Here is a 216,321-nt window from a genome sequence, read left to right on the forward strand (position 1 = left end):
ATAATGTTTTTAAGTTAAGAGAAAAGATGACAGCTTAGTTCGTAAGTTTGGCGTTTGTGCTTGCAAACATTGGATTTGTTTTGCTGAGTTTCACACCCGAGGTCTCTAATATCTTCAAATATTGTGAAGTTTCAGTTTTGTTTCTACTTTAGCCTCGCATGCGCCATAATCTGTAACTGCTGCATAACTTTTAAGTTAGCTCATCAAAACGCGGAAAAAGCTGCATTTTTGTTGGCTGTATAGTAAAACAAGTTCAGTTTAATGGCTGAAGCACTGGGCCACTATATTCCTCAGTTTTAATCATTTTAAGTTGCTGATCTCTAAGGCTATGCTTTTATACGCCGTAAACGTCAAATTAAATAAATGACGTCATGGTCGCCATATTTTTTACATATAGAGGTTGTGCGTCATCATGATTTTGTCGACTTCTTTCTGGCTTCGACACGGGTGACACAGCCAGGCCAGCCATTGATTTGCTGCGGTGTCGTCCGTGCTGTAGTGCCGTGCTTTTCCGTCGCAGCGGGGGACGGGGCAGCTGACAGCATTTTCGTGCAGACTCCTTGAAGACGGTTTGACGGTCCGAGAGACCGGACAACCGTCAACACGATGGTGACCACCGCCGAATCGAGCGCGACTTCGCAAAACCAAGCGGACTCCGCCAAGGAAGATGACGAGAGCCAGAATATCTGGTCCTCCATCCTCAAGCAGGTACAGGAGAGCCTGCCCAACAAGCTGCCGTCGCACAAGCTCCTGCTCGTCATGGGAGACAACGAGTCCGGTAAGACGACCCTGATCGCCAAGATACAGGGCAACGACGACCCCAAAAAAGGGTCGGGCCTCGAGTACCACTACCTCTACGTACGCGACGAATACCGCGAAGACCAGACGCGACTGGGGGTGTGGGTGCTGGACGGCGATCCGTGGCACCGCAACCTGCTCAAGTTTGTCCTCACCGAGGAGACGCTCGAGGACACGACCGTGCTGCTGACGGCGTCCATGACAACTCCGTGGTCTCTACTCGACTCGCTGCAGAGCTGGGCGACCGTGCTCGAGGAACACCTGTCGAGGCTCCGCCTTCCGCCCAGCACGGTGGAGAAGAACAAGCTCCGCGTCCTGCGCCGCTTCCAGGACTACATCGAACCTGGCGACGAGATCGAAGGCGTGAGCTCGCCGCTGCGCCGTACGTCGGCAACGATCGGCGGCGGCGGCGAGGACTTCGGAGACACCTCGTCCTCCGCTCACGCGCTGCCGCTGTTGGGCGAGGACACGCTGAGCAACAACCTCGGGCTGGACGTCATCGTGGCCATCACCAAGACGGACTACATGAGCACCCTGGAGAAGAACTACGACTTCAAGGACGAGCACTTCGACTTCATCCAGCAGGCGGTGCGCAAGTTTTGTCTTCGCTACGGCGCGGCGCTCTTCTACACCTCCGTGAAGGAGGACAAGAACTGCGACCTCCTCTACAAGTACCTGGTGCACCGCATCTACGGCTTCCCGTTCAAGACGCCCGCTCTGGTTGTAGAGAAGGACGGCGTCTTCATACCGTCCGGTTGGGACAACGACAAGAAGATCGCCATCCTCTACGAGAACATCACGTCTGCCTCGCCGGACGACCCGTACTCCGAGGTCATCACGCGACCTATGACGACGCGCAAGCCGCTGCAGCGCGAGCCGGAGGTCCTGGCCGAGGGCGACCAGGCCTTCCTGGCGCGCCAGTTAGCCCTGCTCAATCAGCAGGCGCAGCCGTCGCCCGGACGTGCGACCTCCTCCGACGCTGCGGCGGGGGCCGCGGGGGGTGCGCGGACGCCCGTCGGCGTCCAGAAGTCGGCAGAACGTCGGCTTCCGGGCTCGCACGGCGCCCTCCCCACGCCGGGCAAGAAGGACACCGAGTTTGCCAAGCTCAGTCAGGCCGACGGCGCCAAGGGAGGCAACGAGGGGGTGCTGCAAAACTTCTTCAACAGCCTGCTCAACCGCAAGACGGGGCCCGGCAGCACGCCCATCCGCACGGCGGCCGACAAGTCGCTGATGCACAACGACGCGGCCGCCCAGCTGGAGCGCATGACGCGCTCCATTGCCAAGAATAAGGGCCTGTCGCCGGCAAGCCCCGCTGCTGCGCCCTCTGCAGCACCGACGACGCCGACGGAAGAGACCCCGCCGGCCAACAACTCGTTCAGCTCGTGAAGAGGGACTCCCTTTTTGGGCTATTTGGTTTGTATTCATCTTGAACTTCATCACAGCACAGCATTAGGTACAGACAAAAGGAAGGCTTTCCTTCATTTTGTCCGTGTCTCGTGTTGCGCTGAAATGAAGTTCAAGATGAATCGCTTTTGCCAATGACCCGAGGGATGTCAAAAGAGTGAACGGCAAGGGATTTGACAGTGCGTCACTGTGTGGCGGGAGTGGTTGCATAGTGCGCATGAGAGCGAGGGACTGGGTAGAGGACTAACCTTGCGAGGATGCCGTGGGAGGCTGCTTTCTTTTTGTTCAAAAAGTGTTCAAGTATGCCAAAAGCGCAGACAGAACAATTAACGAGAACACGGGACGAGGCACTGTCCTCGTCTACGCTTTGCAGCATACACAAACAGCTTGCGACAGCTCCGCAGGAAAGGTACTGCATGCTGGCAGTACGGTTTGTGGTGGTTGGGTGTGAAATGTCCGAGGAAAGGAAAGCAGTATTTCTCTACCACGCTAGGTGCACTGATCGATATTGGTCGATGTAGCTTACGAATGCATTTGCACCATTCCATGTCATTCTGCAGTGCGTAAATCCGGAATGAGCTCGTTACGTCAGTACATCAATTGCAAGTGAGACTTGCCAGTGGCAGAGCTTGAGTGACGACGACACCACTTCTGTTGCAAGTTTGAGTCGTGTTTTGCCAACCTTCTGAGCAGCTTTGTCCGAAGGAGCAGTCTTGTGGTGCTTTCCCAACCGTAACCCGTACGCTAATACCGTTTTTAGTGCCTTTTCGTGGTGTACTAGACCTTACCGTGCATACACGGAAAAAGGTGCGAGTGTGTGACTTCAGCAGAGATATAAGAAGTACGACAGAGGTCTCTTTTATAAGGGTTCTCTTATAAAACGGTGACAGTCTATAATGTGGCGATCATGGGCCATTCGGTTGTGGGAGAGTTCGCGTGTGCTTTGCAGTGGATTCCCTCGGGTCAGTTTAATTCAGGCAGCAAGGAAGTTTGCATAGTACACGACTTTGTAAAAAAAAAGCTTTTGCACCATACCTCGCACTTAGACACTATGCAGCTGTTCTCGCCAAGAAATTGTCAACTATCCCACGCATTTGTCAGCTTCGAAGTGCCACCAGAGGACTGCAGATTGATCGCTTTGCTACTGAGCGTTTTACTCTAAGTTAACCCTCGCCTGTGATGTCATTGCATTCAGTGGTGACACAGGTTAGCGTCGACGTGTCCGATGACGACGCGTGTAGTTTTACTTTCGCGCGGCCTTATTTATGTTGAGTTGTGGTTTACTGCCGAGTGTTTGCTTCACTGTGCAAATTTAGAGCAGCTTTAGTACGCGAAGGAAAAAAAAAACCAGGTCTGTTCACATTCCCTTCTCGAGATGGTGTCTTTTAACGCGACACGTACTGGATTGCATGATGGCAAGACATCTGAGAAATGGCTTTACTTTTAGTGCATGCCACAGTGGCTTAAGGGTAGAGTGGGCAGCATGTAAACACAATGGAAGTAATAAAACATTTCTGAACCAAGTTCTGTGACCCTGAAATTACAGCCGGAATGTAGAGAAATCTGGTCGAATGGTCCTGAAAAAGCATTGCTCTTATGTTTGTTGCTTTGGGGGGCCGTGATATTGAGCTGGAAATATGTCGTCCCAAAGCCATAACTAGCAAGTTCCGTTTGCTACTAAGTAATTGACTGCCAGGAATAGTCAACTAGCAATAGTTTGCTACCGACAACTTGTAAACGTTATTTGCTCATGCCCGTTTCAAACACTTATTCATGGTAGTGTGTGTCATATTGGTTTGTTACATTGTTTAGCTGCTGCAACCATGCAAAAATATCCAGCTCGATCTTGGAACAGGGATCTACAAGAAATCAACTGTGGTACAAGCTGAAATTTTCATCCATGCAGCTGTTACACAAATGAGGGTGCGAGTCTGCTACAAACAATATATCAGTCAAAATTATTCATCTTATTGGTGCCACGAGACCTAATATGAATTGAGATTCCTGAAAACACATCTATATCTGCCCCATTGATTGAGGTATGCAATATGAACCCATAAAAAAAAATTGGGCAGAACGTGGGAAGATAATGCACATAATGATCCAAAACAAAACTTCCCACTTTTTGCAGCTTGTTCTATCAATGAACAATAATCTCTCTTGTGCACATTTCTTTTGTTTATTGCTGTGCACCAGGTATCTCCAGGTCGCCTTAAACCTGCATGTTATCAGCGTGATGTAGCATTCTTGACAGTAAAATAGCAAATGCAGGGTTTTCAAGAATACAGGTGCAAGCAAGATATTATTGTTTGTGGACAACACAAATGCCAAAGATTGTAAACCTTTCACACGGTGCAACAGTCTTGACGAAAAACACCCTAAAGGGTGTTGGTGCTGTCAGCAGCACTAAAAATGGTTACACCCTTTGCAAAATTTTTCATTGTGTGGGGTACTTGCATTTGCTTTCTTGAAACGCTCTGCACTTTCCTGTTAAGAATTTGCTATGTCACACTGGTAGCATGAACACTGTTTGTGACCCGGATGTCCTGGGAGTGCGAGGTTATACAGAGCAAAGGCGCGTGGTTCCGATTACCATTAATGTACGATGGAGAGGCGTCGCAAAGAGTGTATACGTTTTATTGCGATAGCAATTAGTGTATGGACACCCCAGCACCATTTTTGCCATTGCTGTCACGTTGAACGTGAAGTCCAAATCGATAACATCACCCTGCACGTCGTGTGTTCTGTGTGCGAGTTTCAGCATGCGAGGGCTGCTGATGGTGCTGGATCAAGCAGAGATGAAATGCGCTGGCCATCCTCATCGTGCAAAAGGAGGTCGCTTGGCTCCAGCAGAAAAGGCATACTTTGACAATCCGCATATGGTCACCAGCAGTGGTCGCATGCACTGTATCTTTAGAGGGAATCACTAGATTGCTCATACCTTTGTACTTGTTGAGCTGTTATCGCAAAGTTTTTCTTGAAGCCATGAACAGTATGAAGGTCCGCTCACTCTGCAGTGGCCGAGTTTCCTTAAGCCACAGTTTTGTTCAGTTACACCTCATCACACGCTAAAGGAGTAACCAGCCGGGCGGGGTCGCATGTGCAGTGTCTTTGGAGGGGATCAGCTGATGACTCATACCTTTGTACGTGTTGTGCCCTCACTGCACAAAGTTTTCACTTGAATCCATTGACAGCACTAATGTTCCTTCGCTCTCATGCTAAAGGAGTGAGCTACTGGCCTTGCCTCGTACAACGTTCCAGTTTGTTGCTATTGCACTTAGTGCTTCGGCCCTATGGCAAAAGCAGCTTTTTTTTGGTGAAGCATTTTTTTCCTTTCAGCAGCTCCAGTTGAATGCAAGCTGATGGCTGCATAATCTTCACATGGGAAAGTCTAGATAACTTCATAGTGTAGCACTGCACGGATGGGTCAAAGAAGACAAAGGACGGTTGAAAGACTGTGCCTGTTCTGACCTTACTTGCTGCATCCTGTATTTGCACTACAACATGGCTTCACAGAGCCTCCTACGTGATCTTTTCATTTGAGAAATGTAGTCACACCACACCTGTCACTATGTTTCACAGTTAAGCAGTCTGCAGGTGCTGAAATTAGCAGCACCTACTGTTTGAAGAATGCAATGCAGACTTTTGAAACACCACGAACAGTGAAAAGTCTGGTCAGAGCTGAATATGAACAATCGCAAGGCCGCAGACTTACCTCCATGAAATCCAGTCTGCACATGTTCGTTACATTGTGTGAATCTGCATTAGAACTAGCTTTTTTGGGGGAGTGACACTTGACGCGCAAATGCGCTCAGCAAAAAGATAAATAGCGGCTGCGTGAATGTTGCAGGGTGTATAATTACATAAAGGATGGGCTTGTGCTGTAAAATTTCAATATTTTCAAAGTTAGTGATAGCGTGAAATCATATGGTAGGCAATTTCATTTAGTGGATGTGCATACACACATAAAGAGTGTGAAGTGTGTGTGGGAGGTTGGCAGGCAGCCTTCGAATTCCTTACAGGGAATGCAGTATGGTGAATCTGAACGGATGACAGGCAAGCAAGCTCTATTAGATACAGCTGGCAAATTTTGCGTATTGATTCTAACAAGATTTGAGGACAGCAACACTGGATCAATTGGTTGGTTGATGTGGTCTAATGTCCAAAAGCGACTCAAGCTACGAGAGGTGCCGTAGCTAATGTCGCATATACTATATGAACTAGGTGCCTGCATATGGCTAGTATGTAAACGTACCTGGAGTCCTTATTGCATTCGTCGGCTGAGGCATTCGTAGATGCTATCACTCTTCGTTATATTTGGTAGCGAAATGCCATTGCATCCATTATTAAAGCATGGACACACTTCAAACAAACAAGAGGCTCGAACATAGCTCACAGCAGTGTTTCAAATAATTTGACACGTTTATTGTTGCAATATTAAAGTATAACAATTCAAGATACAAAAATAACTCGACAGCCAAAACCTGAAAAGCACTCCTCGCAACTGCTTCTCAAGGTAGGCGTTTTTTTTTTTCTCCCCCATTTCAAGAAAAACAAAAAAGTCGTTAAAAAAGCCCTAAAGTTCTTGTTCAAAAGGCGTCCGCATCGGAAAGTGCGGCGTTGCCAGACGCGCGAGCCACGTTAATTCGTTCCATTCTACACGACAAAGAGACTGCGGTGTTTTCTTTTTGTACAAGAATGAACTCTGCCACACAGCAGCATAATTATTCATTTTCCCCAAGGCTAGGGCAATGGTGGCAAGCTTAAGTACTGCATATGTGGTGTTCGAAATGGTGTTGCATACGTAGGAACGCCACGCATGAGCAAGGAGCACGCAGTGTACGCGAATACGTAGCATTACGTATAAATGCCATTACAGACGCTACGTAAGCAGTACAAAAGCTCGCTGTTATCGGCCCACAGAAAGGGGGCGATTGCAGCAAACGCGAACGGAGGGAAAGAAGACTCAAAGTCTCGCATCTCCCTCGTTTGCGGACAGAGCACCAGGAGAACAAAAAAAAAAAAACGGGGACGTCGACATTTCCTCCGAAGATGGGACCTCGCGAGAACACGTTGCCCCGGAAGAAACGTGGACCATCCTCTCTGAACACACGTACACAATCTAGCACACACACGCAATCACACACTGGATGTACGCCCCTTCCACCTCCCTCTGAGGTTAAGGAGAAGGGACGACGCTGTTATTAAACTCTTCCGCGAGAAACGCCCTTCGCTCACCGTCTCGCTGTTGTCGTGAAGTACATAGACGCACATGTCACAGGCCGGCCCCCCCTCCAAATGCATCGAACGACGCAACAAAACGGTTCAACAAAGAGAGATTGAAGACAAAAAAAAAAAAAAAAAAGAAACACGTGGCAGTTACACGCACACACATACGCGCACAAAAATATCGAGATAACACCGTTAAAGAGGTTAACTTCGCACCTCCTCGCATGACTGTGTCGGCGTGTTAAACCAAAGTTGGCAAAACCGACTGGCACAACCACAAAACAGGATGCAGTGACGGAGAAAGATTGCGTCATTTCACTAGTGCCTTTTTCCGTAATAATTATAATGTAAGCACATCAAGATGAGGGCAGGACAAGACGTAAATGTCCGTGTTCAAGTCTAGAAAATGACGGTACATAATAGTGCTGTAAAGAAAAAAAGCTAGCCACAGTTTCGCACATTAGCGTGAAAGAAGAAAACAAACGCAAAATAACAAAGCGTGTCACACACGGCCAGATGGAAATCGAAGCTTAAGAGGGCAGCATAGCGATGCCGCACTGCGATTGTCTACTTCGCGGCAGGCCAGATTCGGCAAGGAATGTTGCTCCGGTACGTTTGCCGGGCCACAATTTTTCGACGTGCTAGTAACGGAGAGAGGGACCCCTCCCCGGAGAAATAATGAGATGTCACAACGACGTCACGACGTAGGCAAGTCTCTACCGATCAAGCATCATCGAGAAAAAATGCAATTACAAAAAAAAAGGCACGATATCATTCACTGCCTCGGCACTGTGCATAGTGGGAAGAAGAATCGTGGGGGGGGAGGGGATTTCGCGGAGGTGCGGAAGCGCTGGACCGTGCAGCGTTCCTCCGAAAACCCGGTTTGGCAAGAGGGGGGGGACAGCGACTGCATGGCTAACGAACAGACTATTGCAACCGGTTCCATCCCGCACTAAGGCTGTCCGTCTTCCGTCAACGACTCCTCCGGAAGGGAGATCGGACTGTCGTCCCCGGCGGCACCTGGCACAGATCCCCGCTTGAACATTCGGCTCGTCGATCCACCGGTCGCAGCGCCGGTCCGCCTGCGCGAAGGTACATGGTAATCAATCATTCCACTTTGAGAAACACAGAACAGAGACGTGTTCATGAAACATGATGCATATTGCGACGTAATCGGTAAGCTGTACAGACAACAGGGCATAGACGATGACTATACAAGCGCTGACATCTGTGTCAGTCTTCTCGTATCCTGGGTCTATTTTGTAAGAGTCCGCTAAGTGGAATGTCCGTCTCGGTGCTCATTAACTGAAGAGGGCTCAATAGCCAGTGGGCTGATTGTGACAGTCCACACACTGGTAGAATATGTTAGACACAATATTAATGAGAACTAACAGACAATAATGCCACGGAAGGTGTAGGGGTTGCTATTTGTAGTAATTAGGATATAAGTGTGAAGAAAGTAAAGTGGACGAAAAAATAACTTGCCGCCGGCAGTTGTGTTTTGAACTTTTTCTGCCGCATAAGTACTCCCAAACCCTGACTTATGCGATTTGACAAGCTCTCAATCAAGTGACAAGGGAACCAAAGGCGTGGCCATGACAAGCTAACATGAACAACACAGCGACAGAGTAAGACTTGAGCAACAACCACGGTTGCACCAATCACCTCAGCTTGCTGCGCGCGGCGTTCAGGTCACTCTGGAGCTTCTCGTTGGCCTCCAGCACTTCCTCGAGCTCGCGCTGCAGCTTGCGCCGTTGCGCCTTCTCCCGCGAGCACTCCTCCTCAACCTCATCAAGCTGTCGCTTCAGGTTCTTCATCCGGTTATTCGTCTTCTCTCCCTGCGAAGAAAAGGCCCCAAAAGTTGTTTGATTACGTCAGTGCTGTTCGCTTGATCAGGCACATGACAGTCATAACCAATACAATCGACGCTGATTGACGGATCTATGGCCACACTAACCAACAGATGGCTTGCTGATCGAAACGACAACTTGCGGATCAGCAAGCCGACAGGTTGATAGGTTGACAGACATACAGGCCCATTTCAACAGTCAAACACAGAGATGTGCTGACAGAAATGCCGACAGAAAGACACACCGACTGATGACTGAACAGGTAGAGTTAAAATACCAAGGTTGCCAAATAGAGGGATCTAGATTACGTTTTGACCACCTGACACTGCTTAACATGCTCAAGCCGTGACGCGGGAGCACTTTGGAATTCTACCGCCCTCGAAGCAGGGAGCTGAACCCACAACCTCGTCCATAGCAGCAGAACACTGAAGCCATCGGGCCACCGTGTCGAGAAAAAGTCATCCCCAATGCATTCTTATCAACACCACATCTACCTCTATCATATACAGTGACACTCTCGGTAAACGGAAGTCTCTTAAATGGAACAACTGCCTCTATTATGATTGGTTTCCTACTTGAATTCTGCACCCCTGTTCATCTCACAGTAAATGGAACTCCTGTCAAATGGAACATATTTTCTTTGTACCCTCAGGTTTCGTTTACTGAGAGTCTATTGTACGAACACATTGCCTCAGAATCTCAAACCCTAAGAAAACATTTTGAAACGCGCAGCTTACATTTTCTTGGGGAGATTTGACTAATAAACAGTGGTGACTGATAATTGATGAGCAATAAAAGGTTAGATCTGCCCACCTGTTCCTTGAACTGGTCGGCGTGCCTCCGCTCGTCTTCAACCTGCATCACAGCCTCCTTGAGGCGCTTTTCCAACTTCCGGATTGTCCGCATGGCTGCCTGCTTCTCCCTGCAAACAGAAATGGCAATGTTATGCTTTAGTATGAACAGTCTAAGTATCGCAGGTATATTTTCCACTATTCATATTTATCTCATTAAATTAACGTCCTACATTAACACACGTGTGTTCTGAGTAAACCTTGCTTCGATGTCAGCAACTGTTAGGCCTTCCCTTTTCTTTGTCCACGTCTTTATTTTGCGCTGTCTAATGATCGCCGGGCTCCCGTGCTGGCCGAAGCGCCATGCTTGCAGCTGCCACCCCTCACGTTCTCCCCTAGGGAAAGAGTTGCGGTTGGCTCCGCCATTTTGTTTCAAGAGCATGGCAGCAATGTTACTCTTGTAGGAGCCAACTTAGCATGCTGCTACAAATGCACCCACCTCGTGCGCTCGTACGGTGGCACTACCGCTCGGCTACAACACCTGGCAACTAGCAGTGCAGAATCCTGGCCTCCAACACGTCTTGTGCGTCAAAGGGGCACTAAAGGCAAATACTAAGCGAATGTGCACTGTTGAAATAGCTTTCCAGAAACATCGTAATGCTTGTTTCGTGCCAAGGAAGTGCTTAGTTTGAAAGAAAATCATGCTTTAGTGATCTGCATACCATGACCGCAATTCAAACCGCCCGCCTCCTGGCCTGACAGAGCATTCGCCATGCCCATCCTTTACTGCCCGACAGTCTGCGATGCGGCGCAGCGAAGCACAGCCAGGCGGTAACCTAACTTGCATCGGCGGAAACCTAGCTGGCAACCTAACATGAATCAACCTGAAATGCACAAGCTGCAGTTTACTCTGCCTTGTAATTAACTGCAATGTTTTTTATCATTGATAGTGTGTGTACTACTGTAACTGTACTGAGGCCCTCCTACGTCATCGGGCTGTAGTACAAGCTACAAGCACGTCCCATTGGTGGCGCAACTCATGTCCTACATTTACCTTAATTTCTCGATTACTAAGGCACTGCTGTGCATATTATAAATCATTTTAAATGGTCTTAAGCATTTACCTTTCACTCTGACATAAACTGTTCTTTGCTTTTAGTGCCCCTTTAAGGTAGAACGTGGACGTTGTGTCACACTCTTGCTTCCATCATTGGCTGCTCATTGGCATGGAGGAACATTTGATGGCATTTCGTGCCACGCAATGATTCTCTGCAAGTATCAGTGCAAGGAGAAGCTAGGCGCAACTCTGACATTAGCGTCCTCTAGTACTGATTGTAGATCGGCAAAAAAAGTGGAGCTCACTCAGACTCACTCAAGAAATAAATTTGGAGCTTAGGGCTCACTTGGACTCGGACTCACTAAAATTTTTCTCAACCAGACTCACTCGGACTCATCAGACTCACTGGAACTTTTCTCCACCAGACTCACTCGGACTCACCAAAATATCACTCACTTAGACTCGCTCAGACAGACTCATGGCCCGATCTGAGTGAGTGAGTGAGTGAGTGAGTGAGTGAGTGAGTGAGTGAGCGAGCGAGCGAGCAAGCGAGCAAGTCGACTCACGAGTGAGTTTGCCGACCTATGGTACTGACATCTGCATGTTTCACACGACAATGCTGCTTCGACTCACTGCTCCGCCTGGTCGAGCTGCTCCTCGACCTGGGAGAGGCGTCCCTCCAGTTGGCTGGTGGCAGTGCGCAGCTTGGACTTGCAGGCCGTCTCCACCTCCTGCAGCTTGGCACGAAGTTCCTTAGTCTGCCTCTCCTGCACCAGCGCATTGTTCTCCAGCCGCTGGGAGGTGGCACGCTCGGCAGCCAGGTCGGCCGTCAGCTGGTCCACCTGTGATCCGAAGACGACACCGATGGGAGGTCACTCACCGCAGTGGTTAAATCCAGTTCACCACTCGGGCTCGTGGCAAACTTGTTGGTTTACGCTGAACGTGATGGATGGTGACGACGTCTGCACCGAATCGTGTCTGTCCCGTCTGCTCGTACAGCGCTTTGCAGTTTAAAAAGTAGTGCAAGAAATTGTACGCAACCTCCAGCAGAAACATTCGGCAGTCTCAACTGCAGCTGCGATGGCAATCTGCTTTTCCTATTTTGTAGTATTTACGCCTCAAAACTTCTTTTAAAGGACACGAAAAAAGCAATAAGTCTAAGAATTCAATGATTTTAAACTTATAATACAGGTGTGGTGATACCTACGTCAGCACTGTGGCCTGCTAGCTTTCCGAGAAAGGATGCGCATATGGTGTCAAACGTACAAATTTACAGGAGGAGGCCTTTGACGTGCTGCAATTTTAAACCTCGCAACAATCGACGTTAGCAAACACCAACGTAAAGTACACCGGCATAAAATGCAGACTTACAATTACCTCACAGTGGTAGCCAGAGCCATTAAGCTCTTAATGCTCCGAAGCTGCAGGACTGATGACTTACCTGAGCCTGGGCCTTGCGAATCTTGTCGCTGAGGATTTCTCCGTTGCTCTGTTCTTCCTCAAGCTCTTCCTCCATGGCATGCATCTTGGCCTCCAGTTTCCTCTTGTCCTCCAGAAGCAGTGACCTGCGCTCAATGAGCTACAGTCAGCTGATTGCACAAGCAGCAAATCACACGTGTGAGACATGAAAACAAAAACATGTTTGCTGCTGCTTTGAGGCTGTCCTGTTGAAGGGACAGCATAGACTGTTTATGTTATTGGCTGGCCAAACTTAACACTTCGACAGCGAAAATTGCAGGGGTGCTTTAAAATAAACTTTATCTCGGGAGCACAACTTCTCTCTCGTACATGCATGCGAACTGAACCAACAGTGACGCAGTTTATTGATAGCAAAGCGGGTAAGTTGATAGCAGATAAGTTGTCATAACTTTAGCAATACTGATAACGAGTTGCCCCAATCACAACATGCAAGTTGCTGTCCGAGTTGTAGCAACTTTGACAACAAGACGCCTGTTGACTTTGTGCTCACTACCTCATGTCTTGGCATAAGACATCTTCAAGTTTCTGCATTGCTATGATGAACGAAACCGTATGCCAAAAACTGTCAACTGACACTTGTGGTGACCACAGGAATTACGACACGCGACTGCACAAACTTTCTCCAACCTGCACGCTAGACTGCATAAGCGAGACTAACTACAGTGTAAACTGGCCCAAGTCAAGATGTAAAAATGACCTTTTCTGAGAATTATGGCTTCATTGGTCACCACAGTGGACAAACATCACTCAAGAATTTCCAAGTGTTACAGGTTCACTTGTTGTTGCAGTGGGCAGCCTTCAGTCAATTTCTTATGCAGAGATATGCATGCATTAGGCATAATGAGCATTATGTTATGTGAACATTAATGAACAAATGGGGCCCAAGACGAAGCTTTCCGCTTACCCTTTGGCAGCTGCACTGGCGATCTCGTCCTGAAGCTCGTCCCTTTCGCCCTCGGCGGCACGCCGTGACCTTTCTGCTGCGGCCAGGTCCTCTTGGAGCTGAGCAAGCTCGGCCTCCAACAGCTTGGCACGCTTCTCGGCCTCCTTGGCCTGCGCCTGCAGCTCCTCGCGCGAGCCTCGGGCCTCCTCGGCCTCCCGCTGCCAGTCTTTGGCCTGTCCCTGCAATGTCACAAAGCGCCATAGTGGCATGGCTTAAAAATTGCCTATAAAATTATTATTAGAAGATAAAAATAAGGACAAAGTTCATTTTTTAAAGATTATTTTACGAGACAACGAAATACACAAGGTTTGAATAACTGCTCCTGGCTAACTGCATGTAACCACTCACAGACACCTGTCCGTTGTAATGCCTAGACACATTCAAATTTTGGGGCTCCCAGTGTCCAAACCAAGTCATAATTGAGGATGCTGGAGTGGGAGAGTCCAAATTAATTTTGACCCCCTGAGTTATTAAAGTAGTACACACCTAAATTTAAGTCCACTCAAACCTCAATATAATGAATACGGATATAACGAATTAAATGAATAATAGTCTTGCCATAGATACAGTGTTACAAATAAACGTTTATAACGAATTTTCGGATATAACAAAGTTATTTTCATGGTAGATGTGACTTTGTTATAACGAGGTTTGAGTGTATGTGGGCATTTTATGGATTTCGCGCCCTGCTGAAAAGCCTCAACGATTCAAACGCATCAATTCTTTTTTTCCTCACCTGTAGCCTCTTGAGCTGACGCACAGCCTCTTCCTTTGCCTTGTTCACCGTGTCCAGTTGCCGGTCAGCCTCCTGGAGATCGGCTTCGAGCTTCTTGCGAAGCGTCAGGGCGGCCGACCGCTGCTTCCTCTCCTCGTCCAGTTCGGCTTCCAAGTCCCGGACCTTGGGAAGACGAGGGAACGGGACCCTTTCAACATAACTTCGGCATTCAGCCTTATTTTCTACATTACCCTTCTACCCAACCTGGAATGGAAGTGCCAGTCAAACACTAAACTCTACATTGGAGATGCTGCCGTGGACCACAGTTACAGTGAAGTGTCACACAGCTCGAATGCATCTAGTACAATCTCAAGGTATTTTTTAACCAGCACAGACAAGACTGTTCCACAGGCTAATGTAGATGAAGTTCTAACAGTGGTCAAACAAGAAAAGATAGGTCCTATGCTGGAATGTTGACTCCAAAGACTGCCCTGGTCAAACTGTTATTGATTGCTGCATCCATGCAAGAACTTCAGTACAGAGAATACTACTTACAATATGTGCAAGAAATGCTTGTAAAGCCTCCAAACTTATTAGGTGCGTCATCAAGCCTTCCCTGAGTACTGAATAGCAGGAAGTGAGAGCACGTGAGTAGTACTCACAATTTTGTATTATTCATCTACATCATGGGTGGTGGGTACTCAACAGACTAAGCACATGTAACCTGATTAAGTGAGCATGCCATCACAAAAAAAAAAGAGTGATCACTCCCAAAATTTGAACCATCAGCTTTGTGGTTGTCAGTAGAATGGCGCTGTTTCCATGACACAGTGGCAATCGAGGCAACACCGTCATTTTTTGACGATCTAGCAAATCGAAAGCAGGTAGAGGAGGGCACACCTGTTTGGCCAGGGCCCGCCGCTTCTCTTCGGCCTGCTCGTCCCGTGCCTGAAGGTCCCTCTCGTGCTGTGCCTTGAGCGCCTGCAGCGTCACGTCCAGCCGCAGCTTGGCGTCCTCGGCCAGCTGCAACTCGTCCTCCAGCTCTTCCAGGCGCGTCTTCTGCGCCGCCAGCTGGTTCTCCAGCGACCGCTTGGCCTTCTCCAGTTCGTGAACCTGCAAAGAAGGGTTTTAAAAAAGAACAATTTAATTCCGGAAATTTGCATGCCTGAAACAAGATACGATTATGAGCCACACCTTAATGGGGGACTCTGTATTGATTCGCACCACCTCGGGTTCTTTGATGTGCACCTAAATCAAAGTACACACGTTTTTCCAGAAGCTGAAATGGGTCCAGCTAGATTTTTAAAGGGGTCATGAACCATTCTGTCAAGTAATAATCGAATTACCTCAACATCAGAGTTTACTGCCTCACTAATCGATTGCTGCATAAATTTCTTGAATCCTTCAAGAATGACCGGAGTTACAGGGACTTGTCACATGCTTTAAGTGCTTTCTCTCATCCCAAAGAGTGTGCTGGAAACAACACAGGGATGGATGGTCATGAGGGAAAGAAGTTACATCAGTGAGAATGGTGACCTTGAGCACACGTGATATGCGATACTGTGCGCGATTGTGGCTCACTGTGTGAGGTTAGCAGACTATGGAGCGCTGCGTTGGCACGTGGCGGCACCCCTTGGCAAGAAGTGCAACTGATCCAAACGCTGCTCTTGATTTATGTTGGCCACTGGCCAATAGCATGGTATCTATTGTTCAACGTCGAACTACAGGCACTAGCAGCTCCCAAGAGAGTGAGCACAGGCCTCTTTGTGAAAAGAGGGTGCCCCCTGAAGAAATGGCAACTTCGCGCCCCGCTTCTGAACCCTTCTTGCTGCACACAACTGCAAGTTTTCGCCAAGATGTTCGTAGCAGTGTCTATTTGCAGGATGCCTTTTCTCACCAAGTGCGAGGGGTGATTCAAGGCCCCTCTAAATGAACACGACGTTTCGGGGCCTGTTTGGTCCCTTCCTCGAAGGCGACTACAGTGGTTGTGGACACAGTGTCGCTTATTATTCTTGCATTTCAGTGCAAAAGCATCAGTGTACTTACAGCCATATTTCGATGCCTTTGCATCCAAATGTGGCTGCCGGGCTGCGGCCACATTTAAAAATTTTACTGCAGGTGGCACCCAATCAAACCGCAAGCCACCAAACAGTGGCACAACGACTCGGAAAAGAGACCAATGCATGAGCAAATCCATCACGAAAGAAGGCAATAACTTCTGGTGTTTTACATGCCAAAACCAGGACACCATCATAAGGCATGCCGTAGTGGGAGAGGGGGACTCCGGATTAATTTGGACCACCTGATGTTCTGTAACGTGTACCTGGTATTGTGTAACGTGCACAACATAAGCCCACGGGTATTCTTTGCATTTCGGCCCCCATTGATATGCAGCCGCTGTGGCCGAAAATCGAACCCACGCCTTCAAACTTAGCAGCGAGACTCCTTACGCGCTAAGCTACCACGACGGGTTTCACGAGAGAAGGTAAGACATGCAAACACAGACGCAAGAGTAGAGAAGCAGACAGCACAAATGCCATTTGTGTTGTCTGGTTGCCTTCTGTTGTGTTGTGTTTGCATGCCTTACCCTATTTTGTGACTAATCCCTACCAGGTATACTCGGTTACAGCAGAAAATATGTTGGCTCTTCCCGGAGCTATCACTGACCCTCCCACAAATGGAATTTGTATAAATGCTCCATCCAATAGCGCTTGCTAGTTTTCATGACGTCAAGCACTTCTCGAGCGTTTCACATAGTAGTTGACTTTCCCATACAGACAACACGTTTGTGTTGCTGGTTTCGCGTCGGAAAATTGAATATTCAGGTAAATTTCGTTAGGGTTTCTGACGTCACTGCTCAGCTAAACGTAATGTTTAACATAGCAACGGCAAACCTTTAACTCCTAATATGCGTAGTATATACATTAGCAGAGAAAAAGTACTACCAAGTAGCGTGGCCGTCTTTCACAGGCGATGGGCAGGTGCACTGCAGTTCTGTGTGCAGAACCTACTCTTTTTCTTAAGTTGTAACCGAGTATAGCTCAACTTTCCCTCATTCTAAGCGGGAGCAAAAGTCTGGCGAGCTCACGTTTCGGTCGGCCGTGCCCTGCGAGTTGACGAGGTCGTCCAGCTCCAGCTGGAGCTGCTTGCGCGACCGCTCCAGTTCCTCGAGGTTGTCACTGCGCTCCTCCAGCTCCCGGGTGAGGGCCAGGATGCGCGTCTCCTTCTCGCGCCACTCCCGCTCGGCCGTGTCCCGCTCTGCCGCCAGCCGCTCAGACACCGCTTTCTCCTCGGCCAGGAGCTGGTCAAACTTGCGCTGCTTCTTCTCCAACTCGGACACCTGCGGTCGAGAGAAGGCAAAAGCCACAGAGTTTCATAACGTTACACTAGAGAGGAATCTGGTGCTGGTGTCTATGGGGGCTGCAACGCATGATGCTTCAGCCAGCATGGGAATGATGGGTAGTACACGGATTTGCCTAAGCTTAATTCATTCGGCTGTGTGTGGCCTGCAGGCGCTTTGTTGCAAGATCAAGTTCAGTGGAAGTTCAGTAGTCCTACCTTGCCGCCTTGACCCTTTTAGGCTCACCAATTCAAATCGGCTCACGAGGTTCACAACAAGCCATTCTTTTATCCAAAACAAAAGTCAACAAAAGTACATTCGAAGCCGCAAGTACGAAGACTAGGCAAACTCGTGTGCTACCCATCATTCCCATGGTTGGTGAACAATTGCAGCGTCACACTTGCCTCTACTAAACAAAGTACGAAACTATGGCGAGAGCGTCTTGCAGCAAACCACGTTGCACCGACTGCCACAAAAGCTTTTTTTGACCCACTCATAGTTCGAAGCAGACATCTTAAGAGATTAGGCAGCTGGCAGATTCGTCTACTAGATCCAAGTGACCGTGTTCCAATAGCATAACAGCGTCATATTATTCAATGACCCCTTACTAACAACCACATGAACTTTCACTCCCTTCCAGAGTTGTAAGCATAACGGTGTCCTTTCGTTCAAAGGTTACCTATTTCCACCCATGTGAATTTTCACTCCCTCTCACGGTTCTCCCCGTAATGGTTTCGTTTCGAGACCTGCGTGAACTTGCGCTCCCTTTTGCAGTTCCCACCGTGATGTTCCATCACTCAATGACCATCTATCAACACTTACTTGAACTTCAACCCCCTTATGACGGTCGTCATAGTGGTATTCAATATTTATAATATTTCAATGAAATCATGTCAACACCCCTATAAGCTTCCAGTCCCTCCACCAGCTGATAGCGAAATAGTGTCCCAGACACACCCGCACCTACTTCCATTCCCTCTTACAATCATCCGTTAACTACCACAACCTCATGATTTAGCGATGTTGTCCACCAAATGAAGGCACTGACACCCACCGGTTCTATGAACATTTGATGCAATGGTCGGTTGATTTACGGGGTTTAACATCCCAAACTCGGGCTACTTTTGATGCATCATCTGTACACGTCTACCACAGAGGTCACTAAGCAGAATCAATATCAACAGTCCACCTATAACGCAACACCGACTACTGTTCTACACAAGGCAAGCCCCGACGCACGGCCACTGACCTTGGCCCTCTGGTTCTCCAGCTCGACGGTGACGTCCTCAACCTCGGCCTGGAGCTTGCGCTTGGACTTGTCCAGCTTGTCGTTCAGAGCCTGCAGCTCCTGGATCTGCCGCTGCTGGGCCTCCAGGTCCTTCTGGAGCCGCTTGCGGGCGTCCTCCGCCTGGGCGGCCAGCTCGCCCTCTTCCTCGGCCTTCTTCTTGAACTCTGCCACCTGCTGGGTGAGTGTGGCGATCTGCTTCTCCAGGTTGCGCTTGGACTCCTCCTCCTCGTCTAGCTGCTCCTGCAGCGTCGTGCGCTCGCTCTCCAGCTGGCGCAGCCGCGAGCTCAGCGCCAGCTTCTGCTTCGTCTCCTCTTGCAGAAGCTCCTGCGTGACAGATTGTGACGGGGAACAAACAGATCAGTGCACAGACAAACTTCTGATAACCGAGTAATCCATCCACGTACCGTAAAGTATCGCGGAAGCGCCTACCCCACTTTCGCTGAAAATTGTGTTAATCTAGATATGGGCGCTTGTACGGTCAAAGCAGCAAAAAACCACAATGACGGCCAAACGAAAAGCTTCAAGACAAGCACTACGGCAGCTACAGAAGTGAAGAAAGCATGCTTATTTTGAAACTGAAAATGGTGGGGTACACGAAATGCTTACTCATCGTCACTGAACCCAGCGAACACTTTTTTTTCCTGACATGCGTAGTCTAGTAATGACCACAATAGCGAGAGTATTTCAGTTGATGCTGACACTTTGGAAGGGTGGGAACTTAGTAATACCTCGTTAACTCGAACTCGCATATCTCGAAAAATCGGCTAAGTCGAAGATTTCCGCGGTACCGAACTATTTCCCATAGGTGCAATGTATTTATTGCCCTTTATCTCGAAGTATTTCCGTGCCCACTTTCGGTTATCTCGAAATCTCGACTGAGAATGGAACGAAAACTTCGCCGCCGAACCGTTTCACAAAATACTAGCGGCAAAATGCCATACGTTTCACAAGGTTCGCGCGAGGCTGCCGCGTTTACGGCGAAGTGTACACTGTTCCCGAAAGTAAAGTCGGAACCTAGCGGCATACCAACTTTGTCGAGCAACCCTGTGTCACGTCATGTGATGCTATAGACGTGTACATAAGCAGGCCCTGCAAAATAGCTCGGGTCGTACACGTTTTGTTTACCGTCAGAGATGCGATTTTAGGATTTTATTTACGCAAGGCACGTCGCGCGGATTTTTTTCATCGGCCGTGCGATGTGGTGAGGATAACGCCACCAAAGCAAAAGCAAGCCACTGATGCTGCAAAGAAAGGTAGCCCTAATCAAAGAAACGGATTTGAGGCTCGAAGTTTCCGGACGTCAAAACGGCGCTGAATGTGTGGCATCGTGCGAGAGGAGCCCCTTCCAGTCACATCGACAGATAAGGCCGATTCTTTGGACTTAGCGGTGGGCTAAACTGATCTAGCCTGCAACATCGGCTGGTTTGACCATTTTCTTAAGCCAAACAACGTGGCGTCACGCACAGTGATCGCGGCAGCGTCGACGCAGCTATTCGAGGGGTTGACGACATCCGCCGAAACAAGAAACATGCTTCGCTTGGTGCGAAATAAATTTGAGAGCAGCGGCGCGGATGATCGGCACATGCGATGTGTTAAGCAACTCGAGAAAGCTTTGCTAGGTGCAAGTGTTACTGAAAGGCAGACCAGCCTTGGTCGGTCTCTCTGCACTAAATAAAAAGGCAGTGCCGAAAAACACAGCTGGTTAATAGCGCTGGTATGTCATTATTTTTCTTCAAAACCTTTACGAAGAGCCAGTTAGGCGCTCCTGTTAAGAAACTGGTCAGTAGGGATAACGTTTCTAGATAGAACTGAACTTCTCAATGGAATTTGCCCAACTTTGCTTATCTCGAAAATCTGCTTATCTCGAAATTTTTTCTGGTTTTTACTACTTCGAGTTAACGAGGTATTACTGTATATAACTGAATAAAATGTCACCTAACATTGCCGTTCGAAAGAGCGCCTTTTCCATATCCCGTATTTCTGAAGGGGATCTGATGTCAGGTTTTGAAAAACGCAGAGATACTGATTTCCACAATGACTAAAATCTGGACGCTGATTTTGAAATAGAGTTTTTGTTTCACGGTGATGTTTCAACTCATAGTGACCGCATGGGGTGCCTCACAACAAAAAATGCTTGAGAACAGTCCCGTCTCTGTATCTTAACCGAAAAAAGCGCAATTAATCGCAGTAGGCCAGAAAATATTGCGAGTACTATTTAGCAAAGTCACAGAACTTGATTCGTGTGAGGCCACAGGCCGCATGTTTGAGACCTCTGGATTAAGCAATCCCTTTTTCTTAAGCACAGTAAGACGTGATTACTGGTGTAACCTTGTCTTATGTCTATGTAGTCCCGTCTTCCTTCTTTATGTCTTTCTCTGATTAAGACAGTAATCGTGTCTTATTATGCTCATACCAACGGGCCTCACTGTCCACCTTATCGATTTCTTCTGTTTCGGTGCTCAACAGCACACACAGAATGACACTGACAAATTACACCGATGAGCGCATTTTGAGCATTCCCTTTTCCGTTTGGTCCACAACTCAACGCAGCAACTGACCGACTCACCTGCACTTCGGCGTTCTGCGTCTCAAAGGCCTGGGCACTCTTGACCGCCTGCGAGGCACGGGACTCGAGCTCCTCGAGCGCCCCGTTCGCCTGGTCCAGGTCGGCCTGCAGCCGCTGGCAGCGCTCCATGGCGTCGCTGCGCGCCCGCTCCAGGTCGGCCAGCTTGACGGACAGCTCCTGCAGCTGGAACTCGAGGCCCTTGCGACGCCGGTCCGACTCCTGGCGCGCCGTGCTGATGGCCTTGATCTCGTTGGCCATGTCCACGTTCTCGGCCTCCAGGTTGGCCTTCTGCTTCTCGAGCGTCGCCTTGGCCTGCAACAGTTCAGGGCGGTCAGTCCGGGCACAAGTGCAACATTAAAGGTTTGACTGTGACAAAATTTCACTTTGGATGAGTTCATCATACCACTGCCGCTATATCTTGCCACCGTTTACATGAGTAAGTACATGCAGCATTTTGGGCGATATGGGACACTTGTCAATTACAACTGTTCCAAATTGCAAGCGACACTTTACACCAGATGATGACATCTTTCCTCTGCCAGCAATGTGTCTACCAGTGGAGGAAATGTTTCACAAGCAGTGCCTGTCCAGAAACACGGCTGTATAACACTTCGTGGTGTACTGATTGGACGTACTAGTTGCAAGTCGGCACTGGCTGGGTGACCTTTTCAGTTATCGAGACGAAGATGTAAACGCTCACCTTCTTGAGGTTGTCCAGGTTGTCGTTGAGCTCCTCGAGTGCCTGGGCGTGCTTCTGCCGTATCTCGGCCACCTGCACCTCATGGCTCTGGGCTTCCTCCTCGAGCGAGCGCTTGAGGCCCACCACTTCCTGCTCGCGCTGCTTCTGCAGCTCCCGCTGGGCTGCCGTCGTGTCCAGCGAGTCCAGAAGCTCGTTCTTCAGGGCCTCCAACTCCTGCAAGACGCAAAAAATGTCACTTCTCGATAAGAAAGTGGTAAAACAGTTGAGTATAACTAGGTGAAAACGTCTAACTGGGATCAACTGGCTCCAGATGGAAACCAACTGGTCCCACCAATGGAAACAACTGGTTCCAGTTACAAGCCAAATGATACCATGGACCAGTTCTGCTGGAAGTAAATGGACCCACTTGGGTTCCAACTGGAACCTCAACCAGCTCCACTGGAAGCTAGTGGTTCCAGTTGGTAAGCAATACCATGACCATTGGTATTTCCAGATTTACTTCCAGGCTAGCTTGCTACAGTATCTTTAATTAGGAAACACTTGCTCTCTCTTGGGTGGAACATGATTCTAATGTGCAGTTATGCTGTGCTGTTTGCAGAGAGTTACAGTGAAGGCAGTGGTTGATGATAAGCTTCCTTTTTGTCATTATAATTACAGCAGTTGCACTGAGTGTGAAGACTGTTTCACTGACACAAAACTTGAAAAGCCATTTCACTCTGCGATGCTCGATGACCAGCAAAACTTTAGCGCACCCCACAGGGTTAGACAAGGGTGCATGTAATAACGAGAAAGCCTGATATGCCCCTTGAAGTGAGAAATTCGGTGTTCATCTGTTGGGCGTCAGTGTTGCCGTCTGATGACAAGAAAACTCGTGTGACCAACCGGTGACATCATGACACCGTAAGACTGTGCTACCTCAGGGATCGGCCCACACATTCCATTGATGGATGGATGCACGAACATGATAAATACGTGGAACCCTAGCCATATGTAGCTTCACTGTAAAATCTTTCAGCTTGATTTAATGAAGCTGTTTCCACGGCTTTTGTCATGTCATCAAAAGGTAGCCTCTACAGGGCTTCCTCGACCATCACATACTTCAATGGTTGAGACAAAGTTGAATTGAATCGATTTACTTTGCGGCTTCATGTCGCAAATCGGTGGACACCATTTATCCCCTAAGAAAAAGAGAAAAGAGAGAGAGTGAGAGTCCAGCCTACCTCGTTCAGGTCTCGCTTGAGCTTCTCGGACTTGGCACGGGCCACCTTCTCGGAGTCGAGGTCCTCCTGCAGCTCGGCGAGCTGTGCCTCGAGCTCGCGGAAGGCCTTCTGGGCCTGTCCCTTGGCGGCTGCTTCCTCGTCGCAGCGCAGCAGAGCCTGCGCCAGCTCCTCGTCCCGCTTGAGCAGCTGCTGCTGAAGTTCCTCCACCTGCGACTTCTTCTCGCCCAGCTGCTCGCGCGTGTCGTTCAACTCCGTCTCCAGCCGACGCTTGGCACGCTCCAGCTCCTGACGCATCTGTGGGCATTGTTGGCCAGATAGAGAGAGAAAAGGAGAGCAATGGCTTGCTGTGAGAAGGCTGCTTCCTCTGAACCTCAAAAAGTTTCAAGTTCACTAATTTGTTAATTCATTCCTTTGTTTGTTCATTCCTTCATACCTTCGCTCGTTCATTTCCTTGTACGTTCATTCAATCCCTTGTACGTGCCTTCATTAATTCGCACGTTCATTAGCTCAGTTATTAGTTTCTGGACGCATACGTAAACAGCTCTGGGCCTTAGTAATGGTGCACTTTTGATACACAAACGAAAAAAAGGGCAGAAAGCCCTAAAACAAGAGTGGTACAGTAAAGGCCGCACAAAAAAAAAGATGAAGAAAGGGAAAACAATAAAAAACAGAAATCATACAACGACCGCACATAAGAGACTAAAATGTCAAGATCATAATGCAAGAAATTTTATTGCACTACAGTACGTGTAATAATGAGAAATGGTTGAACAGGGAATGTTGCTGGAGCCAAATGTTTCATGAACAAAAAAGATTAGTTTTCGTCAGAGCATTCCCTCTTGTCGAAACACTGACTCCAGTGACATTCTGTGTTCAACAATTTTTCATTACACAAAGACGCCATCTTCCCCTGAATCACACATGCAATAGTATTAGAGGTACAAATTAAATACACATAGAAAACAGTGTGTTTTCACTTTTAACACCCATCAAATTGCTTGAAAATACTATCGGCCACAGAAGCTCAAATATAGGAACAATAGACAAGAAACAAGGCGCAATGGGGAATTTTCGAAGTATAACAATTCTCGTATCTAATCTGAGAAACTTCCGTAAATTCTAGTAACTATCGCAACTTCACTGTTTCTGCAGCGTTTAGTTACTTTTTAAGTTTGATGATGCATTACTGCAGTAGTCATCGTTTCAGTTTCCGGGAGTGTCCTTGTACTTTGAATCTTCATGCAGATCATTTACTGTTCTGCCACTCATTACAAATTTTTTGTTCACTGCGCTGCGATTCACTGCCCTATGTATCACTGCACTGCAATTATGGCGAAAGGAACAGCATAAAATCGACGTCAAGTACCTGACACTTGCCCAGCAAGCAGTCTTCCAGACTTGAGATGGCAGCCGATCGACGACCCTAAAATTGTGCCTTTTCTGCCCTGGTGCCTTGCTTCGGCAGTTCTAGTAAGCTACATCTACACAGCATTTTTAAGTGTACAACTAATGTCAGCCATGACATGCCTGTCGCAACACTAGAATTTGTTGCTTTTCTAGGAGCACTACCTCTAGGAACATTACCGATAAAAACAAGCTGCACGACTGCTTGCGGGAAATGCTAGTGCAAGCACGAAATGCATGCTAACTGCTACTGTGAGCTGGCAAGTACCACAATGTTTTCGTGAGAGGATGCCAAGAGCATTTAGATCTCTCGCAGCCTAATGGTCTTTCCGAGCCACAACCAAGAGTTTTGGAAAGGCCATGCAGCTAGTATGCCAGACTATGCAACGCATTCATCAAGAGTCCATAAGCTTGATCAAGCATGCGTGCATCATCAGAAACTTCGTTTAGGCAGTTTGCTGTTGCTCATGGGGATCTAAAACTGTCCTACGAATGGCATCTTGGTGCCAAATTTGCCCATCAGTGGTATGTAAGTGGCAAGAAACAAACTTGGTAGTGGTGCGCAAGACTTATCGCCATGCAACTTGCAAGCCAACGGTGGTCGGTTTGAATGCTTTTAATCCACGCATGTGAGTGTTGTTTTTAACACATGACTTTCAATTAACTTTGAAAAGATAAGCACGCTGAGGGCCACTTCCAAATTCAACCAAGTCTGCCTGGTCAATTTGCATTTTCAACGAATAATAATATCCCAGAAACTCTGGAGTCAATTTCAATATAGGCAGGTTTGCTTCTGCAGTGCGTCAATTACGTAATAAAAGTGCAGAACATGCGTTCCGACATGCGGGAGAGCGGACGTTTAGGCTTAGTGTGGTTGCTGTGTGGTCAGCATGTGTGCAATTAGACAGGCTGTCGAAAAAAAAAAAAAAAAAAAAAAAACCTTTTGTTTTAACAAGGGTTCCTCGTCGTGAGTGATGGCCTGCCACAATGAAGGTAACATGCCAAACCGTAAATAATGGAGGCACACACACAAATGCCTCTGTAGATCTGTAGGCGATGAGGCTTTCATTCAGGAGTGGATCTTTCTTTTACTCCCCAATGACTCTGCGCTCCACTCCTTTTAACACCGGACCTTCTCTGCACTCTCTTTTGACACCAGACTCCCTTCACTCTCCTTCAACACCAGACTTTCTTCACTCTTTTTTGACACCGAACTTTCTCTATAGGAGGTATGCACTTGACGTCATCCGCGAGGAGCGCTAGCAGCTGGGTGGCAATTTTGACGGTCTGCGCACTCCCCATACGCGAAAAAAACTTGCTGCACGCACTGTGTCGAGATCCGCACTGCACAAATGACTAGAGACATCCGGAACACCTTCTGCACGCTGACACATGGACGGCATGGACGGCGTATACAAACGGACCTCTAAGATGGCGCGGCGATGGTGTTGCCGCCTTGCGGATCAAGGCTCAGTGCATACACCGTATACTCTCTTTTGACACCAGAATTTCTCTTCACTCTACTTCAACTCTTTCTTTTACTCCCAAATGACTCTGTGCTCCACTTTGTTTAACACCAGACTTTCTCTGCACTCTCTTTTGACACCAGACTCTCTTCACTCTCCTTCAACACCAGACCTTCTTCACTCTCATTAAACAACCGAAGTTTCTCTTCACTTCCATTAAACAACACAATTTCAAGTAAGCATGCTTCTATTGCACCTTTTCGACTCCCCTTGCCACTAGGAACTCACCTGCTGCTCGCGCCGCAGCCTCTCCTCGAGGTCGGCGATGGCGGCCTCCTGCTTGGACTTGAGCTTGCCCAGGTGCTTGGCCTTCTCCTCTTCCTCGGCCAGGGCCTGTGCCAGCTCGGCCTGCCGCTCCTCCAGCGCCTTCTTCTCCTTGGCCGCCTTGCTGCTGCCGTCCTCCATGACGGCGTACGCTTCCTCCAGCTTCTTCAGCCGGCCCTCCAGCGTGTACTTCTCAATCTGCAACTTCTGCCGCGCACCTTCTTCCTCTTCCAGTCTAGGATGAAGGGGAAGAACCGCATGCATTAGAATGGCACATTTATGGCGATAGGAATTACACAAACACTTAAGAATTTCTGCGGTTTATCATTCTAAAGCGATTCGGGCTACGAGAGACACCATAGTGAAGGGCTCCGGGTAATTCAGACCACCTATACTCCATTATGGTGTATCCAGACGACGGACCGACCCGCGGGCGGCTGAGTCACGTGACAGTAAGACCGCGAGGGGCCTGTCCGCTTGCGCCATACATACGCGGGAGGAATAAAGCCCGGACCGATTGCAGTTCCAACCGCAAACGATGCAGTGCGCGCGTCTCGAAAGACAAACCGCATGTTCGAAGAGCCGCCGGTGCACTCGGCTACCGCAAAAAGAAGAAAAAAAAAACCTGTCTTGTTGACACCCCACCCCTCCGAGCACGCGGTCCGCAGGAGAGGAGGGGGACGGACGGTTCATGAAAATGTTTTCGGCATTGTTGGCCCTCCCGATCCGCGGCCCAGCTACGGACTCCCCCAACCGGAAGTGGAGGGTCACGTGACGGCGAGGCCGCGGGCCAAAAGAGCGGTTTGGCCCGTCGTCTGGATGCACCATTAGATACATCATATGCAACACAGTAGAGGCTAGCGAGACTTCTTGCAGTCAATGCGTTTGCACCAATGGATAGTTCAATGTTTTTACTGCCCTGAATGTGATTTTTTTTTGGCCTTAGCAATGCATGAAGAGTTTCATGCATTGGAAATAAACAAACTATGTTATATAGCAACCAATATGTTGCTCCGCATCACTTAGTGTATCATTGTTTTTGGTTTCTGGTATTCCATTCACAGCTGGTTGCGACGCCTCATGCACGTTCCCGTGCTCCGCTCGCATGAGCATTAACAACCACGAAAGCCGACACATTTTGCTGACTGAACTTCTTGCATAGCTTCAACAGCGCTGCACCTGATGTATGAAACGAAGTGTAGAGTTGTTGGACCTTCACCGACATCACATGGTATGCAGGTCTCCAGCTTTTCACCTCCATTGAAATGTGACCGCCACAGCCGGGATTGAGCCTGCATCTTTCGGATTGGCATCCAAGCACATTCGGGGGCTGCGAGCGACTTCGCTCGCAGCGTCCGAAATCAGCGTGCAGTGCTTGCCGATCTAAGGTGTCTTCGTCGCAAAAACTGGAGCGGGGCACGCGTGAGCGCGCACCTCTCATGCTTTAGAAGGCCTGTTTCACTTTCTTTCACTTCGTATACACCATATTTTTACCGTGACCATGTCTGAAGTGTTCATTGTAAAAGTAGGAGGCTTTGAAAAATGTTCACTATATGCGGACGCAATTTCAATGGGTAGCATAGCAAAATCGTAAGTGCGCCGAAATATGGTCGTTATAACCAATACATTGTTATATCTGGGATCGTTACAAGTGGGTTCGACTGTAATACCGCACAGGCTGAAGAGCGCGAATGCACAAACTTTACTCTATGGAAACTAACATATATCAGGTCCATCTGTATATGGTAAGCTGCGCATTACGTACAAGGTGACTCGTACTTTTGTTGTATTAAGTTTCATCGATCTTATAGGTGAGACATCAAATGCTGCCTTCTACAAACTCATGCATTCTTCCCATAACAATATAAAAAAGTTTCAGTTTGTCCGCAAACATCTTAGCATCAGCCTTTCACCCGATTACCAAAGCAACAAACTTGAGCGGCCTGCACAGATGGTGCCATCTGGCAGCGGAGAATTCAGCCAAGCATGCACATGGTATAAACAAGCGTGTTCTATTTCACAGCTGGCTTAAATTTTCAGCAGCGGCACAATTCCGAACGAACTGGCTTCAAAACTTTCAATTTCAGTGTGACATGCCGTTGTGGCCGTCTGTTTCTATGTGTTCTGAGGTGGCGCAAGAGACATACAAACAGATTGGAGACCATGAAGGTACTGCCTGACCCTTTTTTGCATTCTTTAAAGCTGCCCGAGCGTGCGCGAGCTCAGCGCCGATCCTTTTTGTTTTCTTCGCACGATGGCATGAGACATGCAGCGAGGTCATCTGCTATCGTTCGTGACCCTCACCAAAACGGTTACTTCTTGACTGGCAGCTATTTTAGTCTGAAAGACCTGCATTAGTCGCTCCTGTTACAGTACACAATGATCAACTCGTGCAGCTAAGATGATTTCAGGAGTGTGGTATGCAAGCATGGAACGGTAGTACAGTAACGTAAACGGTATGGCATTACCGGCGCTGCTAAAACACTTAACAAGCATTCGAAGCCGCAGGCCAAACTAGGGATACAATGACTGTGCGTGACTCAACTGTTCCTCCAAGTCCTGGATGGTGACCTGGAGCTTCTTCTTGTCCTGGAGGAGCTGCTGGCACCGCTCTTCCTCTTCTTCCACGCGCCCTTCCAGGTCGTGCAGGACCTCCTCGAGCTCCTGCTTGCGCGTCGCCAGGCGCATCCGCATCTCCTCCGCCTCCGCGCACAGCTCAGTCTCTGCCTGGAGCTGCTCCTGTAGCGTCACCTTCTCGTCCACCGCCTGCGTTTTGAAAATAAGCCAGAGTCGGTGAGATTGAGACAAAGCTAAAGAGAGAATATGCCTGCTAAACAATGTCAGACAATAATAAAGACACTAGTTCCTTTGTAGCAGAAAAAAGAAAAGCCATTACCTTGTTGTTAAATGTGCAATATGAGGGACCAATCCTGAATGTTGTCTTGAAGGAAACGTAATAAAACCTTATTTAGGTCATTTCATGCGAGCTACCAGTACAAAGGAGAAGAGATCAATGCTAGCCAAAACGGAAAGCATGACAATACGAAGCTGGCCATGCACAGGATGGTTAGGTGGTATCCTGGAGGTCACAGGGAAATATTAAGGCCACAGGGAAACAAACTTGTGCTAAAATATTGCTCAATGATGGTCATGTAGTCATGTAGTCGTGGTGTCACCGCGTCTTAAGGGGAGACCCGGCTTCTGAAACATGTTTTTTGTTTTTGACCATATCATTATGAAACTTTGACAGCTTATGTATTTTTATGTGCTGATTTCAAACATGCAATTATTGTTCTAATACAATATGTAGTTTTGAAAGTATAAATAGTTTTTGTACTGTTAGGAGCAGGCTTCATTTCTAAACTGTGAGAGTTATCAAGCAAATCAGCATATCACAATAACCTGGAATAAATACTCTATGCAATAAAACAAAAATACATGTTCTAGGCCAATTTGAACAAAAGTTGTGGTATGTTGTACATTTGGCAAATGAGCAATGTAGAGCTGGGTCAAACTGGGATCAAGCTGGGAATGTTCAACATGCCATAACTTTTGTTGAAATGGGCCTGGAATGTCCATTCTTGTTTTAATGCATGCAGTATTAATTCCAGCTTATTGTGATATGCTGATTTGCTTTATAACTCTCAAAATGTATAAAATCTTGCTCCCAACAATATACATGAAATATTTGATAATTTCGAAACAGCATAGTGTACTAGAAAAATAATTGCATATTTGAAATCAGGACATAAAAATATATAAGCTGCGAAAGTTTCATAAAAAAGTACTCAAAAACAAAGAAATATGTCTCCGAAGCAGGGTCCCCCCTTAAGTAGCAGGCTGAAGTCTGTCGTAAGATATTGTCAATAACAGACAGCATTCTCCGACGTATATCATTAAAAGATTGCGTATACTTGCAGAAGAATTTCTGCACACATGGGAAACACGGCAGTGTTACACCACGCGATGTTAGAAGCAGAAAAGCATCACCAACCTGTTGCAGGCATCGCTCAGCCTCCTTGAGTTCACCCTGCATCTTCTCCATGCGGTCACGCATGGCCTTCAGCTCATCCTCCTTGGCATTCAGCTTCTCCTCTTGTTTCGTCACCTGCAGCAGGGGCTTCACCTGCAGACACGTAAAGACAGCACACAAGGTGTTGTCGTCAACACAGCAGAATCTTGCCACATAGCCATACCATTTAGAAAAACACGCACTTGGGTCTAGTTGAAGTGACCTTTGATGGCAGATGAGCGCTGATGCACATGCCATCTAATGTCACACAATAATAATAATAATTGTTGGGGTTTTACGTCCCAAAACCGTGACATGATTATGAGAGACGCCGTAGTTGAGGGCTCTGGAAATTTCGACCATTTGGTGTTTTTTAACGTACACCTCAATGTAGTAAGCACACAGGCCTCTAGCATTCTGCCTCCATTGAAATGTGGCCACCGTGGACGGGATTCAATCCCGCGACCTTCGGGTCAGCTGTCGAGCACCATAGCCACTAGACCACCGCGGCGGTACCATCTGATGTCACACCAAATAGCCCAAAGACACGCTGCAAGTTAAAAAGAGTTTTAAGGGGAGATGCGGGTCGAAAAACGCGAGTTTTCTAAAAAATTATCGATTTATTGTTTTCACCTGTTTTGTTAAGATTAGTACCTCTACTGTTCTGAAAAAAAAATATCAATGTCGAGACTCAACTGGAAATGCTTTAAAATTGCGTCTAAAGAGCACAAGGTGGCTGTCAAAAGGCCGAAAGTGTGTCATCTTCGAGCACCTTGCCGCTGATAATGCGCCGCCGCTCGCCATTGTCGACCGCATGAGGCGAAGAACCGAGCCTCACTCTTCAAATAATGACGGTTTCCCGCGCTGCTGCAACGCAAGAAATAATAAAGAGAAGCACGCTTTTGCCGCCTTTTTCGAGCGCCGCGACTGGCTTTAAATCACGTGGTACGGATCGGGAGCCGCCATTGGCCGCTGCGCGCCTGTGTGTGCTGTGAAGCCTACTTGCAGGATCCGTGTCTCGTCCAGCAGTGCAGCTGAACAACGCTTTTCTCGAGTGCTTATCCGTTATGGATGAAGAAAGCCGTAGGAAGCGTGGTCACCGGTCTGTGAAGTTTCACGCGACGCACAAATTTCGAGGACGCCAGCGCAGATCAAAGCCGAACACTCAAACCACGAAAAGATCGTCTGCTGCCGCAAGGCGTAGTGGCAGTGACGCCGATGCGTCTGACGAGTTTGCCGCGGCATTCGAATATGTGAGTGCCTCCCAGAAAAAGATCGGACTCTTCGAAGACGAAGAAAAATCACAGGATGACGAGTCTTCGTTGATTGCTGATATGACAGCACTGAACATGTTGGTTTAATCGAGGGCACTCCAGTTTTGAACGTGTTCTGGAAGAGCCTAGCGCGCTCCCGCCTCATGATCTGGTTGCTCTTGGCACATCACGGGACAGCACACGCCAGAAAAAAATGTCTCAAAAACTAACAGGAGAAGCAAGGGCTCGTCGGCGTGCGCTGAAGAAAAAATCTCTTGTCGAGGAGTCAGCTCGAAAGAGCCGTGAGGGCCAAACCTATGGTGCTGGCGCATTTTAATGGCAGTGGCCACTACAAGGAGGATTGTTCTTTCTTGTGTACAAATTTCGTTGCATTCAATGACATCTTTGATAAATAAACCTGCAATTTTGACTTTAAAACTCGTTTTTCTCAAAACACAAATTTTGCCATTTTTGTCAATGTGCCCCTCCTTTTTCGGGTACTTCTGGTGCTCAGATCTGCATGAAATTTTTCCCAAATTTTTTCCAAAGTACGAGAAATGCAATTATCTTGTTTAAGTTTCAATATTCTTATTATATAATAAAAAAAAAAGTTATGTAAACTTTTACTAGGGTAGGAGAAATATGAACTTCCCACGTTAAAATTTTTCACATCTAGTACATATTTTGTATGGACTTCCTAATTAGTTATTTGCATTCCACACTTTATTTGAAACATTATGAACTATCAATTGTAAAAAATTATTGAAGTTTAGGTCTGAAAAGAGGGGGGGCAAAAGGCTTAAGTTTTTCACTTTGTCATGTTGCAGAACTAAAAGTATGCAACTTGCTAGAAAACTAATTATATATTTGAAATCAGCATAAAAAGTTCTATAAGCAGCTTAAGTTTCATTCCTCTAGGGTGAATATTAAAGAAAAAGTGTCTTCGAGTAGCATCTCCCCTTAAAGCAAGTTATCACAATGCAATTTATGGTCTGTCAAGTAAACACGACACGGCAGCGAACACACTGGAATGGCTAGCCGAGAACAAGTGACGAAGACAAATTCACAGGTTTAGAAATGGTCGCTGTTGCGAAGTAGCAGGTGCACCAAAAATTAAAATACAGCAGACTCCTGTTAAACGAAAGCTGAAGGGACCAGGAAAATATGTTTCATTTAACAGGAGTTTCGTTTACTGAGAGATGAAAAGGGGTGCAGAATTCAAGCACAAAACCAATCATGTTAGAGGCAGTTGTTCCATTTAAGCAGCAATTTCATTTAAGAGAGTTTCGTTTATTGAGAGTCTACTGTATGTCCAAACTTGCTTAGGAAACCCAAGACCGCACAGTAGTTCAGCCATTTCTGTGCCAATTATTACTATAAAAAAGATAAAACAGAAAACACGAAAAACAAACAATAAGAAAACGACAGGTATCATTACCATTTTCTTAACCCCACCCATAAATCTCATCTTTTCACTAGGGGTGTGCGAATATTCGAAATTTCGAATATTTTTCGAATAGTGTTTGCTATTCGATTCGATTCGCACTGAAATTTTACTATTCGAACTTCCCAAAGACAAATGCTGTCAACGTCCAATTGAAAGTGACCCCTTCAGATTTTCAATATGCTTCACCTCATTACACTCTCGTATTGCGGCAAAGCTGCCTTTCAAGCTCCGTTACGGTCGAACTTAGCCAAGAGACAAAGTCCGGTTGGAAGTGGTCCCTAGATTTTCAATAAGCTTCACCTCCTCACACCCCCGTATTGCGGCAAAGCTGCCTTTCAAGGTCCGTTACGGTCGAACAGCCAAGAGACAGTCAACGTCCGTTTGGAAGTGGTCCCTAGATTTTGAATATGCTTCACCTCATCACACCCCTGTATTGCGGCAAAGCTGCCTTTCAAGCTCCGCTACGGTCGTAAATGTATTAACTCAAGAATACGCTGGTTCCAATAAGGAGATGAAAGATGTGGCAGTGTTGGGGGCTCAATTAATGCTGTTTCGGACCTGAAATTTGGGCAGGAAGTCCGAAAAATCGGACGCCGAAGCTTTTTAGCATCCATAATTTCAGATGTTCTTATATATCGACGTCTACGAGGCAGATTTGGAACTCTTGATTTGAAGGGATCACACCCGTGTCCACCACATCATTTGGGCTTCCACGGATGTTGAAAGAGGAGGAGAGGCTGAGGAAATGGCATCTCTGCCTATCACGTGTAGTGTTGTCGGCAACACTTTGGTTGCACCAAATCAGGCACATAAATACAATTCGGCCTCTACATTGCCTCACTCTTGATAAGAAAGACAACTATGAAATATGACCCCAGCAGCGCTTCATCAACCTAGCGAAAAGAAACACTTTCATGTTGCTATCTCACAAGAACATACTTAGGGATTCTCTGCAACTTTTTCTGTAATTTCACTTCGAATTATTCGAAAAATGTTTGAGAAATATTCGCAAATTATTCGAAATTATTCGATTCAATTCACACTCAATCTTCATTATTCGAATTCGCTTCGCACCCAAAATTTTGCTATTCGCACAGCTCTACTTTTCACTGTTTTGTAAACAAACAAACTTACAAATGGATGAACGAGTAAGCAGAAAAAGAGAAGAGAGGAAATCCCAGCTTGCCTTTGTGTAGAGCCGCCACCAAGCCCAGTTGCGAAGCTTGAGGTAAGACGCGCAATTCCTCTGGATGATGCGGATGGCGTTGAGCTGCTGCATCCTCTTCTGGTAGTTGCTGCACGCAGGAAAGCCAGGACACTTGTAATCGCATGGCACACACTATGCTCGGCACATTGTACGTGCCTAAGACCCTAAAACATTGCGTCTCCTCGTGTCCACAAATCGCGGTTGGCACAATGCCGCGTCACACCGAATTTTTTCAAGATTTCTGCGTGAGGGCATATCTTAGCATACCAACGACTCTTAGAAAGTACAGTTAAACCTTGGTATAACGAAATTCTACATATGGCAAGGTATTTCAGTCTTTATAACTATATGTCCATGGATCATCATGTCTTTTCAGTCTCAATATAACGAGGTGCGTTAATCCAGGATTTGAACTTAAAGAAGTTTTGATATAATGGAGTTTATTGCAGATTTCACAGCCTCTCTTATGTTGTGGTTTGAATGTATATAAATGTCGAGCTTTGAATGTGCAGAAAAGTGCATGAACTTCCCAAAGAATTCTAAATCTATGGGAGCTTCGCACACTTTATGCGCAACTTCAGGGGCCCTGATCTGCTCTTTGAGCTTGACGAGAAAACATTCCGTTGACAGAACGCTCAAGCCCCGTGATGCAGTTAACCAAACTGGCTGTAGTAGTGAAATCTTTAATAATAACTGTTGGGGTTTTACGTCCCAAAACCACGATACGATTACGAGGGACGCCGTAGTCGAGGGCTCTGGAAATTTCGACCATCTGGGGTTATTTAACGTGCACCTAAATCTAAGTACACGGGCCTCTAGCCTTTCACCTCCATCGAAATGCAGCCGCCGCGGCTGGGATTCAATCCCGTAATCTTCGGATCGGCAGTCGAGTAACATAACCACTAGACCACCGTGGCAGGGTGTAGTGAAATCTGAGCAGAAGTGCGCATTTCCAAGAGAAACCTAGTGTTTGTTCACGCTTGGCCCCGCCTGCCTCATAAGAAAATGCAGTGCCGTAAACAGGACACAGCCCCACTGCACTGAAAAGGAGAACTTCAAGGAGAATAGAAAAGTGGAACACAGCACTGACAATACTTCCGGTTGCGCTAGGTCTCTTTTTAAATATTCTTTTAGTTATGTAGTTCTGGAAAGCGCTTTACTTGTTCCAAAGCAGTTCCGAGTTTTTTGAACAAGACTGGTTCAGGGCCTCCCACCCTTTAAATGAAATCTAAGCAAAGCTCACCGGCGGGCAAGGTTTCCACGGCAGTATGCCTGGAACTGAATGATGAGGTCTGAGATCTTCATGTCCCTCTCTTCTTCCAGCTGGGCCAGGACTCCAGCGCGGAAGAATATCTTGCTCTGCCCAACTCGGTACAGGTTCGGGTCCAAATCCAGGGCTGTGATCTGTGACATGACAAGCACAATGACCCGAGTCATTGACTGAGGTCCAAAGCCAACTAGCCACAGTGGCCTTCAGACAAGTGAAAATGGAGTGAATAGCTGAGAACTTTGGTTTAGCATGTTCCGAGGTGAAAGGCGCGAAAAACATGACAGATTAAGAGATACAGATACACAGGTGCCCTGTGTGTGTGCGTGTGTGTGTGTGCGTGTTGCCGCAAAATGACAATAGGTCAAGCAGCCAACCAGATTAATGCGATATTGAGGTCATACTGTGTTCAGAAAAAAGTTACGCATGTTCACAAAGACAAAACAGTAGAGAAGAGAAATAAACATGACAAACGCCAGCATTTGTGTCTGCGTCTGCTCACTTAAGGGGGGACGTGGCTTTGGAAAACCGACTTTCTTATAACTTAACAGATGTTGATGAAAATTGGTACAAATATTCAGCATGTCTCCCTGCTGCTTCTAAAAAAGTTTCAGAGTGATATCTTCAGAACTTTTTATTCAATTAAATTTTTACTTCTTGCATTTTCTTGCACTTTGCGCAATGCCTGGAGAGTTTAAAAAAAGGACTAGAAGGCTAGGTGAATATTTGTTGCATAGCTAAATGCACGCTGAGTGTCATGACATTCTTGCTTTATTTTTTTTTGCAACACAATATTCTTGCATTGCGATTCTTTTTGACACCTTCAAATCGGGCACACTCTTGGGATGAACGAGAGTCACTTCATAAAATTACAAAGCGTCAAAGTGAGAAAGAAAGAATGTCACGACATGCATTGTAGTCTAAGAAACATGACAAAAGAAACGGAGTCAAAATAGGCCAAACGGTTAGGAAGAAAATGGCTGCGCAAACTTGGCAGGCAGGCAAAAAGGCACTTTTGAGAAAACGGCTCTCGAAGTTTCACCTTGCGTCCAGTGATCTGGAATGCACCAGGATCATAGTTTTTGGTGTTCTTAGTGATGTGAGGTCTCTTGAGCATTTGGTGCTTGCTTTGGTGCACTTTTGATGCCTTTTTTTCCCGTGTGGCATCCTTCTCTGCAGCTCATTGAATGGAGTGCTTTCCAGGCTTCGGGCCAAGTGATGCACAAAACTCTCTATAAGCATGGAGAGTGCCAGTATTATACTTGCAGACTGCCTCATTGACAGCTGTTTAGGCGGCAATCAGTGAAGCGTTTAGCTCTTCTGGTAGAATTGACCAAACTACCGAATGAAGACTCTCGGCCGCATTTTGACTTTTTTTTTTGGCAACAGCCGAGCAACTGAGGGTGGTCAGGTTTTAGTAGACTGGCAGCAATGCAGTGCTGCCAATTTATACGTGTGCGGTGGTGGAGCCTTGCCTTCAGCTTCTGCAGCACGGTACTTGCACCAGCTCAGGGACCCAAGTGGGCAGAATTCATGGCGTGGCTCCTCATCTCTCGAGGTGACATGATGGAACGTTGCCATTATGGCCTTTTGCATGTCATCAATGTCAACGTTGTCACGGATAGCCATACCATAACCAGTCAGTCTTTTAAATTAATCAGGTCTTGAGTCAGGCCGGCCCATCCTCCAAGTGGTTGATCTTTTTTGCTTCTTGATACAGGTGTTGGCAGAGCTGTACCCATCCTCTTTTTGACATGATTTATACAGTCTTCTTTAGCCAATGGAATAAATCCGTATGTTCTTTCTTCAGAAAGAGTCAGGGAAGTATCACTGTCTCCATCAAACATTGGATGTGTGTCGGAGAACATTCTTTCCAGTGAGCTTCTGAATAAAATTAAGGTGGGGGTCGTGGCATTCAGTACCAACTTTCTTATTCCTTCGTAGGTTTTCATGAAAATTGGCACACTTATTGCAAACATTTCTGGGATGAAATATATGAGCAGTTTATTCAGTAACGCGAGTTGGTCAGATATAAATTCAACTCCCTGCTTCACACACGCCACGCTCATTTGCAAACCTCGCCTGTGATGCGTTTCGTCATCCACTCGGTCGCGGAAACGGTAATTTGCGAGGCTTTCGTTATTTTAGAAGATTCACCAGAGCTAGCGGCGATACCAAGCACGAATCCAAGCGTGCCTAAATTGCATCACCAGCGCTTTCTTTCATGCCGATGTACTCGGCCGCGGGGTCCGGGAAGTCGCGCACTATATATGCCGGCTGGCGGCATTCGGCGACAATACGCAGTGCTCAGCCGCGGCGACGAAAAATCGGCGCGCGTAACGTACTTGGTCTCTCATTTTGCGGCGCCGACGCGCGAAATTGCTAGCCGCTGCTCGGAGCGGTCAATGCGCGACGAGCTTGACCGGGAATCCGCTGCCGATGCGTAAAGTGCCCATCCGCACTTTCGAGTAGCCAGCGGACGATGCGATTTGTTGCTTGCGACGAAGCACAGTGCGGCTTGTCCGCTAGCGCGATGTCCGTGCCCGCAAAGTTCGGATTCGTCTCGTAAACCAGCGCCGTAAGCGGAGTTAGGCCTAGCCACGACTCCGAGCAGCAAGCTCGGTCGCGGTGTGCGTGGCCGCGGTGCCCGATGTTTCAAAGCACGTCATGTTCGATCGCGAGTACAAAGAGTAGTCCCGCGAAGTTCTTCGTCACGGAGGACGAAGTGCTGACAAGCTGAACTACCCGAGACGCGCATCTGCGATGTTCGCGACGAGCGCGGCACGCTACCGTCTATCGTACACTGATGACGGCGCTTCCGCTTGCAGCTGTCAAACTACAGGGTAATCATATTCTAAATTATCGTCGACCCGTGTACACAGAACGAGAGCGGACGCGTCACTAAGTAGCGTGATTTTCGACAGTCGTAACATCAGGTAACATCGCGACGCGTAAGCAGCAGACGACTGTCCTCTCGAAGCGAGCATCGGACCAATGGCGAGGCGTTCTGGAGCAACATGGCGGACGCGGCCAATCGGAGGCCTCGAAACGACCTTCAGAGATTTGCTTTTTGTGCGCTTGTTTTTAAAGGCAGGCGCCAGCTGAGGCGGGGAATTTGGAAAGGAAGGAATGCCCTTTACGGCGAGCTCAAAATGGCGGCGCCCGGTTGTACCGTTGCGGAGCAAGAAATTTTTGAAAAGCACTGTTTTTTTGCGATCTCCACAATAATTTTCGACACCTCAGCCCGCGCAACTAATTTTTTAAAGCACTTCTAGGCGGTTTTCAGTGAAGATATTTTGGAATCAGATAGAAAAAGGGCTACAGAAACCGAAAATGTGATTTTCAAAAAATCGATTTTTTTGCGATTTTGCGCGATACGAAAGCCGCGTCCCCCCTTAATGTTTTCTACGATGAATCCGTATGAACTAGCTCACTTTCTGTTGCTCTAAAATGAGCTTCTAATATCCTTAAACATCCATCTTTTACACAATAAATCATAACCATCAGTATCCTGGCAGCTTGGAACAATGTGGCCAAACTGCACTTCAGAGTGAAAAGGCCACTAACGATAAATTAACGAAGCTCACCATCTTTTCGCAGGCCAGCTTGCCATCCATGAAGCCCTTTGGAATAGTGTTTGGCGTAAGGAGTTCATACCTGCAGCACAAGAACAGCCATTTGTAAAATATAAGCAAGTGAGTTTAGCTGCCACAGTAATTGCCAAGTGTATAGTTACGTACGTTTGCAGTTACATGATCTTCATGCCAAGTACAATCCATACATCAATGTTAATAGGTCACGCTATAATACTGCCCGCGCAATCAAAGCATCATTTAGCACGGACGAAAATGTGGGCAGCTTGCACTAACAGGGGAGCTTGTGGCCGACCTAGATTATTAGCAAGGTCTCAATTAGCATGATCTTAATTCGCAATGCCTTAATTAGCATGGTCTTAATTAGCACAGGCTTAATTACGGTGGTCTTAATTAACATGATATTAATTAGCAAGATCCTCTCTCTGTTCCTGCCTATTTCTTTCTCTCCTTTCTCTTCCATTTGTCTGTTCTGTGCTTCTCTTCAGTTTTCTTCAGAAGGCACAAGCAATGAAGAAACCCTTGCATTGCATTTCCATCGCATCAAACTCAATGAGTGTGTTGGCCACAGGCCTTATTATCCACCAAATTACTAAACGATACAGAAAAATGTGCCATAACTATCCTCATTGCTCGAATGTACAGTGCCGTCCACTCTTAGGGTGAACACGGCTCAGCGTGGCCGCGCTCTGCGGAGCGCCAGTGCATCCAGCCAACGCCGGTGCTGGCACGCCCGTGATCGCTTCCCTGTAGTACAGCAAGAGGAGCACGTTCCCAAGCGTCTGCGCCGTTTCGTTTCGATGCGCAGAGCTCGGCCATGCTGATCCGTGTTCACCCTAAGAGTGGACGACACTGTACATCGCCAAGAGCAAAGTGTCTTTATTTATAGACAATCCTACGATAAAGAGGACGAAGAGAGTGCGCGCCGGCAGAGTTTACTGTGTAGCACATGCTACGCGCGGCTTATTTCTGGTCACGTGAAAGGGTGGAACGAAATGCTCAAACAGCTCCGCTGTTAAAGAAAGGAAGAGAGTAACACCGATTTCACGCATTCAGCCTCCACAGCAAAGGCATTCTGCTAATTCATGAAGCTTACAAGACACAGCATTGTACGCACGCAGAGAGTAAAAAACGACCTGTGTCGTTCCCGGAGCGTACCTGAGGCAGCAGTGGGTCTCAATTCATCCAGTTAACTTTGCCAATTAACAGCAATATCATTAACCATAGAGCATACAACGAATTAAACTTTAAACTTGACATGACAAGTTTATAACTGAAAATGCCTATTTAAGCATGGAGACAACGCAGCAAAACCCGTAGTGAGGCTTGTGGCAAGCTAATGTTTCGGCTGCAGATCTCTCAGCATACCAATGACTAATCGATTATAATATTCACCTATTTCAATACTGTCACGAAGACAGGCTGATCTGTTTGAAAGGTTACGGCCTTCATGCATAAATTTATTTTAGTTCTTTCTACAGCCAGAAACACACCTGAACAGGTTGTTTTAATTTTTCCTTGATGTAGACTGAAGTTTAGGCTTTGTGGGATTATACAAGAACCATTGAAGTCGAACACGTGATGCTAGTTAGCACAGTTCGCACCCGAACACAGCAGGTCGGCAAAGCTCAAAGCCTAGCGGAAACTTAACGGAAACGGAAACAGTCACGGCTTCACCTTTGCCGGAACTCTTGGAAAGGGATTCGATTCGGGAAGCCTTGTCGACAGATACGGATGCCCTCGAGGACGCCGTTGCACCGAAGCTGGTCGAGCACAAGAGGAGCGTCGATCTTGCCGGCCTGGAGGAAAACAATTACATGGACAAATGAGATTAGCAAACGCTAACTAGTATTACATTTCTATTGGCTGAGGTAAAATGTGCACCAACATTCTGCCACAATGCACACAACTTCAAACATGAGCAACTAGAAACAGCACAATTGCAACAGGCAAAACTGGTACCGCTTTTCTGGGACAGCTTTAAACAGCAACCAGAATAATGATGCATTTGAGAGGTGTGCTTACTGAAACTACTGCAAATGCTTTAATGGCGGCACGTGGCTTAGTATTAGAGCCACACTAGTGTGTAAATATGTTTAGGCAAAGTGCATTACATATCAGCTATTTTTAAGGCATTTCAAACATCTTAAAGCCGTATTGAATTTGACCACTTTCATTAAGTTCACAAAGCTTATCAGTGCTTCAGTTATCCACACTTGCACATAAACTCTGCCGCAGTTGTTTTATCAGACCTCAGCCCACTTTTCTGGTAATTATAGCTACGCTAATTGCCATCAATTTGAAAATTTGCTGATTTCCCCTTCAGTTCCTCAATTTTCTCCAAATTTGATCTTTGTTAGGCTGCCATTAAGATTGTTGAACAACCCAAATTCAACAAAATAACAAGAACTACCACCACAATACCACTACTACTGCTACTAGTACTACTAGTACTAATACTACTGTTACTACTACCACAACAACTACCATATTTTCCGGTGTATAAGTCGCACCTTTGTATAAGACGCACCCCCAACTTTTTATGACTTTCGAAAGAAAAAATGATATATAAGACGCACCTTTGTATAAGACGCATCTATGTTTAACTCAGTCGACATGATAAAACACAATAACCCACATAGAGTACATTGATTGTGAAATGCGTAGTCACGCACGGCACTGAATATCTGTAAGCAGCAGTTTTATTAAGGTGCAGAAAACCACTATTTATTCTACTGGATTTGAAGCCACATCCTCCGGCGCACTGTCAAAAGTTCTTCCGCCTCGGTTGGCAGCATCGCTGGGTTGCCGTCGTCAGCCTCTGAGTAACTTTTACGCAGCATTGTAAGCACCTTGAAGCACATCGTTGGCACTGCCTGTACTATGGTGGCTACCATACCTTTAGGGCATTACCAGACTTGGCGAGAACACATAAACAACGAACGCGCCGCACGGTTATCACACGATCGTCGGATTATGGTCGAATACCATACAAAGCGTAAATGGCGACCGGAAGCCGGAAGCTGCGACTACTACTGGACTGCAGCGACGTCTCACACAGAAACTGATGATGATGATAATGAAGTGGTACTTTCGCTTTTGTGACTGATATTGTGGGCGCTACAATGTTACAATGGACCGTTGTGGTGCTCTTTTTTATGTATTGCCTCAGTTCTGTGGGTTTAATTCTTCGTTTAAGAACAAACAATTCAAACAGTACAATGGGGCACGCGACAGTGGTGGCTTTTATTGCGGCCGTAATCTCCGTGGTCGCCGCGCTGCTTGAACAGCAAGTAGCTGACATCTAAGATCGCAGCCGCTTTATTGTTACAACAAAATGAGATATATTTTTACGAATTCTCTCGAGCTCTGTTTATTGTACTCATAAATTAAATATAAACATATTGGTCTCGCAGAATCACGTGACTTTTTGTGTATATAAGACGCACCGTTGTATAAGACGCACCAGCGAAAATCTAGGAAAAAAGGTGCGTCTTGTACACTGGAAAATACGGTACTACTATACTACTACAAAAACCATACCGCAGAGTTCCACTCAAATGTTCCACTCACCTTTTATCTTATCTCTTAGCATGCCGATAAGACTGTTGAATGATAAATACAACCGCAACTACTACTGCTGCAATAACAGTGATAACAACCGCTGCTATAACAGCTGCTACTTTAAGGGCAACACTACCACAACTACTGCTGTAATTACGATTATTACTGAAACAACTACTACTGTAACTACTACTACTGTAACTACTACCGCTACAACTGCAACTACTACTACTACTACATCACAACAAACCAACTGCAGGAGATAAAAGTCGCCCACCTTCTTCTCGTGGTTGGGAATGATGCATCGGACGAAGTTCGGGTTGGTGTTGCGCAGTGTCACCATGAGCCGCGCCAGCTGGTCCTTGTAGAGCTGGGAGACGGTGCGGAACATGCCCTTGCGGGTGCGGGCACCAAACTGGGTGTCGCCCATGGTGGCTGTGCCCATGCCTACGATTTCCGCTGCTCTCACCCACCGACACGCAGCACAACAACGACAGGCAGGCAGGGGGGAGAAGACACACACACACCAAGGCATGCGATGGTTGGTTGGTTGATTGGTTGGTTGGTGGTGGTGTTGGTGGCGACGAAGGTATTGGCATGCCAGGCACCAAACACACGGGGAGGACAAAAAGAAGTCCAGTTAGAGGTGCTGTACTTCAGTCCTGGGCAGTAACTAGTTAATCGTAATGTATTACTGGTTACCAATCATATTCCTTTTTGGGAAAACTTCCAGCTGCAACTCATTACTCTTCCGTTTAAGTAACTTTTAACTATGATGGCGATACACTGTACAAGCTGACATTACTCTGTTACAGATACTAGTGCATATGTGGTTGCACCTGACAAACAATGACACTTTAACAATGAAAGAAAAAATAAAAAAATCGACGGAAGTTGATAACGCGGATATGCATATCTATTGCAGAAATGTAACAGTTTGCTTTGCAACAAACCTAAGTCGAAATAAGATATATTGTTTATACTTGCAACATTTTAATTACTGCTTTTTCAGTAACATAAAAATAACGACATTGCCTGACCAGCAGTAGCTGTAACTGATTACTTCCTTGAAATTGACTTTTCTGCTCTGTGCAACTTACTGCAACATTTAATTTTGTTGGTAACATGCCCATGGCTGCTGTGCTTTAGTCGTGGATCATTCTTTTTTTGAAGTGAGAAGAGAGACACTGCGACAGATGTTAGACCCTGTGGTGCTCCGGTGCGTGGCTTTGTGCAAGTCGTCAAGTGCATGTGTTGCAAACTGCGGGTGCAGAATCCTCTTTGTTAGGTGCTAAAAGCATGTGCTGCTTTTACTATTCTTTTTTAGTACGTACATGCAACAAAGAAGTAAACGCACTGCTATAACTACTACCCGCTAACCAATATTCAACATACTTCTGACCCGTCAATGAAAAAAAATGCTTTAGGATTTCGTGCTTTTCCAGTGACTCGCATTCTCGCAAAGGTCATATTGCTGTGGAAATATGTTTTCTGGTATTAATGACAGCGTACAGCATGAAAATTTCGTGGAAAGTTACCGTATTTACTTGAATCTAACGCGCCCCTTTTTTTTTGGCAAAACGAGTCGAAAAATCGCATGCGCGTTAGCATCGAGTACCGGCCGGCGAAGAAAAAAAAAAACTTATCGTATGGCCATCGGCATTTCAAAACTGCCGCCTCCTACGCGCGTCGGCCATTTCTGTCATTGTTTCAGTTCGTATGTGTGCAGAGGAGTTTGTCATCCCGTTCTGCATTCGCATCGGCGGCATGGAAGCGCCCACTCTAAATACTCAACGAGTGCACCACGCTGTCACATTTAAAAGAAAAGTTATTACATGTGCAGAGACGGATGGAAATCGGGCCACATCACGGTCGTTCGGAGTTGCCGAAACGTGCGTGCGAGACTGGCGCAAACAGAAGCAGAAGAATGTTTTACAGCAAAGCTTCACGAAAAAGTTTCTGTGGACAAAAGCAGGGCCGGTTTGCCAAAACAGAAGAGCGTTGACAGCGACAAGGAGTTGTCTGACAGCGACGAAGACTGATCCATTACGCGACTCGCATCGCCGCCGTAGTGGTGACAGTTTCAGTGGCAAGGCCCGCCGTTTGACTTTGTGTTTTCTTTTTTTTTTTTTGAAACTTTAGTTCTTTAAAACGCAAATACTTGTTCTTCTGAATGTGCGAAGGTGGACTCCTACGTTCTTCTTTTGTTCATTTCTCTCACGAAAAATGGGTGCGCGTTAGAATCGATGCTGTACTTTATTTTTTTGGTCGCGGAAAACGGGTGCTCGTTACAATCGAGGGCGCGGTAGAATCGAGTAAATACGGTACTCGGACGACTCAGGCTAGCTGCAGTCTCCTAAGAAGTCAGCATCAACGGTCCTTGACGCTAGCAAGAATTGGAACACATCCACAGTTGACAAAAAGTTCTCCCTGGTCTACAATCTCGAAGGGGCCTTCAACGCTTTTTCAAGTAATCGTCGAATTACGTCATTGACGACGTTCATTGCCTCACGATTCGAGTGCTGCAAAAGTTTTTAAAATGTCAAGTACGAGCGTAGCTACAGGGACTTGTCGCACATTTCAAGTGCTTTCTCTCTCCTTTCGTACAAGCGAGCACTATGAAAGCTAAGCGGAGAGGGATGACAAGGGGGCAAGAAGCTACGTCCGTTCGTCAGCACATGTCGTGACGTTGACCACTTTCTTTTCTTTTTTTCTATCTTGAAACGCGCAGCTCACTTTCAGTGCGACCGCAATCGCGGGCATGTTGCGCCATCCCGCGGCGGCTGCAGTAACTGTGCAGCTCACAATGTTCAAATCAGCCAATGGCCGTGGACTTCGTGTCTATGACACCGTCATTCTGGATCATGACATCATATGTCGAGAGAAGAGTGAGCGATTTCTAGCTGACTTCGACAATTAATTGTAAATTCCAGGCCACATGCTGCGCTATAATGTTCGGCTCACATGTTCTCCGAAGCCTAGACTACCGATCGGCAGCGTTTTCGGACCATGCTCAAAAAGTGTTGCCGGACCTCTAAGAAAATATCTTTCCGAGAAATTCGCGTAAACTTTCTTTATAGCTTGATACTGTAAGCAGCTATTTCTATCGGCCAGACGACACACAAGCTGCAGCGCCAACAAAACTGTGTCCTAAAAGAGTAGCCTACCGTCCTTCCAGATCTGTACGATGAAAGGATCCTGAGCGCTCTGCAGCAATGAGACGACGTTCTCGTTGAGTGGATCCATGTTCTTCATCAGCCACTGATTGGCCAAGTAGTCCACCTGCAACGGCAACGCACTGTCTAAGACACGCTGCCTATCACAGTACCTCGATGACTGTATACCATCTCCCTTCAAGTTAGGATTTCACCAAGACGCTATCACTGCAAGTCTGGTGCATGTCCTGTAGCGCGAGATGGTAGCAGGTATCCTTTGTTGTTTTCTCCTTCCATGTAAATACACGGGCAAGTAATGGTACATAACTAAAGTACTAAACGATGTAAAAAAAAGCCTTCACAAGGATTGCACTGCGAACAACACAGACTATCGTGCAATTCTGTACCAAAAAAAATGACATTGCAGTCCTGTAAAGTGCACCTGAAGCCAAGAAACTAAGTAGAATTATGTTCAATTGTTATGGCACTGCATGAAACTGTATCGCAAAAGTACTATGTACTTTTGTGAGACAGTTGCAAATTACACAGCCATAAGTTAGAGTCACAAATTAGAGGCCTGTTTCTGAGCACGCATAATACAGCAGACTCAATTATTCAAACTCAAAAGGACCTCAGAAATTTGAGTTATCGGATGCAAGCATAAATATGATTGAATGCAACATATCAGGAAAAGTAGGGATGGTCGATTACCACGTGCACTGTTACCATGCTCACAGTTTTGAACGTTTCAACAAGTGCAGGCAGGCAATTGACTTTACCTTTGGCTATTTTAGGTATTTTAACATACTATATTAGCATACGTGTTCAGTTAAAAGGAGCAAAGGCAGCTAATACTTCCCGGCACGGATAAGCAGAAAATATGAATTCGACTTGATGGCACTTGACAACAGATGTCACGGTAGCTAATGTTTGCACAATGGTGCCTTTTGTTTTTTGCATGCTGACCACTCACAAACATCACCCTGCCTGGTGCACAAACACTGTGGCAAAACAAAAAAAAAAAGAAATGGGACAGTGAACACACAGGACAGAGCGCTGTCCTGTGTGTTCACAGGACAGCACTGTTTTTGTGCTGTTCCAGTGCTATGCCCTGTGTGTTCACCAGTTTATTTCGCTGCAGTGCTGTGCCCTAAAAAAGGGGAATTTCAAAGGCTCGCTTTTTTTCATTCGTTCATTCATAGCGGGGGTCTTGTTCTGGCAGACTTCATGCCTTCAGGTAGTATGCAAGGGGGTGAGCTGCCAGCTCGTAAAAAGATCACGTGCTATGTGATGCCAGCAGGCAGAAAAACAAATGTTCCATACTCGCCACCATCACTACGAGCTGCGCTGACTAACACTCCCAGGTTTAGATGCACAGATATGCCCGATAAAATATATGAGAGAACGACCACCGTTGTAGCTCAATTGGTAGAGCATCGGGCGCATTATTTGAAGGTTGTAGGTTCAGTCCCTGCCAGCAGCAAGTTGTCTTTTCGCCCACTTTAATTTCTTCGCATTTATATCATAATTACTACAAATAAAATTCCATATATTTTCTTTAGCTTGATTGCCTGTTAGTTCTCATTGGCGTGTCCTGCGCATCCACTGTCCCGTTCTGCCGTTTGCACTGTTCTGCCACAATGTTTATGAAGTGACTAGCACACCTAAGAGCCCCTGTGCACAAACTCTATTCACCCACCTTGCCCGCGTAGTGGAGGATGCTGAAGTCGGCCGTGCCACGGAAGTCAGACTTGATGAACTTGGGGTGCTGGTTGTGCGAAGTGACCAGCTTCTCGGTGAAGGTCTTGTCCGTCGCCTTGGGGAACATGCACTCCTCGTCGAGCAGGGCCAGGATGCCCATGGGCTTCTCAATCAGGTCGATGGTGGGCTGCAGGTCGAGGCCGAAGTCGATGAACTTCCACTCGATGCCCTCGCGCCGGTACTCCTCCTGCTCGAGCACGAACATGGTGTGGTTGAAGAGCTGCTGCAGCTTCTCGTTGGTGTAGTTGATGCAGAGCTGCTCGAACGAGTTGAGCTCGAAGATCTCGAAGCCGGCGATGTCGAGGATGCCAATGAACGAGGCCCCCTGGCGCTTGGTACGGTCCAGGGAGCGGTTGATGCGGTTCACCAGCCAGCGGAACATGCGCTCGTAGCACGCCTTGGCGATCGCCTCGACGGCAAACTCCACCTGCGATTAAGACCGTGTTGATGCGGATTTAGTTGACAATCTAGACCAGCCTTTCTTTGGCACAAATGAAACGACAGCCACAGCGAATGTACAGACCAGCTACAACTCTACATTGCTGCATACAGTGAATAAACCAGCAGCTATGGTGTTGCATGCGCTGGCAGCTAGAAGACTTAGTGGTACCTGCTGGTTCTAATATCACGCAGGTTAAATCACCCTTTGCCACCACCACTATTTCAAAGGGATGCTGTTGGAAACCATCATCATGGGCTAACGTGTAAACACATACACTCTGAAAAAGGAGTGTTAGGGAAGTCTTTTTGTCGCACAACATTAACAGTTGTCGGCCAGCTTGCTCGTGTTTCCTTTTTCAAAAAATGTGTCCACACCACTTTCCTATCAAGAATGCTAGGTACAGTGTACATGCCGTTCATGACCAAAGTACCGGGTGCAGTATTATTGTGCAACAAAAAGACGCCCCAAATGCACTCCTATTTTTGACTGTATGCAATAAATAATACTGTGCATGTTGCATTTTTTGCCAGTGGCGATGCTCAGTCAGGGTGTGTAGATTGCTTCTAGTGTGCTGTACAAGCTTAAAAGGCTGCTCAGATTAACCTCTGGGTGTACTTTCAATGAACTCGGCATTGTCAGATTTCAGTCCAAGGTCCTTCATCTCAAGTCTACATCTTGCTTTAAGACACGGAAGGCTGCTGATGAACTGTAAACTGCTACAGGCACAACCAACAGCACGCACGACACACTCACCTGCTCCTTGGTCTGTGCCTTGGTGACGTGATCGCGGCCAACCTTAAGCCGGGGCCGCAGGAACGCCTTAGTCATCTCAGTCACGTTGAGGCCCAGTAGGTGGCTGACCTTCTGCGCCACCGTGTTGTCCGGCAGCGTTGCCTGGTCCGAATTGCGCTCCTGCCGGAACTCCATGTTGCCGAAGAGGAGCACCGCTGATACCACCCGGAAGATGCCTGCCGTGACAAGCAGAAAACATATAAGCACCCCTGAAAACCACCTCCGATAATTTAACACTTCAAGTAAATGCATACATCTAGTTCAGAATGCCGTCACGATCAACAATGCCAAATGTGGCAGCACTACACATGGGCCCTCCACGAATTCCAAGAAACAATCCCTTCTCCTCTCTGGGCCTTTTGGTAATCTCAACGTTTGCCGCGACGTCAACATTCTCGTCTGCTCATGTCAGCCACAAAAAGAACCTGTTTGTCTGTTCGCAGGTATGTTCGCTCGCCGATCTTCCTCCTCGCCATCACTCGGCCAAGAGGAGAGACAAGCTGATGAACGGAGCATAGCGAAGGAAAGAGTGAAACGGTGAGCGCCTTTTTTGGATCATCAAGCGCGTGTAACTCTGCTATTACGGCATCGTTTAAAAAAAATTCTCACGGTTACGCGATCACTGTAAACTCGTGCACGAATGCAACACCAAACCTAAATTTCGACCTCTTGGTGACTTGGGGGCCTTTAACAACAACTCCGTGCTGCCAGAGAGACATCTCACTAGCCTTTTCCATCAGTATGTCTACAATGACATGTCATAAATCTGCCACTTCAGACATATGAATGCATGTCAAGATGCCTTCATATGAAATTTAGTTTCATGCGCATTTTCAGTAAATCAAAAGCATATAATTATAATTGATTCGCTTTACCCCACGCTGTTGCCCAGTGGCCTTCTACATTATCTAACTGGGATGCTCTTCGTGAAAACTACACACTGAATGACTAATCACTGTATAATGATGTGTCACTGTAGAACTGTTGGTGTTCCGATTGTGCTTGCGCTTTCACACTCTAGTATCAGTCTAAGTGCCTTCGCATAATTTAACTTTCTTGTATTATTGTTTGTTACCACGCTGTTTTTTCCCTTCATTTTATTTTTGGACACAACCTTGACTCACGTCCCTTAATGGACCTGTAAGGTACAACAAATAAAATACAATAAAACAACAGAAAAAACGCAAATATAATGCAATTGAAGCTGGAGACTAAGGGCTGATATTCAGTGCACCTGCTCCAAACGGGTGCGCAACAGTAACGGACTCCAGCCTACATGAGGGTCGTCGCTGAAGAATTTGAAAACTCCTGGGCATAAAGAAAAGAGAGAGAGTGTCCGTGCAGCAAAGTTGATACTACTCACAGTTGAGGTCCTCCTGGTTGAGTCCCATGATTGTCATGGCCTTGACGGTGTTGCGGAACTCTTGAGCATCGTCGACACCCGGGACGGGCACGTGACCGTGCGTCAGAAACGTATAGCTCTTGGCATCCTCCAGCAGGTACTCCTCTGAGCACAAAAAAAAAAAAGAGATAACGAACGATGATAACCTATCCTCACCCACATTGCCACTTCCCTCTTTCGCTCAACTAAAGCTTGCATCGTTAAAGCTTCATACAGCACAGTACAGTACAGTACACTGTGTACAGTACAGCACTGTGTACAGTACAGTAGAGCACAGTACAGCTGTGTTTTATAAAAACTTCTCAGGCTTGATTAACACGTCCAGGGTAACGCCAACTGGAATATAACGCAGTCTTTCTGAAAATCTGAAATCACACAATGCTCACTAAGTGTACAGGGGGGATGGAAAGAAATGTGAACAGTGCAGCATACTGTTTTCATCACGCTCTGACCTTGGTAGCAATATATAGGTGCTAGAGTAGTTCTTGATTGTATCATGGATGACTCTATTGGCTTTTTGCTACCATCCAGTCTACAACCGCTTGAAAAAAAAATGTGAAACAGCAGAGAATGTAGATGCAGCACTGTTTGCGTTTCTTTAAGCTAGAGTACATGCAAGGAAATGCTGGATGACAAAGATGAGGCTGCTGTAACACAGAGTGCTGAGGAATGGTCGGCACAAAAAGTAATTGGGAGACACGTTCAAGTGAATCAACATATTTCTGCAGCTGGGGCATGCAGCCTGGAAGTACTAAGACTTCATCTGGTTGCACTTTTTTTTTGTTCTTTGCAACACACTTTTCGAAAACCAGGTGGTTAAAAAAAAAAAACATAGCCCAAAATTTAGAGATGTACGGCATAATCCAGCGTATGTGACCAAAAGCAAAAACCAAAAGTGAATTGCCAGACTACAGCAGACTGTTGTTAAACAGAACCTGAAGGGACCAGGAAAATATGTTCCACTTAACAAGAGTTCCATTTACTGAGAGATGGCCAGGGGTGCAGAATACAAGTACGAACCCAATCATATCAGAGGCAGTTGTTCCGTTTAAGCAGCAGTTCTGTTTAATTAAAGAGATCTCCGTTTACTGAAAGTGTACTGTATTTAGAATGACGTACTTGTGCAAAGGGGAGTGCAACATAGTACAGAAAGAAAGATTACTTGCTGTTTATACTCGTCTTTCACATTAGTTTGCACTTGCCTTTGCACGAGACATACTGGTTTTCGAAAAACCCTGAAGCCTGTAAACTTTTTGCACTGACTGCAAAACTACTTTACAGTTTTTTCAGCTGTAAAGCAGCAGGCTGTGTACAAAAGAAAGTCATAGACGCCAAGCTCACTCTTTTGCTCGGGCGTGGCTCCATGCAGGAGTTGGTAGAACACGTGGAAACATCGCTCGTCTCTCGCCTGGCGGATGGCACGAGACTTTTCCAGCAGGTCTGACGGTTCGCTTGGGTCAAGAAAGAAACCTCATGGTGTGAAGAAAGCCAAATGCCCACAACCGTGATGATACAAAGCAAGAAACTATGAGATTTGCAGAAAGGAGTAGAAATAAGAGCAACAGATATCCTACGCCTCACCGTGTGCGAATGAACTTCGGTGTGACATGCACAGTGATGGAAGTGACTTTTCACCTTATGGGGCAGACTTTGGAGCAGTAAAAGTACTGCTTCGGAGCAGATATTGGTGTTTTAGGAGCAGAACTTTTTACTTTATGGAGCGGACTTTGGAGCAGAAAAGGTACTGCTTCGCAGCAGATATTAGTGTTTTAGGGCAGAACTTCTTACTTTATGGAGCAGACTTCGGAGCAGAAAAAATACTGCTTTGGAGCAGATATTGGTGTTTCACGAGCAGATGCAAAATTTGCCATACAGCTCCTGGTGTTCAAAGCATCACCAAAGCGTTTCAAATTTATTAATATTCATTATGAAATATATTTCACAGACAACAATCCACGTAACTTACAAGAAACAAACAGCTAAAAAGATGTTTATCGAATGTGTCATGAAATGAGCTATATATTTAAAACACCAGTACTTGTGGCAGAAATCAGATCAAACCGCTAAAGCTGAGCACCACATTTTAGAAGTAACCACAGTCCCCTGTAACTGTTGCCAAATAAGCAGTAGATAATTGGTATAAGATTAAAGCAACCTTGCTCATTTTCACATTTCACCAAAATAGCCTGCATGTCTAGTTGAAAAAAAAAAAATGGCTAAATGAGCTATACACTTGACATGCCAGTTCTTGTTGCATAAATGAGATCAGAGCCGACAATGCTGCACACTAGTAGCATACTAGGATGATAGTATACAGATTCTTTTCTGTTTCTTTAGGGATTACGAGTTGGTCAAACAGTTAGAGTTCCTCATTCTCATTCTCTCAGGGCCATTTCGGAGCAGGTTTGGAGCAATTACTAACAAAAATCACAGTTTGGAGCACCATGTACCAGCATTTCTCTTTTGGAGCAATTTAGAGCAACTGGAGCAGCATTTCCATCACTGCATGCAGGCAACCAATAGTTAGAGACCTTGATCCAAACGTTCTTGAAAGTTTTAAACACGTCATCGATGAGTTGATGTAAGACGCAGGTTTTAGAGCACGACATGTGCGGGAACATTTCACATCAGTATTATTTTGGCAGTGCTGGCTTACCACGCAGTAAGTAAGGTAATGCCGCACCGTCATGGCAGTCATTCAGCTATTTTAGTCTGCAAGACCTGCACTAGCCACTCTCATCATCTTGTCACATTACCGTGTGCATTTGGCAACTCACGCAGCTAAAACGTTTTCCCGATAGTGATACGCTAACATGGAATGGTTATACTGCAGTGTAAACGGTATGCTACAACAAACACTGCTAAAAAAACCCTGTTTACGGAAACTGAAGGAAACGACTTTATCTAGAGCATTTACATTACAAAAGGCTTTGGTGCTCCCATACATGCACGAATATCAAGAAGTACGTCAAAACTACAATAGACGTACGGTGTGTTTGAACGAGAACACCAATTCATTGACGCGCCAGTTCTTCCGCATAAAGAAAAGGATACACGTCTCAATGTTGGCACCAGCAATGAAACCAGAGGCATCGAAGTTTATCCTGATAAACTTGCCCTGAAAAAGAACAAAGAAGCCAGTGTGTCAATATTGCACGTGCAGACCAGGTACAGAATGAACACATTCCTGTCAGGTGCTACGATTCTTGGTTTTCAATACAGCATACGTTGTTTTTCTGTGCTCACCTATATGTACTTATAAGTACACATATAAGCACAAAATGAAAATTACAAGGCTGTGCGAATATTCAAGCAGTTCGAATATTCTAACGAGTATTACAGTATTCGAATGCGCTTCGAAATGAATTTAAATTATTCTTAATTTCGAAGTATTCGAAATGAACGAATAGACATATATAAACCGTATGTAACAACCTGTAAAGGTGATTTCACTGCAGTGGAGGGGTGCTATACCGTGAATACACCTATCCAGGGAAAATCCGTACTGCCGCGAAGCCCCACTTCAAGGTTAAATGAACAAATCACCCTCACATCGGTTCAGCATTTTAAAAGCTCGTTATACCGGCTTATATGCTCCAAGTATAGCAAATTTTAAAACGTACCATGTTTTACAGGTTATCACTTGCATTCTACCAAAGTCAAATCCTGCTACTATTCAAAGTTGCTTCCACTTCCATTTGAACCAAAAAGAATGACATTTGCACGTGCTTTGTTTAATTTCATTTCATTTATATTTCAAGAAAGAAATATATATATATTTTGCAGGCTAGTTGGGCCATGACAAATATGCTCTTTTTTTTTTAATATGTGACATATACCACTATTCAGATTCGATTCGAAATCATTCGGCCAAATCATTATTCGATTTCGATTCACTTCGAACCTAAAATTTACTATTCGCACAGGCCTAAAAATTGCGTGTACTGTATGTACACAAGCTACAGTTTAAAAACAGTTGCACTCTTTGGGCCATATTTCTGTCGCACAACAAAAGTCATCACCTATCTTTCACGCCTCTTATTGCTTTAATGCCGTGCACCCAACGGCACTTATAGGTCACAAACGGCTTGCGCGCTGTCAGCGGGATATAAGACAATGGTTACTGTTGCGTGACTGAAAGACACCCTGATGAGCGAGAGCTGTTCTTAAAAGGACACTAAAGTTAAACAATGAATCGGTTTAAAGTTATAAACTGTACTCTGACAACTACAATGTCGTCTATTTCACCATAACAGGTCTATTAATACAGGAGAAAATCAAGGTTAAAGTTTCATTTTTAAATTTCGCGCTGAAATCTTTGCATGACGTCACAGGTTTCAAAGTGTACTTTTTATATTTTCATGTCACTGGCTCAACAAAATTTCTTGGAACCTGGTAATTTAAGTCTATGGCCCCCTCAGAGGACAACGTACTTCATTTTTACTGATTAGAAACTATGTAGGACCTAGTATACGCTGTCAAAATCTATGACGTCACGGTGTTTGGTGCAGAAACTTCAAGGGGGCGTCGCCAACCGCATTTTCTTCTTGCGTGCTTTGTGACTTAAGCAAGAGTCTTTCCGCAGAAAACTTGGGGATTTTGGAATTGTGAAAGAGTAATTTACTAATATGAGAAAAATTGTTTTTCTCTCTAATATCCCTTTAAGAGTGTATGGGTCCACAGGTCACAAGAGCCATACATAGACGTATACAAAAAAACAAACACTCACGAATCTGGAAGAGTTGTCATTCTTGACTGTCTTGGCGTTTCCAAAGGCCTCGAGAATTGGGTTTGCCTGGAGCAGCTGCTGCTCGAGCTCGCCCTGTAAAATTCGTAAATGATGCGAAAGAAAAAGATCATCTAACGATGAAAGAAATAACAAGCCTCCCAAACGTCCTGCAGGCGTAACGGGAAACACTCCACAAACAAGGACCACACAACGAAGAAGACCAGACAAACATAAACAATCGCTCGTGTTCAAAACACACCAGCTACCACAGGCTGCAGGGACAGGTAATGCTTCACAAACACAGTGAACACTGATGAAAAATACAAACACACGCCAAGCTACAAAGACTGAACTGCAGACAGCTGATGGGACTGCAGTTTTGGAACAGGTTAGCAGTAGTCTGTAATACAATATGGAAAAAAAGGGCATGCCAAACACTGGGCAGATTTGCCAAAGGAATAGTAATCTTGTGCACCTTACTTCAATAAACAATTTATATACTAGCCAAACTTGATGAAACGTACACGTATTGCCTTTACAAGTGTATGGTGAAAGAAAACCAAATGAGCAGTACAAAATGTGAAGTAGCATATGATATTGCTCCACACGCAGGAAAGAAAGCTTAAATCGACAGACATGCAGAAAAGATAAAAGTTGTACAACCCTGCCCAAATGAGGAACTTAGGAGGGGACATGGATTCTGGAGATCAAAAAATCATCTAAGAAAAAAAAAAGGTTTTTTAATTATTGAAATCTACAGCTACTCTTTCACGTGTAAAGCCCAATTTAATTCTTATATGATCAGTATGTCATCCACAGTGTAGATCTATGCAATGTGTACGAAATGAACCTGAAATGTTTTTAGGGTCAATTAGTTTGTTGGAGCAATATCTCATGATACAAAACATCTGCAGCTATAATTGTTGTAGTTATTACAATAATTATTATTTTAACATAAAGCTCAGCCTGTGCACCACCAAGTGCTGACAGCAGAATTCTTTTATTGCAAATACATTTTAAAATTTTAATTTTACTAAATAGAGAGGCAATAGAGAGGCAGCTTTGTCTTTCTCCTGAAATGGTTGACATACAAAAAAAATTGTAGCAAATCTGCAATGAGCACGGAAAACTAAACAAGTCCATCAAGTTTCATCAGGTTTGGCCTTGCAAAACAGGAAATATCTCCGCAACTCACGCCCCGCCTTGAAAGGTTTACGCATATCTTACAGGCACGAGAAACACAGGCAGGTGGTAAATGTTACCCAACTGGAAAATAACAGCTTATAAGCGGTTACCGCTAAACCAGCAATCGCGCACACATTCCGGTTGCATTTCCCCTACTTGTTAACAACGTGACTGCGGCTGACGTAAGCATGTCCGTTTGGTGGTACATCAACGCTTAAAACTCTGAACGGAAGCACTTCCGTTGCTGCCATGCATATTGTATAAACTGTTTACACGGCACGCAAATAGTTTACGGAGAGCAGACAGCTAGAAACGGATGCACTCGTATGACGGCATGTGATATGCAACTTGCGTAGTAAACCGACGCATACCAGTGGAAGAGCAAGAGAGGATGCATAACGATGTTAACAGAAGCCCAGCGGGAAACAAGCCTGAAGCCACCGTGTAAAAGACTGGAAGCCTGTCATGTCTGGAACAGCTCACTAAATGTTATGTTGCATCACGTCTGCTCTAAAAACAGAGACATCCATTTGGATTAACGCCAATTTAAGAAGTCACAAGCACGAAGTGTTTAACTATTGCGAACGAGAAGGGCTGCAGTGTAATGTAGGCTAAGTCGTGCAACATATTTTTTCCGTTATTTCAGGGCATGTACAGGGCTTTCAGAACCACCAAAAAAAAATATGGGCACAGAAGGCGTAAAATAAACCCACCAAATTCCAACCGACTCTTTAGATGCTATTTAAACATAGACACAATATCATTTGCACATCTGATACGGTTGTTATTTGTGTATAGACAGCATGTACAGTACAATTCACTCAAAACTGGAACACCTATCTGGTAGCAAACTAAACTACTCAACTACATTAGCTTGAGTGAAAGAAAGAAAAAAAGAGAAAACTTATAGGATGCAATGAGCTGATATCTTTGCGTAAATATGCCGTTTGATCCCCTTCTTACCATATTGAAGCTAAAATTATCAGCTAAATGGCATAAATCATGTCTCCTTTCACCATACACCTCACTGTACTGAACAATTATAGTCACTTTGAAGTCAGCAATTGTGCCTTTTTTTTTTTCCATGTGCGCTAGGTGTTCAGAGCAATGGAATTCTAACCAGCTTGCTTTATTACTCCACCTTGTTGATTAAGCTGGCAATTAACTTAGCATTACACATAGCTCTCAAAGTAGTTCGCAAGAACACCTGACTTACATTATGCTCACTGCTGTAAACTAGCAAAAGAAATAATGCACTCCCACAGGTCAGAAAAAAAGAAGTAGTACAGGTTACAGAAGCCCATTTCATACTTCCTGATCATGAGTACCATTCAGTACTTCCTGATCAGCGCTGTGAGCGTCTCTTCGTTGCCTTCCTTGTGTCCCGTCTCTTTGCGCTAACCCAGTTATCAAAAGTAGTTTTATGCTATTATGACACCACTACAGTGGTTGTCTTACATAACCATTATGACTTACACCATTACGGCAACTGTCTTACACTCTTATGACACCATTACGACTCACACCATCATGACACCATTACAAAAAAAAAACTGTTATACCCTAGGCACACATACAAGCAGAGCACAATGACAACAGACAACCATGCCAACTATGTGACAGGCATAACAAGCACACACACGCACATACACAGAGATGAACAAGGACTCAATGTCGCACACCATGCCAGCCTTTTCTTTTTTCTTTGAAAGGCCTTCAAAAGACAGTGGAGCTGGAAACACAACACAGCAAGCTGTACGTATTTGTGTATACCCACCGCCAGACAGTCCTCGTGTTTGCACGGCGACAAAGAAAAAAACAGCGACAATAAAAGCCTCCAAATTGGAAGCAACGCGCAAAGCCAAGGCAGCTGCAAGAAACGTCACAGGCACTGCAACGGCAGTATCGGAGCTAAACAGATTGCTCTGACATCACAGTCATTTTTTTTTTTTTTACAGTGAAGATGTGTCAAGGAGTTCCACAAAGGTCTTCACATAGCAGTATGGTTGCTAGTTGGCATTGATGAGGCAGAGATATATTTGTACAGAACTGAGTAGGCCGTGGCGTATTGGAATTGGGCATCGCATACAGTGCAGGAAACAGCAGAACTGTGCACTTAAGTCAGATTAGCAGAACCTCTAACTGCCAAAATCTCCCCTGGAAAACTGCGGAAAACTTTCTCAAAATTTTCTATCACTTCCCAAGAGTTCAGACATGACTGCTCGCAGAAATAAAAATTAAATACAAGTTGTACTCCTTGTGCTTAGTGAGCACATTTAAAAATGAATCGTGTTTTGAGAGCAGGCTTTTCTTATTAAAATTAAAAGACACAGTGAATCCAGTGCCACAGTCAATTCCAACGGTTCAGTCAATTTAATGCCTCCTTCAATTCAATTCCAGTCAAGTCAATTTTGTAGTTAATTGTTCAGAATACCAAAAAGCTGAACGATAAATTTACGCACTTCCACATGGAACGCTTTCCGTCACTGCTGTGAAAGTTACAACGTAATCAAATTAGAACGAAACAAACAGGAAACTATTGCCATTCATTTTACTGCTGGGTACTCTGGCGCCACCAGGACTTTAAGAAACATAAGCAGAGAAGACACGTGTGCAAAATACAAAAGGCGCCGTCAACCGCGCAACTTACCATGTTGAATACTGGCGGTTGGTAGTTCTGCGGGAGAGAGACGAGCAAGAGAGACGTGGTTAGCAGGGACAGAGGAAGAGATTATGACAGGCCGAGGGCATGCCATGTCATCGAGAAGGTTAGATTCCCAAAACAAGACACCAAATGCATACGTAAGCACCAAAACCGGGAAAGAGATGACTCCACCAATGCAATGCAAAAAGCTGCCTTCCCCTACAACTACAATGCGCGCAGGCAAGTGCTTTACACATAACAATTTAAAAAAAAACAGCGTGCGATGATGCGCTGTGTTTTCAACTTTGCAAGCGACTGACACGGCCAGAATTCTTTCCTGATCCCGAGATTTAATTTAAAAATTTCAAATAATGCGATAGTTTTATGACAATGAACAGCTTGAGGAAGAATTAGGTATAAATTGCCTTGTGAAAATTTAGTTTGCTATGAATGCACGCCCAACAGCGTGCTGTTCGATTCAAGTTACCTTGTACCAATTTAAGGAGAACTGGAGAGCTGGCATAAAATACACTACATTTGACGAACTCTCAGCTGACACTGTATAATTAGCAAACAGTGTGCATAATCTAGCATTTTAATTGCCCTTGCTGTTTCTTCTGTAAACTACTCCCCTCCCTGATAAGACCCTGAGGGTTAAGTTAAGTAAACAAACAAAGCAATAAAATTAATGGCACCCCAGGGTGGATGTAGAACTAGCAGCCAACACACTGTCGGGAAAAACCGGCTGTTCTTGTGGGACACTGGTGACCCTAGCTGTAACATGCTTGGGTTTGACTAGCAACGCAACTTGCCAAGCCAGTGACATGCTTACATGAAACGAGAGCCAATATGTCAACAGAGTATTAACATGCGCTACTCGTACAATGTTAAATCAAGTCCGCATACTTTTTACCAGCACTTTACTTCTTGCAGAAATGTTGCCTGTGTTTTCGATTTGTCACAAACACTTCAAATGCAACAAGTAGCTCCAAACGAAAGTGCAATCCAGTGATGTAATTATCCTAAGACTATAGTCGCCCACTTTTATAAATCATGCCCCGTGAATTGTGCGCAGTTTGTCTTGGCATTACCGCGGAAGTTAAAGCTACATTGCTCTCGGCACCAGATTCGTTCGTGAGGTTTTCGGCAAGCAAGACACACAAAATCCACAGCAACAGCCTTATGTAGACGCCCACTCATGCTGAAACAACCCGGACAATGCCAGACAAGTGCGACTGTGCAAACAAGTATGCCATAACAAGTCGCATGCATAGTGAGACTATCTTTCTACAAGGATACGCAGCCAATGCAATGTTGAACCTTCACTTCGTGCTTTCATTCATTATTAAATCAGATTGAGACATGAGCATTTTATTGATGTTCATGCGTTAATTTTATTACTGTGTCCATTATGTATCACCTTCTTCCTCATAGGCATAAATTTCAGATACTATTTCTTGCGATTGGTACTGCTGCTAACTCTTAACTGTTAGGAAGCAGCTCTTGTAAAACTTGTTGTCGTCGTGAGACCTCTTATTTTTGTGCACTTTGCGGCTTATTGAGCATTGCGAGACCGGCTTTTTGATGTCAGAGAAGCATGATGCAATAATATGGCTTAACCTATTTTTTCAGGGTCCCTCTAACGTTTTTTTTTTTTTGACATTGTGAACATGGTTCCCGTGGGGGAGCCGAAACGTCAATACATTCGTTTTTAAATCATTTGGTCGGTGTCCGTATCCCCTTTAACTAGTATGTTTCATCCTGGCCAGACGGGTTTCCGTCATACTCTCAACTGCAAGCCCTCTTATACCAACGTACAGTAAACATACAACTACTTCGGTAAAGTTATGGTTTACTTTTGACCAACCATGTTTTTTTCCCTTTTCTCAAATTCAACGGGGCTACCTAGCTCCTCAATCCGTCCTTTTTAAAGGGGTCACGAACCGCCGCTCGAGCTTGGTGAAAAAAGACATCCTGCGAATAGCAGACACCGCTATGAACAGCTGAGCCAAATCTTGTAGCCGTGCACTGCAAGGAGAGCTAACATGCAGAGGGCAAAGTTGCCATTTCTTCAGGTGCTCTCTTTCCATACGGAAGTCCGTCCTCACTTGCTTCCTGTTTGACGTCGAACGGTGGGTAGTATGCTATTGGTCAATAGATGGCATAAATTAAGAGCGTCGTTTGGATCAAATGCGCTTCTTGCCACCAAATGCCGTCACGTCCTGGCGCTGTGCTCCATAGCTTGCTAACATTGCACAGTGAGCCACACTTGCGCGCAAAAATAGGAACGGGAGGGAGTGATCGCATTTCATCACGTGTTCAAGGTCATGACGTGCGCCGACGTAACTTGTTTCCCCCATGCCATCCTTCCCTGCTTAGCTTGCAGTGCGCTTGTCGGGACGAGAAAAGAGAGAAAGCGCATAAAGCGCACAACAAAACCCTGTAACTCCGCTCGTTTTTGAGGGACTTGCGAAAATTTTGTGGCAATTGATTTGTGAAGCCCTCCTGAGAGTGAGGCCATTCAATGGTTACTTGGAAAAGTGGTTCATGACCCCTTTATTTTTTAAAGTCTGCACAAGAATAAAGAAAACAAAGGAGGGACAAGTTCGCTCCACGAGAGTCGCCACTGTGGGGAAGGGGAATGACATACTCCGCTAGAGTGGCATCTTATCAGTTGCTTGAGGCAGGCCACTCCAACGACTGTGGAGGCTTGTTCCTGCTTTTCGCTCGGTACGCAAGATGTGTGCTTTGTGCTAAGTTCCTCATTCTAATCACACAGCCAACAAGAAGCTGTTGCACTTTTTACGGGCAAGATAAATCCTTTTCTCGCAAGAAGCACATGCACGCGGCGGATCCATGTTTCGACTAGTGGCTGTTTTCAAGCAAATCTTTTTTACAAAGTAAAAACGGGGGAAATGGGCAATTGGTACGCATATTCCTGCATCAACCTATAAAAATTTAAATTGTGTACTCCGGCTCATGAGATTTGTTAAAGGGAAACTCCGGCGCATTTTTTACCATATTAGGATACTGCCATTTTCAAATAGTATTGACAGTACTGCAACGTGTAGGGTGGTTAAAATTGCTTAGCCTTTAATTTGGTTAACTCGCAGACTGGCCTACAGTGAAATACACTGAACCACAAACTTTGGATGCAGTGGGTAATAAGTGACGTTCTGCAAACTAAAAGGTTTGAGCTTTTTCCCACCATTAGAGAGTTTGCAATAACCAATTAGACATCCTTGCAGTAATCCTCGGAGATAGCGTTACTAGGACCGACTCACTAAAGCCCATGATTACACTTCCTCGCAGAATGGCCTGCTACACCTCGTTCCAGCACCACGAATGAAGGCGAATGCATGTCCTGCATAATGCTGTTGCGTTTTTAAAATAAGTGCGTGTGCACGGTGAATGTGCAGGGCAGGGTGTGCATGTGCTCCAAGACACAGAGTGGATTGACAGTTTTTTTTACTTAACCTAGTGTAACAGGATAAACGGAAACCTGTAAAAAGGGGCAGGCATGCGCTTACACCAAGCCAAAAACCACAAGGAAAGGAGTCTCGTGAAGTTTAAAAAAAAGAATCTGGGATGCATTTGACCATGCACCAGGCAACCGGCCACAGTTCGTGCACAGCACACCACCCATCATTCACCCGAGCCACACAGACCGCCACACACACCACCAAGCCGCCACCCAGCCAAGTCGCGAGACTTACGTGAGGCACGGTGCCGGACTCCTTGAGAGCGTGTGAACACACATGGTAAACACTGCAGTTGAGGCACTCCCAAAGGCCACGATATTTCGCACATGTACGACACAAACCTGGCACACTCAAACACCTCTACGACATATGCCTCCACAATGTACACCTCTACGACGTATACCACTAAGATGTATGCCTCTAAGACATATGCCTCTGCAACGTCGTATGCCTGTATGACGTCGTATGCCTCTACAACAAACACCACTACCAGGAAATGGCCCATACAGCCAAGTAATCCACACACTGCAGCTACATATTGTGCATTAGTGAGTGACTTAAGACAAACTTGTACATTACAAAATGAATGAATGAAAGAGAATTGATTTAGGGGTGCGTTTATACTGTAGACACACCTGGTCAAGCCAACAGAAATGACAGAGCATTCTGAAGGTACTGAATGCTCTGTTAGTTAAGGTGTTGGACTGCCCCGCTTTCCACAAGAATTCAAAGCGCGGTACCTAAAGCAACTCGTTTAGACGACATCAATATACCTACCAACTCCATCTGACAGAAAAAAATGTACACTGTGCAGCACAAGAACTCAACTTGATGCCACGGTAAACAGAGACTTCACAGTTCATAGCACAGGATTTTCAACATGATTTCTTCATATCACGTTTTTCAGGAATATTGTTAAAACAACTACAGCGCTATAACATGGACGAATGATGGTGCACTTTACGAGACATTTTTAAACACAAAGCACTGAACTGCAGTTAATGCAAATTGATATTTTGAATAATTATACATTGCTACAACTAAACCTCCACAGACCAGGGTAATTAGAAAAGTTTTGCACTACACATGTTAATTTTTCCATTCAGCTGGGTTTGACACGTCTATAATACATGCTCATTCGATGCCAGCTTCCAACACCTTTCACCTGTCAAATCAAGCATGTTGCTTTTCTGAGCCCCCCAAAAAATGTTTTAAAAAATACGAAAAAAAAAGCTGCCCATTCACTATAATACTCTACAAATGAGTGCAGGAAACAAAATTATCAGAAGTCATTCACAGGTATCCATACCCAAACTCCCTGTAATTAAAGCAGTATTTCACATTGTGCCACACACTTCCTAAAGACATTAGCCAATAGTAACTTGCACAATGTCAGCAAGATGCAAAAAAAATTTTATTTTAGGAGAGCTTCTAAAACCCTAGATCCTTTTTAACCCTAAATGCACCTAGCCCTAAGAGAGAGTTGCATAACAGCCTCACCGAGTGAATGGCGGATGACGTCGACGACCGCGGCTTGGAAGACGCAACGTATGCCAGGTACTGGATGACTTTCTTCGTGTTCTCGGTCTTACCAGCGCCGGACTCGCCCCTGAAGGCAGAAACGGGGCACAGCTCAGTTGCTAGCCACGAGTACCGTATGCAATTTACTATTACATGCCCCCAATGGCAAGCTTAAAAGGGACACTAAAGAGAAAAACGATTTTTCTCGCACAAGTAAATTACTCTTTCACATCACCAAGATCACCATGCCAGCCACGAAAAGGCACTTGGTAAGTGAGAAAACGTGCAAAAAGAAAATGCATGTGGTGACGCCACCTTGAAGTTCCTGCACCAATTGCCGTGACGTCATAGATTCTGACAGGGTCTCAGAAAAATACGAAATTACATAGTTCCTAATTGGTAAATATGAAGTACATTGTCCTCTGACGGGGCCAGAAAATTAGCATACCAAGTTTCAGGATATTTTGTTGAACCAATGTTGCCTAACTGATGTCGCCAAAAACACTTTAAAAACTGTGACGTTATGTGCAGAGATTTCAATGCAAAATTTAAAAATGAAATACTGGCCTTGATTTCTCCTTTATTAATAAACCTATGATGGTGAAATTAATGACTATAATAGAGTTTTCAGAGCATAATTTATAAGTATGAACTGACTGATTGTTTCACTTTAGTGTCCATTTAAGCATGCAGTAAACAAAACAACTAGGCCACCAGGAACACACTGTTTAGAGGAAAGCAGAACCTGAGCACGTGATATCGGCCACTGAGTTATTCGACGGACCCTACTTTAGTAACTACTGTATTTACTTGAACGTAACGCGAGCATTTTTCCAGAGTTTTGCTATCTGAAATCGACCCTCGCGTTACGATCGAATACCGAAATTCAAGTTGTCTAAAAAGTGGTATGATGCACACAATTTTTCAAATTTTTGTTTTATTTTTTTTTCTTCCTGGACGGAATGAAAAGTCACCCCTTGCGGTACAATTGTGGCTGCGTTTATTACAATAGAGTAAATACAATATATTGAACTACAATGCCAAAGTTACAGCACGTGAGCACATAAGCAAAAAAGGAATAAAGGCAGTAGCCATTCACTTCCCTCATGTGCGAAATATTTGTGAACTTTGCATGTTAAGAGACAATGAAGTTATTGGTCCTCATGTGCCTCATGTCCTTCATGTCATGGGTTTGAAAACCATAAAAGGAAATCAGAAAAAGGCAAAATTAACGAAAAAGACTCACGTGCATAGGATGGACTGGTCCTCCCGATCTGCACGTAAAGAAACGTTACACTGTAATTAGTATCAGAAGTCCGCTGACGCATCACATTCCACAGATCTGACCACAACCACAGCAACTGAAACAGTCTGTGTTCTACAAAAAATGTATGTAGAGCAAACAGACACTGAAACGAAATGCCTTTCCAGGAAAAGGAACATGAATTTCCCTAACCCTTTGAAACGTTTTGCACACAATTCTGTACACTACTAGTTTTTGCTAGTTGTGTCAACTAGCAACTAAGCAAGGGCAAGATACATTGAGGTTTGGATGAATTGAACCTCCCGAATAATAAATCTGTCCTCATTGTACTTGCTTTTGCAGAGTACTGCTGCACGTGATCACACTACTGTAGGCACTACCATGCTCGACGAGTCGTTCGACGCGCCGCTCTCCTCGAGCCACGTCAAAAGTTTAATTTTTCTTTGCTCGAAATGAACACAACCAAAAATGAATTTGCGCTACGTTACAAGCTTCAGATTTGCTTTCATTTATGCAAAAAGAGAACATGAATGACTTCAGGATAAATATTTAGTTACAATTTAATTAAGATTAATTACTATAAATCACATAAAATCAACATACGACATTATTTTTGCTGCAATAATAATATTAACAATAATAATAATTGTCGGAGTTTACGCCTCAAAACCACAATATGATTACGAGGAACACCGTAGTGGAGGGCTCCGGAAGTCTTGACCACCTGGGGTTGGGCTAGCTGGTTTGTGTTCATTTTGAAACAGTGCAAAAGGTGAACGACACAGAAAAAGACTTAACAATGCGATTGCTAACTGACAACTGAGAGCTTTATTCAAACAAAACGAAAAAAAGAAAGAGAAGAAGAAAGAACAGAACATAAGCGCATTCTTTAACGTGCACCTAAACCTAAGCACAAGGTCCTCTAGCATTTCGCCTCCATCGAAACACGCTGCCGCGGCCGGTATTCGATCCAGTGACCTTCGGGTCAGCAGCTGAGCACCATAACCACCAGACCACCGTGGCGGGTACCTTTGTTACACATGCTATGCTAGTGTCACACCATTGTTACATTTCATTCAATTACTTGTTACACAGTCCTTTTTAGTGTAACCTCTAACAGGTTCCTCACAGAAGTGAAAGCAGGTTGGAGACAGAATGACTCTTCAAAGCTGCTCTACAGTTCACTGTGACAGTGCACACACAAGGCAGTTGAAATGAGAGAAACGTCAGTGAGGACAATGAATGCTTGACAAACAGTGTGCGCCGGGGACTGATGGTACGCATTCCACAAACCAACGAGGCGTGCTCCGCGTGTGTCCCGTAGGCATGGCTGATCAACCGAGACGATGACGAATCCTCCGAACGAATGCAACAAGCTAACACGTGCACGCAAACTGCATGCAGTATAAGCACATTACTAACGTGCATTACAAAAACTACATGTAGCGACAACATTACAAAGCGCATTACAAAAACAAAAAGACTAGCATAAATGATGGGCCATCTGTGTCATCCTTGTCAGTGATGTATGCATGCTGCCATACCACGTCATGAATTTGCAAGGTACAATGACCAACAATAGAGTATGGCTCTACAGTTTGGAATCCATATGACATCACTAAAATGAAACCAGTGCAAAAGAAAGCTTCATTTTACTTGTCATCATTGCAACCGAAACTTCTTGCCATCTTCCTATCAGCTGGTTTCGGTAGGACTCACCTCACTTTCCAATTGGTGCCAGTAGAAAGCTTCAAGCTACTTGTTCAATCTCGTTAACCCAAACAATTATGCCACGCCAAGCAACTATCTATTCCCGGCAAAACATTTATCAACAAGAAACAACCACAAGCTTAAAGGGGTACTGACACGAAAATTTTCCACTGCCATTTTTGGGGCTGAAGTGAAAGGCCAAGCCCTCAAGAACCTAGAAAATGTGCTGGTAAGCGTGAGTACACCCTGAAAATTTAATTACGACATGTTCTAAAAGCTTGTTTCAGTTTGTACTATAACCTGGCATCACTACAAGGTATGAGCTTCTCATCACGTGCTCACACAAGATATCGCGACGTTTCCATGGCCGCTCCGCTCCATGGCTGCGTTGGTGTCGCACCAGCGGCCATTTTGTATTTTTTTGGTACCTGGTGTCATCGCAACTGGTGCGTGAAGTCACCAGAATTGGTACTGTAGCCAGACAACATGCTAGTGTTGATGCAGTAGGTGCACCATGTGAAAATTGACGTTAAGGTCAAAATAAAATATCTTAGCATTTACTGAGCTTTACAGTTGCTCAGAGCTGTCTCTGTATGCAGGATAATTTATATGGCAGAGTAAACTCAGTTTCAAAAACTGGTGTTAGTATTCTTTAATGCTGCACCCTTTAACTCTCACACTGACTCATTAAAGCAGTTTTTATCACCAAACCAGCGAACTTCGGAACAGTTGGCCTTGTGAAATGCGATCGCTCCCTCTACAGGATTTTTTAAAGAATACCCAATGATGTTTTATTTGTTCCAAACATTTTTGAGATACAATCATGTATTGTAACTAGGCACTTTTCTTTTCCTTCTTGTGGTTTGTGTGTAAGGTGCACATGTTAATGTGCTTAGTCATTATTTTAACGCCCTACTCCAGTGATAGCCCAGATGGGATGCATTATCTTGAAGTACCTAATTAAACAAATAGACAAATCTTTATCACAAGAACATTCTATGCACCTCAAGTGCATTCAATAACTGCACTTTTCATTTCATATTGGCAGTATTTTGCAGTAAGACGCATCCGCAGTGCACACGCTGAGCATAACATTTCCACCCTCGTTTGTGCCCCGCCTTACTACGTGATCATTATCACATCCTCTCTCGCTGCTTGACAAGAGGGCTGCGCCCTTTCTGACATCCTTCCTTCCCGGCTCGCACCTCAGCGCAAGCCCCCGCTTCCAGATTGCACGTGGAAACGCCAGAAAGCTTTATCAAAACTCCTCCAGAGCAGCAACAACGAGAAAAAAACAAAGACAATGGTAGTACGTCCGGGAAATCAACTTCCTGCACTCCGCGCGCACCTCCCGAACGGATGGTTGTGTGGAGTAGAGCTTTCCTGCACGGGCTCTGTGCCACTGCAGTTGAAAAAACAACGCCACGCAGCGAAAAGTGGTGATGAGCATCGCCACTTTTCATGCGGCAACTAACAAGACGTTTGTCACAATCCTGCCATTCTAATTGCTCCTGTCCATTAGTGCTGCAATTTTACATGCTTTCTGGTTAACCCTTTCAGCCCTGGATTTTTTATTTTTGGTCGGGGACACTTTTGGTGCGTGTTTTCCTAATAGTTGTGGCCTCAGAAGACCAAAAACGAAAAATTGAGCCAGGGCTGCAAGTATTAATGGATTTACACGCATGGCATCAAATTAGGTGATCACGGCTGAGCGGTTGTGCAATGAGAAAAATGGCATATTTTTCCTGCTATTCACTAGAGTACACAAAATGTGAACCACGTCTCATTTTTCAGTGTGATACTCATTGAAACAGCTTCAGTACGTCTACCCGAAAATGCCGCCTACCCGCCTCAGCTGACCCGCCCCGGCGTCACCAATGACTTCGGTCAAGCTTCTTCTTTGCGGCACACAGATCCGCAAGCATGCCACAATTTTGGTGGCAATCGCAGTGGGGATCATTGAAGAAGTATTGCCCCAAGAATGAGCAGGTTTGGTTTCATTTCCGAGGTGCTAGGAGAAATATTGTGTGATGGTGTCAATTGACACCGCCAGGGCCGAAAGGGTTAAAAGAAAAAAAAAAGAAAGAAAGAAAGAAAAGGAGTTTTCTTTTCATAACCTCTCCTGAATACATGAACGCAGTGGCATCGCCACCAAGAGCCGTGGCTTGCCGCAATAGCTCTCCCCAGCCATCTTGCTTCAGGCACCGAAGCACTGTTTTAGCCTCGTGACATGCTTCATCATGAAGTTTGTTCTGCAGCTGCTGACTTATTTTTTTTTTTTGTAAACACTCAAAATAATAGGTGCACTGAACAGCTCTCATTTCAACAAAACATTATTGTTGAAAGCACATCCTTACATGTTCATCTTTACCTTTAGTTACCAGGCATTAAGACAGGAATGTGCAATTTTTCTTACTTCAAGAAAGAACACTTTCGAACTTTCAACTCTTTCCTGCTCTCTGCAGTTATAACAAAGCGTTAATGCTCCACTAAGCAAGACACCGTTCTGTACTTCTCTGCATGTTTGAGTGAAACTTTTATTGGTCGCAAGAAGAAACTTCTCCGATTGGTTGGAGCCCTCTATAGTCCAGGGTCCCAATGGCCTGGGATAACCACTTGACCGAATTTACAGACATTCGTCCTTGCAGGTCTTAGCTGGCCAGCCGTAACTCCCGATGATCCATTGATGATGCCTGTCACCCCCTCCCCTCCTCCAAATACTGCGCTGCGTGTCCCTGAGCGCTGCAACGGAGGCAGTTTGCTGTGCACCACCACGTGCCACCCCCCACCCCTCCAAATGCGCTTGAGTGATGCGATTGTACTACCCAAGGTTTCCAAACGTGGCTCGGCAACTGGTGCGGATGCATGTGCACAAGACGAGCCATAACATGAAGAACGTGGCCACTATGTATGCAATTCCTGTTGAGCTTTCTGCGCCGAGCAAAGTGGCACAGGTGTGCCAGCGAATCTCTCGTGCTAGGCAGCGAGGGTGCAAAAAGAAGCAAAGGAAACCTTTCGGGCATTGTGCCGAACGTGTCGTTTACGAAATTCCCCTAAGCTGTGGCAAGTCCTACACTAGACAAACGGGACGGTGTATTAACAACCGCTTGAAGAAGCATGCCAAGAGCATTCGTAAAAGTGATGGTACGTGTCTTCCGGCACATGTTAAGTCATGCTTATGTGTGTCGTGTTTCGCGCAAGTTAAGATTATTGGCATGAGCAGAGACCAAATGGCGAGGGAACTATTAGATGCATTTCACGTTAGAAGAAATGGGTCCGCCTGGGTCAGTGACACATCAATTTGGCTACAAAGATTGGAGTTATATGCCTTTTTAATGAACAGCTTACACGATGACATGTTCGATGTCACTCTTTCACGCCACTGCACATGTTTGGAAGTTGACTTGTTTTCCAGAATTTACCATAAATAAACAGTTGGTAGTTGGCGCTCCTGTCTCCTTTCTCTGTACTTTCTTCCTGTTTCAAGTGTTGTGCCAGAAATAACATGTTTAGCAAACTTAGGCACCAAATCGCCCAGGAACAAGTTCTGCTAACGCAATCTATGTGGTCTGAACGTCAAAAAATAATGATTTTCAAGTGAAAGGCAGACCACGGAAAACTGGCACCCACCTTGCAACATGCTGCGGTAGGAACCATCGGTGACTGCGAATATGTGGGGAGGCACTTCATGGCGTTTCTTGCCCTTGAATAGCTCTATTACTTTCTCGGTGTAGATGGGTAGCTTCTTGTACGGGTTGACAACCACGCAGAACAGGCCAGAGTACGTCTGTAACAAACAAGAGGAGATGGCACAGTCAGGTTTGGTGATCACCAGCAAACTTAGACACAAAAAAAAGAAAAGAAACAAGAAAAAGAAAAGAAGAGGAGGATGGGGTTTATGAAACATTTCGAACGAGGTATCACAAGCTAGTTCAACATTGTTGTACGGTTTTAAGGTAGCAATAAAGCGTAATGATATGTGACCTTTAGTGGGTATTCTTTAATAAATATTCATTCCGTGTTCAGTTCACATTATTCATGTTCAGGTCATATTTCATATTGTTCACATTCACGCGAAGTTCATGTTACTTCATGGAACTGCAGATTCTATGTCTTTAAACAGGTTGATTATTACAAGAGAAAATTCCAGGCTTTCCATTTCGAAGTTTCGCATTTCTGTGGTGGTTCACTTTGCCATAACTCGTTTTCATAACTTACGATGTAGTACAATTAACATTCTATTGAGTCCCTTTAGCTATTTTCTTATAATGTCAAACAATACAAAAAGGAAAGCCTTACAAAATATTTGACCGGTTGGTTCACAGTGCTTGACAACTAGAAAAGTTTAGAAATCATATGAAGAGTATGTATGCTTGTGATGGGTACGTGTTCCAAGAACAGATCGGGATGTGACCTGCAGTGTCGCCTTTGGCAGCCTGTTACGAGCGCAGCCATGCGGGGAGGGGGCAGGTTCGCAAAAACTACGGGAAGCATGTCCCGCTCGATTTATGCGCCATAAACAACACCTCGTGTTGTTGGCCGGACGCCCTTCATTCTTTCAAGACCCCACAGGCAAAAGAGTCGAGTCCTCATCAGCAAAAAAGAATAAGAAGGAAGGGTCGGCAAAGCAAACTCACACCTCCCAGTGCGTACTAAAGAAACAACAAAGAGCGTCACAACAACACTCAGGAGGAGGCAATAAAAACAGGCCACAAAGGCAGGACGGCAGCAGAACGGACGTGGCCGCTACGTCTTCCCTCTACCCTCTCAGTCAGCAAAGCCATTGGCAGGTTAGAGCATGCGCGCCCGTGCCACTACTACAAACCGTTCTGTCTCTATGCAGCATGCACCCCCTCTCCCTTTTTTCTTCCATCGCTCGACGCCAATGAGATCATAAAGCTAAGCGTTTATGAGGGCAAAAGCCTTAGATCACTTCACCAAACGAGAAAATAGACCGTCGGCAGCATACAGCATCATCACGTGATGACGTCACCATATGACGTCATCACGACGTTATACAGGTCGTCAAAATTTGCGACGTCACCATGACATCACACGATGACGTCACCGCATTAAATCGTCACTTGGTCAAAGGTGGGCCGATCACGGAGGCAGTGCATGGAATCAATTGATGCATTGAGGCAAGACGGCGAGATCCGAGGAGGAGGAGAGAGAGAAAGGGCTGGAAACCTTAAACGTCATGGGGGTAGCAAGCGATTCTCTTTTTCAGGAGCGTAGCCAGAAATTTTTTTCGGGGGGGGGGGGGTTCAACCATACTTTATGTATGTTCGTGCGTGTGTATGTATGTGCGCGTGTATATATAGGCAAGCAAAACTGACAAAATTTCGGGGGGGGGGGGGTTGAACCCCCCCAACCCACCCCCCTGGCCTACGCCCCTGCTCTTTTTAACTCTCTTGCAATCGGTGTCGATTGGGAGTAACTGTTATGTTGTACTCCCTCTCTGCGTGCACTCTGCACCCTACTAGAGGAGTATTTGTGTTTTTCTGCCACACAACGATAATCGTCATCTGGTCTGCTGCTTGCGTTTCCGTTCTCGAAAACTGCGCGTTCCTATCAGGAGTGTCACGCTGATAGCGCGCACGCCATTCGTGAAGTACCACGCGCGGCGATAACGCAGGGAAAGCACGGGAGACGGGACGACGATTGTTGCGTGGCAGGAAGACGCCACAGATATGCCTTCTTAGCCAAAAGTGTAACGGAGTGTAACAGAGTACAAAGGGCGTACTTGGAGTGTCTTTTCGGCTCACAACAATAGTCATCTACACTTTTAAGAAAAAAAATCGAGTACTTGGGGAGTACTTCTGCCACACAACTATAATCGTCTACCTCGCGTACTTTTCTCACATTATCACCACGGTCACGGCACTTTTCGGTCACGAACGGCGTGCGCGCAATCAGCGCGACATAGCATTCTTCATAGGAAAGTGGCGAGAGCCAGGTTTTCGAGAAATAATATAATATCTGGGGTTTAACGTCCCAAAACCACGATATGATTATGAGAGACGCCGTAGTGGAGGGCTCCGGAAATTTCGACCACCCGGGGTTCTTTAACGTGCACCTATATCTAAGTACACGGGCCTCAAACATTTTCGCCTCCATCCAAAATGCAGCCACCGCGGCCGCGATTCTATCCCGCGACCTTCGGGTCAGCAATCGAGCGCCATAACCACTAGACCACCGTGGCGGGGCGTTTTAGAGAGAGGAAACGCAAGCAAGCCGGATGACGATTATCGCTGTGAGGCAGAAACACTCCCCAAATACTCGATTTTTTTTCTTGAGAGTGTATATTGCATATGCCTTTTTCTTACATTGTCGCAGCGCGCCCGGTATTTCCAAATCACGAACGGCTTGCGCACCAAGAGCGTGACATTGATTTCTTTATTGCCAAGTGGCAAAAAAGGGAACGCAAGCAACAGGGGCGTAGCCAGAAATTTTTTTCGGGGGGGGTTCAACCATACTTTATGTATGTTCGTGCGTGCGTTTGTATGTGCGCATGTATATATACGCAAGCAAAATTGAAAAATTTCGGGGGGGGGGGGTTGAACCCCCCAACCCCCCCCCCCTGGCTACGCCCCTGGCAAGCAAGCCGGGGGACAACTCTCGACACCGTCTAATTGCTCCATATTGCCAAATTCCGTTATGGCGACATTTTGAGCCAATCGGAGATGCTGTATCAGCCATCTGGGCCAACAGGAGTGGACAAGATGGCGAATTTAACAACATGGCGGGAATTCGACATTGTCCATAATGGCACCCCAGATGACGATCATTGTCGTGGGACAGAAAGACACCCTAAACACGCCCTTTTAACAGTGTACTATAAAACACCTTGAGGAGTCTTGTCCCAGAACGACAACCGTCTTCCATCTTGCGTGCCTTTCCCAGCAGTTCAAGATGTCAATTCGCCGCGTAGTCCCGATGTGCGTGAGATTGTTTTTAGCGGGGAAAAAAAAGGGGGGGGGGGGCGTCTATTCGATAAATATTTTGCCGCACGTGCATCGGTGCTTTGCGCTGCGTTGACGTCGTAAAACTAGCACAATATCCCAGAAATCGCTCTTCCATAAGCATAGGCTGCGTACAGGGGAGGGGGGGGGGGGCAAGGTTTAAATCAATCGGACCCGTCCCTTCACTGTGTAAAGTTTAGGGTTACGGCCACGCAGATTTTTTGGCGATAATGACGGCCGATGACCCCTGATATTGCATTCCACGCACTGTTTACTTCCCATAGTAGTTACCACTAGAAAGCTGGGGACCAAAGGCAGGCCGTTGCGAGAAGAATGCCATCGCTTTAATTTTGTTTTGTTTTTTTGCATCCATTGCGAAGCTTGCTTGTTCTTTTATTTTTTTAAAGGGGCATTAAAGTGAAATTATGAATCGGTTTAGACTAGCGATAGATTGTAATCTGAGAGCTCTAATGTCGTGAATTTATCCATTATATGTCTATTAATAGCGGAGAAAATAAAATTCGAAGTTTCACTTTTTAGGTCTTCGTGCCAATATGTCAGCGCGTGACGTCACGGATTTCGAAGTGCGCTTTTCGTATTTTGATGACATCAGCTCAACGGAATTTCACGAAACTCGGTATGTTAAGTCTACGGCTCTTTCAGAGGTGAGTGTACTCATCTTTTACTGATTAGACACTGCGTAGGACGTAGTAGACGCCGTCAAAAATATATGACATATCACGACGCTTGGTGCGGGAATTCGAAGGTGGCGCCGCCACCCGCATTTTCTTTCTGCGCGTTTTCTCGCTTATAAAGCGCGTTCTCGCGGCAAGCGTGTCCATATTGAAACTGTGAAACAGTAACTTACTACTAATAATTTTTTTTCTCTCTAGTGTTCCTTTAATATGCGTGACCCTCCCCTAAAATGCACTGCCAAGGCTGTGACGTCAGCTTTTGTACTCCCGCGCAACAGTCAGGAAAGGAGGCGATCCTTCTTTCCGGCAACGGCAGGAGAAGATGACGTCACCGCTAAGAACTTCCGGCCACATCAAAGCGGAAGTCGGCGTCAACAACAATACGCAAGCCCGCGGCATATTAGAAGCTCGACCTCCCTCGTATTCCTCTCGGAGGCGTATATAAACAATAATAAACACCCCGCGCTGCATGCTGAGGCATCGAGGCAAAAGCTCCTCGAGGCCGGTCGGTCAGTCATTCGACCGAGAGTGACGCTGCAGCCATTGGGAAGGAGGAAGAGAACTATAAATGAAAAAAATAAAAATAAAAAACAAAATCACGAAGTGGGTCAAGCGGCGATATGCCGAGGCCGAAACGGACTCGAAAGGGACGCCTCTCACTCGCAGCAGGCAGCGGAGGCACGTATAGATGTATTTATGATGAGCGCAGGAGAAAGCGGCCGCCGCTATACGTGTTTGCCGGGGTTAAAGAAAAAGTGAAAAAATAACTAAAACGACAACGCGGAATTCAGAAAAAGCGGGAGAGGTGAGAACAGAGTGATAGACGGAAGTAAGGGGGAATCTGTTCCAATAACACTTTGACTTGGGCGAGTTGGTGCATACTCGGATGCATGCAGCGCGACTTGGACAAAGACAGGAGACACATAAAACACAGACACGTCTGTGTTTTTGTTTTGTGTCTCCCGTCTTCGTCCAAGTCGAGCTGCATGTATCCGAGTAAGAGGGAAGCCGTCAAAAAGAGTGATAGCAGCTTTTCTTAAATATTAGTTGAGTGTAATAATAATTGTTGTAATTTAACGCCCCAAAACCACGATATGATTATGAGGGACGCCGACAGATGAGGGATCCGGAAATTTCGACGGGGTTCTTTAACGTGCACCTAAATTTAAGCACACGGGCCCCAAGCATTTTCGCCTCCGTCGAAAATGCGGCCGCCGCGGCCGGGATTCGATCCCGCGACCTTCCGGGTGCAGCAGTCGAGCGCCATAACCACTGGACCACCGGGGCGGGTAATATTAGTTGAATACACTGAAACTAAACCAAGCGTACTGTAAGTATGGTTGCGTTGCATTGCGTTGCGCGCGCTTGCGCAACGGAATAATCCACGATAATGTGATTAAATGATATACATATTGGGTCGGGTAAAACTGCTTACGTGTATATTACTTCAATGGGGTTAAAACAGCGCGAAGAGGACATGACGACAGAATAAGAAAATATATTTTGCCAGTGATGCGGTTCATCAACATCGTCATTAATTGATTCGCAAACCACGAGACGCTATTTTCTTATTTGTCTCATCGTTCTATGCGCTGTTTTAACCCCGGCCTTAAAATACCATCGCAGTAAGAAGGAACGCAATATGAGAGGTCCTCGGCCGCCAATATCGCCGAAAACCTGTGTGGAATGACGGGACAGGTTACACTGAGGAAAGGTGTGGGACAGACCCCCGACCCTTTATGAAAGGGGGGGGGGGAGGAGGGGGCCTACGCGGCCCGAGCGCATCATTGGCGTAAGATGGGTGGGGGGTTGAACCCCCAAGAATTTGTCAATTTTGCGTGTGCATATACATACACGCATACATATAAACGCACGCACGAACGTACAGTGGTGATAGAAAGAAACGCGAACAGTGCGGTATCTACTACATTCTCTGCTGTTTCGCATTCCTTTTCAAGCGGTTGTAGCCTGGATGGTAATAAATAGCCACTATAGAGTCATCCATGATATCATCAAGGGCCATTCTAGCATCTTTTGTATTGGCAGCAAGGTCAAAGCGTGATCGCGCCGTGCTGTTCGCGTTTCTTTCCATCCCCACCTGTACATGAAGTGTGGTTGACCCCCCCCCCCCTCCCCTCCGAAAAAAAAAAAAATCTGGCTACGTCCCTGATGTGCATGCCTATGACGAATGACGATAACCACCATGAATTTTAACTACGGCTGACAAGCGCTAGTGAGAATAAAGCACGCTCCTTGCTACGCTGAAAGGAATGGTAGTGTGTGAGGCGGGGGGGGAAGAGAGGATGCGCTTTGCAACAACGTCCGCTGCCCCGTACCCCCCTAGGGGCGTAGCCAGGGGGGGGGGGGAGGGGAATGTACTTTTAATTTTGCTTGCATATGCATACGCACGTACATACATAAAGTATCATTGAACCCCCCCCCCCCCCCCGAAAGAAACTTCTTAATATACCCCTGCCCCCCCCCCCCCCCCCCCACTTATCATCATCAACCAAATCATCCATCCACAGTGTGCACGCGCACTGGAGGAGCTCTGTAGCAGCAGCCTTGATCTCAAACGCTCGCGCATTCATCCGGCCTCAATGCCACAGCCGCATACACAGTATATAATAAAGTGTCTCCCTGCGAAGAGAAAGGAAAGGGGTGGGGCGAGGGCAGGAGGGGGTGCAGTCTAAAACACGACGAACCTTCTCGTCGCAATGCGCGTGACTGTATATGCGCGCGCACTCGAAGGATATGGAACCGCGACGACCCCGACGTGTGTCGAAACGGCGCGCGCCTCTCGATGCCGTTGTGTCCGTTATTTTTTTTACTTTATTATTATATTGTTGACGTTCAGTCTCGGCGCCGCGGCAGACGCCTATGTCGTCACTTCACGCCTTCGCTACTTCGGCGCCGACGGCGGCGGCAAAACTCGACGCACTTTGCGAAACGTCTCTCATACACACACCCCCTCACAACACCGATTCGCCACCGCCACCATAACCCTTCTATCAACAAACCCTATGCATAAGCGCGCGCAGGGTTCTCGATTAGGGAGAAAGGGAGGGAGGGAAGGCATGTTTTATCTAAGCAACCCCCCCCCCCCTCTTCCTTAGCAGTGCTTTCAGGATCGGATGCGCATTGAAATCTTCCTGCACCTCATCCTGGTTTGCATTGCCTCCGTGATCGGCCCCGATTCGACCAACCCACTGTCGCATGATGACGTCAGAAATTTTGGTGATCTGTGACGTCACGACAACGTCATCGCGTGATTTATTATTTTTTTTTTTGCAGCACTCGTGTTGACGCCGCGGGATCGCCGACGGTTAATTTTCGCGCTCGACGAGGCCTCTAAGGCTTTTGCCTTAATAAGGCGAAAGCCCGTGCGCACGCCTATGAGGACTATACATCGTGGACTCAGGCTAAACAAAAGTGAGCGAGTGAGTGAGTGAGTGAGTGAGTGAGTGAGTGAGTGAGTGAGGAAGAGAGAAAGACAAGGAGGGAGAGGGCATGGAGAAACAAAAGAAAGCGGCGCGTATACAGAACAATGCGCACGTCGACAACGACGTCGTTTGGCAGCGTAGCAGAGGACAAATGCCGGGGCGGGGCCCCTGCATGTACGATGATTGCCTATGCAACTCGCATGACGCCGACGCGACAGTATAGTATGCGTACGTGACGAGGCGGTCGCGCCACTGAAACGGCCCCGATAGACGCGCAGCAGACTCTTGCGTCACACTTGCATGCCGCGTAATAAAAGCTTCGATCGCCTCGCTATTTCGAACTTCTCGTCAATACGATTAGTGCATTGATGCGATTTCCTCGTTATTATCGTTTCTAAGTAATTACGATGTTCTCGATTATCGCAATTTTTCGGTTATTATACGATCTTTTCGATCGTTGTTACAATTTTCGGATGTTACGAATTTCTCGTTACTATGATTTTCGGGATATTACGAATTTCTCGTTACTACGATTTTCCGGACATTACGAATTTCTCGTTATTCCGATTACTGACTATACTACGAGTTTCTTTTATTACGAATCTTTCGGATGTAGACACGCGGAACTAAATGCTTACCAGTACCACAGAGTCATTTGATACTTTCCAAATGGTAGCGCACCCGCCGCGGAAGTCTATAGTTATTAAGGTGCTCGACAGCCGACCCGAAGGTCGTGGGATCGAATCCCGGCCGCGGCGGCCGCATTTTCGATGGAGGCGGAAATGCTCGAGTCCCGTGTACTTAGGTTTAGGTGCACGTTAAAGAACACCAGATAGTCAAAATTCCCGGAGCCCTCCACTACGGCGTCTCTCATAACCAAATCGTGGTTCTGGGACGTTAAACACCAACAATTATTATAAGAATATTCGTTTCAGAAAGACTTGGTTACTTTACAGGGCGTATAGCCTAACCCGATAGAACGGCAGAAATAAAAAAAAAACACGAGCACTTGAATGCTCGGCGGGAACACTGACAACGCGATAAGCGCTATCTCATACTTGCCGCGTGCGAGGCGACGATACTGAAACCCCGCGGTAACCCCGTCACATTTACGACAGCTGATGTAGCGACCAGAGATTACACACAAGTGCCTGCACGGCTCCGACAACCGTCGGCCGCGGCGCCCTTTGATCCGCGAATCCGCCGAGGCGCGCGGATTTGCGAGACATATTACCGAACGTATATCCCCGCAACCCTCGCTGTAATCTCGCCATACCCCCACACAGGATATACGTGTACACAAGTCGGCCTGTGTCGGATAAGCATCGTAGCGAAACGTATATATCGTAAATATCCTGAACAAGCCCTCTCCCTCCCGTCCTCCCATTTCATTGCTAGTTTCGCGTTTACGCGCCGTTCCTAGAATCTCATTCCATTCTACTGCACACTATTCCAATCCGTCCTATTGTACTCCATCCATTCCATTCCATTTATATGCACTCATCCATCCGTTGTATTACAATGCATCCATACATCCACTATATTCCAACGCGCCCATACATCCGCTGTATTCCAACGCGTCCATCCATCCATCCATCCATCAATTTTCGTAGACACGTTTAGACAACTAAAAAGAGAATGGCGCTAGCTCCACAAGACTTGCAGACCCGCCGCGGTGTTCTATAGTGGTTATGGTGCTCGAGTGCTGATGACCTGAAGGTCGCGGGATCGAATCCCGGCCGCGGCGACCGCATTTCGTTGGAGGCTATAGAGGCCCGTGAGCTTACATTCAGATGCACGTTAAAGAATCTCAGGTGGGTCGAAATTTCCGCAGCCCTCCAGTGCGGTATCTCATAACCATATCGCGGTTTTAGGACGTATAAAAAACCCCAACAATTTCTAAAAAAACTTGCAGAGGGGATATACTTCAAAGTGCACCGCTTCGGTGCCACCGCCCAGCGACTAGGCGAACCGGCGACAACGGGTTTCAGTGTCAGTGACACATCCGTAACACTATACATCTTGTACACAGTGTCGCGCTCAAATGGACACGGGGAACAGTTCCTGCGCGCTCGCTAGAGCCGCATGGCTTCTTATTTCGACTGCATGCGCAGCGCCCCCACTCGGCACGGGTGTCCAGTTCGCCATTGTTATGAACGACTCTGGAAGAGGGTAGAGTGAAATGCATATATAGACCAGGCGTCTATCTATATAATCCCAGCGACATCCGGGTATTCGGGTGACTCGCTGGATCGTTGCGCATCTTTGTTCGACGTAATCGCAGAACTTGGACATTCTATATATGTTATTGTTTAATCATCCTCGGCCCATATTCTAACATCCACCTTTCCGTTTCCCGCTTGCGAACTTTTATAAAGCCTTACTAACACGAAACGCGAAAAAGAGACTATCGGCGTCGTCAACGACGAACGACGCAGCAGAAAAAGTCACGCGATCGGATATAACGGCTTCATGACATCACCACGTGACGCCATCACACGTCGTCGTCGCTTGGTCAAAGGTGCGCCGATCCCGGAGGCAGTGCAAAAACCACGTTGAGTGCAGAAAGCTTTTGGGGAGGAGGGGAGTGGGACGCGGGATCAATGCAATCTAGCTGAGAGGAAAAAAAAAAAAAAAAAAAAAGATGGCTTTAGCCTCCGAGTCGTCCCAGGCGAATGCATATGAGACCGTGCGACTTCTCGTTTAATCAACCTCATCCTATATTCTACGTCCACTACAGGAAGTCCACGTTTTATGCTCGCGAACTTCCTTGATTTCGTCACTACACCTATAGCTTAATTTCTGCCAACCTCGGCTGCGCTTCCGGTCTCAATACTGATCCATTCCGTCGCCCTCAGTGACCATCGATTACCTGTCCTACACGCATTACCTTGTCCGTAATGAATAATAATAATAATAATAATAATAATAATAATAATAATAATAATAATAATAATAATAATAATAATAATAATAATAATAATAATAATAATTGGGGTTTGACGTCCCAAAAACACGATACGATTATGAGAGACGCCGTAGTGAAGGACTTCGGAAATTTCGACCACCTGGGGTTCTTTAACGCGCACCTAACTCTATAGGTACACGGGCCTCAAAAGCATTTTCGCCTCCACCGAAAATGTGGCCGCCGCGGCCGGGATTCGATCCCGCGACGTTTGGATGCGTGTAGTCGAGCGCCATAACAACTATATAGACCACCATGACGTGTTTTATGCGTATAAACGCAAAGAGCAATCGGTCCGTTTGTGTACTTGAGAAGAGGACTCGCCGTTTTTCCTGAGCAGATTCTGCTGCGATGCGCCCTTTATTTTTCTTCGAAGTTCGTCACGTGAAGTTCCGGTCTGGCGCGTAACGCACGGCCGCACTTTCCTTCGCACCCCGCGCGCTCAGTCTCGATATCGCTTGGATTGATGCCTTCAATTTGGACATTAATACGTCAAATTACGCGCGTTTCTTGGAAATTATAAGAAATAGAAATGCCATAAAATGTAGCGTACTAGAACTTTTCAATATAAGTAACTATCTTCAAGTTAATAGTTAAAAAGTTAACGACTTCTTGTTAATTACCTATTCGATTGTAACTTTAGGAGCGGCAAAGTCTTTCCCCTTCATCGTAAAGCTGTGTGCGAAGACGACAGGCGCCTGACTGTTGTAGCATTTTTATAAAAAAAAAATATCTGTATTGTCTAAAAAAAAATAGAACAGAACACGCCGTATACCGAGGGCGTTGCACTGCAGCGACTGCCAATCGCGAACGCCACCGACACCAAGGCTGCAGATTTCACAGCAATGTCACAACTTTTATTTTTTTTCATTATTTTATTTTATTTTTTTGTGCCCGAGGTCAGCTGACGCCGCCGATACTCAAGGTTGTTCGTCCCTGCCTCTGCGCCACCTGCTCCGCGGTCTGTGACACACACACATACAACACGCCCACACAAGGTAACGCGGCCGCATACACGAGAAATAAATAATTCAGGACAGGAAAGTAGCGGTATATACATAGTTCCACCATGCAAGCGTCTCTCCTCTCCACACACACACACACACACACACACACACACACACACACACACACACACACACACACACACACACACACACACACACACACACACACACACACACACACACACACACACACAAAGCGTTCGCGTAAAGCCGAGCAGAATGGAGAGAGAAGGCGGCCCCGCATTTCATTACGCATATTGCGAGTAGCGTACGGCACGATTCCACGTACACGGCAGTGGGCTATACACAGACACAGATATAAATACGCACACGCCTCTGTACGCGCCTGTCGCGAGCCGCCGAGGAAAAAAGAAAAAAGAAAAGAGAGAAGAAAGAAAGTCATACCGTAAAAGTATAGAACCGTACAAAACAGAAAACACGGACACGGTTTCTATAAATGGAGAAAGCGGATAGAGAGACATACTTCCGGCATGCAGACACGCGCACGCGCATCTGCAATTGTGACGTCACTAAGCGCCACGTGTGAATGAAGTCTATAAAACACGTTAATCGAGTACGAGGCTTTAAAAAAAATACTCCCTGGGTCTCTTACGCATTCGCCCAAGACGACTTGAAGGCGAAAGCCATGTCGCTTGAAGGCGAAAGTCAGCCAGCTCGAATGGCTAGTCCATTACTAAGTTGTTAGTAACCGCGGTAGCAACTTGGTAACCGTATTAACTATACAGTGGATTATTTTCAGCCAATTAGAGGTTTGCGCCTATTTTGTTTATATGTGCGTATGCATTGCCACATCAAGATGATTCTATCGCAAAAGTATCTATAGGACTAAAAAAAAAAAAACGACGTGGCATTGTCCTCGTACATTAACTAATGGCCGCTAATTACTTCATGTAATTACCACGTTAAGTACACATCACAGCAACATACACAGATGCATGAATTGATCACGAACGAGAACACGCATAAGCGCACACACAGAATATCAAGACTTTTACGTAGCCGATATCTACTTAGCAGCGGCTTGACTATTTAAGCTCCTGCTTTGGGATAGCACACCGTGTTCTGGTTAGCAGCCATAGAATTTAGAAGAATCATTGATGTTTCCTACACATAATCGTGTGCCCTTATATTCGCTTGTATGTGTGCCATCACGTAGCACGAAACTTTAATTCCAAGGTAATCAATAAAATTAAAGTTTGTTTACATTTTGCTAAAGACCATCACGATTACGGCAAAGTATACTGAGGCATCTACGAAAGATCTGGCAACGTGGGTGGCTTAGTGGTTACTTAGTTAAAAACACCAAGAAAGCTTCCTTGGTAAGTAACGGCACGAGTTACGACCTTTACTAGCTGCTGGCTAGTAAAGGGATGCCGCGAAGGTATAGTAAAATACGCTCGAAACTAGTAAATACATGCGTTTACTAACTATTTACTAACTTTTTTTTTCTTTTCTAAGAGCATTGTGCACAGGTGTCACACAACAACTAAATTTCGACCTCTGGGTGGTTTAGGGGCCCTTTAATATAAACGCGCATAATAGACAAGCCCCAGCACGTACAACTTCATCTGCCCTTGAAGCACAAAAGGTGCCGCCATTATTCGGGCGAATATGCAGCGCGGGGAAGCGCACTTGCGCATTATGAAAAGGGTATATGCGTAGTAAAAGAAACACTTGCGCTTGGTCTGCTTTCTTGCGCGGCCTGTCGTTTTTATTCTTCGCGGAAAATGTTCCCAATGATGATGCCCCTCTGAATTCCAACAGACAAGCAGCTGCGGCGATTTAGTCGCATACTTGCGACGGCGAGTCATCGTCCGACGGATACTGCACGGGTGGGAATCACTTGAAATGAGCTTTTAACGCTCTTAAAGACGTGACGAACGCGAACGCCCAGTCAAAACAGCACCATCTGTGAGTTTATACGTGTCACGCGTAAGATGCACAGGGTGTAGAGCCGAAGGGGGATCTCAGAGGCCACGCAGAAAGAAGCGCGTAGTTAAGATCTGCTCCGCCAGGTGGCGCAACAGCCCTAGCTCCTCGCAAGAAAACCGTCGATCTTGAAAAGACTGGAAAGCACATCTCGCCAGGTCACGGGCCTGCTGCGACGCATTACTGGCCGCAAGTTCGGACTCAAAGAGAAAGAAGCATGCAAGCTAATACAGGCATACTTTGTTTGTAGGATCGCATACACTTGTCCTTTCCTTCAGCTACGAAAGACGGACATCGCAAAGATAGACTCTCTATTGCGTTCAGTCTACAGAGTGGCCACAGGACTCCCTACATGGGCGAGCAACGAAAGAATGATGCAATTAGGTCTCCAAAACACCGTCAGCGAAATCATTGAAGCGCAACGAGCTGCGCAATGGTGGAGGCTGTCATGCACGCAACAAGGGCACGACATCTTGCAACTGATGAATCTTCCGCCCCTCACAGCGACCACAAAGAGAGTGAAAATAGTAAAAGCGATAAGGAACAAACTGATAATTCAACTGCTGCCAAAGAACATGGGAGAGCACAACAAAGAACGCCGACGCGCGCGCGCTGAGTCCCTATGGAAGACTCTGGCAGACAAACCGGCCGCGTATGTGGACGCCTCCCCTATAGGACATGACAAATACGCGATAGCTGCTGTGGACGGAACGGGAAGAATCCTGAGCACCGAGGAAATCACAGCTACGTCTGTCCTGGAGGCGGAGGAGGCCGCCATCGCCATGGCAACGGCTATCGAAGGGACGCTCTTCATCGTGTCTGACTCCATGTCAGCGATTAGAAGCTTTAGGTCAGGACAAGTGAGCGAAACCGCGGCAAGAAAACTCCAAGAGCCAGCGGTGAGCATTAGGCTTCTCTGGGTCCCCAGCCATGAGGGAAACCCCGGCAACGAAGCTGCCCACCTCGCAGCCCGCGCAAATACAAACCGGGCAGAGGTGCAGCTTCATCCGGCAAACCCTGAAGAGGCATCAACAAGTTATGGAGATCGCCTCCGTCGACAAAGAGAGGAGCGACAAATCTATCCTCCTCCATGTGGAGGCCTAGAAAGACACCAGGCCGTGGCCTTGCGCAGAGTTCAAACGCGCAGTGTGCTCAGCCCCAGGAGACTGGCGGCCATCCTGAGGGATGACAGCGTCTCGCCGTGTACGTATTGCGGCCTAGCTCAGGCGGGACAGGACCACATTCTATGGGGATGCGACCGCCACCCGCCCCCTAAAGAGCTCCTGCAACTGCCCCCCTCACCCGAAGAGTGGGAAAAAACGTTGCGATGTCCAGAGCAGGCCACTCAGTCCAGGCTGGCGGAATGGACGGCGACAGCCGCGGCCCCTTGGGCCCCGACCTAGCATCCCCCCATGTCCTGGCCCCCTTTCCCCCTTCCCTACTACTCAATAAAGTTGTTTCCTCCAAAACCGTCGATCTCCTCTTTGAATTAGCTCATTCAATTATTTGCATTAATTATCATAATACACTTGTGTATTGAAAGAAAGAGAAGAAAGAAAGAAAGAAAGAAAGAAAGAAAGAAAGAAAGAAAGAAAGAAAGAAAGAAAGAAAGAAAGAAAGAAAGAAAGAAAGAAAGAAAGAAAGAAAGAAAATGATGTAGAACACCGTCATTCTTGCTTCCAAGTTGCGTTAACTTATATTGGCACTGCGCCTAAAGGGGATAAAGGGAATTACACGATGTGTTACATACACACATACGCACACACACGTTATGCTCGGCTGCTGACCTGAAAGTCCGGGGTCCGATCCCGGCATCGGCGGTCGCACTTTTGAGGGAGGCGAAATGTCAGAGGCCCGCGTACTGTGCGATGTCAGTGCACGTTAATGAACGCCAGGCGGTCGAAAATTCCGGAGCTCTCCACTACGGCCTGCCGCAATCATATCGTAAGACCCCGGAAATTCTTAAAGACGACAGTCTTAGGATACTTCAACGCAGAAATTTTGGTCTGTCTGTCTGTGTCACACGATTCAGTCACCCGGCCAAAGTTTAAGCATTTGCTGAACGCCCAGCCATCTTGAACTGGTAGCTGCGTTCATACTTGTGAACACTGTCGATCAAAAAGCAAACATTACGCATATCTGAGGCGCAACATCAATACGTAAGCATCAGGTGGTGTGTTTTTACTAGAGCGTACATAGATACGTAATTCTAAAGACCCTAGTGTTTCTTAGGCTGCGCTGAAAATGCGACGCTCTGAGCCAGATGCGGCGATTCAACAGAGGAGGAGGACTCATGTTATACGGCCGGAGAAGACTATCGTCTTTCGACGACATTTGCAGCGAAGCACACAGATACGCGGTCAATTTTGTTATTGTTACACACATACATGCACATACATACATACATACATACATACATACATACATACATACATACATACATACATACATACATACATACATACATACATACATACATACACTATGGTAAGAGGGCACCCCGAAAACATAAGGCATCGACAAAATTTTTTTTGTTCTTTGCATATGTTAGACGCCCTCTACCCACCACACAGGTCAAGTATTTCCGCATTTTTTACCGCAAACAGGTCGATCACTCATTCGAGAGCTTACGCAAGTACGCTTCGTATGCACACGTATACCGGCAGGTGTGATACGACCGCAAGCAGGCTATGTGACAATGTACCTGCGTTCTATGTAATAGCTCGCGCATCTACCAGAATTCCTGTGTTATTTTCGTATTTTTCTTTTTGTATGACTCTTCGCTCCAGCTGTACGTACCACAGATCATCCGGGACAGAAAACTCGCCTCGCAGTGTGCTGAAACGTTCTGGGAATACGCAGAAGTGAAACATGACCAACTAAGCGTTTTGCGAAAACGCCGTATATTTTCTGTTTCTTTTCTTTTTGGTCTCCCAGTTCCGTGACAATGTGACACTTCCGCGCGCCGCATCGCACTAAGCGCTCATTGTTCAACGAAATGGTATTCGGATATGCAAACGCGTACAAACTACAAAAGAAAAAAAGTGTTCGCGCGGCACTGCGTGCGACAAGCACGCCCGCGACGGATGCAGATCGCTCGCACCTTGCGCACCTGTAATTCTACGCGCATGGACCTCGAGGACGCGGGCTCGATTGCCGCCCACGGCTGCCGTGGATTTCGATGGGGGGCGAAGTGCAAAGCGCTCATATTTACGTGCACGCGAAACACGGCGTGACATCTTCGTGTCGGCAGGCAAAATCCCAGAAATTATTAATTATTATCTATACGGAATGCATTCAACAGCGACATTCAAGCGCCTAAAGTGTCGGCGCGAAATTCAAACAAGACTGACCTTCATTTCCTCTTGTAATAATCTAGCCTGTAACGGCAAAATTAAAGACAATAGAGTTCTTAAATAATAATTAATCTATTTAAACTGATTTAATGCTTCACTTTAGTGTTCTTTTAACACCGAGCATCTTCCCTCAGTCCGCCACGGTGGATCAGTGGTTATGGTGCTCGGCTGCTGACCCGAAGGTCGCAGGTTCGATCCCGGCGGTGGCGGTCGCATTTCGGTGAGGCGAAATGCTATACAGACCCGTGTACTGTGCAATGTCAGTGCACGGTGAAGAACACCAGATGGTCGAAAATTTCCGGAGCTCTCCACAATACGGCGGCCCTCATAATCATAATCGTGGTTTTGGCACTATCATTCAGCATATAGTCCCTCGGCGAGAGCACCTGAACCGGTTCGAGCGCGCCAATTCCAAGAGTACACCTCCTGGGAGATGGAGAACCCGGCCGATCGACGCAGCGGTCTGGCGCCAGCCCAGCGTCTATATACGAAATGACACACACACACACACACACACACACACACGGCGAGTGAGTCACCGCGCCGCAGCAGCAGCAGCAGCTCTCTCACAAGGTTCGGGCGAGTCCTAACAGCAGCGCCACTGCGCATGCGTACAATACACGTACACGTACACACATGTATAAGATTTCTTCGTCGCGGGGGTGCTGGGCTCGCGCGCACTAAATAACAACGCTCCCCTGCTGCGTGCAACACCGAAGCAAGTTTGTGTGCGTGCGTGCGTGCGTCGTGTGTATATATGAGAGAGAGAGAGAGAGCTGGTGTTAAGTATACACGTGTTTCCGAAATTAAATAAAAAAAAAACAATAGTACACAAACAGAACCGAAACTCGGCGCTTACTAAGGTAGCTGTGAGTGCGTGTGTGTGTTTTGCGCGCCGTCCTTACGAAGAAAAACAACAACAAGGAAGCAAGGAAAGACGAGCTATCGAATGTCGGAACGTGTTACATGGCTGCGTAAGTGCGAGAAGACGAAAAGGAAAAAAAAAATCCAATTCAAGACGCGCGACGCGGGTATCCTTCGTGCTCGCACGGGTCCCGAGAAGAGAAATCTAATCAGACATTTCGTGCGGCTGATTGAAAACGAGGAAATGAAGATGAAGGTGCGGAGGTCGTGCGCGCGTGTAATTACATACACACCGCGTGGTGTAAAAAAAAAAAAAAAAAGGCGCTATATGAAGTCCTGCGCTGCATGCGAAGAAATCTAAGCACGCGAATTCGCACTGATATATACACCTCGGTAGAACGAAGCGATCTGCTATAACGAATTGTGGAGTCGTTGGGTTTCGGAAACTACACAAGCAACACGGGAAGTGAAGGACCTGGAGATGCGTACGAGCGAAGACAACTGTCGAACGTCACTGTATGGTTCAATGCGGAAAAAGCCCATAATAAGACGAAGTACCAAAGCTGAGAAAAAAGACAAAAAAAAAATTACAGTCTCTCCCATGCGTTCGCCTAAGACGACTCGAAGACGAAAGCCATCTTTTTAGTCTCAGTCGATGTATTATCCCCCCCCCCCCTTCCGAAAGCTTTCTGCGGGTAACGTGGTTCTGCACTGCTACTGTGATCGGCCCACCTTTATAACCAAGCGATGTTGTCATCCCGTGACGACGTCATCATGTGACGTCACACAGTGACGACCTATTCTATTATGCGCTTTTCTGCAACGTGCCATATTACCAATTGGTTTAACTATAACCCCGTTTCCGCAGTTACTAAAATTAATTTATTCGTTTAAATTAGCAGCGCGTTTCAAAACACGCTTGCACCGCTGCGCGTCCATCTCGAGCAGTGGCGTAAACCCAGAAAAATCGCAAGGGGGACATCTTGCCATGGCGGCCATATTGTTTTTTGTTTTATTTTTATAAAAATTTAAATCATGCTTTGGAAATAAAATGTAAAAAAAAAAAACAAGCGTGGGTTCCCAGCTCATGTAATTGCATTGTTCTGTTGAGTCTTCTCCGAAAGCGGTCGAGGGGCAGTTGCGATTGTCTCACACAGCTGAGGGGTATTGAGCACAATGCCTGCACGCTACAAAATAAACAAGCATTAACAAAAAAAAAAAATGCTGATTGCACTATACTTAACTGTCAAGCAATTCAAATATATGGCGTTCGAATGATAGATCTCAAGGCGGGACACTTGCGAGCGGTGTCCCCCAGACTGAACACAAGGGGGGTAGAACCCCCCCCCCCCTCCCCGCCGTGATTTACGCCAGTGACCTCGAGCCCTCGCGACTCAACGTTACACGATTTGGAATCATGCGACAGCATATATGGCCAGACGATTGTTGGAAGAAAAAGAAGTCTTGGAAGAAGTCACTGTTCCGTCAAAAACCACCGACAAAAAACTCCCCCGATCGACACGCGCAACCGTTCCATCAAGCCAGCTTCGACACAATGTCACCAAGAAGTCAGTCCCGCTGACTTCTGCACACACAAGGCGCCTTACCGGAATACGGCGGATAAACGAAATTACGTTCTACAACACTCTGCTGCACACACGCACGCACGAGCGGAACGCAGAGCGAAGACAGGCATATAAATTGGAGATGTGTGGTTCGTGAGGCTATAGTTGATCATACACATTTGTAAACGGGAAAAACAGAGCAAAAGTTGACGAAGCACAAGCGAAGGAACACACAGGACGAGCGCTGCCTCGTCCCAGCGCTCGTTGTGCGCCGTTTTTTCTTTTTTTCATTTACAAATGCAATTGGAAATTCTTCCCAGTGTATTTCGTTACGCAGGGGTCAAAAATTCCTACGATGGTGACAGACAGACGGAAAGGACAGGTAAACAAGACAGACGATAAGGACAGACGGCAAGAAAAAAAAAAAAAAAAGTGAGATTTCAGGACAGGTGATCGCGACTGACGGAATGACACGCGATATGGTCAGATGAACGTGACAGATGAATGTGTCAGAACATGTAGAACCACAGGTCGGCAAACTCACTCATTAATCGACTCACTCAGACTCCGGTGAGTTTTGAGTCCGAGTGGGTCCAGTTGAGGAAAATTTCGGCGAGTTTGAGAGCCTTAAGCGCAAGTTATATTTCTTGAGTGAGTCGGAGTGAGATCCACTTTTGCCGCCCTATGAGTACAACACAACGGAACATAGATCGAACAAACGTGAAAGTATTCAACGGAGGGAAGGATCCCCTGCTTCCTGGACTGTTGCAACCCGCCACGGTGGTCTATAGTGGTTATGGCGGTCGACTGCCGACCCGAAGGTCGCGGGATCGAATCCCGGCCGCGGCGGCCCGGCTTTCGATGGAGGCGGAAATGCTTGAGGCCCGAAGACCTCCGCAACGGCGTCTCTCATATTCATATCGTGGTTTTGGGACGTTAAACCGCAAGAATTATTATGGACTGTAGCACGGGAGTGCGGAAGCTGACGTCACAATCTCGGCAGGCCCTTTTGGTGGGTCACGCATATTAGCAAACCCCCCAGGGACAGGGGAGCCTTCGTCGACAAGGTTCCATTGGAAGGCCCGACCTGCAGGATTGGGGTGAAGCCAGATATGCAGGCGTAACACACGTGTAGAATAATAACGGCATTGAGAGAAAGTGTCCGAAAAAGAGGAGGAAGGTGAGAGAAATGCTCGACGGGGTAACGAGGAGAAAGGGAAACTTCCAGCTGGCTCGATCCGTCATCTGCCCACATTTTTACACGTGCGCCATGCAGCGAGCCAAGCGGCCCTTTCTCTTCACAACTTGTCCTCTATGTTCTCTCGCCCCGAAAGAAACAACCACGCAAGAAAGCAAGCAAGGCCCACGAGGACAGGCGAAAAGCTAAAGCCAAACTACACAAATACAGACCCGCCATAACATAATCAATAATAAAAATATAAGTAGAGGAAGGCGACAAAACGCAGGAGTGTTGCTTCCGGGAATAGCTTCCTTTCACTCTCTCTCATCCGCGTTACCCTTTCCCAGAGAGAGAGAGAGAGAGAACGCGTGCGTGGTTTTGTGTACCCCCTTCGACGACGAGGCGAAGACTCGGAATCCAGATGCGTGCGTGTGTATGGCCCTGTCAACGGCTCTCGGCCTCAAGCTCTCCTTCCCTTCCCCTCACCTTTCCCCTTGGGCTTTTTAAGAACATTAAGACTGCCGTCATCGCCGCCTTGAAAGAGAGCGCCCCGGTTCCAAAATGCGCGGGAGACTGAACGTAAACACTGAGGAATGCTCGAGAAGCCGGAAGAGAAGAAACACCGCAAAAAAGTGGAAGATGCGTCGAGTGGTTGGGAGAGGAGGAAGCGGTGTAGTACTACTGGCAATAATAGCAGTTGCAGTATAGTAAAAGGAGTGTATAATTAATAATTATCGGAGTTTTACGTCCCGAAACCACGATACGATCGTGAGGGACTCCGTAGTAGAGGGCTCCGGAAATCTCGACCACCAGGGGTAAGCACATGGGCCTCCAGCATTTTGCCTCCATTGAAATGCGACCGCCGCGGCCGGGATTCGATCCCGCGACCTTCGGGTCAGCATTGGAGCACCATAACCACTAGGCCACCATGGCGGGTAGTATAATAGCAGTAGCATTAGAAGTAGGAGTGGTAATACTAGTAGTAACAGTAGTATTGTCGTAGTTAGTAGTAGTGATAATTAAGTGGTAAGTAAATTAAGTGACAAATAAATTAAGTGATCAGTAAATCAGTTGACCAGTCAGTGCACCCAACCAACCAGTCATTCAGTCGAAGTCAATCAACTAGTCAGTCAGCCAACTAATAAGGTCAGTCAATCAGGTTAACCAGTCGGTCACCTGTCATTTAGTCAATCGACTTGTCATTCAGCCAAAGTCAATTAGTCGGTCAATCATTCAATAAAAATTATAGTCAAGTCACCGAATCAAGTTCTCGTTCAGTCAAGAGCCAATCAACCTGTCAGTCAATAAGCTCAATACTCCGAGTACACCGAGAGAGTCAGTCGGCTCAAATGCGCGTCACACACAGACACACAGTCCAATGAATAAAAAAAAATAATAAACACGGCGTCTGCAGTGAACGGCAAAGCACACACGTTCAGCGCAGCAGCCAACCGCGAGTCAAATCTTCTAGGCGGGAGAGAAAAAACAAAATGGGGGCGTCGAGTCATGGCGGCGAATCACGACAAACGCAGTTAAAAAAAATAAAATAACGAGGAGGAGGAGGAAAGCATCGTCCCGTGCAGTTCTTGCAGCTGTGTGTCCCGCCGCCTTTGACAGCAGCTGCTCGTCGATGTTGTGTCAAACTACGGCCGGTCGCCGCGTTCGACCTACATCCTCGTGTATTTGGCTCGCCGCTCTCGAAGCCCGTGCACTCACACGAACAGCGCTCAGACAAATCCACAATCACGGGCGCGGTGACGTTGTGTTTGTGTATGTGTCTTGTAGGATGAGAGAGGAGAGAGACAAGACAAGACAAGACACAGACAGACAGACAGACACAGACACAGACACAGACAGACAGACAGACAGACAGACAGACAGACAGACAGACAGACAGACAGACAGACAGACAGACAGACAGATAGATAGATAGATAGATAGATAGATAGATAGATAGATAGATAGATAGATAGATAGATAGATAGATAGATAGATAGATAGATAGATAGATAGATAGATAGATAGATAGATAGATAGATAGATAGATAGATAGATAAAGCGGGGCGAGGGGGGAGAGGGTGCCCGAAAATCTTGCAGCGTGAAACACGCTGACGGAATTCGCGATGAGTCACACGCAACCGATCGCTTTCCCAGCGCCATCGCCTAAATGCATACATACACATGCACACTATTCCGGGACCGGGTGCGTTCATCCTTCATCTGACAACCGCGGTGGCACAGTGGTTACGGCGCTCGGATGCTGACCCGAAAGTCGCGGTTTCGATCCCGGCCGAGGAGGCCCCATTTTCTATGGGAGCGAAATGCTAGAGTCCCGTGTATACCGCGCGATCCGGATGGCCATAATTTCTGGAGCCCTCCACTACGGCGTGCCTCATAATTATATCGCGGTTTTGGCACTTAACACCCCAGATATTATTACGATGCTTGCTGTTGTACTAACGGGAGCACGGCATTTTACGACGAGAACAGTTAGCTGCTTTCTCGACCCAATCGTTGCGTTGTTTTTTTTTTTTTTTTCCTTTCCAGAATCCCTACGCTCGGCTCCATCGGACCTATGATACACTGCAACGGGAAAAACCACTATGGTCATGAAGAGTACCCGGTCCCGTACTCTGTATAAGCCCTGAATGACATAGGAAGAAGAAAAGAGAAGTCAGGACGGATGACTGGACTCTGTATTTTTTGGGGGCGGGCGGGCCGGGGAATTATCGAACGAATGAGGCAAATGACTAATCCTTCCGCGGCGTCGCTGACCTACTTTCGCTGATGGATGCGGTTGTTGCGTACAGTCTATCTACCGTTTCGTCGCGCGGTGGGAACGCGTAACTATCCGCAAAACCAAGGTTACGTACTTCGCTGACGGTTATAGTTAATGGCAACTTCTTGAGTCCTTGATGCGCCATGAGCGGTGTTTCATTGAGGGAGTCATTTTTGTTTACTGTAAGCATTGCGGGGAACTAACGGAAGGACCACTTGAAAGAAAGAAAGAAAGAAAGAAAGAAAGAAAGAAAGAAAGAAAGAAAGAAAGAAAGAAAGAAAGAAAGAAAGAAAGAAGGAAAGAAAAGAAAGAAAGAAAGAAAGAAAGAAAGAAAGAAAGAAAGAAAGAAAGAAAGAAAGAAAGAATCTGAGTACGCAGGACGCCTGGGTTTGTTTCCCAGGTCGGGTAACTCGGAAAAGTCTTTTTTCTCAGTTACCCACGTGCCCTTCACTGATGTCACATCCGTGACGGAAATGACATGCTTCGATTCTTGGTCGACCCTGGCGTAAAACGCTTTTGCGTTAAAGAAAGCAAGAAAGACAGATCAGCGAATAAACAAATAAGTAAATAAATAGCAGCGAATCGTCGTTGAGATCACTGCCAATCAAATTTCCAGAGTCACTCTACTCCAGCAAAATACGCGACCCTTGGAAATAGAAGTCATGTGACCTCGCACCACCACTCTGACGACACAGTCGACGTCAAACCATCCAAGGCTAAACAGAACTCCGCTGCATTTTCTACATTTCACCTGTACACTAATCACAAATAGGGACAAAAAAAAAACCCGCATATAATGCACCAAGCGTGAAAAGTGACCGTCATCGGTATCAACACGAAGTGATGCAAAAAGCACGCGATGTCATCGAGTGATGTCATCGTGACGTCACATGATGAATACAATCGACTGAGGAGCAAAACAAGAACATATGGCTGTCGACTTCGAGTCATCTAAGGAATGCATGAGGGACCATGTGACTTTATAAGAAAGCATATAAAAAGCGGCGTTTCCTGCCGTTTAGCATAACTTTCTTTTAAAACATTTCTGTTTCGGCATAAAGCTGTGCCTGCGCTCTACAATGCGTCTCCGAATAATGGTCCTACACAGATGAGGACGCTCGAAAAATGAATGAAAGAAAGAAACACGAAAGGCCAGCTATATATCCAAGCGGGTATATAGATATCCCCGTTATTATTCTGTCGGTGAAGGTCACTCGTAGAGCGAAACCGCATCCGTGGCAGCTAGCGGGCAACTTCGTCCCAATCCTCAGCCTTGACCCGTCACACCAGACGAAGCTGGAGTAAGCAGCGCACATATAATACTATATGCTCTCTTATGTGTGCGCGCGTTGGAGCGTGCCTGTGTTTGCTTGCTATTGCTAGACAGCTCGACAGTGGCGGCATATATAGTAGCGGCGCATCGCTAGCTGCCGACGCCTTATGCGTGCCCGCATTGCGGGTATCGCTAACGGCACGCGCGCAAGCGCTGCCTGCTTAGCGTCAAAAAGAGAGAGCGCTCGCCGATCACGCCGGAAATTCGTCGAGACGAAGCGCGCGTGCCAGACGAGACGGCGGCGGGAGCGACCACATATACCGTGCTTATTTGTTGCATACTCGAAATGCCTATTTGTAGCGTTTCGTGTACGACTATTCCAAATGAGTTCCGCGGAAACCCGCAAGGTGGCGGAATGGTTACGAAAGGTGATAACAAACCCTTCTTATAAGTGTACAGATAGCTTTCCTGCGATGCAGTTAGCCCAACTAATGGCGGCTAATCACTTCTACAAACAGCGTGTTCGAGCGCAGTTTGTTGCTAGAACTATGACGCGGGAAATGTAGACTCGGCTCTCTCGATATGAACGCTCATAATAGACAAACCCCAGCACGTGCAACTACAGGTCCTCACCTCCACGTGAAGCGCGACAGTTGCCGCCATAGTTGGGCGAATGTGCAGCGCACGGTCTACTATTACGAATAGGGTCTACATAGTGACAATCACCCGTTTGAAAACCACCCGCAGAACTCGTTTGGAATACTCTGTGTATGTGCTTACCCGCCGCGGTGGTCCATTGATTATGGTGCCTGACTGCTGACCCAAAGGTCGCGGGCTCGAATCCCGGTTGCGGTGACCGCATCTTCGATGGAGGCGAAATGGTAGAGGCCCGTGTATATTTAGATTTAGGTGCACGTTGAAGAACATCAGATGCTCAAAATTTCCGGAACCTTCCCCTACGGCGTCCCTCAATCATATCGTGGTTTCGGGACGTAAAACACCAATTATTATTATTTGTCGTAGTATTAGTAGAAGTAGTAGCAGTAGTATAGTTATTAATGCCTATGTGATTCGAGTTGTTGACTGATTCACCCTCGCGCTGCTAACAGCTATAGCATCCCGGTCAGCTCAATCGGTAGAGCGGCCGCCCAGGAGAGGCGTTGGTCCCGGGTTCGATCCCCGGACCAGGACGAATTTTTCTTCAACTAAGAAGCTTTCCTTTCTGAGTAATCCGTATGGGTTTTCATGTGGCTTCGTGCTACAAACGGGTGGTTATCGAATATCCCTTTCATACGACTCTGTACTATAGTCCTGGTGTACATGTGCAGCAGCCAGTGAGACTGTGCACGAAATTCCCGTACTAACGCGGAGCAATGGGAGTTAGCAGGAATTGTTTTAACATTATCGCAACAATATAAAGCAACACAAGCTGTACAGTCATGAGTAATGCGAGACGGAACTTTGAAATACCCTTTAAATTACTTTTACAAGTCACAGCGGCTAAAGCGGTCATGCTTCTTGGTCATTCAATGATTAAAACAAGGAAAATGACATTTCACCACTGGCGTAAATCACGGGGGGGGGGGGGGGGGGGAGTGTATGGGGGGTCCTGATCCCCCTTGTGTTCACGCTGGGTGGGGGTGGGGGGGGGGCACCTTGCATTGTTCCCCCTTGAGATTTATCTTTCAAACACCATATATTTGAATTGCTTGAGAGTGAGGGGGGTGTATGGGGGGTCCTGATCCCCCTTGTGTTCACGCTGGGTGGGGGGAGGGGCACCTTGCATTGTTCCCCCTTGAGATTTATCTTTCAAACACCATATATTTGAATTGCTTGAGAGTTAAGTATAGTGCAATCAACTTTTTTTGTTAATGAATTTATTATTTTTATAGTCCGTATAGGCATGTGCTAATACCCTTAATCTATGTGAGGCTATTGAAATCGCAACTGCCGCCTGACCGCTTCCGGAGAAGACTCAATAGCAGAATGCAATTACACGAGCTGGGAATTAACCCATGCCCATTTTTTTTTTAATTTTATTTCAGAGCATGATTTTAATATTTACATAAATAAAAATAAAAACAAAATGGCCGCTATGGCGAGATGTGTGTCCCCCTTTGTGATTTAACCGGATTTACGCCACTGCACTTCACTGTTTCAACATATAATAATTGCTGGCGTTCTAAGTGTCAAAATCACGATATGAGTATGATGGAGGGACGCCGTAGTGGACGGGGCTATACAGAATGATTTCGACCACCTGGGGTTGGGTTCTTTAACGTGGACCTAAATCTAAGCACGTGGGTGTTCCTTGCATTTCGCTCCCATAGAAATGAGGCCGCTGCAGGGGAATCGAACCCGCGCCATCGAGCTGTTGGCTGACTGATGCGCTATCGGGGTATAATTAAAGGTAATGCCTATACGTATGTGTATCGCATTTACCGCTAAACGGCCACTTAATATTTTATTTTTTATTTTTTTTGCTTCCTTCTCTTGTATCGCTTTCCGAATGGCAGCCGCAGGTCACGTGCCGCTAGTTACCGCTAGACGAATAATGCGAGCAAGAGCCTCGAAGCGGGGCACATTATAATTTTAGACCACAACCCCCTTCTGGCACTCAGTCATCACCGGAATTCCCTCAACGAGCGCGTAGGCGTCGCCAGCGACAGTGACACATCACCCTACCGCGTCGTGCACAGCACCGCGCATATGCTCCAGAATTCACGGCCCTGCATGCTCCTACTACGCATGCGCGTCACAGTGCGACGCGTTACGTACAGTACAGTGTACTGTGGCGTAACTATGCATGCATACACTGCAGATGAAGGGGAAAAAAGTTCTGCAGCGTGTTGCCCTCCCTGTAACACTTGAAGGCGAAAGCCTGCAGCGCACTTGGAAATGCATTTGTACAATAGGGGACCAGACTTACTGCAAGATGTAAGGAGCCTCCCATGAGGTTTTCTGGTCATCACTCAGTGTTGCTCTATATGTCAGGGATGAGCCAAACTTTAACCAAGAGACGATGTCGACTCATGACGTCACGTGACATCATGCATGTCTTCGGAATAATTTCGACTAATTGATCTCACTGACTGATTGATTGATTGACCGCCTGGGTTATTTAACGTGTAACTAAATCTGTAAGCACACGGGTGTTCTTCCATTTCACCCCCCATCTAAGTGCGGCCGCCGCCGCCGTTGAATCGAACCCGCGTCCTAGCAAGGTCAGTGGCGACGAACATTAGCCGCTAAGTCATGCCACGGCGGGCTCAGAAACCACCTACACCTAACGTGCTTCTAAAGGACACAAAAATCAAACAAAAGACAGCATCAGGGACATCCGATGTGTTTGAACGCATGTCCACCAGTACAGGCTTTCAGATTAACAGCCAGTTTTTGTGGTATGACGCATATGTGTAGAATGGATGGAAACAACTTTATTGTTTTACAACTTTATTGTGTGTAGAATCATTCACGGCAAGTTTCGTGATGTGACGCAGATGTGTATAGAATTCTTCCCGGTCCCTTTCGCGGTGTACGTGTGACGTAGACGCATAAAATCACTTCTGAATCACCCCCCTCACATTCCACTGTTTAATTCCCGGTGCAAAGCACACACACACACACACCGTTGACCTTATAAGGGAGCACCAGAACACGTGTTCGCATGGTACAACACTGTTTCCTCTCTCGACCAATGACACGTCTCCTTTAGATCCTCACCCACGCGGACGACCGCGCGACCGCACGGTATTTCCGCAACGCGGCGCTCTGGCATCTACTCCGTATGACCCAACACGTACAGGATATGATCCCCTCTTTCTTCCATGTAAGCTCGTATAGTGGGACACATGTAATAGTAAAAGACGGATGCTCGAACACCCGCTTCCTCTCTGACTGCGTGTGTATCGATAGGTCGGCATGCACGCCGCAAAACGCAGATGGAATCCGCGGTGCATGACGTCACATCCGGATCTACCGACTTGCATGCCGCAACACACGTATACACACGCAGACGCATAACCGCCAAATGAGTCACCCGAGTCGCACTTGAGCTTAAAGAGGACACCACGACGCCGTTAGAAACATCGTATGTATGTCTGAATGTACACCGACCGATAAGAAAAGAGTGACCCGTGGTTGTGGATGGGAGCGGCCGCTCCCATTCCTGCATGACCAGCACTCGAAGATAGCCGACACACTTAGGACTTCTTCAGGAGCAACAGAATCGGGCCCCAGTTCGATGTAACGAACTCGCAAGAATAAGGAGACCATCGGCATCCCGTTCAATCTGTATACCTCGATTATAAAATAGATATACTTTCAAAAAGTTACCACTCTGCGTTAACAATTTTACTACGAACTACCCGATTTCTACAGTCACCCTAGCCCAGGGGTCTCAAACACGCGGCCCGCGGTGCTCTTGCTCGAGGCCCGGCTCGCACGTGAGCCTCTTAGTCCTATAGCATGAACTATACACATGTGTGACCGGCCTCGAACATTTTTCTCGTGAGGCATTCCATGCGTTTACCGTGTCGTGGAGCAAAAACTCTAGTTCAGAATCTGCGTCCAGATTACAGTCACTCTGGAGATCAGCATATCGATATGTTCCTCGAAACCTGACGTCAAATACCCTTCAGAAATGACCCGTATCTGAGAGATTGTAAAGGCCTTCCTTCAAATGGCAACATTAGTTGACGTTTTGTTCAAAACGTCAAATATATAGTTCGAAACACCATATAAAGTTTCATTGCATCAGAGATTTAAAAAAAAAAAAAAGCATTAGGCATTTCCAGTCTTGACCACATTAAGTTTCTAACGTAGACATAGTCGAAATCGGACCGCGAGTGACAAGAAATGCAAGAGTTTTCAAGGAAAGTAATTCCAGGATTTTCAAAGGCCTCGAAAATGTGTACTTCTCAGTTTCAAAGCTGTGTATCAAGGGTTTCAATGACCTGTAGAGCGTCCTTCCCGTCAGTCCTGCTGTGTCCCTTTCGTCGGTGTAGTTTGCCATCAACATGTCTTTCACTCTTGATGCCAAACAAAACAAAACAAAAATATCACACCAACTAAGTTCACGCTTCTAACTGTACGCGCCCTGTGACCGCATCCCTTGCGGGGGAGCACGACTCGGAGCCCGATCACCTCATATGACAACGTTCTTGTTCTTTTTTTTTTGTTTCTTTTTTCCTTGGACCGTCCAGCCCATACGTGAGGACGGGGAGAGTTCAAGGAGGGATGTCGCGATGTGGATGCAATCGAACATCTTCGGGTCGACGAACAAACACAGCCTTATTTTTTTCTTCAAGTATAAGTTCCTCGTCGCAGCATAGTACGAGCACACTTCGCGTGGCAAAGACCGGAGGTCCTTGCGTCACGAAGTGTACTCCTACCCCCCCCCCCCCCCCCCCCATCACTCAATTTTACTCCATCGACCATGAGGAGAGGTAAAAGATGAAGAGCGCGCAGCCCTTCAGGCTTATCGATAACGCAGAGTAAGTGTGTACGTTGAAGAACCGATGGCCCAGCCACCCTCACCGACTTGCTTTTCGCGAAGGGCGCCGCGATGCGGATTTCTTGAGACGCATCAGCGCGTTCTGACGCACGAGCCGATACGAGGAGAGGTTGCCGAGACCACAAGCGGCGCATTGGGCGCGCCCGTTGCAATGCGGCGAAAATCAGTACGCATCAGGCTCGTAGCCAGGATTTTTTTTCGGGGGGGGGGAGGCCAAGGCCTAATTATTCGAAAGAAACTATTTTTTCATGGTAAAAAGAAAAAAAGTTGCCCGGGAATATAAAAGGTTGGACGAATTTCGGGGGGGCCCGGGCCCCCCGCACCCCCCCCCCTCTTGCCTACGTGCCTGGTACGCATACTATACGCGACGCGTCGCATCTAAGTCACGAGGGGAGGTCCCGGATTGTGAGACGGAAGATTTCCAGAATGGAAAATGGGTTTGAGCTCGTACGTGTACGGCGTTAAAACACGTCATCGTGACTACCAGCTTATATCGATATCGTAAGCGCGAGTACACTATATAGTCGCAGCTGCGGTGTGATATGTACGTTGAAAATCGCAAGTTCCACTGGAAATAAGTTACGCAATTTGATCGAGTGGGCACCTTTTATTTTTATGGCGGGCGCCACTAGGGTGTGGCCTAAACTGTTCCGATCACGCAGCCCAACAGCATGTTTTCATTGTTCCATGATATTTTGACGACCATGAAAAGGCGGAGTACAAGCGTACTGCACAGATTACGACTAGACGTGGCGTTCACTCGTCGTTACCTACACCTTCTCGGCCGTGCAGAAAAGTCCAAATTGCGAGGTGTAGTACATGTGGCACTCCTGAGAACACTGAACACCTCTTGCGCGTCTGCCCGCGACATACCACACAAAGAAAATCGATGGCCACCTCCTATGTTGAAGTCTATGAAGCAACAAGTATCGGAAAGAGTTGTGTTGGGACCTCCACCCCTTCATCAGCGCAATATTCTGAAAGCTCTGAACAAGTTTTCGCGCGAGACGGAACTAGACAAGACACTATAAACAGTTTTTGGACATTCAGGGTTTTGTTTCATCCCCACCTACGTCATCAACACCTTCTCTCTCTCTCTCTCATCTTTCCTACCCCCCTCGTCTTTCCTAACGCTGAGTAGCAGGCCAGAAAATTGATTCAGGCCGACCTGTCAGCTTTTCTGCCACAATAAACCTCTCTCTCTTGATAGAACCCCCCCCCCCCCCCCCAACTACCCGTACATACATCATGCGCAGCGGCAGGATTTTTTTACTTTGGGATGAGGGAGAGGGGGGGGGCGGCACCCACGACAAACGGACAGAAAGACTTCCTTCGGGGGGGATAGGATGGCAGGAAAATTACGCCTTGTGTTTTGACTGTTCGCTATTGGGAACGTGGGGGGGGGGGGGGGGGGAGGCGCCCTTGCCCCCCGTGCCACCCCTCCTGACACACGCACACTGCTCTATCCGTAAAATGCAAATGCACGCCCACTTTCCTTTACGCCTCGGCTCCTCGTATAGCAGCCGTAAATGTTTCCCACAATATGCCCCACTTACGTATTCATTGTTCGTTTCTGAAACAATGACAGAAAGAAACAACGCAAGGCCACGGCCACGCGATAAGATATAGCAGGGTCAAATGAGGACCTCCTTTTTTTTTTCTTTCCTTTCGTGAGCGTGCTCGCTTCACAATGCCTCTTTCTATATCCTGAACGCGTAAGTTACAATGGGGGCACGTATGGAGTAAGCCGAAGCAAGAGATACGGTCAACTATAGGTCGGTCGTACAGGCACGACATTTTTTTATCGACGAAGCACGCTGCCTCGACACAGCATGCCGCCGCCCGTAGTTGAACAATCCACAGGTATAGCGTCAACCTCAGTAAGAGCTTTCCACGAAGACTATCTGCTAACTTATACCTGATAATAATTTTGGGGTCTTACGTCCCAAAGCCACGATATGATTATGAGGGACGCCGTAGTGGAGGGCTCCGGAAATTTCGACAACTTCGGTTATTGTAACGCGCACCTAAATCTAATAAAAGCACACAGGCCTCCAGCATTTCGCATCCATATCGGCCGGGATTCGATCCCGCGACCTTCGGGTCAGCAGCCGAGCACTATAACCACTAGATCACCGTGGCGGGTTTGTTCTTAACAGTAGTGTAATGATTACTACCTAAAAACAATGAAATTAAAGCACCCGCTCCATCGGTGGGATCCGAACCCACAACCTTCGCATTTAAGAACAACAAATAATCTCCACTGCACTTTCCTCGGCTTAAATGTGTGTTGATTTCGTTGGTTGTGTATAACTTGTACCTAACGCTTTATTTGTACCGTGAACGCAAAGGTAATGAACACTATAGAGGACGAACATTTTGTATTAATTGCGGAATAACCGCCGTTATAGAATTCGAACCATTTGAAACTTATTCCATGTTCCATACGACTCGAGTCGCTTCTGGCTCGATTCGGTTCATATTCGATTCGGCGCCCGCCCCTGTGGTCTAGAGGTTGTGGTGCTCGACTGCTGACCCGGAGGTCGCGAGATCTCATCTCAGGACGCGGCGGTCCCATTTCGGTGGAAGGGGAAACGCTCGAGAGCCCGTGCACTTAGATTTAGGTGCACGGTAAAGAACCCCGGGGTGCTCGAAACTTCCGGAGCCCTCCACTGCGGCGTCCCGCATAATCATAGCGTGGTTTTGTGACGTAAAACCCCAATTATTATTGTCCGCGACGAATGGAGGAAACGCCAAAAGTGGTGCGCACAGTACAAATCTAAGAACGCGACACGCGCCTATATGCATCGTCCGTACAAAATAAAAAAAAGAAAGTAAGAAGCCAGTCGGCTACCTAGCCGCCCACAAGGAAGTTACCGTGCCAAGCCAGCTCTGAAACGCTCACACGCCGATCCATTTATATCTTTTTTTATATATATATACTATTTTTCAACGAAGACTCGAATCCACCGCAACGCTAGCTGGCCGCGGCACACTATTAGCAAAGTGCGTGGGCGGAGGACCCTCTAGAACCGGAATATAAAATAAATAGAAAAAAAAGAGAGAGAAAGCTTTCGAAATCAAGGTCGGAGGCGCGCCCGATACAGACAAACCACGAGGTATGGAACAACTCGGCATCTCAATTAGCTGAAAAAAAAAAAAAAAAGGCCCACGGACTGACGTGGGTGTTTCGTTAGACAGACGGAAGCGATGACGCAATTAACCTCTCGTGATTCACCGCCGTCATTATTGGCCCGTCTTATATGCCCGCTGCAACAGGACGAAGGCCTCATCCCCCAACGATTCTATATTAACAACAATATCTGAAGTTTTTACGTGCGAGAACCATGGAATATGATTATGAGGGACGCCGTATAGTGGAGGGCCCGGAAAATTTCGACCACTCGGGGGGGGGGGGGGGGGTTCTTCAACGTGCACCTAAATTTAAGTACACGGGTCTATAGCATTATCACCTCCATCGAAGGGCGGCCGCCGCGGCAGGGATTCGATCCCGCGACCTTCGAGTCAGCAGTCGAGCCCCGTGACCACCGCGGCGGGTGAACGCAAGACATCGATTATAGTGCAGAAGATGCATACAAACTCACGAACGTAACAAGATACAAAGCAAAAGAAAATATAGCGTAGTATTTAAAATTAAAATGCACTATAGCAGCAGCTGTAGCTCAACCGCAATAATGCAACAGGAAAAAAAAAAACGAAGACTGACAAAAGATTGTCTTCCGGCCCGCAAAGTAATATATACAAATAAAGTATGTACGCACACACTCGCGGCTACTTCGCCACGGTGCACGGTTGATTAATAATTAAAGCGCACTCCTTACTCGGCGTTTCCTTCCTAATGCCCACTGCACGACCTTAATCAACGGTCGGCTGAAATACATACTAATTGCGCATGCGTCACGCATACGACGGTTCCCACGATACGCGATTACGTGGCAGAGAAGACCACCAACACATCGCGATTTTGAGGACGTATAGCCCAGCCCTCCGCGAGAGAAAAGAAAAAAGAAAAGAAACGTAGTACGAATAAAAATGCCTGGTTCTATACTGTCTAATCGCACCCCTTTTAATTCGATATACGTTATATACTAAGAAAGGCGGTATTTCCTAGTACCGCTTTTCCGGGTCGGCATGAGTAAATAAAAAAAAAAAAAAAATCGGAGGCATAATTAAGAAAAAAAAAAAAAGAATCTCTTCGCGTATATTGCGAAGCGAATACAGTTGTTTCACTCACTCGCTCGCTCATTATTCACGCAAACTATTAAATAGAACCATACAATCACGGCGAAACGTACAGTGCAACGTTAGCCGAGCATAAAGAAAAAAGAAAAGAAAGAAAAGACGACGACGTTCTGTTTGTGTGAAAATTACATACCGTCTTTACTCGAACAATATCGACACGGCCATATGTTGGCTGAATAGCTAGCGTTACTGCTGCTGCAATGAATGAATAATAAATTGAATGAGCGAACTAAAGAATCACTCACTCACTCACTCACTCACTCACTCACTCACTCAATCAATCAATCAATCAATCAATGTGTTGGAAAACGCAGGTTATCCGCTGCTACAGGAGTAATAAAACATTACGTGTGGACCTACTACCCTGACTACACCACACTCCATTCAATCTGTGCCACGCTGACAGTTCCAGTAAGGAAATTCCTCCGTAATATCTTTTTTTTTTTTTTTTTTAACCACAAAAACAGCAGAATAGCATCTATCCGTCTATCTGAGCAACGTACGCTATAGCTGAACCCCAAACAACGTAATCAACAAAAGTTGCTTTTTTTTTTCTTTTTCGCAAAGCTGCCATCTGGACCTAAAACGTAGTTTCCTGCGCTCCGATTTCATGTACTTGGGTGGAATTCGAAGTTTTTTTTCCCCTTGATGTTGTTCATCTTTACCTACAATCAAGCGGACGAAGCGTTGAACATACCTCGACGCGTCCGACGCCTCAAACGTCACTGCATTCCACAATTTAAAAAAAAAAGAAGAAAGCCAATTATCTTTCCATCTGCCCGTCAGAGCCAAACGTGTAGCGGGCGACGGCACCGGCCAGGTGTTTGTTCACATTGGACCATTCCACTTAAATTTAGCATTCGGTTAACTGATAATTCACTGTCAACTCGTCCTAATTCAACTGATTCCACTTAATCCAGCTTATGCACTAATTGTTCCTAATCACTTGACTTAACCTTAGCGCATAGAGTAGTGAGGGTATGCCAGATGATTAGAAACCCTAGCAGTTAATTACTACCCAACATTTGCCATCATTCATCCAACATTATAACACTCATTTGCCATCAGTTACCCAGCACTAAACAACATTTTATTATTATTATTATTATTATTATTATTATTATTATTATTATTATTATTATTATTATTATTATTATTATTATTAAATGTGACCTCGTGGGGTTATCGTAACGCATACCTAGGCCTAAGCAAACGTGTCTTATTGCATTTCGCCCCCATCGAAAATGCGGTCGCCGTGAGAGGGTATCGAACCCACGCCTTCGTGCTTATAAGCAGCGCGACACCTGTAGCCGCCGAGTTATACCACGACGGGTGCTTTGCAGTACTTATAGACATTCATTAAAACAACGCGCAACAAAAAGCCTGAGACAAGTCGAGCACTTCGGGATGCAGGAAGAAATACTTGAGCCGCGTCCAAAGACACGCGCGAAATATAAAAAACAAATAAAAAAATCGTTAAATACCGGATAAAGACAAAGAAAGAAAATAAATTACGAAAGGATATCGGGGAGCGGCCAAACGAAATGACCTAACGGCACAAACAAACAAACAAAATAAAACGAAGAAACGACTGGAACGAAATCTGCCCCCTGGGTATCGCGGATGGAATTTGGCGAATGCCGCGGCTACGCGCTATCGCAATCCACTTATACAAGCAGAGACGGCCGCTCGCCGACGCTGCTGCTCCAATTTATTCAACGCTACACACCTCCCCCCCCCCTCCCCCCCCAACGCCTGAGGGGATGCGCACCTTCCTACCTACGCCGATAAGCCTTCGTAATCATCCGCATCGATGCCGTCTTATCGGTCCCTCCTTTCCAATAATTTAGATATCGGCAAAAACTATGCATCGCGAAAAACGCCGCCTACACTGGTCCGAAAGTACCCCGTCCACTGCTCCTACGAAAGGTACAATGAAATTAATAAATAAAATAATTTTACGGACCACTCAATCACCGGGACCGACGTTTAATGAACGATAGTGTTAATTGGTGTTACGACCGCGGACAGCTAGCGCTGCTCAACGTTTACAACCGTTCAAAATCACGGTGCTCAGAACAACCGGTGGTCAATTTGAGCGAATAAGCGGACACCAAGGGATGGGAAACGAAAAAAACTTACAAGGTCCCTAAAGCATTTGTTTTAAGACGACTCGAATCTGTCTCTTTTTCAGTCGATTGCGTTTCTTCTCGGGCCGATCGTTAGTGAGGGCCAACCAACCAACCAACCAACCAACCAACCACTATAGCCCATGTTAGCATCAGTAGCCATTGCTCCTAGTACACGTATAAACACGGTATTCGAATTTGGTCAGAAGTATTCATCCTATTCCGGAACAGAATTTGGGTGGAAAGCATAGTCTTCAGAAACACACACACACACACACACACACACACACACACACACACACACACACACACACACACACACACACACACACACACACATTTTAATACAGGATAGCGCGGATTATTTGACACAGGACAGAGAAAGGATACTGCTGCAGAGGACACTCGCAAAAAAGCTTCCCTACATAAGTAGACAGCTGCGTTAGCCCGCGCAGACACACTGCCCGTTATAGTCACACAATCATAAGTACAGATTGCTGTGTCGAATCTGCGCTATCGAGTATTTAAGGTTATGAACCAACTAGACCAGCAACGAATTTTGTTGACACACACACAAACACACAATCGCGTCGAGTCGGCCGCAAAGTTGATTGACTCAAAAAACCGTCACGCTTTCATACTACGCCCCCCCCCCCCCCCCCCAAATTCCCCCCGTTTTCATTCTTGTCGCAGCGCCAACAACTAACACAGTTTTGCGCGCAGCTTGCAAACCGCCACATGTGGCGGACATCAGACCGAGAGAAGAGATCCGTTCAACTTTCCATGCCAACGGAGAGAGGCGCCGGTGAATGAATCATCGAGCTGCTTTTTTCTTTTTTTTTTTTACGTTTTATTTCTTTTAACGCGAGCCTATCCGACGAACACCGGCGTGGCGGTGTTATAAGGAAAGCCACGAATCAATGAACGCTATATTGCAGACGTCGGCTCTGTGAGCACACAATTATCCGCAATTATAACCTCCGACAAAAACAGAATGGCCTTTCTTTTTTAGTATTTTTTTTCCTTTGTTACTCCAAACGAGCTCGCTTCATCTGTTGGCGTCTACACTAGAAAGAAAGCTAGTTCAATCACACCAAGTAAAAAAAAAAAAAAGAAAACAGAGAAAAAGAAAAAGCTTTCAAGTTGGTCTAATGGTAGCGAAAGCATTGACATCACTGGCGTAATCAGGGGAGGGAGAGCTTATTTCAGCCCCTCGACTCCTTACGCCCGAGATTTTTGAATTTTACATGTGTATATATATACGAACACCTACAAACGCACACACGACCCCCCCCCCCCCCCCAACACACACACACCCACGAGAAAAATTTCTGACCACGCCCCTGATTGACATTGAACAAAATGGATGAGAAATGAAGGAAAACACTCCAAGATCGCACGCGTTTACTTATTATAAACTCGACAGAATACTATAGCCCGGGAGGGGAGTTGACACTTGATGCAAAGGCAGGATATCTTTTTTTCAATTCAAAAACAATAAATTTCGAGAGCGTGACCGTAAATGTGATCGATATCGAGGTTAATTATGATTGATCGTTATCGGCGAAATTAGCACATCCACATGATTACTACTCGCTCGACAAAAGCAAAAAAAAAAAGAAAAAAGGTAAGTAACTCAATCGTTAGATCGATAATGAATGAAGACGAAGTGACATGAATTTTAATAGCATTGTTTTAATGGCGTTTTTTTATGACTGCTGGTGCGTGAAAAATTGCACTGTAGATTTAACGTTTTTACAGAATTTAAGTACGTAGTAGATAATCAAAGTAACGTACGTCGCACAATACTTTCATGAATTTACGCAAAATGTATCGCACGGTGCACTACTGATCGCGATCGGGAGCAAATTCTCTGGACTGTGATTGGCTCCCTTCCGCAGCTTGCACGAAGAAGCCAAGCACGATCAGACCACGCCCGTGTGGCACCGGGATTTCATTGGTTATTGAGCGATTGCACTGTTTGTAAAGAGTCAATATGTAGTAGATAAAACCTAATTAAACCAACTGACAATGAAGCCAACGGAGGCGTAGGAGACATTTATTTGTAGTTTTTTAACTGTAGTATAGTACCTGCGATATAAATGTGAAGTGGGCGAAAAGACAACTTGCAGCCGGTAGGGACCGAACCTACAACCTTCGGATAACGCGTCCGATGCTAGAGTATCGTCCTACACTGGCACTGTACTGCGTTCATCGTGATTCATTCGTTCACGTCGTGTTATATTGCATTAAAACATTTTTCTCCCTAAACACAGGAACAGTGTCTTAAAAAACGAACAAAATAATAGCGGCGAGCCGTGCGACAAGTATTTAAAAGACCGTTAATCTTCATAAACGCACGGTGATCTTTTCGACAGAACGTACTACATTTCGTCGGCTCGGAAGAAAGCTTTCTTTTTTTTATTTTTATGAACGCGTTTTAGAGAAGAACGCGCCATCGTGAGCTGCGACCACAATAAAAAACGCTTTCGAAACGAGAAAAATAAAAATACAGAAGTACACTTTTTCTTTTAGAACTCGAACCACGCACAGCTCGCAATGTCGACCACGCGGCGAAAAAAAAAAAAAAAAAAAAGAAAGGTTCGCACGAAAAAGAATGCGCCGAAAGTTTAACAGCACGGGCGAGCGAACAGGAACGCCGAGAAATACAAAAACGAAAATAAAGAAAAAGATTATCGCTAGGCGCGCGTTCGTACGACTGCTAGCCGGACGGATGTGGCATGCAACTAGTGTCACCTCCGGCCCCGCAGCAAAACGCCGACACACAAATACAAAAAAAAAATACAGTTACCGACAAACGAAGCGAGCTGCAAATAAATGAAACGCCGGTACGCAGCCCGCCTACCTTACTGCACCCAACTTCTTGAACGACACAAAAACACACCGATCTGCGATAGGCCGTATGTAGAAGCAACTTCCAACTCCCGCACAAAAACACGATCGCGTTACGGCTACTAGTAGGTGTCTAAAACTACGCTTTTGACGGAATAGTTTAGCGGTGGACGCCGAAGTAGCAAGCGGCTGCACCACGGAACGAGGTAAGCCTAACGGCGGGAGCACAACTACGTGTGGTTGCAGGCAGGGGATCGGCAGGCGAATAGGTGTGGCGCTTCGCTCACCCCCCAACAAAAGAGGCGCTAGCATTCTTTTTTTTTTTTTTCCGGTGTGTAGTTGGGTTCGTTTCATTTTTCGTATTTACAAGGGCCGCGTAGGTCTAGCGAACGGTTTTTTGTTTTGTTTTTTCGCGTACCGTACAAGCTCGCGTTGGAGGTAGGTGTTTTATATGCACTAGCCGACGCTTGTTTCGGGGAGGGATTCGAACGAGACGTCAAAGACTCACGTATATGAGACCCGAATAGTAGCGGTCCTTGATGTTGTGCAGCACGGAGGCCTCGTTCAAGCACGTCAGCTCGGCCATGTCCTCAACCTTGTTGAACTTGGGCGGGTTCATCTTTTGAACGTCGTCCTTGCTGACGAGAAAGCGCTTGCCCGTCTCCAGGACTTCGACTTCGAGCTCGTCTCCGCGCTCGCCCTTGACGCTGGCGGCGACGAAGCCCTGCGACTCGTGCGGCACCCAGATCAGCTTCTTGGCCGTCCATTCTGCCTGCTTGGTCGGATCGTAAACGTCGCTCTTGTCGACGACCAGGTACTTCAACTCTGGACTGTTGAACGCGTCCAGTTCGGCGGGCTCCGCCATGTTGGCAGCGCTGGAGACCGGCTAAATAGCGAAAAAACAAAGCTGCCGTCTCTTCCCCCCCGCACTCTTACGGCGGCCGCGTTTTGTCGAGTAACGTTTCACCACAGCCAACCCGTCGACGACATGTAAATCCAGTAGGTGTAGGGGCGCCTCACAGGACCAACAAGCGCGCACACTTTGAAAAACTAGTGTCGGCGAAGGTTTTTCTTCAAAACCAACGTGACATGCCCCGGTAGCACGGCTGTCACACACCACAACCGCCGCTCACGCTCGCCCAGTCCTCGGGCCAACTCACAAACGCACGCACGCACGCCAGCGAGCGAACAAACAGACAAACCCACCTCCTCGAGGAAGGGTCACGTGACAAGTGCTCCCCACGTGACGCATTACACACACGTGTGGTTCTGCGGACCAATCGTGAAGCGCCGTTGGAGCCGACAGCGCTACACGCGGTGGCGCCGGTTGTCACGCCGGGAAAAAAAAACGCGGCTCTTGCAGGCAGGCTTGGCGGTTTCGTGGTGGTCGTGTCGCTGACTCACTGCTGTGTGAAAGCGGCGAGACACAACACCGCTGCAAGCATGCATGCATGCGAAAAAGAGCGAGCGTCACCTAATGCGCGTGCAACACTTTTGAATGTGTCAAGGAGATGCCTGTAACAAGCGTCGTCTTTGTTTTCGGCTCAACACATAAAAAGCGCGCGAAGTAGAGGAAGCTGAAATGGGCACCCCCTAGTGGGGGGGCTCTCTCCAGATCGCATAAGTGATGAAAGCGAGCAGTTTCTCGCTTGTGTAATAACCCGTTCTCTTCGAGGGCGTGTACCTCTTAACCGTTGTTTTCGTTTGACAGCGAGAAAGCAGCTCTGTGCTGCGAGACACCCGAGTGACAAATTACCGAAAGGAAAAACGGCTACCAATGGCTCAGAGGCCTTTCTCGTCGTTTGCCTCGGGGCGTCGTCTGCTGCTAACGGCCGTTTTTCTGTCGTCTGCTAGCACTCTGGGCTAGCAGACGACGTTCAAGTGTCACTGCTTCAAACGCGTGTTGCGCATAATTACGGCGCTTCTCCCCACCGCGTTGTTTCTTCATCTTCTTCCTCACCCGCCCCTCTACCTGGTCTTAATCACACGATTATAAATCCTCCCCGTGAGTCGCCTCCCCACTCCGGAATTCTTCGAAGGCGAACGGCGGTGTTTTCGGGCGATAAAAAAACCGGAACGGCGACGGTGACGTCAGACGGCTGACGCGGGCTGTACGTTTCTGTGTGTGGCGTCGCGCTCGCTCTTGTCTGTTACGTTCTTTTTCTAGCTTCTTCGTCTTCGTTTGCACCTTCCCGTTTCGACAAATGCAACAATAAAGAGGACGGCTAGCTGTTACAGGTGTCACGTGGCGCGTTGGAATGCTTCGACTGGCTCGGCGCGCGCTTTTTGCTGCTTTGCGGCGAAACCTCAGACCTCTCTCTGTAGTTTCCGCTGTACAAGCCCGCGGTTGTACAGGTCGCGGCGAAATCGCGCATTCCACGGCCGCTTGTGTATCCACACTAGACTGAGCAGCTCGCACAACTCTGAGACTCGTTCGGCGTGCGCGGTGTGGCTGGCCTCCGCTGACCGGCACGGGCTCTTATAGAAAAAGTAAAAACAACACGCAGAAAGAAAGAAACTAAATACGGCATTCTCCATTTTACTATTCCGTCCGCGCCGCAGCACATGCGGAACACGCAGCGATGACTACTTTCGCCGGCGCTTTCTTCTCGGATGCCAGAGGAATTCGTCGTCTGCTACGGAAAAAAGAATTTCCTCTGCTCGATCGCGGTTGCAGGCTACGTCACTACCTCGGTGTAACCTTGGTGACGATGACAGTATAAATGAACTATATAACCCAAAAGGGTGTGGTTCGCAATCTCAGTGGCTGCGATTCGTTCGTTATAACACTTACACCAAAGCGATAAATCAAAATTTTCATTAAGCCTCGATTAACAAACGAATAATTAGCGTGATGCTTATACACAGCAACTGAAGGTTTATTTTAGAAAAAAAAAATCTCTCTCCCTCTCTTGCCCAGAAGTCCTACGTTTAACAACTTTTTGAGGCGCTATCTGAAATGCCCCATATATGACGTATTTTTCTGGCGATATGTGAGCTCAAAATGAGTGAAGCGCAGCTTGCACCGCACAAGGCTAGTCACAGCAAAGCTGGTGGGCACCTAGCTAGCCCTGGCTTGGCTATAAGCCTTTTCTCTCTTTCTTTTTATTTCTATGTGGTCACCTAGCTTGTCTTGGCTTGGCTATAAGCCTTTTCTCTCCTTTTTTTTTTCGCTTTCTTTCTATGTCTTTCTCTCTCTCTCTCTCTACACCCGTTCTCCCCTCCCCCCCCCCTCACTTTCCTTTCACAGCCCCTTTCTATATTATACTTTAAAAGGCTATGCTGTGCTCTGCTATAGCGTGCCTGGATAGCCACGTGGTTGACATATACGACGCTCGACTTCGGATCGTGGGGACGCGGGTTCGAATCTCGCCTAGCCAAGAAATTTTTTGTCCCCTCAAAAATTTCTCTCTCTCTCTGTACTCGTTATCTTGTCCATCAAAGTTATTGCTTCCCACGCCGTACAAATAGGCGCACGTCTTCTGGGAGTGCGGCAGAAGAGCAAGGCGATGAAGAAGAGCGCGTTCATGATGAAGATCTATCTAGGACACACTGAGTTAAGTGCACCAAATGTACTTTCATTCGGGGCTTTGTCTCTTGGATACAGTGATGGGGGAAGATTGCCGATGCCCTGTAGGAATGAACTGCAATAAGGTACGCATTTGGGCTGGTTGGTTCATGATTAACTTTAGAAACACGCTATAAGACGGGACAAAGAAAGGACACAAACCACGGCGCTGACTAACAACCAAATGTGTTTAATTCTTCCAGTCTGCCTATATATACTCCGCCACAATCTCAAGGAAACAAAAGCACAGAAACAAAGAAAAATTGATTAGCCTGAGCAGAGGCTCAAAAATCTTCAATCGGACAGAAACGTCAACTCCTTCGGAAGGAGGGAGATCGAGGGGAGGCTGACACATGCTTCTCCGCCATTATAGGTATGATACGCTTCAGAAATGACACGCGCCCGTTCATCATGGTACTTCGACAGGAAAATGGAATCTTTAAAAGATGGCTGGCAACCACATTCATTACAGTGAAGCGCCGTGGTTTGTGTCCTTTCTTTGTCCCGTCTTTTAGCGCTGTTTCTAAAGTTAGCCCTGTAGGAGTTTCTTAAAGGTTCACAGAAATTTAGGCTATAGAATCAATCTTTCCTCTTGTTTTTATACTTTTCAAAATTTCTTTATTCTTTCTTATTCAACTTCTCCGCTTCATCGTTTATATGATTTTCTACTTCTATTCTTAATTTTTTTTTTCATTTTACTTCTTTCCTCTTAAATAGAAAAAAAAATCTACGCTTTACTTTAACAATTAGATTTTAAAAACTATCCGGTTCTTGGCCGATCCCCAGCGTGGGTGTGTGGCAAAGTTATAGGATCTACTCTACTCTACTACTCTACGGCAAACCTCGACCATAAAAGATATATGCTGTAAAAGTCTTTTTTTTTTGTTCTTTAATTTAAAAAAATTAATGATTAGAACCAGATGGTGGAGAGTTCCGGCCATGACACAGCAACGCGCTGTGTACCTTTCCCATGGATCTTTGCGTACCGAGTGTGACTGTCACAAAACGAATTAATTAAAGCAAGCGTCGTACACTACGAGCGCTGTAGACAGTCAGCGGCCCTTTGACTAATGCACTTGGGGAGTCAAGTCGGAAGGAAAGATACTGTCATCTGCAAGTGACATTATTACGTGAGTTTCTGCAGCCGCGACTGTCTCTGATCAGAGAAAGCAACATAAAGATAACTTAATGCTTGTGGTGAGGTTGACTAAAAAATGCTGCTTTTAGAGGAGCAGTTGATCTGAGCTTGCCACTGAGGAGGGTGGAGGGGGGGGGGGGGTTAAAGGTATACTGACGCAAAAATTTTGGTTTGGCGTTTCTTTGCTGAGTATATGTTGCTGGAGCCCAATTAGTCATAACACGACACATCACTTGCAGCAGTGCGCGACAGATCAATACAATCCGTTTATTTCCGACCTCTCTAAGTTTCGGCTAGCGAGAGTTCCGAGAATGACAAGCCAACAGTAGACTGAATAGAGTTATAGTGCCTAGAATATACTCTACTCTAGGTACTGCTGTAGTACAGTTGTGATGCGTGATTGCGGCGTTGGGCTTTGCAGTGGCGCTCACGGCGTCTTCGACCTACATCACATTTTTTAAAGAATGTTTTCGAAAACATTGTATTTTTTTTTTGCATTTACAGTTCTAATACGTACATGAAAATATAAGCGCTGCGCCCAAAACACCAGTCTTTCTTTCAGCGCCAAAGACTTTCATACTATAACCGCTACTTCAGCTGTTGCACCGGTTTCGGTACGGAAACAGTCCTAACAATATTTGAGGTTTAACGTCCCAAAACCGCGATATGATTTTTTTAATTGCTTTTTTTATTGGTGATTTAAATTCTCCAGGTGAATTTATTTCAGAAAAAAACGTTGCCGTAATTATTGTAGGGTGACCATAAAGTGACAAAAAATATGTTACACACACATGGCTTATTCATGAGATAAATTAAAAAAAAAAAGCCTATATACGCTGTTAAAAAATTATGCGTTGCAATAAACGTCTCTGCAATTCACAGACGTACAAATATAAGTGCATGAAGTGACGTCAAGTGGAAACACGGGGGGGGGGGGGGGGGCGAGAGAGAATAAAACATTTATTTCTAACGAGTTGAGTCTCTAGTGGTTGGACCTCCTAGTCCGGAAGACCATTGGCTCTTGCCGCCGTCCGGGCTCGGTCGACCAGGGCTTGTTGCTGCCCTGGGTCAGAAGAGAAAAACCACTTTTGATATAATCAGCATCGGCTCGTTGCGCTCGCTTTTGAGAAGTCGCTCACTCACCAACACCCGAGTCTTCACACGTAAGTAGCGACTCGTATGACGGGCTGACATTTACTGAATCTGATTCTGATTCGGAATTCGAGCGGCGATTCGGATGAATCGCCGCTAGACTCACTCGCGGCAGAAAAACCAGCGGGAACTTCCACAGCGCAAGCAAACTGCGCGGGTGGACGCAATGAAGAAAACTGCAGTTGTCAGCGCGTCCGGAAAGCAATAACAAGCCTGGAACCTATAATAAACATTCGTCTTATCGTCAACGAGACGGAAGTGGTTTTTGCGAGTCCCCGAAACAGGAAACGCCACCACAGCGGCATCGTTTGTACAAGTGAGCGCATGCACGGAAACAGGCGTCATCGCGTACCGGGGACCAATAAACGAGAAAGTAACGAATCGTTCACCTTTTGAAAGATTCTAAACCGGAAAGCCGTCAGTTTTGCGGGCGCGACAAGTGGGAATTCCGAAGGACGAAACCGAAACTAGCCTGCGCACCGCTGTAGTGAAGCATAACAAAAGAGACATCGGCGGCGCGGCGCAAGAAAAAAACTTTCAGGTATTCCCGCAGTGTGGCGGCACATGCCAAGCCAGATAAATTATCGAAAAAGGCGCGCGTTTTAAACATGCAGGCGATGACGTAGTACATGTATGTTTTTGACCCCGTCTTGTAGCTGTTAGCGGATGAAGTACATATTAGAGCACTGCACGGGCCGGATTTTACGGCCCGGGCCCGGCCCGGGCCCGCTTTATGAAGCCCAGCCCGGACCCGTGGTTCCAAGCTCGGGCCCGGCCTGGGCCCGGGCGTACATTACCGAACCCAGCCCGAGCCCGGCCCGGGCCCGGGCGTACTTGACCGCACGCAGCCCGAGCCCGGCCTGGGCCCGGGCGTTCATTACTAAACTAATCCAGGGCGCGCTTGTTCATGACCAGACCCGACTCGGGCCCGCTAGAGGATATTAGTTGTTGATGATGATCATTAATGATGCCGTGCGCTTTGTAGCGGGCGATCGGACGGAAAATCCGGTGTGTACATGCATCGAAATGTTGCTTTGCCAGCGGTGGTAGCTCAGCGGGTAGTCTGTTTCGCTGTTAAGTCCTAGGACGCGGGTGCGAAATGGTGCACGTTAGAGAACTCAAGGTGGTCGAAATTAATCCTGTGCCACTACGGCGTGCCTCGTAATCATATCGTGGTTTTGGCACGTAATACCAAGGAATATAAATAAAATGTACCGTCTGCGTCAACCTAGAATAGTGCTGTGATATATATATATATATATATATATATATATATATATATATATATATATATATATATATATATATATATATATATATATATATATATATATATATATATATATATACGTCATCTGGCGTGTTCATAAGGAAACCCACCACGATGTACTTGTTACTTTGACAAAGTCTGGTCCAGCAGACGCAACGTTACTGAAAATATACAGTGCCAATCTATATCTATACTGGTGAAAAAAAAATAGCAGTTCAACTGTTTTTCTATTTTTATTGCTAAGCTTTACTAAGAGCCAGCTCTTTGCACGTGTCACTTCAGCTTGGCACAGTATACCATGCCATGCATAACGTTCGCGTGTGCTCGAAGGCCCGACTTACCGAGTCCGGCCCGGCCCAGGCCCGCGGCTTCAAGCCCGGGCCCGGCCCGGGCCCGTGCAGTGCTCTAGTACATATACACCAGTGACCACGGAAGCGAGAGGCGAAATTGCTGTCTGCGCCGTCTAGTCGCGAGTCGTCTGTTGTAGAGAGCATTGCTTTGACGGAGCAGCTTTCTATCGAGAGCATTACTCTGACGCAATTTGTCAGAGAAATGCATAGAGTTCATAGGCGTGCGCAGGGTACCCCATCAGGGGGGGGGGGCAAAGGTTTATCGCAGCGCCCCCCACCTTACTAAGTCAATGTATGGGGCAGACTTTGCGCCCCCTCCCACTCTTATGTGACTAGAAGGGTCAATGTACGGGGCAGCTTTTGCGCCCCCCTCTTAGGTGATTAGGGGTGGCGCCCCCCTGCCCCCCCCTGTGTACACGCCTATGATAGAGTTAATATACTGACTCATACTGAGTCCGTATATTAACTCGCGGCGCCCCCCTTCCCAATTATGTCAATGTATGGCGCTTACATTGCGCCCCCCCCCCCGAGTCGCAGCGCCCCCCTCCCTGTTATGTCAATGTATGGGGCTGACTTTGCGCCCACCCCCTCTTAGGTGAATAGGGGGGGCGGCCGCCCTCCCCCCCTGACTCCCCCCCCTGTGCGCACGCCTATGCAACTATCACCACCTAGCGGGTGCAGCGCTCGATCACGTCAGCACACAGTCGCAGAAGTTCGCAGAAAGTCGCAGAAGTTCGCTAAGAAATGCTTCGCATTTAAAAAAGAGAAAACAAGGCATCCCGCCCAGCTTCGCACTTCCTTCAGGCTCGGCACAAATAGGACGAAACTGCCTTATTTTTTTTTTCCTGGCTTCAGTAGTGAAACTGCCTCACACCCAATGCAGGGAGCAGGCGGAGCGGTGGGAGAATTTTCCCATTACATTTCCGGTCGTGTGCAAGAGTGCGGGAATGGGATATGCCCCGAGCTGCAAGAGTCGGAGCGTCGATGCCCGAGCTCTCTGTTGACATTAGTGTGCGGCGGCGGGTACACTCGCCTCCTCAGATAAAAGTTGTTCGTTAATTCAGACGTCAAACACTTGCACGCTTTGCTCAGACTTTGCCAGCTTAGACCGCATTTTCCATGCAATGTGCCGGCCGACGCGGCGGTGGGGGAGAGGGAATGGTGGCTGTCCGACGCTATGAAAGGTCACCATTCCGGTTTTCCCACCGCCGTGTCGGACGTCGCATCGCATGGAAAATCGTACCGTCTGTCTCGGCCTTAAGTGGGATGCTGCGCTACGCAGTCCGACGGGCCCACGATGTAGCGGAGAGGCAAGGCCTATCTGTCCCGACGTCGGAGTGGCACGCTACGTGCTCTATATAGTTCATGCCCCGATGGACCCGAATAAAGTCTTTTCCCAATCAATTCCATTACTTTCCTCTACTGTGCCATATTCCTAGACTCTATGGTGAATATATCGATTAGAATATCTTGTCTGCTCTGTAGTGTATCATTCCTAGATTCTATAGTTAATTATTCTATGGATTTCAATACATTGCTTTCTCAGGCTTATTCAGCAATTCATTTGCCTGGTTTCTGTGTCTAACACCCATTGCGGGGAATGGCCAAGGAATCGGCGCTTAATGTAAATGTAAACGTTAAGGCATTGAGGAAGGGAAACGAGACAAATTCATATTTTTAAAAATTCATGAAGGTATTATTTGTCTTAAGGTAAATATAAATAACAGGAGCCCTTGCTCTATCGAGGAAACTGGGGCAAGCGAGGCTTGGTGTGGGTGTGCCCAACGGGTACTTTCTTTCTTCTTTCTTTCTTTCTTTCTTTCTTTCTTTCTTTCTTTCTTTCTTTCTTTCTTTCTTTCTTTCTTTCTTTCTTTCTTTCTTTCTTTCTTTCTTTCTTTCTTTCTGTTTATTTGTACTGTATAAGCGCAGTTATTTGTAGCGAACTAGCATACCCAGTAGTCTTGCCATTCTAACACATAATATAACTTGAAGAAAATTAGTTTATTGAGAGCAATTTGAGTTTCATACAGCAAAAGCGCGTTAATTCGAATTTCATGGGGCCGGGAACAACGTGCGAATTAACAAAATTCCAAATTATTGGAAACGTCAAGAAAACAATATAGTGTGTATTAAATCAATGTATTTCCATTTCCGTGATGAGTACGTAAATCCAGTACTGATTTTGCATAAGAGTGGCGTAAAAGCCGAGATTTTTGGGGCTGAAGAAATCAGGTCCTTTTTTTTTTTCTTTCCCCAGGAAAAGAAGCGGGGGACATGGAAGGGGATTCAGGCGCGGGATATCGCCCGGCTAAAAAGTCTATAGTTGCTCATCCAGCATGGTGTAGACTGAGCAGATCAACAAATATCGCTTCTAGAAGTTTTTAGTGTGGCTCTGTATCGGCTGGCCACCTAAACTGAGCCGTTCGTCTGGTTGAGATGCGTATAATTAACGTCTGCAACCTAGGCATCGGAACTTCAATCTCAAGTTAACTCGACCTGCCTGAGATCGTCTCCAAGTACAAGCCTCCCGGAAACACCAGCGTTGCAACTACACGCCGACATCGCAGTCTGTGACTTCTCGCATCTCATCTTCGGGGACTCAACGCGTCCGGTCATCTCACGTATGCCTTCATCTGTCTGTGTTTCCTCACTTTCTCATCTGTAGCTACTACCGCTGTTAACCTAGATGCACTGCTTGTGTTAAGTTCTTTTATTGTTTGTTAAACCTGTATACTCCCTTGTAAGCTGCTCGATCGATTTTATAGGCGGTTGTTAGTTTGTTTTAAGTGTTGTACTAGATTCCTTGTGCTGCCATACCACTAGATTAAAAGCTTTTTTTTTTTTTCCACACTCGTCTCTGATCTCTTCGCTCCTATTCCCGTCACCGACTTCGCGCTGGCGACGCTATAGAGTGGCAGCTTGTAACACTTACCGATAATGAACTGTTTCGTTTTTCGCTAGGCTAGCGTTGTCGTTGTCTTCAGTACAACTTTACCTTGAATATAAAGAACACTAGATGCCTGTAGTAGTACCCCATCGTCGCCGAGTATAGCAATTTCGACTGCGAGGACGTGGGAGACCGGGACGATTTGAAAAGCTCTCAGCCGGTGGGCGAAGTGGGACCCAAGTTGGTCAAGAAAAAAGAAATAGACAAAAGGCCAGGGATGATATCAATGACGGATCGAGAAGAAACAGACTGCACAACTTGTCATCCCAAGCAGTGTACGCAAGGCCCCAGGTGTTATTATAATACCAAGCAGAAGGATGCGTAGGAACTGTTACTGACGGGTCAAGCAACGCGTGTACTCTGCGCGTAACGTCTCCGAACGAACTAAACAACTCGTGGCATGCTGCAAGTAGAGAGGGAGAGAGGGAGAAGTTGTGCTCTCGGCACCGATACTATGGTTCCACATTACCTTTGACGGAGCTATCATAGCCGCCTGAGCCTAGCAGCTACCAAGACAATAACATGGCTGTTGGTCAGGAATTGCTTCCAATACTGTCGGTTCGCGCCGAGGCCGTGATCAACACAAGCCCAGTCACAAGATATATATTTTCTCCATAAACTCATTATTCTATCTGGAGCATCCAGAGACGTTACAGTGAGTCCTTTGTGGCCATGTCTGAACGGTTATGTAAACTGAATACCAGAAACGAATGAATGTGATTTGCACCACTTAAGAAGCGTTGGACAAGCATTTGGACTGATCGATTCACGACGTGAGTACAAACAGAGCAAAGGATCTGGCAACAGAAATGTGCGATCTTTCACTTACCGGCGAAATATTCAATAACTGCTGGGTTTTACATGCTGAGCACATGATACAATTTTGAGATACGCGTTGATAAGGTAAGGACTACGGATTAATTTTGACGCGTGCTCCACATGAACATGCGCCTTGCCTTTGACTCTCCTGGATATGCGGTCGGCCTAACTGGGAGTAGAACAGCTGTCCGCGAGCTTAGACGTGAAGCTTCAACGGAAAGCAACCACCAAATTCTTATGCATTGGCACATGCATCGCCCTATGCATTTCGGAAACTTCTCTCTCATGATCGTGTACACAGGGTTGTCACGCCACTTCTCTAGTCGTGCACAATCTACAAGCACTGCAGATCTACTACGTGACTGGCTGCCCTGCTGCATTCAAGAGCGCTCACCAGAGAGCAGAGATACACATTCACCATACCAATCCCCGGAAGAGTGGACTAATCCACAGGTTATTAAGACTCGGAGTCGCCTCCCACTGACTGCGAATTTGCAAGAGAGGCAGGCATTATCACATTAAGTCTCGTTTCTTTCGCCCCCTTCCCAACTTTCGCGCCTCCAGCAGTTTGCCTCCATCGAAATGCCACCGCCGCGGCCCACATCGAACCCGTGTCTTTCGGGTCAGCAGCCGAGCACAGTAACCACCGAGCCTCCGCGGCGACTGCACCTGGCTTGTCCAACCAAGCTTGTTCTTTCAAGCTGGTAAAGCCTTGGGTAAAGCACAGCTTGCGTCGGCGAAACCTAAGCAAGAAACGGTGCCGCTTCTGTGAACCTCGGCAAATCTTCCACACTAGACACCTGGGAAGAAAGCTCTCACGAAGCTACCAGCCGATCTCTGGTCGAAACGTCAGAATAAATGTTGTTGCTCACAACAACAGATGAAGCAGTGCACCAAGGACACCATAACGCACACATCACATCATCATAACGTACAACAAGAGATTAGTTGCAGTCCAGCGCTTGTGTTTGCGTCTTTTATGTGTGCGTTATTATGTTATTTATGTGCTGGTTCATCAAATACCTTCGTCTTTATTGTGATTTTTAATCATGCCATTAACCGAGGCAGGCAGGCAGGCAGGCAGGCAGGCAGGCAGGCAGATAGATAGATAGATAGATAGATAGATAGATAGATAGATAGATAGATAGATAGATAGATAGATAGATAGATAGATAGATAGATAGATAGATAGATAGATAGATAGATAGATAGATAGATAGATAGATAGATAGATAGATAGATAGATAGATAGATAGATAGATTGATTCAGTGTGTGCGTGTACGCACATACACGCACATGCATTCCAAGAGGAATACAGGAAGAAACGTTATCCTCACGTAAAATGATAAACACGAAACACCTCTTACTGGCCCACAAGGCAGGCCTGAGATTACCTTCCGCTGCGCCAAGTAAACAGGGCAAGCTGCAGTTCTGAGGCTTTAAAGTGCGAAAAAGTACCCGTTCACGCCGCTTTAGCGTGTAAGAGCTCGTCTGGGCACTACTGCGTTGTCTTTGGATGCCAAAACAAGCAGCGCAACAAGAGGATATTAGTGTTGTCTGCGACGATTACGACGCGCCACGGAAATAGTGCCGGTGTGGTGCTTTCAGCTTCGCCGCGAGTGGATAACTGTGATTCAAGCAAAAAAACTAGGAGCCGAGTGAAAATGCGCGAGTAAGTACACTAGTTGCGTGTATTCTGCAGTGTGATGCCCACCTATTTCATTTTGCGAACCTAATTTGCGTGACACGCAGCTGGGTTGAAGGCAGGCGCGAGCTTTGTGTGGGGGTGCACTTCATACCTTTGAGCGTTTCCTTTGACGAAAGTCTCGTGCAAGGTAGTGCTTTCAAGCCCAAGCAATCAGCATGCTTTGCCACTTTCAACGTAGTATTAAGCTTTAGTGATTTGATGGCATCCACGCCTTCGAGATTTCGCCTTCAAAAGGTAATAAATGGCACGGTGCTCCTCAACAGCTGGTCAGAATTTCGTGCTTTCATTGCAGTGTTTGATGTCCCCAAATTTATTTGGACACGAGGCACCCAGCTGCACATAATACATATATTGGCACGTAAGTAAACAGTATACTCGCGCCAGTGTCCTTTACGTCGCAGGCGTAGCTAGCCGGCTTAACTAAGAGTAGCACAGTTTCGCTTGTAAAGCATCAGCGTTACAAGAATAAAATCGCGCAGGTAGCTTCCAAATGGGATCGCTGAACGATACTGCAGGTTATACTCTCTGATAGCACGCTTTTGTGAGCAAGACGCATTATTGTAAGAGCGCTCGTGAAACAAAAATTACGTTCCGCGAAACTACCCGTAAAGCGTACTCTAATTATTACGCGATGCATGCTGAAATGATTACATTCCACAAAACTTTGTGCACAACTTGTAATATGGCGCAACAAAACATCGTTTCGCTCTTTCGCGAGCTGCACTGCAATTACGAGTCACGCGTACCACAGCGAGAACGTTTTTTTTTACAAATGTAACAGCGTACGTATCTGACGAGGTTGCTTCCGCAGCCCACTCAGCACGTACTGTATACATTGTGGACTTGCATGAGCAAGATGTTCCAATAAAATCAGCGAAAATGTCCAGGCTAGAAAAGACGCGAAACACGCTCTCCGACGGGCTGAGTTTCGGGAGTTTCACGTTTGCTCTGTGTAGCGTCTGCTGGCGTGGCAGCCCGCGCATGTTGTTTCGTCGCGTGTGCGATAGATGGCGCGACGCGCGATGCAAATATGGCGATGCGCATGGAATTCTCTGTGTTTTGGTCTATACAGTGAGCGTGCCAATTACTTCGAAAGCTTGCCTTGCAGACCGACAATGCGTTTGGTTTTCAGAGTACGCTTTTATCGCCAAGTTTACTACGCCGAGATGCCCACTATGCGTCACAGTTCAGCTTGGCAGGACGCCATATTGATGTTGTTTTCACTGTTTTTTAGGGTGTGAAGGCTCCACTCTAAAATTTATTTATTTATTTATTTATTTATTTATTTATTTATTTATTTATTTATTTATTTATTTACGTATGCTGCAGCCCATTTTAGCGCTATAGAAGGAATGGGAACGCTTGCTGCTAGTAAGACAACAAACAAAAATGCAAGAAAAATACTACTAATGGTAACAATGCAAACACAATTCGAGAACAGTAATAAACATGGAGTAGTTTACATGTTAGTAAGATGTACTTGCAACTATGAAATCTTTTAAGAGTAAGGAGAGAATATGTTACCGGGGTGGTAATTCGAAAGCTTATTGCATATGTGGGAAAAAAACTATTTAAATGCACAAGTACGAGCAAAGAGCAAAAACTGTATTTATGGACATAGACGTGAGCACGGGGTGTTTCGGGGGAGGGGGGGTCGTAACACCCTCTCCCCCCTCATCATCTAAGGCGGGGTGCGAGGTCTGTCCCATAGCTTCACTCGTTCGGACCTGTCCCGTCTGTGTTTAAAATAAAAAGGTTACGGCCACGCATGTTTTAGTAAAACATGTATTGCATGATCTTGGCGTCATAATGAAAACCGAGGACGCCCTATTACATTCGAAGGACTTTTATGCCGCCGGAAAGTTGGGGACCAACGGCAGTCCGATTGTGAGAAGCAACGGCGTCACCTTATTTTCATTCAAGCATCCAATGAGAATCTCCATTTCTTTCACATTTGATTTCTTTCACACTCAACCCATTCGGGGAGAGGAGGGGAGCTTCTGTGAAATTTTCCCCTCCCCCTAATGGGGAAATCTGCACACACCTCGAGGAAGGGAGGCGGGGGGGGGGTACAGCGAGAAGAGGGGGGCGCTGTGGCTAATCTTGAGCCCCCCCCCCCCCCCCTTAGAGTGGGGAGCCGTGCGCGCTCCTAGGGGCATTGTGGCGCGGCCGCCCCCACTAATACCTCGTCCTTCCAGCGCGTTCTGATCGTAAGAGCCGCCTCAGTGAGAAGGCAACGGGGGTGCCTATTCGCGCAATTTTTTTCGCACCGGATATTCGATGTTAACCGCTTCTCTCCGAAAGCACTACTGGAAAATGACTTCAAGTAAAATTTATGAGACGTCCCTAGTAAATTATATATAAGGAAGAAAATTAAGTTTGCAACGGCTGCGTGCCTTTGCCAGAGCGGTTTGACTTTGACTCCATTTTTGCGTGCTAAGTGCTGCCGCGTTGCTGTAACGAAACGAAGTTGTTCACTAATATGTTGACTCCGAAATTTGTAGCGACGTAACCATTGCCATCTCGAAGGCTACAACAAATTCACAGACTCGAGACTGCAAATGTCACACTCTGCAGAGAAAACTCTCTCAGAGGCCCGTACAAGGACACTTAGGGGGCCAACGGTAATTTTATTCATTATCGCACATTACAAGGGAGAGGGAGCCCGCGCACGCAAACAAAACAAAAAGAAAAACACCCGGCGCGCACGAGGGAGCTAGGAGAGGAGGCAACAATCAACAACTAACACGATAAATCGGACACGGGGTCCACTCCCTGAGGTATACGCAAGCGCGTTGCGCCTTTCGACGCATATATAATAAAGACCAGCATGCATTCGTTCATTGTGAACAAGGCACCCGTACTGGGCGCCGAAACGTCAATTCTGTTGTTGCTTTATTTATTTTGGCGAGTGTACGTTTTCATCGACCATGGTTTTTCCTCGCCAGACGAGTTTTCGTCAAACCCTAGACTTCATTACATTTCTACCAAGCTTGTGATTATCGCGTTAGTATGCTTGCAATGCTGCGTTATAGTTTCTACATTTCTTAAAAGATGGTGCCGAGGGCACGAGGTCGTGGCCGAGGGAGACGAGGGAGGAAGATGGAGACGAGGGAGCACCTCGCTGGGCTGTTCGCCGGGATCATTGAAGGTGCGCCAATCCCAAGGGAGTGGTGCCTTGGTCGAGTGGTCTTCATACCAAAGAAAGAAGGCCAAGCTGACCTCATCGAAGACTACCGCCCAATAACTGTTACCAGTGTCCTGTATAGACTGTTTGCAGGAATTTTGAAGCAGTGGATGAGTGGCTGGGCAGAGGCTAAACATCTGCTTACGGAGATGCAGAATGGCTTCCGTCCAGGTCGAAGACTGGAAGACAATTTGTTTGCTCTCACCGAGTGTGTGTCGATTGCCAAGTCAGAGCAGCGGCCCCTCCTGTGCTGTTTTTTGGATGTGGAAAAGGCATACGATAATGTTCCACACAGGGCTGGGCAGTATCGCGATAGTATTTCAGAGATACTTTTGAGTATCTGTATTTCTGTATCGAGATACATTTGAAAAATGTATTTGTATTTCAGTAGTGAAATACATTTACGATGTATCGCCTGTATCGCGATACTATGCTGGACACGGGTATGTCGTTACATTGTCTTTTTGTGTCGGAAATGATCTGAGGTGTTTCCAATGGGGGAATGCTGTTTTTTTTTTTTTTAACGTGCCAAGACAAGCAAAGGCGCGCCGCCGGTCGCTGACAGATATGGCGGCGATGGTTTCCCCTCAAGCACAGAATGGTCCATGTGGTAAAGCGCGCGACGCCGCAGACGGCGGCAGACGGCAGAATCGCGGGGGCAGTGTTGTCGGCCTCTGCCGACGAAAGTCGCTGTCTCTCAAGGTCAGTGCAGCACGCTTAATTTTTTTCAGGTGGCAAGCTATTACTTCGCGCCCCCCCCCCCCCCCCCCCGCGCGGATACCGCCTTGGAACAGGCTTTGCAATGCTTCGCGTGCATTCAGTTCTCAAAGCGGCGGCACTTCCAAAAGCAGTTCCCGTAGTCGCGGCGGAAGGGACTAGAAGATGGCTATCTTTGATGCGCTTTCAGCCACCTCTCCAATGTCAGGGTGCGTTCCTAATTGATTACATGCGTGAAACGGTCTTTTGTGGTAGCAGGCTCCCCCACCGCCGGAGCCGACTTCGCCTGTTGCGGCTTTCTGAAATGGGTGCTGGTAGCGTCGGTGGTGGTGACAGCTTCATTGAAGCCGACAGGGTCAGACGGCTTAGGATTCCGAAGATGGGGACAGACTTCGGATTTTGAACAGTCAGAACAACCTAAGTGAGGGCGGAAGCGTTTCGGTATCTAGAAGACCCGTGAAGAGATATCGCCACGCTGCAGGGCAATCCGGCTATGAAGGCGATATTTATTCACTATAACACGAATTTATGCTCGCCTTCAGCGGTAGACAGACTTTTTTTCTTTCGTGAGTCTTGTGCTGAGGCTGAACCGACGCTGTTAGAAGACAGCCTATTTGAGATGCTCACACAGTAACCTTCTCAGCAAAACAGATCTTATGTGCAAAGTAAATGCATACTTTTTCTCAATTCACTGGTGTCCATTAGTGATTCGAGTGATTTGCATAAAGTGTGCTATTTCTAGCATAGCTTAGTTTGTTCGCCAAGTATGTCGATTTCGGTGTCCAATCCTTGTTACTGTTGCTGTGAAATAGTGTATTTTTATTGCAATTGATACTTGTAATTATGTCATTATTGCTAATTATGTACTTTGTCCACCCCCTCCCCTGCAATGTCTTAATGGCGCTGAGGGTACTGTAATAAATAAATAAATGAACTGAACGTTTCGATGCACTGTAACTTTAATTACAACATTATGCTGCACTAATAAGTGTCTTTGCGTAGTATGAGCATCCTTCAAGTAAAAAAAGTATTCCAGTATCTGTATCGCTGTAACTGTATTCCGGAATACTTTTTTCGTCTTATTGCAAAAGTATCTCCGAAATATCCCGTTACGTTAAAAGCAAATGTATCTCAGTATCTGTATTTTAGGCTTCCAGTTCATGTATTTCGATATCTGTATTCCGGAATACTTTTCTGAGTATCTCTGCCCAGACCTGGTTCCACACGGGGCACTCTTTGAGAGCCTGTCTACAATGGAATTTCCAGCTCCGCTGCTATCTATAGTGCAGCGCCTGTACGAAGACAGCACTGTCATTGCTCATTTTGGTGGTGTGCAATCCTCACCCGTCAGGGTTACGAGGGGGCTACGACAGGGATGCCCCCTGTCTCCACTGCTGTACATTCTGTATGTGGCCAACCTGGAGCGGAAGCTTCTCAGCTGTGGTCTGGGTTTTCAGCTGAAGTACGGTACAGTGGGGGTAGGTAGACGAGAGGTGCAGACTACCGGGGCTCAACTTTGCTGACGACCTTGTGTTGTTGGCAGAGTCTCCTCGGGACCTTCAGGACCTCATTAACATATCTCAAGCGGAGATAACTCGCCTTGGGCTCCGCGTCAACTGCAAGAAATCTGCAGTATAGTCCCCCTCGCGGGCACATGCATGGATGGTGTGTTCGACATACAGATACCTGGGAGTGCAGCTGTCAAGTGGTCCGGAGCTGTTTGGCCAACACGAGGAGATCTTCCGCCAGAGGGCACTTCAGGCCCAGTGCATCCTCCATCGACAGTGTCTCTGGGGGTGCAACCGACTTGTGATGGTTCGGGACCTATGGAAGATCGTGCATGTGCCGGCGTTGACGTTCGCGAATGCGGTGCTCTGCCTCTCGGCAGCAACGCGGGAATGGCTTGAGCGACGACAGCGAGAGGTTGGCCGGAAAGCTCTCGGCTGCCACGGTGCTGTGGCCAACGAGGATATACAGGGCGATCTAGGCTGGTCGAGCTTAGAGGCTCGGGAGGCGGCCAGCAAAATTGCATACCGGGGCCGCTTGCTGTGCATGCCTCGAGAGCGCTGGGCACGGCGTGTCTTTGACTACCTGTCTGCAACATGCACGCGCACTCCGTGGGTGAGGCGCCTCTACCGCATCGAAAGCAAGCTTGGCCTCTTTCGCGTCCCTCTCAGCGCAAACTCGCCCGCAGACTGGGCAAAACAGGCACGGGAACGAGTGCGGAAAGAAGAGGAGGCACGTTGGATGCACAGTATGGCGGAGAAGTCGACGCTGGCAGTCTACCGGTGCCACAAGAACAGTATTGGTATGGTGCACCTGTACGACAACTCCACTGGGAACTGCTCTTTGAGGCGAGAGCTGGTGCGCTCCGTACACTTGTGCGCCTCAGGATCATAAACAATGATGTCAGTGATGTGCGGTGTCGAGTGTGTGGAAAGGAGGACGAGACCATTGACTATGTGGTTCTGCGGTGCGAGGGCATTGGCCCAGCGGTCGCGAGTGGGGCCCCTTTAGAAACTGCTCTGGGCTTCGAACAGGCTGGTGGAAACGACGGTCGGTATGGTGTGGACAGGACCGCAGTCGCTGCGACGAAGGGACGACTCGAATGCTGGCGAGCGGCGGTTGTGGCGAGACATCCCTGACTGTTGTTAAGGCGTCGCGGTTCTCTCCTTTCTCTTATTTCTTTTCTCTTATTCCTTTGTATTCTTGTAGTTGTTCCTACCTTTTATTTTACTATATATATGGACTGTAGCCAGAGGTTTGCCGTGTTGTAGGCATAGGTGATAAAGGGCAAGATGCCATCCCAATTTTTGTGCCTGGAATCGACGTACATCGAAAGCATGTTGGTCAATGTTCTGTAGGTGCGCTCGACGAGACCGTTTGTCTGCGGGTGATAGGGGGTCGCGTGGCGAAACTGACAAGCACAGAGACGCAAGGGCTCTTCTACTACATCGGCTACGAACTGGCGACCACGATCGCTTACAATCATAGGCGTGCGCAGGGGGGGGGGGGGCAAGGGGGGCGAGAAGGGGGGGCGCAAAGTCAGCCCTATACATTGTAGGGGGGGCGAGAAGAGGGGCGCAAAGGCAGCCGCATACATTGACATAATAGGGAGGGGGGTCGCTGCGACGAACCTTCGCCCCCCCCTGAAGGGGAACCCTGCGCACGCTTATGCTTACAATAATACGAGGTGATCCATGGCGGAGTATAACCGAAGACAGGAGGAAACTCGATACATCGATAGCCGTGGCCGTTGGCATCGCTTTGGTTTCCGCATAACGTGTCGGATGGTCGACGCAGACTATAACCCAACGGTTGTTGTATGAACGTGGAAATGGGTCGAGAAGATCCACTCCAACCATTTCGAAAGGTGAAAGGGAAACAATATTTCACCGGGGTCGAGCAACACTTGAATATAGCTTGCTGAGTCATAGGAGTACATATGTAATGTTTATTTGACTGTTATAAAAGTGGAGCCAACACTGGAACCAAAATTGACGCCCAGCCGTCATGACGTCTGTATCATAGGAGTAGATAAGTAATGTTTATTACCTTGTTATAAAATTAGATAGCCACCACTGCAACCACAATTTACATTCCACCGACTTGACTCTTGCTTAGGGTCTTCTTCCAAAGCAGTTTCACGACCTGGTGTAGCTTAGAACGTTTAACTTTGCAAGTTGCTGTGATTCCATCGTGAATGAATATAACGCGCTAGAGAACGAGGACGAACAGAAGAAACAGCGCCGTGGTCTATTGTTTCTTCTGTTCGTCCTCGTTCTCTAGCGCGTTGTATTCATTCACGCTGGTGTAGCTCTGTGACGGAATACTTGATTGCCATGCAACATGCCTGGGTTCGATTCCTGCTGGGATCCTAATTTTTATTCTTTGGGTTTGTTGGGTCAACACGCCTGATGCCGTATTTTCTTTACGCGCTACCGTTTAAATTACCAATGTCTGTTCTCACTCCCAGTCCGTTATTACAAGGAACATCGTGCACGAGCGCAACCCGCTCGCTTTGGCCGCCAAGCGCATCAAGACGTCGGGCTCAGTCATTGTCCTCTTCGACGGACTGAAAGTGCCAAAATTTGTGCGCTACGGACCGACCTTGGTGAGATGCTATCTCTACAGGAAACAATTTGATGTGTGCTTCACTTGTGGTAGGGTAGGACACCGCTCGGACGTGTGCCCCACGCCGGACTCTGTTCAGTGTAGAGGGTGTGGAGCCCTCAACCCGCCAGGGGACCACGTTTGCACGCCCAAGTGCAAGTTCTGCGGAGGAAACCACCCCACCGGAGACAAGGCGTGCAGGCAGCGGTTTCAAATGCCCTATGTGGTACGGGTTCGCCGAAGGGAACGCGGCCGGTCGCGATCGGCCACGAGGGCGCCTGCGGAGACGTCACACCCGACGCCAAGCCTTCAGCAGGGCCCCAGAGGGCGCTCACACTCTCGGAGCCGCGCGAGATCCAGACACCGCTCGTTACCCAGGGAGAAAAGCCGCTCCAAGTCGAGAGGAGCGTCCGTGAGCTTAGAAGATGGAGCACCTGGTGCCAAGCCGACAGCTGGGACTGCCTGGGCCGATAAAGTAAAAGGTACGGTGAGAATCGCCGGTGGCGCTGCCGCGCCAGCGGTGACTGAAGACAATGATGCCCGAATAGAACAGTTGATTAAGGAGGTAAACGCGTTACGGAAAGCTAACGAAGAGCTGACCAAACAGGTAGTAGAACTTAAAAAGAAGGCACAGCCGAGCCCTGCCAGGGTAGCAGTAGCCAGGCCAGTAAGTCAAAGCACCGAACCAAGTGAGGGAGATAGCTCCCCCGCCCCGAAAAAGAGAGCAGTAAGCACCGAAATTGACTCGGTTTTCTCAGTCCTCAGCGAGCTGAAAGAGGTAATTAAAGAAATTAGAGAGACGACGGAACGGACTAACTTTAAAGTGGACAAACTGTGGAAATGGAGGTTAACGGCCGAACAGAGATTCAAGAAACTCGAAACCAGGTATGACGACGACGACGAATTCTTGCCTTCAGACTCGGAAAGCGTGAAATCACTCCCCGGAACGTCAGGGGGCGCTCCAAAGAGAACGATCGCTGGTAATAGCAAAATGAACCCGTCCAACAATCATGGATAGCAACCACAGTTTTAGTGTGTGGCAGTGGAATTGTCGCGGATTCCTCAACAAAAAGGCATCGCTGCGCCAATTAATTAGATCGGTGGGGGTTAAACCAAACGTAATTATGCTGCAGGAAACTTTAGCGGACGAAGTCAAGCTAACCGGGTACAAATCGGTATGTAGAGAAAAAAATGGTGGAAGGGGATTGGCAACCCTCGTTGACAAAAAACTACCCTTTATCGAACACGATATCCACCTCGGATTGAGTAAAATCGAGTATACCCTAGTAGAAGTCATTCTTAAAAGGCACAAGGGCAAGGGGCACAGTATCTTCTGCCTAAACATTTACAGCAGTCCCTCCGACAAGAAGCAGAGCTTTAGGGCACTTTTCAACAAGGCACTCGCAATCGCCAAGAGCTCCCCGCTACTAATAGGAGGGGACTTCAATGCCCCTTACCACGCGTGGGGATACACTTGGAATACAAAGAAAGGAGAGGGGTTATGGGACCTTTCCACGTCTCTGGGCCGGCTTTTCCCACCCGCTGTGGCACTTCCACATGCAGGGACTCTACACCTGACCTCACTTTTGTGAACAGCTCGACACAAGCTAGCTGGGAAAACTCGGGCACCGATCTAGGTAGCGACCACTATATCATACACATAGGTATAGGCATGCCGAAACAAGAGACTAGAACGTTTCGGTGCACAGACTGGGACCTTTTTAGGAAAGTTAGGGCAAAGAGACTAGAATCGGAACCAATAGCAGTGGGCAGACAGTCCTACCAGACTTGGGTCAACCAGCTCGGAGAGGACCTCAAGGAAGCCACTAAAGAAATTAAGACCGAAGAAAACATAGAGAGCGTAGACAATAGGCTCGCGCATCTGATCGAAGCCAAACAATCCATTCTCCAAAGATGGAAAACACAAAGACTGAACCGAAGGCTCAGGAAAAAGATAGCGTTGCTAAACAGACAGATCCAGGAGCATTCGAGAACACTCGTGAAACAGCAGTGGGACGAAGCTTGCAACTTGGCAGACGGCAGAATCAAACACGGGGGCAGTTGGAACCTCCTCAAACACCTACTGAACGAGAACGAAACTAAGTCAAACAAGAGAACGGCCATTGCAAAACTAGTACATCAGGTCAGCCAGTACACGACTGAGGAGGTAATCATGAGGCAGCTCGCAGACAAATATCTTCCGCTCAAACAACCGGGCGATAGTGCCGATTGCGTAGAGTACTCGGGAGGACCGTGCGAGGACATGGACCGTGATTTCACCGAGGGTGAGGTACGGGCCGCCCTCCATGGTCTCTTTAGCAGATCGGCAGCCGGACCCGACGGTATTACTAACAAACTCTTAATTAATCTAGATGACGATTCGATCACTTTCTTGACGGATCATTTCACCGAGTTGTGGAGAAAGGGAGAATATCCGGATGAATGGAAGATGGCCAACACCATCCTCATACCCAAACCGGGAAAACCGCTCAATCTGGATAACCTCCGTCCAATCTCACTTACATCGTGCCTAGGTAAAGCTATGGAACACGTTATTCTCAATAGACTCACTAGATACGTCGAGAAAAACGACATCCTCCCGTATAATATGATCGGTTTCCGCCCCGGGCTATCGACTCAGGATGCCATGCTCCTGATCAAACACCAGCTCATACAGGTTAGCCCGGTGCACGCGAGAGCGATTCTGGGTCTAGACGTCGAAAAAGCTTTTGATCGCATAGAGCACAAGGCCATCCTCGAGGTCGTCTCCGAGCTGGGTTTGGGCGAGAGGCTTTTCCGCATAGTCAAGGCGTTCCTCGGCGGTAGGCAAGCGAGCCTCAGACTAGGAGAACTAAAATCTAAGGTGATGAGCCTGGGAAACAGGGGCACCCCTCAAGGAGCCGTGCTCTCACCCATGTTATTTAATCTAGCAATGACCAGAGTCGCGCGACAACTGGAGCAGATAGAAGGTATACGCTTTGTGATATACGTCGATGACATAACCATATGGAGCGCCAACGGTAACGTAGGCCAAACGGAGACTAGACTGCAGGAGAGCATACAGACCGTGGAAACCCTATTGGAAAAAGTCAAATGGTGGACATGGTGGAAACCACCATCCACCATTATAGTGGATTAATGTAGTGGGTGGATGGTGGACGGTGGTGGATGGTGGGTGGATAGTGGGTGGATAGTGGACGGTGGTGGATGGTGGACGGTGGTGGGTGGATAGTGGACGGTGGTGGATGGTGGACAAGGTGGGTGGATAGTGGACAGTAATTTAGGTGGGCAGATGGTGGACGGTAGCCTTGGTGGCTAAAAATTATGCTGTGTACAAGGTACGCGGCAGGTATGGAGATGGTGGGCATATTTGTCAATGAACTATTTCTCTTTCAATGCTATTTCAGTTATATTTCAAAACATATTTGTTACACAAGGCATACAGGTTAACCACAGATTGGTAACTCTCAGCTTTGGTTCCAATTATCAGGCAAAACAGGCACAATAATACCATGTTTGCACTAAGCAAAAAACACACTGGCTCAGTGAATAAGTTTATTCCCTTTTCTACATTTCTTGGCGTTATGCTTACTCCTTTGCCTCGACGAGCAGCTTCTGCAGAAAACCCTTGTAGAAAACCCTCACCACGACATCACAGTAGTTCCTCGGTGGCTATAATTGAAGCGGCTACAAAGAGATAGATTTCTCCAAGCAACCTGAAAAATATTTAAAAAGCATCATTAAAAAATATAAATGATTTGTTTATAATCAATATATTGATGTGTCTTACACTGCTCCTTTCAATCAAATAAATAGTACTATAGTGAGTGCTTGTTGCAAGTATGACATGTTGTTGGGCTAGTTCGTTCATAGATACAGCAGACACTTTTAAACTGGGCGAAGACAACACGTTAGAAGACAGAAATAAACAGACACACACGAAGCGCACAGTGTGTGTTCTCTGCGCTTCGCTCGTCTTCGCGCAGTTTATACGTGTCTGCTGAACTTACGACTAAGTGACTTTTGAATTAATACAGTAAAATTGCACTACAAATCACTACAGCTGGTGAGGTACTACCGGCTGTTATATTATTTTTTTCGCGAGTTGCCGTAAGCGAAATAGTGCCGGCATTCCGTGCGAGGACAATTACTTGCCCTCGCAACAGGTCGGCAGCGTTCACTTGATTGTAGCCCTTGAAATAAATCTTATTATAACCACAAGTGGGTCAGTTCTCGCGGCAATTAACCTAACCCTCGCAAAATGAACGCGGGATTCGCTAGCCCGCGTTGAGCAAGAGAAAAAAAAAAAAAACACACCGAAACCACAGCCCAAACTTTCAAACGTTGCAGCGGCAAAAGAAATCCACATTGGACGATGCCGGCGGCCAGCCAACGGGGATACACAGCCGGCCAGTTGACGCTAGCGCGGCAGTGCCGAACCCCCACCCCATTCCGCCTAACGGGGATACACAGCCGGCCAGTTGACGCTAGCGCCGCAGTGCCGAACCCCCGCCCCATTACGCGTTCCCCGGAAGCCCACCTACCACATTATATCGTCCTTCAGGGTCTGATTCTCAACAAATTCCCGTTATTTCCGACGTAAAAACTTATGAGTGCACAAGGGTGCTAGCATAATCAGTGTTGTTTATTGCATCGCCAAATGAAACGTATCGCGCCTCACCGATTCCCAGTCACAGCACAACCCGGTGGCAGTAGCAATAATTTTTTTAGTTTGGTTATTACAAGTGCAGTGACGATTGTTAAATACCTGTGTAAGACGAGAGGCTGTCGAAAATTTGATCTATGTTTTCAGTTTTACGGCGGGTAGTGCGCCCGTCTCACATATTCAAGCACTTTGTAACAGTAGCGATTAAGCTGTTCACAAACGTCGGGCGGGAGCAGCTTCAACACGACTGCAAAGACATTCAGCACCACCGTATTCAATATCCCTTGGCAATACGCATACAGCAATAATAATGCATAACGTGCACAGAGTAGCACTCACAGCCACCTACCTTTCGCAAGAGAATCATGCTGGCAGCGTACACGTTGCGACGTCCGCCGGTCTTCAGGTGATGTAACGAGTCGGCGTTGGCTGACCACCTCGTTTGCAGGCATCCGTCGGTCTAGAGGCAATATGGTGAGTTCCCATGTGCACGAACTGTCACGTCGATTCTCCATGCCACAGCGCGCGTTGCGAGAAACTATTCCGGCACTCTTCATCGACGATGATCACCAACAAAGGAATCGTACTTGGGAAGCTGGCGCCTGCCGCTCACTTAGTGTGCCGTGTACCGCGCATCATACTGATTCAAGATGTTCCGCCTAAGTCAATGACCGCAACATAAAGCACGGGCACGCACGAAAATCAACCGCATCAGCACAAACACAATCACTACGCCATGATCACGTTGTAAGCAGCGCGCCGCCATGACAGGAAAGAAAAATCTGGGAGGACGACAGCGGCGACGCCAGTGGCCACGGCCTAAACGAATTTCACTTCCGACGATGGCGGACGTGACGTCACCGCCGCCATTGAGACTGCGCCTATGGCGAACACGGCCTCAGAGACCGGCAGTAGACATTAATCTCAGAGGCTAGGTTGTAAGCCGCTACCAGCGCAGCGAGGAGGAGGGAGCTGGGAAGCAGCTGCTCGGCTCAGATAATAACTGCTGGGGTTTGACGACGTCCCAAAAGCACGATATGATTTTGAGAGACGCCGTAGTGTGGGGGCTCCGGAAATTTCGACCACTTGGGGCTCTTTACGTGCGCCAAAATCTAAGTATACGGCTGTGCTTTGCACCTTGCCCCCGTCTAAATGAGGTTCTCGGCTCAAGCCGCAAATTGTTTTTGCAATACAGTACATTGTCAATCTGTTTACGCGAGGTGATTCGGTTGCAGCATGCATTTCACGGACCTTTTTCTCAACATTTACATCCGTAGCGCACATGATGTTGATGTTTACTTCCAGCCTTATCATAAATGTGAGCGAGCAGCAAATTCAGCGCGAATGTTAAAGCGCAACAGGCGTGGTCTCGGGTAGGTACATCCCACGGAAGTCCAAAAATTAACTGCTATCCAGTGATCACTAATTTTGCTTTTTCTTCGTGCTCGAATCAATATTCTCAGCCAAGAAAATCGTATTAAAATTTACGAATAATCAGGCAATACACTCTTGAGCATTTTTTCGCGATCAATAAAATAGGCACTGCAAACATATGTAACATTGAAAACGAAAGCTCAAGGGGCTCGACCACTCACCACAAAAATATAGATTTATTTTATGTCAGTCAATAAGAAATAAAAAAAATGCATGCTCACAAGGGGTGCATTACAAATACAAAACAAGTTCGATATCCTGTCTATTGAGTTTACATTGCTCCATTAGGCATTACCAACTCGCTCAAAATGCTGTTCATTTGCACTGCAATGATATTTCACATTATACTCATCATAGTTGCCACTGCTTTCGAGTATAATGATGGTGTTTGGTGCAGCTTCTCCAGCATGGTGCACCATGGTGCACCATCATTTTCCTCACCCATCATTCCCTCGCTGCTTTCCACCATTCGCGCCATAGTGGGCGCTGTCTCCTGCCCCTACCCAGTATTTTGCTGCTACTCTCCACCATCGTCCACCATCCTTTCCACCTTACCCAGCTAACGTACACCTTGCCACCCACCACTGTCCACTATAACACCATGATTTACAGCATACCCAGCATTATTTCCACCATATCCACCACCTTTTCCAGTATCCACCATGGTAGTTTTTCCGATAGGGAAGCACACTAAGTGAAATGGGGCTCAACTGTTCAGCGGCAAAGTCGGAGCTTTTGGTTCTAAAACATCGATGCAGGGGTCGAAGGCCAAAGGACTACGTACCCGGGAAGGAACCCAAGATTATCTTGCGCTGTCACGACGGATCCGCGATCAAGCAGGTCGAAAAGATTAGAGTTTTAGGCTTCCACATAGAAGCGGGAGGCACGAACCTCAGTACCATTCGACACATTTCCAACAAAACGGACCAAGTCCTGAGGTTACTAAGGAGAATTACCAACAGACATAGGGGCCTTGGTGAGGACAGCGTTTTAAGGCTAGTACACGCCTTCGCTTTCTGTCACTTCACCTACGTAGCAGGTCTACTCAAATGGTCTCAGGCGGAGCTGAACAAGCTCAATATTATTATCAGAAAGCTAGTTAAGGTTACCTTAGGTATACCTAACAGCACCTCGAACGAGAAACTCATGAGCCTAGGCGTACATAATACGATGGAAGAGATGGCGGAAGCGCAACAGATGGCGCAGCAGGAAAGACTGACAAAAACGCGCGCGGGTAGGCTTATACTCAAAGCGATCGGGACAGACCCCAATAGATCGAGGACCCCGAAGGAGGCCGAGGTGGAGCTGAGCGCGGAACTTAGAGCCGCAATCAGAACCACCCCTCTCCCAAGAAACATGCACCCGGAGCACAATGTTAGCAGGAGAAAGGCGAGAGCGAAAGCTTTATTGAAAGAAATTGAACAGGTAGGTGAAGAGGCAGCCCTCGTAGACGCCGCCTGGGTCAAAGGCAAAGAGGCCTACACGGCCGTGGTGGTCGACAGCCAGGGCGAGATACGGGACGCCGTCACCCTGTTCACTAAGGAATCAACGGTGGCGGAGCAAGCCGCGATTGCTTTAGCTATCAGGAACCGAAAATGGTCTTACATTTATAGCGATTCCAAATCAGCAATTAAGAGCTTTGACAAGGGCTATGTCGCTGGGACTGCTGTTAAACTTATCGGCAATGTAGAACCTATAGAAACTGAAATCCGATGGTTTCCTGCACATATGGGACAAGTGGATGAGGCTCGGGTCAACCTCAACGAGGTGACGAATGATCTGGCACGAGGACTCGCTTGCCGTGCCGGTCAGAACCGAACCGACGCCCACTACCATTCCGGGGATCATAAAGATAATTTACTAACCTACAACGAGATCACTAAATACTACTACTTGGGGCGTAGACAATTCCCACTGCCACACGTAAAGTTGAACAGGGCTCAGGCAGTCACGCTACGTTTACTGCAAACTGGGACGTACCCCACTCCGTATTTTGTAACAAAAATTCACCCTGAAAGTGAAATTAGAAAAGAATGTGACGCATGCGGTGGCATCATTGAAATCAGACACATGCTGGCGGGCTGTCCCGCGACTCTCGCCAACCCCGAAGAAAAATGGCTTCACTGGCAGAAGATGATCTCCAGCTGTTCGTATCAGGATCAACTACGGGCTGTCCAGAGGGTTCACGATGGCGCCCTAAGGCTCGGCCTAACGGTGCCGACGTGGACGCGGCCCGCCTCGGTCTGAAAAGACCGGGCTTCAGGACTCTTAATAAAGTTTTGTGAATGAATGAATGTTCTCACTGTGCCTAGGTAGATATAAAATGTGAATCACCTGTGGCGCATACCCGCATAGTGCGGCCCGTGATACACGGGCATGTGCCACACGTGACTGGAGGAAAGGGTTTCGTGACGTATACGGCAGGATTTTCGCGCTATTCATGTCGTGACCAGAGAGTCATGTTCTTTATACACTCATACCCTCCTAGGTCAATTTTGGTCAATACCAAGTTAAGGAGGTGACGATGAGAGCACCCAGACGTAGGCGGCTAGATCGATAGAGAGACAGACAGACAGATAGACGGAAAGAAAGAAAGAAACGCCCAAAGTGCCTTTGGTTCGCGAAGAAATGCTTCGCATTTAGAAATTGCGTTAGGGACTATACACGCGCTATCCGCACACCCGCTCCGCACGTGGCGGCACACCTGCCGCCCGCAAACGGAGGAGGAAAAACCGGTACCCCGTGAGCGACGATTGGCGTCGTTCCGGGTTTTCCTCCTCCGTTTGCGGGCGGCAGGTGTCCCGCCACGTGCGGAGCGGGTGTGCGGATAGCGCGTGTATAGTCCCTTAAAGGTTAACATTCGGCAGACGTCTGCTTGGTTGGGTAATAGAAAACCGGAGAAAAGAGAAAACTCCATCCAGAAATTTATTTTGGGATACCCGACGTTTCGAAGCCTGACCGGCTTCTTCTTCAGGGGTGAGACGGCCCGAGGTGCACGGCGCTTGCAAGCCTTGGCAGTAGAGGGAGGGCAATGTCCCCGTGGCGCGGTTGATGTTTCCCGCTGTCTGTTGTATATGCCACGACTCGAGGAGGAGCTGCCAGCGCAAGCTGCTTTCTTGTTCCAGGATCACCGCATCGTCGAGACTAATGCGGTGGTCAAACTTCTCGCAGTGCTTCAGCACTGCGCTCTGTTCGCTGTTCAATTGACAGAGATCGTTCTTATGCTGCCGCATTCTTTCTCGAAAGTTCTTTGTTTCCCCAATGTACGAGGCGGTGAAGTCGGAGCACACGATCTTGTACACGACGCCCTGCGCTTTTTCCGCACAGGGCGTCACATGTGCATTGGGTCACATGTGCCCATTCTGTGTGAAATTTACCTTGCAAGTTTTCATTACTTGCTTGAGCAACAGTTGAGCCACTCATATGTTATAAAGGTGCATATATATGTAGGTGGCGTTATTGTTATTTTTTCTACCCTTCCCTTTGCAAGCATGACAGACTGGGCATGTTAGTTCGGCATAATTGAAGTGTAAGGCACGACAATGGCCAAAAGGGAGAGTACACACACACAGAGCACCACTTCCAATAATGTTTATTATGAAGTGAGCACTGTGTATATATGCACCACGCGCTGTCACAAATCATCAATGCGTAGTCGCATTCAAGTAAACAAACTCCTTTCGTGATAGTGAGATTGAAGCTACGTGAACACACTTATCAGATGTCAGCTTTGATGATTCTCTTCGCCTGAATTATTAAGGGGGGAGGTGGCGATCGAAAAAAACTTTTTTGTTTGTTGACCTAGAGTAATGAAATTTGGCAGGCATACTGAAGAGTGTCTCGAATAGCTATATATAAAGTTTCATTGCGATATCTCGAGTAGTTTTCAAATTACACTATGTTACATGATCTGATGACATAGTCTGCTGGTGAAAAGCCTAGCATTGTAACAAAACATGCTAGGTAGGTCCAAGTGGCTTTGATCTTTACTCAAAAGAACACTACACAGGATGACATTATTAAAAATTGCCTATTCCTTTTAGTTTTTTTACAAATAACATACCCATCAGCTTCATGTATTGCATCAGAACTTCTCATGCACTAATTATCACATACAAAAAAAAACTAGGCCCTAAGCAAGGTAAAGAATAATGTCACCCTGTCAACAAGCCTTCAAGGATTAAAAAAGAAAAAAACAGAATCAAAATCTGTGTAGTAGTTGCCAAGATATCTGCTCCACGAGCTGAGCAAGATGCCAAAAGAACAGTATTGAGAAAATGGCGTTTAAAGTTGGGCCTTCTTTAAAACACCTTAAGATTGTGATCTTTGGTTTTTTTTAATGATGTTTCACTTCTTGGACATGTGGCCTATCTCCAGTGTGCCTTTGTTCTTTTTTCTTCTTTTCTTGATCTAAAAAAAACCAGTCCGGATTTCAAACCAAGTTCTCTGCATGAAGGTGTGGTGTGATAGACATGACAGAAGATATTGCAATCTAATAAGGCCATATACTGAAATAATTACACATTTTTTTGTATTTATGCTGTCATTAGCATAATTAAGTCTTGCTTATTGATTAAAATTAATCATAGAATAATTTTTATAAAGAGAGAGGTTTGTTGTGACAGAAAATGGCTCACAGCATGATAGCCGATGCCTTATGGCCAAGACATTAGTGGCACAGGGATTTTTGAGCAGTTTATTCAATGACGCGAGTCGGGCAGATAAAAATTCGTCCCGCTGCTTCCTACACGGTCTTTTGCCACTCTCGCGTATGAAACGTATTATCATTCGGCCGACCGCGGCAACGCTAGTCTACGAGGCTTTCATTGTTTCAGAACATTTACAAACGCCTGCGGCGATACCAAGCACGGCTCCAAGCACGTCTAAATTACATCACTAGTGCTTATTGATAGCACTCTGACCGTGAAGTGCTCGGCCGCAGGGTCCGTGGAGCTGGCGCGCGATGTGCTTGGTGACGGCGTTCGGTGACGATGCGCGAATGCAAAGCTACGATGACGAAAAATCTGCGCGCAGTATACTTGGTATCGCATTTTCGGGTGCCGACGCGCGAAATTGCTACCGCTGCTCCGAGTAGTCCGTGGCCGTGGGGTCTGACGATCGAGCTTGGCTGTTGAGTTCACTGCCGATGCGTAAAATGCCCATCCGCGGTTCCGAAGTGCCGGCGAGCGATGTGCGAAGAAGCACACAGCCGCGAGCACGCTAGCGCGTTGTTGTTGCCCGCAAAGTTCGAGGTTCGTCTCGCCAAACGGCGCCGTGAGCGGAGTTAGGCCTAGTGACGACTCCGAGCAGTAGGTGCGCAGGCCGTGGTGCCGCCCGTTGCTTCAAAGTGTGTAATGCGTGGTCGTGAGTACAAAGAGTCGTCCCTCGATCGCCTTCGTCACGATGTCAGAAGTGCTGATAAACAGAACATCTAACCGCGAATCCGACGCTGAAGTCAACGCTAGAGTCGGTCCGAGACGCGCGTTTGCGATGTTCGCTAGGAGCGCGGCGCACCATCGTAATCAGATCGAACTTCCTCTTGCAGCTCCAAACTAAAGCGTAACTATATTTTAAGTGATCATCGAGCCGTGAACAAAGAACTATTACGAACGTGTCACGAAGTAGCGCGATTCTCGACAGCCGTGAACTCGCGACGCGCAGACGACGATCTCCGTTTGCGTAGCGTTACACAAACTGCGCACAACATCGGCGCCCGGCCCTGACGGGGTCACAAACAAGACGCTGCGCAACCTCGATCCAAAGTCGGTGGTGGCCATTACCGAATATATGAATGAGTGCTGGAGGTCCGGCCAATTACCCAGAGAATGGAAACACGCAAGGGTCGCCTTTATACCAAAACCGGGCAAGAAACTCAACCTGGAAAATCTTCGCCCCATCTCGCTTACCTCCTGCCTGGGCAAACTAATGGAGCACGTTGTGCTCTGCCGCCTGCAAAATTTCGCGGAAGAGCACAGCTTACTTCCCCCAACAATGCTGGGCTTCAGGGCCCATCTATCTACCCAGGATGCACTCATCCAGTTGCACCACGATCTTCTACGTCCTGGGAGTGGCACTAGTACCAAGGCTTTGCTCGGTCTGGACCTTCACAAAGCATTTGACAACGTCAAGCACACTACCATTCTAGGCAGTCTATCTGAACTACAACCCGGAGAACGCATATTTAACTACATCCGTGCTTTCTTAACCGACCGAACAGTTGAACTCTCGGTGGGCGACCTCCGTTCCAGGCTAATAACTCTTGGTGATCGCGGCACTCCGCAAGGAGCCGTCTTATCCCATTTTCTATTCAACCTCTCTATGAGGTCACTACCCTCCAAGCTCGACACGATACCCGGCCTGCGATACACCCTATACGCAGACGATATCACGCTCTGGACGACTGTGGGATCCGATGGTCAAACCGAAGAGACCCTTCAAAGGGCTACGGACACAGTCGTCCAGCACGTGACGGATGCGGGTTTAGAGTGCTCGCAGAGCAAATCGGAGCTACTAATACTCCGACCTCCGGACCGACGCAAAATTAAGACTCCACTCCCTAGTATCAACGTTTATGTGAACGACACGCCAATACCACAGGTGGGCCACATGAGAGTGCTCGGACTCATTGTACAAACAAACCACCACAACAACATCACATTGGACCGCTTCACCGTAACGGTGAATCAGACAGCCCATCTCATATCTCGAGTGAGCGCGCGCAATCGAGGCATGAAGGAGAAGGAATTACTCCAGATAATTCAGGCCTTCGTTTTGTCGCGCTTCACGTACGCCCTCCCTTACTTGCACCTCCTTCAGTCTGAGCGAGCCCAACTAAACCGCCTTATACGTAAAGCTTATAAGGTGGCACTGGGGCTCCCCCGAAACACCTCGACCGAGCGCCTCCTCAATCTTGGGCTACATAACACTTTAGAAGAACTTCTCGAAGCGCATCGTACGGCGCAAATTCACCGATTACAAGGAAGCAGGACGGGCCGATGGATCCTTCATAAAATCGGGCACGAGGTTTCTCCAACGGGTAACGATCCTGCCATAATCCCCCCTAATATCAGAAAAAATTCCTCATAAAACCGCTGCCAAAGAACATGTTGGCCATCCACCACGACGGCAGAAGGAAAGCGAGGGCCAAATCCTTGCACAAAAAGTACGCGTCCAACCCTGAAGTGGCGTACGTTGACGCCGCCCAATACCGAGACTTGACCAATGCATACGCAATAAATGTAATCACTCTTCCTGTCGTCAATGCAGATTCACCCCGAGTAAAAACGGCTCGTTCCGTCCGCGCGCTTAACACGACAGAGGCCGAGGAAGCGGCCATAGCCTTAGCAGCAGCAGCCGGATTCACCATTATATTAAGCGACTCAAAGGCCGCTATTTCCAACTTTGCACGTGGCATTGTGGCCCCCACAACACTGCGTTTACTCCACCCCACTCTGCTTACTGATCCTGGGGAAGAAACACTATGCTCCATTGAGCTGATATGGGTCCCGGCTCACGCGGGGAACCCGGGAAACGAGGCGGCCCACCAATATGCTCGAGAATTCGTCAGCCGAGTGGTGGGACCCGCCCCTGATCCGGGAGACCCTGGTGAAGCCTTGACATCATATCACGACATTACGCAATATTACCGCCTATCGAGGCAGTTAAAACCACCCCCGCACCACAAGTTAACTAAGCGCCAGGAGGTTGTTTGGCGCCGACTGCAAACGCATTCATTCCCGTGTCCATATATTTATGCACGTATATACCCCGACACGATTGACCCGTATTGCTCGCATTGTGGGTCAATAGCCACACTTCATCACATTCTCTGGGACTGCAGGAAATACCCCCCCTCTCCCGATCTCCTGGCCACTCCCTCGCCCGAAGGGTGGGAGGAGGTTTTGACCTCCACCAGCCTGGAAGTTCAGCTACAGGCCATACAGAGAGCAGAGGAGGTGGCCACCAGGTTCAGCCTGGCGGATCACCTACCTCCATAAAGTCTGACGACAATAAAGTTGTGTTCTCTCTCTCTCCGGGAGCGAGCATCGGACCAATGGCGAGGCGATGGGGCAACATGGCGGACGCGGCCAATCGGAGGCCTCGGAAAGACTCTCAAGTGTTTGCTTTTTGTGCGCTTCTTTCTGAATGGAGGAGCCCGCTGAAGCGGGGAATTTGAACACGGAGAAATGCCCTTTCCGACAAGCCCAAAAAGTTGGTTCGCGGTCGCGTCATCGCGGAGCTACAATTTTTTGAAAATCGCTGTTTTTTTGCGATTTCCACAATAATTTTCGTCACCCCGGAGGGCAAAACAAATTTTTCGAAGCACTTCTGGATGGTTTTCAGTGTAGATATTTTGGAATCATATAGAAAAAGGGTTCCAGAAACTGAAAATGTGATTTTCAAAAAATCGGTTTTTTTGCCATTTTTCGCAATACGAAAGCCACGCCGCGTCCCCCCTTAATCTTACCCATTTATTGTGGCTTCTGGCGACAACAGAGCAGGCGTGAAAATCATGACTAAATTGACAATCGTGGCAACGAATTGTGAGGTGGCCTTCTCTGCCCTTTCTAACACATTGTTGTGCTGTCTCAATCTGTCATTCGAGCATTACTTGGTTTGGCCTACGTACTTTCTACCACACAAGGGAATCTCATAGACCACACCCATGTAGCAGCTGACGTACTTGTTTTTGTGACTCACAATGCAGGCCGGAGCTCTTCAGAGACAAGGGTTGGTCATCCTGCAGAGTCTGGAAAGCTTTAACTGGGCAGAGAAGACCACCTTTACATCAGCATGTTTAGCGATCTTTTTAAAATTATGGGACACGCGATGCACATAGGGAATCACGGCTAGCTTTACATTGTCCTGAGGAGGCTCTTTGTTCAGGTGGCAGTTTTGCGGCTTCTTCAGGGTCTTTTCTGCTACAGACACCAGATTGGCTTGTGGGTAGCCTGCCTCCTCTAGACTGTCAACCTACTTGAGGAAACCAACCGTTGCTCTATGTGGGCTGGACTTCTTAAAAGCATTCAGCAAGCACATATCGGCGATGCTATGTTTGACGAACTTATAGTGGGACGAGCTAAAAGGTAGCAGTGCTTTGTTTGCATGAGACTCGTACCGCCAACATACATGGTCAGCTGCAAACAAAGCACTGTGCCTGCTCTGCTGTCGCGTGAAGCTACGATAAATGGGTAAGATTAATGATTGAGGCCAAAACAACCATCGAAGCAGGCAATAAGTGTGTTGCGGGGCTTCAATTTCACTATCACCAAAAGAGTTGTTTTACTTGAATGCAACTGCACATTGATGATTTGTGACAGCACGTGCTGTATATATACCCTGTGCTCATTTCGTAATAAACATTGCTGGAAGTGGTGCTTCGTGTGTGTGTGTACTCTTCCGTTTGTCCGTTGTCGTCGACGCACCTTACATTTCCAACATTGCAAGCAGTGCCAAAATAGCTGACGCCGTTTTACACTCACTTTCATTATCATTCACAATGGAACTTCTTGAGAACTAGTGAGACAGGAAATTGCTTCCTTATGCCTCAAGTCAACTTTAACCTAACTATGCACACAAAAGATCAATGATAGTTTCAACCTAGAGGTTTCACAACCTACAGCCTAGGGATTCCCTTCAAGTGTGCTTGTTGCTGTGGGATCAACCCTTACAAGCCCAGTGTAATGCCTATGGCCCACTGTAATGCCTGGTAAATAATAAAATTGCGAACAGCAACAGCTAGCTCAGCATACACAGACTCTGAAAACAGGCTTAGCCATAGGGGTCCAGGATGGCCAGGACTGAGGGCCCAACCTCTCCAGCAGGCATGAGCCAGAGATGATGCTTGCAGCTGATGTTCTTTTTTATTTAATTTTATTTGTCATGTTAACAATGTCTCTGTGATAACAGGAATTATGAACATGTTATTTTGTGTACTGTACTTGCAGAGTGCTAGGCGAGATGTAATATTGGACAGTTTGTGTTTTTCAATAGACAACTGGTGGATAATTGTGTATGCAACTACCTGACTCACTACCACAAGACAGCAGCCCTAACCTCTGACACCGTAGCACAAGTTTATGCTGCATTCAGTAAAACTTCGACGTGGGCTGCCTCTCATGATAAGCGACTGTGGTCACCGATTTCCAGCTGATGTTGTGGAAGTATTGCCTTGTTTCTGTGGTTCAACTTCCAGCACTCAATGCATTATCATCCACAAAGCAGTGGCCTGATTGACCGCATAAACCACACATTGATCAACATGTTATAAAACGGCACTTCATATCGCAAGAGCTAGGATAAAGCATCATTTAGTGTGATGTACACTTTCAACACTGCAAATCACAAAACATGTGGCTATAGCTTTTTCTTTCTCCCGTTTAGTTCACCCACCTCATTGGATACACCTTTCATGACAATTCGTCTATAGCGGAGACTTCGCGTCATGCAGAGGATGCCCTCAAAGTTGCTCATGCTTATGTATGTGGGCTTCATGAGAAAGCTCCAAAACATGCCATGATAATTAGCTCAAATACATTACCTACGTTTTTTAGTGACCTCGTGTGGCTGTGAACACCAATATGTAAATGTGGCTTGTGACAAAAGCTACTTGTGGACGATGCCAGACTGCTGTTCATCTCTGATCGTCTAAGCTAACTATAAATTTGCACTCCTTACTTCAAGTGGCCAGTGCCCATCAAAGACTAAGGTGACGCATGTTGCCTGTCTGTAGCTCTTCACACGAAGGCATCAAGAGTGACTCACCAGGAGGGCTTCGTGTGGGAGAGTAGAAATATTAAAGCGTGTTGATCACAATAGAAAACAAAAAAAGTGCTGAGACAGGAGGAAGGCGGCGGCATTGTTCCCATGTTTGTGTTTTAGTACTTGCTTACTTATTCTAAACACCTGAACATCTCAGAAACATGTAACAATATACATAACGCTGTATAATCAGAAATTACTAATGCTTATTTTATTTTGTGTGCTTTGAATTTTCTACTCCCTTCTGCGATGCCCTCGAGCCGTGGAGGTAATACGAATAAAACATTTGGCATAAATATACTCTTGCAGATATTTACTGTGACTTTCTAAAGTCACCCTTAACAGCATTTAGTTTTTTTTTTTTGTACCATCTGCTTGTGATATAATTTTTATTTTATTGATCATTCTTGTCACCTCACAAGTGTGCCAAAACTAAGGTTACTGTATTTGCAAGGGACTCAGTCTTTATCACAACAACCCAGCCTATGACATATATATATATATATATATATATATATATATATATATATATATATATATATATATATATATATATATATATATATATATAGTGTTTTCTTTTCGGTGTTTAGTCTATTTGGTGCTACAGTGCCTGCAAACAAACTGACTGTTTTTTTTTTGTCTCCCATGGTGCAACGGAAACTTTTGTTAACATTGTCAGCCACTAGTTTGGTGGCTGATAATCTACTCTTGCCTCAGTATATAAAGCTTTAGCATCACGAACAAGACTGCTTTTCATGCACTCTTCAGCTGTCATATAGTCTTAATCGTGGTCGATCTGTGAGCTCTCACTTTATGTTTGACATAATTTCGTATCTGATGCTGTATCGTCACACCGTGTTTAGTTGGAAGCCACTGTGTTCACTGCGGAGTACAGTCACTTCAGTGATGCAGTTGTGTGAAAAGAGCCACCCACATGTCATCCTCTGTGTCTCATATGTTGTCAAAACTAGCTTTTTTTTCCCTGGCACAGATAACTACCTCATTTCTCTCCGATTTTGCTTCATATGTTACCACGGTCACCTGCAAGTTATACAATCGCAGTATTACGTAGAATGATCGCTTCACAAAGTTAGATAAAAACTACGGGAGATGTCGCGAACGGTCACAGCAATGCCAAGTTGCAAGCCAGTTTATTTTAAAACATGAAATACATAGTGATTGAACAACATTGCACGTTTTTGGACCGGTCTCGCTGCAGGTAAAAAGCTGATTTGGTGCCCCAATGAGCACTTGATCGTTAAAGATATCAGGTGCAATCGTTATGCATCGGACGTGTAGGCGGCATCTATTAAGCAAGCCGTCAGTAGCCTCGAAACTGCTCAAAACATGAACGGCAACGTAGAGCCGTACCTGCAAAAGGTAAATAAGCCGAACGGGCTAAAACTTGACATGCTTTAAACACGCGTGACGTACATGCTGCGGAGGTTACGAGAAAAAGCAAGCTCTGATATTAGTGAAGCTGTGGAACCCTATGCGGCATATACCTAAAGGGAAACTAACGTTTGGCCTCGGCCATACGTCTCACTCCAACGTGCAAGCCTTGGAGGTCTACTACTCGTCGTTACGCGATGCGTGCACAGCTGCCATCTATCTACGCAGTCAGCCCGACACTGTTTACTTACGGCTTCAGTAGTTTGGAAACAACCCAAACGGAATCTGATCACCGGCGTATTCACAAAAAACCACACAACAGCGGCTCTCAGTTGCTCGTCAACCACCACCGTCAGCATGCCCGCCGCCTCGGCTGCTGGCATGGCGACTAAAAATTTCAACCAAAGCGGAAATGGCGTTCGCAGCACCGGCAGCCAATAAGTGCCAGAGCAGACGACAGTGGCGTCCCCCCATGGTCTCTCCTCTCTCTCCTGTGTTGCATAGCATACGGTTGTCAAATACGCAACCAGGACTGGACGTGAATCAAAGGATTGTGGGACGCATTGCTTTAAGCGCTCACGGGAAGATGAGAAATGAGGCTGTAAAGGGCGAGATGGAATGGACAAGCTTTGAGGTGAGGGAAGCTCAGAGGAAAATGAGGTTGGAAGAGAGGCTATGGAATATGAAGGACACTAGATGGGCAGAGAAAGTGTTTTGGCATTCGTATAGGAAGAGCGTTGACTCACTGTGGAGAAAGAGAACTGGGGACAAGCCAGTAAATACCGTATTTACTCGAATCTAGGCTGGCCCCGATTCTAAGCCGACCCCCGAAATTCGCAAGGCAAAAAAAAAAAAAACAAACAAAAAAAACCTTAGTCATTGTACTCGAATCTAAGCCGACCCCCCTACTTTCGCACATCGTTTTTTCGAAAAAAACATCGGCTTAGATTTGAATAAATACGGTATATGGCTGGCAGTGCAAGCGACATGACAACACAGAGCACCTACTGAAAGGTCAGAGAGGTGAGGAGGATTCTTTGGAGAGCAGCAATGGGAAAAGAAACGATTGAGTAACTACTGAAAGGGTAAAAATGAGATTAGGAGCGAGGCATTTGATGATAATTCAGGGGGAAACGGTTTACTGTTCGAAGCAAGATTGGACAACGATAAGAACCCGTAGTTATAAAGCGAGATGCACTAAAAAGAAAAATGCACATGCTATGAGGAAGCTAAGGGAACGACCGATCATGTTTTAACTGAATGTGGAGATGGCCACACGCACGTATGTATGGGCACTAGCGTACCTGAAACGTTGGGTCTTAAGACAGCCACAGGGAAAGGTAAACACGTCCGTGATAAAAATAAGTAAGAGATAGTTGGACGAATAGTGGCACAAATGTAGAGAAAGGGCAAAAAAATAGTGGGAAAAATAAGACCATTTTACCGTAAAAGGAGAAGAGTTGGGCTTTGACTTTATGGTCTTTTATTTTCTTCTACAGCGACGTCTATTAAATTGGAGTAGACAAGATCTTAGGTTGACATAAAAAAAAAGCTAGTCTTCCTTTCCACTTTGGTGCCGCAGATGTCACCGTCACATCATAAACGGCAGGCTCACAGTATACATCCATCCATGCAAAATGTTAAAAAAACCGTAAGGCCTTTTTCGTCGTCTACTTTTCTATAAAAATGCAATGCCTTCTTTTCTTGCAGTCAATGCTAACAGTAATTAGCTGGTTCGCATGAGGTCAGCAGTGACAGCATCGCCATCACTGCTGGGGCGGCTGGAGGGCGCAGCGGAGCTGGTTGAGGGGGCGGTGACAGGCTGTCGCACACCTATCCCCGGGAAAACCGCCATGTCCGCTGGGTGCGCTCACCACTTCGCCGTCACTGCTGGGGCAGCCGGAAGGCGCCGCGGGGCTGGTGGAGGGGGAAGTCACAGGCTGTCGCGCACCACTCCCTGGGCAGACCTTTACGTCCACCGGGTGCACTCACTGCATCGCCGTGACTGCTGGGGCAGCTGGAAGGCGCCGTGGGGCTGGTGGAGGGGGCGGTCACAGGCTGTCGCGCACCTCTCACTGGGCAGACCTTTACGTCCACCGGGTTGCGCTCACTGCATCGCCGTGACTGCTGGGGCAGCCGGAGGGCGCCGCGGGGCTGGTGGAGGGGGAAGTCACAGGCTGTCGCGCACCACTCCCTGGGCAGACCTTTACGTCCACCGGGTGCGCTCACTGCATCGCCGTGACTGCTGGGGCAGCCGGAGGGCGCCGTGGGGCTGGTGGAGGGGGCGGTCACAGGCTGTCGCGCACCTCTCACTGGGCAGACCTTTACGTCCACCGGGTGCGCTCACTGCATCGCCGTGACTGCTGGGGCAGCCGGAGGGCGCCGTGGGGCTGGTGGAGGGGGCGGTCACAGGCTGTCGCGCACCTCTCCCTGGGCAGACCTTTACGTCCACCGGGTGCGCTCACTGCATCGTCGTGACTGCTGGGGCAGCCGGAGGGCGCCGTGGGGCTGGTGGAGGGGGCGGTCACAGGCTGTCGCGCACCTCTCCCTGGGCAGACCTTTACGTCCACCGGGTGCACTCACTGCATCGCCGTGACTGCTGGGGCAGCCGGAGGGCGCCGTGGGGCTGGTGGAGGGGGCGGTCACAGGCTGTCGCGCACCTCTCACTGGGCAGACCTTTACGTCCACCGGGTGCGCTCACTGCACCGCCGTGACTGCTGGGGCAGCCGGAGGGCGCCGCGGGGCTGGTGGAGGGGGAAGTCACAGGCTGTCGCGCACCACTGCCTGGCCAGACCTTTACGTCCACCGGGTGCACTCACTGCATCGCCGTGACTGCTGGGGCAGCCGGAGGGCGCCGTGGGGCTGGTGGAGGGGGCGGTCACAGGCTGTCGCGCACCTCTCACTGGGCAGACCTTTACGTCCACCGGGTGCGCTCACTGCATCGCCGTGACTGCTGGGGCAGCCGGAGGGCGCCGCGGGGCTGGTGGAGGGGGAAGTCACAGGCTGTCGCGCACCACTGCCTGGGCAGACCTTTACGTCCACCGGGTGCACTCACTGCATCGCCGTGACTGCTGGGGCAGCTGGAAGGCGCCGTGGGGCTGGTGGAGGGGGCGGTCACAGGCTGTCGCGCACCTCTCACAGGGCAGACCTTTACGTCCACCGGGTACGCTCACTGCATCGCCGTGACTGCTGGGGCAGCCGGAGGGCGCCGCGGAGCTGGTGGAGGGGGAAGTCACAGGCTGTCGCGCACCACTCCGTGGGCAGACCTTTACGTCCACTGGGATCGCTCACTGCATCGCTGTGACTGCTGGGGCAGCCGGAAGGCGCCGTGGGGCTGGTGGAGGGGGCGGTCACAGGCTGTCGCGCACCTCTCCCTGGGCAGACCATTACGTCCACCGGGTGCGCTCACTGCATCGCCGTGACTGCTGGGGCAGCCGGAGGGCGCCGTGGGGCTGGTGGAGGGGGCGGTCACAGGCTGTCGCGCACCTCTCTCTGGGCAGACCTTTACGTCCACCGGGTGCACTCACTGCATCGTCCGGACTGCTGGGGCAGCTGGAAGGCGCCGTGGGGCTGGTGGAGGGGGCGGTCACAGGCTGTCGCGCACCTCTCACTGGGCAGACCTTTACGTCCACCGGGTGCGCTCACTGCATCGCCGTGACTGCTGGGGCAGCCGGAGGGCGCCGTGGGGCTGGTGGAGGGGGCGGTGACAGGCTGTCGTGCACCTCTTCCCGGGCAGACCGTCACGTCCGCCGGGTGCACTGACGGGGGTGCCACCGCCCCGGGCCTCCGCATCGCCGTCACTGCTGGGGCTGCTGGAGGGCGACCAGACGGCGGATCGCCAATTCCAGCATGGCGACGACGACGTTTAGCCGCAGCTCTGCCTTGACGAAGCCTCGGTGTGCTGAAGGAGAAAGGACATGTCAATTAACGGAGTACTCATGGAACAAAAAGGAGAGCAGTTCTACCAATGATAAGCATCCCTTTCGCAGTACTCTTTAACGGGACTACCACATTGTCTTTCTTTTCAGTGTACTCTATTAGCCTGAATTAGAACTTGCAGAAAACACTGCAGACAGGTGCCATATTACGAAAGCAACTTAGGCAGATGGAATAAATCTAGTCACAGCAACGCTTACGAATAAAGCATTGGAAGCCGCTACTGAAACAGGTAAGCATGCCAATCTTGATGGCAACTTTGTCTGTCCATCTATGTTCCTTCTTGTGTCCCTGTCTTTTGTGCGCGTAATTTCCCATCAAGATGAATCACCAACAAGCCCAAGTCGAAACCTTCCTGAAGCATGCCAATGCCTGGGTAAGGGCGGAAGCATATATGAAAGAAGAAAAATGAGGGGGACAGGTCACCCTGTTGTGTACGTGTTCTGCTCGCCTCAACCGGGTGAAAGGGTTTGAGTTTCGCTAATTTTAATAGTACTGCAAGGTACAATTAAAATAAAAATCACACCATCTCCCGCTAAAGGGGACCATGAGGCGATGCGAAGCAGTGTTTCGGCATGTAGAGCCCGCGTTTCAGAGGTGGTGTGGTGAGGGGGAAAGGGGAGAGGGATGTGGAGAGGGGGAAATGAGAGAGGGGGAGGGGATGGGGACGGGAGAGGGGGAAAGGTGAGGGGAGTGGAGAGGGGCAGAAAGGGGAGGAGGGGAAGTGGAGAGGGATAAGGGAGGGGAAAGGGAAGGGGCGAGGTGATGTGGAGAGGGGAAGTGTAGAAGGTTTGCGCATGCGCAGTAAGGGTGGTCACGCCGCACACCACCACCACCGGATTGAACTCCGCTATAAGATGCTTCACATCTAATAATAGCTAACAAGCCTATCCCAGTCACTGTTCTAACACGTAATAAGTTATTAAAAGTGCTATTCAATATAAGATGAATAAACCTTGATTACTCAGAGTAATTTGAGCTTCATATATTTCATGTCACAAGTTTCCTTATGAGCCGAGATGGTAGAGGCATCTTCTGGGCGTCTGCTTTCAGTACACTGTCTGCATGGTAAAGGTGTTCAACGAACCTATTCATAAATAAGAAACATACAAAAATGCCAAAGCATTAATTGCCACGTGAACTATCCTTTCCAGCGTGAAAGAACCGAAATTACTGTTCCGCATTACTCACTGGGGCGTAACCACACTCCTGCATTGCACACACACAAAAAAAAGTTTTCATTTATCGCTGCTTGCTATATCCTAAGCAGGCTCCTAGCACCGAGTAGGACAATATTCACCGGTAGTAATTTCACGTGAGAAAATATTCACCATCATCGTTCAGCACTTATGCGCCTGTCCATGATGGGAATATGCACAACATATTTGTTGTCTTTCAATAAAGGGACTAATGTCTTTAGACATCAGAATCATTAGACTGCTTAATGCCAGTCTAATGCACTTTCTAATGCACACCTAATGAGAGTCTACCAGCAATTGGCCACCGTTATACCCGTGCCACACGGGAACAGAAAATGGCATTTACCTCCTAATGCCTTCAGATTTAATGCCATTCGCGCGGTGCCACACGAACGAACGAAATGGCATTCGCCCAAATGCCATTCGTCACCTAATGCCATCGCCAGAACTCATTCGAGTGAGAAATGCATACTCTCGACGGCACAGCTGACAAAGTGCGATAAACCTAAATTATATAAAACATCCTATTCAGCTGAAAATAAAGTTTTCACGTCTTTTATTTACACTAATCACTTAAACAAGCGCTTCAAACGCTGTATTTTGGATGCGACAGGCGCCATTTTCTTTTTACGCTGTGGATCTGACTACCGTTGGCTTAAGTTGTTACGGTCAGCTGCAACGTCGTGAAACAGAGCAACGAACTAAAGCTTACGGCAGCGTAACATGCCTATTTCTACATTTAATCATTCTCAGAGGTATATGAAGCTTGTAAACGCATGTTTATTTTTTTATTACTACTCAACAATCGCTCACTACAGAAGATGCTGCGATCGACATCATCAAGTCAAATGTCATTCAGTTTGGACGTGTAGCAGCTCCGCCGAAAAAAATGTCATTCGGGAACTGAATGCCTTCACTACCGAATGTCATTTTCTGTGCCCGTGTGGCACAAGTATTAGTCTATAGTGTGCCGACATACGAGTTTCTTATGACCACTGTCTAGCGTTAGTCTTATAGAGTCCTAATGTTTGAGTTTCTAATGGCCGTTGTCTAGTGAAATGCAATTGAACATATGCATTAGGTTGACATTAAACACCATATTGCAGACTTAGGCCTTATGCCAGCAACAGCATGTTTGCTGCACAGAGGTCAGTAAATATTTTTTCGTTAATAATACGAAAGTGCGTATGCTTTAGAGGGTTGTCACATAAATGCCAGCAGACCATTTCCAGCAATGACTAGATCACCATTCTTCTTTACATGTAACAGTCTTTCGAAGCCAATAAATGATCTTGCAGGTCTATGATACATGCATTTATAAACAAGCACTAAATTGTCAACCTATTTAGTTTCAATAGGACAATAAACGGGGCTAGGTAAATTTTGTATTTCCTACGAAAGCGCTGTTTTATAATCACAAACAAATGAAATAAGATCAGATGAAAGATTTCAGGATAAAGCGCTTTTCTATTTAATTTCTGACTCGGCACTGACGATAGGGTCTCTTGTGCTGCACTGTCGTGGTGGTACAGTTGCTGTATTTGAAACCTGCAAGAGAGAGTGTTAATATTAGTTTGGCACTGAAGCATACAGCTTAGGGCAGCATGTAAATATATGTTGCAATTTATGATTGATGCCTTTTTTTCAAAACAGTGGTATAATTTTTACCATTTCAACTGAGTAATCCATCTGTATCAATCAATGTCCAACTACATAGCCTTGGCTTCATGCTGCTTTGATCAAAAACATAAGAAAACAAACCACTATACATCACTTCCGTGGGCTGTGGCGTCGTAGATTGGCCAGCTGTTATAGACAGACCAATTAGCTCTGTTAGCTTCTTTGTTGTAACATTGCATAATAATGTCCTTTTCAGTGATGCTACCGAGTACTTCTGATTTGGAGCAATTTTTGGAGCAGTAAAATTTCCGTTTTGGCGCACTTTGGAGCAGCAAAACTTTTCATCTTGGAGCACTTTGGAGCAGATAATTTTGCATCTGGGAGCACTCTGGAGCAGCAGGTTTTACATCCTGGAGTGCACTACAGAAGCATATTGCATTAACATTCAAGCACCTGAATATTATTATGGGGCTCTTATGAAGGCTAGAAATATTTCGATTCATTGCAAATCTCATGGAAAAAAATCATCTCAGGAGAACTCCATACTTCACTCGCTAATGAAAAAATAAGGGCTCATGCAGTTGAGTGTTCTGCATTAACCTCTTTGGCGATTATTTTCGACACTAGCAAATAAACAGAATAACAGATCAATAAAATTGCAATTTATAACACTCTAAATACATCTATGGGGTTATCAGCAGACGTGGTAGACAAACACCGTGATGTACAGCAGTGCCTCAATGCTAAAGAGCCACACTGTCCCTAATGCATTCCCATAAGAAAACTCCAAAGCGAAAGCCAGGTTATTTTTCTTCTCAATCGACGGGTAGATCCTCCCCCCTCCCTCTCTCCACCTCTCCTGGTTTCGTGCTACCTCCTTGATCGGCGCACCGATCACGGAAGCAGTGTAAAGCGACGATGTCACGTGATGACATCATCACGTGACATCACGATATATGACGCCATGTTGACATCACAAGTTTCGATTATCTATGACGTGATGATGACGACATCACATGATTATTTTGTGCATAAATCGAACGCCGCCGACGGTCAATTTTCGTGTTTGATAAAGCATCTAAGGCCTTCGCATTAATATTGCATATTGAACGTTAACAGCCTGGCCGTTAACAACCTGGCCTTACATACCAAACTGTCCTCCACCATGTCACCTCTGTGCCATGCGCGAAACAGCTTCGCTTATCATCCACTTCACAGCTCCTCAATATTAAAAAAAAATTATTGTGATAGCAATTATATGGACACTCTCGGCAGATTTTTCCCGTCGCCGTTGCCGTAATTTTCCGTATAAAGTCCAAATTAATAACATCACCACGCGCATTCTAGCCGCGGGTAAAAGCTCGCGAGCGCTGGCGACGAACGCGGCTGAAGCGGAGATTGAAGGGGTACTGACACAAAATATCGCGGCCGAGATAGCCTGCTGGTTCGATTCCCGTGTACGTGCATGTACCATCTGCAAAATATCGACAGCGAATAAAACTTGGAAGGTATTTTATATGAATTTTGAAGTTCGCGAGCGCGATCCAGCATTATAGGCCGCACCTGGTGCATTGACACCCTCGGAGGTGACCCCCTCACTTCCCCTACGTAACCGTTGCAGCCGGTACAAGTTATGATGACGCCGTAGCCGCCATTTCTGTTTTGATGCGCTTCCCGAAGAATCGCTCCTCGCCAGCGGGTCAAACCTGAAGTGATTCGCCACGTCAAAAATTCCTTCCATCAGCGCCGCAAGAAAATCGTCGCCATCAGACGACGATGAGCCCGACGACGACAGACCGCGCGGAAATACGTCACTGTTCTGTGTGCTCACGTGACCGAGCGTTTCACTCGCTAGGTGGTGATAGTCGCAACCGGCGGCTTGTCGTTTTTGGAGCTCTGTCAAACCGAAACTGAGGCTGTGTCGGTAATGAGGAGCTTGCAATTAATTATCTGTCGCGCGCTGCAGCAAACGATGTGCCGTGTTATGACTAACAGGCCCCCAGCAACACATTGCAGCAAAAAAACGCAGGGCCAAAATTTTTGTGTCAGGACTCCTTTAAGCTAGCCGGCCGTCTCTCTCCGTCGCACGGAGAGCGCATGAGGTAACATCTTCCCGCATGCGGGCCTGCCGTCGATTGCTCATCAAACAGAGAGGAAACACCCCGCCCATCTTTCGTAAGGAGCATGAAGGGACGCCAGGGGAGCGGAGGGGGGGAGGGGAACCACATCGTTCGAAGGGTGCAGTCGCTTGCGCGCACGCTATCTCGAGGCATCAGGAGACTGTTCGCAAACTTGCTGTGCTCTCAACGCTTACTTCGCGTTTAGAGAACTCGGAGCACGAAAACGCTTCGGTTCCTGGAGCGGCCATATTCCCTTAAACCAGCGTTTTGTTGAGTTACGTGAGATCGGATCCAAAATATAGCTGCTAGCCTTACTTCGTTTAACAATACAATTTGTTGGTATCGCATTCATTGTTTCGCCCTTAAGTGAAACTGAGTTTTTTTTTAACCGTCAGCTATTGACCCTCGAAAGCGAGGGGTGGACGTGTAACATGGTGCAGCCACTTCACTGTGAGCGACGGGCCCGCTACTGATAGCTGCGCATTTGCGGCTGCTCCGACCAGGAGATATGCTTTTATTAATGAGATGACATTTTTAAAAAAGCAAACAAAAACTCGAATTGGAACCCTAGCTCGTGAGCTCGAAATGGCAGGGCCTTTTAGGGAGTATTTACCGCAGAGTGATTACAAACTCGGGTGCGCTGGTGGAAGGAATTACGGAAAAGCTCTACTGGATCAAGATCCATGGGTAAAGTATATCTGAGGAAAAGTGTCAACGCGTTCCCACCGTTCGCGTGCTCTTCCATAAACGCGAAGCAAGGAAAATTCCATATTGTTCCATTTCTACTGCTAGCGATCCCAGATTTCATTCCGCGATGTCCAGAAACAGAAGTGACAGACATTTTAGCGGCACGCATGTAGTTATTACTGAACACTGCTTTCCTTACGTGCCGTGCGAAGCTTGAAAAGAGCTATCAGCAGCGTTTCTGGAACAGACGACGATGAATCGCCGTCGCACTTTCTCGCTACCGATAGGCTTAGACGTCACGAGCCTCTGCGGAGAGCGCCAAGGGCGTCCGCAGAACTTTTTGCAGGGGGGTTCATCAGCAGGGGGGGAGGGGGCTCGAGTCCAACACAGGTAGCTTTTCTTTCACTGCCGTGACATCACTGGCAAGATTAGTCAATAGTAGTGTGCATAGGTGGGCAAACTCACTCATGAGTCGACTCACTCAGGCTCACTCAGACTCAGACCGAGCAGTGAGTGAGTCTGAGTAAGATTTTCGTGAGTCCGAGTTCGAATGAGTCCGGCTGAGAAAAATTTCAATGAGTCTGAGTCCGAGGGAGTCCGAATGAGGAAAAGTTTGGCGAGTCTGAGTCCGAGTGAGCCCTTAGGGCAAAATATATTTCATGAGTGAGTCTGAGTGAGCTCCACATTTTTTTTTTGCCGAACTGTGGTCCGATGTACTCCACTTCAGCATTGCTATCAGCCTTATGATGACTTAAGTTTATACTCACGTCTACTCACACATATACTTCAATGCACTAGCGTACATACGCCATCCCAATATTCATTGATCAGAGGCGTGAGTTACGGAGGGGGGCGACGGGACGGGGGTTTTACCTCCCTCTGGCAAAATCTTTCATGGGAGGTTCTTGATAAAATATCCCGTGTGAGTCATTTCTTTCGATCAAAATGTCCTTACTGCATTGCAACCATTGATAACTCGCATTTAAAGGTATGAGATCAACACGCGCCAAGTACAACGCCAGTTATATGAAATATTGATGTTAAAGAGCATTGACACTATGGTCAAAATAGTTCATTACATGCTAATGGACTCATGAGTCGACTCACTCAGACTCAGATCGAGCCGTGAGTCTGAGTCAGAGTGAGTCCGTGCCAGCAACATGTGGTGAGTTTGAGTCCAAGTGAGTCCGGTTGAGAAAAATTTCAGTGAGTCTGAGTCCGAGTGAGTCTGAATGAGAAAAATTTTTGCGAGTCTGAGTCCGAGTGAGTCCTAAAGGCAAAATATATTTACTGAGTGAGTCTGAATGAGTTCCACATTTTTTGCCGACCTATGGTAGTGTGTAACGTGCAAAGTTGGCTGGCAATCCTGAAGCTACTGCACAGAAAATTATTATCCGAAATTTCAAGGGGGGGCAGCCGCCCCCCCTTGCACCCCCCTCCGGACGCCCATGGAGAGCGCGTTATGCTGTCGAGCCGACATGCAGAACAGAAGCTGCGTCGGCACCGTGCATGGCATCATGGCTTACTCGGGACGCACGCGCGCCGAGCGCTATTTATTCAACGGAATAACTCTTGGTCCATGGTTGCGACTTTGGCAGCCCCAAGATCAAGCTGCACATGTTTGGACTGCGATTGCCGGTGATAGATGCCCCGAAATCCGAGACTTTGGTGCAGTTTGGCGCAATTTTCGTCGATATTATCAGGATGGCGCAGTAAATACAATTTGGCGCACTTTGGCGCAGTTGGCGCAGGAATGGAATCACTGCCTTTTGCTACTCAAATGGTACTCCATGCATGACTCCTGCGTGCATCAGTGAGCCTATTCCTCCTTTGTTTTAAACAAAACTATCACAGAATGATTTGTAGCCCATGCTTAGCTTGTGCAAGGTGAATCTGAGCAATAGGCAAGTGAAATGTGGAGCTACACAAATGCTAAATTCTAGTGAAAAAAATCATAAAATGGTGGGTTCTGTAAGAACCTACAATATATTTTACCAATATGCATGCTGTAACAAATTATGGGTCATTTCTACAAAAATTTTAAAAACAAGGCATTAGAGAAAGCGAGCCAAAGCATTTTTGTATTGTTATTACCCCTGGTGACTTCTGCATATTATTCGATAGCTAAAGGTACATTCATTAGGTACCTTGAAGAGGTTACAGAAGTTTTATGAAAATGGAAATATCTTTTTCCGGTTCCATGCTTTAAAGTACACATTTACAATGTTAGCTAGCAAATATTGCATAGTTATGATATCGATCACTTGTCTTTTAGAAACAACAGAAGAATCCACATTGGAATGTGTCGGTACTTGTTGAACATCTTGACAGGATGCACAGCTACTCAAGGAAAGAACACATAGAGGTGGTAAACTCACAACTAACATTTTTTTTAGAAATCACGCAGATGCTTAAAATATCATCAGAACCCAAGTGTTCGCAGAGATAACATCATCTATAGTGTATGTGCAAACAGCAAAATGGGGTAATCAAACATACACCAAGGAGGAAAGAGGATCACGAGCTAAGACACCAACACAGAAAGAAGAAGAGAGGAGCGCTGTCCGTGTATTAGCTCGCGCTCCTGTTCCCTCCTGAGTATGTACCAACATGCCCAGTTACAAGTATAGCTAAAATGTACACCCTTCCACAATAGTATGAATTCATTCGACAATTAAAGCTCCCTGTCAAACAAGGCTATTGAAGGCACCATCCCACAGTGCATTACATTTCTCTTTCTGTGGTAGGCCTCAACCTGTCTCATGAACTGTGCGATATGCAGATTCATGGTATCTTTATAGATTGTGGTGTGATAATGTTCCAAACAATGTGATGAAACATATGAGTATTCGATGCCTTCTAATGAAGGCTATCTCAGATTCAGATTATCGAACTCTCGGGCTTATCGGTCATTTGACAACAAGGCTTTGTTAGAAGCAAATGGGTACTCCCATGTTGCACGACATTGCTTAAAACATGGTTGCACCACAACCTATAAAAACACCATAAATCTATACATAGTAGTAAGGTCAGAACTGAGAATATTAAGGCCCATAACATAGAAAAATAGAGCAATGGAATACGCTGTGAAAGTGTGCCCTACAGCTTTGCATGAAAGGCCATTTTCAATGTTGCATCACTTCATAACATAGCGGCAGAATATATGTTTCATTGCCTCCTCTTGCTGTTTGTCAATGCCTGTAGATGACGTCATCAATGCAAGAATGTGTGGGTACACATAATATTGAAACGCTAATGTTTATCGCAGAGACCTGTGAAGACAGGAGGGACACACAAAGGTGCTAACATTGAACTCAGATCATACATATGTATAATTAAAAAAAAAATAAAAACTGAGGCATGCGCAGGCACAGCTGTGTCCAGGAAAAATAGTTCTTTCTTTGTTAAATATAGTGACGGCACACTAAGGCAATCGGCCAAGATAATGAATAGTTGCGGATTCAATAATCAATCCAAAGTACAGTATAGTATTATCACTGTGTGGCTAACTGGCAACCGCTGCCTTTCTTTACATTGTTGCAGTGTTCCCTGAGCCTTTCTTTGAGACAATGGCCCATTTTACCTACATAGTCCTTACCCTATAATAGGGGTATCTGAAAGACAATGCCTCCTTTGCATAGCATGTAACGTGTCCTGCGATTCTTACTCCAGCCAAGCCTCCTTTGAGCAACTGCATGGGTTGGTGCTTTTGCATAGTTTAGTATGCTTATTTGAAACCGGGATCACAACGCTGATGTTTGTGTGTGCACCAACCGTGTTTATGCTGTTGGATATCTTGTGCAGATGTGGCATAGCGGCAAACATATTTCAGCGATCAAGATTCGGCATTGTTTTGGCCTGGCAACTGTAAGGTGGTTTTCTGAGTAGGGCTTCTGCAAATGGTACAGCAAGGGGACCAGGGTATCTTGCTTGCGTCCACAAGCAGGATATAATTAAAGCTCGTCCACAAGAAATGGGAACAGGCTATTTTAGGGCATTGTCGAGGCAATGTCAGACAATGCACCTTTTTACCATTATTGAGTGGGAGGAACTAAAAGGTAAGATTGGCTCGCTTCCCCTCAGTTCGTACGACTAGCACATGCAATTTTTATGCAAATTAAATCGTACATTCAGGAACCTAATGGTACACTCCTCGCCCGGATGCTCGTGGGTAAGCACCATTATGTGTAAGTAATCACGTGCAAGTGTTACTACGTTAGTTGCTTCAGATTCGACAGAACCTTTGTGGTAATCGATAAAGAAAGAGGTAGTCATCCGCATATCTTAAAACCCCTGTGCTTGTATATTGCACTAAAAATCCTGTTCCCAGTTCTTTTGGATGAGCCTTAATTTCAAGAACTCGCCGGACTGTCATGAGTAAAGGGGGCACGGGGTGCGTGCCGGACGGCGGAATGCGTCAATGGTGTGCGGGGAATTGAAAAGTACCCGATGGTGTGCACCCCTGCCACATCCACGCACGCCACTGGCCGGAGAAAGGCGCGTGCCACGCGACCCGAGCTGAGGTGAGAGACCCCGGAAGAAGAAGCAGTCATTGTTCGGTGGAGTTGGCCAAGAGGAAGGTGGTGGAAGCCAGCGTCGCGCCCGCGACGAGAGCAGCAGGGCCGAGTTCTGCAGGGTGGCCATCGACCTTGGTGTCTACCGAGCGAGGCTTCCTGGGCTTGCGGCCTCATCACGCAGTTCTCATGGCCTCTGCGGCACTACCACAGCTCGACGAGACGGCAACCCACTGACAATCACGGAGCCACGTCGGTAGTTGGATCCCGTGGCACTGAGGAGAGGCCGACAGTTAGGCCTAGCTGGGAGGGACCGGTGTGCTCGACGGAGAACGAGGCATCAGCGATGAAGACAATCAGCGAGGCGTCTGATCACCGGCGACGGCCCTGAGACGTCGACAGGAGCTTTGACGTCGGCACTGGGCGTCAACTTGGGCAACATACAGAGTCAGCGGACTCCACGGGCCACAGTGGCCAGACTCTCGAGGCATGAGGAGCTAAGCGTAGCTTGAATGTTGTGTAATGTCAGTGAGTGCACATTAACTTTGCATTTCTGCACTTGTTGAATTTTTGTTGTAAATTTTGACAGGGTGCGAGTTTTGTTTGCCATGGTGTGTGCGATAAGGTTGGGTTTGCGGTGCCACCACTGTGTCTCCCGAGTCTTTCTTCTCTCTCTCTCCCAACTCCACTTCGCGTTGCAAGAGCTCCCGAGATATGTGACACGGACGCAAGCAGGATATCCTGCTCCCCTTGCTGTACCGGTTGCAGAAGCCTTACTCGGAAAACCACCTTGTAGTTGCGAGGCAAAAAAAAAAAAAAAAAGACTAATCTTGATGGACGACGAATTTTTGCCACTATGCCATATCTGCACAGGATATCCGACAAAATAAAAACGGTTGGGGCTAGGGCAAACATCCGCATTGTGCTCATGGCCTCAAATTAGGATTCTAAACTAAGCAAAAGCAGCAACCCAGATACTCACAAGGACGTTTGGCTGCATTAAGAATCACAGGACACATTACGTGCCCTGCAAAGAAGGCGTCATTTACCAGATACCCCTATCATGTGGTAAGCATTACGTAGGGCAAATGATGCAGCGTCTCAAAAAAAAAAAAAAAAAAAAAAAAAGGCTCAGGGAACGCTGCAACAACGTAAAGAAAGGCAGCGATGACTGGTCAGCTGTACATTGGAGCACATGTGGTTGCTTACACTTTGATGAGAGTTTCATTGTGCAGAGGCACAGTGACAAAATACTACATTCATCATTGAATCGGCAACTATTAATAATGTTAGCCGAGATTGTGTTAGTGCGCCACCACTATCTTTAACAAAGAAATAACTATTTTTCGTTGATGCAGCTGTGCCTGTGCATGCCCGAGTTTTCTGTTTTCTTTTTGTTCAATGCATAATTGAGTGTGATCCGAGTGCAAATAAGTCATTGCTGGAATTTAGCACCTGAGCATGTTTCTCCTTCTTGTGCCATCTTCACAGGTCTCTGTGCTAAATCTAAGGATACGTCTTACCGAGAAGGCCAGATGTCAACCCTTGATGACATTCTTTTTTAAGTTTTCTTACTCTGCTCCAAACTACATGGCAAAAAAAAATTCACTAGAAATCCACTGATTTCTTGAATAATGCAATACTTGCATTTTTATAGTTAGCAAACAGAGTTCCATAATTATGACACTGTCTTCTTTTTCTTTTCTGTGATTTACACACAAAACTGACAAAATTTTAGGATTTTTCTAGACGCTACCTGCAACTAAAGGGGAGCGGGAAACCTGTATCAGCTTTTCGGACTGTCTATTGTGGCTTAGGATTTCATTTCTTTCTCAATGTTATTTTGCAATGGCCCTGGTTAACAATGCAGAAATTACAAACTATAACAATCCGGCCCATGTTTAGGTGGCAATACTGCACTATAATCATCCTTTAAAATGTGCAACAAAATGAATGACACAAGTACTTGTCCGAAAAAATTGAGAAAGGAATGTTTCGTTTTGATGACAACAAAACATTCTGAAGGTAAAAGCTATCATCGTAACAATACACATAACAACATGATTATAAGTAAGATTTCACTGCACAGCTTCATGGCAATCCAAACACAGTTGTTTGGTGGAAGATGGAGGACACTTGAAGAGACAAAAAAAATCCTCAAAGAGGTTATGTCGCTGAAGCCAACTTTTCAACAAGTGGACTTGCCTTCGTCAAGACAGCAACGTCAAGAAGCAACAGTTGCTCCCTTGATGAAGACAACTTCAAGTGTCAAAACATTGGCTCTGGCGTCATTCCATGTTCAAGGATTACAAACTACATAATGAAAACTATTGCATGTTCCATGTTCAAGGGATACAAACTAAATAATTTGCACTGCACTAAAGTGCAGGAGATAGGTTTCCCACAACTAAGCTAAAGGCCAGTATACGCTATATCTCAATACGTGTTACGTGTCCAAACTGTCCCATTGTAGTGATGAAAAGGAATTCTTACCACTCAATATGACTTGTCTGGGCTTGCAGGAAGACCGCTCCTATCTAGCACTGCAATCTGTCCTCTGTGTCGGTGCCGTGAACAGCTGTCATCGCTGATACATACATAACAGATACCACAAAAGATTATTTTCACGCAAAACAAACCCTACCACACACAGATAGCGAGTACCAAACATGTCTTCAGGCAAGTGTACATCGATACATTAAAAAGGTCGATCTCTGAATGAAGCAATGAGGCAACAATCAGAACAGGCATTAGTGGACTAGCCACTTCTTGCAGCTGTCGAAAGAGTGCCACTGCACATCCAACATTCACACATGCACATAATAAGCACTACCCAGAACATGCGTATGGGTGATCCACATGACAAAAACAATATTTGCAAAGAGTGCGTGGTGCATGTGCAGATGGCGCAAAGTGGGAACGAGCCATACATATTGTATTGCGTCATGAATGCAAGCAATTCAGGAAACAAATGTTTGGTACTCTAAAGCGAATTCACATTTAGTTTGTCTTGTTAACTTAAACCATCTGATTTTTTTTTAGTTATGTAAGCGCTTCACAAAACCAATAACATTCTGCAACTTTCTGAGAACTTCTGGAAACATATGAATATATAAGAATTTAGATCTTTTTCTTTTAATTCATGACCTTAAAAAGCTAAATAAATACTAAATCACTGAATACTACACCTTGGTTATGCGTCCTCATACAAGTAAGAGGGCGATATCGGTACCATAATTATGTAAAATAGAAAGCGTTAAAATACGACGACTTAAAGCCCCCCACAATCAAGCAACATTTTTACTACATGACCACGGTCTAAATTATTCGTGATAGAGAACCTGGTGTGCAGGGGCGTAGCCAGAAATTTTTTTCGGGGGGGGGGGGGGGGGGTCAACCATACTTTATGTATGTTCGCGCGTGTATATATACGCAAGCGAAACTGAAAAATTTCGGGGGGGGGGGGGGTTGAACCCCCCCAACACCCCCCCTGGCTACGCCCCTGCTGGTGTGCTTCAAGCAGCAAAGAAAAAATATATAATGGCAGAAAAGAAGTTCACGCACTTTTCTTAAACACAAATACTGCACCAAAAAGTGGCATGTGTTAGCTTAATTAACCTAATTGAATTGACATACTCGTCTACTAACAGTATTTGATATAAACACGTGCTTCTTGAAATTAAGCATGCAGTTGTTGGAGTGTACTTAGTACCAGTACATAACGTAATTCACTCAAATTTATTTACTTCAAGTGAGCTTCCTTAAAACATCTATGAGGCAACTAGGTTGAAATCCTAACCACGGAGCAATTACATGGATTTCTGACAAAAGGACTCGGGAACGCAAGCACAAAAACATATCCATCATCGCGTGTGCGTGACAGGGCTGTGTGTTTTTCTATCTACGTGCGCAGTCTTGCGATACTTTTGCGCGTTATTACCAAGTTTGGTGAACTCTCGCATCACCACCGTAAAAACGCTAAGGGACGACCCGTATGTTTAAAGGCAGACACTTCTTCACGGCGACAAGGGATTGTAAAAATACTCTCAAGCGATGATCTCGTACACTAAACATCCAAGGAACAATAGCGCAACGACACGAGGCTTGCACAATAGAAGGATAAGATCGCGTAGCCGCAACGCGCATCCTTCAAACATGTAATCAACGCGATCGGCGACCGGTTTTTACTGTGATGTAAATACAAGTGCGCTCAAAGCACCAAACATACCTGTCTATCGGGTCTCTGGTTCATCATCCTCGCTGTGCCAACACGCCGCCCGGGCTATCGGTTCCTGCACAACAGCATCACGCAATGAATAACCAAGTTACTTAGTTCAGCGACTTTCTTCAACTTACCGAAGTTTGGCATTGGCTTTGCATTCTTCACAGTCGCTCGTCGAAAGGCTCACGCTTCCGCTCCTGTACAACCGCGGTCGCCGCTTGTCACAACACTGGGACGTGGATTGTCTTTGGAGGTAGTACACTCAATATTGAATCACGCGATCAACGTGAGTAATCGATAAACGAAGCAAGAAAGCACTTTTGAGCGCGGAGACCAAGCTGCGCGTCCGATGAGGCAGTTTTGAGCGGCGACGAACGACGACGCATCACTCCCCTTGATCAATGCAGGAGGACGTTCCGAAACGTGCAAAATGTCCAGTCGACGAATGTCAAGTACGATAAGCACGCAATAAAGGCACACAATATGTATGAACACGGTAAATATGCCGGTGCTGAGCACATGTGTTCGCGGGAAGCTGGTGGTGCACAACGAGGCCTGTTGCAACTGCTAACAGGCTCAAATAAAAAGAAAATATAAGTGGCAGCAGTGTCGTGTTAACATACAGGAAATTTTTGTATTGCAAATGAAATGTAATTATGACTTTGCACACAAGTTTAGGCGCGCCTGCATTATTTGTTCACTGTTTATATTTAGTTTTCAAGCTGCACTTTTTGTTTTGACATATTAGAGAAAATGTCGCCCGAGGCGACGGTTATCACTGAGTCCCTGCAAGGTACAGGTAGGGTGGCTGGATTCTAGCCATCCTGGTGCAGATCTCAAAGGCAATGCTTTTGCGTACTACAAGCGCCGGACAGTTTTGTTTCAGGGTTGGAGGCTTGTCCCGTGTGTAGATAGGTATGAATAGCATGCATTCCTGCACAATAAAAGAGAAAGGGTGTATCTGACCAGGCGCCCATTCCTGTGCTTTCTCTGCGTAACAGCAAGCAGAAGCGTCAGCTGTGGGATGGGAGGCATGGGCGCGTATTCCCCCCCCCCCCCCCACCACCATTTTTACCCCGCTCGCTGGGGAACGAAAAACGGGGGGGGGGGGGCTACGTTGGCAGCCACTGCTCCCAGGCGCACTTTTGTTGTAAACGTGTAGCTGATATTTAAAGGGGCCCTGCAACACCTTTCTTAGTTATATTGGAATAGTCTCATTATTGACGTATGACCCTTCACGAGTCATATGCCGCAAAAATTTTTCGAATCCGTCAAGTCTAAGTGGTGTTACCAAATTATAGAGATCACGTTCCGCAGCTTTCTCCCTCAACTCAACGCCGCGAACGCGCGGAAAGCTAGGCAGCGAGTCGGGGGAAGGAACGCAGAGGAGCGAGGCTCCGCCCAAGAGCGCCGGCGGAGTTTTTTTCTTCATTCTTTTTCTCTCTGACGTCTGGGCGCAACCACGTGGTCTGTGCCGCCACTTCCGGTCGGCTTGCGTCGTTCTCGTCGAGCGGAGCCGATCGCAGTGTATCGCGCGTGCTTGAAAACTGCGCGTCGGTTTGGTAATGTTGGGTGCGCACCTCGAACGCCGTAGTGTTTTCATCGCTCTGCCAACTATGGAAGCAAACCTGCGCGCTCGTTTGGAACGAATGACAGCTGAGATCGGTTTCGGCCCATGCTCCGATACACCGCCTCGTAAGACGGCACTGGCAGACGTCCCCGAAGCGCCGCCATTACCGGACGCCAGCATTGTTATCGGAGACACGCTGCGCCGCTGCCTCGGTCGGTCGTGAGAACGTGCCGACGATGCAGTTCTCAGCTGACGAGGCAACACTCGAACGGCCGCCACTCTCAACGGTAACCGGCGATGGTCAAAAGCACAGAAATATTCACGTTTTCGGCACAGCGCATGGCGAAGAAAACGGAACCACGCAACTACGAGCAGACGAGCTGTCGGTGAGACCGGATGTGCTAATATTAATGTTTGTTCGGTGTTTTTAACGCGATAACAGAATATAAACATACATATTATCTACTTATTGAACTCAAAATTAACAACGAAAGTAATAATGAGGGTGTTATCGTGATTATAACATCAGCCAATGGTGGAACTGCCGACAATCGCGTCATATTTTGCGGACTAATACATCATTTGTCGAGAGAAGAGGGAGCGATTTTCAGCTGACTTTGAGAATTTATTGTAAATTCCAGGCCATGCGCATCGCTATAATATTTGGCTCGCGTGTTCTCGGGAGCCTCGACTACCGATCGGCAGCGCTTTTTGAGCATGCTCGAAAAGTGTTGCAGGGCCCCTTTAAGTACACTTCCAAATTCTGACTACAACGACCCGACTGATTCATCTCAAGTGCTTCCCTCAATGTCCACAGTTCTATTAATCCAACCCTCCATCTTCCGGGCAAATGGACAACCGACGCTCCTGTGTAACTGTAACTGTGTAACGCTCCTGTGTAACTGTTCGGGGTATCGCTTCACCGCACGCGAGCGACACAATGAAAATTAGTTAATCAGTAAACGCTTCGATATATCCGGCGGATAGAACTTCAAGATATATATATATATTGAAGTTTTATCCGTTCCCACGACGGACGAAATCGCCATTCGAGTCTGCGGATTGCGTACTACGTCACCATACGTCAGCCGTTCCCGCTTCGGTCCACGCGGACCGATTCGTGAAACGACGGAGGCCCAAATCACAGTTGGGATCCTCGGGGAGCAATGCCGAAATCCTCGCTTGTAGCGTGAATTCTCCCCTGTCGTGTGAATGCTGGCTGCGGAGTGATCCGAAACACATCACATGTCACGTGACTGATCTGTCCGCGATCACGTCCGCCGTGAGAATACAGCATCGTGCTTTTGGCACGGAATATCCCAGCATTATTATTATTATTATTATTATTATTATTATTATTATTATTATTATTATTATTATTATTATTATTATTATTATTATTATTATTATTATTATTATTATTATTATTATTATTATTATTATTATTATTATTATTATTATTATTATTATTATTGCTTAAGGCGCTCAATTCGTATTAGTGCTCAATGTTATATTTCCTACTGAAACATGATTGAAATATTTATTGGAATACAAACTGTTTGGCGTTTGAGATTTATGAAAGACAAAACGTGAATGTTGAGATCTGTAAGAAATTGAATTAAATTTAGGTGCACGTTAAAGGACCCCTGACAGCAAAATTTTTGTTGGTGACTTTTTTACTGTAATTTGTAGCTTTGTGTCTGGTAATCCTCAAGTTAAATCGTAAATGCTCTAGCGTATCGTATAACTAATTCTAGCGTAGTTAATTGTGACCGTTTTAGAATCACTTCAAAACGCCCGCCTAAAAACCACAAGAAACTAGCGCCCCATGCGGGGGAGCGTCAAAGACCACGTGCACTCAAGCTGTGGTGACGTTGAAAGCGCGGTTTTCAAATCGGGGCCCCGCGCGCCGTAGAGATTGAAAGTATGTGGGTGCCTCGGTATGGGTTAAACCTGTTAAGCGCGTGTCCCCTCACGAAAGCTACCTCGAGAACAGCCCGACAACAGAGCGAGGGGGGTGCGGAACAATAGGCCTAGCCAAGTGCCAGTCGTCGTATTGTGCACGTGCGCCCCGCAAACCACCTGTGACGTCCACAATACTTGCTTTACTCGTGGAACGTCACGCGGGGCCTCTATCTACGCCATTACGCCAAACCAGGATGTCGCAAGGTGCAACCAACTCAAGTGAGCACTCACGCTTAATTTAAAACCAAATTAAGATATCTTAAAGGCAACGTTCGTCACTAATAATCGGTCAGATGTGCCCCCGTATACAGGACAGTCAAACAACACAAACATCTCGAGGTTTCAATTTTGGTGTCAGGGGTCCTTTAAAGAATCCCAAGTGGTCGAAATTTTCGGAGCCTTCCACTATGGCGTGCCTCATAATCGTATCGCAGGGGCGTAGGCAGAAATTGATTTTTTTTTCTTTTAGGGGGGGGGGCGGTGTGCCACCCCCTGGCTACGCCACTGCCGTATCGTGGTTTTGGGACGTAAAATCCTCGCAATTGTTACGATTAGTAGCAAGATATCGAATTTTTAGTGGTGATAAAAGCGTAATATATATGTCTTAGCTGTGATGTGCTTTGGCATTGGGACACACAATGGAAAATCTTCGTACTTCTGTCATCAGAAATCCTGGTGCATATTGTCATTTTAGTGTCTGATGCACACGTGATGCTAAAGGACACTAGGCTTTGCAGGTCTAATGTCTCTGAGGGTTCATTTTCATAAGGGTTAGAGGCGCCACCCATATGATCTTCGAGATATACTTGTTTTCCCGAAACTAATAGACTGCCCTCGTTGAAGAGAGCTTAAAGGCATGTATGTATACATCATTTGCCTTTACTATCTCATGACTTTATATACCGGATAGTTTTCGTGCACACTAGTGGTTGGCAGTAATTTTGGAAACTGCTTGTGTCTCTCATAAGCAAGACTGCCCACCGTGGAAGCACGAAGGCACGCATGGTGCGCATTTCAACGCGGATCATATGTTTGGGATTCTCAGATAGTCGCCGATCGCAAAGTTGGCGCAATTGAGTCGCGAAGTGTGCATTTGTCGGTCACATGTATAAAGTCACGCCAGAAGTTTTACTGCAAAGGAAGGACCGGTATTGCTGTGGTTCATTGAAAGCGAAATGACTTACAAAAACTTGGAGCACCGCTCACACTCACGATCGCCACCAATTGTTTCTGCGCAGCGATATCGAGGGACTGAAAAATTTTCCAGTGGCTTAGCTCGGCTATGCCAGGATATACGTAGCGTTAGCAAAAGTTCAGCTGATTATTCTTAGCTTTCCAGATTGTCTAGGATTAGCTTGATTGTCATGCTGACTGCTGCTCCAATGACACACACACGGTATACGTATTATGTGGACATCTGGCGCCTTTCGTTAAGCAGCTGGCGTCTTTTCGTTTTGCTTTAGAAACATCTGGCGTCTTTTCGTTTTGCTTTTAGACAATATCTGGCGTCTTTCGTTGGTTTATTTCATCAATCAACGGCGTTTTGAACAAAATTTTTATTGTTTAATCACGCACAGGAGAAATCTCACCAGGCACTACCTTGGAGGTAAACAATGGCTGCTAATGGGAATGAGAGACAGAAGAAGTCGGCTTTTAGCTAACACTTACACTTCTACTTCTACTAACGTTTCCTACTGGAACATGCCAATGGCTGCTAATGGGGAATGAGAGACAGAAGAATTCGGCTTTTAGTTAACGCGCACGCTGCGAATTTTTTATTGTTCAACAACGCACAGGAGAAATCTCCCACCGGCACCACCTTGGAGGTCAAGATCTGGTACTAGCGTTAAGACTGGTTACTCACTACGACGGGGACGAACGGGTGCCGCTTTAAGGAGCTTCGCCCCTAAAAAAAAACAACCTACGGGAAACAAGAGAGTAGCATTGACTTACCGTTGGCTATCGTCTGAGGGGTGGCGCCGCCGTAGGAGTACAGCAGCCGGCAGATCTTCTTGACGGCCATGTACCAACCCATCAGGCCGCACAGCATGGGGAACATCAGCCCGAGAATCCTCGTTGCGAGGATCCACCACCACTGTAACAGAAAACACGGCAGGTAAATCTTGGAGACGTTTTTTGATCGGCAAACGCAAGTTGTTTGAGGTTACTAACGGAGCAATACAACGGGCAACAATTGAATCTCAAGTACGTTACGGTACGGAAACTGTCATTTGTGCGTTACGATATAATGTTAACCGTACGATGACAGTGTCCTTTATTTTGCTCTGACATAGTAAGTTAGCATCCGAAGTGTGAGATAAATATTTTAATCGCGTAAACCTGTTCCACGAGAAGCAAACAACACTGAAACAACAGCGATAGAGGTGAACCCAGTCGTCGGTCATCGAGACTCGACGTACGCTTGAAGCGCGTCGGCTCTTTATTCAATGGAGAGTTGCTCGCAGGATTTCATGAAGAACGGTCGCATCGTCCGCGACGCCCTGGATCTCTCCTCGTGCCTCTCGCTGATCGACGCCCCGTGACGGCTGCCTCGACCGCCATGCCGTGCGCCTCTCATCGACGGGGCCTTCACCGCCTCGTCACCGACGTGCATCGTGCCCATGGCTGAATCGTGGTCCCGTCCCTGAACTCTTGTGACCGGCTCCCCATCTTTCCTGTCCTCTTCTCTCTTCGTCGTTCTTGCTTGCCCACTATCTCTCACTTCTTTCCCTTTTCTCTCTACTTTTCTTTTATCCCCATCCCCTTACCCCTACAGGGCGCTTAGCCGTGTCGCCAATGGGCAGACAGAAGTTAGCGCCCTTTTCCTTTTTCCCCAAGAACCACTACTTATTCAATGCAGGGTACCCGGAGGTGATTGGGTAAATCCATTCCATGCGCGTTATCCACTGCTAGAAGTCACAGCTTCCACAGTGGTGTGAACAAATATGATGAAAAACTATTAAGCAATATATCTTTTAACTAGTTCGGACCGCTACCAGGGTAATGTAATGCGGTTCTGTTACAAAGGGTGACTGCCAAAGACCGCACTTTTTAGGAAAGTTGTGTGGCCGTATACCCGTATGCTCCTAACATTAGGGCCACACGGGAATTCCCCTAGACCAGTATACGGTGACTAATTCCCGTTTCATTGCGAGTTCGACATATGGTGTTCGACTGTATTGTGTCATGCTCTGCAGCTCACTCATTTGAAAAACGACGGACTGGTGTCGTTATCACAGTCATAGGCGTGCGCACAGGGGGGGCGCCCCCCCCCCTGATCACTTAAGAGGGGGGGCGCAAAATCTGCCCCGTACATTGACCCTTCGAGTCACCTAAGAGGGGGGGGGCGCAAAATCTGCCCCATACATTGACTTAATTTGGGTGGGGGGGGGGCGCTGCGATAAACCTTTGCCTCCCCTAATGGGGAACCCTGCGCACGCCTATGATCACAGTGATAACCTGACATTGCCGTAGGCTTGTCGGCACAAGTACTGCAACACGCAAGAATGACACACACAGGCTCTCTACATAAGTCTATCTCCGTGCCCAGTTGGTGTGGCCCACGTTTCTGAACTTGCCTCTGCCATTCGAGAAAATAGGTATACGCTGGAACGTAATCTGTAGCTATGGATGTAAATCGTGCAACTATTTTTTCAGGTGCGCTATAAAATTGCCACAATCGATCTTCTTGTTCTCCTCGTGGCAGCAATTTTCCTAATACAAGTGTGCACTAATTCTTCACAAGAACAGCTTATTATACGCATAGGAGAAGTTGAGACGTACCGGATTGGGAACCACCCGTTCCAATAGCTGCACCCGGCGCAGCAGCCCCAGTCCGGTGATCAACTGGGCCCCGGCCACCAGTAAGAAGTGGGCGCCAGGGTGTCGGACGTCATCCACGAAAGGCAGAGCCGACAGGAGGACATCGGCTAGCGAAAGTGCCCACATCCAGTCCACCCAAAACTGCGCCAGAGCCTGCAGTTCCGCAGGCACCAGCGCCACATTATTGAGGACTATGGTCTGTACGTCGATGTTAGTTCTCGTTTTCAGTGCTCCGCCAACCAGGATGAGGATTGACCACACTGATCTCCAGCCATAGAAACTTAAACACGATGACAATGTGGGTGGCCTCAGCGTGACCTGAGAACGGGAAGCAACAAAGACTGAAGTGAATGTCTCGGAATAAATGTACTTGCTCGCGCTCACAACATCTCAGAAAACCTAATGCGGGCGCATCAACGCATAATAGCGGAGGAAAACGGTGCGAACGACTGCCGTCTAAACATGTACCTCTTTTTAGCCCCAAGAGCGTACTCGAGCAAATGATGAATACTCACGTTTCCTATCACCGGAGCAAGGGCGGGATCCTCCGTCAGCCAACTTGATGTCGAGCAAGACCAATACCCAGCCCCCAGAAGAAGACACAACGCCATGTAGGCAAAGAATACCAACATAATGTTAACAATCGCTTTGACACGTCTTGACACGTCTCTTCTCGGTGGAACAATGCGCGTGCAATGCTTGCGCCTCGAGCACGTGCTGCCCATCTTTATTCTTCTCTTCTTCTGCAGCCGGGCCGAAGGCACCGGCTCAGGGCGCGGACCTTAGCGTCCGAGCATTGGGGCGTCGCTGGGCGCTTCAGGGCCCCCTGCGGTACTACCAACCTCCTTGGGTACTACGCGTTCTCACGAGGGTTGACAAGGCCAAGGTTCATTCGCATCGCAAGCAACATGCATACGTTCTGGCTAACAAAACGGTTAAGCTAGATGTAAGCAGTAATTACGTTGTATCGTTGGGTTTCGGCTTTGTTTGCTAAGAACAAGACGCCAGGCGGCGTCCGCAACGATACAACGTTGCGTATTAGCGCTTCGCACATTAAGTGCTTTGTAATTTTAAATGCGAAGGATTTCTTAGCGAACCTTTGGCATTTCGAGCAGTTCTATCTATCTATCTATCTATCTATCTATCTATCTATCTATCTATCTATCTATCTATCTATCTATCTATCTATCTATCTATCTATCTATCTATCTATCTATCTATCTATCTATCTATCTATCTATCTATCTATCTATCTATCTATCTATCTATCTATCTATCTATCTATCTATCTATCTATCTATCTATCTATCTATCTATCTATCTATCTATCTATCTATCTATCTATCTATCTATCTATCTATCTATCTATCTATCTATCTATCTATCTATCTATCTATCTATCTATCTATCTATCTATCTATCTATCTATCTATCTATCTATCTATCTATCTATCTATCTATCTATCTATCTATCTAGAGGACTTGACGAATACGACCAAGGAGGTTCTATAGAACCTCTGGAGTGGCAGTCCCGGCCGCCGCCAACGGGAGCAAGTGAAGCCGCCAGCGGCCATGTAACTAGAGGAAAAACAGGGCGCGACCGCCATAGACGGCAATGGAATACGCGCGGCGCGCGCGTTGGTTTGCAGTCCCACAGTCAAAAAATGAGATGGAAACTGCTTTAAAGTTACGCCCACGAACAGTTGGCTCTTCTCGTTTATGAAACAAATTATGTCATACACCCATTGTCAGCTGCAGACTTTCAGAATAATCTGTTGTCGAAGGGGTGCTTAATACATATGTGTTACTAGGAACTGGGTGTTTGTGATGTAACGGCGTCAGTGTTCAAGGGGTAACCACGAGCTAACGTGAAACGCACTCTTTAAATAGGCACACATCCATCACGCGAACATTTGGCCAGAAGGAGGATTCGCAAGCATTAACCTACGTGGGCGACGCGCAGCGCGCATAGCCTCGAAGCGAGGTTGCTCGCCCTCTCAGACTAGACGCATAAAAAAGTAAATCAGCCGCGTCCTTGGGTGTTTCGGTTCCGGTTGGGTCGGATTTCAGAAGAGTTACATCTTGCTTTTGCCGCAATTTCTTCTCTTCGTAACTATTTGTGTTGAAGCTACGTCAAGGAGGTAGAAACTAACAGGCTTTTGTAGATGCGCTGGGAAAGCGGGAAAAATTGTAGGTTCACTGCCACGCCGTCTGCCCTGGTCGTCTGCCCCGTTCTGTCGAAGCAGCATTCTGCGAAGTGAATAGAGCAGAGGTGGTTGTTTGGTTGGTTGTTCCTTGACACCTGGAGTAGCAAGCCAGGCGACAAACCAGGCTAACCTCTCCGGGCATTTCATTAAAGAATCTTATCTCTCTCTTGGCAACCTGGCGCAACCCACCGCGGAGGATCGGCCATGAAACGGGCGGCACCTTATTTTAGAGATAAATTGTTTTACATGGAGCAGAGGTGGTCAGAGCTGGTCACCGTCCTTAGCTCTCTAACCACTTCTTCGACCGGCACGTTTCCAAGTAGAACGCTGCGCGCAGTCTTTCGGAAACATGTAACACGGATAATCACGTCATGGAATGTTGCGTTTGCCAATTTCTCGCATGCATCAAATTCGATATCCGTGCGCCGGATAAATATGCATGCACGCCGTCAGTCTTGACTTGAGAGAAAACACCAGAAATCTCGGAATTCTAAGGGCGTTCAGACTTCCTACTCGTACCAATAATGCTCGGTACGTCCAGCTAGACTGCACCCCATTATTTGGTACTTCGTGCATACACTTAAAAATCACGTACAACGTCGTGTCAGCGAACATTTAAAGCGTAAAATTTTCGTCGATACAACAGTACGGATGTATTACATGTATGCGCACCTTTCAAATTGTTTCCAGTTTAACAGCATGCACGGAAAAACAGACAATCGTCAGCGAACGAAGTGAGGACACTTACACGTGAAAAGTGATCCCACGAGTCTTCTTATTGCGATTTGTGCAGCCATAAGCGACGCACGAATTCACCATGGCCTCGTAAAATGTTTAACTGCTTTACAAAAGCATGCCACCGTCTCCAAAGACAACTGCGACGGCGGGACAACAGAGCGCACTCCGTCGTCTGCTTCCGAGTTTTTCCTTTTGCAATATGGCGGCGACCGGCTTCACTTACGGGGGCGCCACCTCCACTCCAGAAGAAATAGTATATAACCTCCTTGAATACGACTGTGGGGTCATGACATGAATAACGCGAAAATCCTGTCGCGTACGTCGTCAAACCCTTTCCTTCGGACACGTGTGGCAACATAACCGTGTACAACGGGCCACGGTGTACGCGTCTGCGCCACAGCTGATTGGCGTTTTATATCGACCCAGGAACGGCGAGAACAGACATTGGTAATTTAAATGAGAGAGTGTTAAAAAAAAAATGCCCCCACCTCCCCGAAGGGAATCGTGAGGAAATGCGAATGCCTTTCTTGCGCCGAGAGTACACGGCGTAGTAATTTTAATGGCGTAAGTTAATGACGCCGTCAGATATTCGCCTTCACCGACTTGTGCCATCGCCTTGAGAGGCGCCCAGCCAGCGAACGGAGTGCCATTCACGACATTCGTGCGAACGGTAATGACACACGCGATCAAAGGATAGAGCGGAGGCGCATCACCTTCCTGCGTAACAAGATCAATTCAGATGTCACTGTTGCGTACCCCGAACTTACCGTTTCTGCAGAAAAAACCGAGCTCTCCGCGGCGATTATCCTGCCGAGTTGCACCGTTGATTACTTGCATTCAGCTGATCAAACACGAAGTGCAAAGATGGAAATTTATTGGAGAAGTACGGTATGGGACGCAATGAGGCTACGAGTGGCACCCAGGCACGCTACAAGCGAGCATCACAGCCCGTTTGTTCTTGAGAGGCACAAAAGTTTCACTTTTCAGGCTCGTCTGCCAGTTGGCGGCGGCCCGGCGCGACCGAGCGACCGAGCCAACCTAAGGGGCTTTAAGCCAACCGAGCTCACGCTCGCCTGGCTCCTCGCCCACCGCGGCGCCAGTTGCGCATGCGCAAGCGAGCTGAAGCGTGACCAACCTTGCGAGGAGGAGCTCTCTACCCTCCCCCACATCCTGCTTCAAAAAATGTGACGTAACGGCCTCTCCTTAGTATTCCTTCCTCCATGTCGCATGCATCCTCCAAGCGACGGAAATGAGCCGGCTCGCTTGATCTCTGCTTCGGCCGCGTTCGTCGCCCCCGCTCGCGCGCTTTTTACCCGCGGTGGAACATACGATGCGCGGGGGGAGCTTGTCAATTTGGACTTCATACGGCAGGGACATGACGGCGACGGCAAAAACCCGTCGAGACTGTGCATATAATTGCTATCGCAATACAATGCTTAAAGGACAGGCAAATACCGAAGAGTTGGCGAAAAAGTAGAATGAACTTAATCTATAAAGTGTACGCGACCGCTCCCCATCTTTGAGTTTTATTTTATTTCTTTTTTTAGTGTTCTGTCGTACGTGTGTTCGTTAGCCGCTTGAAGGGGGTCTCTTCCTTGTTTATGGGCTGCTGAGATCGGCGAGCCTCCCTTCACTGCGGGGCGCCGGGGAGAATAAAGGAGGCAGCCCCACTTTACTGCGCTCTGCTGTTTCGAATGCAAGAGGATGAGCACGGATTTGAACTGCTCGAGACAACACCAGTGCCACTGGCACAGGAGGTGAAACGCGACACTATGGCGACACTTTGCGCCTTCGTGCCCGGCACGGCGTTCGACGCCCAGTTTCCTCGAATGCATGTAATCGAGTCCTCGCCGGCTGCAGACTGTGTGTGTGTGTGTGTCAACGTGCGCGTTTATGTACTTGGACCTGTGGCCGGGAAAACGAGAGTGAAAATCGCGGGAAGGACGCGACAGACAGAGAAGAGCCGCAGCGAGAAGAGTCTTCGAAGTGCGAGCGATCAGAGCAGTTGTGCGTGTTAGCGGTGCGATTTGAGCGAATATACGTATGAGACTTTGTGTTATCAGTTTTGCGTTGTAACCAAGTTGTTGATAATTAAATGTCAACTTCTTTTTCCCTTTTACCTAGGGGTGTGAGAATATTCGAACTTTCGAATATTTTTCGAATAGTGTTTGCTATTCGATTCGATTCGCGCCGTAATTTTACTATGCGAAGTATTCGAACCTCCGGAAAGTAAATATAATGGTTTATAAAAGCGGAAAATAAATATAACGACGATAAATCGGCGTGCAGCGTGCTTGGTCTTGCATTTTGGGGCGCGACGTGCGAAGCTGCTAGCCGCTTCCACCGGTGCTCTAAGTGTGTGTGTGTGTGGGGGGGGGGGGGGTCCGCTGCCGATGCATCAAGTGCCCATCCATGATTCCGAGGAGCCAGCGGGCGATGCGATTCGTTGCTTGCTACAAAGCACATTGCAGCTTCTCCGCTTTCGCGAAAAATCCGCAACTAGAGCGAGTTAGGCCTAACCACGACTTCGAGCAGTATAAGCTCGGTTGCGGTGTGCGTGGCCGCAGTGCGGTGCCCGATGTTTCAAAGTACGTCATGCTCGATCGCGAGTACAAAGAGCCGTCCAGCGACGGTCTTCGTCACCAGGTCCGAAGTGCTGACAAGCAGAACCTGTATCCGAAGTCCCAGGAGTCGGTCCGAGACGCGCGTCTGCGATGTTAGCGACGAGCGCGGCGCACTATCGTAATTTGATGATTGACGTTCCGCTTGCAGCTGCCGAACTAAAGCGCAATTATATTCGAAGTGATCGTTCACCCGTGAACACAGAACGAGCGAATGCGTCACTATGTATAACATAGTAACGCAACCGTGACCTCGCGACGCGCAAGCAGCAGACGACGCTCTCCTGGAGCGTATAGAAAAGTGCTTACAGGAGAGGGAAATACCAGACAGTTGGTGAAAAAGTAGAATAAACTTAATCTATAAAGGCAGGGGAGAAAAGGATAACATTCGCTCGTATAGACCACTGACCATTACATCGGTGCTAAACAGGTTGGCGATGCAGGCAGTAAAATTAAAAATAGAAGCGTGGGTAGAACACAATGATATTTTGGGAGAACTTCAGAATGGATTTCGAATCGACAGGCGGTTAGACGATAATCTGTTTGTTCTTACCCAGTGTATAGAAATATCGGAAATAGAAAACAGGCCCTTATACGTATACTATAGCTTGTCTAGATATCACCGGGGCGTATGACAACGTTAATCAGGAAATTTTTTGGGATATATTGAAAGAAGTGGGCATAGCTAGGTGACGACTGTATACAGCTTTTGAGGGAAATATACCGAGAAAATACAGTTTGTATAGAATGGGAAGGCATAAGTAGCAAGGACAGCGTTGAGGGGCTGAGACAGGGATGTCCTTTGTCCCCGCTGTTATTCATGCTGTACATGGTGAGGATGGAAAAAGCGCTAGAAGGTAGCAACATTGGATTTAATTTGTCACACAAACAGGTCGGCGCGATGGTTGAGCAGAAGCTTCCAGGTCTATTTTATGCTGATGATATTGTCTTATTTGCGGACAGTCAAGATGATATACAGCGACTGGCTGATATATGCGGAAGGGAATGTGAGGCTCTAGGACTAGGATTTAGTGCAACAAAATGTGGATTGATGGTATTCAATGATCACGAAGACCATGCGGTCTTTATACAGGGCCAAAAAATACCGAGGGTAAGCGAGTACAAGTACCTCGGAGTATGGGTAAATGAGGGGGATAGATATATATGGAGGTACAAGAGAAAGCATCGGTAGCAAAGAGAAAGAGGAATGCTGCAATTATGAAGCACAGAGCTTTATGGGGGTACAATAGGTACGAGGTGCTTCGAGGGCTGTGGAAGGGTGTGATGGTCCCGGGGCTTACATTTGGGAACTCAGTGGTGTGCATGAAGTCAGAGGTACAATCAGGAATGGATGTAAATCAAAGGACGGTGGGCCGCCTCGCGTTGGGCGCTCACGGGAAGACGACAAATGAGGCTGTAAAGGGTGATATGGGATGGACAGGCTTTGAAGTGCGAGAAGCTCAGAGCAAAATGAGATTCCAAGAGAGGCTGAGGAAAATGAAGAAGAGTAGATGGGCAGAGAAGGTTTTCAGGTATTTGTATAGAAAAAGCGTTGACACGCAGTGGAGAAAAAGAACTAGGAGGCTCACCAGTAAATATACGGCTAGCAGTGCGGGCGATATGGCAACAAGGAGCATTAAGCGGAAGGTCAGAGAGGCGGAGAGGACTTATTGGATGACAGCGATGGAAAAGAAGCCGGCTCTGAGTAACTACCGAAAGGGAAAAAACGAAATAAGGGGGGAAAGGTTTTATGATATAATTCAAGGGGAAGCGCTTTACTGTTTGAAGCAAGGTCGGGATGCCTTAGAACATTCAGTAACGAAGAAGAACAATGTACATCCTGCGGGGGAACTAAGGAAACGATGGAACATGTACTGATTGAATGTGGCGATATTCACCCAGATACGTGTGGGCACCAGTCTACAGGAAGCCTTGTGTTTTAGGGACAACAATGGAAAGCTGAACACGTCCGCGATAGAAATAAGTAAGAGACGGTTAGAGTATTGGTGGCAGAAATGTACAGATAAAGTACAAAAATAAATAATGGGGAAAAATAAGGTCATTCTGCCTTAAGAGGCAGAGAGATGGACCGTGAATTTATATTTTTTTGGTATAATAACATAGATTTAATTAATGTAGATAAGGTATTAGGCCAACACAAAACAAGGAAGGTTCTTCTTTTTTTCGAGCCTGGTGGCAGACATGTCACCGCTCCGTTATAAAGGGGACGCTCATAGCATCCATCCATCCATCGGACCAATGGTGAGGCGTGCTGGAGCAACATCGCGGACGCAGCCAATGGGAGACCTCGAAACGAACTTTAAACATTTCCTATTTGTACGTTTGTTTCTGACTGGAGGACCGAGCTGAGGCGGGAAATTTGAAGACAGAGAAATGCTCTTTCCAACGAGCCCACAATGGCGGCACCAGGTTGCGTCATTGCAGAGCTATAATGTTTTTAGAATGTAATTTAGAATATGCTTAGGAATCCTCTGCAACTTTTTTTTGTGTAATTTCGCTTCGAAGTATTCGAAAAAGTATTCGAGAAATATTCGAAAATTATTCGATTCGCACTCCAACTTTATTATTCGAATTCACTTCTCACTCGAAATTTTGCTATTCGCACAGCTTTATTTTTAACCGTGCGTTGCGTTTTCTATTGTATTGTATTTTCTTACGCCCATCCTTGACGCTAACAAAAAGCAAGGGAGAAAAGCATAACACTCGCTCGTATAGACCGCTAACCATTACATCGGTACAAGTTGGCGATGGAGGCAGTAAAAATAAAAATAGAGACGTGGGCAGAACATAATATCTCGGGAGAACTTCAGAATGGTTTTAGAATCGACAGGCGGTTAGACGATAACGAGTTTGTTCTTATTCGGCGCATAGAAATATCTAAAATAGAAAACAGGCCCTTGTACGGGGCTTTTCTAGACATATCCCTGGGGCGTACGGCAACGTTAATCAGGAAATTTTGTGGGATATATATAGAAAGGAATGGGCATAGGCGACGACTGCGTGTGTTCAGCTTTTGAGGGATATACCGAGAAAATACAGTTTGCATAGAATGGGAAGGAATGAGTAGCAAAGAGAACGTTAACATTAGCAAGGGGCTGAGACATGTCCTTTGTCCCCGCTGTTATTCGCGCTGTACATGGTGAATATGGAAAAAGCGCTAGAAGGTAGCAATTTTGGTTTTAATCTTTCACACAAACAGGGTGTTGTGGTAATTGAGCAGAAGCTTCCAGGTTTATTTTATGCGGACGATACTGTCTTATTTGCGGACAGTCCGAGATGATATACAGCGGCTTGCGGATATATGCGGAAGGGAAGGTGAAGATTTAGCGTAACAAAATGAGGATTGGTGGTATTCAATGATCGCAATGGTCAGGCGGTGTCAGTACAGGGCCAAGAAATACCGAGGGTAAGCGAATACAAGTACCTCGGAGTATGGGTAAATGAGGGTGATAGGTAAATGTAGGTACAGGAAAAAGCCTCGGCAGCAAAGGGAAAGAGGAATGCTGCAATAATGAAGCACAGAGCGTTATGGGGATACAATAGGTACGAGGTGCTTTGAGGTCTGTGAAAAGGTGTAATGGTTCCAGGGCTTACATTTGGGAACTCAGTGGCGTGCATGAGGTCAGAGGTGCAATCGGGAATCAATGTAAATCAAAGAACTGTGGGACGCCTCGCCTTGGGCGCTCACGAGAAGACGACAAATGGGATGGGCAGGTTTTGTGGTGAGGGAACTTAGAGGAGAATAGGGTCCGAAGAGTAAGGAACATGAAAGAGAGTAGATTGGCAGAGAAGGCGTTCCGTAATTGACACGCAGTGGAGAAAAGGAACTAGGAGGCTCACTAGTAAATATACGGCTGGTAATGTAAGCGATATGGCAACAAAGAACGTTAAACGAAAAGTCAGAGAGGCGGAGAGGATTTACCGGATGGCAGCGATGAAAAAAAAAAAAAAGAAACAGGCTCTGAGTAACTACCGAAAGAACAAAAACGAAAAAAGGAGGGAAGCCGACTCCGGCGATTTTTCGAGGTCAATGGATGTCAATAAAATTCGCTGGGTACGTTCCTTTTCACGTTCCCGTTATTTATGCCAAATTAGAAGCTGGAGAGATATGCAGATTCATTACAAATGAATTTTATTGATTGCCCCGACTCTCCCCACCTCGCTTCCCAGAATTATTGGCAACATCCATAATTGGCAACATTGCGTGCTCGACGTCATTTTTGGCATTGCGGAAGTGACGGAACCGAGGGGCCACTAGAGCATCTGCTATCCGTAAGGCAACAATCGGGTGTGTTTGGCCGGCGCTTCGTTGGCTGGGCGTGTGAATTTTAGTTCCTTGTGGTAGGGCGCGCGATGGGTGGCAAGTGGTGTTGCGTTGTGGGCTGCACACGATTCCCCGTTGGAAGTCGCGAAACACTCGCATCTAACGATTACCCTGCGTCTTTATATTAGAGTGTTTTAGCTAACAGTGCCGGTTTCCCGCACGGAAAGTGCGGTAATACCGTACCAGCTAAAGAATGCACATGCGTGAACATTACCGTGCGGAAACACTTTCCATAACATATAGAGGGTGCACCTTGACCGGGCCTATCGGTATACGGTGAGCTGCGCGTCGTGCAAAAGAACGTAGCCTAATCTAGTAACGTTGGTGCGAAAGGTGGCTCGTGCTTGGCTTATATTAATTTCCTTCGGCCCTACCAACGCGATGTTCAACGCCGCTATTACCAAACTTATGCACTCTTCTCACAGCAATATTAAGAAGCTTTGGTTAGTCCACAAACTTAGCGATAGCATTTTACCCGATCGCGGCCCCACAAACTTGACCTGCCTGGATAGGTGGCGCCACCTGGCGGTGGAATGCGCAACCAGGCAAGCAAAGAGCTAAACAGGTGCGTTCCACTTCATCGAAGAGGAATGGAATGGCGAGTTTAGTTGGCCTCCAAATGCGACGGAATCGCAGCTGTCATTTTCCGACTGCTCCGAGGAGCTTGTGCCCGTGGCACGGTCAGTCACACACGAGATATATTGCCGACGGAGTCACTTTTACCCTGAGCGTCTGCTCTTCACCGCTTTCGCAGCTTTCATACTACGCGCTGGCGGGACCGGCATGCCTTGCATGATTTCCGGTTTTACAGCGAAAGCTGTTATGAGATCATTTCACCGGCCGTTTTTGGCGCCGTAGTTGTCCGCCGCCGCCGCCGCCTCCGGTGTCCGTAACCAGTATCGCTCGAAATAAGAAAAAAAAAAAAAATAAACGAAATAAGTAAAAAATTCCAGGATGGAACGAGATTCGATCCTGGGCCCTCTGCGTGGTAGCCCAGCATTCAACCTCTGAGCCATGCCGGTGCTTGACACTGCTTTGCAAAAAGGGACAGGCTTCATGTCGGGAAGGAACCACATTAGCATATGCAATATAGCGTGGTAGAAGAGTAAAATAAGCACCAAACGTCGCACAACGCGAATTCTGTAACCAGGCGTCACACAATGTGAACTGCGCAACGAGTAGGTTGTTGAATGCTTCCAACCCATTACAAATGGCTCTGCCATAATTCTTCATCGTCATCAGGCACAGCATCAACAAAGTGGGCATTATGCCTTACATGCGTTTAGCAGGTACCAACGCTCTCCGTAGAATGACGAAAAATGGCACAGTGCCTGCTGCCCTACTTCTCAAAAATTACAATGATTTATAGCGTAGTGGGTTCCTCGCAAGTGCACTTGTATTGGTTGCCAAGGAAGCCCATAAGCGCATGATCCATTTCCTCGGGGTCTCATTAAAATTACAATGATTTATAGCGTAGTGGGTTCCTCGCAAGTGCACTTGGTTGCCAAGGAAGCCCATAAGCGCATGGTCCATTTCCTCGGGTTGGTTGGTTGGTTGGTTGAAAAACTTTATTTGGGTCCTGCAAGGCGCGCGTCAGCGCGCAGCGGGCGACTCCCACGTCGGGACCGTCAGACCAGGTCTCAGTAAAATTACAATGATTTATAGCGTAGTGGGTTCCTCGCAAGTAAACTTGTATTGGTTGCCAAGGAAGCCCATAAGCGCATGATCCATTTCTTCGGGGTCTCAGTAAAGTTCTTCGCCCCCTCCCCCATCTCTCTCCCACGTCAACGTATGTTATACAGCATGACGGGAGAGGGAAATAGCGACCGGGCGTCACCCAATGCAAATTACATAACTGGTGGGCCGTTTAAAGCTTCCAACCCATTACAAAGGGCTGAGCCATAATCCTTCATCGTCATCAGTCGTCGCGTCAACAAAGTGCACATAATGCCTTACAGACCTGTAGCTGGTGCCTCGATGAATGACGAATAATGGCGTAGTAGGTGGTTCCCAACTTCACACAAATTTATGGCGTAGTGGGTACCTTTCTAGTGTAGGCTTGTATTGTAGCCCCAAGAGAGCTTACAACGGCCTCTAGAAACGCCGCTCTTCCAGCTTTCGCTGTGACTGTGCTGCGTAGGGATGGTCGATTAAAATTTTTAATCGATTAATCGTTAATCGTTGATGGATTTAGCCTGTAATCGATTAATTGCTTTCGGTGGAATCTTTTAATCGATTAATCGATTAATCGACATTTTTAATGGGTGCTTTAAAACCGATATCTCTTTGTTTGAGAGGCATCGTTCGTGTTTAATATGGGCCCAAATCTTTTTATTAGACGCGCTGATGATCCAAAATTCCCACTTTCGAAAGTGTCGACGACGGGCCCCTTGTGTCCAGTGTGCGAAAATTCACACTTTCGCACACTGGAAACAAGGGGCCCGTCGTCGTTGTTTGATGTCGCGGATTCAAGAATCTGCGGCCATCATCCCTGGACTATTCGGCAGCAGGTCGTATTTTCTCGAAGCCTGCCTACTCGAGCTCATCGAAACCGGAGGCGCGTTCGGGGACCACACTGGTTGGAAAGTCGCAGTTGAAACATGCAGTGTGGCGGAGGGTGAGGAAATCCCGAGAAAGGTAAAAGAGAGACGAGGAGAAATTAAATAAGACGCTCGCTCTAGTAAGCAAGGCATCTTTTCTCGGTTTGCCGGTTAGATATTGTGGAAGCCCTACATAATACTATAATTGCGGACTGACGCGATCTTTTTCTTGAGGTCACCTATGCAGAGATTACACAGAAATATACTGGCCTCAAACAGACCATCCGTACAGGCAACTGCGGGAAACAGAAGGAAAGAAGATGACATTTAGGGGCTCGTTTTTCTTTGTTAGACACAATAATAATTAGAACTAACAGACAATATTGCCAAGAAAAAGTACAGGGGGTGTTATTTGTAATAATTGGGATATAAATCTGAAGAAAGTAAAGCGGATGAAAAGATAACTTGCCGCCGGCAGGGACCGAACTTGCGACCTTCGAATAACGCGTCCGATGCTCTACCACTGAGCTACGGCAGCGGTCATCCCCCCGTCCACTTTATAGGGTATACGTGTGCATGTTTAAATCTAGGAGTGTTAGCGCCTTTTGGCGTCACGTAGCAAGTGATCTTTTTACGAGCTGGCAGCTGACCAATAATTCCTCGCATACTACCTGAAGACATCAAGTCTGCCAGAACGAGACCCTCGCTATGAATGAAGGAAAGAAGATTACTTTTAGGGGCTCGTTTTTCTTTGTTAGACACAATATTAATTAGAATTAGCAGACAATAATGCGAAGGAAAGTATAGGGGTTGTTAAGGGTGTATGACAAAGAAAAACGAGCCCCTAAAAGTCACCTTCTTTCCTTCATTCATAGCGAGGGTCTCGTTCTGGCAGACTTGGTGCCTTCAGGTAGTATGTGAGGTATTATTGGTCAGCTGCCAGCTCGTAAAAAAAGGTCACTTGCTACGTGACGCCAAAAGGCATAAGAAGAGTGTTCCACACTCGCCGCCATGGCTGTGATTGGCGCTGACTAACACTCCTAGGTTTAAATGCACATGTGTACCCTATGAAGTGGACGGGGGGATGACCGTCGCCGTAGCTCAGTGGTAGAGCATCGGACGCGTTATTCGAAGGTCGCAAGTTCGGTCCCTGCCGGCGGCAAGTTATCTTTTCATCCGCTTTACTTTCTTCACATTAATATCCCAATTATTACAAATAATATCCTCTATACTTCCCTTGGCATTATTGTCTGTTAGTTCTGATTGATATTGCGGGAAATAGAGTGACATGAGTTTCTGCCTCCCGGCTAGAAAAAACAGCAGCTGCGCCAGTATACTCCGCAGCATAGGTCGGCAAACTCACTCATGAGTCGACTCACTCAGACTCACTCAGACGCAGATCGAGCCATGAGTCTGAGTCTGAGTGAGTCCACATGAGTAATATTTTGGTGAGCTTCAGTCCGCGTGAGTCTGGTTGAGAAAAATCTTAGTGAATCTGAGTTCGAGTGAGTGCGGTAGCGGAAAATTTTTGGTGAGTCTGTGTCCGAGTGAGCCCTAAGCGCAAAATATATTTCTTGAGTGAGTGTGAGTGAGCTCCACATTTTTTGCCGACCTATGCTCCGCAGGTTTCTCCTGATCTTTGCCGTAACACGGCGCCACTCACACCTTTTCAATCGTGCGTACATCCTGAACTGTGAGCGCTATCTAGTGTACCAGACATTACAACATAAATTGCGCGACTGTCCTTTCTTGTCACAGCAGAAGACGGGGGCCTCTAGCTGAAAGCTGTATTTCTCCCTAAATACGCGACCATAGTATTACTAAGTGCTTCAAGGTCACTTCTTCAATAGTAATGCACTGGATGCTAGACGTTCGGTCAACCGACGCGTAAAGTTGCGGATTACATAAAGCGTCTATAAGACCCATTTCACAATTCGCAAGTGCGCATTCCTGCGCTACATTTTCACTCAACTATTGGCAGCAACTTTCGTGCTTCAAGTGGAGACGAGGTCGTAGTTGCGCGTGCTGGCGTTTGTCTATTATGCGTGTTCGTGTCAAGAGAGCCGAGTCTACACTTTCCGCGTCCCAGCGCAAGCAAACCGCGCTTGAACACTCTGTTTGAAGAAGTGACTAGCTGCCATTAATTGGGCTAACTGCATCGTAGGAAAGTTAGCTCAACAATTATGAAAATGGTATATATACCCTATGACGGACAGTTGGGCTAGTTGGTATACAGCATAATAAAAGATGGTTACTAGCGTCCTTCTCCTCTTTACGCTAGCAAACGTGTCTTGTTATGTATATACGGATTCCCTAATCATCTCCCCATCATCGTACTTCATCACTCTTTTTCCCCCGTTGCGTTTTCCACGGTGCAGAGTAGCAGGCGGGGGCGCCTTGTAATATATTTTCTCTCTCTCTTTCATTGGCAAACAATATTTTATTTGCTAAAGAGTAAAACAGAACGGCACTAAGGACCAGTGAGGAAATAAGCAGCGCATATTACAATGCCGCACTTACACAAGAAACGAGTAAAATCTGAGGGTTGAATAAAATACAAAGAAAGTTTCGATTGACACTACAGGTGACGAAAACTACTCGTTTATCAAATGTAAGCAGACAAGCGTTTATGCGGCAACACGATGAAACAGCGCGGCAAAGAACAAACACGAACAAAATAAGCTACAAGACGATGCGCTGGCACGTATGAAATATACAGAAAAGAATAAACTTCTCTTTTGAAAGTTGGCGAATCCACGTGCTGCTTACTTTCTCAACAGTCCGCTTTTTGTTTTGTTTCATGGGGTTGCTGCTCCGAACCACATGCTTTTTTCTACTGAGCGAAGAAATGTCAGTTGCCCGAGATGCTCGGGCGACAACCGACACCTCCTTTGGGTCGCCACACATCCAACATGCGAAAAAAGGCGCTCGAATGCTACTGACGTTTCAGGAATTGGCAAATACTCCATTGCAACGTCAAACACATGATCTAAGCCAGTTCGCATGCTGTGCCAAGTCTCAAGTGAATTCGTATTGGTGCGGCGATCGACTACAGGGTTACTATAGTATGTCTTGAACTGAGAAGGCATTTAGTTCATTGGATCGTACTCCAGTGCAACGCAGTTGCGTAGAAGTGCGCGATCGACGGCATCCGAAATAGAACCAGAAAAAGTAGTAGTATTCGGCTTTGCAACTTACTGCGTCTAAGGATAGCGTTCAGGGTCTGCGTCTCAGGATAGCGCACCTCGCAGTCATGCGCTCCGGCCAAGGGGCGAGGTTGGGGGCGGGAGTGGGGAATGCCGTAATCGATTAATCGAATAGTTTTAATCGATTAATTCGATTAATCGAAAGGCACAAATCGATTATGATTAATCGATTAATTGTGGACCTTTAATCGATTAATAGATTAATCGTTCATCGATTTTGCCATCCCTAGTGCTGCGGTTTCAGCGCAGGCCTGGCGTTTTTTTCCCGACTTATACGTCACGCGAAGACAGTATGCTCGGTTAGGTTTCGGTATCGGTGTTGCGCTTTTTTGCTTATTTAAGATTATTCCCCAATTTGCCGAGTATTTCTGCTATCGGGCCCGTGACAGGAGCATCTCAGGAACATAAAAGCATCATTACTTTGACATGGCCAAAATATTGCCGGAGTTAGCCTTCAGAGCGAGGTCGGGTTGCCTTAGAACGTGTATTTGTAAAGCGAGATTCAGTGAAGAAGAAGAACAATGCACTTTCTGTGGGGCAGATAAGGAAAGGACGGTGCATGTTCTGTCTGAATGTGGAGCTATCCACCCAGGTGTACGTTTGGGCACGAGCCTACATGAAGCCTTGTGTTTTAGGGACGACAATGGAAAGCTGAACACACCCGCGTTTGAAATAAGTAAGAGACGGTTATAGTATTGGCGGCAGATAACTAGAGACAAAGGACAAAAATGAATAGCGCGGGAAAAAAGGACATTCTGCCGTAAGGGGCACAGAACTGGACCGTGAATTCTTTTTTCCCCTATAGTGAGATTGATTTAAGCGTAGTAGACGAGGCATTACGCGAACTCAAGAAAAGAAAAGAAGCTTTTTCTTTTCTTTTTGTCGAGTCTGGTGGCACAAATGTCGCCGCCCCGTTATAAAGGGTACGCTCATACACATCCATCCATGTATTAGTGGCTGCGCACATTATAGGGGCGCTATAACAGCACAGAGAAAATATAGGAAGTGTGAGTTGAAGACGAACCGTTCGTACAGTCAACGCCTCCTGTATTGTTTCTTTTTTTTAAATGCCAGCGGAAACGTTCGCTCCTCGATGGGTTGGCTGGTTGCGAAACATTATTATATTCCATTGATGAATAACTGGAGTCACCGTTGGTCCAACGTTACTAGAATAGATTATAGTAACGTTGCCGTTGGTCTTTAAATAGTGGTCAATGGCCGCCTTCCGCGGCCCAGGTGTGTCGGGTTCATGCCGCCTGCTAGGTGGCGGAAGCACAAAACTGAACGTTAAGCTATCGACCACGATGCTGCTATTAAATGAATTATACATTAAAAGTTATAATTTAGAATGCTTGCTGGGTCGTATGGATCTTCGTACTTTAAAACACGGTTGCCATCCGCGCGTCCACATGCATTAGTGCTAGCAGGTCGAGGCCGGCCCATATACCTGGCCTTTGTCACCTGCATAACCCTGGTCCCATTTTTTAAATGCGAAGCATTTCTTAGGGAACCCAAGGCACTTTGAGCGTTTCTATCTACGTATCTATCTTTCTATGAAGCCATTACGTCTGGGTGCTCTCGTGATCGCCTCCTTAGCTTGGTGTAGACCAAAATTGGCATGGGAGGGTAAGAGGGCTTGACGAATATATGACTGTCTTGTTATGACACGAATAACGTAAAAATCCTGTCGCGTACGTCCAAACCCTTTCCTCTAGAGACGTGTGGCACATACCCGTTTACCACGGGCCTTAGTAAACGGGTATGCGCCACAGGTGATTAACAGTTTATATCTCTCAGGAACGGCGAGAAAAGACATTGGCTATTTAAATGCGAGAGCGTTAAGAAAAAACCAGCATCAGCAGCGTTGACCCGACGAATGCAAAGCATAAAAATCGGGATCCCAGCAGTAACCGAAACCAAACATTCTGCGGGGCAGTCAAGTTTTCACAAAGCCACGCCAAGTCTTGAAACTGCTTCGGAAAAAGACCCCATGGTCAATCTTGTGAACAAGGCCCCCGTAGGAGAGCCGAAATGTCTTTGTTATTTTTAAGTGCTTTTGGTCGGTGTCTTCTTCTTTTTTACCTTTTGACCATGATTGTCCCCGACCAGACGAGGTTTCGTCAAACTCTTGATTTCAAAAAGACCCCATACAGGCGTGATTTCGGTGCAGCGTCAGTTGCGGTTGCAGTGCTCGCTATCTAATTTTATAACAGAGCAATAAACACTGCATATGCTCTCTTATGATGCAGGCAGGGCTGGGCAAAGATACTTTGAAATTGTATCGCGATACGATACAAGATACTCACGCAAGAAGTATTGGAGATACAGATACAAGATACTGCCGCAAAAATTGTATCCGATACGATACTTGGCAATTGTATCTTAAGATACTTCGATACATTCTCAAATTTGTTATTATAGATCCATATAATGTAGCAGCAAACGCCTATGCACGAAAATGTCTGCTTGAAAATTTCTTAACTGTGACATATTTTGTTTCACTTGAATGAAATGTCTGTGAGTATCTCAAAAGATTTGCCCTTCTTGCTCAAAGTACATTAGTTTCCTTCCAAAATAACTTATTGGGGTTTGTTTTAGCTTCTTCACAGGACAACTCTTTGTACACTTCGCTGACAGCGGTACTTGCTTGTCATTTTTGCAATTGATGGGAGTCGCTGCACAGCTTGCCGACCATCTAGCGGGTTGCCATATAATCACAATAACTTCTATAAGAAGCCTTCGCACGACGGCGCAAATACCAGTGTGGACTTTTACCTTGTCCGTAAAAGACCGTTTGCACAATACCGTATATCCGGACAGGTGTACAGCAGCAACAACACTCGTAGCGACATTTTTTTATTTTTGGGTGGGGGCGACGCATGGTGTATACTAGGGGCTTGAGACCTTTCGCTAGCGGCCCGGCCCGCACACATGACCGCCTTCGTACCATTTGTTTTTATTTTCTAAATAAGTATGTTCGTGAGCTGCACAGGCATGACTGGTCTCAAGCATTCCTTTCGTGAGGAACATGTGGTCACTATGAGCTGAAACATAGCCATGGAACAAAAACTCTCTATTTCAGAATCCGCGTCCAGATATCAGTCATTCTGCACATCAGTATCGATGTTTCTCAAATCCTGACTCCAAATCCCCTTCAGAAATGACCTATATATGAGATATGGGAAAGACTTCCTTTCAAACGTCATTTTGTTCAAACTCTCTCCCACCATCTTCACTGACCCGGCCTTTGCAACTAAATTTCGCGACTGCGGCCCGCTGGCTTTTTAGGCTCAGTTTGAAATGCCTGGTGTATACGTAGATGACGTAAAACTGCAATGAATTTTCATATTCTACTTATCTGCTGCAGTGCGTAAAGGAATCTTTGTTGATATACTCACTAACGTGCAATCTTTTTAGCAATTTTTCTTCAACGAAAGAACATGTGCAACACAGAAACGTCTCAGAAGTCTTTGTATAGTTCCACAAAGCGTCGCAGGACACCGCCGCTATTCGCGCTATTGCCGCTTATAGCTGCTTATAGCTCCCATTACGTGGCGAATAGTAATGCGAAAAATATTTAAGAAAGCCTAAAACAGGAAAACAAATATAAGTAAAATAGAGAGATGGTTCTGTATCAAACGTTCACATTTAATGAGTGCAGAAATACAATACAGGTGGCGCCCTTAATAGATATGAGCATGAAGTATCGTCAACTTACCTGTTGAGACAATAGAAAATTCAGTGCCTATGGAAATTGCCTGAAACGGCTCATTGGGACGCTCATGAGTAAAACGGAGCATTCAGTAAAACAAGGTTTCTCGAATCCCCTTCCTAACATCTTTAAGATGGTTCCTAATGATTTCCATTATTATAATAATACAAACTCAATTTTGCTATTTTCCTAAGCGGTAAGCAGAATGTTTTGTATTATTTACTCAAGGTACGCCCACATAATTATACATTTGTTTTCATGATCGCCTTGGCAATGTGTACATGTGTAAAGGGTAGTGGAAATAAAGCAGACATTTAGAAGAATAAAGCAGAGGTCTTATTTTGGGAGCGCGTTACAAAAGACATACTGCAGTGACCAGACCGGAAAAACAGTGCGGAGACCTAGGTAATGTATGGGATGCAAAATGACAGCGAAGAAAGCACTTTTGCTAATAATCAAATTATGATTTCGTAAATTATTTGAATAAATGTAGCAAGAAGTGAAAAAATACGATACGCCAAGATTTTTCTGTTAGGTAAACGCTTGCTCGTTTAGATATAGCATCAGTACTAATGGTGCTAACGTTGTTAGATTCTTATTTGCATATAACTTTATTCATGGCATGCAAGGCAAACTCACATCCACGAGATCCTTCATATCACTGATATGTAAAATCCACGCGACGCAAAGGACTCCATTCTTGTACGCATCACATTTCGTTACGGAGCAAGGCGCAAGAGAATCTTCAATAACGACACTGTAGCAACATCAGAATTTGCGCGATAGACGCGGCGCAGGACAGTGGCTAAGAGCAAGTGTCACGGTATTGGCGCAACTAAAAGGAAAAGAAATCGAGCGAACAAAAGGTGCGTGGACTGGGCGTACACGTCCGCGCGCTTGTCTTCCTCATCTTCTGCCCTCAATGGAGTACTCTGGTGGAAAAATAAAATTGCGTCACTGCCCCTAGACTTATTCAGATAGCTTAGTGGCACCAGTACCAGCTTGAGAAGCGGAGCTTGGTCAGCGATTATTGTTTCGCACGGTTGTGTTGCGATAGAAGTATCTTGTATCTTAAGATACACGATACATTATCGGATGTATCGGAAATACAGATACAGATACTCGTCTTATCGCGATACAGAAACAAGATACCCATAGAGTATCTAAGATAATATCTAAGATACATGCATCTTCGATACTGCCCAGCACTGGATGCAGGCGTCGTGTCAGGCTAACGACAGTTGTGGTCCCAGTGTTGGCTCCACTTGTATAGGAGTCAAATAAACATTACATTTGTATTCCTCTTATGCAGCAAGCTATATTCAAGCTTTGTTCGACGCCGGAGGAATACGCTAACGAAAGTTACGCAGGATATTCACAACATCGCACCGTAAAGTGCACTTCGTTTTGATAATAGTGACGTACGTGCTCTAATGTGAGCGCTGACGTTACGTCAGGCCATCAGTTACCGCTTAAACACCAGTGTAGCCGACGTGCCCGGCAAGGCCACGACGTGCACACTACCACACTTACAAAAACACGTAGATCCACCTCGTAACGCTTGACTAATAGCCAAAAAAAAATGCAGCACAGACAAATTTCTCACCGACTGCTTCGCATGAAGGCGATTCCCACAAGGCGTGGGATCTGCCGAATGTCCTGTTCTCCTGCTTCAGCGGTGGCCACGTTTACGTCCACAACAGGAAAAGGTAAGCACCTCGAATTAATTTATATTACAACACGAGCTTCTCCCAGGCCGCAGATATGTCGTGAAAAGCGTATTTCCAAGAACAATGCTATGCGGCTGAGGGAGCTGAGAACACGCGTTTCACTGTGCATGACAGCGTCCATGTCACACATTTATTTATTCATTTATTTGAAATTTATTTGAGCGCCGACCACCTTGAAGGGCTATCGCAGGAGTGGGGGCAGTAAATACAGAATTGCAGTACACTATACTAAACATGAAGATCAAAGGCTTGTAACATACAAAACAAATTCAATAAGTGGTAAAGATCTAACATGGCCGGGTAAAGCATTCCATACTTCAATAGTGCGCACAAAAAAAAAAAAACTATTTACACGCATTAGTTTGGTGATTAAAAGGAGACAGTTCAGCTCATGATGCCTGGTGGATGTTGGTGTAGCGGGTGTGATGTAGTTGCTTAGTAAAGGAAATCGTGGACAGCGAAGGAAAGTGTAAAGAAACTTCGAAAATTCAACGTAGTAGTAGTAAAGACATTATTCGGAGTACGTTTGTATAGGTGGACGCTCCCCGAATGGGGGCCATGGCTGGGTGGGCTCATCCTTACAGGAGTCCATTGGCATTAGCCGCTACCCGGGTGCGCGCGATCAGGGCCTTCTGGCTGGCCATGTCCGAGCAATCGAGCAGGACCGCCTCCCAGTCCTCTCGGTTAAGATGGGATTGGGAGGCCCGGTGTTAATTGACATGCGCACACCACATGGAAGGTGCCCGAGGACTTCCCCACAGTATGGGCATTTCCCCATTTTTGTCGTGTAATGTCACGCAAAACCTCATTTTTTTTTACATTATCTTGAGCGTTTGTGTGGAGTTGTTATAAATTGATAGAAGACAGCGGACATGATTAGTTCGAGAAAAAAAACCTTATTCCATAAAATAACCGAACCTTTGTTACATCGCTGTCGTGCACGTAATCAACCGATGAAAACTCTGTGCTAAACACTCTTACATGCGTATGCGCATTCGCGCGAACAGTGCTATTGAACTAATTGCACAGGAATATGGGATGGCATACAAATGAACAAGAAGTAAACACTTAAGTAGTTCAGGCGTGCTACAGCAGTGCGTAGTACACAGAACACAAGGTAAACACGTACAGAGAAAACAACAAAAAACGTCGTATAGTGCGTAAGCGCACACTGTCACCCACGGCGAGCATACCTTTCTTCGGCAGATTGCGCTTCTCTCACTAGTAATAGTAACGTTGGATGACCTTCGTGCATCGATTCAACAATGAAGAGCGTATATATTACCAGTAAGCTGCAATAAACGCATTATATTCGCCGACAATCGGCTCAAACAGCTCACAACGAAGCGCCGCTGTGTGCATTTGTATCCGCGCCTCCGACCGCCTCTCCACACGGTGCTGCATCCTATAGGTCGATCTCGCGGCGAATACCTAACATGGTGTACAGAAGCAAATGGGCTTGCTCGGCTGCATGCGCATTGTAATTAGATCAGTGAGTGCGACTTTCGAAAGGGCTGTGTATTGGTGTCGTATACCTTTCGTTCGCCAGAATCATTTCAGTGTTGATGCCGCTTTCTGGTTCAAGCACGTCGTAAAGTGCTCTTGGCATAGTCCCAAACATGAGAAGCATTAAATAGTGTGTGAATGTAGCGTTTCAGTGACTCAGTGGTAAACAAAAACGAGGCTCATGCACTTTCGCGTTGTTGTTAGGTGTATAACTGTGGCACTGCAGTTCATGATGAGCTTTAGTTGCGCTTAACATGTCCTTTTAATGTGCGGTCGTGGTCCCGCTACAGCGAAATATTTCTATCGAAAGAAGTCTGAGATTTCGGTAGTCAAACTGTCCCTAAAAAAAAGAAAAGAAAGAACAGACAATGGAATGACACGGCAGTGTTAAACGAGGTTCCCGCGCTCAATTTTAACTTCGGGGGAAATTTATGCAGAACCACCCGTTTGCTTAGATTTAGATACGCTTTGAAGGACCCAGATGCTCAAAACTATTCCCGACGGCGTGCCTTACATTTATGTCGCATAATTTAACGCAAAACCTCATCCTTTCTTTTTACATTATCTTGAGCGTTTGTGTGGAGTTGTTATAAATTGATGGAAGTCAGCCGACATTATTAGTTTGAGAAAAAAAATACACTTGTTTTATAAAATAACCGGAGCTTTGTGGCATCATTGTCGTGCAAGTAATCAATCGATGAAAGCTCTGTGCTAAATTCTTACCTGCGTATATATGCGTATTCGCGTGAACAGTGCTATTGAACTCATTGCCCAGGAATATGGGCTGGTATACAAATGAACAAGAAGTAAACACTGAGGTAGTTCAGTCGTGCTAATGCAGTGCGTAGTACACAAAACACAAGCTAAACACGTACAGAGAAAAAAACAAAAAACGTCATATAGTGCGTAAGCGCAGACTGTCATCCAGGGCGAGCATCCTTTTTATCGGCAGATTGGGCTTCTCTCACTCGTAATAGTGACGTTGGATGTACGTCGATTAAACAATGAATAGCGCATATATTACCAGTAAGCTGCAATCAAGGCATTTTATTCTCCGACAATCGGCTCAAACAACTCACAAAGAAGCGCCGCTGTATGCATTTGTATACGCGGCGACGGTGCTGCCACCTATAGGTCGATCTCGCGGCGATATTGGCCGCGAGAACGAGCAGAGTCGCCACATGGCGGCTCCTGATTGAACCGCGCCTAGTGTGGATTGCTCCATGCGTCGTCTGCTAGCCACGTTGTGTTCGCATGTTCGCGTACGCCATGCAGGAGCTCAAAAGGCGGTTTGTTCCGTGCGTTAGTGCAACTTTCACCGCTCGTACATAAGCCTAACAAGATGTAAAGCAGCATTTGGCCTTGATCCGCTGTATATGTACTGTAATAAGATCAGTGAATGCACTTGTCGGGAGTGCTGTGTGTGGTCGTCGTACCCTCCGTTCACGAGAGTCATATCAGTGTAGGTGTCGCTCTGTGGTTCAAGCGCATAGGGAGCCTTCATACACACACGCCTGGAGGCGTGTGTGTATGAAGGCTCCCTCCAAGCGCATTGCAAAGTGCACTTCGCGTTGTCCTAAGGCAATAAATCTCATGTGAATATAGCGTTTTATCGGCTCAGTGGTAAAAAAAAGGGGGGGGGGGCTCTCAAGCACTTGCGCGTTGTGGATTAGATGTGTAACTTCGGGACTGTCGTTTATAGGTTACGCGACGAGCTTGAGTTGTGTATAGTACTACACACTACACACTACAACAGAAATATTTCTGTCAGGTCACGTCCGACACTTTGGTACTTAAATTGGCCCCTAAAAAGAACAGAAAATAGAATGACACGGTAATCGCAAAACTGAGTTGCCTTGCGCAATTTTAACTTGCGGCGAAATTTATACAAAAACACCCGTGTGCTATAGATTAAGGTACGCGGTAGAGGGCACTGATGGTCGAAATTAATATAAACGGCGTACTTTACATTTATGTCGTAGTAATTTGATGCGAAGCCACATCTTTTTTTTTCTTTACATTATCTTGAGCGTTTTTGTTGCGTTGTAATAATCGACGGAAAGCAGCGGATATTATTCGCGTGAAAAAACGTACATTGGTCCAGTGAAATAACCGGGCCTTTGTTCCATTACTGTCGTGCAAGTAATCAATCGAAGAAAGTTCCGTGCTGTACAGTTACCTTTGCGTACTGTTACTGGAATAAAAACAAGCGTGTGCGTGTTAAACGCTGCTGTAGCGCTAATTAAAGCGCTGTCAGCCACATAGCTTTCCTCAGTTAGCCCATCAACTGTCCTACATGGGAGAACTGAATAAGAAATGCGGATGAATATTTGAGCACGCAGTGTACAAAGTGCTATTTGAACTCATCGTGCAGGAATACGGGCTTTCTTTTTGTTGCGGGGTATCCAGATCGACAAGAAGTAAATACTTAATTCAGTCGCTCTACAGCAGTGCGTAGTAGATAGAACACAAGTTGAACATGTACAAATAAAACAAGAAAACGTCATCCATTGCGAAAACGCCGACTGTTGCCGAAGGCGAGCAACCCCGTTCGTTGGCAGAATGCGCTTCTCTCACAAGTAATAGTAACGTTCGGCGCGCATCGTGCATTAATTCGGGAATGAAGAGCGCACATATTACCAGAAAGCTGCATTTAACGCAATTTGTTTGCCGGAAATCGGGTCAAATCGCTCACAACGAAGCGCTGTTGTGTGCGTTTGTATACGCGCCGACAACCGCCTATCCACACTAGCGCGGCGACGGTGCTGCCACCTCTAGCCCGATCTCGCGGGCTAGAGGTGAACTCATCGGGAATGAAGAGCGCACATATTACCAGAAAGCTGCAGTTAACGCAATTTGTTTGCCGGAAACTGAAACAATGAAGTGTCTAAACAGACACCAAAATGAACTGGGACGGTGGTTGTTGGGCGGAAACTTCTGTACATCGAATGCTGCCATAACAGGTGAAATGGGGTGGTCACCTTTCGAAATTAGGGAGGCAAGATCTAAACTCCAGTACATGGGCAGACTGAAATTCCTGCCAGAAACTAACTTCAGTAGCCGAATATACCTGCATCTACGATACAAAGGTATTAAAACCCTCTGGATGCAACAACTTGCAACATTAGAGTCAAAATTCGGCCCGAACCCAACTCCAACAGACCAAAAAAGAAAGTGAATGGCGTCAGGAAGTGAACGAATGGATCACCCAGATCAGCACGGCACATCTGGCGTAAAGCGGTCACCAAGAAACACAGCCTATCGTTTTATGCAACACATAAATTGGCGCCGGGCTGTGAACCATATTACAGAGGAGACAAATCAAGCGCACTACTATTCCAGGCTCGCACGGGGTCTCTGGCGACTCAACAACGACGTCATGAACTCTTTGACTCCGAACCGTCGTGCCGCCTATGTGGAGCAGCCGAAGAAACTGTCACCCACGTTCTACAGGACTGCCCGCGCCTGCACGATAAACCCCGCACCTCACCGAGTCTGCCGGAACTCCTGGGCCTGTCGGGCCAAACAGAAGAAAACCATTTCGATAGGGTCAATTACACCAAGGATCTCCTGCTACGCTGGGATCGTCTTAACAGAGAGGTCGCGACCACATCGGCCAGGGAAACGCCCCACACACCCTCTTCTGCGTCCCCGCGCACCGACACTCCGCCGCCTTGTTGCAATGGGTCAAAGCAGACTGACGAGAAGCTGGCAGAGCCAGTCATGCTTCAAGACCCAAGTCGAGAACAGTGGTTGAGACAAAGTACTAGCATCACGGAACTCCCAAACACGGCCGCTGGATAGGTGACCCACTACAACGGTAAACATCCGCCATGTTTAAACGGCCACAGAGGTGCAGAACACGGCATGGCTTGGCTCGACTCTTGACTCGACTTCCACCAAACCAATCGATGTGTGTGTGTGTGTGTGTGTGTGTGTGTGTGTGTGTGTGTGTGTGTGTGTGTGTGTGTGTGTGTGTGTGTGTGTGTGTGTGTGTGTGTGTGTGTGTGTGTGTGTGTGTGTGTGTGTGTGTGTGTGTGTGTGTGTGTGTGTGTGTGTGTGTGTGTGTGTGTGTGTGTGTGTGTGTGTGTGTGGTGGTGGGTGTGTGTGGTGTGTGCGTGCGCATTAAGCGACACCGTGACCACTCTGCTTATGCACGAACAAAGAAGACACGAACACAATTATTAAAATTAGCGCAACATAACCACGGACAGAGTGAAGTGGTACATCTGCGCTGTGTATGTTACCACTTCACTCTGTCCGTGTTCTTTTGCGCTAGTTTTAATAATGGAATATTACCAACTCGCCCAGCAGAACGTCCCTTCTGAGAACGAAAACACTTGACATTTGGTTTACACATTTTTTTCTTCCTGGGCACTTAAACTGCCTGCCCTGTGTTAAAAGGAATAGTGACCACCTTACTTACTACTTACTGTACTTACCTTACTTAACTTTACTTACTTACTCACTCACTCACTCACTCACTCACTCACTCCACTCACCACTCACTCACTCACTCACCACTCACTTCACTCACTCACTCACCATCACTCACTCACTCACTCACCACTCACTCACTCACTCACTCACCACTCACTCACCTCCTCACTCACTCACTCCATCTCACTCACTCACTCACTCACTCACTCACTCACTCACTCACTCACTCACTCACTCATCACTCACTCACTCACTCACTCACTCACTCCTCACTCACTCACTCACTCACTCACTCACTTACTTACTTACTTACTTACTTACTTACTTACTTACTTACTTACTTACTTACTTACTTACTTACTTACTTTCTTACTTACTTACGAATAGCATATACAATTAACTCGATTTATTTAGAGTTATTGTATATGCTACCTTTAGGTAAAGGTAGCATATACAGTAACTCTAGATTTATTGAGCCTGCCCCGCCACCTTTCGAAAGCGTTCTGCACCTTACGTGATTTTGCACTGCATCCAAAACCGGAGGCACCTCACCTGGTTTCGCATTGCTTCCGTGATCAGACTACCTTTGGCCAAACTACGGTGCCATGTGATGACGTCATCGTGTGACGTGTGGTGGCGTCATCACATCGCCCGTCCCCGACGCCGCGGGACGCAGAAAGCCGCCGATGTGGGATGCCGACGGTCAGATTTCGCGTTTGATGAGGCACCTAAGGTTTTCGCCCTAATAAAAACAAAATAAATAAAAGATACGGCACAGGCTGGTACTCATTCAATGCGTGGCATCCACCGTTAATTTTCGTTCGTTGAAAGCGTCTACAGACGACGGTCCCTGACTGCAACCTGTTAATTTTCGAGATTGCGAGTAATCGCTGTTCAGCCGAGCACGCTTGTAAGCTGAAAAGAGGTCAAGACGGCGGTCATTCTCAGTAAAAGCGCGTTAATTCGGATTTCATGGGACCGGGAACAACGTGCAAATTAACAAAATTCCAAAATATTCAAAGTGTCAAGAAAACAATAAAGTGTCTATTAAATCAATGTAATTTTCGTTTCCGCGATGAATACGTAAATCCAGTACTGATTTTGCGTCTGAGTGGTGTAAAAGCCGAGATTTTTGGCGCTAAAGAAACCAGGTCCTTTTTCCCCCAGGAAGAGAAGCGGAGGACATGGAGGGGGATTTAGGCGCAGGTCCGTAGGATATCGCCCGGCTAAGGGGTCTAGTTGCTTATCCAGCGTGGTGTAGAAGCAGACCAACAAGTATCCCTTCTAGAAGTTTTTAGTGTGGCTCCGTATCGGCTGGCCACCTAAACGTAGCCGTTCGTCTAGTTGAGACGCGTAATTAAGGTCTGCAGCGTAGGCATCGGAACTTCAATCTCAAGTTAGCTCAACCTCCCTGAGATCGCCTCCGCACAAGTCTCCCGGAAACACCAGCGTTGCAACTACACGCCGACATCGCAGTCTGTGACTTCTCGCATCCGATCTTCGGGGACTCAACGCGTCCGGTCATTTCACGCATGCCTCTCTCATCTGCAGCTACTATCCTCTGTTAACCTAGATGCACTGCCTGTGTTAAAGTGTTTTACTGTTTGTTATTTCTGTACACTTCTGTACAAATCTGTACAAATCGATCGATTTGATATGTGTTTGTTAGTTCGCTTTTAAATGTTGTACTAGATTCCTTGTGCTGCCATACCACTAGATTAAAAGCTGTTGTTTCGTTTTTTTCCACACACGCCTCTGATCTCTTCGCTGTGTCTGATTGCGTACGGAACGACCTAACCTGCTCCTATTCCCGTCACCGACTTCGCGCTGGCGATGCTAGCCCTTTCAGCCCTGGATTTTTTATTTTGGTCGGAGACTTTTTTTGTGCGTGTTTTCCTCATAGTTAGGATTTCAGAAGACCAAAAACCAAAAATTGAGCCAGTGGTGAAAGTATTAATGGATTTACAGACACTGCATCAAATTAGGTCATCAGGGCTCAGCGGTTGTGAAATGAAAAAAATGGCTTCTTTTTTCCTGCCACTCACTAGAGTAAACAAAATGTGAAACACGTCTGATTTATCAGTGTGATACTCACTGAAACAGCTTCGATACGTCGACCCGAAATGGCGCTTACCCGCCTCGGCGTCATCCGCGACTTTGGTCAAGCTTCTTCGCTTGAGCTTCTTCTTCTTTGTGGCTCCCAGCCGCACGAGAATGCCACACTTGTGGTGTTGATCGCAGTGGGGATCATTGAAGAATGACTACCCCAAGAATTAGCAATTTTGGTTTCGTTCCCGAGGTGCTAGGGGAACTTTTGTGCGGTGTCGTCAATTGACGACGCCAGGGCCGAAAAGGCTAGAGTGGCAGCTTGTAACACTTGCCGATAATGAACTGTTTCGTCTTTCGCTAGGCTAGCGTTGTCGTTGTCTTCAGTACAACTTTACCTTGAATATAAAGAACTCTAGATGCCTGTAGTAGTACCACATCGTGGCCGAGTATAGCAATTTCGACTGCGAGGACGTGGGAGGCCGGGACGATTTGAAAAGCTCTCAGCCGGTGGGCGAAGTGGGACCCAAGTTGGCCAAGAAAAAAGAAACAGACAAAAGGCCAGGGATGATATCAATGACGGATCAAGAAGAAGCAGACTGCACAACTTGACATCCCAAGCAGTGTACGCAAGACCCTGCAGGTATTATAATACCAAGCAGAAGGATGCGTAGGAACTGTCACTGACGGGTCAAGCAACGCGTGTACTCTGCGCGTAACGTCTCCGAACGAACTCAACAACTCGTGGCATGCTGCAAGTAGAGAGGGAGAGAGGGAGAAGTTGCGCTCTCGGCACCGATACTATGGTTCCATATTACCTTTGACGGCGCTATCATAGCCGCCTGAGCCTAGCAGCTACCAAGACAATAACATGGCTGTTGGTCAGGAATTGCTTCCAATATTGTCGGTTCGCGCCGAGGCCGCGATAAACACAAGCCCAGTCACAAGATATATATTTTCTCCATAAACTCTAATAATATCAGGAATTTAACGTCCCAAAACCACGATATGGTTACGAGAGACGCCGTAGTGGAGGGCTCCGGAAATTTTGACCACCTGGGATTCTGTAACGTGCACCTAATTCTAAGTACACGGGCCTCAAACATTTTCGCCTCCATCGAAAATGCAGCCGCCGCGGCCGGGATTCGATCCCGCGACCTGTGGGTCAGCAGTCTAGCGCCATAACCACTAGACCACCGTGGCGGGCCTCCATAAACTCATTACTCTATCTGGAGCATCCCGAGACGTTACAGTGAGTCCTTTGTGGCCATGTCTGAACGCTCATTTAAATTGAATACTAGAAACGAATGAATGTGATTTGCAACACTTTAGAAGCGTTGGAACATTTGGACTGATCGATTAACGACTTGAGTACAAACAGAGCAAAGGATCTGACAACAGAAAAGTATTGTGCAATCTTTCACTTACCGGCGAAATATTCAATAACTGCTAGGTTTTACATGCCGAGCACATGAAACAATTTTGAGATACGCTTTGATAAGGTAAGGACTACGGATTAACTTTGACACGTGCTCCTCATTAACATGCGCCTTGCCTTTGACTCTCCTGGATATGCGGTCGGCTTAACTGGGAGTAGAACAGCTGTCCGCGAGCTTAGACGTGAAGCTTCAACGGAAGGCAATCACCAAATTTTTAGGGGCGAAGCTCCTTAGAGCATCACCTGGTCGGTCGTCGCTCCGTCCAGCGTTCCCCCGCCGTCGCGTCTGCCGTGTCATTCAATAGATGGCGCTGTCCCATAGAGATCCATGTAAACTGCAGTTGGGTGACGATATACGAGATGGCGCTGTCCCATAGAGATGTGTACTGAAAGGGAAAAAACGAAATAAGGAGGGAAAGGTTTTATGATAATTCAAGGGGAAGTGCTTTACTGTTTGAAGCAAGGTCGGGCTGCCTTAGAACGCCTAGTTATAAAGCGAGATTCAGTAACGAAGAAGAACAATGTACATGCTGCGGGGGAACTAAGGAAACGATGGAACATGTACTGGTTGAATGTGGCGATATTCACCTAGGTATACGCGTGGGCACGAGTCTACATGAAGCCTTGGGTTTTAGGGACAACAATGGAAAGCTGAACACGTCCGCGATAGAAATAAGTAAGAGACGGTTAGAGTATTGGTGGCAGAAAAGTAGAGATAAGGTACAAAAATAAATAATGGGGGAAAATAAGGTCATTCTGCCTTAAGAGGCAGAGAGATGAACCGTGAATTTATATTTTTTTGTATAATAACATAGATTTAATCAATGTAGATAAGGTATTAGGCCAACATGAAACAAGGAAGTTTTTTTTTTCCTTTTCTTTCCTTCGAGCCTGGTGGCAGACATGTCACCGCCCCATTGTAAAGGGGACGCTCATAGCATCCATCCATCCATCCGTGTAAAAATATGGCGGTTGGGTGAATGCACGCTAGATGGCGTTATAGGTGCCGCTGTTCTCAGATTGGCTGCTGCGCCCGTTATCTCTCATTCTCCTTGATCGTCACCGTACGCGGAGGAGTGCGCTTGCCGGATCGTGCTGCTTGGCGGACCATGGACGACGAGGAGCGCCGGGTGCGGAAGGCCGCTGCGTCTCGTGCTCGTCGGCAGGATCCCGAGGTGCGAGCTCGAGAGGCTGCCGCCTGGCGCCGCGCGCGCTTGGCGGCGGCTTCGCGGGCGCGCACCGCCTCGAGATCCGCCTGGCGCCGCGCTCGCTTGGCGGCAGCCTCTCCGAATGTCCAGGAATTCGGGACATCGATAACTAGCGCCATCTGTTGCGTTGGCTGCTGAGTGGCCGCGTCACTGAATGGGAAACGACCTTTAAACATTTATTGCAGTGCAACGCTTCGATATACGCTTAAATCACTTCGTCCATATAATCTGGGAGTCATCATCTCACAGTGCGAGAAGTTTTGCTTTATTCCCATAAACTTCCTGGGTTCGAGAACCACTTTTATGTGCTATGTGAAGCTCCATAGGAGAGAATTAAAAAAATTATATAAAAACAATGCGCCCTCACCTGCTTAAATCAATAAAGTGATCCAATCTCGATGATTCAATCTTCGTACCTGTGAAGTTTGGCTGATGTTGGCGAAGTTTCTGAGGTTCGACGGGAACTTTTGTGAAAAGGTGCGAAACCACCTTATAGGGGTGCATGCGCTTCATAGTGTTTTCGGTGGCCCCAAAACACGTGAAAATGTCAGTGTTTTTATACAAGTTTGTTTTTCTTGAAGCTGCTCAAGATATGGAGGGTATGAATACTGTGGAGTTCTTCAGTTGATAATTAGTAATGAGAAATCGTAGGCTAATTAGAGCAGATGATCAAGAACGATAATAGCTCCTCGCAATTCAAAGCAAGTAAGAATTAACAAGAGACGTTGATACGCATCGAATCTTCCTCTATTGCGTATATGTAATCAAAGGTACTAATGAATTTAACAATTTATTTAAAACTTACTGGTGAAAGCGGTCAGTACAGAAGGACATGTTGTTACGGGGATTATTTATGCGGCAAGCACTGCCTTTCCATACCCGTGACAATATATATATTTACAGATAGTACTGCAATGTACACCATTGATACTAAGATGGCTATCGCATGTAACTAGCAGTAGCTACTGTTATAGCTAATTTCAAATCAAAGGTATAAAAGATATGGTAATTGTACTCTGGAATTATTAATACTTACACTTAGTGTTAAATAGGAAAGGGGTAATTAGGAATCAACTAATCGGACGATGGCGTTGTAATGTATCACATGGAGTGGAGGCGAAGAGGATGAAAGATATAAGAATCTTAAGTAGCCAGTTAGTGATTAGGAGTATTTTAGCTTAATTAGATTAAGAATCTCAAGTTTCTAATTCGTGATTAGAGGTCATTTAGCTTAATTATTATGGATAATTAACAAAATTGACAATGACGTACCCGCAAGTATTCACACTGACTGAGGTTTACTCAGCAACATTATGCACATTTGCAGCCTGACGATATAAGTCATCACTTGTAACGATGAAATCACCAATTTTAAGCTCTTATTAGAAGGCTTTCAGTATAGAAGCATACGTACATGAAATGTATACGGTATTCAAGGTATGAAATTACGATCAGAGATAGATAATAACTCGCAATTATCTTTAGTGGTAGTGGTTGATGGTTAGTAGTCAGGGATGATTTTGGGGGAAAATCTATGGAACCGAGTGATTGAAGGTGACAAATGAAATTTTATGTAAGAGAAACACATTTTATAGTTTATTAGTGTGGTTAGATGGTCAATAAATTAACAGGACGATATCATTGTAATGCATCAAATGAAAGCATAGAGGGAAAGGCTGCATAAATTTAGAATGTGTTGCTAATTGGCAATTAGGGCTCTGCAGCACAATTAAAACATTTATTTTTACAGCAGAGCTGCAATGCCCGCCGTTTGCCTGACTCGCGATGTAGACAAACGATCATCATCATGTCGGCGTGTTCAGCATAACTGTGCCTAGCTAAGCCAAGTGAATCATAGCCAATTCTAATTATGCCTAGTTGAGCAGGGCAAAGCCTAATTAGCCAGGCATAATTAGCTCAAAGAATAATTAGCCAAAATTAAGCCGAGTTGAGATTCTTGGTGCATAGTCATGCCGCACTCGGCAAGATGTGCTGAGCAAATGCTAATTGAGACTAAATAATACTGAGTCAATAAGCGTTAATTATGCTAATTAGTTCATTAGGCTTCGAATGAAAGCTAGTCGAGGCCGAGCCTAGAATGTGTGAGTTAGGCTAATTAAACTAATTAAGTTATAATTAAGGCTAGTCTGACTTGGGATGCAAGCTAATTGAGACCAAGTTTCCAATGTGCCACTAAGACCTATTAAGCTATTGCATGTCGGTGGGCTCTTTGGTTTGGTGGCATTGTAACGAAAACACAGCACATGAATACAGGGACGGAAGGGGTACACACACGAGCGTTGTGTGTGTGCCCCTTGCGTCCCTGCCTTCTCGCGCTGTTTTTCCGTTACAATACTATTAAGCTAATTATTCTAATTATTCTGCTTAAGCAGATTCATTTGGTGTTGTGATTTACTTGTGATTGGCACTTGTGACTAATTTGGTGTTGTGATTTAGTGTTGTGACCTATTTCGTGTTGTGATTGCCAAGCGATACCCAATCGAACCCTATCAACACCTACGAGGGCGGTCCGATAAGTACTTAGCCTTCAAACGAAAAACGAAAATTTTGGAATGGCGTCGATTTATTTCTCAACATAGTCCCCTTTCAACTCTGTACACTTGACCCAGCAATCCTCCAACTTCTTGATCCCGTCAGAAAAATACGTTTTCTCCTGGGCTGCAAAGTATGCTTCTGTGGCGGCGATAACTTCTTCATTCGACTCAAAATTTTGTCCGGCGAGTGACTTTTTCAAGTTGGGAAACAAGAAGAAATCACTGGGGGCCAAATCTGGAGAATACGCTGGATGGGGCACCACTTCGTAGCCCAGTTCGACCAACTTGACCGTGGCGACGGCGCAGTTGTGAGCTGGCGCGTTGTCATGGTGGAAGAGCACCTTTTTGTTCATCAAATGTGGCCGTTTTTTTCGCAATTCGGTGTCGAATCGGCCCAGTAATTCAGCGTAGTAGGGTCCTGTCACCGTTTTGCCCTTCTCAAGGTAGTCGACGAAGATCACACCTTGAGAATCTCGGAAAATGGTGGCCATCACCTTTCCAGCCGATGCGACAGCCTTCGGCTTCTTCGGAGCAGGTTCTCCGAGTGCAGTCCACTGTTTCGACTGTTATTTGGTCTCTGGTGTGTACCAGTGGATCCATGTTTCGTCGACGGTCACAAAACGACGCAGGAACTCCTTCGGATTACGCTTAAACAGCTTCAAACACTGCTCTGAAGTGGTCTCACGGACGCGCTTGTTGTCCGGAGTGAGCAAATGCGGCACCCATCGCGCAGACAGCTTTCTCATGCCCAAAATTTCATGCAGGATATGACCCACGAGGTATTTTGAGATGCCTACTGTCTCAGCTATCTCGCGCACCTTCAGTCGGCGGTCTGCCAATACGAGGTCGTGGATTTTTGCCACGTTATCGGTCGTGGTAGCCGTTTGCGGGGCGCCTGGGCGAGGCTCATCAAAAACAGACGTGCGACCACGTTTAAACTCGTTGAACCAATTTTTCACGGTTACCATCGAAGGAGAAGACTCACCATAGACGGCCTCCAGTCGCTCTTTGATTTCGTTGCGCGATTTCCCTTCTAAAAACAAGAATGGAATCACCGACCGATATTGCTCTTTTTCCATTTTTAACGGACACACGAATATCACCTGCTTCCTCAAGCGGCCAAAACAAAACCGCGAGCCCGATTCGACGGGACCTTCGCATGTGTCCCTCCAAGAGTGCGTAGTTAACGTCAGTATATGTCTCATGCGATAGAGTCGCGCTCTCGCGGTGAGGCTAAGTACTTATCGGACCGCCTCGTAGTCTATACTCGTGATTACAATGTGATCCCGTGAACACTTCGTGCATCGGCGTGTGAATGCACGTGTCGAAACTTGGCTGGTCAAGCCAGGACCAGCCAAGTGTCGACCAGCTCCCCTCTAGCCCAGCTTTGCGTGACTCAGTGCAAGCTGCGCGAATTTTATAAAAATAGGTTAGCCCAGAATTCACATTGAGAATGACTTACTATAATGTTGATCTACATTCGCACCTTGGCATGAAGTGCATTACTAATGAATAGCGACGATGAATTCAACATATTTTAAATGTAGGCGTGAAAGTTGTCAGTGTAGGACATAATAAAGATAGATAGCTAATATATCAATCTATGCAGTTATAGTACGATGGCGGGAAATAATAGAATATCGTTAATTATGAGCAGCGATAAATATCAATATTTGTAATCAATTATAATTATTCGTTTATTATAGATGCCATTTATCACTGACATGTACCACAAGAAACATTTACGAGAGATCACGAGTTGAAGGAGCACTGCGTTGAGAACAGCGCGAAAACTGGACGAAGGCTAAGGAAAAAAAAATCGGCAATCCCACGGGTTGTGGGAAGCGGTTTCATGCGAAGTAGTCATCGAGTACTTTTATGCTGTATTTTACGGATTTGAGCCAAGCGTTACGAGGTGGATCGACGTGCTTTTGTAAGGGTAGTAGCTGTGTGCACATCGTGGGCTTACCAGGCACGTCGACAACACTGGTGTTTAAAGGGTAACTTATGGTGCGACGTAACGTCAGCCCTCACGTTAGAGCACATACGTCAGTAATCGAAACCAAGTGCACTTTATGCTGCAATCATGTGAATATCATACGTAACTTTCGTTAATGTGTTTCTCCGGGGTCGGAGAAATGCTTCAATATAGCTTGCTGAATCATAGGAATACAAATGTAAGGTTTATTAGACTGCTATAAAAGCGGAGCCAACAATGGAACCACATACATTAATCTGATATGACGCCTGTATCGTAGGAGCACATATGTAGTGTTTATCGCTTTCTTGTAAAATCAGATAGCCAGCACTACAATCACAATGGATGTTGCACCGACATTACGCCTGCATAGCCCGTTTTTCCAAACCAGTTTGTAGCTCTGGCATGGCTCTGTGGTGGAATGCCTGACTGCCACGCAGAATTGTGCTTGGGTTCGATTCCTGCTGAGATCCTAATCTTTATTCTTTCCATTTAATCAAGTCAACGCTGCCGATGTTTTTTTTTTTTTTTAACGCTCTCGCATATAAATTACGAATGTCTGTTCTCGCCGTTCCTGGGTAGATATCCGCGATGCGCAGCGCCTATAGGGGCGCCACTGAAAGCCGCGTAGCGGCGGCCGTTGGAACCGCTCGCGGGTCGCGTAGCAGACGCCTCATTTGCGCGCGTGCGATTCGCTGGTTGTGCGCGTCCCAGATAATTACTTTTGCGGCAACAGTGTGCGCAAAGGAGCCGCACTTTATAATAGTGGACATGTGTCCGATGTCACAGCTGTGTGGGACGACAATGTCCCCATACGCGACAAGTGTTTGTCACAGACAATCGACAACAAGCTTCTCCTACGAAGTGGAGCTCATCGTAAGTACACCGCTTTCTTTATAACGTCCCGATCACTAACGCCTGCATGCGTTGACGCGTGAACCAATGTTTTTTCTCGACACAGTAGCTTCGTTTACGTGCCATGTGCTGATATAGTAGATTTTGAGGGAGCGCTGTCGCACCGGCGTATAGATTTCACAGGGTCGGCCACGTGAAGGGTCAGCGTTGGTAAAACTTTGAAACCAGCACGATAAACTTGTGAAAAAATAAACGATAAGCTTGTCATCATCGGTGCAGAAGTGCACAGCGAAAATTCTGCACCGATGATCGCATTCCAGTGCCATCAATAGGTAGAATGCAGCCGATTTCGTACAGCACACGCGTGATTCCACGGCGTTTTTTTAAAGGAGCCGTCACCTGCCCTACATTTTCTCGCATCGCGCTTCGCGCCATTCGTTTTTCAAGAGAGCCAAGGTATCGCGTCTTATCAGTAATAACAACCTCATGTGAATTGTAGTGTCTACAATGCAGGCGAGGCGACCAAGTGTAAACGTAGTAGCGTTCGCTGAAAACGTAGCGACAAAAAAGAATAAATAAAAACACGGTAATCGTTCTAACACTGCCGTAAACAAAGCGCGATTGCTTAGCTTCTACGTCGTACAGCCGCAATCCACCTCCGCCGTCGCTTTCGCTCATGAAATAGCACCGGAAACCTGTAGATGTGCGTTCCTGGCGATTTTTTGTGTGTGTTTGAGCAGCCGACAACGCAGCAGTTATTTTTCGACATCGCTGAGGCCCGCCAGAATCGTTAAATCACGATGTAAAACACATCCATCCGTGCACTCGCGTATAGACGATCGCGGGAACACTGCTCGCCGGGCCCCGCGAGCGCTTCCGAGGCGTGGCAGCAGATGGCGTCGTCGGCGCTTTGCGCATCGCCTATAAAATGTCTATCGCCTGTGGCGCATACCCGTACACCGCGGCAGGGGCGGATCCAGGTGCTAACCTTGGGGGGGGGGAGCGGTTCCTTCATCTGACCGGGAGGGGGGTGGGGGTAAGGATGAAGAGAGAAGTAGAGGGCGGGGATAAGATTCTCCTTCCCGTAATGGCAGCCGAAGCAACTTGCTAAAGGAGGTGGGCGACAAGCACTGCAGGCATGGGGGGGGGGGGCTTTGGGGGGGGGGCGATCGCCCCTACCGCCCCCCCCCCCCTCTGGATCCGCCACTGCACCGCGGCCCGTGGTACACGGGTATGTGCCACACGTGTCTGGAGGAAAGTGTTTGACGACGTTCGCGACAGGATTTTCCCGTTATTCACGTCAAGACCCGGCACGGGCCGGCAGTCATATTCGTGAAATCCTCTTACCCTCCCCTGCCAATTTTGGTCTACACCAAGTTAAGGAGGCAATGAAGAGAGCACCCAGACGTAGGCGGATAGATAGATAGATAGATAGATAGATAGATAGATAGATAGATAGATAGATAGATAGATAGATAGATAGATAGATAGATAGATAGATAGATAGATAGATAGATAGATAGATAGATAGATAGATAGATAGATAGATAGATAGATAGATGCGTCCGTACGGAATTAATGACTTCCGAAAGCCGCTCAAGGACGTCGGCATCATTCAACAGGTGAGCGGTATAGGAGCGTACCAGATGTCGCATGTCTGGCTTTTTAATATGAAGACAGATGAGGCCAAGAAGACACTTCTAGACGCTGGCCTACTCTCTGTGAAAGACCGGCCTTGCCTCGTCGTGGATCCAGTGAGGCAAGAGGTTCGCCTCAAGCTACACTGGGTAGCCTTTGACGTCAACGCAGAGACCATACGGCGCGCCCTCCGGGAGTACGGTGAAGTTAGAGAGGTTATCAGCGACAAGTGGAGGGATGAGGATTTCGAAGGGGTCGAGTCTACTACCCGATTCGTCCGGCTGTTACTGAGGGAAGGTGTTACCACTGACCGTATACCACACCAGATGCGGCTCGGCAGCGGCACGGCGTTGGTGGTCGTGCCGGGACGACCGCCGATGTGCCTGCGTTGCCGGAACACCGGACACATTCGTCGAGACTGCAGGGTGCCCAGGTGCGCGGGATGCCGTGCATTTGGACATGAGCAGACGGATTGTGCTCGCTCGTACGCCAGCGCAGCGGGCCGAGGAACAACTGCCGACCAAAGCGAAATGCTCATGGATGAAGAGGAGGCAGAGAGGGCAGCGGCGTCTGAGGTATCTGCGGAAGCGTCTGATGCAGCGGTGGACAGCGAAGGCAAGGAGGAAAAGACTAAGGAAGCTGCTAAGGAAACTACTGAGACGGGCACTCCTGCGCAACAGTTTTCTACTCAAGCGGAGATCTCAGAAAGGTTGCAAGTAAAAGAGGTCATCACCGACGCCAGTGTGGACATGGAGACAACGGAGACTACGCCAGCAAAGCGACGGCTGCTCGAGGGGGACGCGGCGTCGCAGCAGCGTCCGTCCCAGGAAAAGGAAGGGCAGTGGCGGGTGGCTGGAGCCAAAAAGCCCCGCGGAGCCGGCCGCTTGCGTTCGTCGTCGCTTTCTCGCGGCGACGATGGGTCGACGCCTTGAGCGTCGACTGATAGCAGTGTGTGGGACATAGTGAAACTTGTTAAAGGCCAACTCCGGCGATTTTTCGAGGTCGATGGATCTCAATGAAATTCGCTGGGTACGTTCCGTTGCACGTTTCCGTCATTTATGCCAAATTACAGGCTTGAGACATGCGCAGATTGTTTGCAAATGAATTTTAAAGATTGTCTGCAAACGCCCTCCTGGCTTCCCACAATTATTGACAACATTGCGTCTGTGACGTCAGTATTGGGAAGGCGGCGGAAGTGACGCAACGAGGGCACCGCTAACTTCGGCGCTTCGGCCGCTACATCGAGCGTCTGCTGTGCACAAGGCGACAGACAGCGTTGGTTTGGCCGGCGCTTCGCTTGTCGTCCCGGCTGTCACAGTTTTCATAGTCCGCGCCGGCGTGACCGGCATGCCTTGCACGACTTCCGGTTCGTTTCTAACAACGTCTACGTCATACGTAGACAGTACACTCGGTTGGGTTTCGGTTTCGGTGTTGCGCTTTTTTGCTTATTTAAAATTATTCTCCAATTTGCCGAGTATTTCTGCTATCGGGCCCGTAACAGGAGCGTCTCAGGAACATAAAAACACCATTACTTTGACATGGCCAAAAAATCGCCGGAGTTGTTAAGGTAAGCGCCGTACGCTCAGCTTTTTCTAATCAAGATGGCGACTTTTCGATTTGAGACGCTTAATGTACGCGGTCTTTCTGCCAAACGGCGACAAAACCAACTGTATCGCCTGGTCATAGAACAAGATCTAGACATGGTCGCAATTCAGGAAACTAAAGTAGAAAGTGAAGACCATGCCGAGCGAATGGTGCGACCTTTGACAAGACACTATGATGTGTGTGTTTGCCATGGGGTGGGCAACTCGGCCGGATGCCTCTTGTTAATTCGGCAGAGCCTTGGGGCAAAAGTGGAGTCCGTCACTACCTGCGAGTCGGGCCGTTTAATTGTATGTGACCTGTCATTGTTTAGGGAAAATTGGAGAGTTATCTGTCTGTACGCGCCTACACAAGTTCAAGAGCGAAAGGAATTTTTCGAAAAACTTGATGTGTATTTAGAATGTGAACGTAAGCTAATTTTGGCGGGAGATTTCAATTGTGTCTGTTCGGGATGTGACAAAACCAGTTCGAGGCCGTACAATGACGCTAGTACTACTGTTTTAGTCGATGTTTTAGCGAAGGCTCAACTGGAAGACGTGGGCGAGTGTCTTTGCTGTGGAAAAGGCGTCATGTTTACCCACTTTCAGCGTACGAGTCATGCTAGACTTGACAGAGTATACGTGTCAGCTGAAGTAGTCCCTTCGTGTCACGATTACAAAGTCACACCTGTTTCGTTTAGTGACCATTGTGTGGTTTCGTTCTGCATGGGGAAACAAAAAAGGAATACCAAATCCTTTTGTTGGGAGCTTTGGAAATTTAATGTGAATTTACTGAAACACGAAGTGTTTAACAACTTCTTTGTAGAGGCTATAGAAGACGTTGCGAAAAGAAACTTAGAAGGTTGGGGACAGAAGTGGGAAATGTTTAAGCAGACCATTAAAATGAAAGCACTCGAGAGAGCCACTATATTGAGACATGCTGAAAAAGAGCGCCAGTGGCTTCTGCGTGAAAACTTGCAGCAATTGGTAGCAGAGGAATGTGCGCACGCAGGTACCTTGTTAGAGGACATAAAAAACATTAAACAAAAGCTTGAGTTGATTGACCAAGAGCGATACCGGGGAGCAATGATTAGAGCTCGAGCTGAACACTTGAGCGCGGGCGAGACGCCAACAAAACGAGCTCTGGGAGCCGAAAAGAAATACGCTTCGAAAAATAAAATAAGGGCAATAGAATATAAAGGAATGTTATACACTAGCAAAGAGGCAATAGCCGGCATCTTTTTCGAATATTACAAAGATTTATTTTCGTTACGTAACGTAGAAGCTGACC

At 46.9% G+C, this 216,321-nt stretch overlaps 2 protein-coding genes and 2 long non-coding RNA genes across 9 annotated transcripts; 1 reads left to right on the forward strand and 3 right to left on the reverse strand.

The window, feature by feature from the left end:
- Nucleotides 1-438: 438 nt before the first annotated feature.
- LOC119400135 (cytoplasmic dynein 1 light intermediate chain 2) lies at nucleotides 439-3,722 on the forward strand. The gene has a single exon (XM_037667113.2). The coding sequence runs from the start codon at nucleotides 607-609 to the stop codon at nucleotides 2,182-2,184; it is 1,578 nt and encodes a 525-aa protein (XP_037523041.1). The 5' UTR covers nucleotides 439-606; the 3' UTR covers nucleotides 2,185-3,722.
- Nucleotides 3,723-6,605: 2,883 nt separating this feature from the next.
- LOC119400136 (myosin heavy chain, non-muscle) lies at nucleotides 6,606-110,957 on the reverse strand. 2 transcript variants are annotated; one of them, XM_037667114.2, is made up of 33 exons: nucleotides 110,315-110,957; nucleotides 70,635-70,791; nucleotides 65,277-65,304; nucleotides 64,010-64,118; nucleotides 59,034-59,060; nucleotides 55,199-55,291; nucleotides 53,524-53,587; nucleotides 51,811-51,909; nucleotides 50,431-50,574; nucleotides 49,029-49,243; nucleotides 47,772-48,260; nucleotides 46,085-46,199; nucleotides 43,195-43,376; nucleotides 41,031-41,152; nucleotides 39,348-39,417; nucleotides 35,737-35,897; nucleotides 34,473-34,581; nucleotides 30,569-30,700; nucleotides 29,120-29,340; nucleotides 26,539-26,809; nucleotides 23,381-23,674; nucleotides 22,161-22,373; nucleotides 21,461-21,772; nucleotides 18,856-19,218; nucleotides 17,355-17,606; nucleotides 15,167-15,379; nucleotides 14,288-14,449; nucleotides 13,513-13,730; nucleotides 12,571-12,694; nucleotides 11,763-11,971; nucleotides 10,095-10,203; nucleotides 9,097-9,269; nucleotides 6,606-8,513 (listed from the first exon to the last, which is right to left on the reverse strand). In XM_037667114.2, exons 1-33 carry the CDS (start codon nucleotides 110,669-110,671, stop codon nucleotides 8,384-8,386), a joined length of 5,937 nt encoding a protein of 1,978 aa, XP_037523042.1. In that variant the 5' UTR covers nucleotides 110,672-110,957; the 3' UTR covers nucleotides 6,606-8,383. The 2 variants fall into 2 exon arrangements, with proteins under 2 accessions (XP_037523042.1, XP_037523043.1); XM_037667115.2 differs by lacking the exon at nucleotides 59,034-59,060.
- Nucleotides 110,958-149,913: 38,956 nt separating this feature from the next.
- Nucleotides 149,914-153,782, reverse strand: LOC125759364 (uncharacterized). 5 transcript variants are annotated; one of them, XR_007416967.1, is made up of 3 exons: nucleotides 152,181-153,782; nucleotides 151,221-151,590; nucleotides 149,914-151,101 (listed from the first exon to the last, which is right to left on the reverse strand). It is a non-coding gene; the product is annotated as an uncharacterized LOC125759364 (long non-coding RNA). The 5 variants fall into 5 exon arrangements; XR_007416965.1 differs by lacking the exon at nucleotides 149,914-151,101 and adding an exon at nucleotides 152,063-152,164 and having other exon boundaries at nucleotides 151,136-151,708; nucleotides 152,637-153,782; XR_007416964.1 differs by lacking the exon at nucleotides 149,914-151,101 and adding an exon at nucleotides 151,945-152,164 and having other exon boundaries at nucleotides 151,136-151,590; nucleotides 152,637-153,782.
- A 1,535-nt stretch (nucleotides 153,783-155,317) lies between these two features.
- LOC119400137 (uncharacterized) lies at nucleotides 155,318-167,864 on the reverse strand. The gene is made up of 4 exons (XR_005185015.2): nucleotides 167,465-167,864; nucleotides 167,337-167,400; nucleotides 165,602-165,695; nucleotides 155,318-155,715 (listed from the first exon to the last, which is right to left on the reverse strand). It is a non-coding gene; the product is annotated as an uncharacterized LOC119400137 (long non-coding RNA).
- Nucleotides 167,865-216,321: the final 48,457 nt, after the last annotated feature.

The sequence above is a fragment of the Rhipicephalus sanguineus genome, chromosome 7, assembly GCF_013339695.2.
Source record: "Rhipicephalus sanguineus isolate Rsan-2018 chromosome 7, BIME_Rsan_1.4, whole genome shotgun sequence".
Taxonomy (NCBI): domain Eukaryota; kingdom Metazoa; phylum Arthropoda; class Arachnida; order Ixodida; family Ixodidae; genus Rhipicephalus; species Rhipicephalus sanguineus.

Coding starts and splice junctions, on each gene's coding strand:
- LOC119400135 (XM_037667113.2), top strand. CDS start 607: ATGGTGACCACCGCCGAATCGAGCGCGACTTCGCAAAACCAAGCGGAC.
- LOC119400136 (XM_037667114.2), bottom strand. CDS start 110,671: ATGGCGGAGCCCGCCGAACTGGACGCGTTCAACAGTCCAGAGTTGAAG. Junction 39,418..41,030: donor TTCCAAGAGTTCCGGCAAAG/GTGAAGCCGTGA, acceptor CTTGTGCTGCAG/GTATGAACTCCTTACGCCAA. Junction 30,701..34,472: donor GGTGGCGGCTCTACACAAAG/GCAAGCTGGGAT, acceptor ACGTGTCTGCAG/GTGAAGCCCCTGCTGCAGGT.